Source organism: Hemiscyllium ocellatum, chromosome 43 (assembly GCF_020745735.1).
Source record: "Hemiscyllium ocellatum isolate sHemOce1 chromosome 43, sHemOce1.pat.X.cur, whole genome shotgun sequence".
Lineage (NCBI taxonomy): Eukaryota > Metazoa > Chordata > Chondrichthyes > Orectolobiformes > Hemiscylliidae > Hemiscyllium > Hemiscyllium ocellatum.
The window spans coordinates 12500256-12741016 of record NC_083443.1 but is presented as its reverse complement, the minus strand read 5'-3'; the positions used below and the strand labels follow the sequence as shown (position 1 = coordinate 12741016).

At 44.6% G+C, this 240761-nt stretch overlaps 6 protein-coding genes across 10 annotated transcripts in view; 3 read left to right on the top strand and 3 right to left on the bottom strand.

The window, feature by feature from the left end:
* Positions 1-2783: 2783 nt before the first annotated feature.
* On the bottom strand, positions 2784-14875 carry ndufb8 (NADH:ubiquinone oxidoreductase subunit B8). The gene is made up of 5 exons (XM_060854421.1): positions 14603-14875; positions 11367-11493; positions 8916-9015; positions 4730-4885; positions 2784-2958 (listed from the first exon to the last, which is right to left on the bottom strand). The coding sequence occupies exons 1-5, from the start codon at positions 14694-14696 to the stop codon at positions 2866-2868; spliced, it is 570 nt and encodes a 189-aa protein (XP_060710404.1). The 5' UTR covers positions 14697-14875; the 3' UTR covers positions 2784-2865.
* Positions 14876-15038: 163 nt separating this feature from the next.
* Positions 15039-139746, top strand: hif1an (hypoxia inducible factor 1 subunit alpha inhibitor). Of its 2 annotated transcripts, XM_060854419.1 has the most exons (8): positions 15039-15258; positions 106753-106997; positions 123975-124123; positions 127446-127591; positions 130590-130696; positions 133883-133946; positions 134618-134728; positions 135933-139746. In XM_060854419.1, exons 1-8 carry the CDS (start codon positions 15127-15129, stop codon positions 135975-135977), a joined length of 999 nt encoding a protein of 332 aa, XP_060710402.1. In that variant the 5' UTR covers positions 15039-15126; the 3' UTR covers positions 135978-139746. The 2 variants fall into 2 exon arrangements, with proteins under 2 accessions (XP_060710402.1, XP_060710403.1); XM_060854420.1 differs by lacking the exon at positions 134618-134728.
* A 1495-nt stretch (positions 139747-141241) lies between these two features.
* On the bottom strand, positions 141242-158090 carry gpx9 (glutathione peroxidase 9). The gene is made up of 5 exons (XM_060854263.1): positions 157952-158090; positions 152467-152560; positions 148148-148278; positions 145524-145654; positions 141242-141405 (listed from the first exon to the last, which is right to left on the bottom strand). The coding sequence occupies exons 2-5, from the start codon at positions 152537-152539 to the stop codon at positions 141330-141332; spliced, it is 411 nt and encodes a 136-aa protein (XP_060710246.1). The 5' UTR covers positions 152540-152560; positions 157952-158090; the 3' UTR covers positions 141242-141329.
* A 4533-nt stretch (positions 158091-162623) lies between these two features.
* fbxl15 (F-box and leucine-rich repeat protein 15) lies at positions 162624-175043 on the top strand. Its single transcript, XM_060854154.1, has 4 exons — positions 162624-162682; positions 168239-168398; positions 169709-170211; positions 171561-175043. Exons 1-4 carry the CDS (start codon positions 162660-162662, stop codon positions 171748-171750), a joined length of 876 nt encoding a protein of 291 aa, XP_060710137.1. The 5' UTR covers positions 162624-162659; the 3' UTR covers positions 171751-175043.
* cuedc2 (CUE domain containing 2) lies at positions 174990-210306 on the bottom strand. 4 transcript variants are annotated; one of them, XM_060854153.1, is made up of 9 exons: positions 209880-209966; positions 207694-207800; positions 205255-205398; positions 199618-199679; positions 193563-193693; positions 188083-188253; positions 184318-184367; positions 181387-181447; positions 174990-176293 (listed from the first exon to the last, which is right to left on the bottom strand). In XM_060854153.1, exons 2-9 carry the CDS (start codon positions 207765-207767, stop codon positions 176147-176149), a joined length of 840 nt encoding a protein of 279 aa, XP_060710136.1. In that variant the 5' UTR covers positions 207768-207800; positions 209880-209966; the 3' UTR covers positions 174990-176146. The 4 variants fall into 4 exon arrangements, with proteins under 4 accessions (XP_060710136.1, XP_060710134.1, XP_060710133.1 ...); XM_060854151.1 differs by lacking the exons at positions 174990-176293; positions 209880-209966 and adding exons at positions 178071-178407; positions 210279-210306; XM_060854150.1 differs by lacking the exon at positions 174990-176293 and adding an exon at positions 178071-178407.
* Positions 210307-225820: 15514 nt separating this feature from the next.
* tmem254 (transmembrane protein 254) overlaps positions 225821-240761 on the top strand; it is a 15055-nt gene continuing 114 nt past the window's right edge. The window contains exons 1-4 of the mRNA XM_060854294.1: positions 225821-225951; positions 227985-228088; positions 229136-229195; positions 240480-240761. The exon at positions 240480-240761 is cut by the window's right edge and continues 114 nt beyond it. Coding sequence (XP_060710277.1) covers positions 225862-225951; positions 227985-228088; positions 229136-229195; positions 240480-240597 — 372 coding nt within the window. The 5' untranslated portion in view covers positions 225821-225861 and the 3' untranslated portion in view covers positions 240598-240761. The remainder of the gene's footprint in view (positions 225952-227984; positions 228089-229135; positions 229196-240479) is intronic.

Genomic DNA, 240761 nt, shown 5'->3' with positions numbered 1-240761 from the left:
TCAAGGGAAAAGTTTCTTCTTATCTAGCATATCTATAGCCCTTATAATTTTGTACACCTCAACCAGATTTCTACCCCCGCAACCAACACCGCCTTCTCTGCTGTAACAAAACAATCCTATCCTATCTAGTTTCATACCTGAATCACTCCAGCCTAAGCAACATCCTGGCAAGTCTCTCTGCACGGTCTGTAATATAATCATGACCTTCCCATCGTGTGGTGACGAAACTTGCACATACCCACCAGCTGTGGCCTAATTTATATTAAACACAGATCCATGACAATCTCCTTGATCTTGTATTCAATGCCCTGACTACTAAAGTTAAAAATCACACAACACCATGTTATAGTCCAACAGGTTTATTTGTAAGTACAAGCTTTCGGAGCATTGCTCCTCTGTCAGCTGGCTAGGAAGGCAGGATCATAGGACACAGAATTTAGAGTAAAAGATCAAAGTGTCATACAACTGATGCCATGTATTGAATAAACCTAGATTGCTGTTAAATCTTTAATCGCTCAGAATGGGGTCGCAAGTTTTGCTACATTAATATGTAAATCCCAGAACTTCATTTGAGTCACATTCCCAAGATAACTTAAGGTAGCATCTTGACTAATAAAGGCAAGTATCTTACGTGCTTTCTTAACCACAAAAACAAACTGACACTGAAACACTTGAGATATGTGGGCAAAAGATGGATTTTTAAAAAGTGTACAAAAGGGTAAAGACATTAAGGGGCATTAATTTGAAAGCTTTAGGCTTAGGTAATTGATGATATGGTTGCTAATGGTCATCAACTGTGACAATAAAATTGATTGTTGAGTCTTGATTGTCCTACAAAAATAATTTGACGTGCTGAAGTATTACATTATTGGTTGTGTGCTTATTTTATTAATTTGCTGCTATCCAGATTTCTTTCAACATATTTATGCTATAAACATATAAAATTACCACTCATTGCTGTATGAAACACTGTTTGCTTGATTAGTTTGTTTTCTAATAGGTAAATTACATTTGTTGTTGGAATGCCCTGGGACATTTTGGTCTATTAAAGATGTTATGTCCATGTTAGCCAATGGCAGCCTGCAGACTAGGGTCCAGTCCTCCAAGGGTTTCTATCCAACCAACCAACAAGTGACAAACAACTTTCACGTACAGATGAACAGAAGTGAGATTTTGCTTGTCTAAGCACTGGTTGTTTCTCACCTGCTTTTATTCCTTACATTCAGTTGTGAGCCTATCAGCAGCAAATGTGGGAGAGGGCAGCCTGTGATTGGATGTGCAATAAGAATATGAAAGTAAGTTTTTAAAAAATTAATTTTCTTCACTGTTAACCTTGCTAGCTAGGCCAACATTTATTGCTCATTCCTAACTGCCTGGAGAAGGTAGTAATGAGCAGCATTATTGAATCACTGTAGTCCATTTGGCATAGGAACATCCACAATATTGTTAGGCAATGGTTCCAAGATTTTGACCCAGCCATAGTGAAGGAATGACTAGAAACTTCCAAGTCCGAATAATGTGTGGCCTGGAGGAAAAATTTCAAGCAGTGGGGTTCCTTTGTAACTACGCAAACTTTGAATAAGGATAGCAAAGATTTGTAGCTCAGGTGCCAGTTGCTGTGGTTGTGGGTATGTTCACCGAGCTGAAAAGTTGTTTTGCAGACATTTTGCCCCATCTCAGTGACATCTTCAGTGCTTTGGAGCCTCCTGTGAAGTGCTACAGTACTGTGCCTTCTAGCCTTTTTAGTTCATTTCCTGCTCCTTCTGGTTGCTGGTTGTTCGTTGTAGTGGCTGCATATTGGGTCTAGGCCTGTGTTTGTTGATGGAGTGAGTGGATATGTGCTGTGCCTCAAGAAATTCTCTGGCTGTCCCCAGTTTAGCTTGCCCTTTAATCATTGTGTTTTCCCAGTTGAAGTTGTGGTGCTTGTCATCTATATCCCACTCGATTGGGACAACAATATTGAAATTGATACATGGCCCCTCACCAAAAAGAAGTTTGATGTCCACGTGCTATATTATTTCAATTTAGTGGCTCTCAATGGTTGAAATAGTTTCATTGCTTTGAATATATCTGTTCGGCTTAGCTATGTACTAATTTTTTTTCATATAAACATATGAATTAGAAACAGGAGCTCTGACAGTTGATAAAATCATGGCTGACCCGATTTTAGCCTCAAGGCTACTTTCCTGTCTATCTCTTTGACTCCCTTTGTCAAACAAATCTAAGGATACTTCTAATTTTGCATTAGAATATTCAATGACTTTGCCTTCACTTCTTTCTGGAGAAAGAGAACTTCAGACTAAGCATCCTTGGGGGAAAAAGAAGTCTCATCTCACTTTGATATCAAAGACTCCTTTTTATAAAGCTAGTTCCCGAGCTGTAGTTTCTTCCAAAATGGGAAACATCTTTTCAGCATCCACTCTGTCAAATCCCCTTAGGAACTTATATGTTTTAATAAGATCACTTCTCATTTTCGTTTCCTTTTCATCTTGACCTAAAATCAGAGACTGAATTGTGATTCACAGCTGAAGGCATGCTGCTCATGATCAAATCAAATCAGATTAATGGCACATTGGCTCCTCTGGCTAAAAGAGGTTATGACTCAAACACTGAATGCAACCATCAACCACAATTGTAGATTGTGTTTTGGTTGAAAGCTTAGACTTCAAAAATAAAAGAATATAATTTACTATATCTTGTCTATTTCTTTGTTCCATCATAACTGCAGGAATAATCTTTAAAAAGTTAGCATTTTTTATTTTCCATAAATATGATGTCAGTCATTTCATTAATATTCAGATATTTATTATATTAGCTGTACAGAATAAGATGAATAGAGCCTGACAATCAGACAAAGCAGACTGGTCATATTTTATAATTTTTCACTTCAGGTACTTCTTTGTCAGGTTCTCCTCCGTTCTCCAGGTACAGGTTATTGTATGGATACTGTTTAGGAGCCTGTAAAGAAAATTCAAGTAAAATATCAGTTAAGACAATGTATCCCACTCCATTACATTTGGATATTGTTCCTCTCTCTTCCTAAAGATAGTTGTCTTGTTGCTTAACTCATGTAATTATACAAAAAAAAAGTCATACAGCACAGAAATAAACCCTTTGGTCCAACTTTCCACACCAACCAAGTCTCTCAAACTAAACTAGTCCCATATCCATCTAAACATTCCCTATTTATGTATCTGTCCAGATGTCTTTAAAAGTATTGTAACTGTACCTGCATCTACCACTTCCTCTGCCAGTTTGTTCCACATGCAAACCACACTCTGCATGAAAAAGTTGCACCTCAGAGTCAGAGATGTACAGCACAGAAACAGACTCTTCGGATCAAATTGTCCATGCTGATCAGATATCCCAACCCAATCTAGTTCCAATTGCCATCACCTGGCCCATATTCTTCCTATTCATTTACCCATCCAGGTGCCTTTTAAACATTGCAATTGTACTAGCCTCTACCACTTCCTCTGGCAGCTCATTCCATACATGTACCACCCTCAGTGAAAATGTTGCCCCTTAAGTCTTTTACAAACCTTCACAAACCTTGCCCCTTAAGTCTTTTCCAGCGATACATAAATTCAACAGCAAAGGCAGTAACTGTGCAGATTCACTACTCACCTGAAAAAGTTATTCTCCTTAGTTTTGAACTCCCCAACCCATAGGAAAAGACGTTTGCTGTTCACCTTACCTATTGCTCTCATGATTTTATAAACCTCTAAGGTCACCCTCCTACTTTCCAGCGAAAAAGGTCCCAGCCTCTCCTTATAACTTGAATCCTTTTTGTACCTTTTCCAATTTAATAGAATCCTTCTTATACCAGGGCAACCAGCATTGCGCACAATACTCCACAGCTGTAACAGGACATCCTGATTCCTAAAATCAATGGTCTGAACAATGAAGGCAAATTTTCAAAAAGCCTTCTTGACCACTGTCTACCTGTGATACGATTTGGAGACATCGGTATTAGACTGGGGTGTACTGCTGCATTGCTGGCCAAGAAATAGAAACCTCTTCAGCTTTTCTTACAATATGATGTCTTCATGTTTAAAGATAACAGTTGGTATTTCACAGAATGCAACATTTCCTTAATACTACAATGTACTTAGGACCCAGTATCTTCAAGTTGGTACTTTAACACTCATCTCTACTTTGAATTTAATTTCAGATCACAATCATTTTTAATTTTTCAAGAAAAAGATGTTGGTGATAATTCTGTTATTGCCAATTATGTCTTTTTGATCCAACGTTTGTTTCTTTACTTCTCTCATTATGCGTTGTACAACAAACCTTTTGTCATTTACCTTTTCTGCTTTCCAAGTCTATCACGAGACCTTTCCTTGTGCTCTTTCCTCCCTTCTCCTATCTCAATGCTCACTTAATAACTGTTTATATCTCCTCACTTTTTCCTGTTCTGACAAAAGGTCATCAACTTGAAATATTCACTGTTTCTCTTGCTATAGGTATTGATAAGCTTGCTCAGTATCTCTTGTATTTTCTATTTCAGATTTCCAGCAGAATAGTTTGCTGGTCTGTGATGGAGAGATGTGCTGATTTCAGAATAGCTTGGATGGTAAATGGAAAGTCATCTTGGGTAATGTGTTTGCAGCTTTAAAAGAATAAAGTTCAAAAGGAGCATTGACCATAGTGAATCAATAAGACAAAATAAGATCGTAAATGAGAGGTTAACTCAGCTAAAAAAAATCTTATAAATAAAACTTACCACAGGCTGATATGAAGGGAATAACTCTCCAAGGAAGAACATGAACAGCATAAGGCCTACAAAGCCACCCAACGTTTTGACCATAGTATTCCAGTCTACAGGATTTGGGGAGGTGTCCACACGATTCCTAATGTACATGTCAAAATCCCAGTGCATCTAGAAAAAACAGTTTTAAAATTATTAAATGAAATTTTAAAAATTTAAATGTAAGTGTAGCAAAGTAGCTCACATTTAAAAAAGGTACTTTGTAGACTGTACAGACTTTTGTTAGATGGGTAATATTGAAATCATTTGATGATATTTAAAAACTGAACAGTGGATCTGCTGCATTGCTGGGGTACATTGGCCAGGAAATAGCTTTTCCTACAATACGATGTCTTCATGTTTGAAGATAATAGTTGGTACTTCACAGAATGCAACATTTCCTCAATACTACAGTGTACTTAGGACACATGCTTGAAGTTTGTTGTGGGACTCAAACCTAACACTTTTGAGAGAGAGACAGAATGACGGGTGGCACAGTGGTTAGCACTGCTGCCTCACAGCTCCAGAGACCCGGGTTCAATTCCCGACTCAGGCGACTGACTGTGTGGAGTTTGCATGTTCTCCCCGTGTCTGCGTGGGTTTCCTCTGGGTGCTCCGGTTTCCTCCCACAGTCCAAAGATGTGCAGGTCAGGTGAATTGGCCATGCTAAATTGCCCGTAGTGTTAGGTAAGGGGTAATGTAGGGGTATGGGTGGGTTTCGCTTCAGCGGGTCGGTGTGGACTTGTTGGGCCGAAGGGCCTGTTTCCACACTGTAAGTCTAATCTAAACTGACACTGATCCATTACTCTGAACTCCATTAAAAAATATGAAGTTGTTTCAATCATATGTAGTTTTTGTGCTAACACACATTGTAAATTCAAATCAAATTACAAGATCTGGAGGCCATCATTTTAGTCTGCTAAATAGAACAGAGAAAAATACAGGCCCTTCAGCCCTCGATGTTGGGCCTACCTTTTATCCCAATCTAAGGTCAAATGAACCTACATACCCTTCATTTTACTATCGTCCATGTGCCTATCCAAGAGTCGCTTAAAGTCTCGAATGTAGCTGACTCTACTACTACCGCTAGCAGTGCATTCCACACACTCACCACTCCCTGTGTAAAGAACCGATCTCTGAAAATTCCCCTAGACCTTCCTCCAATCACCTGAAAATTATGTCCCCTTATGATAGCCATTTCTACCCTGGGAAAAAGTTTCTGGCTATCCACTGTATTGATGTCTCTCACCATCTTGTACATCTCTATCAAGTCACCTCTGAGCTTTATCACTCCAATGAGAAAAGCCCTAGCTCCCTCAACCTTTCTTCATAAGACATACCCTCCAGTCCAGGTAGCATCCTGGTAAATCTCCTCTGCACCCTCTCTAAAACTTCCAGTTCCTTCCTGTAATAAGGCAATCAGAACTGAACACTATATTCCAAGTATAGTCTACTAGGCCTCTATAAAGCTGCAACCTCACGGCTCTTAAACTCATTCCTCCTGCTAATTAAAGCCAACATACCATACACTTTCTTAACAACCCCATCAACTTGGGTGACAACTTTGAGAGATTTACATAGGTGACCCCAAGATCCCTCTGTTCCTCCATGTAGCCAAGAATCCTGCCTTTAACTGGGTGCTCCAGTTTCCTCCCACATTCCAAAAATGTGCAGCCTAGGTGAATTGGCCAAGCTAAATTGTCTGTAGTGTTAGGTGAAGGGGTAAATGTAGAGGAATGGGTCTGCATGGGTTGCTCTTCGGAGGGTCAGTGTGGACATATTGGATCGAAGGGCATATTTCCACACTAAGTAATCTAATCTAATCTAAAACCCCTTATTCTGCATTCAAATTCAACCTTTCAAACTGAATCAGTTCACACTTTTCCAGGTTGAACTCCATTTGCCACTTATCAGTCCAGTTCTGCATCCTGTGAATTTCGTTGCAGTCTACAACAGCCTTCCTCACTATCCACCAACCTTTGTGTCATCGGCAAAGTTACTAACCCACTTACTCATCCAAATCATTTTATAAAAATCACGAACAGCAAAGGTCCCAGAACAGATTCCTGCAGAACACCACTGGTCACCAAGCTCCAACCTGAATACTTTCCATCTACTACTATCTATCTCCTATGAGCAAGCCAATTCTGTATCCAGACAGCCAAATTTCCCTGTAGGCCATGCCTCATTACTTTCTGAATGAGCCTACCATTGGAACCTCATCTAACGCCTTGCTAAAATCTATGTACACCATATCCTTTGCTCTATTTTCAGTGTGTTTTCGCACATCCTCAAATAATTCAGTGAGGCTTGTGAAGCATGACTTACTCCTCACAAAGCCATGCTGACTATCAAACTATGCTTTTCCCAGGAATCATAAAGCCTGTCTCTCAAAATCCTCCCCAATAATTTGCCCACTACAGACATAAGACTGACTGGTCTGTAATTCCCAGGATTATCCTTATTCCCTTTCTTGAACAAGGGAATAACATTTGCCATCCTCCAATCATCTGACACTACTCCAATGGCCGATGAGGATGCAATCTCTTTCCTTGCTTCCTGTAGTAACCTTGGGTATTTCCCATCTGGCCCAGGGCACTTATTTATCCTGTTTTTCAAAGTTTTCTGCACATCCTCCTCCTTAACATCATCTTATTCAAACATAACAGCCTGTTTAATGCTGTCCTCACAAATGACAAGGCCCCTCTCAGTAGTGAAAACTGAAGCAAGGTATTCATTAAAGGACCAGGCAGAAGATCCTTCCACTATTCCTTATTGGCCCTACTCCACTCTGGCCATCCTCTTGTTCCTCACATAAGTGTAGAATGCCTTATGCTTTTCCTTAATCCTACCCGCTAAAGCTTTTTCATGCTCTGTTCTAGCTATCCTAATATATTCTTCAGTTCCATCCTGGCTATCTTGTAACTCTCTGGAGCCCTATCTGATCAGTGCCTTCTCAACCTGAAGCAAGCTTCCTTCTTCCTCTTGACTAGATGTTCTGCATCCCTTGTTACCCAAAGTTCCTTCACCTTAATGTATCTTACTCAGCAGATACTGAGGGAATGTGGCATTGTCAGAAATGCCATCTTTTTGCTGAGATGGTAAACCGAGATGGGATCCTGAATGCTTGTTCAAGCGGATTCAAAATATTCCACGGTAACTCTTCCAGATGTTGCGCCAAAATCCCAGCCAACATTTATCTCTCAACCAATGCCCAAACAAGTTGGTTGGTCATTCGACTTGGAACTGTTAGCAAAGCCTTTCTCTGTGAACAGACATCCATCTTTTCCTAATATAGGTCAACTATTTGGAGACAATGACTGTGAAACACATCTGGACATTCTGAGGTCATAAAAGGTGTTTCATAAATGCAAGATCTCATCCTCTGTCTTATTTTAGCCAATGAATATGGCCAGGAAGAGTCCATGTTTGATTCCCAGCTTTTACCTTATTAACTATCTTGACCAGGACAATCATAATAAATAAGGTAGAAAAGAAAAGTCCCCTCACTCATAATTTGTGTCCAATGATCCTTGCTTTAAAACTACACAAGCCCACAGTGAATTAGGATTTATTTTAAACCGTGATGCAAACATAGAGTTAAATGAAAAGACACTTGGGATTTTTGAACCATTATTTTCTTGGAAAATTATAATAACCGGAGAACAAGGCTTCAGGAATTCAATACTTCATAAAAATGTAAAGTTCTCAATTGGACATGAATGCTACATGGAAACTCTGCATACTCATTATACCCAATGGAATTAGGAGGATCTAATTGAAACTTATAGAATACTGTATGGCCTGGACTGACTAGATATTGGGAAAATGTTTCCATTGGCAGGAGAGACTCTGACCTCAGGGCACAGCCTTAGAACAAAGGGAAGATCCTTTAGAATGAAGATAAAGGGAAAGTTCTTCAGCCAGAGAGTGGCAAATTTGTGGAATTCATTGCCACAGAAGACTGTGGTGGCCAGGTCATTGAGTACATTTAAAACAGAGATAGGTAGGTTCTTGATTGTCAAGGGGGTCAAAGGTTATGAGGAGTAAGCAGGAGAATGAGGTTGAAAAATTTATCAGCCATGATTGAATGGCGGAGCAGACTTGATGGGGCGAATGGCCTAATTGTGCTCCTATGTCTTATGGTCTCATTGCCTCTTACCGGTTCACCCCAGTTTCTTCGAAGGTCAGGCTCATCCCACGTGTACCATGGATCTCGCTCTTGTTGCGACCGGTCTGGTAGTTTTGGATAGTCGCCAAATCTATTTTGAGGAAAATAAACTTGTAGCTTTACTCTAAAATAACCTCAACTGAAATAGTTATGCTGGATCTGACCAGTATAAGACAGAAAATGGAAGGGAAGGAATGAACAATGGTCAGTGTCAAATGAAAAAAAAAACTCAATAGTCTGGGTGCATTATCCAGCAGACCATAACTGCAGAGCTTATTTTCCAGTGAAATAATTTCTTTAAACAGATATTTGGACCCCCACAAAATATTCATTGGAAAATCTGCTAATTTGTTATTCTCATAAACAGAGAAACTAATTTGAACTCTAATTAAATAGGATATTTATCCAGTAGACATTTCCATTATTATTCAGTTCAATAAATGTACTTCACAGGAACCCAGGATCTATCCTCTGCAAGTCAGCAGAACAGCAAAATTTGCACATACAGCACACTATTCATTTTGTTATAACAGGCTGATTTAATATCTTCTGGCACTGTTGATAGACAAAAATATCTTCTAAAATATCAATCTCACTATCTTTTTGCATCTCTCAACTTGTACGAACTTTTTTTTCCATCTTCTATCACTTTTCTATTTATTTTCCACTTTATCAGTTCTCTCACTCCCTCTCATATCCACTCCGCTTTGCTTTATAGTGGTTTGTTTCAGACCCTCAAAAAATCCCTCACCTTCCTCTTTTGTACATGTCCTCCCATTCTCCCAGTTTGCATCTCCCATGAAACTACTGGCCAGTTAGCACATGTGTCATTGGAAAAATGTTAGTGTTCATCATAAAGGATGCAACAGAGCATTTAGAAATACAGGATATAATAAAGCAGAGTCAACATGGCTTCATGAGGGGGAAATCATACCTGACAAATTTATTAGAGTTCTTTGAGGAGGTAACAAATACAATAAAGACAAGGGAATCAATAGATTCAATAGTTAGAATTCCAAAAGGCATGAGATAAGCTAATGATACTTAATAAAATAACTGCCCATGGAGTAGTATATCAACATGGATAGAGGACTGGCTAAATGATCGAAGACAGAGAGCTGGGGCAAAGGGGCATTTTTAGAACAGCAGCTTGTAACCACTGGAGTGCCACAGGGATCAGTGCTATGGCCACAATTATTTACATGAGTATTTATATTAATGACTTGGATGAGGAAATAAAACGTAACACCACCAGTTTGCAAATAACAAAAAGTGACATGGAGTCTTGAGAAGGATAGACAAGTTGAGCAAGTAGGAAAATGTGAAATTGTGCACTTTGGCAGGAAGAATAGACAAGCTGAATATTATTTAAAAGGGAAGACTAAAGAAAGCTGCAGGACAGATGGATTTGGGATTTCTCATACAGGAATCACAAAAGATCACAAAACATCCACTTTCTACAGATAATAAGGAAAGCAAATAGAACATAACTTTTTATTTTAAGGGGAATAACATAAAAATAGGGATTTCTTGCTAAACTATTCAAGCACTAGTCAGACCATAGCTGAAATATGAGACATTCTTTGTCCCAATTTCTAATCAAAGATATATTATCATTGGAGGTAATCTGGAGAAGGTTCACTAGACTGACCTTGGTTGTGGAAGGAATACCTATGAAGAGAGGTTGAATTGTTTAGCCTTGTACTCAGTTTTACAGAATGACAGGAGACCTTATCAAAACATGATGATTCTTAGGGGGCTTTACAGGGTACATATAGAAAGATTGTCTCTCCTGTTGGAGATTTTAGATTTAGAAGACACAATCTCAGGTCTAAAGGTAAGACAGAGATGAGGAGGAATAACTTCTCTAAGGAGCTAGTGAATCTGTGGATTTCTTTATTGCAGAAGGTGATCAAGGCTGGGTTAAGTGTATTCAGGGTGAGATAAACAATGAGATTAAGGATTATAGGAATAAGGCAGGCAAATAGAGTTGAGGTTAATCAGATCAACTACAATTGCACTGAACGGGTCAAACGGTGGAATTTTGCTCCTATGTTTTATAGTGTATTGATTTGCCAAAATACAAAACAAAATTTGTTCAATATGTCTCCCCAGGGAAGGAAAACTTTAGTGTCACCCACAGTTGACAATCTGGCGTAGGTCTGATTTGGATTCGCCGAATTGTGGGTGACACTGAAATCTCTAGGAACCCACTCAATTATAGTAAAGAATACAGCTCATTATCATTTTTTCAAGAGAAACCAAGGATGGGCAGTAAATGCTGGTCATACCAACAATGCCCACATCCTATGAATGAATTTTGACAAGTTAATCTTTGCTACCCTAGCATTTGATACATATTTTCCTAACAATGTGTGAAATTTGGTACACTTCTGATTTTCCTTATCTGAAAGGAAACTTGCTTTGCACAAATAAACTCACCCCATTCCATCATCAGGATATGGCTCATAATCTTCCACCCTCATATTGTATTTTTTTGCTGCTTGTGCTCTTTCCTCTGGTGTTCTAGGATGTGGACCTGGCAGCATATCCTTAGAAATGCTGGAGGCTATGAAGAAAAGCATAAAGGATTAACAAAAATAACAAAGTAAATCTTTCACTTGCCCTTTTTTTTGAAAGATATATCTCTCATTCCTGTCTAGGTGCACACTTTGATAATTGTAAACAGAGCCACAGGAACAGGCGGACAACAGCTTTCAGCCCACATTTATTAGCACTGTGTACTTATGTACTTACACAATCATAAGCCAAACAAGTTGATTATCAACATGCGAAATCTTACAACACACACTAGTGACAGGCAGCAAGAGCAGAGATTTTTGGTCTTCCATGGAAAGGAAAGAAATATATGTTTATAGCTCCAGGCTACAGTCCAGTATACATGTGAAAATACATATTGCTGGAACAACTGAGCAGAAGTGAACATGTAACACACCCCCAAAAACACAGCCCTTCTCCAATCCATCTTCCTCCACCTGCTGCTCAAGTCCTCATCCACACCTTTCTCACCTTAAGACTAAAAACTTTCCCAAAGCTCACCTATCCATCATATCTCTTCCACTTACTGTAAACTGGAGTTTATCCAACAATGCTTCCAATCTATTTCACACAAATCCCAGTGCAAACATGTCTATCCTCACTGAATCCTGGTTCCAAAACACCTAACTTAAAATGAAAATTCTTGTATTTAAATTCTTTCAATGATCTCATCCCTCCATATTGCAGTAACCTCTTGTAGCTGTACATCTACCAGGATGTTTTTGTTTTACCTTTTTTGGCATTTACCCCCATCCTCTTCAGTTCATCCAGCAACTGCTCCATAATTACTCACTACCTGAATGTGTGGTAAACCCTCATCTGATTTAAACATCTTTGATATATTCACAAAAGGGCTGTTTCTACAAGACTACAGAACAAGAGCTGAAAAATGGATTGGACATAAACGTTCTTTGTCAGCTAGCACAGACCTGGTGGGTTGAAAAGTCTCCTTCTATGCTGTAAATATTTGTTTCAGTAATCTAGAATTGGACCACAAAAGGTGCATTCACTACAAAACCACTGAGTGTGAACCTGGATATCTACTTAACATATGCTAGTGGCAGGGAGTTGGGAGCAAGAGAAGTTACTACTCCATTATGTGATGGCAAGAAAATTGGAACTTGTGACATCATTATCCATATCCTCAAACTACAACACAAAGTTGCACATTGACATAGCAACTCAACTCCTTGGGGGACAGACATAGGAGTAGTTGACTCAATAGGCTGGATGGCCAGCTTGGTACACAGAACATTGGGTTTAATCCCAGTAGTGGCTAAGATGCTTTCAGGACCAGCATCTTTGCCTCAGCCAAAGTGGAGATCGTTTTGGCAGGGAAGTTGGCAAAAAAGATAGATCTGGACTTCTGCTCCTCATCCCCTCGGTCTTGATGCATCTTTAATACTTTGCTAAAAGCAGCAACTGTATTGATCTTCTGGTCACCTTTCCTGACATCTCCCTTTCAGTTCATCTTTAAGAACACCTCTGACAAACATTTTAAGTCATACACCAATGTTGAAGGGGCCATTTAAAGACATATTGACATTGTAGGTATAAAAGTAGAAAATACTAGAAATACTCAGCAGCTCAATAATTGACCTGAAATATTAAGATTGTTCCTTTCTACAGATGCTGCTTAACCCTACTGAGTATGTCTAATACTTTCTGCCTTTACAAGTCATTATAATATAATGCACTTTTTGTTAACACAAATTGGCTATAACACAATTGATGAATTGTAGATGCTGTTTGGATAATGCAAACTTTCTATTGATCAGTAATAGTAATTTTCTATAGCGATCTTACACAGTGCGATTTTCTACAGCACAGGGTTGCAGAGGAACACAACTGTCACATTATAGCAGACCCGAGAGTGTGGTGCTGGAAAAGCACACCAGGTCAAGCAGCATCCAAGAGCAGGAGAATCAATGTTTCTGGCATAAGCCCTTCATCAGGAAATCAGGCTTACTGTTTCTGCCTTAGTTTGCCACATTCATCTGTGTTACCCATCCTCACATATCAATTGTCACCAGGCACCATTTGATGACACTGGACACCAACACCACTTTCCACTGCTCTCTACTTTTCTCTTACAGATTTATCTATACTGTTTTAGCTCTGATTAAATGAAAAAAAGTACAAATATTATCTTTCCAGGGTGTCAGTTTTTAAGAATTATTTTTGCTTTTTCAATGTCAACTTTCATGATCAGTGTATCCATAATACAATTTAAATAAGGGTACCACTGGTGCACTTTGAGGAATAGATGTTAGCCAGCTTAGCTGGCAACTTCTGTACTTGTTACATACACCTGAAAAGATAGATAATGACACAGTTTAACATCTGACCCAATAAACAACTTTAAGTATTAGCCCACATAAAGTGCACAAATTTGAATTCAATATGTTTCACATTCAGGCTGTAGTTGCCAATATTCTACTCAGCCAGGATGAGAATTAACAATGAGACATTATAGATCTAATATTAGTTCACTTTGCAATCTCCTACTGATAATAAAAGGTAAAAACAATGACTGCGGATGCTGGAAACCAGATTCTGATCAGTGGTGCTGGAAGAGCATAGCAGTTCAGGCAGCATCCAACGAGCAGCAAAATCGACATTTCAGGCAAAAGCCCTTCATCAGGAAAAAGCTTTTTCCTGATGAAGGGCTTTTGCCCGAAACGTCGATTTCGCTGCTCGTTGGATGCTGCCTGAACTGCTATGCTCTTCCAGCACCACTGATCCAGAATCCTACTGATAATAACCTGAGTATCTGTCACTGCATCTACCTGAGAGCTTTGATTAACAGAGAAGCATTTGAACCAAAAACAGAAGTTGCTGGAAAAGCTCAACAGGTCTGGCAACACCTATGAAAGAAATAAAAGCTTAGTTTCTCTCCACGGATGCTGTCAGACCTACTGAGCTTTTCCAGCAACTTATGTTTTCGCTTGTGATTTACAACATCCCTGATTCTTTTTTTAAATGAGAGAAACATCTGAGGCTAATTCAAATGTCCTATGCACAACCTGACCCTTATTTGTCCCAAGGTTACCGCACTTTCGTCGACTTCCATATTATTACCGGCCTTTATTACCAACAGTTTAATGACCAATACTCACCAGCCCGGGCATACTTGTCCGAACTCCGTGCCAATTGCAGGCTCTTCCTCACATCCCGGCTCAGGGAGCGAAGCCAACTAACTCGCAGCGCCATTTCTCTTCCCTTTACAGCGCAGGCTCAAAACAAGTGACGACGGCGGGGAACTTTCACTGCGCAGGCGCTGGAGGCCTAAAGAGTCGTGCGCATGAGTATTGAGTGACTACGGTTGCTGAGTCCAGTGGGCACTCAGGGTTGGAGGGATTCTTCCCGGCCTCTAGGGGGCGGCCTGTGCTCAGTTTCGGCCACTCGCCCTTCGGCGGGATGAGGCCGTGGTCGGCGATGTGGTCCTCCGGACAGACGGGGGCGGTGTGCCGGCGGATGACCGGTTTCGGTCGGAGGCCGCAGCGCCCTGTCCGAGCTCGGCGGCGCCGCGGTTAGGTTCCGGTGAGGACTTACTTTTGTTGGCGGATTTGAAGCGCCGGGAGGCTGTCGGTTGGTGGGTTTCGATCACGGAACCGGACTCCTGGGAAAGCGGCGGCGGGACATGGCGGAGCGGAGTGCGGATGTAAACCGGGAATGGAGCGAGGTCCAGCTGAGGAAGTACACCTTCGCCACCAAGGACATCCCCAGGATGTCCCACAGCGATCCCCGGGTCGAGACACTCATAGACAATGAGGTAAATAGCGACAGAGGGCCCGCATGGAAACTGTTGGTCTGTTTGTGAAGGGGTTGGGCACATTTCCTCAAAAACAACCGTAAACAACACAGTCCGTCCCAGACGCAGAGTGACACACCACAGTCTGTCCCAGAGAGAGAGAGAGTTATCCAGCACAGTCTGTCCCAGAGAGAGAGAGTGAGTTATCCAGCACAGTCTGTCCCAGAGAGAGAGAGTGAGTTATCCAGCACAGTCTGTCCCAGAGAGAGAGAGTGAGTTATCCAGCACAGTCTGTCCCAGAGAGAGAGAGTGAACCAGCACAGTCTGTCCCAGAGAGAGAGAGTGAACCAGCACAGTCTGTCCCAGAGAGAGAGAGAGAGAGAGATCCAGTACAGTCTGTCCCAGAGAGAGAGAGTGAACCAGCACAGTCTGTCCCAGAGAGAGAGAGAGAGAGAGATCCAGTACAGTCTGTCCCAGAGAGAGAGAGAGAGAGAGAGAGAGTGATCCAGCACAGTCTGTCCCAGAGATGGAGAGTGAATCAGCACAGTCTGTCCCAGAGAAAGAGAGAGATCCAGCACAGTCTGTCCCAGAGAGAGTGGGAGATCCAGCACAGTCTGTCCCAGAGAGAGAGAGTGATCCAGCACAGTCTGTCCCAGAGAGAGAGAGTGATCCAGCACAGTCTGTCCCAGAGAGAGAGAGAGATCCAGCACAGTCTGTCCCAGAGAGAGAGAGATCCAGCACAGTCTGTCCCGGAGAGAGAGAGAGAGAGATCCAGCACAGTCTGTCCCAGAGAGAGTGGGAGATCCTGCACAGTCTGTCCCAGAGAGAGAGTGTGAACCAGCACAGTCTGTCCCAGAGAGAGAGTGATCCAGCACAGTCTGTTCCAGAGAGAGAGTGAGATCCAGCACAGTCTGTCCCAGAGAGAGAGAAAGAGAGAGTGATCCAGCACAGTCTGTCCCAGAGAGAGAGGGAGATCCAGCACAGTCTGTCCCAGAGAGAGAGAGTGATCCAGTACAGTCTGTCCCAGAGAGAGAGAGTGAACCAGCACAGTCTGTCCCAGAGAGAGAGAGAATGATCCAGTACAGTCTGTCCCAGAGAGAGAGAGGAATCCAGCACAGTGTGTCCCAGAGGGAGAGAGAGAGTGATCCAGCACAGTCTGTCCCAGAGAGAGAGAGTGATCGAGCACAGTCTGTCCCAGAGGCAGAGTGATCCAGCATAGTCTGTCCCGGAGAGAGAGAGAGAGATCCAGCACAGTCTGTCCCAGAGAGAGAGAGAATGATCCAGTACAGTCTGTCCCAGAGAGAGAGAGAATGATCCAGTACAGTCTGTCCCAGAGAGAGAGAGTGAACCAGCACAGTCTGTCCCAGAGAGAGAGAGGAATCCAGCACAGTCTGTCCCAGAGAGAGAGTGGGAGATCCTGCACAGTCTGTCCCAGAGAGAGAGTGTGAACCAGCACAGTCTGTCCCAGAGAGAGAGAGTGATCCAGCACAGTCTGTTCCAGAGAGAGAGTGAGATCCAGCACAGTCTGTCCCAGAGAGAGAGAAAGAGAGAATGATCCAGCACAGTCTGTCCCAGAGAGAGAGGGAGATCCAGCACAGTCTGTCCCAGAGAGAGAGAGTGATCCAGCACAGTCTGTCCCAGAGAGAGAGAGTGATCCAGCACAGTCTGTCCCAGAGAGAGAGAGAATGATCCAGTACAGTCTGTCCCAGAGAGAGAGAGGAATCCAGCACAGTGTGTCCCAGAGGGAGAGAGAGAGTGATCCAGCACAGTCTGTCCCAGAGAGAGAGAGTGATCGAGCACAGTCTGTTCCAGAGGCAGAGTGATCCAGCATAGTCTGTCCCGGAGAGAGAGAGAGAGATCCAGCACAGTCTGTCCCAGAGAGAGAGAGAGTGATCCAGCACAGTCTGTCCCAGAGAGAGAGAGAATGATCCAGTACAGTCTGTCCCAGAGAGAGAGAGTGAACCAGCACAGTCTGTCCCAGAGAGAGAGAGAATGATCCAGTACAGTCTGTCCCAGAGAGAGAGAGTGAACCAGCACAGTCTGTCCCAGAGAGAGAGAGTGGGAACCAGCACAGCCTGTTCCAGAGAGAGAGAGAGAGAGGGAGATCCAGCACAGTCTGTCCCAGAGAGAGAGAGATCCAGCACAGTCTGTCCCAGAGAGAGAGAGATCCAGCACAGTCTGTCCCAGAGAGAGTGTGATCCAGCACAGTCTGTCCCGGAGAGAGAGAGATCCAGCACAGTCTGTCCCAGAGAGAGAGAGATCCAGCACAGTGTGTTCCAGAGAGAGAGTTATCCAGCATAGTCTGTCCCAGAGAGAGTGGGAGATCCAGCACAGTCTGTCCCAGAGAGAGAGTGATCCAGCACAGTCTGTCCCAGAGAGAGAGAGTGATCCAGCACAGTCTGTCCCAGAGACAGAGTGATCCAGCACAGTCTGTCCCAGAGATGGAGAATGATCCAGCACAGCCTGTCCCATAGAGGGAGAGCGAGGGAGCTCCAGCACAGTCTGTCCCAGAGAGAGAGTGATCCAGCACAGTCTGTCCCAGAGAGAGAGGGAGATCCAGCACAGTCTGTCCCAGAGAGAGAGAGGAATCCAGCACAGTCTGTCCCAGAGAGAGAGAGAGTGATCCAGCACAGTCTGTCCCAGAGCGAGAGAGTGATCCAGCACAGTCTGTCCCAGAGCGAGAGAGTGATCCAGCACAGTCTGTCCCAGAGAGAGAGGGAGATCCAGCAAAGTCTGTCCCAGAGAGAGATATCCAGCACAGTCTGTCCCAGAGAGAGAGGGAGATCCAGCACAGTCGGTCCCAGAGAGAGAGTGAACCAGCACAGTCTGTCCCAGAGAGAGTGTGATCCCGCACAGTCTGTCCCAGAGAGAGAGAGTGATCCAGCACAGTCTGTCCCAGAGAGAGAGAGTGATCCAGCACAGTCTGTCCCAGAGGCAGAGTGATCCAGCACAGTCTGTCCCAGAGAGAGAGAGATCCAGCACAGTCTGTCCCAGAGAGAGAGAGAATGATCCAGTACAGTCTGTCCCAGAGAGAGAGAGAATGATCCAGTACAGTCTGTCCCAGAGAGAGAGAGTGAACCAGCACAGTCTGTCCCAGAGAGAGAGAGGAATCCAGCACAGTCTGTCCCAGAGAGAGAGAGAGTGATCCAGCACAGTCTGTCCCAGAGAGAGAGAGAATGATCCAGTACAGTCTGTCCCAGAGAGAGAGAGTGAACCAGCACAGTCTGTCCCAGAGAGAGAGAGAGCGATCCAGCGCAGTCTGTCCCAGAGAGAGAGGGAGAGAGTGATCCAGCACAGACTTTCGCGGAGTGAGAGATTGAACCAGCACAGTCTGTCCGAGAGAGAGCGACAGAGAGAGAGAGTGGGAACCAGCACAGCCTGTTCCAGAGAGAGAGAGAGAGAGGGAGATCCAGCACAGTCTGTCCCAGAGAGAGAGAGATCCAGCACAGTCTGTCCCAGAGAGAGAGAGATCCAGCACAGTCTGTCCCAGAGAGAGAGTGATCCAGCACAGTCTGTCCCGGAGAGAGAGAGATCCAGCACAGTCTGTCCCAGAGAGAGAGAGATCCAGCACAGTGTGTTCCAGAGAGAGAGTTATCCAGCATAGTCTGTCCCAGAGAGAGTGGGAGATCCAGCACAGTCTGTCCCAGAGAGAGAGTGATCCAGCACAGTCTGTCCCAGAGAGAGAGAGTGATCCAGCACAGTCTGTCCCAGAGACAGAGTGATCCAGCACAGTCTGTCCCAGAGATGGAGAATGATCCAGCACAGCCTGTCCCATAGAGGGAGAGCGAGGGAGCTCCAGCACAGTCTGTCCCAGAGAGAGAGTGATCCAGCACAGTCTGTCCCAGAGAGAGAGGGAGATCCAGCACAGTCTGTCCCAGAGAGAGAGATCCAGCACAGTTTGTCCCAGAGAGAGAGATTGATCCAGCACAGTCTGTCCCAGAGAGAGAAAGGGAGATCCAGCACAGTCTGTCCCAGAGAGAGAGTGATCAGGCACAGTCTGTCCCAGAGAGAGAGGGAGATCCAGCACAGTCTGTCCCAGAGAGAGAGATCCAGCACAGTCTCTCCCGGAGAGAGAGAGATCCAGCGAAGTCTGTCCCAGAGAGAGTGGGAGATCCAGCAGTCTGTCCCAGAGAGAGAGAGAGTGATCCAGCACAGTCTGTCCCAGGGAGAGAGAGTGTACCAGCACAGTTTGTCCCAGAGAGAGAGAGTGATCCGGCACAGTCTGTTCCAGAGGCAGGGTGATCCAGCAGAGTCTGTCCCAGAGAGAGAGAGTGAACCAGCACAGTCTGTCCCAGAGAGAGAGAGAGAGGGAGATCCAGCACAGTCTGTCCCAGAGATGGAGAGTGAACCAGCAGAGTCTGTCCCAGAGAGGGAGATCCAGCACAGTCTGTCCCATAGAGAGAGAGTGATCCAGCACAGTCTGTCCCATAGAGAGAGAGTGATCCAGCACAGTCTGTCCCAGAGAGAGAGAGTGATCCAGCACAGTCTGTCCCAGAGCGAGAGGGAGATCCAGCACAGTCTGTCCCAGAGCGAGAGGGAGATCCAGCACAGTCTGTCCCAGAGCGAGAGGGAGATCCAGCACAGTCTGTCCCGGAGAGAGAGAGTGAACCAGCACAGTCTGTCCCAGAGAGAGAGAGAGAGAGAGATCCAGCACAGTCGGTCCCAGAGAGAGAGAGTGATCCCGCACAGTCTGTCCCAGAGAGAGAGAGATCCAGCACAGTCTGTCCCAGAGAGAGTGGGAGATCCTGCACAGTCTGTCCCAGAGAGAGAGAGTGAACCAGCACAGTCTGTCCCAGAGAGAGTGTGATCCCGCACAGTCTGTCCCAGAGAGAGAGAGTGATCCAGCACAGTCTGTCCCAGAGAGAGAGAGTGATCCAGCACAGTCTGTCCCAGAGGCAGAGTGATCCAGCACAGTCTGTCCCAGAGAGAGAGAGATCCAGCACAGTCTGTCCGAGAGAGAGCGACAGAGAGAGAGAGTGGGAACCAGCACAGCCTGTCCCGGAGAGAGAGAGAGAGATCCAGCACAGTCTGTCCCAGAGAGAGAGAGAATGATCCAGTACAGTCTGTCCCAGAGAGAGAGAGAATGATCCAGTACAGTCTGTCCCAGAGAGAGAGAGTGAACCAGCACAGTCTGTCCCAGAGAGAGAGAGGAATCCAGCACAGTCTGTCCCAGAGAGAGAGAGAGTGATCCAGCACAGTCTGTCCCAGAGAGAGAGAGAATGATCCAGTACAGTCTGTCCCAGAGAGAGAGAGAATGATCCAGTACAGTCTGTCCCAGAGAGAGAGAGTGAACCAGCACAGTCTGTCCCAGAGAGAGAGAGAATGATCCAGTACAGTCTGTCCCAGAGAGAGAGAGTGAACCAGCACAGTCTGTCCCAGAGAGAGTGGGAGATCCAGCACAGTCTGTCCCAGAGCGAGAGAGTGATCCAGCACAGTCTGTCCCAGAGCGAGAGAGTGATCCAGCACAGTCTGTCCCAGAGCGAGAGAGTGATCCAGCACAGTCTGTCCCAGAGAGAGAGAGAATGATCCAGTACAGTCTGTCCCAGAGAGAGAGAGAATGATCCAGTACAGTCTGTCCCAGAGAGAGAGAGTGAACCAGCACAGTCTGTCCCAGAGAGAGAGAGAATGATCCAGTACAGTCTGTCCCAGAGAGAGAGAGTGAACCAGCACAGTCTGTCCCAGAGAGAGTGGGAGATCCAGCACAGTCTGTCCCAGAGCGAGAGAGTGATCCAGCACAGTCTGTCCCAGAGCGAGAGAGTGATCCAGCACAGTCTGTCCCAGAGCGAGAGAGTGATCCAGCACAGTCTGTCCCAGAGAGAGAGGGAGATCCAGCAAAGTCTGTCCCAGAGAGAGATATCCAGCACAGTCTGTCCCAGAGAGAGAGGGAGATCCAGCACAGTCTGTCCCAGAGAGAGAGAGAGAGAGAGATCCAGCACAGTCGGTCCCAGAGAGAGAGAGTGATCCCGCACAGTCTGTCCCAGAGAGAGAGAGATCCAGCACAGTCTGTCCCAGAGAGAGTGGGAGATCCTGCACCGTCTGTCCCAGAGAGAGAGTGTGATCCCGCACAGTCTGTCCCAGAGAGAGAGAGTGATCCAGCACAGTCTGTCCCAGAGAGAGAGAGTGATCCAGCACAGTCTGTCCCAGAGGCAGAGTGATCCAGCACAGTCTGTCCCAGAGAGAGAGAGATCCAGCACAGTCTGTCCCAGAGAGAGAGAGAATGATCCAGTACAGTCTGTCCCAGAGAGAGAGAGAATGATCCAGTACAGTCTGTCCCAGAGAGAGAGAGTGAACCAGCACAGTCTGTCCCAGAGCGAGAGAGTGATCCAGCACAGTCTGTCCCAGAGCGAGAGAGTGATCCAGCACAGTCTGTCCCAGAGAGAGAGGGAGATCCAGCAAAGTCTGTCCCAGAGAGAGATATCCAGCACAGTCTGTCCCAGAGAGAGAGGGAGATCCAGCACAGTCTGTCCCAGAGAGAGAGAGAGCGATCCAGCGCAGTCTGTCCCAGAGAGAGAGGGAGAGAGTGATCCAGCACAGACTTTCGCGGAGTGAGAGATTGAACCAGCACAGTCTGTCCGAGAGAGAGCGACAGAGAGAGAGAGTGGGAACCAGCACAGCCTGTTCCAGAGAGAGAGAGAGAGAGGGAGATCAAGCACAGTCTGTCCCAGAGAGAGAGAGATCCAGCACAGTCTGTCCCAGAGAGAGAGAGATCCAGCACAGTCTGTCCCAGAGAGAGAGTGATCCAGCACAGTCTGTCCCGGAGAGAGAGAGATCCAGCACAGTCTGTCCCAGAGAGAGAGAGATCCAGCACAGTGTGTTCCAGAGAGAGAGTTATCCAGCATAGTCTGTCCCAGAGAGAGTGGGAGATCCAGCACAGTCTGTCCCAGAGAGAGAGTGATCCAGCACAGTCTGTCCCAGGGAGAGAGAGTGATCCAGCACAGTCTGTCCCAGAGACAGAGTGATCCAGCACAGTCTGTCCCAGAGATGGAGAATGATCCAGCACAGCCTGTCGCATAGAGGGAGAGCGAGGGAGCTCCAGCACAGTCTGTCCCAGAGAGAGAGTGATCCAGCACAGTCTGTCCCAGAGAGAGAGGGAGATCCAGCACAGTCTGTCCCAGAGAGAGAGATCCAGCACAGTCTCTCCCGGAGAGAGAGAGATCCAGCACAGTCTGTCCCAGAGAGAGTGGGAGATACAGCACAGTTTGTCCCAGAGAGAGAGATTGATCCAGCACAGTCTGTCCCAGAGAGAGAAAGGGAGATCCAGCACAGTCTGTCCCAGAGAGAGAGTGATCAGGCACAGTCTGTCCCAGAGAGAGAGGGAGATCCAGCACAGTCTGTCCCAGAGAGAGAGATCCAGCACAGTCTCTCCCGGAGAGAGAGAGATCCAGCGAAGTCTGTCCCAGAGAGAGTGGGAGATCCAGCAGTCTGTCCCAGAGAGAGAAAGAGTGATCCAGCACAGTCTGTCCCAGGGAGAGAGAGTGTACCAGCACAGTTTGTCCCAGAGAGAGAGAGTGATCCGGCACAGTCTGTTCCAGAGGCAGGGTGATCCAGCACAGTCTGTCCCAGAGATGGAGAGTGAACCAGCAGAGTCTGTCCCAGAGAGAGAGAGTGAACCAGCACAGTCTGTCCCAGAGAGAGAGAGAGAGGGAGATCCAGCACAGTCTGTCCCAGAGATGGAGAGTGAACCAGCAGAGTCTGTCCCAGAGAGGGAGATCCAGCACAGTCTGTCCCATAGAGAGAGAGTGATCCAGCACAGTCTGTCCCAGAGAGAGAGAGTGATCCAGCACAGTCTGTCCCAGAGAGAGAGAGTGATCCAGCACAGTCTGTCCCAGAGCGAGAGGGAGATCCAGCACAGTCTGTCCCAGAGCGAGAGGGAGATCCAGCACAGTCTGTCCCGGAGAGAGAGAGTGAACCAGCACAGTCTGTCCCAGAGAGAGAGAGAGAGAGAGATCCAGCACAGTCGGTCCCAGAGAGAGAGAGTGATCCCGCACAGTCTGTCCCAGAGAGAGAGAGATCCAGCACAGTCTGTCCCAGAGAGAGTGGGAGATCCTGCACAGTCTGTCCCAGAGAGAGAGAGTGAACCAGCACAGTCTGTCCCAGAGAGAGTGTGATCCCGCACAGTCTGTCCCAGAGAGAGAGAGTGATCCAGCACAGTCTGTCCCAGAGAGAGAGAGTGATCCAGCACAGTCTGTCCCAGAGGCAGAGTGATCCAGCACAGTCTGTCCCAGAGAGAGAGAGATCCAGCACAGTCTGTCCCAGAGAGAGAGAGAATGATCCAGTACAGTCTGTCCCAGAGAGAGAGAGTGAACCAGCACAGTCTGTCCCAGAGAGAGAGAGAGTGATCCAGCACAGTCTGTCCCAGAGAGAGAGAGAATGATCCAGTACAGTCTGTCCCAGAGAGAGAGAGAATGATCCAGTACAGTCTGTCCCAGAGAGAGAGAGTGAACCAGCACAGTCTGTCCCAGAGAGAGAGAGAATGATCCAGTACAGTCTGTCCCAGAGAGAGAGAGTGAACCAGCACAGTGTGTCCCAGAGAGAGAGTGATCCAGCACACTGTCCCAGAGAGAGTGGGAGATCCAGCACAGTCTGTCCCAGAGCGAGAGAGTGATCCAGCACAGTCTGTCCCAGAGCGAGAGAGTGATCCAGCACAGTCTGTCCCAGAGAGAGAGGGAGATCCAGCAAAGTCTGTCCCAGAGAGAGATATCCAGCACAGTCTGTCCCAGAGAGAGAGAGTGAGAGAGATCCAGCACAGTCGGTCCCAGAGAGAGAGAGTGATCCCGCACAGTCTGTCCCAGAGAGAGAGAGATCCAGCACAGTCTGTCCCAGAGAGAGTGGGAGATCCTGCACAGTCTGTCCCAGAGAGAGAGAGTGAACCAGCACAGTCTGTCCCAGAGAGAGTGAGATCCCGCACAGTCTGTCCCAGAGAGAGAGAGTGATCCAGCACAGTCTGTCCCAGAGAGAGAGAGTGATCCAGCACAGTCTGTCCCAGAGGCAGAGTGATCCAGCACAGTCTGTCCCAGAGAGAGAGAGATCCAGCACAGTCTGTCCCAGAGAGAGTGGGAGATCCAGCACAGTCTGTCCCAGAGAGAGAGAGAGATCCAGCACAGTCTGTCCCGGAGAGAGAGAGATCCAGCACAGTCTGTCCCAGAGAGAGAGAGTGAACCAGCACAGTCTGTCCCAGAGAGAGAGAGTGATCCAGCACAGTCTGTCCCAGAGAGAGAGAGAGATCCAGCACAGTCTGTCCCAGAGAGAGAGAGATCCAGCACAGTCTGTCCCGAGAGAGAGAGAGATCCAGCACAGTCTGTCCCAGAGAGAGTGGGAGATCCTGCACAGTCTGTCCCAGAGAGAGAGTGTGAACCAGCACAGTCTGTCCCAGAGAGAGAGAGTGATCCAGCACAGTCTGTCCCAGAGAGAGAGAGTGATCCAGCACAGTCTGTCCCAGAGAGAGAGAGAATGATCCAGTACAGTCTGTTCCAGAGAGAGAGAGGAATCCAGCACAGTGTGTCCCAGAGGGAGAGAGAGAGTGATCCAGCACAGTCTGTCCCAGAGAGAGAGAGTGATCCAGCACAGTCTGTCCCAGAGGCCCAATGATCCAGCATAGTCTGTCCCGGAGAGAGAGAGAGAGATCCAGCACAGTCTGTCCCAGAGAGAGAGAGAATGATCCAGTACAGTCTGTCCCAGAGAGAGAGAGAATGATCCAGTACAGTCTGTCCCAGAGAGAGAGAGTGAACCAGCACAGTCTGTCCCAGAGAGAGAGAGGAATCCAGCACAGTCTGTCCCAGAGAGAGAGAGAGTGATCCAGCACAGACTGTCCCAGAGAGAGAGAGTGAACCAGCACAGTCTGTCCCAGAGAGAGAGAGAATGATCCAGTACAGTCTGTCCCAGAGAGAGAGAGAATGATCCAGTACAGTCTGTCCCAGAGAGAGAGAGTGAACCAGCACAGTCTGTCCCAGAGAGAGAGAGAATGATCCAGTACAGTCTGTCCCAGAGAGAGAGAGGGAGATCCAGCACAGTCTGTCCCAGAGAGAGAGTGATCCAGCACACTGTCCCAGAGAGAGTGGGAGATCCAGCACAGTCTGTCCCAGAGCGAGAGAGTGATCCAGCACAGTCTGTCCCAGAGCGAGAGAGTGATCCAGCACAGTCTGTCCCAGAGAGAGAGGGAGATCCAGCAAAGTCTGTCCCAGAGAGAGATATCCAGCACAGTCTGTCCCAGAGAGAGAGGGAGATCCAGCACAGTCTGTCCCAGAGAGAGAGAGAGCGATCCAGCGCAGTCTGTCCCAGAGAGAGAGGGAGAGATTGATCCAGCACAGACTTTCGCAGAGTGAGAGATTGAACCAGCACAGTCTGTCCGAGAGAGAGCGACAGAGAGAGAGAGTGGGAACCAGCACAGCCTGTCCCGGAGAGAGAGAGAGAGATCCAGCACAGTCTGTCCCAGAGAGAGAGAGAATGATCCAGTACAGTCTGTCCCAGAGAGAGAGAGAATGATCCAGTACAGTCTGTCCCAGAGAGAGAGAGTGAACCAGCACAGTCTGTCCCAGAGAGAGAGAGGAATCCAGCACAGTCTGTCCCAGAGAGAGAGAGAGTGATCCAGCACAGTCTGTCCCAGAGAGAGAGAGAATGATCCAGTACAGTCTGTCCCAGAGAGAGAGAGAATGATCCAGTACAGTCTGTCCCAGAGAGAGAGAGTGAACCAGCACAGTCTGTCCCAGAGAGAGAGAGAATGATCCAGTACAGTCTGTCCCAGAGAGAGAGAGTGAACCAGCACAGTGTGTCCCAGAGAGAGAGTGATCCAGCACACTGTCCCAGAGAGAGTGGGAGATCCAGCACAGTCTGTCCCAGAGCGAGAGAGTGATCCAGCACAGTCTGTCCCAGAGCGAGAGAGTGATCCAGCACAGTCTGTCCCAGAGCGAGAGAGTGATCCAGCACAGTCTGTCCCAGAGCGAGAGAGTGATCCAGCACAGTCTGTCCCAGAGAGAGAGGGAGATCCAGCAAAGTCTGTCCCAGAGAGAGATATCCAGCACAGTCTGTCCCAGAGAGAGAGGGAGATCCAGCACAGTCTGTCCCAGAGAGAGAGAGAGCGATCCAGCGCAGTCTGTCCCAGAGAGAGAGGGAGAGAGTGATCCAGCACAGACTTTCGCGGAGTGAGAGATTGAACCAGCACAGTCTGTCCGAGAGAGAGCGACAGAGAGAGAGAGTGGGAACCAGCACAGCCTGTCCCAGAGAGAGAGAGAGAGAGAGAGAGAGAGAATGATCCAGTACAGTCTGTCCCAGAGAGAGAGAGTGAACCAGCACAGTCTGTCCCAGAGAGAGAGAGAATGATCCAGTACAGTCTGTCCCAGAGAGAGAGAGTGAACCAGCACAGTCTGTCCCAGAGAGAGAGAGGGAGATCCAGCACAGTCTGTCCCAGAGAGAGAGTGATCCAGCACACTGTCCCAGAGAGAGTGGGAGATCCAGCACAGTCTGTCCCAGAGCGAGAGAGTGATCCAGCACAGTCTGTCCCAGAGCGAGAGAGTGATCCAGCACAGTCTGTCCCAGAGAGAGAGGGAGATCCAGCAAAGTCTGTCCCAGAGAGAGATATCCAGCACAGTCTGTCCCAGAGAGAGAGGGAGATCCAGCACAGTCTGTCCCAGAGAGAGAGAGAGCGATCCAGCGCAGTCTGTCCCAGAGAGAGAGGGAGAGAGTGATCCAGCACAGACTTTCGCGGAGTGAGAGATTGAACCAGCACAGTCTGTCCGAGAGAGAGCGACAGAGAGAGAGAGAGTGGGAACCAGCACAGCCTGTCCCAGAGAGAGAGAGAGAGAGAGAGAGCGAGATCCAGCACAGTCTGTCCCAGAGAGAGAGAGATCCAGCACAGTCTGTCCCAGAGAGAGAGTGATCCAGCACAGTGTGTTCCAGAGAGAGAGTTATCCAGCATAGTCTGTCCCAGAGAGAGTGGGAGATCCAGCACAGTCTGTCCCAGAGAGAGAGTGATCCAGCACAGTCTGTCCCAGAGAGAGAGAGTGATCCAGCACAGTCTGTCCCAGAGACAGAGTGATCCAGCACAGTCTGTCCCAGAGATGGAGAATGATCCAGCACAGCCTGTCCCATAGAGGGAGAGCGAGGGAGCTCCAGCACAGTCTGTCCCAGAGAGAGAGTGATCCAGCACAGTCTGTCCCAGAGAGAGAGTGATCAAGCACAGTCTGTCCCAGAGAGAGAGGGAGATCCAGCACAGTCTGTCCCAGAGAGAGAGATCCAGCACAGTCTCTCCCGGAGAGAGAGAGATCCAGCACAGTCTGTCCCAGAGAGAGTGGGAGATCCTGCACAGTTTGTCCCAGAGAGAGAGATTGATCCAGCACAGTCTGTCCCAGAGAGAGAAAGGGAGATCCAGCACAGTCTGTCCCAGAGAGAGAGTGATCAAGCACAGTCTGTCCCAGAGAGAGAGGGAGATCCAGCACAGTCTGTCCCAGAGAGAGAGATCCAGCACAGTCTCTCCCGGAGAGAGAGAGATCCAGCGAAGTCTGTCCCAGAGAGAGTGGGAGATCCAGCAGTCTGTCCCAGAGAGAGAGAGAGTGATCCAGCACAGTCTGTCCCAGGGAGAGAGAGTGTACCAGCACAGTTTGTCCCAGAGAGAGAGAGTGATCCAGCACAGTCTGTTCCAGAGGCAGAGTGATCCAGCACAGTCTGTCCCAGAGATGGAGAGTGAACCAGCAGAGTCTGTCCCAGAGAGAGAGAGTGAACCAGCACAGTCTGTCCCAGAGAGAGAGAGAGAGGGAGATCCAGCACAGTCTGTCCCAGAGATGGAGAGTGAACCAGCAGAGTCTGTCCCAGAGAGGGAGATCCAGCACAGTCTGTCCCATAGAGAGAGAGTGATCCAGCACAGTCTGTCCCAGAGAGAGAGAGTGATCCAGCACAGTCTGTCCCAGAGAGAGAGAGAGAGTGATCCAGCACAGTCTGTCCCAGAGCGAGAGGGAGATCCAGCACAGTCTGTCCCAGAGCGAGAGGGAGATCCAGCACAGTCTGTCCCAGAGCGAGAGGGAGATCCAGCACAGTCTGTCCCGGAGAGAGAGAGTGAACCAGCACAGTCTGTCCCAGAGAGAGAGAGCGAGAGAGATCCAGCACAGTCGGTCCCAGAGAGAGAGAGTGATCCGGCACAGTCTGTCCCAGAGAGAGAGAGTGATCCAGCACAGTCTGTCCCAGAGAGAGAGAGTGAACCAGCACAGTCTGTCCCAGAGAGAGAGAGAGAGATCCAGCACAGTCTGTCCCAGAGAGAGAGTGATCCAGCACAGTCTGTCCCAGAGAGAGAGTGATCAAGCACAGTCTGTCCCAGAGAGAGAGGGAGATCCAGCACAGTCTGTCCCAGAGAGAGAGATCCAGCACAGTCTCTCCCGGAGAGAGAGAGATCCAGCACAGTCTGTCCCAGAGAGAGTGGGAGATCCAGCACAGTTTGTCCCAGAGAGAGAGATTGATCCAGCACAGTCTGTCCCAGAGAGAGAAAGGGAGATCCAGCACAGTCTGTCCCAGAGAGAGAGTGATCAGGCACAGTCTGTCCCAGAGAGAGAGGGAGATCCAGCACAGTCTGTCCCAGAGAGAGAGATCCAGCACAGTCTCTCCCGGAGAGAGAGAGATCCAGCACAGTCTGTCCCAGAGAGAGAGATCCAGCACAGTCTCTCCCGGAGAGAGAGAGATCCAGCGAAGTCTGTCCCAGAGAGAGTGGGAGATCCAGCAGTCTGTCCCAGAGAGAGAGAGAGTGATCCAGCACAGTCTGTCCCAGGGAGAGAGAGTGTACCAGCACAGTTTGTCCCAGAGAGAGAGAGTGATCCAGCACAGTCTGTTCCAGAGGCAGAGTGATCCAGCACAGTCTGTCCCAGAGATGGAGAGTGAACCAGCAGAGTCTGTCCCAGAGAGAGAGAGTGAACCAGCACAGTCTGTCCCAGAGAGAGAGAGAGAGGGAGATCCAGCACAGTCTGTCCCAGAGATGGAGAGTGAACCAGCAGAGTCTGTCCCAGAGAGGGAGATCCAGCACAGTCTGTCCCATAGAGAGAGAGTGATCCAGCACAGTCTGTCCCAGAGAGAGAGAGTGATCCAGCACAGTCTGTCCCAGAGAGAGAGAGAGAGAGTGATCCAGCACAGTCTGTCCCAGAGAGAGAGAGTGAACCAGCACAGTCTGTCCCAGAGAGAGAGAGAGAGATCCAGCACAGTCTGTCCCGAGAGAGAGATATCCAGCGCAGTCTGTCCCAGAGAGAGAGAGTGATCCAGCACAGTCTGTCCCAGAGAGAGAGAGAGAGAGAGTGATCCAGTACAGTCCGTCCCAGAGAGAGAGAGAGAGTGCTCCAGCACAGTCTGTCCCAGAGGCAAAGTGATCCAGCACAGTCTGTCCCGGAGAGAGAGAGAGATCCAGCCCAGTCTGTCCCAGAGATAGTGGGAGATCCAGCACAGTCTGTCCCAGAGAGAGAGAGAATGATCCAGTACAGTCTGTCCCAGAGAGAGAGAGAATGATCCAGTACAGTCTGTCCCAGAGAGAGAGAGTGAACCAGCACAGTCTGTCCCAGAGAGAGTGAGGAATCCAGCACAGTCTGTCCCAGAGAGAGAGAGAGAGAGAGAGAGTGATCCAGCACAGTCTGTCCCAGAGGCAGAGTGATCCAGCATAGTCTGTCCCGGAGAGAGAGAGAGAGAGATCCAGCACAGTCTGTCCCAGAGATAGTGGGAGATCCAGCACAGTCTGTCCCAGAGAGAGAGAGTGATCCAGCACAGTCTGTCCCAGAGGCAGAGTGATCCAGCATAGTCTGTCCCGGAGAGAGAGAGAGAGAGATCCAGCACAGTCTGTCCCAGAGAGAGAGTGAACCAGCACAGTCTGTCCCAGAGAGAGAGAGTGATCCAGCACAGTCTGTCCCAGAGAGAGAGAGAGAGAGTGATCCAGCACAGTCTGTCCCAGAGAGAGAGAGAGAATGATCCAGTACAGTCTGTCCCAGAGAGAGAGAGAATGATCCAGTACAGTCTGTCCCAGAGAGAGAGAGTGAACCAGCACAGTCTGTCCCAGAGATAGTGGGAGCTCCAGCACAGTCTGTCCCAGAGAGAGAGAGAATGATCCAGTACAGTCTGTCCCAGAGAGAGAGAGAATAATCCAGTACAGTCTGTCCCAGAGAGAGAGTGAACCAGCACAGTCTGTCCCAGAGAGAGAGAGAGAGAGTGATCCAGCACAGTCTGTCCCAGAGAGAGAGAGGGATCCAGCACAGTCTGTCCCAGAGAGAGCGGGAGATCCAGCACGCTGTCCCAGAGAGAGTGGGAGATCCAGCACAGTCTGTCCCAGAGAGAGATATCCAGCACAGTCTGTCCCAGAGAGAGAGGGAGATCCAGCACAGTCTGTCCCAGAGAGAGAGAGAGCGATCCAGCGCAGTCTGTCCCAGAGAGAGAGGGAGAGAGTGATCCAGCACAGACTTTCGCGGAGTGAGAGATTGAACCAGCACAGTCTGTCCAAGAGAGAGCGACAGAGAGAGAGAGTGGGAACCAGCACAGCCTGTCCCGGAGAGAGAGAGAGAGATCCAGCACAGTCTGTCCCAGAGAGAGAGAGAATGATCCAGTACAGTCTGTCCCAGAGAGAGAGAGTGAACCAGCACAGTCTGTCCCAGAGAGAGAGAGGAATCCAGCACAGTCTGTCCCAGAGAGAGAGAGAGTGATCCAGCACAGTCTGTCCCAGAGAGAGAGAGAATGATCCAGTACAGTCTGTCCCAGAGAGAGAGAGTGAACCAGCACAGTCTGTCCCAGAGAGAGAGAGTGAACCAGCACAGTCTGTCCCAGAGAGAGAGAGAATGATCCAGTACAGTCTGTCCCAGAGAGAGAGAGTGATCCAGCACAGTCTGTCCCAGAGAGAGAGAGGGAGATCCAGCACAGTCTGTCCCAGAGAGAGAGTGATCCAGCACACTGTCCCAGAGAGAGTGGGAGATCCAGCCCAGTCTGTCCCAGAGCGAGAGAGTGATCCAGCACAGTCTGTCCCAGAGCGAGAGAGTGATCCAGCACAGTCTGTCCCAGAGAGAGAGGGAGATCCAGCAAAGTCTGTCCCAGAGAGAGATATCCAGCACAGTCTGTCCCAGAGAGAGAGGGAGATCCAGCACAGTCTGTCCCAGAGAGAGAGGGAGATCCAGCACAGTCTGTCCCAGAGAGAGAGAGAGCGATCCAGCGCAGTCTGTCCCAGAGAGAGAGGGAGAGAGTGATCCAGCACAGACTTTCGCGGAGTGAGAGATTGAACCAGCACAGTCTGTCCGAGAGAGAGCGACAGAGAGAGAGAGTGGGAACCAGCACAGCCTGTCCGAGAGAGAGAGAGAGAGGGAGATCCAGCACAGTCTGTCCCAGAGAGAGAGAGATCCAGCACAGTCTCTCCCGGAGAGAGAGAGATCCAGCACAGTCTGTCCCAGAGAGAGTGGGAGATCCAGCACAGTTTGTCCCAGAGAGAGATTGATCCAGCACAGTCTGTCCCAGAGAGAGAAAGGGAGATCCAGCACAGTCTGTCCCAGAGAGAGAGTGATCAGGCACAGTCTGTCCCAGAGAGAGAGGGAGATCCAGCACAGTCTGTCCCAGAGAGAGAGATCCAGCACAGTCCCTCCCGGAGAGAGAGAGATCCAGCGAAGTCTGTCCCAGAGAGAGTGGGAGATCCAGCAGTCTGTCCCAGAGAGAGAGAGAGTGATCCAGCACAGTCTGTCCCAGGGAGAGAGAGTGATCCAGCACAGTCTGTTCCAGAGGCAGAGTGATCCAGCACAGTCTGTCCCAGAGAGAGAGAGTGAACCAGCACAGTCTGTCCCAGAGAGAGAGGGAGAGGGAGATCCAGCACAGTCTGTCCCAGAGATGGAGAGTGAACCAGCAGAGTCTGTCCCAGAGAGAGAGATCCAGCACAGTCGGTCCCAGAGAGAGAGAGAGATCCAGCACAGTCTGTCCCAGAGAGAGTGGGAGATCCTGCACAGTCTGTCCCAGAGAGAGAGAGTGATCCGGCACAGTCTGTCCCAGAGAGAGAGAGTGATCCAGCACAGTCTGTCCCAGAGAGAGAGAGTGAACCAGCACAGTCTGTCCCACAGAGAGAGAGAGAGATCCAGCACAGTCTGTCCCAGAGAGAGAGATATCCAGCGCAGTCTGTCCCAGAGAGAGAGAGTGATCCAGCACAGTCTGTCCCAGCGAGAGAGAGTGATCCAGCACAGTCTGTCCCAGAGAGAGAGAGAGAGAGAGTGATCCAGCACAGTCTGTCCCAGAGAGAGAGAGAGTGCTCCAGCACAGTCTGTCCCAGAGGCAAAGTGATCCAGCACAGTCTGTCCCGGAGAGAGAGAGAGATCCAGCCCAGTCTGTCCCAGAGATAGTGGGAGATCCAGCACAGTCTGTCCCAGAGAGAGAGAGAATGATCCAGTACAGTCTGTCCCAGAGAGAGAGAGAATGATCCAGTACAGTCTGTCCCAGAGAGAGAGAGTGAACCAGCACAGTCTGTCCCAGAGAGAGAGAGTGATCCAGCACAGTCTGTCCCAGAGAGAGAGAGAGAGAGAGAGAGTGATCCAGCACAGTCTGTCCCAGAGGCAGAGTGATCCAGCATAGTCTGTCCCGGAGAGAGAGAGAGAGAGATCCAGCACAGTCTGTCCCAGAGATAGTGGGAGATCCAGCACAGTCTGTCCCAGAGAGAGAGAGTGATCCAGCACAGTCTGTCCCAGAGAGAGAGAGAGAGTGATCCAGCACAGTCTGTCCCAGAGAGAGAGAGAGTGCTCCAGCACAGTCTGTCCCAGAGGCAGAGTGATCCAGCACAGTCTGTCCCGGAGAGAGAGAGAGATCCAGCACAGTCTGTCCCAGAGAGAGAGAGAATGATCCAGTACAGTCTGTCCCAGAGGGAGAGAGTGATCCAGCACAGTCTGTCCCAGAGAGAGAGAGAGTGATCCAGTACAGTCTGTCCCAGAGGGAGAGAGTGAACCAGCACAGTCTGTCCCAGAGAGAGAGAGAGAGAGAGAGTGATCCAGCACAGTCTGTCCCAGAGAGAGAGAGAGTGATCCAGCACAGTCTGTCCCAGAGGCAGAGTGATCCAGCATAGTCTGTCCCGGAGAGAGAGAGAGAGAGATCCAGCACAGTCTGTCCCAGAGATAGTGGGAGATCCAGCACAGTCTGTCCCAGAGAGAGAGAGTGATCCAGCACAGTCTGTCCCAGAGGCAGAGTGATCCAGCATAGTCTGTCCCGGAGAGAGAGAGAGAGAGAGAGATCCAGCACAGTCTGTCCCAGAGATAGTGGGAGATTCAGCACAGTCTGTCCCAGAGAGAGAGAGTGATCCAGCACAGTCTGTCCCAGAGAGAGAGAGAGAGTGATCCCGCACAGTCTGTCCCAGAGAGAGAGAGAGTGCTCCAGCACAGTCTGTCCCAGAGGCAGAGTGATCCAGCACAGTCTGTCCCGGAGAGAGAGAGAGATCCAGCACAGTCTGTCCCAGAGAGAGAGAGAATGATCCAGTACAGTCTGTCCCAGAGGGAGAGAGTGATCCAGCACAGTCTGTCCCAGAGAGAGAGAGAGTGATCCAGTACAGTCTGTCCCAGAGGGAGAGAGTGAACCAGCACAGTCTGTCCCAGAGAGAGAGAGAGAGAGAGAGAGAGTGATCCAGCACAGTCTGTCCCAGAGAGAGAGAGAGAGAGAGTGATCCAGCACAGTCTGTCCCAGAGAGAGAGAGAGAGTGCTCCAGCACAGTCTGTCCCAGAGGCAGAGTGATCCAGCATAGTCTGTCCCGGAGAGAGAGAGAGAGATCCAGCACAGTCTGTCCCAGAGAGAGAGAGAATGATCCAGTACAGTCTGTCCCAGAGAGAGAGAGAATAATCCAGTACAGTCTGTCCCAGAGAGAGAGTGAACCAGCACAGTCTGTCCCAGAGAGAGAGAGGAATCCAGCACAGTCTGTCCCAGAGAGAGAGAGAATGATCCAGTACAGTCTGTCCCAGAGAGAGAGAGAATGATCCAGTACAGTCTGTCCCAGAGAGAGAGAGTGAACCAGCACAGTCTGTCCCAGAGAGAGAGAGGGAGATCCAGCACAGTCTGTCCCAGAGAGAGAGTGATCCAGCACAGTCTGTCCCAGAGAGAGCGGGAGATCCAGCACGCTGTCCCAGAGAGAGTGGGAGATCAAGCACAGTCTGTCCCAGAGCGAGAGAGTAATCCAGCACAGTCTGTCCCAGAGAGAGAGGGAGATCCAGCAAAGTCTGTCCCAGAGAGAGAGAGAGAGAGAGATCCAGCACAGTCTGTCCCAGAGAGAGAGGGAGAGAGTGATCCAGCACAGTCTTTCGCGGAGTGAGAGAGGGAACCAGCACAGTCTGTCCGAGAGAGAGCGACAGAGAGAGAGAGTGGGAACCAGCACAGCCTGTCCCAGAGAGAGGGAGATCCTGCACAGTCTGTCCCAGAGAGAGAGAGATTCAGCACAGTCTGTCCCAGACAGAGAGTGATCCAGCACAGTCTGTCCCAAAGAGAGAGAGAGATCCAGCACAGTCTGTCCCAGAGAGAGAGAGATCCAGCACAGTCTGTCCCAGAGAGAGAGAGTGAACCAGCACAGTCTGTCCCAGAGAGTGAGAGAGAGATCCAGCACAGTCTGTCCCGAGAGAGAGAGAGAGTGCTCCAGCACAGTCTGTCCCAGAGGCAAAGTGATCCAGCATAGTCTGTCCCGGAGAGAGAGAGAGAGAGATCCAGCACAGTCTGTCCCAGAGATAGTGGGAGATCCAGCACAGTCTGTCCCAGAGAGAGAGAGTGATCCAGCACAGTCTGTCCCAGAGGCAGAGTGATCCAGCATAGTCTGTCCCGGAGAGAGAGAGAGAGAGATCCAGCACAGTCTGTCCCAGAGATAGTGGGAGATTCAGCACAGTCTGTCCCAGAGAGAGAGAGTGATCCAGCACAGTCTGTCCCAGAGAGAGAGAGTGAACCAGCACAGTCTGTCCCAGAGAGAGAGAGAGAGAGAGATCCAGCACAGTCTGTCCCAGAGAGAGAGAGTGATCCGGCACAGTCTGTCCCAGAGAGAGAGAGTGATCCAGCACAGTCTGTCCCAGAGAGAGAGATGAACCAGCACAGTCTGTCCCACAGAGAGAGAGAGAGATCCAGCACAGTCTGTCCCAGAGAGAGAGATATCCAGCGCAGTCTGTCCCAGAGAGAGAGAGTGATCCAGCACAGTCTGTCCCAGCGAGAGAGAGTGATCCAGCACAGTCTGTCCCAGAGAGAGAGAGAGAGAGAGTGATCCAGCACAGTCTGTCCCAGAGAGAGAGAGAGAGAGAGAGAGTGATCCAGCACAGTCTGTCCCAGAGAGAGAGAGAGAGTGCTCCAGCACAGTCTGTCCCAGAGGCAAAGTGATCCAGCACAGTCTGTCCCGGAGAGAGAGAGAGATCCAGCCCAGTCTGTCCCAGAGATAGTGGGAGATCCAGCACAGTCTGTCCCAGAGAGAGAGAGAATGATCCAGTACAGTCTGTCCCAGAGAGAGAGAGAATGATCCAGTACAGTCTGTCCCAGAGAGAGAGATGAACCAGCACAGTCTGTCCCACAGAGAGAGAGAGAGATCCAGCACAGTCTGTCCCAGAGAGAGAGATATCCAGCGCAGTCTGTCCCAGAGAGAGAGAGTGATCCAGCACAGTCTGTCCCAGCGAGAGAGAGTGATCCAGCACAGTCTGTCCCAGAGAGAGAGAGAGAGAGAGTGATCCAGCACAGTCTGTCCCAGAGAGAGAGAGAGAGAGAGAGAGTGATCCAGCACAGTCTGTCCCAGAGAGAGAGAGAGAGTGCTCCAGCACAGTCTGTCCCAGAGGCAAAGTGATCCAGCACAGTCTGTCCCGGAGAGAGAGAGAGATCCAGCCCAGTCTGTCCCAGAGATAGTGGGAGATCCAGCACAGTCTGTCCCAGAGAGAGAGAGAATGATCCAGTACAGTCTGTCCCAGAGAGAGAGAGAATGATCCAGTACAGTCTGTCCCAGAGAGAGAGAGTGAACCAGCACAGTCTGTCCCAGAGAGAGTGAGGAATCCAGCACAGTCTGTCCCAGAGAGAGAGAGAGAGAGAGTGAACCAGCACAGTCTGTCCCAGAGAGAGTGAGGAATCCAGCACAGTCTGTCCCAGAGAGAGAGAGAGAGAGAGAGAGAGAGAGAGAGTGTGATCCAGCACAGTCTGTCCCAGAGGCAGAGTGATCCAGCATAGTCTGTCCCGGAGAGAGAGAGAGAGAGATCCAGCACAGTCTGTCCCAGAGATAGTGGGAGATCCAGCACAGTCTGTCCCAGAGAGAGAGAGTGATCCAGCACAGTCTGTCCCAGAGGCAGAGTGATCCAGCATAGTCTGTCCCGGAGAGAGAGAGAGAGAGATCCAGCACAGTCTGTCCCAGAGATAGTGGGAGATTCAGCACAGTCTGTCCCAGAGAGAGAGAGTGATCCAGCACAGTCTGTCCCAGAGAGAGAGAGAGAGTGATCCAGCACAGTCTGTCCCAGAGAGAGAGAGAGTGCTCCAGCACAGTCTGTCCCAGAGGCAGAGTGATCCAGCACAGTCTGTCCCGGAGAGAGAGAGAGATCCAGCACAGTCTGTCCCAGAGAGAGAGAGAATGATCCAGTACAGTCTGTCCCAGAGGGAGAGAGTGATCCAGCACAGTCTGTCCCAGAGAGAGAGAGAGTGATCCAGTACAGTCTGTCCCAGAGAGAGAGAGTGAACCAGCACAGTCTGTCCCAGAGAGAGTGAGGAATCCAGCACAGTCTGTCCCAGAGAGAGAGAGAGAGAGAGAGAGAGAGAGTGATCCAGCACAGTCTGTCCCAGAGGCAGAGTGATCCAGCATAGTCTGTCCCGGAGAGAGAGAGAGAGAGATCCAGCACAGTCTGTCCCAGAGATAGTGGGAGATCCAGCACAGTCTGTCCCAGAGAGAGAGAGTGATCCAGCACAGTCTGTCCCAGAGGCAGAGTGATCCAGCATAGTCTGTCCCGGAGAGAGAGAGAGAGAGATCCAGCACAGTCTGTCCCAGAGATAGTGGGAGATTCAGCACAGTCTGTCCCAGAGAGAGAGAGTGATCCAGCACAGTCTGTCCCAGAGAGAGAGAGAGAGTGATCCAGCACAGTCTGTCCCAGAGAGAGAGAGAGTGCTCCAGCACAGTCTGTCCCAGAGGCAGAGTGATCCAGCACAGTCTGTCCCGGAGAGAGAGAGAGATCCAGCACAGTCTGTCCCAGAGAGAGAGAGAATGATCCAGTACAGTCTGTCCCAGAGGGAGAGAGTGATCCAGCACAGTCTGTCCCAGAGAGAGAGAGAGTGATCCAGTACAGTCTGTCCCAGAGGGAGAGAGTGAACCAGCACAGTCTGTCCCAGAGAGAGAGAGAGAGAGAGAGTGATCCAGCACAGTCTGTCCCAGAGAGAGAGAGAGTGATCCAGCACAGTCTGTCCCAGAGGCAGAGTGATCCAGCATAGTCTGTCCCGGAGAGAGAGAGAGAGAGATCCAGCACAGTCTGTCCCAGAGATAGTGGGAGATCCAGCACAGTCTGTCCCAGAGAGAGAGAGTGATCCAGCACAGTCTGTCCCAGAGGCAGAGTGATCCAGCATAGTCTGTCCCGGAGGGAGAGAGAGAGAGATCCAGCACAGTCTGTCCCAGAGATAGTGGGAGATTCAGCACAGTCTGTCCCAGAGAGAGAGAGTGATCCAGCACAGTCTGTCCCAGAGAGAGAGAGAGAGTGATCCAGCACAGTCTGTCCCAGAGAGAGAGAGAGAGATCCAGCACAGTCTGTCCCAGAGGCAGAGTGATCCAGCACAGTCTGTCCCGGAGAGAGAGAGAGATCCAGCACAGTCTGTCCCAGAGAGAGAGAGAATGATCCAGTACAGTCTGTCCCAGAGGGAGAGAGTGATCCAGCACAGTCTGTCCCAGAGAGAGAGAGAGTGATCCAGTACAGTCTGTCCCAGAGGGAGAGAGTGAACCAGCACAGTCTGTCCCAGAGAGAGAGAGAGAGAGAGAGTGATCCAGCACAGTCTGTCCCAGAGAGAGAGAGAGTGATCCAGCACAGTCTGTCCCAGAGGCAGAGTGATCCAGCATAGTCTGTCCCGGAGAGAGAGAGAGAGAGATCCAGCACAGTCTGTCCCAGAGATAGTGGGAGATCCAGCACAGTCTGTCCCAGAGAGAGAGAGTGATCCAGCACAGTCTGTCCCAGAGGCAGAGTGATCCAGCATAGTCTGTCCCGGAGAGAGAGAGAGAGAGAGAGATCCAGCACAGTCTGTCCCAGAGATAGTGGGAGATTCAGCACAGTCTGTCCCAGAGAGAGAGAGTGATCCAGCACAGTCTGTCCCAGAGAGAGAGAGAGAGTGATCCCGCACAGTCTGTCCCAGAGAGAGAGAGAGTGCTCCAGCACAGTCTGTCCCAGAGGCAGAGTGATCCAGCACAGTCTGTCCCGGAGAGAGAGAGAGATCCAGCACAGTCTGTCCCAGAGAGAGAGAGAATGATCCAGTACAGTCTGTCCCAGAGGGAGAGAGTGATCCAGCACAGTCTGTCCCAGAGAGAGAGAGAGTGATCCAGTACAGTCTGTCCCAGAGGGAGAGAGTGAACCAGCACAGTCTGTCCCAGAGAGAGAGAGAGAGAGAGAGAGTGATCCAGCACAGTCTGTCCCAGAGAGAGAGAGAGAGAGAGTGATCCAGCACAGTCTGTCCCAGAGAGAGAGAGAGAGTGCTCCAGCACAGTCTGTCCCAGAGGCAGAGTGATCCAGCATAGTCTGTCCCGGAGAGAGAGAGAGAGATCCAGCACAGTCTGTCCCAGAGAGAGAGAGAATGATCCAGTACAGTCTGTCCCAGAGAGAGAGAGAATAATCCAGTACAGTCTGTCCCAGAGAGAGAGTGAACCAGCACAGTCTGTCCCAGAGAGAGAGAGGAATCCAGCACAGTCTGTCCCAGAGAGAGAGAGAATGATCCAGTACAGTCTGTCCCAGAGAGAGAGAGAATGATCCAGTACAGTCTGTCCCAGAGAGAGAGAGAATGATCCAGTACAGTCTGTCCCAGAGAGAGAGAGTGAACCAGCACAGTCTGTCCCAGAGAGAGAGAGGGAGATCCAGCACAGTCTGTCCCAGAGAGAGAGTGATCCAGCACAGTCTGTCCCAGAGAGAGCGGGAGATCCAGCACGCTGTCCCAGAGAGAGTGGGAGATCAAGCACAGTCTGTCCCAGAGCGAGAGAGTAATCCAGCACAGTCTGTCCCAGAGAGAGAGGGAGATCCAGCAAAGTCTGTCCCAGAGAGAGAGAGAGAGAGAGATCCAGCACAGTCTGTCCCAGAGAGAGAGGGAGAGAGTGATCCAGCACAGTCTTTCGCGGAGTGAGAGAGGGAACCAGCACAGTCTGTCCGAGAGAGAGCGACAGAGAGAGAGAGTGGGAACCAGCACAGCCTGTCCCAGAGAGAGGGAGATCCTGCACAGTCTGTCCCAGAGAGAGAGAGATTCAGCACAGTCTGTCCCAGACAGAGAGTGATCCAGCACAGTCTGTCCCAAAGAGAGAGAGAGATCCAGCACAGTCTGTCCCAGAGAGAGAGAGATCCAGCACAGTCTGTCCCAGAGAGAGAGAGTGAACCAGCACAGTCTGTCCCAGAGAGAGAGAGAGAGATCCAGCACAGTCTGTCCCGAGAGAGAGATATCCAGCGCAGTCTGTCCCAGAGAGAGAGAGTGATCCAGCACAGTCTGTCCCAGAGAGAGAGAGAGAGAGTGATCCAGCACAGTCTGTCCCAGAGAGAGAGAGAGAGTGCTCCAGCACAGTCTGTCCCAGAGGCAAAGTGATCCAGCATAGTCTGTCCCGGAGAGAGAGAGAGAGAGATCCAGCACAGTCTGTCCCAGAGATAGTGGGAGATCCAGCACAGTCTGTCCCAGAGAGAGAGAGTGATCCAGCACAGTCTGTCCCAGAGGCAGAGTGATCCAGCATAGTCTGTCCCGGAGAGAGAGAGAGAGAGATCCAGCACAGTCTGTCCCAGAGATAGTGGGAGATTCAGCACAGTCTGTCCCAGAGAGAGAGAGTGATCCAGCACAGTCTGTCCCAGAGAGAGAGAGTGAACCAGCACAGTCTGTCCCAGAGAGAGAGAGAGAGAGAGATCCAGCACAGTCTGTCCCAGAGAGAGAGAGTGATCCGGCACAGTCTGTCCCAGAGAGAGAGAGTGATCCAGCACAGTCTGTCCCAGAGAGAGAGATGAACCAGCACAGTCTGTCCCACAGAGAGAGAGAGAGATCCAGCACAGTCTGTCCCAGAGAGAGAGATATCCAGCGCAGTCTGTCCCAGAGAGAGAGAGTGATCCAGCACAGTCTCTCCCAGCGAGAGAGAGTGATCCAGCACAGTCTGTCCCAGAGAGAGAGAGAGAGAGAGAGTGATCCAGCACAGTCTGTCCCAGAGAGAGAGAGAGTGCTCCAGCACAGTCTGTCCCAGAGGCAAAGTGATCCAGCACAGTCTGTCCCGGAGAGAGAGAGAGATCCAGCCCAGTCTGTCCCAGAGATAGTGGGAGATCCAGCACAGTCTGTCCCAGAGAGAGAGAGAATGATCCAGTACAGTCTGTCCCAGAGAGAGAGAGAATGATCCAGTACAGTCTGTCCCAGAGAGAGAGAGTGAACCAGCACAGTCTGTCCCAGAGAGAGTGAGGAATCCAGCACAGTCTGTCCCAGAGAGAGAGAGAGAGAGAGTGAACCAGCACAGTCTGTCCCAGAGAGAGTGAGGAATCCAGCACAGTCTGTCCCAGAGAGAGAGAGAGAGAGAGAGAGAGAGAGAGTGTGATCCAGCACAGTCTGTCCCAGAGGCAGAGTGATCCAGCATAGTCTGTCCCGGAGAGAGAGAGAGAGAGATCCAGCACAGTCTGTCCCAGAGATAGTGGGAGATCCAGCACAGTCTGTCCCAGAGAGAGAGAGTGATCCAGCACAGTCTGTCCCAGAGGCAGAGTGATCCAGCATAGTCTGTCCCGGAGAGAGAGAGAGAGAGATCCAGCACAGTCTGTCCCAGAGATAGTGGGAGATTCAGCACAGTCTGTCCCAGAGAGAGAGAGTGATCCAGCACAGTCTGTCCCAGAGAGAGAGAGAGAGTGATCCAGCACAGTCTGTCCCAGAGAGAGAGAGAGTGCTCCAGCACAGTCTGTCCCAGAGGCAGAGTGATCCAGCACAGTCTGTCCCGGAGAGAGAGAGAGATCCAGCACAGTCTGTCCCAGAGAGAGAGAGAATAATCCAGTACAGTCTGTCCCAGAGGGAGAGAGTGATCCAGCACAGTCTGTCCCAGAGAGAGAGAGAGTGATCCAGTACAGTCTGTCCCAGAGAGAGAGAGTGAACCAGCACAGTCTGTCCCAGAGAGAGTGAGGAATCCAGCACAGTCTGTCCCAGAGAGAGAGAGAGAGAGAGAGAGAGAGTGATCCAGCACAGTCTGTCCCAGAGGCAGAGTGATCCAGCATAGTCTGTCCCGGAGAGAGAGAGAGAGAGATCCAGCACAGTCTGTCCCAGAGATAGTGGGAGATCCAGCACAGTCTGTCCCAGAGAGAGAGAGTGATCCAGCACAGTCTGTCCCAGAGGCAGAGTGATCCAGCATAGTCTGTCCCGGAGAGAGAGAGAGAGAGATCCAGCACAGTCTGTCCCAGAGATAGTGGGAGATTCAGCACAGTCTGTCCCAGAGAGAGAGAGTGATCCAGCACAGTCTGTCCCAGAGAGAGAGAGAGAGTGATCCAGCACAGTCTGTCCCGGAGAGAGAGAGAGATCCAGCACAGTCTGTCCCAGAGAGAGAGAGAATGATCCAGTACAGTCTGTCCCAGAGGGAGAGAGTGATCCAGCACAGTCTGTCCCAGAGAGAGAGAGAGTGATCCAGTACAGTCTGTCCCAGAGGGAGAGAGTGAACCAGCACAGTCTGTCCCAGAGAGAGAGAGAGAGAGAGAGTGATCCAGCACAGTCTGTCCCAGAGAGAGAGAGAGTGATCCAGCACAGTCTGTCCCAGAGGCAGAGTGATCCAGCATAGTCTGTCCCGGAGAGAGAGAGAGAGAGATCCAGCACAGTCTGTCCCAGAGATAGTGGAAGATCCAGCACAGTCTGTCCCAGAGAGAGAGAGTGATCCAGCACAGTCTGTCCCAGAGGCAGAGTGATCCAGCATAGTCTGTCCCGGAGAGAGAGAGAGAGAGAGATCCAGCACAGTCTGTCCCAGAGATAGTGGGAGATTCAGCACAGTCTGTCCCAGAGAGAGAGAGTGATCCAGCACAGTCTGTCCCAGAGAGAGAGAGAGAGTGATCCAGCACAGTCTGTCCCAGAGAGAGAGAGAGTGCTCCAGCACAGTCTGTCCCAGAGGCAGAGTGATCCAGCACAGTCTGTCCCGGAGAGAGAGAGAGATCCAGCACAGTCTGTCCCAGAGAGAGAGAGAATGATCCAGTACAGTCTGTCCCAGAGGGAGAGAGTGAACCAGCACAGTCTGTCCCAGAGAGAGAGAGAGAGAGAGAGAGAGAGTGATCCAGCACAGTCTGTCCCAGAGAGAGAGAGAGTGATCCAGCACAGTCTGTCCCAGAGGCAGAGTGATCCAGCATAGTCTGTCCCGGAGAGAGAGAGAGAGATCCAGCACAGTCTGTCCCAGAGATAGTGGGAGCTCCAGCACAGTCTGTCCCAGAGAGAGAGAGAATGATCCAGTACAGTCTGTCCCAGAGAGAGAGAGAATAATCCAGTACAGTCTGTCCCAGAGAGAGAGTGAACCAGCACAGTCTGTCCCAGAGAGAGAGAGGAATCCAGCACAGTCTGTCCCAGAGAGAGAGAGAATGATCCAGTACAGTCTGTCCCAGAGAGAGAGAGAATGATCCAGTACAGTCTGTCCCAGAGAGAGAGAGAATGATCCAGTACAGTCTGTCCCAGAGAGAGAGAGTGAACCAGCACAGTCTGTCCCAGAGAGAGAGAGGGAGATCCAGCACAGTCTGTCCCAGAGAGAGAGTGATCCAGCACAGTCTGTCCCAGAGAGAGCGGGAGATCCAGCACGCTGTCCCAGAGAGAGTGGGAGATCAAGCACAGTCTGTCCCAGAGCGAGAGAGTAATCCAGCACAGTCTGTCCCAGAGAGAGGGAGATCCAGCAAAGTCTGTCCCAGAGAGAGAGAGAGAGAGAGATCCAGCACAGTCTGTCCCAGAGAGAGAGAGAGAGAGTGATCCAGCACAGTCTTTCGCGGAGTGAGAGAGGGAACCAGCACAGTCTGTCCGAGAGAGAGCGACAGAGAGAGAGAGTGGGAACCAGCACAGCCTGTCCCAGAGAGAGGGAGATCCTGCACAGTCTGTCCCAGAGAGAGAGAGATTCAGCACAGTCTGTCCCAGAGGCAGAGTGATCCAGCACAGTCTGTCCCAGAGAGAGAGTGATCCAGCACAGTCTGTCCCAAAGAGAGAGAGAGAGATCCAGCACAGTCTGTCCCAGAGAGAGAGAGTGAACCAGCACAGTCTGTCCCAGAGAGAGAGAGAGAGATCCAGCACAGTCTGTCCCGAGAGAGAGATATCCAGCGCAGTCTGTCCCAGAGAGAGAGAGTGATCCAGCACAGTCTGTCCCAGAGAGAGAGAGAGAGAGAGTGATCCAGCGCAGTCTGTCCCAGAGAGAGAGAGAGAGTGCTCCAGCACAGTCTGTCCCAGAGGCAGAGTGATCCAGCATAGTCTGTCCCGGAGAGAGAGAGAGAGAGATCCAGCACAGTCTGTCCCAGAGATAGTGGGAGATCCAGCACAGTCTGTCCCAGAGAGAGAGAGTGATCCAGCACAGTCTGTCCCAGAGGCAGAGTGATCCAGCATAGTCTGTCCCGGAGAGAGAGAGAGAGAGATCCAGCACAGTCTGTCCCAGAGATAGTGGGAGATTCAGCACAGTCTGTCCCAGAGAGAGAGAGTGATCCAGCACAGTCTGTCCCAGAGAGAGAGAGTGAACCAGCACAGTCTGTCCCAGAGAGAGAGAGAGAGAGAGATCCAGCACAGTCGGTCCCAGAGAGAGAGAGTGATCCGGCACAGTCTGTCCCAGAGAGAGAGAGTGATCCGGCACAGTCTGTCCCAGAGAGAGAGAGTGATCCAGCACAGTCTGTCCCAGAGAGAGAGAGAGTGATCCAGTACAGTCTGTCCCACAGAGAGAGAGAGAGATCCAGCACAGTCTGTCCCAGAGAGAGAGATATCCAGCGCAGTCTGTCCCAGAGAGAGAGAGTGATCCAGCACAGTCTGTCCCAGCGAGAGAGAGTGATCCAGCACAGTCTGTCCCAGAGAGAGAGAGAGAGAGAGTGATCCAGCACAGTCTGTCCCAGAGAGAGAGAGAGTGCTCCAGCACAGTCTGTCCCAGAGGCAAAGTGATCCAGCACAGTCTGTCCCGGAGAGAGAGAGAGATCCAGCCCAGTCTGTCCCAGAGATAGTGGGAGATCCAGCACAGTCTGTCCCAGAGAGAGAGAGAGAATGATCCAGTACAGTCTGTCCCAGAGAGAGAGAGAATGATCCAGTACAGTCTGTCCCAGAGAGAGAGAGTGAACCAGCACAGTCTGTCCCAGAGAGAGTGAGGAATCCAGCACAGTCTGTCCCAGAGAGAGAGAGAGAGAGAGAGAGAGAGTGATCCAGCACAGTCTGTCCCAGAGGCAGAGTGATCCAGCATAGTCTGTCCCGGAGAGAGAGAGAGAGAGATCCAGCACAGTCTGTCCCAGAGATAGTGGGAGATCCAGCACAGTCTGTCCCAGAGAGAGAGAGTGATCCAGCACAGTCTGTCCCAGAGGCAGAGTGATCCAGCATAGTCTGTCCCGGAGGGAGAGAGAGAGAGATCCAGCACAGTCTGTCCCAGAGATAGTGGGAGATTCAGCACAGTCTGTCCCAGAGAGAGAGAGTGATCCAGCACAGTCTGTCCCAGAGAGAGAGAGAGAGAGAGTGATCCAGCACAGTCTGTCCCAGAGAGAGAGAGAGTGCTCCAGCACAGTCTGTCCCAGAGGCAGAGTGATCCAGCACAGTCTGTCCCGGAGAGAGAGAGAGATCCAGCACAGTCTGTCCCAGAGAGAGAGAGAATGATCCAGTACAGTCTGTCCCAGAGGGAGAGAGTGATCCAGCACAGTCTGTCCCAGAGAGAGAGAGAGAGAGAGAGTGATCCAGCACAGTCTGTCCCAGAGAGAGAGAGAGTGATCCAGCACAGTCTGTCCCAGAGGCAGAGTGATCCAGCATAGTCTGTCCCGGAGAGAGAGAGAGAGAGATCCAGCACAGTCTGTCCCAGAGATAGTGGGAGATCCAGCACAGTCTGTCCCAGAGAGAGAGAGTGATCCAGCACAGTCTGTCCCAGAGGCAGAGTGATCCAGCATAGTCTGTCCCGGAGAGAGAGAGAGAGAGAGAGATCCAGCACAGTCTGTCCCAGAGATAGTGGGAGATTCAGCACAGTCTGTCCCAGAGAGAGAGAGTGATCCAGCACAGTCTGTCCCAGAGAGAGAGAGAGAGAGTGATCCAGCACAGTCTGTCCCAGAGAGAGAGAGAGTGCTCCAGCACAGTCTGTCCCAGAGGCAGAGTGATCCAGCACAGTCTGTCCCGGAGAGAGAGAGAGATCCAGCACAGTCTGTCCCAGAGAGAGAGAGAATGATCCAGTACAGTCTGTCCCAGAGGGAGAGAGTGATCCAGCACAGTCTGTCCCAGAGAGGGAGAGAGTGATCCAGCACAGTCTGTCCCAGAGAGAGAGAGAGTGATCCAGTACAGTCTGTCCCAGAGGGAGAGAGTGAACCAGCACAGTCTGTCCCAGAGAGAGAGAGAGTGATCCAGCACAGTCTGTCCCAGAGAGAGAGAGAGTGATCCAGCACAGTCTGTCCCAGAGGCAGAGTGATCCAGCATAGTCTGTCCCGGAGAGAGAGAGAGAGATCCAGCACAGTCTGTCCCAGAGATAGTGGGAGCTCCAGCACAGTCTGTCCCAGAGAGAGAGAGAATGATCCAGTACAGTCTGTCCCAGAGAGAGAGAGAATAATCCAGTACAGTCTGTCCCAGAGAGAGAGAGAATGATCCAGTACAGTCTGTCCCAGAGAGAGAGAGAATGATCCAGTACAGTCTGTCCCAGAGAGAGAGAGTGAACCAGCACAGTCTGTCCCAGAGAGAGAGAGGGAGATCCAGCACAGTCTGTCCCAGAGAGAGAGTGATCCAGCACAGTCTGTCCCAGAGAGAGCGGGAGATCCAGCACGCTGTCCCAGAGAGAGTGGGAGATCAAGCACAGTCTGTCCCAGAGCGAGAGAGTAATCCAGCACAGTCTGTCCCAGAGAGAGAGGGAGATCCAGCAAAGTCTGTCCCAGAGAGAGAGAGAGAGAGAGATCCAGCACAGTCTGTCCCAGAGAGAGAGGGAGAGAGTGATCCAGCACAGTCTTTCGCGGAGTGAGAGAGGGAACCAGCACAGTCTGTCCGAGAGAGAGCGACAGAGAGAGAGAGTGGGAACCAGCACAGCCTGTCCCAGAGAGAGGGAGATCCTGCACAGTCTGTCCCAGAGAGAGAGAGATTCAGCACAGTCTGTCCCAGAGGCAGAGTGATCCAGCACAGTCTGTCCCAGACAGAGAGTGATCCAGCACAGTCTGTCCCAAAGAGAGAGAGAGAGATCCAGCACAGTCTGTCCCAGAGAGAGAGAGATCCAGCACAGTCTGTCCCAGAGAGAGAGAGATCCAGCACAGTCTGTCCCAGAGAGAGAGAGATCCAGCATAGTCTGTCCCAGAGAGAGTGGGAGATCCAGCACGGTCTGTCCCAGAGAGAGAGAGGGAGTGATCCAGCACAGTCTGTCCCAGAGAGAGAGGGAGATCCAGCACAGTCTGTCCCAGAGATGGAGAGTGAACCAGCACAGTCTGTCCCAGAGAGAGAGAGATCCAGCACAGTGTGTTCCAGAGAGAGAGTTATCCAGCATAGTCTGTCCCAGAGAGAGTGGGAGATCCAGCACAGTCTGTCCCAGAGAGAGAGAGAGATCCAGCACAGTCTGTCCCAGAGAGAGAGAGTGATCCAGCACAGTCTGTCACAGAGAGAGAGAGTGAACCAGCACAGTCTGTCCCACAGAGAGAGAGAGAGATCCAGCACAGTCTGTCCCAGAGAGAGAGATATCCAGCGCAGTCTGTCCCAGAGAGAGAGAGTGATCCAGCACAGTCTGTCCCAGCGAGAGAGAGTGATCCAGCACAGTCTGTCCCAGAGAGAGAGAGAGAGTGATCCAGCACAGTCTGTCCCAGAGAGAGAGAGAGTGCTCCAGCACAGTCTGTCCCAGAGGCAAAGTGATCCAGCACAGTCTGTCCCGGAGAGAGAGAGAGATCCAGCCCAGTCTGTCCCAGAGATAGTGGGAGATCCAGCACAGTCTGTCCCAGAGAGAGAGAGAATGATCCAGTACAGTCTGTCCCAGAGAGAGAGAGTGAACCAGCACAGTCTGTCCCAGAGAGAGTGAGGAATCCAGCACAGTCTGTCCCAGAGAGAGAGAGAGAGAGAGTGATCCAGCACAGTCTGTCCCAGAGAGAGAGAGAGAGTGCTCCAGCACAGTCTGTCCCAGAGGCAAAGTGATCCAGCACAGTCTGTCCCGGAGAGAGAGAGAGAGAGATCCAGCACAGTCTGTCCCAGAGATAGTGGGAGATCCAGCACAGTCTGTCCCAGAGAGAGAGAGTGATCCAGCACAGTCTGTCCCAGAGGCAGAGTGATCCAGCATAGTCTGTCCCAGAGAGAGAGAGAGAGAGAGAGATCCAGCACAGTCTGTCCCAGAGATAGTGGGAGATTCAGCACAGTCTGTCCCAGAGAGAGAGAGTGATCCAGCACAGTCTGTCCCAGAGAGAGAGAGAGAGTGATCCAGCACAGTCTGTCCCAGAGAGAGAGAGAGTGCTCCAGCACAGTCTGTCCCAGAGGCAGAGTGATCCAGCACAGTCTGTCCCGGAGAGAGAGAGAGAGATCCAGCACAGTCTGTCCCAGAGAGAGAGAGAATGATCCAGTACAGTCTGTCCCAGAGGGAGAGAGTGATCCAGCACAGTCTGTCCCAGAGAGAGAGAGAGTGATCCAGTACAGTCTGTCCCAGAGGGAGAGAGTGAACCAGCACAGTCTGTCCCAGAGAGAGAGAGAGAGAGAGAGAGTGATCCAGCACAGTCTGTCCCAGAGAGAGAGAGAGTGATCCAGCACAGTCTGTCCCAGAGGCAGAGTGATTCGGCATAGTCTGTCCCGGAGAGAGAGAGAGATCCAGCACAGTCTGTCCCAGAGATAGTGGGAGCTCCAGCACAGTCTGTCCCAGAGAGAGAGAGAATGATCCAGTACAGTCTGTCCCAGAGAGAGAGAGAATGATCCAGTACAGTCTGTCCCAGAGAGAGAGTGAACCAGCACAGTCTGTCCCAGAGAGAGAGAGGGAGATCCAGCACAGTCTGTCCCAGAGCGAGAGAGTAATCCAGCACAGTCTGTCCCAGAGAGAGAGGGAGATCCAGCAAAGTCTGTCCCAGAGAGAGAGAGAGAGAGAGATCCAGCACAGTCTGTCCCAGAGAGAGAGGGAGAGAGTGATCCAGCACAGTCTTTCGCGGAGTGAGAGAGGGAACCAGCACAGTCTGTCCGAGAGAGAGCGACAGAGAGAGAGAGTTGGAACCAGCACAGCCTGTCCCAGAGAGAGGGAGATCCTGCACAGTCTGTCCCAGAGAGAGAGAGATTCAGCACAGTCTGTCCCAGAGGCAGAGTGATCCAGCACAGTCTGTCCCAGACAGAGAGTGATCCAGCACAGTCTGTCCCAAAGAGAGAGAGAGAGATCCAGCACAGTCTGTCCCAGAGAGAGAGAGATCCAGCACAGTCTGTCCCAGAGAGAGAGAGATCCAGCACAGTCTGTCCCAGAGAGAGAGAGATCCAGCATAGTCTGTCCCAGAGAGAGTGGGAGATCCAGCACGGTCTGTCCCAGAGAGAGAGAGGGAGTGATCCAGCACAGTCTGTCCCAGAGAGAGAGGGAGATCCAGCACAGTCTGTCCCAGAGATGGAGAGTGAACCAGCACAGTCTGTCCCAGAGAGAGAGAGATCCAGCACAGTGTGTTCCAGAGAGAGAGTTATCCAGCATAGTCTGTCCCAGAGAGAGTGGGAGATCCAGCACAGTCTGTCCCAGAGAGAGAGAGAGATCCAGCACAGTCTGTCCCAGAGAGAGAGAGTGATCCAGCACAGTCTGTCCCAGAGAGAGAGAGTGAACCAGCACAGTCTGTCCCACAGAGAGAGAGAGAGATCCAGCACAGTCTGTCCCAGAGAGAGAGATATCCAGCGCAGTCTGTCCCAGAGAGAGAGAGTGATCCAGCACAGTCTGTCCCAGCGAGAGAGAGTGATCCAGCACAGTCTGTCCCAGAGAGAGAGAGAGAGAGAGAGTGATCCAGCACAGTCTGTCCCAGAGAGAGAGAGAGTGCTCCAGCACAGTCTGTCCCAGAGGCAAAGTGATCCAGCACAGTCTGTCCCGGAGAGAGAGAGAGATCCAGCCCAGTCTGTCCCAGAGATAGTGGGAGATCCAGCACAGTCTGTCCCAGAGAGAGAGAGAATGATCCAGTACAGTCTGTCCCAGAGAGAGAGAGAATGATCCAGTACAGTCTGTCCCAGAGAGAGAGAGTGAACCAGCACAGTCTGTCCCAGAGAGAGAGAGAGAGAGAGTGATCCAGCACAGTCTGTCCCAGAGGCAGAGTGATCCAGCATAGTCTGTCCCGGAGAGAGAGAGAGAGAGATCCAGCACAGTCTGTCCCAGAGATAGTGGGAGATCCAGCACAGTCTGTCCCAGAGAGAGAGAGTGATCCAGCACAGTCTGTCCCAGAGGCAGAGTGATCCAGCATAGTCTGTCCCGGAGAGAGAGAGAGAGAGATCCAGCACAGTCTGTCCCAGAGATAGTGGGAGATCCAGCACAGTCTGTCCCAGAGAGAGAGAGTGATCCAGCACAGTCTGTCCCAGAGGCAGAGTGATCCAGCATAGTCTGTCCCGGAGAGAGAGAGAGAGAGATCCAGCACAGTCTGTCCCAGAGATAGTGGGAGATTCAGCACAGTCTGTCCCAGAGAGAGAGAGTGATCCAGCACAGTCTGTCCCAGAGAGAGAGAGAGAGTGATCCAGCACAGTCTGTCCCAGAGAGAGAGAGAGTGCTCCAGCACAGTCTGTCCCAGAGGCAGAGTGATCCAGCACAGTCTGTCCCGGAGAGAGAGAGAGATCCAGCACAGTCTGTCCCAGAGAGAGAGAGAATGATCCAGTACAGTCTGTCCCAGAGGGAGAGAGTGATCCAGCACAGTCTGTCCCAGAGAGAGAGAGAGTGATCCAGCACAGTCTGTCCCAGAGGCAGAGTGATCCAGCATAGTCTGTCCCGGAGAGAGAGAGAGAGATCCAGCACAGTCTGTCCCAGAGATAGTGGGAGCTCCAGCACAGTCTGTCCCAGAGAGAGAGAGAATGATCCAGTACAGTCTGTCCCAGAGAGAGAGAGAATAATCCAGTACAGTCTGTCCCAGAGAGAGAGTGAACCAGCACAGTCTGTCCCAGAGAGAGAGAGGAATCCAGCACAGTCTGTCCCAGAGAGAGAGAGAGAGAGAGTGATCCAGCACAGTCTGTCCCAGAGAGAGAGAGAGGGATCCAGCACAGTCTGTCCCAGAGAGAGAGAGAATGATCCAGAACAGTCTGTCCCAGAGAGAGAGAGAATGATCCAGTACAGTCTGTCCCAGAGAGAGAGAGGGAGATCCAGCACAGTCTGTCCCAGAGAGAGAGTGATCCAGCACAGTCTGTCCCAGAGAGAGCGGGAGATCCAGCACGCTGTCCCAGAGAGAGTGGGAGATCCAGCACAGTCTGTCCCAGAGAGAGAGGGAGAGAGTGATCCAGCACAGTCTTTCGCGGAGTGAGAGAGGGAACCAGCACAGTCTGTCCGAGAGAGAGCGACAGAGAGAGAGAGTGGGAACCAGCACAGCCTGTCCCAGAGAGAGGGAGATCCTGCACAGTCTGTCCCAGAGAGAGAGAGATTCAGCACAGTCTGTCCCAGAGGCAGAGTGATCCAGCACAGTCTGTCCCAGACAGAGAGTGATCCAGCACAGTCTGTCCCAAAGAGAGAGAGAGAGATCCAGCACAGTCTGTCCCAGAGAGAGAGAGATCCAGCACAGTCTGTCCCAGAGAGAGAGAGATCCAGCACAGTCTGTCCCAGAGAGAGAGAGATCCAGCATAGTCTGTCCCAGAGAGAGTGGGAGATCCAGCACGGTCTGTCCCAGAGAGAGAGAGGGAGTGATCCAGCACAGTCTGTCCCAGAGAGAGAGGGAGATCCAGCACAGTCTGTCCCAGAGATGGAGAGTGAACCAGCACAGTCTGTCCCAGAGAGAGAGAGATCCAGCACAGTGTGTTCCAGAGAGAGAGTTATCCAGCATAGTCTGTCCCAGAGAGAGTGGGAGATCCAGCACAGTCTGTCCCAGAGAGAGAGAGAGATCCAGCACAGTCTGTCCCAGAGAGAGAGAGAGATCCAGCACAGTCTGTCCCAGAAAGAGAGAGTGATCCAGCACAGTCTGTCCCAGAGATGGAGAGTGATCCAGCACAGTCTGTCCCAGAGATGGAGAGTGATCCAGCACAGCCTGTCCCATAGAGGGAGAGCGAGGGAGCTCCAGCACAGTCTGTCCCAGAGAGAGAAAGGGAGATCCAGCACAGTCTGTCCCAGAGAGAGAGTGATCAAGCACAGTCTGTCCCAGAGAGAGAGAGAGAGATCCAGCACAGTCTGTCCCGAGAGACAGAGATCCAGCACAGTCTGTCCCAGAGAGAGTGGGAGATCCAGCACAGTCTGTCCCAGACAGAGAGAGTGATCCCGCACAGTCTGTCGCAGAGAGAGAGAGTGATCCAGCACAGTCTGTCCCAGAGAGAGAGAGAGTGATCCAGCACAGTCTGTCCCAGAGAGAGAGTGAACCAGCACAGTCTGTCCCGAGAGAGAGATATCCAGCGCAGTCTGTCCCAGAGAGAGAGAGTGGTCCAGCACAGTCTGTCCCAGAGAGAGAGAGTGATCCAGCACAGTCTGTCCCAGAGAGAGAGGGAGATCCAGCACAGTCTGTCCCAGAGAGAGAGAGAGAGAGATCCAGCACAGTCTGTCCCTGAGATGGAGAGTGAACCAGCAGAGTCTGTCCCAGAGAGAGAGAGAGAGGCAGATCCAGCACAGTCTGTCCCAGAGAGAGACAGAGAGAGAGTGATCCTGCACAGTCTGTCCCAGACAGAGAGTGATCCAGCACAGTCTGTACCAGAGAGAGAGAGTGAACCAGCACAGTCTGTCCCAGAGAGAGAGAGATCGAGCACAGTGTGTTCCCGAGAGAGAGTTATCCAGCATAGTCTGTCCCAGAGAGAGTGGGAGATCCAGCACAGTCTGTCCCAGAGAGAGAGTGAACCAGCACAGTCTGTCCCAGAGAGAGAGAGCGAGGGAGCTCCAGCACAGTCTGTCCCAGAGCGAGAGAGTGATCCAGCACAGTCTGTCCCAGAGATGGAGAGTGAACCAGCACAGCCTGTCCCATAGAGAGAGAGCGAGGGAGCTCCAGCACAGTCTGTCCCAGAGAGTGAAAGGGAGATTCAGCACAGTCTGTCCCAGAGAGAGAGTGATCAAGCACAGTCTGTCCCAGAGAGAGAGGGAGATCCAGCACAGTCTGTCCCAGAGAGAGTGGGAGATCCAGCACAGTCTGTCCCAGAGAGAGAAAGGGAGATCCAGCACAGTCTGTCCCAGAGAGAGAGAGAGAGAGATCCAGCACAGTCTGTCCCAGAGAGAGAGAGAGAGATCCAGCACAGTCTGTCCCCGAGATGGAGAGAGAACCAGCAGAGTCTGTCCCAGCGAGAGCGAGAGAGAGAGAGAGGGAGATCCAGCACAGTCTGTCCCACAGAGAGAGAGAGAGAGATTCAGCACAGTCTGTCCCAGAGGCAGAGTGATCCAGCACTGTCTGTCCCAGAGGGAGAGAGTGATCCAGCACAGTCTGCCCCAGAGAGAGAGAGTCATCCAGCACAGTCTGTCCCAGAGAGACAGAGTGAACCAGCACAGTCTGTCCCAGGGAGAGAGAGTGATCCCGCACAGTCTGTCCCAGAGATGGAGAGTGAACCAGCACAGCCTGTCTCAGAGAGAGAGAGTGATCCGGCACAGTCTGTCCCAGAGAGAGAGAGTGATCCAGCACAGTCTGTCCCAGAGAGAGAGATGAACCAGCACAGTCTGTCCCACAGAGAGAGAGAGAGATCCAGCACAGTCTGTCCCAGAGAGAGAGATATCCAGCGCAGTCTGTCCCAGAGAGAGAGAGTGATCCAGCACAGTCTGTCCCAGCGAGAGAGAGTGATCCAGCACAGTCTGTCCCAGAGAGAGAGAGAGAGAGAGTGATCCAGCACAGTCTGTCCCAGAGAGAGAGAGAGTGCTCCAGCACAGTCTGTCCCAGAGGCAAAGTGATCCAGCACAGTCTGTCCCGGAGAGAGAGAGAGATCCAGCCCAGTCTGTCCCAGAGATAGTGGGAGATCCAGCACAGTCTGTCCCAGAGAGAGAGAGAGAATGATCCAGTACAGTCTGTCCCAGAGAGAGAGAGAATGATCCAGTACAGTCTGTCCCAGAGAGAGAGAGTGAACCAGCACAGTCTGTCCCAGAGAGAGTGAGGAATCCAGCACAGTCTGTCCCAGAGAGAGAGAGAGAGAGAGAGAGAGAGTGATCCAGCACAGTCTGTCCCAGAGGCAGAGTGATCCAGCAAAGTCTGTCCCGGAGAGAGAGAGAGAGAGATCCAGCACAGTCTGTCCCAGAGATAGTGGGAGATCCAGCACAGTCTGTCCCAGAGAGAGAGAGTGATCCAGCACAGTCTGTCCCAGAGGCAGAGTGATCCAGCATAGTCTGTCCCGGAGAGAGAGAGAGAGAGATCCAGCACAGTCTGTCCCAGAGATAGTGGGAGATTCAGCACAGTCTGTCCCAGAGAGAGAGAGTGATCCAGCACAGTCTGTCCCAGAGAGAGAGAGAGAGAGTGATCCAGCACAGTCTGTCCCAGAGAGAGAGAGAGTGCTCCAGCACAGTCTGTCCCAGAGGCAGAGTGATCCAGCACAGTCTGTCCCGGAGAGAGAGAGAGATCCAGCACAGTCTGTCCCAGAGAGAGAGAGAATGATCCAGTACAGTCTGTCCCAGAGGGAGAGAGTGATCCAGCACAGTCTGTCCCAGAGAGAGAGAGAGAGAGAGAGTGATCCAGCACAGTCTGTCCCAGAGAGAGAGAGAGTGATCCAGCACAGTCTGTCCCAGAGGCAGAGTGATCCAGCATAGTCTGTCCCGGAGAGAGAGAGAGAGAGATCCAGCACAGTCTGTCCCAGAGATAGTGGGAGATCCAGCACAGTCTGTCCCAGAGAGAGAGAGTGATCCAGCACAGTCTGTCCCAGAGGCAGAGTGATCCAGCATAGTCTGTCCCGGAGAGAGAGAGAGAGAGAGAGATCCAGCACAGTCTGTCCCAGAGATAGTGGGAGATTCAGCACAGTCTGTCCCAGAGAGAGAGAGTGATCCAGCACAGTCTGTCCCAGAGAGAGAGAGAGAGAGTGATCCAGCACAGTCTGTCCCAGAGAGAGAGAGAGTGCTCCAGCACAGTCTGTCCCAGAGGCAGAGTGATCCAGCACAGTCTGTCCCGGAGAGAGAGAGAGATCCAGCACAGTCTGTCCCAGAGAGAGAGAGAATGATCCAGTACAGTCTGTCCCAGAGGGAGAGAGTGATCCAGCACAGTCTGTCCCAGAGAGGGAGAGAGTGATCCAGCACAGTCTGTCCCAGAGAGAGAGAGAGTGATCCAGTACAGTCTGTCCCAGAGGGAGAGAGTGAACCAGCACAGTCTGTCCCAGAGAGAGAGAGTGTGATCCAGCACAGTCTGTCCCAGAGAGAGAGAGAGTGATCCAGCACAGTCTGTCCCAGAGGCAGAGTGATCCAGCATAGTCTGTCCCGGAGAGAGAGAGAGAGATCCAGCACAGTCTGTCCCAGAGATAGTGGGAGCTCCAGCACAGTCTGTCCCAGAGAGAGAGAGAATGATCCAGTACAGTCTGTCCCAGAGAGAGAGAGAATAATCCAGTACAGTCTGTCCCAGAGAGAGAGAGTGAACCAGCACAGTCTGTCCCAGAGAGAGAGAGGGAGATCCAGCACAGTCTGTCCCAGAGAGAGAGTGATCCAGCACAGTCTGTCCCAGAGAGAGCGGGAGATCCAGCACGCTGTCCCAGAGAGAGTGGGAGATCAAGCACAGTCTGTCCCAGAGCGAGAGAGTAATCCAGCACAGTCTGTCCCAGAGAGAGAGGGAGATCCAGCAAAGTCTGTCCCAGAGAGAGAGAGAGAGAGAGATCCAGCACAGTCTGTCCCAGAGAGAGAGGGAGAGAGTGATCCAGCACAGTCTTTCGCGGAGTGAGAGAGGGAACCAGCACAGTCTGTCCGAGAGAGAGCGACAGAGAGAGAGAGTGGGAACCAGCACAGCCTGTCCCAGAGAGAGGGAGATCCTGCACAGTCTGTCCCAGAGAGAGAGAGATTCAGCACAGTCTGTCCCAGAGGCAGAGTGATCCAGCACAGTCTGTCCCAGACAGAGAGTGATCCAGCACAGTCTGTCCCAAAGAGAGAGAGAGAGATCCAGCACAGTCTGTCCCAGAGAGAGAGAGATCCAGCACAGTCTGTCCCAGAGAGAGAGAGTGAACCAGCACAGTCTGTCCCAGAGAGAGAGAGAGAGATCCAGCACAGTCTGTCCCGAGAGAGAGATATCCAGCGCAGTCTGTCCCAGAGAGAGAGAGTGATCCAGCACAGTCTGTCCCAGAGAGAGAGAGAGAGAGAGAGAGTGATCCAGCACAGTCTGTCCCAGAGAGAGAGAGAGAGTGCTCCAGCACAGTCTGTCCCAGAGGCAAAGTGATCCAGCACAGTCTGTCCCGGAGAGAGAGAGAGATCCAGCCCAGTATGTCCCAGAGATAGTGGGAGATCCAGCACAGTCTGTCCCAGAGAGAGAGAGAATGATCCAGTACAGTCTGTCCCAGAGAGAGAGAGAATGATCCAGTACAGTCTGTCCCAGAGAGAGAGAGTGAACCAGCACAGTCTGTCCCAGAGAGAGTGAGGAATCCAGCACAGTCTGTCCCAGAGAGAGAGAGAGAGAGAGAGAGTGATCCAGCACAGTCTGTCCCAGAGGCAGAGTGATCCAGCATAGTCTGTCCCGGAGAGAGAGAGAGAGAAATCCAGCACAGTCTGTCCCAGAGATAGTGGGAGATCCAGCACAGTCTGTCCCAGAGAGAGAGAGTGATCCAGCACAGTCTGTCCCAGAGGCAGAGTGATCCAGCATAGTCTGTCCCGGAGAGAGAGAGAGAGAGATCCAGCACAGTCTGTCCCAGAGATAGTGGGAGATTCAGCACAGTCTGTCCCAGAGAGAGAGAGTGATCCAGCACAGTCTGTCCCAGCGAGAGAGAGTGATCCAGCACAGTCTGTCCCAGAGAGAGAGAGAGAGAGAGAGTGATCCAGCACAGTCTGTCCCAGAGAGAGAGAGAGTGCTCCAGCACAGTCTGTCCCAGAGGCAAAGTGATCCAGCACAGTCTGTCCCGGAGAGAGAGAGAGATCCAGCATAGTCTGTCCCAGAGATAGTGGGAGATCCAGCACAGTCTGTCCCAGAGAGAGAGAGAATGATCCAGTACAGTCTGTCCCAGAGAGAGAGAGTGAACCAGCACAGTCTGTCCCAGAGAGAGTGAGGAATCCAGCACAGTCTGTCCCAGAGAGAGAGAGAGAGAGAGTGATCCAGCACAGTCTGTCCCAGAGAGAGAGAGAGAGTGCTCCAGCACAGTCTGTCCCAGAGGCAAAGTGATCCAGCACAGTCTGTCCCGGAGAGAGAGAGAGAGAGATCCAGCACAGTCTGTCCCAGAGATAGTGGGAGATCCAGCACAGTCTGTCCCAGAGAGAGAGAGTGATCCAGCATAGTCTGTCCCGGAGAGAGAGAGAGAGAGAGAGATCCAGCACAGTCTGTCCCAGAGATAGTGGGAGATTCAGCACAGTCTGTCCCAGAGAGAGAGAGTGATCCAGCACAGTCTGTCCCAGAGAGAGAGAGAGAGTGATCCAGCACAGTCTGTCCCAGAGAGAGAGAGAGTGCTCCAGCACAGTCTGTCCCAGAGGCAGAGTGATCCAGCACAGTCTGTCCCGGAGAGAGAGAGAGATCCAGCACAGTCTGTCCCAGAGAGAGAGAGAATGATCCAGTACAGTCTGTCCCAGAGGGAGAGAGTGATCCAGCACAGTCTGTCCCAGAGAGAGAGAGAGTGATCCAGTACAGTCTGTCCCAGAGGGAGAGAGTGAACCAGCACAGTCTGTCCCAGAGAGAGAGAGAGAGTGATCCAGCACAGTCTGTCCCAGAGAGAGAGAGAGTGATCCAGCACAGTCTGTCCCAGAGGCAGAGTGATTCGGCATAGTCTGTCCCGGAGAGAGAGAGAGAGATCCAGCACAGTCTGTCCCAGAGATAGTGGGAGCTCCAGCACAGTCTGTCCCAGAGAGAGAGAGAATGATCCAGTACAGTCTGTCCCAGAGAGAGAGAGAATGATCCAGTACAGTCTGTCCCAGAGAGAGAGTGAACCAGCACAGTCTGTCCCAGAGAGAGAGAGGGAGATCCAGCACAGTCTGTCCCAGAGCGAGAGAGTAATCCAGCACAGTCTGTCCCAGAGAGAGAGGGAGATCCAGCAAAGTCTGTCCCAGAGAGAGAGAGAGAGAGATCCAGCACAGTCTGTCCCAGAGAGAGAGGGAGAGAGTGATCCAGCACAGTCTTTCGCGGAGTGAGAGAGGGAACCAGCACAGTCTGTCCGAGAGAGAGCGACAGAGAGAGAGAGTGGGAACCAGCACAGCCTGTCCCAGAGAGAGGGAGATCCTGCACAGTCTGTCCCAGAGAGAGAGAGATTCAGCACAGTCTGTCCCAGAGGCAGAGTGATCCAGCACAGTCTGTCCCAGACAGAGAGTGATCCAGCACAGTCTGTCCCAAAGAGAGAGAGAGAGATCCAGCACAGTCTGTCCCAGAGAGAGAGAGATCCAGCACAGTCTGTCCCAGAGAGAGAGAGATCCAGCACAGTCTGTCCCAGAGAGAGAGAGATCCAGCATAGTCTGTCCCAGAGAGAGTGGGAGATCCAGCACTGTCTGTCCCAGAGAGAGAGAGGGAGTGATCCAGCACAGTCTGTCCCAGAGAGAGAGGGAGATCCAGCACAGTCTGTCCCAGAGATGGAGAGTGAACCAGCACAGTCTGTCCCAGAGAGAGAGAGATCCAGCACAGTGTGTTCCAGAGAGAGAGTTATCCAGCATAGTCTGTCCCAGAGAGAGTGGGAGATCCAGCACAGTCTGTCCCAGAGAGAGAGAGAGATCCAGCACAGTCTGTCCCAGAGAGAGAGAGTGATCCAGCACAGTCTGTCCCAGAGAGAGAGAGTGAACCAGCACAGTCTGTCCCACAGAGAGAGAGAGAGATCCAGCACAGTCTGTCCCAGAGAGAGAGATATCCAGCGCAGTCTGTCCCAGAGAGAGAGAGTGATCCAGCACAGTCTGTCCCAGCGAGAGAGAGTGATCCAGCACAGTCTGTCCCAGAGAGAGAGAGAGAGAGAGAGTGATCCAGCACAGTCTGTCCCAGAGAGAGAGAGAGTGCTCCAGCACAGTCTGTCCCAGAGGCAAAGTGATCCAGCACAGTCTGTCCCGGAGAGAGAGAGAGATCCAGCCCAGTCTGTCCCAGAGATAGTGGGAGATCCAGCACAGTCTGTCCCAGAGAGAGAGAGAATGATCCAGTACAGTCTGTCCCAGAGAGAGAGAGAATGATCCAGTACAGTCTGTCCCAGAGAGAGAGAGTGAACCAGCACAGTCTGTCCCAGAGAGAGAGAGAGAGAGAGTGATCCAGCACAGTCTGTCCCAGAGGCAGAGTGATCCAGCATAGTCTGTCCCGGAGAGAGAGAGAGAGAGATCCAGCACAGTCTGTCCCAGAGATAGTGGGAGATCCAGCACAGTCTGTCCCAGAGAGAGAGAGTGATCCAGCACAGTCTGTCCCAGAGGCAGAGTGATCCAGCATAGTCTGTCCCGGAGAGAGAGAGAGAGAGATCCAGCACAGTCTGTCCCAGAGATAGTGGGAGATTCAGCACAGTCTGTCCCAGAGAGAGAGAGTGATCCAGCACAGTCTGTCCCAGAGAGAGAGAGAGAGTGCTCCAGCACAGTCTGTCCCAGAGGCAGAGTGATCCAGCACAGTCTGTCCCAGAGGCAGAGTGATCCAGCACAGTCTGTCCCGGAGAGAGAGAGAGATCCAGCACAGTCTGTCCCAGAGAGAGAGAGAATGATGCAGTACAGTCTGTCCCAGAGGGAGAGAGTGATCCAGCACAGTCTGTCCCAGAGAGAGAGAGAGTGATCCAGTACAGTCTGTCCCAGAGGGAGAGAGTGAACCAGCACAGTCTGTCCCAGAGAGAGAGAGAGAGAGAGAGAGAGAGAGAGAGTGATCCAGCACAGTCTGTCCCAGAGAGAGAGAGAGTGATCCAGCACAGTCTGTCCCAGAGGCAGAGTGATCCAGCATAGTCTGTCCCGGAGAGAGAGAGAGAGAGATCCAGCACAGTCTGTCCCAGAGATAGTGGGAGATCCAGCACAGTCTGTCCCAGAGAGAGAGAGTGATCCAGCACAGTCTGTCCCAGAGGCAGAGTGATCCAGCATAGTCTGTCCCGGAGAGAGAGAGAGAGAGAGAGAGATCCAGCACAGTCTGTCCCAGAGATAGTGGGAGATTCAGCACAGTCTGTCCCAGAGAGAGAGAGTGATCCAGCACAGTCTGTCCCAGAGAGAGAGAGAGAGTGATCCAGCACAGTCTGTCCCAGAGAGAGAGAGAGTGCTCCAGCACAGTCTGTCCCAGAGGCAGAGTGATCCAGCACAGTCTGTCCCGGAGAGAGAGAGAGATCCAGCACAGTCTGTCCCAGAGAGAGAGAGAATGATCCAGTACAGTCTGTCCCAGAGGGAGAGAGTGATCCAGCACAGTCTGTCCCAGAGAGAGAGAGAGTGATCCAGCACAGTCTGTCCCAGAGGCAGAGTGATCCAGCATAGTCTGTCCCGGAGAGAGAGAGAGAGATCCAGCACAGTCTGTCCCAGAGATAGTGGGAGCTCCAGCACAGTCTGTCCCAGAGAGAGAGAGAATGATCCAGTACAGTCTGTCCCAGAGAGAGAGAGAATAATCCAGTACAGTCTGTCCCAGAGAGAGAGTGAACCAGCACAGTCTGTCCCAGAGAGAGAGAGGAATCCAGCACAGTCTGTCCCAGAGAGAGAGAGAGAGAGAGTGATCCAGCACAGTCTGTCCCAGAGAGAGAGAGAGGGATCCAGCACAGTCTGTCCCAGAGAGAGAGAGAATGATCCAGTACAGTCTGTCCCAGAGAGAGAGAGAATGATCCAGTACAGTCTGTCCCAGAGAGAGAGAGGGAGATCCAGCACAGTCTGTCCCAGAGAGAGAGTGATCCAGCACAGTCTGTCCCAGAGAGAGCGGGAGATCCAGCACGCTGTCCCAGAGAGAGTGGGAGATCCAGCACAGTCTGTCCCAGAGAGAGAGGGAGATCCAGCAAAGTCTGTCCCAGAGAGAGAGAGAGAGAGAGATCCAGCACAGTCTGTCCCAGAGAGAGAGGGAGAGAGTGATCCAGCACAGTCTTTCGCGGAGTGAGAGAGGGAACCAGCACAGTCTGTCCGAGAGAGAGCGACAGAGAGAGAGAGTGGGAACCAGCACAGCCTGTCCCAGAGAGAGGGAGATCCTGCACAGTCTGTCCCAGAGAGAGAGAGATTCAGCACAGTCTGTCCCAGAGGCAGAGTGATCCAGCACAGTCTGTCCCAGACAGAGAGTGATCCAGCACAGTCTGTCCCAGAGAGAGAGAGAGAGATCCAGCACAGTCTGTCCCAGAGAGAGAGAGATCCAGCACAGTCTGTCCCAGAGAGAGAGAGATCCAGCACAGTCTGTCCCAGAGAGAGAGAGATCCAGCATAGTCTGTCCCAGAGAGAGTGGGAGATCCAGCACGGTCTGTCCCAGAGAGAGAGAGGGAGTGATCCAGCACAGTCTGTCCCAGAGAGAGAGGGAGATCCAGCACAGTCTGTCCCAGAGATGGAGAGTGAACCAGCACAGTCTGTCCCAGAGAGAGAGAGATCCAGCACAGTGTGTTCCAGAGAGAGAGTTATCCAGCATAGTCTGTCCCAGAGAGAGTGGGAGATCCAGCACAGTCTGTCCCAGAGAGAGAGAGAGATCCAGCACAGTCTGTCCCAGAGAGAGAGAGAGATCCAGCACAGTCTGTCCCAGAAAGAGAGAGTGATCCAGCACAGTCTGTCCCAGAGATGGAGAGTGATCCAGCACAGTCTGTCCCAGAGATGGAGAGTGATCCAGCACAGCCTGTCCCATAGAGGGAGAGCGAGGGAGCTCCAGCACAGTCTGTCCCAGAGAGAGAAAGGGAGATCCAGCACAGTCTGTCCCAGAGAGAGAGTGATCAAGCACAGTCTGTCCCAGAGAGAGAGAGAGAGATCCAGCACAGTCTGTCCCGAGAGACAGAGATCCAGCACAGTCTGTCCCAGAGAGAGTGGGAGATCCAGCACAGTCTGTCCCAGACAGAGAGAGTGATCCCGCACAGTCTGTCGCAGAGAGAGAGAGTGATCCAGCACAGTCTGTCCCAGAGAGAGAGAGAGTGATCCAGCACAGTCTGTCCCAGAGAGAGAGTGAACCAGCACAGTCTGTCCCGAGAGAGAGATATCCAGCGCAGTCTGTCCCAGAGAGAGAGAGTGGTCCAGCACAGTCTGTCCCAGAGAGAGAGAGTGATCCAGCACAGTCTGTCCCAGAGAGAGAGGGAGATCCAGCACAGTCTGTCCCAGAGAGAGAGAGAGAGAGATCCAGCACAGTCTGTCCCTGAGATGGAGAGTGAACCAGCAGAGTCTGTCCCAGAGAGAGAGAGAGAGGCAGATCCAGCACAGTCTGTCCCAGAGAGAGACAGACAGAGAGTGATCCAGCACAGTCTGTACCAGAGAGAGAGAGTGAACCAGCACAGTCTGTCCCAGAGAGAGAGAGATCGAGCACAGTGTGTTCCCGAGAGAGAGTTATCCAGCATAGTCTGTCCCAGAGAGAGTGGGAGATCCAGCACAGTCTGTCCCAGAGAGAGAGTGAACCAGCACAGTCTGTCCCAGAGAGAGAGAGCGAGGGAGCTCCAGCACAGTCTGTCCCAGAGCGAGAGAGTGATCCAGCACAGTCTGTCCCAGAGATGGAGAGTGAACCAGCACAGCCTGTCCCATAGAGAGAGAGCGAGGGAGCTCCAGCACAGTCTGTCCCAGAGAGTGAAAGGGAGATTCAGCACAGTCTGTCCCAGAGAGAGAGTGATCAAGCACAGTCTGTCCCAGAGAGAGAGGGAGATCCAGCACAGTCTGTCCCAGAGAGAGTGGGAGATCCAGCACAGTCTGTCCCAGAGAGAGAAAGGGAGATCCAGCACAGTCTGTCCCAGAGAGAGAGAGATCCAGCACAGTCTGTCCCAGAGAGAGAGAGAGAGATCCAGCACAGTCTGTCCCCGAGATGGAGAGAGAACCAGCAGAGTCTGTCCCAGCGAGAGCGAGAGAGAGAGAGAGGGAGATCCAGCACAGTCTGTCCCACAGAGAGAGAGAGAGAGATTCAGCACAGTCTGTCCCAGAGGCAGAGTGATCCAGCACTGTCTGTCCCAGAGGGAGAGAGTGATCCAGCACAGTCTGCCCCAGAGAGAGAGAGTCATCCAGCACAGTCTGTCCCAGAGAGACAGAGTGAACCAGCACAGTCTGTCCCAGGGAGAGAGAGTGATCCCGCACAGTCTGTCCCAGAGATGGAGAGTGAACCAGCACAGCCTGTCTCAGAGAGAGAGAGGGAGATCCAGCACAGTCTGTCCCAGAGAGAGAGAGATCCAGCACTGTCTCTCCCTGAGAGAGAGTGATCCAGCACAGTCTGTCCTAGAAATGGAGAGTGAACCAGCACACTCAGTCCCAGAGAGAGAGAGATATCCAGCACAGTCTGTCCCAGAGAGAGAGAGTGATCCCGCACAGTCTGTCCCAGAGAGAGAGAGTGATCCAGCACAGAGTGTCCCAGAGGGAGGGGGAGAGAGAGAGAGAGAGATCGAACACAGTCAGTCCCAGAGAGAGAGAGATCCGGAACAGTCAGTCCCAGAGAGAGAGGGAGATCCAGCACAGTTTGTTCCAGAGAGAGAGAGGGAGATCAAGCACAGTCTGTCCCAGCGAGAGAGAGAGAGAGCGATCCAGCACAGTCAATTCCAGAGGGAGAGAGAGACATAGAGAGATCCAGCACAGTCTGTCTCAGAGAGAGAGAGCGAGCCCAAGCACACACTGTCCCAGAGAGAGTGGCCCAGCACAGTCTGTCCCAAAGAGAGAGAGATATCCAGCACAGTCTGTCCCAGACAGAGAGACATTAGCACAGTCTGTCCCAGAGAGAGAGAGTGATCCAGCACAGTCTGTCCCAGAAGGAGAGAGAGAGAGAGATCCAACACAGTCGGTCCCAGAGAGAGAGATCCAGAACAGTGTCCCAGAGAGAGAGAGGGAGATCCAGCACAGTCTGTTCCAGAGAGAGAGAGAGAGAGAGAGATCCTGCCCAGTCTGTCCCAGAGAGAGAGAGAGAGACAGAGAGAAAGAGAGAGAGAGAGGGAACCACCACAGTCTGTCCCAGAGAGAGAGATCCAGCACAGTCTGTCACAGAGAGAGAGTGATCCAGCACAGTCTGTCCCAGAGAGAGAGAGTAATCCAGCATAGTCTGTCCCAGAGAGAGAGTGATTCAGCACAGTCTGTCCCAAAGAGAGAGTGTGTTGCTGGAAAAGCGCAGCAGGTTAGGCAGCATCCAAGGAACAGGAAATTCGATGTTTCGGGCATAAGCCCTTCTTCAGCCCAAAACTTCGAGTTTCCTGTTCCTTGGATGCTGCCTGACCTGCTGCAATTTTCCAGCAACACATTTTCAGCTCTGATCTCCAGCATCAGCAGACATCACTTTCTCCCCAACGAGAGAGTGATCCAGCACAGTCTGTCCCAGACAGAGAGTGATCCAGCACAGTCTGTCCCAGACAGAGAGTGATTCAGCACAGTCTGTCCCAGAGAGAGAGTGATCCAGCATGGTCTGTCCCAGAGAGAGAGAGAGAGAGAGTGATCCAGCACAGTTTGTCCCAGAGAGAGAGGGAGATCCAGCACATTCTGTCCCAGAGAGAGAGAGATCCAGCACAGTCTGTCCCAGAGAGAGAGAGATCCAGCATAGTCTGTCCCAGAGAGAGTGGGAGATCCAGCATAGTCTGTCCCAGAGAGAGTGGGAGATCCAGCACAGTCTGTCCCAGAGAGAGAGAGTGATCCAGCACAGTCTGTCCCAGAGAGAGAGAGAGTGATCCTGAACAGTCTGTCCCAGAGGCAGAGTGATCCAGCACAGACTGTCCTAGAGATGGAGAGTGAACCAGCACAGCCTGTCCCAGAGAGAGAGAGAGGGAGGGAGATCCAGCACAGTCTGTCCCAGAGAGAGAGAGTGAGATCCAGCACAGTCTTTCCCAGAGAAAGAGAGAGAGATCCAGCACAGTCTGTCCCAGAGAGAGAGAGAGAGGGAGATCCAGCACAGTCTGTCCCAGAGAGAGAAAGAGAGATCCAGCACAGTCTTTCCCAGACAGAGAGTGATCCAGCAGTCTGTCCCAGACAGAGAGTGATCCAGCACAGTCTGTCCCAGACAGAGAGTGATCCAGCACAGTCTGTCCCAGAGAGAGAGAGTGATCCAGCACAGTCTGTCCCAGAGATGGAGAGTGAGACCCAGCACAGTCTGTCCCAGAGAGAGAGAGAGTGATCCAGTACAGTCTGTCCCAGAGAGAGAGAGTGATCCAGCACAGTCTGTCCCAGAGAGAGAGTGAGATCCAGCACAGTCTGTCCCAGAGATGGAGAGTGAACCAGCACAGTCTGTCCCAGAGAGAGAGTGTGATTCAGCACAGCCTGTCCCAGAGAGAGAGAGAGAGATCCAGCACAGTCTGTCCCACAGAGAGAGAGATCCAGCACAGTCTGTCCCAGAGAGAGAGAGATCCAGCATAGTCTGTCCCAGAGAGAGTGGGATATCCAGCACAGTCTGTCCCAGAGAGAGAGAGAGAGTGATCCAGCACAGTCTGTCCCAGAGAGAGAGAGTCATCCAGCACAGTCTGTCCCAGAGAGACAGAGTGAACCAGCACAGTCTGTCCCAGGGAGAGAGAGTGATCCAGCACAGTCTGTCCCAGAGAGAGAGAGTCATCCAGCACAGTCTGTCCCAGAGAGACAGAGTGAACCAGCACAGTCTGTCCCAGGGAGAGAGAGAGATCCAGCACAGCCTGTCCCAGAGACAGAAAGAGATCCAGCACTGTCTCTCCCGGAGAGAGAGTGATCCAGCACAGTCTGTCCCAGAGAGAGTGGGAGATCCAGCACAGTCTGTCCCAGAGAGAGAGAGAGTGATCCAGCACAGTCTGTCCCAGAGGCAGAGTGATCCAGCACAGCCTGTCCCAGAGAGAGAGAGATCCAGCACAGTCTGTCCCAGAGGGAGAGAGAGAGAGAGAGAGAGAGATCGAACACAGTCAGTCCCAGAGAGAGAGAGATCCGGAACAGTCAGTCCCAGAGAGAGAGAGGGAGATCCAGCACAGTTTGTTCCAGAGAGAGAGAGGGAGATCAAGCACAGTCTGTCCCAGAGAGAGAGAGAGAGCGAGAGAGAGAGAGAGAGCGATCCTGCACAGTCAATTCCAGAGGGAGAGAGAGACATAGAGAGATCCAGCACAGTCTGTCTCAGAGTGAGAGAGAGAGAGAGCCCAAGCACACACTGTCCCAGAGAGAGTGGCCCAGCACAGTCTGTCCCAAAGAGAGAGAGTGATCCAGCACAGTCTGTCCCAGAAGGAGAGAGAGAGAGAGAGAGATCCAACACAGTCGGTCCCAGAGAGAGAGAGAGATCCAGAACAGTGTCCCAGAGAGAGAGAGCGAGATCCAGCACAGTCTGTTCCAGAGAGAGAGAGAGAGGGAACCACCACAGTCTGTCCCAGAGAGAGAGATCCAGCACAGTCTGTCACAGAGAGAGAGTGATCCAGCACAGTCTGTCCCAGAGAGAGAGAGATCCAGCACACTGTTCCAGAGAGAGAGTGTGTTGCTGGAAAAGCGCAGCAGGTCAGGCAGCATCCAAGGAACAGGAAATTCGATGTTTCGGGCATAAGCCCTTCTTCAGCCCAAAACTTCGAGTTTCCTGTTCCTTGGATGCTGCCTGACCTGCTGCAATTTTCCAGCAACACATTTTCAGCTCTGATCTCCAGCATCTGCAGACCTCACTTTCTCCCCAAAGAGCGAGTGATCCAGCACAGTCTATCCTAGAGAGAGAGAGAGGAAACCAGCACTGTCTGTCCCAGAGGGAGGGAGGGAGAGAGAGAGAAGGATCCAGCACAGTCTGTCCCTGAGAGAGGGAGATGCAGCACCGTCTGTCCCAGAGGGAGAGACAGATCCAACACAGTCGGTCCCAGAGAAAGAGAGAGAGAGAGAGACAGACCCAGCACAGTCTGTCCCAGAGAGAGGGAGATGCAGCACAGTCTGTCCCAGAGGGAGAGAGAGAGAGAGGGATCTAGTACACTCTGTCCCAGAGAGAGCGAGTGATCCAGCACAGTCTGTCCCTGATGGGGAGAGAGAGAGAGAGAACCAGCACAATCGAGCGAGATGACCCAGCACAGTCTGTCCCAGAGAGAGAGAGAGAGAGATCCAGCACAGTCTGTCCCAGAGAGAGAGTGATCCAGCACAGTCTGTCCCAGAGAGAGAGAGAGATTCAACACAGTCTGTCCCAGAGAGAGAGAGAGAGAGATCCAGCACACTCTGTCCCAGAGAAAGAGATCCAGCACAGTCTGTCCCAGAGAGAGAGAGAGATCGATCCAGCACAGTCTGTTCCAAAGGGAGAGAGATAGAGAGAGATTCAGTACAGTATGTCTCAGAGAGAGAGAGACCAAGCACACACTGTCCCAGAGAGAGTGGCCCAGCACAGTCTGTCCCAGAGAGAGAGAGATATCCTGCACAGTCTGTCCCAGACAGAGAGACATTAGCACAGTCTGTCCCAGAGAGAGAGAGATCCAACACAGTCGGTCCCAGAGAGAGACAGAGAGATCCAGAACAGTATCCCAGAGAGAGAGGGAGATCCAGCACAGTCTGTCCCAGAGAGAGAGGGAGATGCAGCACAGTCTGTCCCAGAGGGAGAGAGAGAGAGAGAGATCCAACACAGTCGGTCCCAGAGAGAGAGATATCCAGAACAGTCTGTCCCAGAGAGAGAGAGGGAGATCCAGTACAGTCTATTCCAGAGAGACAGAGAGAGATCCAGCACAGTCTGTCCCACAGAGAGAGAGATCCAGCACAGTCTGTCCCAGAGAGAGAGAGATCCAGCACACTCTGTTCCAGAGAGAGAGTTATCCAGCATAGTCTGTCCCAGAGAGAGTGGGATATCCAGCACAGTCTGTCCCAGAGAGAGAGAGAGAGTGAACCAGCACAGTCTGTCCCAGAGAGAGAGAGTGATCCAGCACAGTCTGTCCCAGAGATGGAGAGTGAACCAGCACAGCCTGTCCCAGAGACAGAGAGAGATCCAGCACTGTCTCTCCCGGAGAGAGAGTGATCCAGCACAGTCTGTCCCAGAGAGAGTGGGAGATCCAGCACAGTCTGTCCCAGAGAGAGAGAGAGTGATCCAGCACAGTCTGTCCCAGAGGCAGAGTGATCCAGCACAGTCTGTCCCAGAGATGGAGAGTGAACCAGCACACTCAGTCCCAGAGAGAGAGAGAGATCCTGCACAGTCTGTCCCAGAGAGAGAGAGTGATCCAGCACAGTCTGTCCCAGAGAGAGAGAGTGATCCAGCACAGAGTGTCCCAGAGGGAGGGGGAGAGAGAGAGCGAGAGAGAGATTGAACACAGTCAGTCCCAGAGAGAGAGAGATCCGCAACAGTCAGTCCCAGAGAGAGAGAGGGAGATCCAGCACAGTTTGTTCCAGAGAGAGAGAGGGAGATCAAGCACAGTCTGTCCCAGAGAGAGAGAGCGAGAGAGAGAGCGATCCAGCACAGTCAATTCCAGAGGGAGAGAGAGACATAGAGAGATCCAGCACAGTCTGTCTCAGAGTGAGAGAGAGAGAGAGAGCCCAAGCACACACTGTCCCAGAGAGAGTGGCCAGCACAGTCTGTCCCAAAGAAAGAGAGATATCCAGCACAGTCTGTCCCAGACAGAGAGACATTAGCACAGTCTGTCCCAGAGAGAGAGAGTGATCCAGCACAGTCTGTCCCAGAAGGAGAGAGAGAGAGAGAGAGATCCAACACAATCGGTCCCAGAGAGAGAGAGAGATCCAGAACAGTGTCCCAGAGAGAGAGAGGGAGATCCAGCACAGTCTGTTCCAGAGAGAGAGAGAGATAGATCCTGCCCAGTCTGTCCCAGAGAGACAGAGAGAGAGAGAGGGAACCACCACAGTCTGTCCCAGAGAGAGAGATCCAGCACAGTCTGTCACAGAGAGAGAGTGATCCAGCGCAGTCTGTCCCAGAGAGAGAGAGTAATCCAGCATAGTCTGTCCCAGAGAGAGAGTGATTCAGCACAGTCTGTCCCAAAGAGAGAGTGTGTTGCTGGAAAAGTGCAGCAGGTCAGGCAGCATCCAAGGAACAGGAAATTCGATGTTTCGGGCATAAGCCCTTCTTCAGCCCGAAACTTCGAGTTTCCTGTTCCTTGGATGCTGCCTGACCTGCTGCAATTTTCCAGCAACACATTTTCAGCTCTGATCTCCAGCATCTGCAGACCTCACTTTCTCCCCAAAGAGCGAGTGATCCAGCACAGTCTATCCTAGAGAGAGAGAGAGGAAAACAGCACTGTCTGTCCCAGAGGGAGGGAGGGAGGGAGAGAGAGAGAAGGATCCAGCACAGTCTGTCCCAGAGAGAGGGAGATCCAGCACAGTCCGTCCCAGAGAGAGGGAGATGCAGCACCGTCTGTCCCAGAGGGAGAGACAGATCCAACACAGTCTGTCCCAGAGAGAGAGAGAGAGAGGGAGATCCAGCACAGTCCGTCCCAGAGAGAGGGAGATCCAGCACAGTCTGTCCCAGAGAGAGGGAGATGCAGCACAGTCTGTCCCAGAGGGAGAGAGGGAGAGAGGGATCTAGCACACTCTGTCCCAGAGAAAGAGATCCAGCACAGTCTGTCCCAGAGAGAGCGAGTGATCCAGCACAGTCTGTCCCCGATGGGGAGAGAGAGAGAGAGAACCAGCACAATCGAGAGAGATGACCCAGCACAGTCTGTCCCAGAGAGAGAGAGAGAGAGATTCAACACAGTCTGTCCCAAAGAGGGAGAGATCCAGCACAGTCTGTCCCAGAGAGAGAGATTCAACACAGTCTGTCCCAAAGAGAGAGAGATCCAGCACAGTCTGTCCCAGAGAGAGAGAGGGATCTAGCACACTCTGTCCCAGAGAAAGAGATCCAGCACAGTCTGTCCCAGAGAGAGAGAGAGATCGATCCAGCACAGTCTGTTCCAAAGGGAGAGAGATAGAGAGAGATTCAGTACAGTATGTCTCAGAGAGAGAGAGACCAAGCACACACTGTCCCAGAGAGAGTGGCCCAGCACAGTCTGTCCCAGAGAGAGAGAGATATCCTGCACAGTCTGTCCCAGACAGAGAGACATTAGCATAGTCTGTCCCAGAGAGAGAGAGATCCAACACAGTCTGTCCCAGAAGGAGAGAGAGAGAGAGATCCAACACAGTCGGTCCCAGAGAGAGAGAGATCCAGAACAGTGTCCCAGAGAGAGAGGGAGATGCAGCACAGTCTGTCCCAGAGAGAGAGGGAGATGCAGCACAGTCTGTCCCAGAGGGAGAGAGAGAGAGAGAGAGATCCAACACAGTCGGTCCCAGAGAGAGAGAGATCCAGAACAGTCTGTCCCAGAGAGAGAGAGGGAGATCCAGTACAGTCTATTCCAGAGAGACAGAGAGAGATCCAGCACAGTCTGTCCCAGAGAGAGAGAGATATCCTGCACAGTCTGTCCCAGACAGAGAGACATTAGCACAGTCTGTCCCAGAGAGAGAGAGATCCAGCACAGTCTGTCCCAGAAGGAGAGAGAGAGAGAGATCCAACACAGTCGGTCCCAGAGAGAGAGAGAGAGATCCAGAACAGTGTCCCAGAGAGACAGGGAGATGCAGCACAGTCTGTCCCAGAGAGAGAGAGATATCCAGCACAGTCTGTCCCAGACAGAGAGACATTAGCACAGTCTGTCCCAGAGAGAGAGAGAGAGTGATCCAGCACAGTCTGTCCCAGAGAGAGAGAGTGATTCAGCACAGCCTGTCCCAGAGAGAGAGTGATCCAGCACAGTCTGTCCCAGAGAGAGAGTAATCCAGCGTAGTCTGTAGCCAGGGCGAGAGAAAGAGAGAGATCCAGCACAGTCGAGAGGGATTATCCAACACACAGTGTGACCCAGAGAGCGAGAGAGAGAGAGAGAGATCCCCTGCACTCTGTTGCAGAGAGAGAGAGAGATCCAGCACAGTCTGTCCTGGAGAGGAGAGAGAGAGAGAGAGTGATCCAGCACAGTCTGACCCAGAGAGGGAGTGATTCAGCACTGTCCGTCCCAGAGCGAGAGAGAGTGATCCAGCACTGTCCGTCCCAGAGCGAGAGAGAGTGATCCAGCACTGTCCGTCCCAGAGCGAGAGAGAGTGATCCAGCACAGTCTGTCCCAGAGAGAGAGAGAGTGATCCAGCACACTTTGACCCACAGAGAGAGGGAGATCCAGCACAGTCTTTTGCTGAGGACGAGAGAGAGAGAGTGATCCAGCAGTCTGTCCCAGAGAGAGATGATCCAGAACAGTCTAACCCAGAGGGAGAGAGTGATCCAGCACCGTCTGTCCCAGAGAGAGAGAGTGGTGCAGCACAGTCTGTCCCAAAGAGAGAGAAATCCAGCACAGTCTGTCCCAGACACAGAGCGATTCAGCACAGTCTGTCCCAGAGAGAACACGATCCAGCACAGTCTGTCCCAGAGAGATAGAGCGATCCAGCGCAGTTTGTCCAAGAGAAAGAGATCCAGCACAGTCTCCCTCTCTTCTTAACCCCATGCACTCTAGTTTTGGACTTGCCCATCCATGCCCCTCATAATTTTTGAAACCTGTATTAAGGTCATTCCTGAGCCTCTGACGCCTCATGGATAACAGCCCCAGCCTTTTCAGCCTCCCCCATACCTCAAACTCTCCAACCCTGGCAACATCCATGTAAATCCTTTTAGAACCCTTTCAAGTTTCGCAACTAGGCTAGTTCTCCATGTATTCCATGTATTTTAACCAGCCTACTTTACGGAACCTTGTCAAACGCCTTGCTGAAGTCCATATAGATCATGTCCACCACTCTGCCTTCACCAGACCTCTTTGTTACTTCTTCAAAAAACTCGATCAGATTAGTGAGACATGATTTCCCTCCCACAAAGCCTTGCTGACAATCCCTCATCAGTCCTTGCTTTGTCAAACACATGTAAATCCCGTCCCTCAGGATCCCCTCCAATAATTTGCCCACCACTAATGTCAGGATCACCAGTGTATTGTTCCCTGGCTTTTCCTTACCGCCTTTCTTAAATAATGGTACCATGTTATTCAACGTCTAGTCTTCCAGCTGGTCACCTGTGGTTGTTGATACAAATATCTAAACAAGGAGCCCAACAATCACTTCCCTAACTTTCCACAGAGTTCACCCTAAAAGGAACATACTGTCTCTGAGCTCTTGTTATCTCATTTTTGAAGGCTACCCATTTTCCAGCTGTCCCTTTACCTTCGAATATTCACCCCTAATCAACTTTAGAAACTTCTTACCTAATACTGTCAAAATTGGCCTTCTGCAAATTTAGAACTGTACCTTTTAGATCTGGTCTATCCTTTTCCATCACTATTTTTAAAGCTAGTAGAATTATGATAACTGGCCCAAATGTGTTCCCCCAATCACACCTCAGTTACCTGCTGTACTTTATTTCCCACAAGTAGGTCAAGTTTTGCTCCTTCTCTAGTAGGTACATCCATGTACTGAATCAGAAAATTTTCTTGTATAGACTTAACAAATTTCTCTCAGTTCAAGCCCTTAATGCTATGGCAGTCCCAAGTCTATGTTTAGAAGTTAAATCCCCTATCATTACTACCCTATTATTCTTACAGATAACTGAAATCTGCTTTCAAGTTTGTTTCTGAATTTCCCTCTGACTACTGTGGGGTGGGGTGGGAGGAGTCGGGGGGGGGGGGGGGGGGAGGAATGTGGGATGGGGTGGGAGGGGGTCTGTAGTACAAACCCAGTAAAGTGATTATCCCTTTCTTATTAGTTCCACCCAAAAAACTTCCCTGGATGTACTCCCAGGATTATTCTCCCTCTGTATAGCCACTGAATCTAGCTAGGGCATTTTTAAACCCAAATGACATGACTCAACACTGATGTAACCTATTTGCTGTAGCAAAAATTGATATATCTCTTTAGCTCTTGGTGTGATTGGTACTTACCATTCTCTTCTACAGTTAGAGCATCATTAAACACCTTTAATAGGTCAATCTTGGAAAGAAATCAGACATGGCTAGCCTTGGTCAATACATTCTTCTAACTGAGGACTTGGGAATGGATCTCTTTTCATGCTGCTTTTACTTTTCTGTAGTCTATGCAGAATTTATTCGTCCAATTTAGGAACTAATGCCACCACGAAACTCCAGCTGCTTTGGTTCGGTTCAACCAAGTGATTTTGTAACATGTATTGAATCTCAGTTTTCACCTGAATTTCTTTTCTGTGCTTAAACAATAAGAATGTTGTTTGATTAGTACTAATTCCCCTATATCTACATCATACGTGGTTAACATTGTACATCTTGAATTACTTATGAGATTTCCTTGAAGTTGCTGGGTCACTTGACTAGACCATCTCATTGTCCTTCCTCTAATTACAGGAATTTGGTGTCCAGTTGCCCTCGTATTTCAGTATTGGTTAATTGGATAAGAGGAGCTTCACTTTGTGAATTGTCTCCCTGTCCTTCTGCCTCACATTCACTCTGTCATCCTCCACTATACTTATTACCTGACATACTTGTTCTTTTTTTATCTTCCTTTCTGCAATGATAATGATTTAATACATCTATGTGACCTAATTGATTCTTCTTCCTGTGATCTGGGTTATCTCCTAGATACATCACTTTACTAAATTACTAATTAGCCCTGTGGATCACTGACTCACTTTTGAGAGGTTCATTTTGTAAAGGTACACGGAAACATCTCCTGTTTGAAATGTTTTATATTTGATTGCCCACTCTTTCATCTTCGCTTGTGATGTTTTCAAATGCTTCTGCATTACTTTGCATGCTCGTTTGTGTCTCTATTGAAACATTGATTTCTATTCCAATATTGAGGTTTCGTCTTTAGTCTTAAAAACTGAGAAAGGACATGAAGGGAAAGTGTAGAATTAAAGAAACGAAATAACATCAGAAATAAAGCATCAAATTTACAAAAGTAAAACTTATCAGGTAAAATAGCTTAAATAAAGGTTTCAAGCTTTGTTGGGAAAAGCAGCAAGTCCAGCTCTGAGCAAAAATAAGCTTAGTCAGCTGTGAAACTGATGATTAGTTATTAAGGAGGGACAAAAACTGCAGTGGAAAGGAACAAACTAACAGATCACTTCAAACTTAAAATACGTACGAGAAAAGACCAGAGGGGTTTAGATAAAGAATTTATTGACCGTCCATGTGAGGTGGAAAATAATAACGAATGGGGTTAAGATATGAAAGACAGTCAGTAATCAGGTTTAGATAAGGATTTGAGTTGGTGGGCACGTAACCAAACTTTACGGGATACCAGCAATTAATACCATCACCCGAAGCAATACGATCAGTCACAAGGGCAGTTTTCGTTATTGCTACCCTAGACCACAAAATCAGCAATATGATTAAACAGTCACAGTGAATAAAAGACTAACATAAGTTTATCATAAACACAGCAGGAATGTGGTGAGGACATCATGTTCAGCAGATGTTTGATTGATATGTTGATTAGGTAAAAACTGTATAAATACTGAAGATTGTGAGTACCACTTTGGAGTAGTCTGAGGGGGGACTAGGGACTAGCTACTCTGCTGAGGTTTTAGAACCTCTACTTAGATTAGGACTTGGTGTCTTGTTACTCTGTAACTGTGATACTGTATTAAACAGTGATTGTTTAAATAAATGTACTAAACCTTTAATGGACTGCTTCTAAGAATTCTATTCCAGGCAATTGAATAATCTCGGGGAAAGAACCAGGGAAGGTTGGGTAGACTCTGGTAGGGAGTTCTCCCTTACCCACAGAAGCTCTTGGGAAGACTTCGATAAAATCTTTCCTGGATCAATTTGGATGAGCCTCTTATGACGACAGAACAATTCGAGTAGACTAACCACAGTAGATTAGTTTAAGGAATAATAGTAGTTGAGCTAATAACAAATAATTCCATCCTTTGTTCCAGTCTTGTGGATGTTCTTAATCGTTGTCCTAAGAGTCTGATGGTATCTCTCCAAAGCTCCCCTGTACTTGGAGATGATAGATGGTGGACTTCAGTAGTTTTGTGCCCAAATTATTTATTGTGGCCTGAAAAATTTTAGACATAGGGTTGGAACCTTGTGTCCAACTGTATAACTGTTGGTAGTCCATAAAAAGTAAAAACAAATGAACTTTTTCACTACAATGTTTGCTGAAATTGTTTTTAAAGAAATGGCTTCTGGATATTGGGTTGCCATATCATTATTGTAAAGATATACTTGTGTCCACTTTTATTTTCAGTAATAATCCTACACAGTCTACTGACACTGTACTGAATGGCTTTTCAGAAATTGCTATGGATATTAAAAGTTTGAATATTAAAATCTGATTAAATTTTGACATTTCCTCAATACCCAATGTGGAAGGCAAATTTTACAGAACCTGCTCTCTCCTTACGAAATTTCAACCATGAAAAATGCCATTTATCAATGCTTGAGTCTTGCCTGAGGAATTTCATGTGCTCCTCACAATGTCTGTTTAGGCAGTTCCGTGATCTGATGAACAACTGTCCATTCCTCGTCTGCAGCAATGTCTCTATCTTCTCATCAGAAATCCAATTTTAATATAATAACACTCTAGAATCCCTTTAGCCTCAGCTTTTAGGGATGGTCAATTAATGCTGGCCAGCTAGTGACGCACACATCCCATGAATGATGTTTTAAAAAGCTTCAGTACGAGCTGATTGTGTTAGCTTAACATCAGATCTGCTTCTGAAGCTCATTTAAAGAAGACATGATCAAATCTTCTGTTGAATTATCCCCATACCTAAAGAAAATTTTGGCTACCGTAATATTTGCTTGTGGTATTACTTTGACATTGGTGATGGATTTTATTTCATCATTGCTCTGGTCAATATCCTGTTCTTGAACTGTTTTGTCTCTTTAACTTTACTCCAACTTTCTGTGATTAAAGGTGAAACAACAACTTTCACTTTGGTCACAAGTAATTCTTAATAGCTTCTTCTCTCACTGTCTGAGAGGTGGCATGGTGGCTCAGAGGTTAGCACTGCTGCCTCCCAGTGCCATGGACCTGGTTCGATTCCAGCCTCGGGCGACTGTGAGGAGTTTGCACATTCTTTGCATCTGTCTGGGTTTCCTCCCACAGTCCAAAGATGTGCAAGTTTGGTGAATTGGCCATGCTAAATTGCCTGTAGTGTTCACGGATGTATAGGTTAGGTGCATTAGTCAGGGGTAAATATAGAATAATGGGGTAGGGGAATGGGTCTGGTGGATTACTCTTTGGATGGTCGGTGTGGACCTGTTGGTCTGTAGGGCCTGTTTCCACACTATAGATGTTTTATGATTCAATGAAAGCACACCCTTAGTGTACTTTACGCAAAATAACGGGTATATATGTGCTTCACTTAACCCATTTATTAAAGCTTTTGATTTCAATGCACTCCCTGAAAGAAAAACCAAGTCATTCTCCAACAGCAGTGTTTGCGTGGCTTCTCTTTCTATTATTATGACTTAAGCTGTATCATTTGAAGAGAGCGTGGTTACCTTTTTTGTTGACAAAAATCAATTTTATCTCTCATTTACTTTATTCACCTCTCTTGCATTCACAACAGCATTTATCTTTGATCTGGTTGTTGTAATTAAAGCTGCAGTTTGATCAGAGGTATTTTCCTTTTGAGTTCTGTTGTTGCAATCTCTCTTACAAACTTTAGTAAGCGCTGTGATCTTTCCTAGCAACTTCCAACATTTATGACAATGGAAACCCTTAGACCTACAACTGTCATTTCTAGCTTCAGTATCATCCTTTCTGGACTGAGGAGGGCATTGCCAGCTGCCCCTCCTTTACCCTGGCCATTTGCCTACCTTTCAGTCTCTCACCTTCTACCCTTTTCAGGTATTTGGGGGTGATGGGAACGCCGTTTAGTTTTATATATCAGCTCTTGATCATCAGCTATTCCCGCTACCTTAAGGTCTTCAACATAGTTTCAAATTATAAAAGGTAGGGAGTTTTAAATTGTTCTAGGAGAATGATCTATCTAAGAATGATCTATACATGGTGTTTACTTGCTTGTATCTATTGGCCAAAATTACTTTGCAATTACCTTTCAAATTTAAGGTAGGTTTTCCCAGGTTGTCCTTACATTTCAACTAACTCATATGCACCAAGAAAGCCTTTGGTTAATAACATCAAAATGCACAGAAACCTCCTCTGACACTGATACATAAATTTCATGTTCCATACCTGTCAAACTGCTTGGCATAGTTAGTGTCATTTTTCCTTCAGCCATTTCATTAGTTTTGCTATATTTTCAAACATCAAGAGTGCCCATATAAATTTAACCATTTCTTTACTGGATATTAGATATGGTTTAGACGTTCCTCAGTGAACAGTTCTTCTGCAAATGAACCCTCTGTTTTTTAAGTTGCAGTAATCTAAATCAGCATTCTTTTCTGTTTTCCTTTCCTGTTCACTTTACTTTTTCAGTTCAAGTTCTATCTTTGCAAACTCTCTCTCTGAAATTCAATGCATAATTCACCGCCTTTGCTAACAACTCAGTGCTTGGAATACAAGTCAGTTCTGCTCTTGTGCGTGTTTCTTCAATGCCATTGAAGAAATTAGACCATTATTTGTAGAACTCAAACTTTCCTTATCTATATTGGCTATAATGCAATTCTGGTTCCATATTTTCTTGTAACACAAGATTCAGAAGTATCACGTTATATCAGAACTGACTGTACCTGGTCTTTCTTGTCTTTCCAACATACCCATGTTGTGGTATTATTTTAATTATCTCAATTCTTAGCTTTTGCAAGAAGCTTTACATGTCACTCATTTGTCAATTCTTGGCCTTAGCCTTTATTAAATCTTTGGAAACAGTCATATTTATTTCCACAATCTGCAGGATTTAGCTGCTTCCAAGGCCATCTTATTTTCCAGTTTGAGAACCTGCCCTTTTAACATTTACAAATCAATCTTACTCCACATCTAACCTCACATTGCCTAGTTCAAAGATCTGGATGAGCCACCAAACTCTTGTCTTGACCCTAGTGCACTGGAATTCAAGTCCTTTTATTTCACAAGTTGCCACTGGTGAGATATTTGACCAATTTTATCCCTCAATTGGTTAATGCCTGACAGCGACCACTACCTACAATAAGAGAAACCTACACCAGATTTAATAAATGAACAATAAAACAAAAATACTAATTTATTCTTTATCCTTTAATATTTGGCAAAACCGTTTTAAAATTATTAATATATAAGTTTAGACGTTCCTCTTTTAAATTCAAACACGTGCATATTTATCCACACATAAGGCCAATGAGACAAATGTTTTTTTCAGAATATTGTGGGTAAAAATGTTTACGCAAGAAGGCACAAAATCTGTAGATCAGAGTCCAAGCCAAAAGTGAGTTGACTTTCTCACGGTTATCTGCTTTTTGATGATATTATGTTGTCATCAATTAGTGGCCAGTCATTTGCACCTGGCCACTGGTGTGCTGCAGTCCAAAGGGAGGCCCGGTACAGACATCTCGCATAATCTGTCCCAGAAGTGAAACATAGCACACTTTCCTCATTCCTGAAGAAGGGCTCATGCCCGAAACGTCGATTCTCCTGCTCCTTGGATGCTGCCTGATCTGCGCTTTTCCAGCAACACATTTTCAGCTCCACACTCTATATTCGCCAGATTCAAAGGACTGTGATCAATGAACAGGTCAAACACCAATAGTTTATATTTAGAAATTGAACACAGGCAGAAAAATAAGCACTTCACAGGTTTACGGCATTAAGGTTGTTGTGAAGAATGCCATGCAGACAAATTCTAAATACACCTAATGCCATCACCAGTAATAACACAGCATAAGATAGATTTTGCTCAACAGTTTTCACATTATATCATCCAACCATAACCAAATATGAGACCTTTTTACTTACATTATCCTTTCATCAGAATGACTCAGTGTTGATTTATTCACTTCGTAATTAAGTACTTTTGAGTTCAAACCCCAAACTCTATTTTAGTACCAAGGAGTGCCGTATGGTTGGAGGTGTCATCTCTTAGATGAAAGTTAAAATCAGATCACTTCTGCCTTTTCAGATGATCAGAAATGCTTCAGGAAGCATTCCCTGGTATCCTGGCCAATATTTAGTTCTCAGCTGACACTAGGCCATCTGGTCTTCTGCCTTGTGGCTTTTTGTCATGGCTTCCTATGTCAAAATTGGCTGCTTCTACTTGAATGTTCTAACAGTGATAATGCTGCAAGTACGTGGTTAACTGTTTAGCACTTTTAAATAAAGTTTTGCATTTCTGTAAAGCTGTTCATGGCCTCAGGTTATGTCAAAGGTGTTCCATTTATAATGTACCCAATCTAAAGTAGTTCCAAGCATTTCATTTGTTGTGAATTTAAAAGTCAGTTTGTGAAACAGCAGAATGTGATGGCCAATTTACTCACAGTAGGTTGAACAAACAGTGGTGAGTTGAACCACCAAAAATCTGTTTTTAGTGACAATTGAGGAAAGTCACTGTATTGTAAATCCTATCTACTATCTTTGTATGATTTCCTTAAATCCTCACTATTAAGTTCAACTGCCAGAACAGCTAGATGGGACTACAATTTAGTATTTAATTCAAATAAGAACACTTTCTCACAGTGCTTCCTTAATATCGTATTGGAATTGTAGCTTAAATGTAATGAAATGATAGAATATTCAAAGAAGGGAAACATGGTGAATGTGATGAATTTAAATTCAATAAACAAAATTTGAAATTGAAAGCTCGGGTCAATCTGATGGCTGCTGTCATCCATTGTTGTAAAACCTCATCTGTCACTAACGCCCTTTAGTAAAGGAATTCCACTGTCCTGACCTGGTCTGGCTGAGATGTGACTCCAGCCTACAATAACATAATTGACTTTTAACTGCCCTCTGAAATTGTGAAAAAAAAATGCAAAGTGCAGTGTTATTGGGAATAAGCATGAATAGAGGGACAGCTGAAGAGATATGGTCTGATTTTATATTTTTTATATATATATATATAAAAAAATATACACCAGAGTATAAATTATAATATGCAGCAAGGTCATATCAATCTGATTTTATACTCCAGGTTATCCTCAATATGTTGAAATGTTAATAACATATTACTCATACTCAGAATCTTACAGAAAGATTTGGCTTGAGGATCATAGGATGATGAGATGGGAAAAGAAAAATTGACCAATTCCAAAGAGTCTTCCGTAAAATGGACGACAACCTTTCTCGGATTCTCAGCTGTAGGGACACAGTATCTTGAATGGAATTGAGTCAAGCCGAAGGCATAGTGTGTGTTTGATCTCTGTTGAGTTATCCGATTTCAGGAATTGTAGAAAAGTGATCTACATAACCGTTTCAGTTCAAGTTTCTGTTCTCAAATAGCAATCAAACGCTGCCACCACCACCCACCCACCTGACCCCACCCCAAACACCACTACCTTTGTGCTTTAGGATGTATGTGGCAAAGGCACAATTGATTTCTGATGTGAAGGACTGTCTCAAATCCAAATAGTTTTTAAACTCCATTGGAGGAAGAATGCCCAGTGGCACAAAAATGTTGAAACATTTCAGAGGCTCAATGAGACATTTCATCATAAGGATAATGCAAGAAATTTTGGGGAGACCTAGAAATGTACGGACAGAGGGTCGACTATCGTTTAAAACGGGAAAGTGGGAGGAAAAAGTCATTGGAGAAACTGGAACTGTACAGTCATGTAAAACCCACTACATTTGTGTTGGAGGACGCAGGATTTATTAAATGAATATTGGAACTTGCGTGCGTGTTCATTATATAAACAGAAATGTGTCTGGTGTAGGCAATGCAGGGAATTTATTAGAATTGACTGTAACATTAGTGAATTATTTACAGCTGACATCAGCTCCGAGAAAGTGAAGAGGCATCTTGATGAAATGCAAGCAGTTTGTCAGTGGAACGTGGTCAATACCCAGGCGGGGTGTAAGTGGGGTTGAATTAACTGTATACTGTATGTCACTCAGTCAGTCTCGGTATTTTAAACTTAGAGCAAATGTAAGGGATCAAAATTATTTCTAAACTGTGGTCAGTCACTGATAAAATGTAATTTATTGCTGAATATCAGGAGTGATTGATCAAATACTTGGCTGACATTGTACCACTGAAAAAACATGTCCTCTATGAACAACCTTGTTGGCCACATTGCTGGAAAATCCTACTCATCTCTTAGCAAGTGATCACTGAACACCTCCATAAACTGAGGGATATGCAGCTGTAGCAGTTGCCACTTGATGTTTATCTCGAGCTCTCTGCAACACCAGCAACCTCTGCTTCTGTTCATTCAATAGCCACTTGACTTGACACAACCATTCAGTTTACATTCTGGCTTCAGAAGTAGATTTCTGTGAACCACAGCTAAAAGAAAATGCAGCTCAGCAGCTCTTCCCCCCCCCCCCCCCCCCCGACCCCAACCACCACCACCACCCCCCACCCCAGAGGATTTTGCAGCCAACAAAATACTTTTAAATGTAATCACTGTTGTAATTTCAGTAATGCGTCAACCACCTTGTTTACCACAAGCACCCACAAACAGCAGTAAAGGAATCTTGGTTGAGGACTAATTGTTGGCAAGGAAACCTCTCCTGCTGTTCTTTAAATAGGATCATGCAGTGTTTGATTGAGAAGAAAAAAACTTCAGTTTAATGATTCATGTGAAAGACGGTATCAGCAATAATGCAGCACTTTCTCAGTACTGTACTGGAGTATCAACTTCGATCAGTATTTCCAAAACCTTTGCCGCGTGTGACCCCATTTTAAATTCCCAGTGTTTATATGACCCTGGAGTGGACATTTGGTGAGTATGGGAGTGTGTACTGGGTGTGTGGACTTCAGCTGCTGAGGTTGAACATTGTGGAACGTGTTGGGGTTTCTTTTTAAAAAAGGACTATCTTTTGACAGGTTTTTTTTGTAGCAGCAGTCAGGCCTCAATGATTTGTCCATTAGACCAGACCCACGATTATGGGGAAAAAACTCAAGATTTAAAAGAGCTTCTCAGTTGTTAGCAATCAGTTCAGGCTCCACAGTAGCTGTTGCTGTCTCAAAGTTCTTGCTCACAAAACCCAATAATGTGACTGCACAGGGAGCAGTGACCCCCTGTTTCCTGGCCTAGATCTTGTGCTGAAGTCTGTTCAGTGGGTCCTGAAATCATGATTTTCTAACACAGGACTCAGAACATTACCCACTGAGCCACAATTGACACCAGTTGTAATATTCACACAGTACCACAAAGATGGGTTGATTCTTATTGTGCCTCCACAAAATCCACATCTCCCTCTATCTTGGCCTATTAATAGAACTGTCACCCCTTAGTCAGTTAATGTGAGTTCAGTTACTGCTCAAAAGACCGGAGCAAATATCTCGGCCAGTGCAGTTCTGAAATAGTACTGCCCTGTCAAAGATGTTGCATGAGATGTTAGGTTGAAACCCCAAAAGGACAGGGTAGGGCTATTTTATTCTGAAATGACTGAATATGTTTAATTCAATCATTCAGCAACTAATTTCTGGAGTTATATCCTGAAGTTTCATCTGATTAGTATTTACTGCATTACTTGAAGTTAAATATTGTTTTAGAAGTGTTGCCAGTATTTTATGGGATGCATTTCCAGAAAACTGCAAATCAGAGGCCACCATCAGGGTTGGTAATACTTTCTCAGCCTCAACTCAGTGATAATATTTTTCGCTCTGAATCAGAAACTCCTAGGTTCAAGCCTTAATCCAGAGACTTTAGCTATATAGTTTGGGTTTGACACTTTGTTGCAATATTGAGGGAGTAGTGCACTGTTGCAGTGGGTTAATTCAAACAGGACCCCATCTTAGGTGAACATTAAAGGTCCAAACAACAATTTTGAAGAAAAACGGGGTTCTTCTAGTGGCCTGACCAATATTTATCTTGATGTAAGTTTGCTCGCTGAGCTAGAAGGTTGGTTTTCAGACGTTTGTCACCATACTTGGTAACATCATCAGTGAGACTCCAGTGAAGCGCCGGTGTTATGGGTCCCACTTTCTATTTATATGTTTAGGTTTCCTTGGGTTGATGATGTCATTTCCTGTTCTTTTCCTCAGAGGATGGTAGATAGAGTTCAAATCGATGTCCTTCTTGATAGAGGTCTGGTTGGAATGCCATGCTTCTAGGAAATCTTGTGTACGTCTCTGTCATTTACAAAATACTTTGCAAGGACTGTACATTGGACAAACAGGCAGAAAACTAGCCACAACGATTCATGAACATCAACTAGCTACACAAAGCCATAATTCATTATCACTCATATCCTTACATATAGATGAGGAAGGACACGACTTTAACTGGGACAATACATCCATCTTGGGACCAGCCAAACTGAGACATGGATGAGAATTCCTAGAAGCATGGCATTCCAACTGGAACTCTATCAACAAACACATCAATTTGGACCCCGTTTACCATCCTTTGAGGAAAAGAACAGGAAATGACATCACCAACACAGGAAAAGACATCACCAACCCAAGGAAACCTAACCAATAAATAAAAAGTAGGATATAACACCAGCGCTTCACCAGAGGCTCACTGATGATGTTACTGAGTATGGTAACGAAACGTCTGAAAATCAACCTTCCAGGTCAGCAAGCAAACTTACATCCAGAAACTCAACTTCAAATCTTCTGAAAACTCACCAAGATTTATCTCTTAGTCAAGACTGAATAGCAGAGATCATCTAGTAATCTATCTCAAGGCTCATTTGGAAACTTGTGGTGCACAATTTGGCTACCACATTTCCTGTTTGGCAACAGCATCTATGCTTCAGAAGTATTTGGGGTCACCTGAAATTGTGTATAACTCTGTATAAATGAAAGTTCTTTTTAATCATATTCGAGTCAGCCCAGGATGTACAGGAGAACCAAAACTGACAATCTGCCCCGGTGAGTCTGGTCAGGGAGATTAAATGAGAAGAAAAAAGTTGGAGCTGAGAAATAACTTATACAGGATTCTGCAGAAACCTACTGTCAAAGCATTTTCTGCTGCTGTGCTAAGTTGCAATTCGCTAAGTCAGAATGGGCCCTCCTGTGGTGCAGTGGTAGTGTCCTTATCACTGGACCAGGAGGTCCAGTTTCGAGTCTCAAGATGTGTAATAACATCTCTAAGCAGGTCATTAGAAAAATAAGCTAAAATAACAAAAAATGAGTGAATGTTCACTAACAGATAGGATTGCCTACCATGCAGAATTGCCTTGGAGACTTTGGGAATTAAAGATTATTCTTCATGACATGACTGTGGGCAACCTGGGAGAAATGTCCTTACAGCCTATTTTAAAAATGAAATCATCTTCATTGAACACTTGTGTCAATAAAATTGTGTCCACAGTAAACATCTATTACAGGCAGGAAAACAAGTGATTGAAAGTGGGCAGTTAAGTAATGAAGTTTCTATGAACAGGTTTGAATAAAGTTGATAACCCTCCATACTAATGACTTCGATACTTAGACTAATAACCCTGAGGTTAAGGATTAAGATTCCCTCATGACAAGTTCTGCGGTTGAATTTGACATGTGAATACCTGAAGCAATGGCCATGTTACCCTAACTTGGTCATTTCCTGTGAGTTCCAGCATCTCAGCATCAAAATATTTTGTTCTGTTCAGAGATGTTTGGCCTAGTTCTTTGTTTCATACAACATTGAAAGTAATTTTATAATTGTTTGCTGTCTCAAAGTTCATAAGAGGGAAACGGTCCTGATTTAGGCCACTGATTTACTGTCAGTGTGAAGGTTTTCAGCTTTCTTTCTGTGTTAAACTTATATGGTGTAAATCAGATGCTAATGTAAAAGCTGACATCAAATCAAAGTGCTAACAATTGATCCTATCCACTTATGAGTTACTTACTTGTGTAAATAAGAGGGCACAAATCTGATTCTGCCACTGTCTTATGACAGAATAATATTAACCCATTTGCAATACTTTTCCCCTTATTCCATATGAGTCTTGAAGTGGAAAGCACATACACAGTTAAAGGATTTCTGAAAAGCGAAAAGTTTGCTATGTCTTCTGTGCATACTTAGCATTGGCCTGTAATATTTGTTGGAGAGGTTGGACGTCTTAGTTCTGTTGATTTAGTTTCAGTCACTGAAACAGTTTCTGGGACATTACGTTGTTGTGGTTCTGCTCGCCGAGCTGGAAGTTTTTGCTGCAAACGTTTCGTTCCCTGGCTAGGGAACATCATCAGTGCTGTTAGAGCCTCGTGTGAAGCGCTGCTTTGATGTTTCTTCCGGTATTTATAGTGGTTTGTTCTTACCGTTTGTTCTTGTCAGACACCATATACAAACCACTACAGCCGAAACTGACACCCGGAAACGGCAAGAACATCCATCAACAGACGCATCGACCTGGACCCCACATACAAATCACTGCAGCTGAAACTGACACCCGGAAGCGGCAAGAACAAACCACTATAAATACCGGAAGAAACATCAAAGCAGCGCTTCACACAAGGCTCCAACAGCACCGATGATGTTCCCTAGCCAGGGAACGAAACATTTGCAGCAAAAACTTCCAGCTCGGCGAGCAGAACCACAACAACGGATACCCGAGCTACAAATCTTCAATCAGATTTTAAACATTACGTTGTCATTTAATAGTTTCTGATAATAACATCAGTAACTGAACCTCAAAACAATTTATTCTTCATGGTTTGATATGGTCTCATGACACTTTTCAGAATAAAATTAGTGTTTCCCCAGTGTCTTGGCTATATTTGCCTTTGAGGTAATACCAACAAAACTGACTCATTGATCATTTATCCCACAGCTGTTTGTGGACTTTGTCGAGTGCAGGTCAGGTGCTGAGTTTATGTTTCAAAATACTACAATAAGTTAAGGTACTTTCGAATCTTAAGTCAGGTCCTGACCTGTAGCCAAACCAAATTGAGTTGACACTTCCTGTGGGAATGAGTCTTTCAGTACTTGCTGTAAAATTAGGTTTGACTTACCTTCTAATTTATACTTCACAGGCTTAGCATTAAACAAAGTAAAAATGCTTTGGGTTACAAGTAAACATGTGACACAGTACTGCTGTGCGTCAATGTTGTAGTACCTGCCTCTCTCATCAATAGAAATCAAAAAGACCTTCGATATGAGGAACTCTACCCCAGTCATTCAATATGACCAGTCCTTAAGTAGAAGCCTGAGTATTGCAGTTGATATTATTTGAAATGTAGCTAATGCAAATAGATTACTTTAGTTGTCACAATAACAGCAATGAGAAAGTATATGCCATGGTGTCAATGGACATGAAAGAAGGTGGGGTGGATTGGTTTCAGACCTCCAATTGCCTACAATAAATGTTTAATGTGGAAGTAGGTATTTTGTCCATTCTATGTTGATTCTTTGCCAGGGCATTTCAAAATGAATGTCACTGTCCTACTGATAATACTCTGTAGTCTTGTGCTTTCTTCTAACCCTAAAATTCATCCTACGTATAACTATCTCTGCCTCAACCATTTCCCGTAGTAAAGCATTGCACATTTCAACACTGTGCCAATAAGTTGATGACCACTTTAGTAACCAACTCTCTTACTAGCACAAAGGGTTTTCCCTGTTCAGATTCTCAAAACCTCCACTGGCAAAAATTCCTTCAGCATGACAAACATTGATTCATCAACAAAGTAAAAGTATCCAGGACATTGAACGTTATCCAGGACATTGTATTTGTCTCAAATCTCTCAGCCAGTTTATGACTGTATTCTATATGACTGATTCTGCTAAGCAGACTAGGTTTAATTAACCAATGTGTTCTGAGCTAGCGGGAATGTAACTGACCTTCTCTTCCATACTTGTGGATGTGGAAAACCAGCCAGATTGTCCATCCTGGCATCCTTGCTATCTTAATCCATATGTGCTTGTGTGGATATCTAGATCAGGCTTGGATGTTGTACTGTTCTCCCAGTAACGTGGGTTACATTGTGACAAAACAATATTGCAGTCCATATTCCCAGTGTGTATTTTACTGGTCTTTTATAAAATGTCAATTGTCAACATACTTCACTTTAACATGATGTAGTTCTCATTAACATTGATTTGTGAAAATGCAAGAATAGGATACTAGCACATCAGAGTGTTAAGCAAAAGAGAATAATTTAATGCAGTGTACTATATGTACCAGTTTTACTTAGAAATAAAACATGCTTAGAGAACTGTGCATTGTTCTGTTACTGTAACATAGGACAGAGAGAAGGTGCAATAAAAAAGACATAATGAGGCAACCAGAACTGAGAACTTATAACTATTAGGAAAGGCTGAACAGACTGTTTTCTCTGGAAGAAAACAGGCTGAAAAGTGACCTGAGAGAAGTCTTTAAAGTTGTGAAGAGATTTAGTAAGGGAGACACATTAAGATGTTTCTACCTTTGGGGAAAATCAAAAGAAAGGTGCGTAAATACCTCATGATTACTGTTAAATCCAGTGAAGAATTCAAGAGAAATCTCTTCACCCAGAACCCAACGCCACAAGGAATAACTAAGGTGAAAAGCATTGATGCATTTAAGGGGAAACTGAATGAGTGAGAAAGGAAGAGAATGATACGCTGATGGAGTGAGATGGAGAAGGAGTCAGAGGTAAAATGTGAGAGAACATGCTGCCAATGGACTTTTGGGCTTTTGTGTAATAATATGAATGCTGTGTTTAAACAAAGTACATGATAATGATTGTAGTACCAGTTGCGTCCTAGAAAGGGGTGGTGATACTGCCTAATGACTGGCAAAAAATGACAATAATTGGTCCCAAAAGATTGGCCATTTTGTATGTCAATCATATTTTTCAGTAAGGCTTCAGAAAAACAGATCCTGTGTAAAGGAGGCAAAAAACTTTATGAAAACTGTGCACTCAATATCTCCTTTTCTGTTGGAGGACATACAGAGTGAGTGACATTGAAGTGTGAGCTGAGAACTCTGCCAGAAGTTAATTTCATTGATGTATCCATGTAAAGGATTGAAGGCATATTGGACTATTTTCTTTTTTTAAATGATACTTTCAATTGTTCTTAAAATGGAGCAAACATTTATATCCTTAGTAGCGAAAAGCACATTGGGGATGATAGCATGGTGGCAATCTGGTAGGCAGTATATAAATGTAGCTTCAAAGAACAGTCATATTGAATGCAAAGTATTAACTCCATTTCTCCATCCACAGATGTGGCCAGGTCTACTGGGTTTCTCCAGCCTTTTCAATTTTTTTTATTTCCCATCTCTTGAATCCGCTGTACTTTGCTATTATATAAGTGTAAGTCTTTTTAAGAAACTTTATTGGTCACACTTCTGCATTTCTACATAATAGGCATTTAATTTCATTTTTATTAATTATAGACTGGGAAATGCTATTGGTAGATGACTGCAGAACATACTGACTGTTTAGGAAGGTCAGGTTGGGGATGGACATAGAGGAAATGAATCCCTAGAGTGATTCTTCATCAAAAATAAAGTTTATGAACCTCCAAATCCTTTTGTTCAAGAATTTAATGAAATTAGTCCCTGTCAGATTTTCTCCTCATAAAGCCATGGTGATAGCCCCTGAGAAGTTACTAATGTTATCTCTGCTGCTCTGTTGCATTTTGCTTACTTCAGTAGTAGTATGAAGCTAATTGGTCTTAAATTAACCTAAGTATTCCTAACCCCCTTTTTACTAACATTTATCCCTTTGTTTACTATATTATAGCCTATTTTGTAGATTTTGTAAAGTCTATCTTCTGATGTACTCCCTTCTTTCACCTTCCAATGCAGAGGAGTATGCAGTAATGTGGAGATAGCAAAACTAATTATTCCTTGATTGAAGTTGTCTCTTTGCAGCCACATGCAAATTTTGACTGTCTTCCAATCTGCTGTTAAAAATCATTCCTCAAATACCAATTTTTTTCTCATCCTCACATCCCTTCTGATTTCCATTTTTGGCTCTTGTCTGCTTTTGTTGATTTTTTGGATTTATGTTTGGCTTTATCAATTTTTGCTAATCGCCTGAATCACTTTTAAAGCTGTAGCTGGAGTTGTGACCTTTTCATTTCTCCTGGTCAAAAAGCATTACTTTGTACATTGTACATCTTCTCTCATTACTTGTCTGGAGCTGTCTCCCAATATTATCATGTAGTTACCTAACTGGGCTTCTCTTCATCCTGCTGAAATTTGATTGAATAGGCTTGTTTTGATCTCACAGTTTCGCCCTTCTGAATTTTGTGTTGACTTGTCCTCTTAATTTTTAAAACTGTTTCTCCTGACATTTATGTTCAGTGCTTCACTGAACAATTTACAGAGGGGATCTTTGGGGTCCCATTATCCCGTTGAACATCTTAATTCACTCAGCTCAAAAGTATTTTGTTTGTGAAGAAAGCCACACTCCTCTCCTCCTCCCTGTCATTCTCAAACTTTGCTGATAACTAAAATACTGTTACTCGCCTATCTAACATTTGAAGGATAATAGCAGCCTTTTAAAACATGTTTGAGATTCCAAAGTTGTGGATTGCCTGATTTTATATCAGTTGCAGTGTCCTGGGATATTATTTCAAATCCAACCATGCCAACTGATTACATTTAGTTTCCATTTGTAAATTGATTAATTGAAATCTGGAACATAAAGCTGGTCTCAATGATAGCAACCATGAGAGCCTTTGCTAGCTGCAAAAACAATCATAGAGTTTTTGAATTCATGTGTCGCTGGACATCGGAGTTCATCTGGGAAAATTAACAAACAGTGAATTTCACAACTAATCTTGGAGGAACCGGTTTGGGTGAAGTTCACAACACAGAATCAGATAAGTTAATTTTGTTTTAAGTCTGTCCAAGAGAAAGGCTGTATTAGTGAGTATAGTGGGTTCTTTCTTGATTATATGTTTTTGGAGATAAGTATCTTGATTAAACTTAAAATATAAGCCATAGCTATTAATTTAACTTGGTACAGTGTTTGTAGAGGAATAAGACGAGGTCATGTTGTGGCTGTACAGGTCATTGGTTAGGCCACTGTTGGAATATTGTGTGCAATTTTGGTCTCCTTCCTATCAGAAAGATGTTGTGAAACTTGAAAGGGTTCAGAAAAGATTTACAAGGATGTTGCCAGGGTTGGAGGATTTGAGCTATAGGGAGAGGCTGAATAGGCTGGGACTGTTTTCCCTGGTGCTTTGGAGGTTGAGGGGTGACCTTATAGAGGTTTACAAAATTATGAGGGGCATGGATAGGATAAATAGACAAAATCTTTTCCCTGGGATCAGGGTGTCCAGAACTAGAGGGCATAGGTTTAGGGTGAGAGGGGAAAGATATAAAAGAGACCTAAGGGGCAACATTTTCACGCAGAGGCTACATGTATGGAATGAGCTGCCAGAGGATGTGGTGGAGGCTGGTATAATTGCAACATTTAAGAGGCATTTGAATGGGTATATGAATAGCAAGGGTTTGGAGGGATATGGGCCGGGTGCTGGCAGGTGGGACTAGATTGGGTTAGGATATCTGGCTACATAGTCAGGTTGGACCAAAGGGTCTGTTTCCATGCTGTACATCTCTATGACTCTATGAGCGATAACTAGTTCCATAATAGTTTATGAATAGAAACCTGCTGTCCTCACCTGATCTACATGTGATTTCAGACCCATATCTGAAACAATGCAATTGACTCTTAACTGTCCTCTGAAATTTGGCTGAGAAAGTGACACAGTTCAAGGGCAATTAGGGATGACCAGCAAATGCTGGCCTTAGCAGCAATGCTTGCGCCCATGAAAGAATGAAGTTAACTTATGTATTTTGCCGTAGCTCTACGAATTATTAATAAGGGTACAAGCAATTTTTTGTTTAGCATTTAATCTGTTTCCAGTAGTTATTCCTTTAATTAACTGAGTATTGGTATTTTCTAATCAACTTGTTCAGACATGTTATTCACAAGCCTCTGGAACAGGTGGGACTTGCGCCTGGGCCTCCTGTCTCGGTGGTAGGGTCACAGCCACTGTGCCAGTAGAGCCCTGGATCTAAGTATAAGCAGGTAGAAGTTATCAGCAGCAGGTGGGTTAGCACAGTTACATATTACAATCACCAACATTATAAGTTGGATCCCCATCACAGTCACCTTACATTGGGTGGGTCAACTACTTTTATATTGGCAACTAATTTGGCAGATTCAATTTCACTTTTGCAGGGTGCTTTCTTTCATCAAGTTGGCTCAGTGGTTAGCACTGTTGCCTCACAGTGACCCAGGTTCAATTCCCACCTCAGGCGACTGTCTGTGTGGAGTTTGCACATTCTCCCCGTGTTTGCGTGGGTTTCCTCCTACTCCAGTTTCTTCCCACAATCCAAAGATGTGCACATTAGGTGAATTGGCCATGCTAAATTGCCCATTGTGTTAGGTACATTAGTCAGGGGTAAATGTAGGGGAGTAGGTTTGGGTGGGTTGCTCTTCAGAGGATCGGTGTGAACATGTTGGGCCAAAGGGCCTGTTTCCATACTTTAGGGAATCTAATCTATATTAACCTATACGTATACCAAATCAGCAATTAGTTGTTGTGATTTCCTGTGAAGAAAAAGGAAGAACCTTGGGTAAAAGTAAAATCCACAGATGCTGCCAGATCTGTTGAGTTTCTCCAAAATGTTCTCTTTTATTACAGTGTTTATGTAGTCCCTTTCCCAATCTGAAGATATTCCAGAGCTTTATAGCCAATCATGTACTTTTGAAATGTAGTTACCATTGTAATGTCACAAAGTCCTGTGGTGAGGACCAGACCTTAGTGGTTCTGGTTACTTAATCACTATTAGCCAATACAGAAGGGAAATTCCCATAAGTTCTTTCTTTCCTTCATCTATTATATCCATCTGAGAGGGCAGACAAGGCTGCACTTAACATCTCTTCCAAAGACATCATCTCCCAAGATACATCACTTCCTGACTAATGGACAGTCATCTGGTTTATGTGCTCAACTCTGTGAGTGGGAGTTGAACCCACACTCTTTGCTGTAAGAGAGTTGGCTCTTGCCAGTTTAGCCTGGACTGAGTATACATTCTTTCCAGGGTTAAAGCAGGTAGAAATGATGCGAGTGAAAACATGTTGACTGCTATAGACCTTCTTTTACCTTAGCTCAACATGGTTCTGTTTGTCTTCGAAACTTCCTCTGAAGTACAAACTTGGTTCACATTTTAAACATTTGCCAGTCTGAGTTTTAGTTTACTGTGAAGCCCTTGATGTACAGTTATGATCATATTACTTTCTTTTCTCCTGCACTGTGATAATGAGCTCAATTGTAGCAACTAGGATTTGGATATATTTACATATGATTAGAATTTGGAAGATCTAACCCAGACAATAGTCCAGCTAGAGGAGGCTATATTAGGAGGGCTGACTAAAAGCTTGGTGAAAAAGGTGGGCTTAAAGGACAAAAGGGAGCTGACAGTCCATTGGTGTTTAGACAGATGAATTTGTCAGGACCTGGGACCTCAACCTATGAAAGCATAGCTGTTTATGCTGAAGCCAAGTAAAAGTGTGCAAGAGGATAGAGTCAAGGAAACAGACAGCTGTGTGGAGCATTAAAGAGCTGATGATGATTAATGATACGGCTGATCTGAAACTCTCTGGTTGGTGTTGAATTTTTTTTTAACCTCTCAAGCTATGGTTAAAAAAAAAGAGGATCCATGGACAATTCAGCTATAGGTTCCTCCTCGCAAGAGCGATGGCACAGCAATAATATGCAAATACTTGGCAAGGATTTTCTAATGAGTGCTCACTGGGATCAGATTTTGCTTTGCACAGACGTTGAACTTCTGAGTCTGACCTTGGTGAAAAGCAGAATGAAGCTACCTTCTCTCGGGAGTCTCAGTTCACTGTTAGATCGGGAATTTAAGCTGCATGTAAATTATAGTTGGTGAAAAGTGAAACCTGTTTTTGCAATGTCAGAGCAGTAACTTAAAAGCAAATACCGTAACTCAGTTGAGGCTAGAACTGGTTGCTGATGCAGAACCATAAGTTTTACTGCATGGCGTATATCTCCGGATCTGAGTGTTAATGCTGAATTATTAATAATGCCTCATTGAATAGCTAAAAGCAAATTACTGAAGGTGTCAGAAATCCAAAGTAAGACCTGTAAATGCTGAAAAGGCCAGCAGGTCAGGCAGCATCTCTACAGAGAAAAATAGATTAGATTAGATTAGATGACTTACAGTGTTGGAGACAGGCCCTTCGGCCCAACAAGTCCACACCGACCCTCCAAAGAGCAACCCACCCAGACCCATTCCCCTACATTTACCCCTTCAGCTAACACTACGGGCAATTTAGCCTGGCCGATTCACCTAACCTGCACGTTTTTGGACTGTGGGAGGAAACCAGAGCACCCAGAGGAAACCCACGCAGGCACGGGGAGAATGTGTAAACTCCATACAGTGTTTACTATTATTCAGGTTGAATAATCATCATATCATAATGAAGCCATTAGAATTATAACAGGTTTTAAACAAGTTTTACTTCTTAGGCCATCCCTCAGCATCAAGGGGGACTTGCTTGCATTGCAGTTTGAAGTGTGTCTGAGCTGGCTGATGAGTCCAATTTCCAATCTATGGAAAATATGGGCAGTTTGTACCCAGAGGGTTGGTTTCTTGAGCTGTTCAGAAGTTTGGGCACTTTCTCAATTTACCTGCCCATCACAGTCTCACCGTGTTTGGTGATTCCCAAATAAACCTTCTCCACTTTGGTTGGTCACAAGCCAGGATCTCCCATGTGTCCACAGGGATGTTCAACCTCTTCAGGCATGCTTTGAGGACGTCCAAAAAGTAATTGACTTCCTGGGAGTCCCCTGCCATGATGGAATTCAGAGCAGAATGGTCACTTCAGGGGTCTGGTGAGAGGTACCCAACTAAGATATCCTGCCAATAAATTTGGTTTTGAGTGATTAGCACCTAGCATGTTAGTTTAGCAGAAAATCCTGCTGTTGGTCTGCCTTTTCTGCTGTTTCCTTTGGAGGATCTTGTGAAGGCATCATTGATGGTATTTCTCCAGTGCTTTGATATGCCTGATGTATTTGACTAAATCTCTGAAGCATCTAAACACAGAGATCACTATGACCTGGTTGATAATGACCTAAGTCAAGAGTGTGATGCTGGAAAGCACAGCAGGTCCAGCAGCATCCAAGGAACAGGGTTTGGGTTGGATTTGAGTCATTGGTCCTCAACTACTCTTTTTTTCAATTAGCTGAAGACTAAGCTGACACGTTGGTGGCCATGAAGAATGTTGTCATCTATGTCTTTCTTTATTAAGAGGAGGTTCCCAAAATATGGCAAGTTGTCCATGGATCTCATGGTGGATCTTAAACGATGGGGAGGTAGTGTTGTACTGTGAGAAATTCTCCTTTGAATTTTTTTTTATCTCTGAGGTCCATGCATGACAAGATTTCTGAAAATGGAGGTCAATGCATCAGTATGCAGGGAACCTCAAAGCGAGGCCACACAGCTTAGAGGGAATGCTGTCTGGAAAATAATCTTACTTCTCAGGTTTTTATTCTCAGAAGCTCCGGGGAAGGAATTGACTGTGATCTGGAACTTACTTGATGAGTAAACACACATATAAACGTCATTTGCATTCTGGACTTCATTGACAGCTGTGGGAGTGACTTTGTTTCAACCTACAAGCCTAAACTGAACAGTTTCCTTTCTGCTCTAAAAACACTCTAATGGATAGTATCTTGGATATGAGGTGCAGATTTGTAGGAAATTGGATGGAGAAAAGGGTTGTTGCAATGACACTACTTTGATTGATCATAGTCTTCACTAATGTAGGGTCTTGCACGGCTTGCATGTCATCACAGACTATGCAGAGGATGGTGACAAATTACGAAGCTAAGTTTGAGGAGGATCCTTAAGCCTCTTGGTTGACAGAGTCAGAGGCTTTTCTAAGCTAAAAAAACATCAAGTGCAGCAATCTGTGCTGTTCTTTGCATTGTTCTTGGATTCACAGTGTAGTAAAGATCTTGGCTGTGGTGTATCTCAATGGTGAAGACTGCTCTGAGATTCTGGAAGGAGTCATCGGCCACTGAGATGAGCAATTACAAAGATTCCTTGCAATCCTTTCCAAAACAGAAAGGTGTTTCTGTAGTTATCACAATTGGTCCTTTTCAAATGTAATTTTACAATTTTGGCAGAGTAACCATCTCCTCTAAGGGTATTGTTTTTCAGCTGACAAGTAGCTTTTTCAACTACAGACCAGGATGGCAGTAAGACTTTGCTAGATGGAGTTTTGAGGAACAGAGTTGACAGCATTAAAGATTTAACATGCAGGGAACCTCAAAGTGAGGCCACACAGCTTAGAGGGAGTGCTGTCTGGAAAAGAATCTTTCTTCTCATGTATTTTATTCAATCATGCAAATTATTAGCACCAAAAGAAGGTGATTTGACCCCTCAAACCTGCCCAACCGTTCAAGAAAATTACAGCTAATTTTGAATTGTTTTAAATTTCACATTTTGAACTACCCCAATTTCCTTTTATTACGTTGCCTCACAAGAATCTAACTACCGTCACTATAACAATATTCAATGACCCTATCTTCACCATCTTCTGAGACAGAGAGTTCCAAAGTTGCATCATCTTGAGAGAAAATGAGTCTCATCAAGACTGTTCAGAATTCTGTATACTTCAATCGAGTCACCCCTCACTTTTCAAAAGTCAGGTAGAAACAAACCCCAATCTGTGTCTACTCTTTCCTCATAAGACAACCTGCTCATTCCAGGTATAAATCTATTAAACTTCCTCTGAACCAACTCCAGTGCATTTACATCCTTCTCTAAATAATTAGAACAAAACTGTACATTATGTTCAAGTTGTGGCCTCACAAATGTCTTGCATAACTGAGATGTTAAGGAGCTGGTGTTGGACTGGGGTGGACAAAGTTAAAAATCACACAACACCAGGGTATAGTCCAACAGGTTTATTGGAAGCACTAGCTTTAGGAGTGCGCTCCTTCTTCAGGTGGTTGTAGAGCATAAGATCGTAAGACACAGAATTTATAGCAAAGGATTACAGTGTCATGCAATAGAAATGATATGTTGAACAAACCTAGATTGTTGTTCAGTCTTTCACCTTTTAGAATGGGTTGTAGGTTTCGGTTAATTAATATGTAAATACCAGAGCTTCTTTTAAGTCACCTTCTCAAGATAACTTAAGGTTTTATAACAAAATGTGACATCTCAGCGCAGACAATGCATTAAAGGTGTGAGGTTACAGTCTGGCTGTATCCCAATTTTGAGTCACACTGGTTCTATTTCCAAAGTGGAATTTACAAAATATTACATGTATTGACTGCCTGCAGATTGTGCATTTTTTGAGCAAAATAGAATGTATCTGCAAATATAAGTTTGCAAATACAAATTCACCCATAGACTTAAATGTGTTTGCACATTCATGAAAAAGAGTTAATGTGTGCATGTGAGTGTATGTATGAGAGTGAGTGCACGTGAGAGAGCGTGTTCAGATATCATGCCCTTGCTCCCCTCATCTAAATCATAGAGTCAAAGTAATTGATAAGAATTTGAATTTCATATTTGAATTCTCCTGATTATCTTCTATTACCTTGCTTAACAAGAATCTGTCTATCTTTGGTGTAAAAATATTCAAACTATGACTATGATATTCAATGATGCTGTCATTAATAGAAAGTTGAGGCTATGACAGAGACTAATGCTGTTCTCCACTTTTCACATTTTGCCAAAGACCCATTTATGTAAAATGACGTTTTTGCAGCCTGCCAGCCATTCTTCTGTCCATGATAATATGTTACCCTCCACACCTTGAGCTTTTATACTCCCAATAACCCTTTTCTGTTGCACCTTATCAAATGCCTTCTGTGAATCTGAATACAGTATGTCTTTAGGCTCCTTTTCTCCACAGTGTTCTTTCAAAGGACTCAACAATTGATTGAATATGATTTCCCTTTGATGAAACAATGCTGAGTCTTCCCAATTGCCTTGTGTTTTTCTAAGTGCCCAACTATAGGCTTAATAATTGATTTTCTCACCTTGCCTGAGAGCCTAAGATAAAGAAAATCAGGACCAAGGGACTTGTCAGCACTCTGTTCTATCAGTTTGCTCAATACCACTTCCCCACTGGTTGTAATTTCACCAAGTTCCTCTCCCCCTTTCACCTGCTGATTTACAAATATTACTGGAATGGTTTTGAATCCTGTCCGCTGAAGAGAGAAGCAAACTATTTCTAAATTTCATCTGTCTTATCCTTTTCATCTACTATTTACTACACGTTTTCTTTCCGTAGAGGACAAGCGCAGATTTTAATTTAATCCTTCTTAAATCTCTGTAAAAGAAAAACCATTACCGTCGTGTTTATAGTGAATACCATCATGAAGTGGCACTAAAGAATTTTTTTTTATTCATGGGATGTGGGTGTTGCTAGCTTGGCCAGCACTTATTGCCTGTCCCTAGTTGCCCTTGAGAAGGTGGTGGTGAGCTGCTGTCTTGAACTGCTGCAGTAGACTGACGATGTGTTCAGCTGGGAAATCTGGGATTTTGACCTAACAACAGTGCTCTGTTATGATCCAACATCACAGAGGTGTTGGAAGGAAATGCTGCTGCTCCAAGTGCAAATAATGGAGTGGGGTTGCGGGAGAGAGACACTACCTAGCTCCAAGCAGGCCCACTCCTACAGCTCACAGTGGGAAGTGCGGCAGCTTGATACAACTGGAGAGGTTTGGTCAGCAACTGGAAAGGGCAGGCATTCCTCTTCCCATCTCTGGTGATGATCCCATAGTATACAGAGCATGGTCATGGTATGGTGATGCACAGATGCTTCTTGCAGCTTGTCCAGTTATGGCCAATGAACTCACTGGGCATATAGGTCATTCTGCTATAGTACAAGTTTCATTAAGGTGAATTTGCTGTCACGCGATTGATGAATTGGGACACTGTTTCAAGCACAATCATTTAAAACGTGTGTTGGCTATAACATGATTACATCGCTGAAACTTCAAGCACTGTTACTAAAGCACGATTTCTCTATAATGTGAGGTTGCATCACAACTGTGCCTTTGTAGCACAGCAGCCATAATATATTTTATATGGACATTCTTATTGTATTACATATCTCACTAACTTGCTGTAATTTCTTTTGCCTGATTAATCCTTTCATCGTTCTTTACCAGCTGGAGTGTTTTTTTCTCAGGATGGAAATGTCAAATACGAGGGAGTATAGGTTTAAATTGGAAGGGGGAATATTTAAAGAAATGTGCAAGTTTTTTTATGCAAAAGTGGTAGGTGAGGTCATAGGAACAGATCCAGTAGCAACATTTAAGAGTCATTTAGACAGAAACATGAACAAGTAGGGAAGAAAGGGATACAGACCAAATGCAGATAGATGAGATTACTTTCGAATGGCATCGTGGTTGGCACAGACATGTTGAGCAGAAGAGACTATTCCTGTGCTGTACTGTTTTGTTTTTGCATTCTGACCAGTCATCTGGTCTGCCACTCATCTTGCACAATGGTATGCATTTTCTTAAGTTTGATATTTTGATTAATCTCCTTAGTTAATCGCAGCTGGTGGGTCCTCCTCTTAGAATTTTTCTTTACAGTAGAAATGTACTCGAAGTATTCAGAAATATCTCCTTAAGTAAATAATAAGAGAGTCAGAGATTATTAAGAAAGTTGGTAGGAATATACAGTTGGCCACAAATGGAGAGCACTTTTAAAGGTCAAATGACCTACTGCTGCCCCTGATTTGTATGTTTGCCTTTGTATGACGTGCTGTTAGCAATGCTACATTGAATATTCATGGGTCGGGTAGGGACTCTTAAAAATTGTTATATGGAATGTTTGGGGTGGCATGGTGGCTCAGTGGTTAGCACTGCTGCCTCACAGCGCCAGGGATCCAGGTTCGATTCCAGCTTTGGGTGACTGTCCATGTGGAGTTTACTCATTCTCCCTGTGTGGGTTTCCTCCAGGTACTCCGGTTTCCTCCCACAATTCAAAGATGTGCAGGTTAGATGGATTGGTCATGCTAAATTGCCCGTAGTGTTAGGTGAAGGGGTAAATGTAGGGAAATGGGTCTGGGTGAGTTGCTCTTCGGAGGGTCAGTGTGGACTTGTCGGGCCGAAGGGCCTGCTTCCACACTGTAGGTAATCTAATTTAAGCAGGGTCAGTGTGGAAATTTCTGGGCTGAAGAGCCTGTTTCTACACTGTAGGGATTCTATGTCCATGTTATGTGAGCACTGCTGGCTAGGCCAGCCTCTGTTATTGAACCCTGATTTCCCCTTGAGAAGGTGACGGTAGGCTGCCTTTTTGAACCCCTGTAGTCCAGTGGTATAGGTAGACCCAGGAGGCAAGGAATTCCAACATTTTGATGCATCAACAGTGAAGGAACAGTGATATAGTTCCCAAGTGAGGATGGTATGAAGTTTGAAGGAGGCTTGCAGGTGGGGGCACCTCATTTGCATCTGCTGCCCTTGTCATTTTGACTGATAAATGGATGATTTTCTGCCATGCATTTCATATAATTTACAGACTTCTGCCACTCTGTACATCGGTGGTGCAGGGAGTGAATATTTAAGGTGCTAATCCAAGTGATGCTGAACTATTAGCAATGCTGCATTGACTGTGTCTCTACCTGGGTCTGGGGAGGAGGGAAGATGCTTAACTATCAGCAGTGCTGCATAAGTGTTTCTCTGGGCTGAGGTGATGTTGAAACAGTGCCAAAATGAGTGGCTTCTCTCTCCCTTCCCCCTCCAAGTTGCGGTGTTTTTGAGCAACAGCCTGACCCCCTTCCCCCTTCCATGTCGCTGTGTACGTTGTTCCAGTCACGTAGGCTCTGGGTGCTACTTGGTGTCAGCACTGAGCTGAGACAGCGGCACCTCGCGGCAACACCGGCCGCTGACAAGTCGCTGCTGTCACTCGCTGTTAGAACCGCGATTGTAACATGATGTGAAACCGAAAGCATAGGCGTGCAAGTGAATGCAGTACTTGTTTACAGTAATAATTGCATTGTAGCTACAATTTCTGTCGTGCTTCTATGTTATTAACCGCAATAATATAGCGAGTAAGCGAATATCTTTCTATATTTAACCATGACCTGGATGGTTCGCTTTGAATGGTACATACTGTTTACTGAAGATACCAATGTACATAAAACCTGAGCTGGGTGCTGCTTCATCTTCGCCATGTCGCTGCACACGAGCGTAACTGCGTAACTAAGTTTTAGTTCACCTTTTGTTCTTGAAAATTTTAAGCGCAGACCTAGCACATTCATACCCAGTGTGAGGACTGCAGTGTGTAACTTAAAAGGATATTGATAAGTTGATGCAGTGGCTGAATAAGTTGGTAGACAAAGTTTAGGGTCGATGAGTGTGAGAGATTCAGTACATTTAGTACAAAGAGCTTTGCGGGACACTATGAAACGTGTAAACGTGTATAAATCATTATGGATGGCAGGATAGGTAAAGACAGATAATAAAGTATTCAGTGTTCTCAGCCGATGAACCGAAACCTGCAACCCATTCTAAAAGATGAGAGACTTTACAGCAATCTATATTTTTTCAGTATATCATTTTAATTGCTTTGCGCTCTGATCCTTTGCTATAAATTCTGTCTTATTATCCTGCTCCACTAGTTACATGATGAAGGAGCAATGCTCCGAAAGCTAGTACATCCCAATAAAGCTGTTGGACTATAACCTGGTGTTGTTTGGTTTTTAACTTTGTCCACCCAGTCCAACACCGGCACCTCCATATCTCACCTTCATTAACAGTACAACAATAGGGAGATTGTACTGAACTTGTGTAGGACTTGAGCTGTAGTATTCTATGCTATTTCATTCGACGAAGGATGGGAGCACATTGGAGAGAATGCAGAGGACACTTATGAGAATGGTTCCAGGGATGAAAAACTAGCTAGAAGGGTAAATTGGAGAGTTTGGAATAGTTTTTCTTGGAGAGAAGAAGGCTGAAGAGGTTAATAATGATCTACGACAGAGAGTAAAATGGTCGGCCCATTGACTCTGCACCAGTGAAACACAACCATCTCACTCTTCAAGTCCCATATTGTCCATAGCCTTGTATTCTCTGGCATTGCAAGTCTACATCTAAACACTTGTTAACTGATATGAGGATTTCTGCCTCCACCACCATTATAGGCAACGAGTTGCAGATTCTCACCGTTTTCTGGCTGAAAAGTATTTTGCTAACATTCCCACTAAACCTCCTGCCCCTTACCTTAACTCTATGGTCAATGATCCCTCCACCAAGAGGAAGCATTCTTCCTGTCTATGCCCCTGTACATCTTAATCATGCCCGACCTACTGCCCAGTCTCCTTTGCTCTGAGGAAAACAATGCTAGTCAATCTAATCTGTCTTTGTAAGTGAAATTGTGGTAGGGGAAGTGATGGCCTAGTGTTATTTTCACAGTCGGGAGACCCAGGTTTGAATCCCACCATCGACAGATGGCGAAATTTGAAATCCACAGATATCCTGAACAATCCTGGTTCACTAACGTCCTTAATGGAAGGAAGCTACTGCCATCCTTACTTAGCCATGTTTGACTCCAGACTCCTAGCCAATGGGGTCCTCACCCAATGAATGAATAAAACAAAATATTTGCGCATAACAAGTACTGTCATGACATACCTGGGGTCTTCAGGAATTATACATTATCTCCAGACAACATTACAATGGAGAAGGATCAATTGAGGCAATTATAATTAAAATAATTTTGAAAAGTACAATTATTTGCATGAAAATATAGAACTGGAGAAGGGGGTGATGTCTGTTTAACAGTCGATGATCATCCAATTGAATAAAGAAAAGCATTATTCACTTCTTAATATAAAGTAAAGGTAGAAAGTACTGGACAAAGTCAGGAGGCTTTGCCTTATCTGTGGAGGGAGAAACAGTTGATATTTCAAGTTCAGTGGACTCTTAAACACTTAAGCAGAAAGATGTTGGTTAATGAAAGGGCAAGGGAAGAGGACAAATAAATTTAATATTTAAAAAAAGCCACCAGGATTGGAGGATTTGAGCTATATTAAGAGGCTGAACAGGTGGGGCTGTTTTCCTTATAGAGGGGTGTCCTTATAGAGGTTTACAAAATCATGAGGGGCATGGATAGGATAAATAACCAAAAGTCTTTTCCCTGGGGTAAGGGAGTCCAGACCTAGAAGGCATAGGTTTAGGGTATAGAGGGGAAAGATATAAAAGGGACCGAAGGGGCAACTTTCACGCAGAGGGTGGTACTTGTGTGGAATGAGCTACCAGAGGATGTGGTGAAGGCTGGTACAATTGCAACATTTAAAAGGCATTTGGATGGGTTTATGAATAGGAGGGGTTTGGAGGGATCTGTTTCCATGTTGTGCATCTCTATGACTCTATATAATCCCAGAGTACCATAAGGCTTCTCTCTCATTAGAGAGGGATGAGGTGGTGAGTTTAACCTGAGGGTCACCATACCTATGGAAAGGGATGAGGTTGAGAAGGTGGGACCTTCAAGTTAATCTCAGCCAGTCCAAGAAATGAACCTGTACTTATAGCATCATCCTTTGTTGCAAACCAGCTGTCTGGCCAACTGTGCTAACTGATATAGTGTATTCACTACTCTTCATTGGGGAGACCATCCAGAGATTGGGTGAGTGCTTTGTGGAATGTATTTTAGCCTGCAAACATGATCCGAGTTCCCTATTTGCTTGATGCTCTAATTTGCTATTTTGGACTCTCACTTAAATTTCTATCCTTGACCAGTGAAGCTTAAGGGAAGTTCAAGGAACATTGTCTTATCATTGGATCAGACACCAGGAGAGGGATGCACATGCACTGCTTATTACCAAGGCCTGTAGCTTTAAGCAAGCTCAGATGTCACTACCTCTCACTCAACAGTCTCAATGTACTCATAAATAAGCATGCAGTTGGTCCATCCAGGGACAATATTTCAGCTCACGAGAATCTATTGTGCTGGAGCCAGAACCTAAGCCACCACAACCGTTGGCTCAGACAGCCAAGATACATTCTCGATAATGCAGTCCAGTGCTGGCTGCACCCCCTCCCACGGGCACAGGTTCCTGAACCAGAAGGGGGTTGGCTTTTGCCAGGTCCAGTTGAAAAGAAAAATCCTGCAAGGGGGGTTGGTGGGAGGGGAGAAGGAGGCTGCAAAACGGCTAAGGGACGAAGATGGGATCTGGTGAGAGAAGGAGACTGTAAGAACATTGTGGTGGAGGAGGCTACAAAGAGGCTGGGAGAAAGGGAGGCCCCAATGGGACTGAGTGAAAGGATGAGTGAAAACAGTTTTAAGTCGGCCAATGAAAGAAATATTTGTCTAACCTGGAAAACATGAGAGTGTTGCAGTATTGAATTAAATCTCTACTTTCAGGCTGCAAATGTCCAGGAATTACTATTTGGGAAAACGTTGTGAAAGCTGTTGTCATGAACACTGTGGTACTTGTCTGTTGTAAATCTGATATTGAGATCTGAGATGGGTCGTAGTAGTAGTAATTGCCTAGTTAAAATCTTCCAGTTTTGCGTACTTATGATAGTCTGTGGCAGGTGTATTTAGAGTGATAGGAGAAAGTGAGGACTGCAGATGCTGGAAAAGCCCAGCAGGTCAGGCAGCATCCAAGGAGCAGGAGACTCGACGTTTCGGGCATAAGCCCTTCTTCAGGAAGGTTTAGAGAGATGGCTATTTGTGTGTTGAAGTGTGCCAATTATTTTGACAAATATTTTTTGTTGGCAGCTGTGTTGTCTTTGTGCCATTTTAAATTCTGTGGAGTCCAGCAGATGAATGCTCTCCTTATGCGTTGTAGTTTTAAATTTAATGGAAGGGTGATGGTTATTTATTCTAATTCCAAATACCTCATGTGTCAACACAAATACAGAAAGAAGGTAATGTTAGTATGTAAATGCTTCACTTCGTAAATTAGTTGTGAGAAAGAAAAAAGAAGCACCTGAAAACTCCCACTCCCCAAAAAAATGAAACCTGTGCCTTTCCAACATCTTGGAATACTGTGTTGCTATTAATTTGCGGATTGGTTAGTGAAGGCAGAGCAGCACAATGACGGACATGTTATTGACCAATGCAGGAGTTTTGGGTTTGAATGTTTAGAGACAGGAGTTTGTATGGGTGATACCTCCTGGAATACACACGGCCACAGTTGACAAATCTAACCTAAAGGCTTCAAGCAATCAGAAGAGGATGTTTTATGTTGCCATCAGCTGGATTCTTCACTCTCACTGAAACAAAATCAGTTAACACCTATAATCAAACCAACAAAGTAGTAACTGAATATTTCAATACATGGTGTGACAGGTAAATCAGAATGCACATTTGAAAACTATGGCCACAGTGTTTCGCCAAGTCCAGTTCGAGTGATTTTTTTACATTTATTTTACCATGACTAACCAAATATTTTTTAAACATTTAGATGTGGACACCTTTTTTCAAAAAAAAAGCTAAAGCAGGTCTCTGGACCTTGTCACTCTTAAAAAATGAAACGTATTTATGTTGGAAGAAAAATTTCACTCGTGGCTGTGTGATTGATAAGGGGTTGGAGGATTGAGTTGATTTCTGCCCTACGTCCTTCAATAGTGCCATGTTGTACATTTTGGTTTGAGAGGCTCTGGGCACACACATGCTTTGTAGTGGTGCCCATTAAAGGCCCAGCCAGAAATAAAGTCCTGGCCCTTAACGACGTAATAGGTTTGCAATGGACGCCATTTCCCTGGCCCTGCACACATCCCTGGCACATCTGGACAACAAGGATATCTATGTCAGACTCCTGCTATTCGACTACAGCTTTGCCTTCAAAACCTTTATCCACTCCAGACTGATCTCAAAACTCAGAGACCGAGCTCATGGTTCCTCCCTCTTCAGGATGGATCCTCAGTTTCCTGACCAATCACCTTATCAGTGAAGATAGGCAATTGCACCTCCTCTAAAATAACACTCAACACCGGAGCCCCCCCCCCCACCCGACTGAGGATGCATTCTCAGCCCCTTACTCTACTCCCCATTCACCCATGACTGTGTAACCAAAATCCGAACGAACAGCTTCTGCAAGTTTGCTGACGACACCACCGTGGTAGGATCCGGATATCAAATAACGATGAGAGAATACACAAAGGAGACAGAGGGCTTAGTAGCGTGGTGCAAAATAACAACCTCTGTCTCAATGTCAGCAAAACAAAAAAAAATCACTGATTTCAAAAAGAAAGAAGGAGAACGCACTCCATCTGCATCAACAGAGCAGAGATTGGGAGGCTTGAGAGTGTCAAGTTACTAGGAGTGAGAATAACCAGCAACCTGTCCTGGACTTCCCACATAGATACAACAAACAAGAAAGCACAACAATGCCTCTTCTTCCTCAGGTGGCTTAGCAAATTCGGCATTTCCATAACGACCCTCACCGATGTTTACAGATGCATCATAGAAAGCATACTATCCGGGTGAATAAAGGCCTAGGAGGGCAATTACTCTGCCCGGGACTGTAAGGAACTGCAGAAGGTTGTGTACATGGTGGAAGACAACCTTCAATCCATGGACCCCATTTACACCAAAATTGGAGGTATAGTGGACAGCGAAGAAAGTCACTTCAAAGCGCAATGGGACTCCAAAACAGCCTCAATCTCATTCTTCTTATTTCTAATGCTTCGTGCATTCATATATAGTATTTTTAATTTGTTACTGCCCTCACCCTTCCCATCAACTCCTATTTCACTCAACCTTACAGCATGATCCCTTTTTGAGTTTTCTGCTTCATTGATACAGTTGTCTTTCTTGATTTCCCTTGTTCTAACTTTCCCTTCAATTTCCTTCAGGTGGGTCAGTGGGCCAAGGAGTGGCAAATAGAGTTTAATTTAGATAATGTGAGGTGTGGCATTTTGGAAAGGCAAATCAGGGCAGGACTAATATACTTAATGGTAAGGTCCTGGGGAGGATGGCTGAATAATGCAGGTTCATAGTTCCTTAAAAGTGGAGTGGCATGTAGACAGGATAGTGAAGAAGGCATTTGATAAGCTTACCTTTATTGGTCAGTGCATTGAATACAGGAGCCTTTTATAGAAAGGATGTTGTGAGACTTGAAAGGGTTCAGAAAGATTTACAAGAATGTTGCCAGGGTTGGCGGATTTGAATTATAGGGAGAGGCTGAATAGGCTGAGGCTATTTTTCCTGGAGTGTCGGAGGCTGAGGGTTAACCTTACAGAGCTTTATAAAATCATGAGGGACATGGAATAGGAGGAATAGACAAAATCTTTTCCCTGGGGTGGGTGAGTCCAAAACTCCAAAACAAGAGGGCATAGGTTCAAGGTGAGAAGAGAAAGATTTTAAAGGAATCTAAGGGGCAACCTTTTCACACAGAGGGTGGTATGTGTATGGAATGAGTTGCCAGAGGAAGTGGTGGAGGCTGGTACAATTACAACATTTAAAAAGCACATGAATAGGAAGGGTTTAAAGTGATATGGGCCAAATAGTTATAGAGATGTACACCATGGAAACAGACTCTTGAGTCCAACAGAACGAGATTAGTTTAGGATATCTGGTTGGCATGAATGAGTTGGGTTGAAGGGTCTGCTTCCATGCTGTACAGCTCTATGACTTTATATTCTTGATGTTATTAGAATTCATAAATCTGTGTTGATCTCTGCCTCGAGTATTCTCAATGATTGAGCACCATGGCCTGCTGAAGTGGAGAAGTCCAAAGATGTGCTGCTTTCTGAGTGAAGAAATTCCTCTTCACCTTAGTTTAAATGGCTTGTCCCATATTCTGATGCAGTATCCCCTGTTTCTAGACTTCTCAACATTCTTCCTGAATCTGCCCTGTCTAAGCCTTTAAGAATTTGTAAATTGCAACAAGATAACTTTGTGTTACCTTACATTCAGTGTGTCACAAATCATCTCCTTTATGTTGCTGGTTAGTTGGGAGTGATTTGTTAGCATCCACAATTATTGCACTCCTCACTGTCATTTTGTTGATATTGTGCATTAATGTAAGTTCTTCTTTCATCCTGTTTTGCCATATTGTTACTACCTGTGTTATAAGGTGATGTGTTTCAGACAACAAGTTGTTGCATGTTAGAACAAACAAACAACACCTTTCATTATGAAGAATCCTTGGTACATTTTGGAGTGACAACAAATTTTTCTTCAGTACGCTTGTTTTGCAGAGATGGCACCGAAATGGGTAAAGGGTTAATAATGTATAATTTGCACATCTGCTTCAGTGAAATCTACATTGTGCTGTTGGTGTTTTTCTATTCCAGGAGCCGGTAGTGCTAACAGATACCAACCTTGTGTACCCAGCACTGAAATGGGACCTGGAATACTTGCAGGAGAATATTGGAGATGGGGACTTTTCTGTTTATGTTGCCAAAACGCACAAGTTCTTGTACTATGATGAAAAGAAAATGGTTAACTTCAAGAATTTCGAGCCAAAGTCTAGGAGGGAAGAGATGAAATTCAGTGAGTTTGTGGAAAAACTTGGTGAAATCGATCAAGGTGACAACAGGTAAAGCATGAACCATAGACCTTTTACTGAGCAATTGAAGCACTTGCACAACTTAAATACTTGAATGCAATGCTTGTAAGGTACACAGATTAATTTTGCCTGAAAAACTCTGACCCTAGGCAATACAAAAATAAATGTTACATTAATGTAGTGTCTTTCGCAACGTTAGGAGGTCCAAAGGCACTTTAAAAGTAGAAATGTAATGAAGGAGGAATGGCACGCAGCAAGGTCCCATAAGCAGCAACAAAAATAAAGAAGATGTGAGTAATACTAAACAGAACTGGTAGTATGTATGGAGAGAGAAAAACAGTTAATGTATCAGCTCAATTAATTTTCATCAGAACTGGGAGAAGTTTGAAATATAATAGAAACTGAAAGGGGAGAAGGTGGAAAAAAGAACAAAAGGGAAAGTCTCTAATAGGATGGAAGACAGGAGAGAGTAAATGACAGAAGAGTTCATGGAGCAAAAAAGGTAGTATTGGAACAAGGGATAGATATCGAGGGATATAGATCAAATGCAGGCAAATGTCACTAGTTTGATTGTGAAAACTGACTGGCTTGGGCAAGTTGGGCAAAAGGGCCTGTTTCTACGCTGTAGACCTCTATGACTCTTAGTAAGGGAATAAAATTATGTACCTTAAGGAGTTCTCATTTACAGAATCATTGGAAAGCAAACAAGAGGGAAAAAAGATACTAAGAAATTAAACTAGCTTGGAAAAAGGAAACTAACTATGAGCGTATGTTAAGATCTGCAATTGTTGAACTCACTTCGTTGAATCCAGAAGGATTTAAAATGCCAAGCTTAAAGATGCTGTGCTGTTCCTTAAGCTTGGTTAGATCTTCATTACCACACGACAGGCAATCAAAGACAAAAAAGTCCTAGAATAGGAACAAGATGAAGAATTGTAATCACAGACAATTGGAAATGTAGGATTGCACTTCTGGATTGAAAGGCAATTTGCTGCAAAGCAATCACCCAGCTTACTTTTAAGATTTTCGCCACTGTAGAGAAGACCACATTGTAAATAACAAAAACAGGACACTGATTTGAAAGATATACAGGAAAATAGCTATTTCACCATGACGGATTTTTTGAGCCCTTGGATGGTGAGAAGGGATATTTTAAAAGGACAGGTGTGATAATGAGCAGGTAATCTGTGATGTTGATAAGTGTACATGGAGGATGACTGTTCTCTTCTTCATTGAAGAATACCATATAATCTTTAACATCCACTTGAGAGGGGAGACAGGACTTTGGTTTACAGTCTCATCGAAAGGTGAATACACCTGTATTATACCATGTGTTCACTTTTAACCTAGTTAAAAATCACACACACCAGGTTATAGTCCCAACAGATTTATTTGGAAGTACAAGCTTTCAAAGTACTGCTCCTTTGTCAGATAGCTATTAGGGCAGGATCATAGGACACAATTTATATTAAAAGATCAAAGTGTCATTCAGCTGACGCAATATATTGAACAAATTTAGATTGCAGTTTTTAATCACTTGAAATGAGGTTGCAGCTTGTGATTCATTAATATGTAAATCCCAGAACTACTTTTAAATCATATTTCCAAGATAACCTATCAAAAAAGGTGACATCTCAGCTTAGACAATACATTAGAGGTGTGAGATTGGAGTCTTCTGAAGTCTGCCTTTCAAAGATACACAAAACCAACAAACCTGGACATCCCATCATTATCAGGCAATGGAACCCTGTGTGAGAACCTCTCTGGCTATGTCAAGGGTATCTTGAACCCAGGGGACCCTCAGCTTCTGTCGTGACACTACAGATTTCTTACAGAGACTCAGCACCCATGGACCATTCCTTGTCACAATGAACATTTCAGCACTCTACACCAGCATCCTCACAAAGACGGCATGACTGCAACAGCCTCAGCATTCAATACCAACAATTGCTAATCTCCGAGCACCATCCTACAACTCATCGGCTTTATCCTCAACCACAACGTCTTCACCTTTGACAACCAGTTCTTCATCCAGGCACACGGAACAGCTGTAGGGACCAAATGTGCACCCCATATATGCCAACAAGTTCGTACAAGACTTTTTTTGCTACACAGGACCTCCGATCAATACTATACACCAGAAATAGTGATGACATTTTATTCCTCTGGATCCATGGCGAGGAGTCACTGAAACAACTACACAATGATATCAACAAATTTCATCCCACCATCAGACTTACCATAGACTACTATTTAATATCTGTCTCATTTGTGGACGCACTCATCTCCATCAAGGATGGGCACCTCAGTGTTTCACTCTACCGCAAGCCCATGGATAATCTCATGATGTTGCACATCTCTAGCTTCCACCCTAAACATATTAAAACAGCCACCCCCTACAGACAAGCCAGACATATACACAGGCTCTGTTCAGATGTGGAGGAACACGAGGATACCTGAAGGATGCCCTCATAAGAACAGGATACCACCCAAGACTTGCGCAGCAGGCACTCAAGTGACTCAGCCATGTCATCTATCTCATAAGCTGCAGGCAAGGATGCCCCAAGGCATGGTACATTGGCGAGACCAAGTAGACGCTATGATAACCAATGAATGGACACTGCGCAACAATTCGCCAGACAGGGATGTTCCCTCCCAGTCAGGGAACACTGCAGCGGTCAGGGACATTTCGACTGGGATCTTCGAGTGACCATCCTCTAAAGCAGACTTCGGGATACGCAACAATGCAAAGTGGCCAAGCAGAGGTTGATAACCAAGTTCAGTACCCATGAGGATTGCCTCAACCGGGATCTTGGGTTCATGTCACACTACAGGTGACCCCAGTACACTATACAGTTCTCTCATACACACACGCACACACACACACACACACTGTTACACACAATCACATTTATGCACTCACACAGACCGTCTCTCATACATACTCTCTCTCCCAGACATTCACACACACACAAACACACGCGCACACCCTGTCATAGGCATATACTCCCGCACGCACTCTATCAAACATGCGTGCATGCACACACACACACACACACACTCTCTCTCTCTCTCTCTCTCTCTCTCTCATTCCCTCACACACACCCGCACGTTCACTATATGGAGTGAATTTGCATTTGCAGGTTTGTATTTGTACACCCATTCTATTTTGTTCAAAAATCATGTAGGCAGTCAGTCCATGTGACATCTTATCAATTCCTACTTTGAAATAGAACCAGGCTGGGATACAGACAGACTCTTTAATGTATTGTCTGAGCTGAGATGTCACCTTTCTTTTTATAAAACCTTAAATTATCTCAGGAATGTGACTTGAAAGTTCTGGGATTTACATATTAATGAATCAAAACCTGCAACCTCATTCTAGTGATTAAAGACTTAACAGCAATCTAGATTTGTTCAATACATTGCCTCAGCTGTATGCACTTTGATCTTTTCCTATAAAATCTGTGTCCTATGATCCTGCCCCACTAACTACCTGATAAAGGAGCAGCACTCTGAAAGCTTGTACTTCCAAATAAGCCTGTTGGACTATAACCTGGCGTTGTGTGATTTTTAACTTTGTCCACCCCAGTCCAACACCGGCACCTCCACATCATTTTTAAGATGGTTTATCCCCTGTCTTCTTAAATCATTTAAATTATTTTGAACTGTGTTTCATGAGAATAATGATACTTTCCTCAAAACATCATCTCTGAGACCAGACAAACAAGAATAATGCATGCTATTTGAGTAATTGAGTTGGCACAATTAAGCCTAGTCTTGCCTGACCCATGTCAAAGTGCAATGGTGTCGAGTTAACCATTAAGCATTGTTTTCAAACCTTCCTCCAGTAAATAATTGAAATCAATGTATCGTTTAATGCCACCAGAGCAGTGATTTAAAGCAGGGCCTTTCTGGTATATATCACTCAGTGTCTTCCAGTAGGTTTTTAGCTGCTTGAGTGGAGGATCCCAGTTTCTGAGTTAGCTTACCATCTTGACAGCAATAGTTTGCAGGTTTTCAGGTTAGAAAACTTAATTTAACAGGAGGGCTAGTTGAAGGCTGCTGTCTCCTTACCAGAAATCCTACATCAGAAGTAGAGACGTCCACGAAATGCTGCCCAGACTGTGCTTTCATATTTCTACCTGAATAATTTGAAGTTCTGGGAAGAACTTAGTATCCGGTTCTGTGACCAATAACTCAACTGTGTTCCAGCGACAAAATATCTCACGATCACTTTTGATCATAAATTAATCTTTGATAACCATAGAATGGTTGCAGTACAAAAGGAGGCCAGTTGGCCCAATATGTTCATAATGGCTGTCTGGAGGAGTAATTCAACTGGTATGCCTTCTCTCACCCTGTGTACTTGTTTAATTTCTTCTAACCCAATTGCCTCAATGACTTCCTGTGATAATGAGTACCACATTCTAACCACTGAGTAATAAACTACTCCTTATTCCATGATTGTATTTATTACTCACTGTCTTGTATTTAAGGTCACTAGTTTTGGCTTCTCCCATAAATAATTCCTGTCCACCCCATTCACAATTTCAAATATCTCAAATAGGTCACATTTCAGCCTTTTTGTTTCTTAAGAGAGGAATCCCAACCTGTTCAATCTTCTTCTATAACAGTAGTTTCTTAGTTCTAATACTTTCTCTAAATGTTTCTGCTTGTATCTGGGTTTTTATTATATGAATATTAGGACTCTATACAGTATTAAGTGATGATTTGGTGGCCATACCTCTAAGGGGCCAAGGTCAAGACCAGTATGAATCTGATTTATACACTGTTTACTACCACCTGGGACAGCAGAGCCAGTGCTCCAGGAACTGTTTCACTCACCCTAGTACACCAATGGCATTTTATCGCTATACTATATGGTTCAGGAGCCACCACAATAACATGGGAGATATCCATCTCCAGGAATTCATGAGGATTAAAAGAGATTGAGACCAACACAGCTTGCATAACTTCCTGTAACATATATTGAAGTGTCTGATGTCTGCAAAAACATCCAACTCAAGGTAGATCACCAACTGTCAGCTAGGTAGCATTCTCACTGTCACGGGACCTTAAAATCAAAATCCATGCATTGGTCTGAAATCTCTAAGTCCCTACTGCAACACACTGCATGCCATGTAAACTGACAACATCCCTGCCCCAGTGCTACACAGTGACTGGTCCGAATGGTCTAGTCCCAGGTTACGAAGGTCCACAGAAAGTTTGGACGACCTCAACCCGCTGAGGATGGGCAGGGAAAGCTGTGATCACTTATTCTACCAGTGGAACATGAGGAACAGCCTGAATTGTGACTGTGGCCGTCCAAGTCACCCACAACCTGACCTCCTGTCTTTTTTTTAGATTAGATTACCTACAGTGTGGAAACAGGCCCTTTTGGCCCAACAAGTCCACACCGACCCGCCGAAGCGCAACCCACCCATACCCCTACTTATATCCCTTACCTAACACTACGGGCAATTTAGCATGGCCAATTCACCTGACCCGCACATCTTTGGACTGTGGGAGGAAACCGGAGCACCCGGAGGAAACCCACGCAGACACGGGGAGAACATGCAAGCTCCACACAGTCAGTCGCCTGAGGCGGGAATTGATCCCAGGTCCCTGGCGCTGTGAGGCAGCAGTGCTAACCACTGTGCCACCGTGCCGCCCGTTGCTGTCCTGAGATATCTAGTCCCAGTGATGTCACTGTTCACACTGGACCAGCTGAGTGGATTGTTAACCTTGACGTTGTTATCAAGCTAGCTTTCCCAGCCATGCAAATTAATAACAACTCATTCCAAACTAATTCAGTTTTCTGACCCTCAGTAAAAGGTTTATAGGCCCCTGTCAGAAAAGCATGTATTTGCCTCTTCTGCTGTATAGTGTAAAGTTTTATAGTGGAAAATATTCTTCAAGTGTTTGCCAAAGTATTGATTTTATGCCTATTTAGAGTATAGAGACGTACAGCATGGAAACAGACCCTTCAGTCCAACCCATGCATGCTGACAAGATATCCCAACCCAATCTAGTCCCACCTACCAGCACCCGGCCCATATCCCTCCAAACCCTTCCTATTCATATACCTATCCAGATGCCTCTTAAATGTTGCAATTGTACCAGCCTCCACCACATCCTCTGGCAGCTCATTCCCTCTGGTCTGGTGCCTGATCGTTCCATTGCATATACCAGATCACTTGTGATTATGTTGTACTCAGGATGTTTTTATTTAAATAATAATTCGCTACTATTGATCTTTCCTTCAGTTTTCACAAAATGGCTTCATTAAAATGTGTGATTTAACAAACAAAAGTTGAGTTGCTGGATTTTCCACACTTAAACAGGAACATGATCTTCCACATTTGGTTTTCCTTGTTTCTTTGTTGTCAGAGTTACCACAGCAATGCTGACCAACCATTTGGAAACTTCCTGGTGTGATGCAGGTTGCGAACTCAGATAATCTTATTGACTTGCACAGACCCATCTTGGACAATCATATGCATGCAAGCTAACTCAGTTAAAGTAAAATGGTAGTCCCATTCTGTTGGGCTCTCTATCAGCCATAATTTACATTTGAACTTAAGAGCAAGTTAATCAGTAGTGAAATTGGCAGTTGACACCAAACCCAGGATGGGGTGGGAGGTGCTGCATGGTGGGATGCTATAGCTAGGATTGAGGATGAATACACCATAGTGCAAAAAGAGATTAGAAAACCAACAGATTGGGCAGTTAAGTGGCATTTTGACACCACTAAATGTGAACTGATGTACTAGTCAGTATAATCAGTACCTACAGCTTGGAGCAGGAGTTGCCAGCACATCAGTTGGGAGCAATTGGTCACACATCATCTGCCAATGAGTAGCCCTCTGTTGCTACTTCCCACCAACCTTGATATTAAGGTCAGTAATGGAGGCTAGCCACCAGCACCACTAATGGGAGGAAGGATAGTGAGAGGAGGACCCCAGTCAGGAAGAAGCTAGGTGAGCGAAGGAAGGGTGGAACCACCACCAGTGACAGGATCCAGAGGCTGGGAAGGCAGGTCTGTGTGACCTGGGAAGCAGCCAAATAGGTTCTGATGTTTTTATTTAATCAGAGTAAGCTCTTGTTAACAAAAGACTTAGTGGTTTCTAGGAAATTTAACAGGCTCCAATTGCAAAGGGATCTAGAATTACAGGAGAGCAGCAGTATGCAGTTCGAATAACAAGATAAATGAGATGTACCTATAGGGGATATTAATTCAACAGGAATGAAAATAAAATTGCTCCAAATATTGCAATTATGAAATAAACAGGAAATACTGGAGCTACTCAGAAACAAGAGTTAATAGGGACTGTAAATACAGGATAATGAGTAATAAATACAATCAGGAACTAAGGAGTAATTTATTTACTTGGTTTTGGAATGTGGTATTCACTACCACTGGAAGTGGTTGAGGCAGATAGATTTGTCCAACAGTTGGCCCAAAGGCAAGAATGCAGCCTGCCAAGGAGTCCTATCTGACTCTTAACCAAGATTCTACATGGAGGGGTGTGGAAAAGTCTGTAAGCAATTGCTCCTTACAACTGAGGCCATTTCTCTAAAACCTTTGCTGCTGATGGGCCTTTTAGGTGGAACAGCTGCAAGCTGTGCAAATATTCCTACCTTCATATAAAACATGCATCCAATCTGCATTCAGTGCTCAGAAATAATCCTGAGCTTCTTGTTGCCTGCCACTTCAACACAATGTTCCCGAGCCAACATCTTAGACTCAAGCTTGATGCAGTGCTTCAGCAAAGCTCAGTGAATATTTTTCCAATTAGCAACTATTGATTCTCTTAGACTGACCTTTACCTGTCCAATCTTTCCTTTCCTTTGTCTGCACAGTTGTCTCCCTAGGCCCATCTCCACCTATTGTTCACATATCCTCTTCTTCCCACTCCATCTTCAGTATATATATATCAACCTTTTCCGAGCTACGGACAGTTCTGAAGAAGGGTCACTGGACCCAAAACATTAACTTTGCTTTGTCTCCACCAGATGCTGCCAGACCCGCTGAGTTTTTTCCAGCAATTTCTACTGTTATCTCTGCTTTCATTTCAGCCTGAGCACTGGACTCACAAAATGGCAGTGAGCCTGCAGTCACTGGGGCAGACTGCTAGAGACAGGGTTCCTACTAGGTGGGTGAAGCAATGAGATTGGGGCTTGACTTTGTCAAACTGGGCGCGGAAATTGTTTCAGAATTGAGCAATGAGTTGGGAGTCAGGCAAGACCTTGTGGGCACTGGCCCCTGAAGGGCTGCAGTTAAAAAGCCAAAGCAGGCCTTCCAGTTGTGTTCAGCATGTGTTTGAGTGAGAGAGAGGGAGAGTATGGGAGTGAAGCTGTGTAGGAGGGAGGTTGTGAGACGAGAACTGAGTTTATGTCCGAACGCTGAAACTGAGTAAGCCAGGCATCTACACCTTTTTCCCTCCTCCTTCCCATCCTCCCTTAAAGAAAACCTCCTAGAAAACAAACTGGGAGATTAGGAAATCCTAGACTAAAAGGCAACTACATCCAACCCTCCACTTTCATTATGACCTCTGCCAAGATCATTTTGGAGTGTTTGCCACTCCAATAGACTTAAGAACAGAAGTAGGCCATTCAGCCCGTTGAGTCTTCTATGCCATTCAGTGAGGTCATTGCTGATCTGACAATCCTCAGCTCCAATTTCCTATGTTGCCTGTCTCGAGAGACACCAGTATATACATAGACAAAGATACAGCAGTGACTCTCAAAAGTCTGTAAAACTTAATTTATTACATACTGAAATGAAGAACAAATGCTTTTAACTACTCGAGATATCGCACTCACTGTCTTTCATTGTCCCAGATTCTGTGACTCACCCCAAGTATTATTACCCAGGAGAATTGGCAGCTGGCCAGGCTGGAACTCTTCTCAACATCTTCACTGCACCTCCTGATGTAGAGTACCTCTTGCAGTGTTATTCTTTCAAATCCTGCTGAAAAATCAGGGGTCTCCTAGGCTGCTTTGTACACAGGGCTCTGCCAAGTGTATGCCTTATTTAGGATTATCTGTGTGCGAAATGTTTCATCCTTATTTGGTACAGACAGCAGTTACTGATTTCCTTCAATCTTAGCTCTTAGCAAACCTGAATGATTCAGCATAATTAAATTCACATAACAGCCAATGGTAAAGCCGTTTAATAGTTCCAGTTATCTACAACCTGTTCCAATCCTGATTCCTTTACTGATTAAAAATCTGACTATTTTGACCTTGGATTTATTTAATGACTCAACCTCCGAAACTCTTTGCGGTAAATAATTCCACAGATTCAAACAGCCCTGAAAGAAGCAATTCTTGTAAGAGCAAATTACTGCAGCTGCTGGAATCTATACTGAAAACAACAAATGCTGGAGATCACAGTGGGTCAGACAGCATCCATGGAGAGAGGGCAAACTAACATTATGACTCCTCATCTCTTGTCTTAAAAGGGCAACCCCTTATTCTGAGATTGTTCCTTCAGGTCCTAAGCTCTCCCAGAAAGGGAAACAATCTGTCTGCATCTAACCTGTCAAGTCCCCTAAGAATCTTGTATGTTTCAATAAGGTCACTACTTAGTCTTCTAAACACCAGTGTACAGGTTCAACCTATTCAATCTGTACTGATAAGATAGTTCCTTCATACCTGGGATCAGCCTGGTGAAGCCTCTCTGCGCTACCTTACCAAGACTTCCCTGTATTTATCCCTTTGAAATGGCGAAGCAAGGTCAGTGTTACTCCTTAGTTCAGCCCCAGTTCCCTTCTCTAATAATCAACACTGGGGATGTAGTCTGCTTCTTCCTTGCTCTGTTTTTTAACTAGTAAGGGAAAACAAGGTTTTACTAGTAAGCTGTTTCACTTGGTTTTAGTGGTTATTTGTATTAATTACTTGTTTACTTAAATTATCGATTGATTGTATCATAATTTTTAAATGCATGTTTATCATTATCTTTCTGAAATTTGTTCACTTTTGCGCATGCGTGCACACACCCATACATACACAGTTGAAATGAGGCATCTCAAATGAAAAGCCTAGATTAGAGCCTTTCAAAAAGAAATAAGACAAGTACAAAGTGACAGATAAGTTGGAATAGCTGAGTTACTGCTGCAGAGAACCAGTATGGCTATGATGGGCTGAATGGCCACCTTCTGTGCAGTTCGTGTTCTGTGCTTCTACACGAGGGAAAGGAGAATAAAAAGATAGGCTGAGATGTAATAGATAGAATGGGAGGAGACATGCGGAGCATTAGCAGTTGGCTCAGTTGGGCAATTTCTGTTCTGTGATTTCTGTGTAGTTCAGAATAGCAAATTTCCTTGAAAGAAATATGAATTTAACTTGATTATTTTTAAAAATTTGATCACATATCACAATAATCCTGACCTATCTGCAAGCAAGATCTTTATTTCACTTTTTTGCACTCTCATCTTATGATTGTCAGCTCCATTTAGTCAAGATAACTTTAACATAAGTGAAATGAATTAGCACTTACAAAACAAAATCCATAAACCATTAATCAACAGACTATCAAAGTAGTTGCATTATGCTCACCTGTTATACTGACAACAGATAAAGAAAATATTTGATAAAAATATGCATGAGATTCATTTTAACTCTTAAAATATTGAATGGTTGGTAAAATTAAGAAAACTGCACCAATTGGACACCTTGTTGATGGGCACTAATTCTAGGTATTTCTTGTATGTAGCTACTCACTTTGGGCAGCACCAGAGGTGACTCACATTTTGTAAAGTTAAAAAATCACACAATCCCAGGTGATAGTCCAACAGGTTTAATTGGAAACAACAAATGCTGGAGATCACAGTGGGTCAGACAGCATCCATGGAGAGAGGGCAAACTAACATTATGACTCCTCATCTCTTGTCTTAAAAGGGCAACCCCTTATTCTGAGATTGTTCCTTCAGGTCCTAAGCTCTCCCAGAAAGGGAAACAATCTGTCTGCATCTACCTGTCAAGTCCCCTAAGAATCTTGTATGTTTCAATAAGGTCACCACTTAGTCTTCTAAACACCAGTGTACAGGTTCAACCTATTCAATCTGTACTGATAAGATAGTTCCTTCATACCTGGAATCAGCCTGGTGAAGCCTCTCTGCGCTACCTTACCAAGACTTCCCTGTATTTATCCCTTTGAAATGGCAAAGCTAGTGCTTTCAGTTAAACCTGTTGGACTATCACCTGGTGTTGTGTGATTTTTAACTTTGTACACCTCCGTCCAACATTGGCATCTCCAAATCATGACTACCATCGACACATTTTGGAAGTTATTCAGTATTCCCACCTCAAACAGAAGAAACCTGCTACCTGACTGCCATGTGTAGTTTTGCATCTTTATTACTTATCTCCCATTATTTGGTCATTTTAGTTACCTCTCCTGACTGGAAAAAAATATTTCAAACCTAATTGTTATTCAGACACTAGCTATCACATTTAGTCATTATCTAATGTCTTTACTCCATTGTCTTTTCTAAGGATGATGTTCCCCCCCCCTCAAATGTTTCTTTGTGCAGTCTTGGTGCTGACACTACGTTTCTAGAGTATAAGTCTTTGTCTAGTCAAGTTTTGTGCTTCAAGCATAAGTCATTTTGGTGAAGCCGATGTGACTACTCCTATGCACAGTCTCTCTTCAATGTAAATTAGCTGTAAAGCTACATCTGCCATGCCTTTCTAGCAACAGCGAACACTAGTCATACCTGTTACTGTAATTTGCAGTTTATCCTGTCTAGGAAAACTCATCAGAAGTACTATAATTGAAATTCTAGAGAAAATTCTGAAATAGCTTGATTCTCCTGTCCTAACACTGAGAGCAGGAGAACCTTCAAAGTACCAGAGTCTGTCCAATGCAGAGTATGATCATGGACTTGCATCACTGGACCACAACTGCAAATCCTATGCCACAATGTGCAAACTTAAGATAATTTGTGGAAAATTTGGAAACATGAAGGCGTCCAGTCAAAATGCCCACAAAGCTTGTGAAAAGGTAATCTGTACTTTTAATGACTTGCTTGTAACTCAAGTCTACATCAAAGTGGTACACTGTTACCTGCCCTCTGAAATAGCTGACAAAGCCACTAATTCAGGCAATTAATAAATGGCAAAATAAAATGTCAGCCTTGCCAGTACCACACACAACAAAGATTGTGGGGACCTTGGGCTGAGGGAAAACTATATCGAAAATTGTAGATTTATGAGAATGGTTCCAGGGATGAGAAGGTTCAGTTATGACGATTAGTTGGAACAGTTTTCCTTGAAGATAAGCAAGTTAAGAGGAGATTTGATAGCGGTTTTCAAAATCATGAGTGGTTTGCACAGAGTCAATAGGACAAAACTCTTCATAATTGTATAAGTATTTTGAGTAAAAGGACACAGATGTAAAGAAGTTTGCAAAGGAAGCAAATGCAAAGTCAGAAAAAAAAGTGTTCATGCAGCAGTTAGTTAAGATTTGGAATGCACTGCCTGGAATTGTGATGAAGACTGATTCACTTGGGACATTCTAGTGGGTAGTATCTGATATTTTTAAAGAAATAATGTGCAGGGTTACAGGACACAGAATGCTCATTCTGAGAGTTCATGTAGATATGATGGGCTGAATGGCCTTCTACATCATAGCAATTCTCTGATTCTGAGTACAGCTCACCCAAATCACAGAAAGAATGTTAAATTACACTCCGCGTCGGTTGAGAAGGCTTAGCAGCCAACATGCACTGCTCCAGCTTCTTTGAAAATCTTTCATGCCAGGAGCATTGAAAAGAGAGAAAAAAACTGCAGATGCTAGAATCCAAAATAGGCAGGCAAGAGGCTGGAAGAATACAGTAGGCCAGGCAGCATCAGGAGGTGGAGAAGTCAACATTTCAGGTGTAACTCTTCTTCAGGACGGGGGGTGGGTGTAAGGGAAGCGGCGGGGCCAGGGGCAGGGTAGTGAAGTGGTAATAATTGAAGACAGGTAGAGGGTATGCCTGCTTGGCCAATGGGACGAATGAATCTGGTTGGTGGTAGGGAGCAGTGGAAGGGAGGGGAAAGGGCTGGGAAGGGAGACGGGGGATGGGAGGGAGGTTTTTTGAAATGTTGAGTCCTCCGGACTATAGGGTGACCAGGCGGAAGATGAGGAGTTGTTCCTCCAATTTGCGCTGTGGTTCGTCTCGGCAATGGAGGAGACCAAGGATGGTCACGTCAGAAAGGGAGTGGTTCAGGGAATTGAAATGGGTGGTGACTGTGAGATCTGGTCGGTCCCCGCAGACCCGGCTGCGATGCTCCATGAACCATTCCCTAAGTTTGCGTTTGGTCTCCCCAGTGCAGAGAAGACTACACCAGGAGCACCTGATGCATTAAACTAGGTTGGAAGAGATGCAGGTGAACCCCTGTCTAAGCTTCAATGTAGTCCTTGCGGTACAGGGAAATTTATTTCTCAAGTAAAGAGTTTCACTTGGCGCTTTGACAGTGAGTAATCTGTCACCATCTCCACATTCACGCGATTTGATTGTCCATCACTGGCAAGCAAAGAATTATTTGCCAACCTTCATGCCTGACTGAGTTTTATCAGCTACTTCAGGGGGCACGATGATGGACTGGAATCACAAATCGGTCATTACAAGGTCTCTGATGATTTTTTTCTCCCCTATAGTCTGACAGCTTTGCAGTTGTTTGGGATGAATCAGTAAATGTGTTTCCAGACTTTTAAAACTAATTTCAAATTCTCCAACTGCAGTCATGCAATTCACATATTTCTGGATTATGTCCAGTGGCAAAGCAAATCCACCTCTGTCTCTGGCACTGGAGTTTGGAGTTGATTGGATTGGGGGAGCCTGGCAAAAATGGAAACTGCGTGATGAAGATAAAGGCAGAGGTGGACAGTATTTCAGGGGTAAGAAAACCCTTCCATTAGGAAATGTGAAGCTTGGCTTAGTTTTGGACACCATTTGAGTTTGGGTTGATGGGAAACTGATATCAAACAATGTCAAGAGTTAGGAGCCAAGACAAATGAAAAATGTGCAAGAATATATTCCCTTTCATGAACACAGGAAATTGCAAAGCAATTTACATGCATTAAAGTTCAGATAAATTGACTTTTGTAATATAAGAAATGCAGCAGCTGACTTTACCTCAAACAGCAATGAGATAATGACCAAATAATGTCTTTCTCTTTACGTTGATTGAAGGATAAATATTGATCAGCACACCAGGGGGATGACGTTTGGGAATAAGCAAGCAACGACTTGATGCCAACTGAACAGAATGTCCTTGGTGTTGCCTAGGATCAGGGATGGTTTACATAGACGTTGGACAGCTTGTACCTAACAGCGCAGTAAAGATGTATTTCATTGTGCTCAGTACAGAGAGCTGGATCAGTGGTGCTGGAAGAGCACAGCAGTTCAGGCAGCATCCAACGAGCAGCGAAATCGACATTTCGGGCAAAAGCCCTTCATCAGGAATAAAGGATCCAGAATCTGGTTTCCAGCATCTGCAGTCATTGTTTTTACCTCAGTACAGAGAGCAACAGTGATTCCCTGACACTGTTGGCCTGTACATAACACTTAAATTAAAATATCTCTTCTCGGCCTTTTTATGAAGTTCTTTATAGACTTGAACTAGTTCTACTTTGCCTAATTCAGAGTTCTATCAGGAATCTTAATTCAGATAACCTTTACCTTGAAAGATAAAAGATCATTGTCAAATTATTTTCTGAATACAATCCTTCTCCCCAGACTTTTCTTCTTCTGTACTTTAATTAGAGCTCATTATAATGTATTAATTTGGTGCCTTTAACATGATAAAATACCCCAAGGTATTATGCAAAATTTGTAATTAATATTATTTGTAAGAAATATTATTACACAAAATTTGTTAGTAAAGGGGCTGTTTGGACAGATACTTATCAATAACATGGCTTAAGGAATGATGTGAAGGAGGAAAAGATTAAACAGTGTGGAGTTATTTCTTTAGAAAAGAGGAGATTGAGAGATGGCCTGATAGAAGTCTTTAAAATTATGAAGAGATTTGATAGGCTAGATGTAGGAATGACGTTTCACTAACTGGGGAGTCTAAACCTTTGGGCCATGAAAATAAGATCTAGTAAAGAATTAAGGAGAAGCTTTTTTAGACAAACTAATTATTATCAAATTTGCTCCTGTAAAGTACATGAAGACGTTGAAAGATGTTCAATAAATGCTGCATGTTATTGAAGGAAGAGCAATTGGCCCCCACACAGAGCAGTTGAAGTGAATGTCATCAATACCTTTAAGGGGAAGCTCGATGAATACATGAAGGGGAAAAGATTAGAAAGTCACGTTGATGTGAGATGAAGTAGTGCGAATGACAGCTTGTTTGGGACCATGAATACCAATATAGACCAAATAGGTTCAATGGCTAGTTTCTGTACTATAAACAACAGTAAGGAAATCTGTGTAAATATTTGGGAAATGGCGATGCAGAATAAAATGTCTTCCTGTTTGGGTGGGAGCAAAAATAACAGTGAGAGAAAGAATACCGTCTGCAACACACTCGGTAAGGTGTCAATTTTTATTTAGGGGAAGATGATGGTCTTATCATTAGACTATTAATCCAGAGACCCAGGTCTCTGGGGATCCAGGTTCAAATCCCACAATGCAGATGATGAAATTTGAATTCAATAAAAGTCTGTGATTAAGACTCTAATGATGACTGTGAAACCGTTGCTGATTGTCTGAAAACCCATCTGGTTCACTAATGTCATTTATGGGAGGAAATCTGCCATGGTTACCTGGTCTGGTCTATGTGTGACTCCACACCAACAGCAATGTGGTTAACTCTCAACAGCTTGCTGGGTTAATTAAGGATGGACAATAAGTACCGGCCTGGCCAACAACCTCCACATCCTGTGAATGAATTTTTAAAAATGTATGTACGTTTATTCCCTTATCTTAGTTTCCTTCCCTCTTCTAGCAAGTCCTAGGTTACAATAGAGTCATAGAGATGTACAGCATGGAAACAGACCCTTCAGTCCAGCTTGTCAATGCTGACCAGATATTCTAAATTAATCTAGTCCCATTTGCCAGCGTTTTGCTTATTAACATTTCAATCCTTTGTATTCATATTCCCATTCAGATGCTTTGTAAATGTTGTAATTGTACCAACCTCCACCACTTCCTCTGACAGCTCATTCCATACATTTCACCCTTAGGTCCCTTTCCAATTTTTTCCCTTTCATCTTAAATCTCTGCTCTCTAGGTTTGGACTCTCCTATCCCGGGAAAAATGCTTTGGCTATTCACCTTATCCATACCCCTCATGATTTGATAAACGTTTATAAGGTCACCCCCTCAGCTCTGATGCTGGAGGAAAAACAGTCCCAGCCTGTTCAGCCTTTTCCTGTAGCTCAAACCCTCCAACTCTGGCAACATCCTTGTAAATCTTTTCTGAACCCTTTCAAGTTTCACAACATCGTTTCCAATAGCAGGAAGACCAGAATTGAACACACTATTCCAAAAGTCCTGTACAGCCACAACATGACCTTGCAACTTCTATAGTGACCAATAAAGGCAACTGTTCCAAATGCCTTTTTCAATACCCTGTTTATCTGCGACTCCACTTTCAAGGAACTGTGAACGCACACCCAAGGTCTCTTTGTTTAGCAGCATTCCCCAGCACCTTTCCATTAAATGTATAAGTCCTTCCCTGATTTGCCTAACCAAAATGCAGCACCTCACATTTATCTAAATTCAACTCCAAATGCCTCTCCTCAGCCCATTTGCCCAGCTGATCAAGGTCATGTTGAACTCTGAGGTAGCCTTCTTCGCTGTCCACTACACTACAAATTTTGGTGCCATCTGCAAACTTATTAACCACACCTCCAAAATCAAATCTAGATCATTTATATAAATGACAAAAAGCATTGGACCCAGCACTGAGCCTTGCAGCACACTCTTGTATCAAAATTTTGTATCAAACGCTCCTCCCTGTATTCCATATGATCTAACCTTCCCCCAACACTTCATTGCAGGTATTACTTACAACAAACACTGAATGACACGGTAGGGAAGAAGATTGTCATGGACTTCCTGGGTTTTAACTGGAACTGGATTAACAAGCAACAGACAAAGCGAAACTGGGGCCAGCTCACATCCAACTTGCTGCTTGTAGGAATGGAAGGTTGGTAGTCACCTTTTTCCAGGATCATTCATACTTGTGTATTAGCCTTCAACTTCTCAGATTCTTAAAAATTCTTTAATTCATTGACATGTCAGTTGTCCTAGTAATAAAACCTATTCACAATAATAAAATGCATCACTTTAAAAACCATGATGTTTTCATACTTTATTTAGGTACTGCTGAAGAAAAAAGGATGTGCAGTCCATATTTTTTTGTATTGCACTGATCAGGGCAAAACTCGTCAAGACAACACTGAAAGCTCTGCATAGTATTCATAATAAAGTAAACAAATAGATAATGCACATTGAACCTTTACAGAGGGGTGACTGCAAAATGATAAGGATTGGATTATGAGTATTGTATGGTAGATGGTATTCGAGAAGAATAAAAAGCTAGGCAAAAGTGAAGATGTTAATCAAGGGTCACATTGATGCAGTACTTCGAAATGGCCTTGATTCAAAAATTAGGATATAGAATCAGTTTGGATGGAGAAGAGGTGTAATATAGGTTGTGCTGCTCTAATGCGTGTTTTGTTAACATGTATTTGCTATAGCACGATTGACGAATTGGGAACACTTTCTCAAGCATGAAGTTTTAAATCCTTTTATTGGTGACAACACAATTCTGGCCCCATTAGTTTAAATGGTGCTGCTATCACTCAATTTTCTTATAACATGGGATTGCACGAGAATGGGACTCTATCGCATTATAGCAGAACTGACTGTAGAGAAAAAAAGTCATTAGTAGGAGTGGTCTACTGGTTCCTGATCAGTAACCACAATATAGGGCAGAATATACAAAAAAGAAATATTTGGTTCTTATGATAAAGGGGTGGCAATAATCATTGGTGACTCCAATCTATATATAAACTGATAAAATCAGATTGGCACTAGTGACCTAGATTGAGAGTTCACAGAATGCTTTTGAGAGAGTTTCTTAGAGCAACACATTCTGGGACCATCCAGAGAGCAGGTTGTAATGTGTTCAGTATTGTGTAAGTGATAGAATTAATAATGAGCACAGAGTAAAGCTACCCCATAAGCGAATGCAGTAATGATTGAATTTTACACCCAATTTGAAGGGAACAAGAGTGAGTCTATGACTAGTATTTTAAACCTGAATAAATGCAACCATGGGTGCATCAAAGCTAATCTAGCTGAAGTGAATTCGTGCATTAGGCTTGGGGATCGATCAATAGAGATGCAATGGCAACATTTAAAGACGTTTTTCAGAATATAGAATAAATATATTCTTACTATGAAGAATAATCCCAAAAGGAGGAACCACATATGAAGTTAACAAAAGAAGTTAAGGGAAAGCATCCAACAAGAGAAAAGCATATGTTTATTCGAAGATGAGTAGCAGGCCAGATAATTGAACAGAATGTAAAGAATGGCAGAAAATGACTAAAAGATCAATCAGGAGAAAGAAATTAAAGGACGAGAGGAAACTAATTAGATATGCAAAAACAGATTGAATTTCTGCAGGTATTTAAAGAGAACAATAACCAAAGTAAGTGATAGTCCTCTAGAGAGTAAGAATAGGGAGTTTATTATTAGATAAGAAGGAAATGGCAGATGAAAACTTAGAATATTTTGTCTCTGTCTTCACCTTGTAGGATACAGAAAGCATTCTAGCAACATCTGTAAATCAGGAACTGGGAGGGAGAGAGGAACTTAATGAAATTTTAATTGTGATGGAAATGGTACAAAGCAAACTGATGAAGCCACAGGCTGACAAGTTTCCAAGCAAGATGGACTTTATCCTAGAGTCTTAAGAGTGAGGTTGCTAATGCGGTATTAGGTGCGATGTTGATCATTTTCCAAAATTCCCTAAAATAAGGAAAGCTTCCATCAGACTGGAAAATGTGCAATAACAATTTCACCAGGAAGTATAATTGATGCCAACTCTTTAATTGCAAGTAGCTTATTTCAAATGATTTTTTTTGTCCCTAGTAAGCATAAGGAGCAGATAGGCAGCATCCAAGGAGCAGGAGAATCGACGTTTCGGGCATGAACCCTTCTTCAGGATTCTCCTGCTCCTTGGATGCTGCCTGACCTGCTGCGCTTTTCCAGTAACACATTTTCAGCTCTGACCTCCAGCATCTGCAGTCCTCACTTTCTCCTATAAGGAGCAGATAAACAACAATGGAACCTTTTTATTGGATTACTACTGCTTCTTCAAATAAAGTGATGAATTTCTCTTTTCTTAGGTCATTAGAGAAATACAGGTGAGCAAAGGCCATTCAAAGCTCAACCTAATTAAAGTTATCATTCTAGAAAGATCTCCACAGTTGCCCTATAGCAGCATCAAATTGAGTAGCTTGAGGCCTTTCATCTCTAAAATTCTGCCTAAATGTCCATGCCATGGGCTGATCACACTGCATCAAGAATTTCCAAACTATATTTGTGCTGTTTATTATATTCACACGGTTTAGTTTGTGAAGTCATGCAAACTAACATGATTTATCTTTTGTACAACATTTACTATATTACTTCATGACAGCTTTTAATTGGAAAACAGATACATAATGTGAAGAAAAGTGTGAAAAAGGTTTGGACTTAGGATGAAGAATTAGATGATAGTGCTTTTGGAGAGTTAGTATGGTTGTGATGGACTGAATGTTGGCCTCCTGTGCTGTAAGATTCTGTATGTCCACAACGCTAGAACACAAGTAAAGGAACTCCCATGCAAACTGTGCAATCATCTAGTGAGATAGCTTTTTCAAAACTGTATGATCCTTGGTCGCCCAAAACACAAAGCTGCCATTCAAGCACTGTAAGGAAGAGGTAATTGTAGTTAATTCTTAGCAAAAGAAGTAAAATGGTAAATATTGTATAAAAGATAAATCCACCACAAACTAAATTGTATGAATACAATAAAGGCAGACAGGTTTAAATAGCACAAATATAGTTTGGAAATTCTTGATGCAGTGTGATCAGCCCATGGCATGGACATTTAAGCAGAGTCGGAGAGATGAAAGACCTCAAACTACTCAATCTGATGTTGCAATGGGGCAACTGTGGGGATCTTTCTAGAACAATAATTTTAAGTTGGTCGAACTTTAAATGGCTTTTGTTTGCCTGTGCTTAACTCTAATCCTTTTATATAACTTGAAGCAACAGAGGGAATCCAAAAAAATGTTTGATTGTTGATTTGCTTGCTGCTGATGTTTACTTGACATAAAAAAAACATTTGAAGTAAACTACTTGGATTTAAAAGTGTGAGCGTCAGTTGTATTTCCTGGTGAAATTGGTGCATTTTTTTTCAGTCCACTTACTTAGATTACTACTCCTTTGCATTTCTCTTTCCTTTTTTCCAGGGAATGTCACACCAGCACACTATGATGAACAGCAGAACTTTTTTGCACAAATTAAAGGCTACAAACGTTGTATTCTCTTCCCACCTGATCAGTTTGATTGTTTATATCCATACCCAGTCCATCACCCGTGTGACAGACAGAGCCAGGTAAGACATCTTCTAATTGATCAATTTATTGGAAGTAATTGCGTGAAGTAGGCATTAAATTTTCCAAGATGAGCTGTTGTTCTTTCCATAGGAGTATAAGGAATAGGAGCAGGAATTCACCATTTGGTTTTCATGCTGTTCATGACCATGCTGTTCCTCGGTGATATGTTTTGAAGCATGGTGTCAGTATAGCCAAGTACACAGAGGATACCATTTCTATCTTCCCACCATTTTTGTCAACCCTTCAACTGTCTTTAAATTGTACGGTTCCTTTTCTAAAATCCAGTCCTGAGAGCACAGATTTCCTTCCAAATAAAGATTGAGTAAAACAAATCCATTGTTTTTAAATACCCTGAAGATCCCACCTACTCAATCTCACCCCTCACTGAGGCATGGTAGCCATCAGGTTTCTCTCACCATCAGTTGTCTCTCTGTAATGAGAGAGCAGCCCCATAGTCCTATGGGATAATGGCGATAGCTCCTTTCCTCACTCACAAAATCCATTTTCCAGCTACCATACCATCCCTCTTCCTGGCAGCTACCTGAGACCAAATTGACATGTTCACAGCCTTGGTGTCATATCTGCCTCTGAGATGACATCGTCATATACCTGTACCATCAGTAAGACAGCCTTTATCCACCTGCATAACATTACCCATATCATACCCCCCAACCCCCCTAACTTCATTTCCAGGCATTTGTTAATTATAAACTTGATTAATGCAATATGCTCTGGGCCAGCCTCAAATGTATAATAATGAGGTCATGCAAAACTATGTTCCTTATATATTAACTCACATTACATTCCATTCATCCAAACTGATTGCTGGTTAATGAGTACCTCAATTTTAATATTCCCACAGTTGTCAATAAATTCCTCCATGGCCTGTACCCTCCATATTACTATAGGCCTGTACCCTCCATATTACTATAGGCCTGTACCCTCCGTATTACTATAGGCCTGTACCCTCCGTATTACTATAGGCCTGTACCCTCCATATTACTATAGGCCTGTACCCTCCATATTACTATAGGCTGCCCCAGTTCTACAAAGCTCCAAAAATATGCAATCCTCCAAATGTAGAACATCGCCTATTTTAACGTTAGTGGTGTCCCGGCAATTGTCCAAGTCCTTATGGCTGTAATTCTTTATAATGCTCCTTCTTCCTTTAAGATAATCCTTAAGATCTACCCCTTTGGTCATCTCCCCATATATCATCCTGTTATTCAGAGATTTTGAAAGGGAATTGGATAGGCACCCAGAGGGGAGAAAGTTGCAGTCTTTTACAGAGAAATTCCAGAAGTGGGGTTTGCTGAATGTTCCTGTGTTACAGACCCGATGGGCCAAAATGGACAGTGTGTAACTATAAGTTGATAGGCAGAGGACAATCTAAACTCCTTGCAATAAATATGGCTATTTTGTTTCTAAAGGTTTTCACCCAGATCCCCTGGTTGCACACTAATCTACACCTACTGTATGGACAGTGCTGTATTAATTTGATGTAACCTGTTTGTTAATGAGAACGGCCAGGGAAATCTTAAAATTCCTATCCCCTGTGCTTTCCTCAGCAGCAGCAGTGAGGTAGAAAGGTTAGCTTATCTGCACTTCACACCGATTTTTGAGAGACTAATTTTTCATCAGAAAGGTCAAAGTCTTCTAACTTCATATTTCAGGGAGTTTGGATCCTTTTCTCAGTCAACAAAGCTGCCCTTTCATTCAATGCTGAATTGCTGAATCATAGAATCCCTGCAGTGTGGAAACAGGCCCTTCGGCCCAACAAGTGCACACTGATGCTCCGAAGAACAACCCACCCTGACTCATTCCCATACCCTATTATTCTATATTTACCCCTGACTAATACACCTAATCTACATATCCCTGAACACTATGGGCAATTTAGCATGGCCAATTCATCCTTCCTGCACATCTTTGGACTGTGGGAGGAAACCAGAGCACCAGAGGAAACCCATGCGGACACGGGGAGAATGTGCATATTCCATACAGTTGCCTGAGGTTGGAATCGAACCTGAGTCCCTGGTGCTGTGAGGCAGCAGTGCTAACCACTGAGCCACCGTGCCGCCCTGTGAGCTCATCCTAAGCATGGGAACAATTGAGGAATATGAATAACAGTGACACTCTGCTGAGGTCAAGTTTAAGACTTAATGCAACTCAGTTCTTTATCAGAATTCCCATATTCTATAAGACTAGAGAAGCAGTCAACTGTTGATACAAGAAAGCTTAGCTGGCTTTTTGACAAGAAAGCTGGAAAATGGAAAAAGTACAGACAATCTCATTTGTCTTTTGTACATCTGCTCAGTTCTTACATCTGAGTTCTAGGACAGCAGGAAGAAATATAAGCATGCGGGAAAAAAGACATCAAAGTGACTAAGTGTAAGAAACAAACAGAAAAATAAAAGCAATTGAAGAGCAGACAAATAGACTGAGCAGCACCAGAAAAAACAAGGTTGTGAGTAGTGCACACATTCAATCACATCAGAATGTTTCCTGAACAAGGAGATACCAAGAGAAGAAAGAAAGCTCTTTTATTTGGGCAAGACCAGCCAAAGCCGAGTGCAGCATTCAAATGCATGGCTTGCCTCGATGGTAGATAACTGCATTCATGCATAGAGTCATACAGCACAGAAACAGACCCTTCGCTCCAACTAGTCCATGCCATCCAAATTTCTGAAAGTAAACTAGTCCCACTTGCCCATATCCCTCTAAACCTTTCCGATTCATGTACCTATCCAAATGTATTTTAAAAGTTCTAACTGTATCTGCATCTACCACTTCCTTTGGCAGTTCATTCTATACATGAACACACTCTGTGTGAAACAGTTGCTTCTCTTTCAAGTTTTTCTCCTGTCACCATAAAACTTTGTCCCCTAGTTTTTTACTTCAGTGCAAATAGAAAACAAATATTCACCCATGCACAAGAAACTCTCTTTTCTTTACCTTGGTAATTGAAGTGGATTTTCTCTTTTGTTACCCATCCAGGTGGATTTTGAAAATCCAGATTATGAAAGGTTTCCTAATTTTAGGAACGTTGTTGGATATGAAACAGTGGTTGGACCTGGAGATGTATTGTACATCCCTATGTACTGGTAAGTAAACGTTAAAGTTAACATTCTTACAAGCTATTAGAGCAGATTTTGGTTGAAAAAGAAATTCATTATTGGATGCTAATTATTGGAAATTAAAGCAATATACAATATACTTTAATGTATCAGGCACAAATGGGAAGCAGAAACAACATATAATAATTCAAATCAAACATTTGCTCTACACGTTGGGTAAGCTGTTTTTGATGTGGAAGACTTTATATTTTCCCTACAATAGTGTTGGCAGGCACAGTAAGGATAACCTAAAAATGTGTCACCTTCATTCTGCTTGCAATCCTATGGTGAATTTCTTCAAGTGAATTGAAGCAGAATCAAATGATTTTAAAGAATAAAATCTACACCAGTTATAGTTAAGCAGAATAATTTATTAGATTAATCAATGAATATAAATGAACTAAACCAAACATAAACCATCATTCTCCCTACTAATCTTACAATGTAGTAACCAGTTAGTACATGGCAAGACTTAAATAAAGTGAATAGTTAATCTGTTTTGTTGATGTTGGTCGAGAGATAACCAGTGTACCGCAAGAAACTCCCTGCTTTTGTTGAAATGTTTCCATCTGGACCCTTGCATCCTCAGTAACTAGGTAGAATATCAGATGAAAGTCTCTCGTCATGATTGTCCTTCAGGCAGTGAAGCTTTCATTCAGTACTGATTGATTTATCAGATGAGCTCGGACTTTTTTCATTGGAGAAAAGGAGGAGGAGTGGGGACCTAATTGAGGTATACAAGATAATGTGAGGCATAGATAGAGTCGATAGCCAGAGACTATTTCCCAGGGCAGAAATGGCTAACATGAGGGGTCATAGTTTTAAGCTGGTTGGAGGCAAGTATAGAGGGAATGTCAGAGGCAGGTTCTTTACACAGAGAGCTGTGAGAGCATGGAATGCGTTGCCAGCAGCAGTTGTGGAAGAAAGGTCATTGGGGACATTTAAGAGACTGCTGGACATGCAGATGGTCACAGACATTTGAGGGTGCATACATGAGGATCAGTGGTCGGCACAACATGGTGGGCTGAAGGGCCTGTTCTGTGCTGTACTGTTCTATGTTCTATCAAGTCATGTTCTGATCTCCTGGAAGGAGCTTAAACTGGTTGGAAAATATTATTCAGCTTTCTGATGGTTGCTTTTGTTTTGTTATTTTAATTTTCACTTCTGTTTCCAGGCTGTCACAGGAATTTTGGTAATGTGTGTGGATTTTTAAAAAATATGTCGCTTGGACTCTTTAAGTAGCACTCAGCAGTGATAGATTTCTGCTTCTGAAAAATGGGCTGTGACTAGATAAGTGCTGAAAATGTGTTGCTGGAAAAGCGCAGCAGGTCAGGCAGCATCCAAGGAACAGGAAATTCGACGTTTCGAGCATAAGCCCTTCATCAGGAATGAGGAAAGTGTGTCCAGCAGGCTAAGATAAAAGGTAGGGAAGAGGGACTTGGGGGAGGGGCGATGGAGATGTGATAGGTGGAAGGCGGTCAAGGTGAGGGTGATAGGCCGGAGTAGGGTGGGGGCGGAGAGGTCAGGAAGAAGATTGCAGGTTAGGAAGGCGGTGCTGAGTTCAAGTTTTGATATGGCTAGGAAGAACTGTTTGTTTAGTGTATGGATTCTTCTGTGGATGAAGAATAGTAGAGTGACTAGATAAACCATGTTAGTCTGCAGAGTAGCAGGGTGAGGGACTGATTCTTTAACTGGTGCTGCCGCAGCTACAACCATTGGTAACATCAGAGCTGAATAATATACTCATGTGTAATAAAAACCTTTTTGCTTCAATTTCTGGTGTATTTGGGCAGAATTTTATATACCTATAGTGATGACATCAGTTTCCATTATTCCCCTGCTTCCTTTAGGCCTGCAAGATCTTCAACGGCTGCTGTTCCCAAGAATTTGATTGTGTGATTTTGCTGTGCTAAAGAGTGGAAAAGATTAGATGCATTCACATCTAGAATTATTTTTTAAAGAGCAGGTTCTCTCAAATTTATAATATGCTTAAGTGAGGGACAGACTAAGCCATAGATCTGCCTCGACATACTTTGGCAGTGGTCATAAGAGGGGAGATAAATTTCTACCCAACATTGGCTGCCAAAGGAATGGGAATTCCCCCCTTGTATATCCCTGCCCCTCCCCACCCTGTGGAGATTGGTGAAGCTCCAGCAATTAGTGTCATAAAGATGTACAGCACGGAAACAGACCCTTCAGTCCAACCCGTCCATGCCGACCAGATATCCCAACCCATTCTAGTCCCACCTGCCAGCACCCGGCCATTTTCCCTCCAAGCTCTTCCTATTCATATACTCATCCAGATGCCTCTTAAATGCTGCAATTGTACCAGCCTCCACCACTTCCTCTGGCAGCTCATTCCATACCCAGACCACCCTCTGAGTGAAAAGGTTGCCCCTTAGGTCCCTTTTATATCTTTCCCCTCTCACCCTAAACCTATGTCCTCCCCCACCCCAGGAAAATACTTTTTCTATTTATCCTATCCATGCCCCTCATGATTTTATAAACCTCTAAAAGGTCGCCCCTCAGCCTCCGAGGCTCCAGGGAAAACAGCCCTAGTCGAATCAACCTTTCCCTATAGTTCAAATCCTCCATCCCTGGCAATATCCTTGTAAATCTTTTCTGAACCTTTTCAAGTTTCACAACATCTTTCCGATAGGAAGGAAACCAGAATTGCACGCAATATTCCAACAGTGACCTAACCAATGTCCTGCACATCAGCAACATGATCTCCCAACTCCTGTACCCAATACTCTGACCAATAAAGGAAAGCATACCAAACACCTTCTTCACTATCCTATTTACCTTCGACTCCACTTTCAAGGAACTATGAACCTGCACTCCAAGGTCTCTTTGTTCAGTAACACTCCATAGGACCTTACCGTTAAGTGTATAAGTCCTGCTAAAATTTGCTTTCCCAAAATGCAGCTTAAGTATATCCAGCACTTCTGTATATCAGACAAGATAATGACTCAGATTCATTCTGGAGTCCAGCTGTGATCATGTCACTACCTGGCAACCTGATTTATAAAAATTGATCAGAATGACAAGTAACTTGGTTTTATGCAACATGAACAGGCAGCTAATTATAATAATTTATCCAACTCTAACAACGGTAATCTTTAACATTGTTCTAGATCAGTGCCCCAGAGTAATTATTTAATTTAATTACAGGTGGCATCATATTGAATCATTGCTTAATGGAGGAATCACTATTACTGTCAACTTCTGGTACAAGGTAAGTGTCGCAAGAGATCAATTTACATTCTTACGTTCAGTCATTTCAAGTCAAGTTCTTGAATATGTTGTGCCCTTCCAAATCTTTACTGATATTTCCAGGAATTCTTTCAGTCAGGTTCTGCCCCTTACCAAATTAGCTTGCATCAAAGTCACTGTGCCCTCCTCACCTTTCTGAACACAGCTGCAGCCTTTTACAGGGCTGGCCACACCATCCTTTTCCCAGCACCTCTCTGTTGTCCAGTTTGGTTGGACTGCTGTCACCTTGATCCATTGCATCGAAGAGACTGTATCAGTATACATTGTAATTGTTCAAGCAGAAATACCAGTAAAAACTGTTATTGTTTTTAATACAATGAAGAAGAAGAGGAGAGGACAGTTAAAATCTCTGTTGACTAACAGTTGAAACCAGCAATTATCAGATATTGATTGGTGTAAGCCATTCAAATGTTATATTTGTAAACTTAATGTATCAGTGAAATAATTTATTTTCATCAGGAGATGTGGGTCAGGTTCTTCTAACATGTTCTGCTGTTAAATCCACACAAATGCAGTGTACATGTAATATTTGAACTTTGAAGGATTTGTGATGTTTACAGGCATGCTAAATTTAATTTTCAAACAGCAGTGCAGTGGGGCAAAGCTGCTATTAATGTTCCTATTTATTTTAAGGGTGCACCAACTCCAAAGAGGATTGAGTATCCATTGAAATCCCATCAGAAGGTCGCAATTATGAGGAATATAGAAAAAATGCTGGGAGAAGCTCTAGGGGAGCCACAGGAGGTAAACCAGATGACACCTTCCAGCTAGTCCATGTATATCCTTAATAACTCAATGCAAATTAGTGTAGGCAGCATGAAACACAGTTAATGTAGGGATGCAATACAGCCAAGTGACCTGGTTTGTAGCCTTTAGTAACAAAATTCTGCTGCAACAGAAAATATCCATTGGTTTTATTCATTTTCAGGGTGTGGGAGTCACTGGCAAGGCCAGCATTTATTGTCCATATCTAATTTTCCTTGAAGATAGTGTTGAGCAGTCGTCTTGAATAGGGCTTTTTTCAGAGAGCAGTTAAAAGTCAACCAAAGCCAAAATATATAGGCCACACAAGCTAATTTCCTCACTTAAAAGACATTGGTGAACTAGGTCAATTTTTCCATCAGTCCAGTAGTACATTGTTTCCATTAAAGATATCCTTTGTTTTTTTTAATTCCAGGCTTATTTTCTGAACTAGATTTCAATTTCCCAGCTAATGTGGTAGGATTAGAAGTTTCGTTAGTCCAAACCTCTGGACGACAACATCAGTTTGTATTTACTGCAGTAAAACCCCACTAGCTGTTTCAAGGACACATTACAAAACAAAATGTGACACCAAGCTATACCCATTCAGACCAGACCTCACATAATTGCTCTTTCCAAATTATTTAGTCTTTTCCTATTTTTAACTCTGGTGGTGTCAGATGCTATGGGTCTTAGCCATTCACTGAAACTTCTCAACAGAAAACACCTGCAGTTACAATTACCTGCTCAGTGAGTGAAGCAAGAAGAAACTCGTGTTTACCTGAAATAGATAGAAAAAGTGACAACTTCCGAATGTCCTGATTTAACATTTTCATTTAAAAGATAGCACCTGTGATAGTGCATCTCTCCCTCAGTACTGTGTAGAGTTTCAGGCTCAGCTTGTTCTGAGATCCTGAAGTGGAGCTTGAACCTTCATCTTCTGACTTGTTCCCAACTTAAAAAGACACTCAAGCAAGTATAGAACAGCGCTACATTAATCAATGACTGAACAAGTAGCAAATATCACCATTAGTCTCAGAACAAGATTGGAAAACAGACTAACTGCAATGCAGAGTACATAACTTGCAAAGTTATTGTGCAGATGTGATTATAATCATACTTTGTACAATCACTCCAGCATATTGTGCAGGTTCCCATTTACTTGGGTGGTATTCTAAAACGAATTATTTATTTTATTCCTGGCTAGGTTGGGCCATTATTAAACATGATGATAAAAGGCCGATATGATTAACCGTCATCCTGTCGACGCTTTCTTGGAGTAAATGGCGCCGAGCAAATTGTACACGAGCATTACATGCCTGGACTGAATGCAGATGCAGGAAATTCTTCCTCTTGTTCAAAGCTGGCTGCCATTGATTGTTGAAGTGAATTTTTATATCCACCATCTGTGTGCCTGTCAGACAGAAGATTCTGAAAACTAAAGTCTGATATCAACTGATTGGCACATTGCCCTAGATGCATTATAGCACTGAGTGTGTATGTAGACCACATTCCACCAATTTGTATGGTTTTAAGTTTCTTTTTGAAACCGAAACTAAAATGAGCACTTTGTGCTGATTCTGTTGGAATGATGGTCTTGGGCTAAATGCTGTTGGTTTCCTTGTGTGACTCTTAAAAAAAATAAGAGAAGGCTCTTCCACAGTTGAGCCTAAAAATTGGCTACTTTTCATTTTAATAGCTCATAGTTCATGATCAATGCCTGTGACTTACACTGGTGTCTTAGAATACTTGGTTTGAAATGTTAACAGGTGGCAGTGGCGTACAGCACCCGAATTAAAACGCTGTCAACAATTTGGAGATGAGTCTCTGGTTGAAAGCCAGACTTTTATGTTTTACACAACATTCAGCAAGTGTTTGTGATCCAATACCAGTCTGTGTCCTAGCGATGTAATGCCACAGTATTGATTGTTATTCTGTTACCCAAATGGATCTTGTTGCTATTATGAGGGACAATATAATGAACGACATCACTTTAGGAACCCCTGGTTGCACTTCTATAATTTAGTCTTGGAGCATTCCAACATGTTCAGATGTTTTCCGTCTTTCACTGTCCGCGCTCTCTCTCTCCACCTTTATGTCTGTTTTTAGTCTGGCTGTCTTTCACTCTCCCTTCCTCTCTCTGTCTCTCCCTCTCCTCTGCGCGCTGCACTGTCTCCCCACTCTATTATCTGACCCTGAGCAGCACTTTGTAAGAATGCGTTTTCAGTTTTAATAAGAGACCTTATACAAAACCTGACAGTAACAGTGCTTGGTGGAGGTTTAATATCACATTCTGTATCATAATGTCAGCTTCAAATCAAAAAACAAACTGCCTGTAAACTGTCAATCCTAAATCGTAGACAGCCCTGCTTAACTTCCCACCTGAACAATCTGAAAATCAAATAAAAAGCAAAACACTGTAGATGCTGGAAATCTGATCAAAACACAAAGAACATTGCATTCAGCAGCTCAGAGAACATTTTGGAGCAAACAGACCAGATGTTTTCAAAACCAAAAACACCTCTTATGTTGTTCTATTAAATGTGAAGTAATCTTCTTCACTTCCCACCTAATTATCTTTGCCTAGAGGTAACTCATTTCAAGTTCCTTCCAACTACCCTGCTAGAGGGCATCACATCATTTACTGCTCAGTATATCCCAGCAAGTTACTCAGTCTGTTGAAGCACTCATGCTCTTAGTTATGATCGCATTAATGAGAGAATTTCTAAAATCTAAATCTCCTTTTTTCTCATTAACTATATATATGTCTTTTACTCAAGGAAGGAGATGGAATGAGAATTTGTTTCTTCCTTTGCCAATAATAGAGTGCACCTTGGTAGTGTAATAAGAATATTAAATATCACTTTTTCATCATCTGCTGCTAAGTTAAACATACCTACAGTCTGAGTGCTACCTCTTGGAAATACAGTAAGAATCCAGGGTGTGGAATTCTGTCTTAGGTAGGACATCAGGAAGGAGACGAAAGGCTGCTCTTGTGTATCTTTTATCAGCCACTGCATAATCAGAAACCAAGTAAACAAGTGGGTGCAGCTGAGACCATTTTAAAATCTAAAACTAAAAAGTGTTACTTAAATTTGCTTCTTATGGTTTGGTTTGTTTTAGTCTGTTCCCAGTGGAAGAAAATCAGACCCTGTCCCATTCCCCCATTCCATCTCTCTCCTTCCTTACAATGTCATTGCTGAGGATCAGCTACTAGAGTTGAGTGACTCTTCTTTTGATGCCTCCTCCCTCCTTCTCTATGTAATCCATGAGGTTGATAGCAGAATTGTGAATTTTTATCTATTGGGAAAGGTTGAACAAGCTAGAATTTTTCTCTCTGTAGGAAAAAAAAAGTTAAGAAGTGATATCTATAATTGCCACGAGGTCTTGTAAGGGAGACCTAGAGAAGATGGGAGAGCAAAACTAGGGAGTAATACATATAAGATATTCATGTATTAATCCAATAAAACTTACTTGTCCCAAGTGTTGAGACTGTTGAGCTTGCAGACACATGGTGATTTTGAGGGAAGTATTTTAAGTACCTAAGAGAGCAAAGGAGGCAGAAAGATCAGCCAAGGTGGAAGAAAGCTGCTGTGATCAGGAACTCGCCAAACAAGGAAGTGGAGCCCCTCATCCTGTGACATTTGTGGGCTTGTGATGTTACTGACTCAGCTTGATAGGCCACACTGAGGGGTCCTTGATCAGATCGATCAGGATTAAATACTTTGCTCACTGCAGCCCTGTCAGATTGTCTGTGAGGAGCTATAGACACAACTGGTTGAATCAATCTGTGGCTGAACACTTCTGTAATTGGACATCTCTCGACAGCAACAAAGTGGAAAAGCTTTTCTTCTTTTAAACTAGTATGTGGCCTTAGACAGTTTCCTTTCTGACTCACAACAAAAGCACTTTGAGATTTTCCATCTGCCATCTCATCAGAAACCAACAGCGTTTTTACTTTAACTGCCTTTGTGCCAGCAAATTACTGTTGGTCCTGCCTTGTGAAAGAAGCTAGCAGTGTTGGTGGAGAGACAGAGAGAATGGATGACAGAACATTTCTCACTGTCTCACATACGACAAATATCTTGATGCTGAAGCAGGTGTGAACTGTGGATAGTTAGCCTTTCAAAGATTTCTCATTTGAAAGCTTTTTATGATGTTTTCTTTGGGTGAAATGTAACAGTCCCTGATTTTGTGCATGGCTACTGACTTTTTGTTTTTTGCCCTGTAAGTGACAAACATGGGACTGTATTTTGGCCTTGATGGTTTTCGTGATTGTGAGCAAAACAATTTTTTTTTTAACAATGTGGATGTAGTCTCAGACAAGAACACAAAAGGAGCAGTTTATCAAAAGATTTATTTTTCAAAACTATGACTGTTATATGTTGGTCTGTAACTTCAGAAGGGATTGGTGTACTCCGTCATGGAACCACATAAAGAAATTCGCTGAGTGACAAACCCTTCATTCTAAGACTGAAACGTCCTGTACCAGACACATTTCAATTCTGATGTACCGTCAGTATTCCCCCATTAGACAGTGCTGAATGGTTACTATCCTTAAAATTATTATCCCTTTGTGAAAAACAGTGATCAATTTTTGGAAGTAACACAGGTGAATTGGAAGGTCAAAGTATACACCATCTCATTTATATTTTGTGGGATTTTTGTTTTAAGCATTTCCTGGAGAAAGTATTGGATTCACAAGCAGCGAGTGACCTTGATCAGTGATTTTAAAGCAGGGTTTTGGGAAAATCTTCAGCTAAACTGTTTTATTTCTCTCTGTTCCCACCAAACCCCCCCACCCCCCCCCCACCCCCCCCCCCCAACACACACAATACACACACACACACACACACACACACACTTGCGTTTCATAAGCCTAACAATAATAATCTTAATTAACGTCTGGTATATATACCTGACATGTATAATTTAAATCCCTGTACAAAATGTTCCAAGTCAACATGTTTTTAAAGCCCGCTGTTTTGCTGTAATTCTGTTAATGATATGTGTGTAAATTGTCCAAGATATAAAATATTGAAGATTAATATTGGCTGTTTTAATTGTTAAAATCAACTGGTATGATGGTAAACCATTCAGATTGTTTGAATCCCAGCCTTTGCTGAGCTTGTTGATTGAGCTGGGACCTGATGCATTCATAGGGTATAGAGCACTGCAGCACAGGAATGGGCCCTTCAGTGCACGATGCTGTGCCTAACATGACGCCAAATTAAACTAATCCCTTCTGGTTTCCCTTGGTTCATATCCTTCCATTCCTTGTACCTGCCTCCATCACCACCCAGTGATTCAGATCAAACAACGAATTCAGTTCATGGAATTCCACTGTCCAATTTGCCTTTTTATAAAGAAATTCCCTTACTGGCCAATGGATGGCAAGGCCTGAGTTTGAAATTGCTATTTGCAATCAAGTGCCTTCTAATAAAGAAGTGAGCAGGCTAAAGGAGTGAGGAGCCAGACGGAATGGTCACAATATTGGAGAAGGGCCCACAGGCCACACCAACTCAGTTGAATGTGAGCAAGCTGCCCCACAAGGCAGTGGAACCAAGAGGGCAGGACTCATTACTTTCATTCTCGGCCTCAACATTAAGCTGGTTGAAATCTAAGCTCAGCGCAACCTGATGGACAGGTTGGCACCACTCGGAACAATTAGTAACAGGCTCCTCCTGGTCATTAATGTCAAAGCTGACGTGCTTCAAGAGGAGTTTCAGAGTGGCCTGGACTTGTATCAGTGACACATATGAACACTAGAGGAATTATGTTAGGAATGACTCCAGATTCAGTGGGAGAACCAGCGAACAAATGCTACTCTGAACCCAGCTCCACAAGCATTTGGATGATATTCTAGCAGAATCAACTTCAATGAACTGGACACTCAAATAGTGCCTCCCATCAGATCTTGTTTGCTCAACCCTCAAATTGCCAAGATTCTAGGAGAGGACAAAGAAAACACTTCAAAGAGGAAAAAATTATTAAATACAAATATTTCTTCTGTTGGTGGGATATAGTTTCATAACTTTGAACACTTCTGTAATTGGGCATCCCTCGAAAGCAAAAAAATGGAAAGACTTTCCTTCTTTTAAATTAGTATGTGGCCCTACACAGTTTCCTTACACAAATGTCCAATCAATTATTGGAGCCATTGTAATGGAGCCGTACCATGTCTTCATTCCAAGATCTATTCTGGACAGTCACTGTGAGGGAAGGGAAACATATAACATTATCTTGCTCGCTCCCTCATTCAGGGTCAGTTGGCAATGGATGGATATACTCCATTTGTGATACTTAAAATTCAGATTATTCCTAATTCCACACGAATTCACTCAAATGTCAGACTTGATGATTTTTAAAATGCTTTTTATTTTGTCAAAAACTTTCCGGAAACTGATGAAGGGAGCACTTTGTGGCGGGATAATATAAATTCGGAGTGTTTCAACCCCTCTTCCACTGCTCCCCCAACCTGGATCAGAACAGTTGAGCCCACTGGTTCAGTCGTTTCCTCAACTCTCTTCATGTAGTCTCCATCTGTTTCTAGACTTGGTCTCAAACAGGTCCTTTCATTGAAGGATTTCTATCTTTACATAATCTAAACGTAACTCTTCTGGTGTTGCAGCATCAAAATATCATCTTCAATAATGTCGAATGGTGTAGCAAGGTCGTACCTACAAATAGAGACCAGACTGGTGATTGGCGACTGGGAGTCCAGAACAAAAGGACAGAAACTTAGATTTTGAACCAGGCCACTCAGGGTGATGCCAAGCCACACTTGCTCTCACAAGAGATTTTGGAAATTCAGAACTCACCTCCCCACAAAAATAAGGGGGTTGAGACTGCAATGGTGAATGAAAAATTCACAACCAAGACTGTTTGGGGGTAAGAATAGCAGGGATCGTGCAAACAAAATGGTGGTAAGATACAAACTCACTGTGATCTATTTGAATGGTGGCATAAGCTCAAGAAACTGAATCACCTTCTCCTGCGAGGTGTATCATAACATAATCAGAAGTAAGCAACATTTTTCAGGGGGCATTAATATTTAACAGAAATCAATTATCACTTTATGGCTGATTTTATTCATTAAATAGCTGCATGGTGGATCTCCAGATCACTTCCAGTAATATTACCACAATCTCACCGTCTGTCCTTAAACAATGAAGTTTGGGGAAATGAGGCTATCAATAACAAAGGTGAGACTGGCCTATTTTGTACAAATTGCCTACAATGGAAATGTCTTTTATGTCATCATATGATAACTGGCTACTCTCGAGATATCAGTCTGGACAGTGAGTAGAAGCAAAATATTGAATGCTGTTTCCCAACCAAAGAGAAAGATTTTGCACTTATATAGCGCCTTTCATAATCTTCGAGCATTTTCAAGCCGATTAAATCCTTCCGAAGTGCAATCACAGATACAATGTGGAAAGCGAGCCAATCAATTTGTGCACAGCATACACTGTAATGGGTTTTCTCAAAAATACTGGTCAGTTCAAGGCTGTTTAAGGATGAGTAACAAATTCTGGCCTTGCCAGTCATGACCACATCCTGTGAAATAATAACGAAAATAAAATACTTTTGGTCAGCACACCAAACTCTGCTGCTTTTCAAAATAGTGCCATTGGAGGGAAAAATGAGAGGGAAGGTGGAGTCTCACCGCTTAGTATCTCATCTGAAAGATAGGATTTTCTCCAGAGAAACATTCCCTCAGTACTGCACTAGAGTGTCTTGGTGCAACCTCCTGCAGTGAAGTCTGTAACGTGACCCTTTGTTGTCCCAAGAACATGGGGCTAGTTTAGGAGTTTGTCTCAGCACAGCTCAGGAATCAAATGTGTGACTGCTTCATGCTGCACGGTCACGATACTGATGTGACACCCAGCTGCAATGACCAAAATGAGAAGGCCTGTAGCGTTGTGCAGTCAAGTTAGCTGACAATACAAAGTTAGGTAGAGAGAAAAGAAAGTTGTAGGGAGGACACAGTGGATGTGAAGGGATGGAGGGAGTGGTCAAGAGCATGGCAGAGGGTATACAATGGCAGGTCGTGCCTCACAAACCTAATTGAGTTCTTTGAGAAGGTGACTAAGGAAGTGGACGAGGGTAAAGCAGTAGATGTTGTGTATATGGATTTTAGTAAGGCGTTCGATAAGGTTCCCCATGGTAGGCTAATGCTAAAACTACGGAGGTATGGCATTGAGGATACATTAGAGGTTTGGATTAGGAATTGGCTGGCTGGAAGGAGACAGAGGGTAGTAGTTGATGGACTATGTTCATCTTGGAGTGCAGTTACTAGCGGTGTACCACAAGGATCTGTTTTGGGACCATTGCTTTTTGTTATCTTTATAAATGATCTAGAGGAAGGGCTTGAAAGCTGGGTAAGCAAGTTTGCGGATGACACAAAAGTCGGTGGAGTTGTGGATAGTGAGGAAGGAAGTGGTAGGTTACAGCGGGATATAGATAAGTTGCAGAGCTGGGCAGAAATGTGGCAAATGGAATTCAATGTAGCTAAGTGTGAAGTCATTCACTTTGGTAGGAGTAACAAGAAGGTGGATTACTGGGCTAATGGTAGGCTACTTGGTAGTGTGGATGAGCAGAGGGATCTTGGTGTCCATGTACACAGATCTCTGAAAGTTGCCACCCAGGTAAATAGTGCTGTGAGGAAGGCATATGGTGTACTGGGCTTTATTGGTAGAGGAATTGAGTTCCGGAGTCCTGAGGTCATGTTGCAACTGTATAAGACTCTGGTGCGGCCTCATCTGGAGTATTGTGTGCAGCTTTGGTCGCCATACTATAGGAAGGATGTGGAGGCATTGGAACGAGTGCAGAGGAGGTTTACCAGGATGTTGCCTGGAATGGTAGGAAAATCTTATGAGGAAAGGCTGAGGCACTTGGGGCTGTTCTCATTGGAGAAGAGAAGGTTTAGGGGAGATTTGATAGAGGTGTATAAGATGATTAGGGGTTTAGATAGGGTCGACACTGAGAACCTTTTACCGCTAATGGAGTCAGGTGTTACTAGGGGACACAGCTTTAAATTAAGGGGTGGTAGGTATAGGATAGATGTTAGGGGTAGATTCTTTACACAGTGGGTTGTGAGTTCATGGAATGCCCTGCCAGTAGCAGTGGTGAACTCTCCTTCTTTATGGTCATTTAAGCGGGCATTGGATAGGCATTTGGAAGTTATTGGGCTAGTGTAGGTTAGGTAGGATTCGGTCGGCACAACATCGAGGGCCGAAGGGCCTGTACTGCGCTGTATTTTTCTATGTTCTATGTAATGTGGAGTAATATGATGTTCACTTTGGGTGGAAAAACAGAAAAAAGACTTTTTTTAATGTGACAGGCTGGAAATTTGTTAGGGACCTGGGTGACCTTGTAGATAGCTGAAAATGTGTTGCTGGAAAAACGCAGCAGGTCAGGCAGCATCCAAAGAGCAGGAGAGTGGACATTTTGGGCATGAGCCCTTCTTCAGGAATGACCTTGTACATAACTCTCTGAAAGTTAAGGCACAGAGGACAGTGTTTCATTAGTGAGGCAAATAGCATGTTAGCCTTCATTGCAAAGGCATTACAGTTTTAAAGGAAAGCATTGTTACTGTAAGTATAGATATGCCTGGAGTACTGTGTACAGCTTTGGTCTCCTTTTGCAAGGAAGAAGATATTTGCCTTCGAGAATGTGCAGTGAAGGGTCATGCTGCTGATTCCTGGTCGAGAGAGTGGTGCTGGAAAAGCACAGCAGGTCAGGCAGCATCTGAGGAACAGGAAAATCGACATCAGGAATTCCTGATGAAGGGGTTATGCCTGAAATGTCAATTTTCCTGCTCCCCGGATGCTGCCTGACCTGCTGTGCTTTTCCAGCACCACACTCTTGACTCTAATCTCCAGCATCTGCAGTCCTCACTTTCACCCAGCTGATTCCTGGCACAAGTGAACTGTCTTCCGTGAAGAGATTGAGAAAACAATCCTCTTGAATTTGCAAGATTGAGTGGCAATCTTGCAGCAGTGTGAGGGGTTTGACAGCATTGATGCTGGAAATGTTTCCTCTGGCTGAGGAATCCAGGATAGTCTTCGAGTGAGAAGTTGGTCATTCGGGACTGAGATGAAGAGAAAAGTTCTCATTCAAAGCAGTGTGAAACTTTGGGATTCTCGACTTGAGAGGGCTATGAGTCTGTTCAGGGCTGAGATTTTTTTTGATTCACTTATAGGATGAGTGTGGTACTGTGCAAATATTTATTGCCTGTTCCTGGTTGCCCTTGAGAAGGTGATGGTGAGCTGTTTTCTAGACCTGCTGCCATCCACATGCTGTAGGTGGATCCACAATGCTTTTCGGGAGGCTCTTCCAGCATTTTGACCCAGTGACACTGAAGTAATGGTGATACATTTCCAAGTCAAGATGGTTAGAGGAACTTGTAGGCGGTGGTGTTCCCATTAATCTGCTGCCCTTGCCCTTCTAGATGGTAGTAGTTTGGAAGATGCTGTCTAAAGATCTTTAGTGAATTGGATTGGCACATTTTTAGGGAATTGGTACATTAAAGGGAAATGATGGGGACGGTGAAGTTTGGGGAGAGATCTGCCATGCTCACGCTGAACAGTGGAATAGATTTAACGGACCGAATGGTGTACTCTTGCTCCTGTTTTTTAGGTTCTTATCAATAAGTTCCCAATCATGATTTTTCTTTCCATTGATGACTTAGAATGGAGTTTGCAGAGTACCCTGATTGATGCCTGTGGATTCAGGTGGAGCGGAATTGGTGGAAGATACCTCAGTTTCTCATTCACACTCGTGTGCGCTTTACCTTTTATATGGTCGCCCATTCAGATCAACCAAGAACTTCTCAAAGTTCCAGCGAACGTCACTCACTTTCAACGGTGACCAGTGCAGCCTTGTTCGGTCACCAATGACAGGGTTGACAAAGGGACATGAAACCTGGAAAGTGAAATAACTCTTCAGAGGCCGGCATCCCATCATGAGTCACCCTTTATTCATAAATGCATAGCCTTTGACAATAGCACTGAGTCAGGCATTCAGGAGTCTCAATAACACTGACATTTAGCCCAGTCTTTCCTCATTGGACCAGATTAACAACCCAAGTTAGGGAACTCATATTCTATAATGTTCAGCTGACTGACCTCATTACAATCACTACAGAAAGGACAGCTGTTAGCACTTTTCGCAAACTTCCCCCAAATGTTTTCCAGCCAATTTTTTGAACTGTAGAAAAATGTTATAATGTAGAAAAAACAGTTCATACCTAGCAAGCTCACAGTCTGACCTTGTGGATCAGGCAGACTGGACTGTATGGCAAACCAGAACCAAAACACAAGAACAGATTTCAGCTTCTAATACCACACCCCCTTCCCCCCCATCGTTCTCCTCACTGCATGTTCAAAGGAATTAATACAACTTGTAAAGATGGGAAACGATGTTCGACCAAAAACATTGCTGGGACAACTGCTATTCGTCATTTATCTGTAAATTTGATCCTGGCAACTACCAATCCTTTGCTTCACAGTGACATGGCCCTGACAAACCTGTATTTCTGCACATGTGTAGTTACTGTGCCATCTAGTGGTTAAAAATCACACAACACCAGGCTATAGTCCCCAACAGTTTTAATTGGAAGCACTGGCTTTTGGAGAGCCACTCCCTCATCTGGTGGTAATAAACGCAGCCGCCAGACTAACCAAACAAACCCAGAACAATTAAACCATTGAACACTATGTACCATAGACCACTGTCATAGGGTGACAATAGCACCAGCATGCCTGACTCAGACACAGGGTAATGGCAATGACAGTCCATTCAGATTGTCCATCAATGAAGCAAGTGTAGAGACTGATTTACCTCTTTATTCCCACTCTTTCTGAATAATATGCATGACACCCTCATGATCAAACATTAAGTATATTGGGGCTTTACTCACTGGGGTTTCGAAGAATGAGAGGTGGTCTAATTGAAACATATGGGATTCTTTAAGGGGCTTGACAGGGTAAATGCTGAGATGTTTCCCCTAATGAGAGAGTCTAGGACAAAGAGATATCATCTCAGTATAAAGGGGCACCAATGTAAGATTGTCTCAATGAGTTGTGTGGCTTTGGAACTCCTTGCTACAAAGAGCTGTTGGAGGTGAGGTGTGGGACAGTGTCCTTGTGTATACTTAAGGCTGAGATGATAAATTCTTGATCAGTCGGGGAATCAAGGGTGAAAAGCCTGGAAAGCGGACATGAGGAATGTCAGATCAGTCATGATCCTGTTGAATGGTGGAGGTGGCTGGATGGGCAGAATGGCCTACTCTTGTTCCTATTTCTAATGGTCTTATGGACATTCAGTAGATACACATTTGGAGTGACATTCAGACACAACGCAAGGACGTGGCCATAAACTTATCATTAAGACCAGAAGAGATTGTAAAGAGTTTTTAGTGACCTAAGGGTCATTCTCAACAAGAATATTATGGAGGAGATTCGACGTTTCAGGCATAAGCCCTTCTTCAGGAATGAGGAAAGCTTTTCCAGCAACACATTTTCAGCTCTGATCTCCAGCATCTGCAGACCTCACTTTCTCCTCCATGAAACCAAACCATGAGGCAACATTAGGGCGGGTGGCTAACAGCTTGGTCCAAGAGGTAGATTTTAAGAAGCATCTTCAGTGCCGGGGAAGTGGTCTAGAGAGGGAATTCCCTGAACATAGGATGTAGGCAGTCGAAGGTATGGCTACCAATGGTGCAGCAGCTAAAGTCAGGGATGCCCAATAGGTTCAGAATGAGAGGAGTTGAAAATGTGTTGCTGGTTACAGCAGGTCAGGCAGCATGCAAGGAACAGGAAATTCGACGTTTCGGGCATAAGCCCTTCATCAGGAATGCAGACCTCATATTTTATCAGAATGAGAGGAGTTCAGATTACAAGGTGCGTTATGCAAGTAGGAGTTAACAGAGATAGTGAGGGGAAAGGCAAGGAGCTGTTTAAAAACATGAAGGAGAATTTTAAATCAGAGGCATTGCTTAACCAAGAGCCAATGTCAGCAGTCAAAGGGCAATAGGTAAATCAGATTCCGGCATGGGACTGTGCTTTCTGTTTCTAATTTATTGCCTCTCTCTCTCTCTCTCTCTCTCTCCTTCTGTATCAAGACTACTTAGTTTAGGGAGTTGGACGGGGTGGGGGGAACTCCAGGGATGAAGGAAGTATCTCTGTAATTCTTCAGGCAACATGAACATGAGGCAGGCTTGATGGACTAACTACCCACATCCTGCCCACTGTTATTGCATGCTTTAATATAAGGAGAGAACAAGTCAGCTGGGGGTGATCATTAATAACAGTCACTGAATGTCAACAAGACCCTGAGTATAAATAACATATAGATGGAAAGGTCAATGATAATTAGCATTACTAATTTATTGGGTGACTTCTCAATGACACTGACCTTCAAAAACGTGTAGAGAGGATGCTCTTTCTCGCCATTCACCTCAATCTTACCAAATATGGGAAATTTAGGAACAAAGCCCCCTCCTGGACGCACAAACTTGAGAAAATTCAGAGTCTCGTGGTCTTTCTCTAAAAAGGCATGTTTAGCATAGATCTGAGCACAACGTTAAGCCCGGAGTCAACATAGACACAGCAACATCTCATCTCAAAAGGCTTTTAATGATTGATCAGGTAATGTGTTAACAGTGCTTGTTAAAAATACAAGACAGAGCTCCCATCTGAATTGTAATTTCAGTTTATCATAGAATCCCTACAGTGTGGAAACAGGCCATTTGGCCCAACAAGTCCACACTGACTGTCCGAAGAGTAACCCACCCAGATCCACGCCCGTACCCTATTACTCTACATTTCCTCTGAACGATGTACCTAACCTGCACATCCCGAGACACTATGGGCAATTTAGCATGGCCAATCCACCTGACTTGCACATCCTTGGGTTGTGGGAGGAAACCGGAGCACTCAAAGTAAACCCACGCAAACATGGGGAGAATGTGCAAACTCCACACAGTCGCCCGAGGCTGGAATCGAACCTGGATCCCTGGCGCTGTGAGGTGCTGGCATTGGGTATCAGGTTGGCCACTGCAGTGTTCCGGTCATCAGAGTCATTCCTGTCATGGGCCTGCTCAATGTAATGCCAATGATGTTGTACACAATGCATTATTCTGCTCAGATGGAGATGTATCTCTTTAAGTTTGGAAGGCGTATTGTTAAGTGAGCTTGTTTGGTTCAAAAACATTGCAGATTAGACCGCTATTGGCAGTTTCAGGCTGTCAGTAAGAAGCAGCCAGCAATGGAGTGTAATGTATTTGCTAAATACATTTACAATACTGGTAAGTCATTATTATGTGAAAATGTTGTGCAGAGCACGCAGTTGCTTATTAATTCTCTGTTGGATGAGACCATCAATGACAAGGGTGACATTTATTAGCTGCTCCTCGATGCCCTGGGAAGATGTCACTTCCTTTCACCTGGTCACTTCCTTGCACCACTGTCAGTGGAGAAAGTGAGGACTGCAGATGCTGGAGATCGGAGCTGAAAATGTGTTGCTGGAAAAGCACAGCAGGTCAGGCAGCATCCAAGGAGCAGGAGAATCGACGTTTCGGGCATGAGCCCTTCTTCAGGAATGAGGAAAGTGTGCCAAGCAGGCTAAGATAAAAGGTATGGAGGAGGGACTTGGGGGAGGGCCGTTGGAAATGTGATAGGTGGAAGGAAGTTAAGGTGAGGGTGATAGGCCGGAGTGGAGGTGGGGGCGGAGAGGTCAGGAAGAAGATTGCAGGTTAGGAAGGCGGTGCTGAGTTCGAGGGTTGGGACTAAGACAAAGTGGGGGGAGGGGAAATGAGGAAACTGGAGAAATCTGAGTTCATCCCTTGTGGTTGGAGAGTTCCTAGACGGAAGATGAGGCACTCTTCCTCCAGCCGTGGTGTTGCTATGGTCTAGCGATGGAGGAGTCCAAGACCTGCATGTCCTTGGTGGAGTGGGAGGGGGAGTTGAAGTGTTGAGCCACGGGGCGGTTGGATTGGTTGGTCCGGGTGTCCCAGAGGTGTTCTCTGAAACGTTCCACAAGTAGGCGGTCTGTCTCCCCAATATAGAGGAGGCCACATTGGGTGCAGCGGATGCAGTAAATGATGTGTGTGGAGGTGCAGGTGAATTTGTGGCAGATATGGAAGGATCCCTTGGGGCCTTGGAAGGAAGTAAGGGGGGAGGTGTGGGCGCAAGTTTTGCATTTCTTGCGGTTACAGGGGAAGGTGCCGGGAGTGGAGGTTGAGTTGGTGGGGGGTGTGAACCTGACAAGGGAGTCACAGAGGGTGTGGTCTTTTCGGAATGCTGATAGGGGAGGGGAGGGAAATATATCCCTGGTGGTGAGGTCTGTTTAGAGGTGGTGGAAATGATGACGGAATGATATTGTAGGTACTGGTTGTCCTGGTTGGGTCCAAATTTTGTTGGTCTGAACATAGTCCGGAGTCCGTGTGGGGTCAGTTGGTTCTGTAGGCAGGTGCTGAGGAAGGAGATGGTAGCGTGAGAACGTGGCTGAAGAGCTTCTGGGTAGAGGAGTTGTTGGTACTGGTTGTCCGGGTTGGGTCCAAATTTTGTTGGTCTGAACGTAGTCCAGAGTCCGTGCGGGGTCAAACACATTTTTCAGCTCTGATCTCCAGCATCTGCAGTCCTTACTTTCTCCTCGAAGATTTTAACCTACTGCGAATCCTCTTGCAAGGATGCCTTCCTTGAAGAAGCTCTTTTCCCCCCTCTACAAGGATTTCAGTGAGTCCCTCTCTCACTGCACCCCCCAGGTCATCTCCTCTGCACAGAAGCTCTTCAGCCACGTTCTCAAACAGACCCGTTACCACAGCCACATCTCCTTCCTCAGCACCTGCCTACGGAACCGACTGATCCCGCACGGACTCCGGACTACATTCAGACCAACAAGATTTGGACACAACCAGGACAACCAGTACATACAATATCATCCGTCGTCACCTCCAAACGGACCCCACCACCAGGGATACATTTCCCTCCCCTCCCCTATCAGCAATCCGAAAAGACCACTCCCTCCATGACTCCCTTGTCAGGTCCACACCCCCAACCAACCCAACCTCCACTCCCGCCAGCTTCCTCTGCAACTGTAAGAAATGCAAAACTTGTGCCCACACCTCCCCCCCCCCTTACTTCCCTCCAAGGCCTCAAGGGATCCTTCCATATCCGCCACAAATTCACTTGCACCTCCACACACATCATTACTGCATCCGCTGCACCCGATGTGGCCTCCTCTATATTGGGGAGACAGGCCGCCTACTTGCAGAACATTTCAGAGAATACCTCTGGGACACCCGGACCAACCAATCCAACCACCCTGTGGCTCAACACTTCAACTCCCCCTCCCACTCCACCAAGGACATGCAGGTCCTTGGACTCCTCCATCGCCAGACCATAGCAACACCACGGCTGGAGGAAGAGCGCCTCATCTTCTGCCTAGGCACTCTCCAACCACAAGGGATGAACTCAGATTTCTCCAGTTTCCTCATTTCCCCTCCCCCCACCTTGTCTCAGTCGAATCCCTCGAACTCAGCACCACCTTCCTAACCTGTAATCTTCTTCCTGACCTCTCCGCCCCCACCCCCACTCTGGCCTATCACCCTCACCTTAACCTCCTTCCACCTATCGCATTTCCAACGCCTCTCCCCCAAGTCCCTCCTCCCTACCTTTTATCTTAGCCTGCTTGGCACACTTTCCTCATTCCTGAAGAAGGGCTCATGCCCGAAACATCGATTCTCCTGCTCCTTGGATGCTGCCTGACCTGCTGCGCTTTTCCAGCAACACATTTTCACCATTGCAAGTGGCTTTGACACAGCTCAATGGCTTTCTAAAACCATTTCAGAGGGTTGCTATGAGTCAACATTATTGATACAGGACTGGAGTTGCAAAAAAAAAGGTCAACCTGCCTGAGGACAATATTTCTTTTTTCTCCTGATGTATATTAGTCTGCCACATGATTTCTACCACAATCTGCTTCATGATCACAGTCAGTTATAACAGTTTAGTTTAAAATTCCATTAAATTTTCTCAATTCACCAAGACCATCATTCAATGTATTATTAGTCAAGAAATGTAGAGAAGAAGGAGAAAGACTTGCATTTATATCGCACTTTTTACTGGATGTCTCAAAGTGCAACCAAAGTAATAATTTTGAACGGCAGTCATTGTTGAAAATGCCATTTATCCAAGGGAACATTCCACAAGCCCCAATGTGATGATGACCAGGTAATCTCATGATGTTGATATTGCCCAGGATACCAAGGATGACACTCTGCTCTTCTTAATGGATCTCTCACATTCACCCCTGAGTAGGCTGATGGGACCTCAGTTTAACATCTCATCTGAACCTCATCTTTACAGGCAGCACTCCCCTCAGTACTGCACTAGAATGTCATAATTTATTAACCACTACACTAATAATGTATATCCCCTGTTCTAAACCTTCATCGCTTGTTCTTATGATTGTTGGTTGGGGTTTTACATTCGCCATTCTATTTTCCTATGTCAACAGTCACAATATGGCTGCAGGCATCGGCCACTTTGACATTTTTCTTTGGCACAAGTGGCAGAAACCTTTTTGGCAGCTCTGTCACCGCCTTGAAATTGTAAAAGGCTGGGATTCACCCAGTAAATTGAGGCAAAGTCATTGACTATTTACCAACAAATTCACAAGATTTATATTGTCAGGTCACCCCACATTTGCGGAAGTTAATGTATCCTTCTCACCTGGATCCTGTTGTCCAAACTGGTTACAGGGAAAACCCAAAACAGTGAATGGGGATTGGGAAAGGTTATCCATTAGAACGTTCAGTTTGTGAAACTGTTGAACAGAAAACAAGAAGACAATTATGAGGGGGCTGGTAACTGCAGCTTTTGGTCATCGAGATCTACAGCATGGAAAACGGCCCTTTGTCCGCACTGGTCAAAAACAATCACCAAGTTAAACTAACCAACCTAACGAGCATCAACCCAATCTAGGTGAAATAGACCAAAATGATTGCTGAGCCAAAATTGTCCGAAATCTGGCTATTCATTATCCAGAGATTGATTTACAGGTTAAAGTTTTTTGTGCTGGATCTATTAAAGCAGAAAGGGGCTTTGTGGCGCAGTGGTAATATCCCTACAGCTGGACCTGGAGGCTCAGGTTCAGTCCCACCCATGCCAGAGACATTTAATAACATTTCTGAACATGTTGATTAGAAAAATAGGTTACATAAAAATTGATATTGATGCAGAATTTGAGAAGTAATCAGAATTGGGTAATCCAAGATGGAGGACGGGAAAAATTTCTGGCTGTAAGAGCTGCTCCTTTTTTTTGAGGTATTTTAGGTGTTGGAGATGAGTTCTTCAAATTCCAGGAGCAGCAATTACTGTTTTATACGCTGTTGCAATGTTTTGGAACTTTGGGGAAAAAAAGTCAAAACAATAGCAGTTTAGAAGGGAGAAGAGCAGACAAAGGAAGCACAGGGTGAGGACAGTGCAGGGGAGAGAGAGAGAACGAGAACCTGCACAGTTACTGCCTTTGCTGTTTGAATTCGTGTATCGCTGGACATCAGAGTGCATCTGGGAAAATTAACAAACAGTGAAATTCACAACTAATCTTAAAGGAACTGTTGGGTGAAGTTCACAGCACAGAATCAGACAAGTTAATTGTTACTGTACAAGAGAAAGGCTGCAGTAGTGAGTATAGTGGATTCTTTCTTGATTATATTTTTGGAGAAAAGTCTCTTGATTAAACTTAAAATATAAGCCATAGCTATTAATTTAACCCGGGGCAGTGTTTGTAGAGGAATAAGACGGTGTTATTTTCTGGGTCTGTAGATTGTGAAGGAACAAAAATGGCCTTTGTAGTGATATGTACTTCTTGTCAGATGTGGGAGTTTAAAGAGAGTTTAAGGGTTACTGCGGATTATATCTGCCATAAATGCTGTTGGATGCGAATCTTATCAGATCGAATGGATTGGTTGGAAAGACAGACAGAGGCAATGAGGAATTTGCAACAGCAACAGTATGTGATGGATGGCAGTTATAGGAAGGGGGAAAGTCTCAGATACAGTCACATAGATGGGTTAACTCCAGGAAGGGTGAGAGAGGTCAGCACCAAGGGCAGGAGTCTTTTGTGGATATGCCCATTTTAAACAGGTACGCTGTTTTGGAAAATGTAGGGGGTGATGGATTCTCAGGGGAACGTAGCACAAAAAGCCAAGTTTCTGGTACTGAGACTGGCTTTAATGTAACGAGGGCTTCCATAAGATCAACTGTGTTAGGGAATTCTGTAGTCAGAGGTACAGATAGAAGTTTCTGTGGCCCAGCAGAGAAAAAGCAGAATGGTGTGTTGTTTCCCTGGTGCCAAGATCAAGGATGTCTCAGAGAGGGTGCAGAATGTTCTCACAGGGGAGAGGGGCCAGCAGGAGGTCATTGTCCACATTGGAACCAACGACATTGCAAGGGAAAAGGTTGAGACTCTGAAGGGAGATTACAAAGAATTAGGCAGAAATTTAAAAAGGAGATCCTCAAGGGTAGTAATATCTGGATTACTCCCACTGCTGTGAGCTAGTGAGGGCAGGAATAGGAGGATAGAGCAGATGAATGCATGGCTGAGGAGCTAGTGTATGGGAGAAGGATTCACATTTTTGGATCATTGGAATCTCTTTTGGGGAAGAAGTGACCTGTACGGATTGCACCTAAATTGGAAAGGGACTAATATACTGGCAGGGAGATTTGCTAGAACTGCTTGGGAGGATTTAAAATAGTAAGGTGGGGGGAGGCGGGGGGGGGGGGGGGGGGGGGGGGGGGGGGGGGGGGGGGGTTGGTGGGACCCAGGGAGATAGTGAGGAAAGAGATCAATCTGAGACAGGTACAGCTGAGAACAGAAGTGAGTCAAACAGCCAGGGCAGGCAGGGACAAGGTAGGACTAATAAATTAAACTGCATTTATTTCAATGCAAGGGGCCTAACAGGGAAGGTAGATGAACTCAGGGCATGGTTAGGAACATGGGACTGGGATATCATAGCAATTACGGAAACATGGCTCAGGGATGGGCAGGACTGGCAGCTTAATGTTCCAGGATACAAATGCTACAGGAAGGATAGAAAGGAAGGCAAGAGAGGAGGGGGAGTGGCATTTTTGATAAGGGATAGAATTACAGCTGTGCTGAGGGAGGATATTCCCAGAAATACATCCAGAGAAGTTGTTTGGGTGGAACTGAGAAATAAGAAAGGGATGATCACCTTATTGGGATTGTATTATAGACCCCCCAATAGTCAGAGGGAATTTGAGAAACAAACTTGTAAGGAGATCTCAGCTATGTGTAAGAATAATAGGGTAGTTATGATCGGGGATTTTAACTTTCCAAACATTGACTGGGACTGCCATAGTGTTAAAGGTTTAGATGGATAGGAATTTCTTAAGTTCAAGTTAATTTCAAGACAATTTTCTGATTCAGTATGTGATGTACCTACTAGAGAAGGTGCAAACCTTGACCTACTCATGGGAAATAAGGCAGGGCAGGTGACTGAGGTGTCAGTGGGGGAGCACTTTGGGACCAGCGACTGTAATTCTATTCATTTTAAAATCATGATGGAAAAGGATAGACCAGACCTAAAAGTTGAAGTTCTAAATTGGAGAAAAGCCGATTTTGACGGTATGAGGCAAGAACTTTCGAAAGCTGATTAGAGGCAGGTGTTCGTAGGTAAAGGGACGGCTGGAAAATAGGAAGCCTTCAGAAATGAGATAACAAAAATCCAGAGAAGGTATATTCCTGTCAGGGTGAAAGGGAAGGCTGGTAGGTATAGGGAATACTGGATGACTAAAAAAATTGAGGGTTTGGTTAAGAAAAAGAAGGAAGCATATGTCAGGTATAGACAGGATAGATCGAGTGAATCATTAGAGTATAACAGAAATAGGAGTATACTTAAGAGGGAAATCAGGAGGGCAAAACAGGGACATGAGATAGCTTTGGCAAATAGAATTAAGGAGAATCCAAAGGGTTTTTACAAATACATTAAGGACAAAAGGGTTACGAGGGAGAGAATAGGGCCCCTCAAAGATCAGCAAGGCGGCCTTTGTGTGGAGCCACAGAAAAAAGGGGAGATATTAAATGAATATTTCGCATAGACTGTTGGGAAATAGATGGTGACATCTTGCAAAATGTCCAGATTAGAGAGGAGGAAGTGCTGGATGTCTTGAAATGGTTAAAAGTGGATAAATCCCTAGGATCTGATCAGGTGTACCCGAGAACTCTGTGGGAAGCTAGGGAAGTGATTGCTGGGCCTCTTGCTGAGATATTTGTATCATTGATAATCATAGGTGAGGTGCCGGAAGACTGGAGGTTGGCAAACATGGTGCCACTGTTTAAGAAAGGCGGTAAAGACAAGCCAGGGAACTATAGACCGGTGAGCCTGACCTCGGTGGTGGGCAAGTTGTTGGAGGGAATCCTGAGGGACAGGATGTACATGTATTTGGAAAGGCAAGGACTGATTAGGGATAGTCAACATGGCTTTGTGCGTGGGAAATCATGTCTCACAAACTTGATTGAGTTTTTTGAAGAAGTAACAAAGAAGATTGATGAGGGCAGTGCAGTAGATGTGATCTATATGGACTTCAGTAAGGCGTTCGAGAAGGTTCCCTATGGGAGACTGATTAGCAAGGTTAGATCTCATGGAATACAGGGAGAACTAGCCATTTGGATACAGAACTGGCTCAAAGGCAGAAGACAGAGGGTGGTGGTGGAGGGTTGTTTTTCAGAATGGAGGCTGTGGCAAGTGGAGTGCCACAAGGATCGGTGCTGGGCCCTCTACTTTTTGTCATTTATATAAATGATTTGGGTGCGCGCATAAGAGGTATAGTTAGTAAGTTTGCAGATGACACCAAAATTGGAGGTGTAGTGGACAACGAAGAGGGTTTCCTTAGATTACAACAGGATCTGGACCAGATGGGCCAATGGGCTGAGAAGTGGCAGATGGAGTTTAATTCAGATAAATGCGAGGTGCTGCATTTTGGGAAAGCAAATCTTAGCAGGACTTATACACTTAATCGTGTTGCTGAACAAAGAGACCTTGGAGTGCAGGTTCATAGCTTTGTGCTTTGAAAGTGGAGTCACAGATAGATAGGATAGTGAAGAAGGCGTTTGGTATGCTTTCCTTTATAGGTCTGAGTATTGAGTACAGGAGTTGGGAGGTCATATTGCTGCTGTTGGAATATTGTGTGCAATTCTGGTCTCCTTCCTATCGGAAAGATGTTGTAAAACTTGAAAGGGTTCAGAAAAGATCTACAAGGATGTTGCCAGGGTTGGAGGATCTGAGCTACAGAGAAAGGCTGAACAAGCTGGGGCTGTTTTCCCTGGAGCGTCGGAGGCTGAGGAGTGACCTTATAGAAGTTTACAAAATTATGAGGGGCATGGATAGGATAAATAGGCAAAGTCTTTTCCTTGGGGTCAGCGAGTCCAGGACTAGAGGGCATAGGTTTAGGGTGAGAGGGGAAAGATATAAAAGAGACCTAAAGGGCAACTTTTTCATGCAGAGGGTGGTATGTGTATGGAATGAGCTGCCAGAGGATGTGGTGGAGGCTGGTACAATTGCAACATTTAAGAGGCATTTGGATGGGTATATGGATAGCAAGGGTTTAGAGGAATATGGGCCGGGTGCTGACAGGTGGGACTAGGTTGGGTTGGGATATCTGGTCAGTGTGGACAGGTTGGACCGAAGGGTCTGTTTCCAAGCTGTACATCTCTATAACCTCAGAATTTGTTTTCTGTCATAATCCAAATGTCATTATGATGTGAGTACATTAGTGTTTGCTCTTTCCTGATGGCCTTACAACTGAGTGACTTGCTCAGAAGACAGTTCAGAGTCAAACACATTGAGCCCAATGTGTCTCCCTATGTGAATCAGAATTACAGCCATTAACCTGGGTCCGGAGCCACATGTAGGCCAGACCAGGTAAGGACAGCCGATTGCCTTCCTCGAAGGGAAATCAGTGAATCAGATAAGTTTTTATGACATTTAATATCATGATCATCATCCCAGAGTCTAGCTCTAAATTCCAGATTTTTAAAAATATCAATTGAATTTAAATGTGGGATTTGAACGCACATTAGTAGGCCTTTAGATTTCTAGACCAGTAACATTACCACGACACTATACAGTCTGGTAAAATATTCCATTGAGGCATACAATCATCTTTGACACTGAACAACAGAGCTGCTCTTTACCTGTGGTATCGTTGACCCTCAGAATGTGGCCAAGTTGGTAACCAGCAGGATCTTCCCTTGATACTGTCGCAGAGACACAGGAACTCCGTCCAGTGTCTGCACTGTAAACTCATACAGAGGAGCAACGGGCACTTCCTCCTGGACTGTAAGTGGCAGAGAACAGACAGGCAGAGACATCATGAGCAGGAAGAATAACTCATTAGATTTTTCTATCTCTCACTCTCTTTCACTGCCAGTGTACCATCCCCCAGTTCCCCAGCATCTGATTACCCTGCCTCAGCGACAACACAGATTTTCTATTGTACTGTGATTATCCTGCACTCAGCACTCTGTCCTGATACGTCCATTTCACTGGATAATCTTTGGATATTGTATAAGCCTGTGTCTTTTAATATATATGAATGGGATGTGTGTGCTGGGCCAGCATTAGTTGTCTATCTCTAGCTGCACTTGAGAAGGTGGTGGTCAGCTGCCTTCATTCACTACAGCAGTGCAGTTTTAGTTGTGTGAATAGGGAAGAGAAAGGTTAATGAAAGGGACAAAGAGTCAAAGACAGAGAGAGAGATTGGCATTTCCGCAGCAACATTTTGGAGGCGGTCAAAACCCTTCATCTGTAATGAATTACTTCGAATTGCAGACATGTAGCCAGGGCCAGTAATCAAGGAATATGTACGACATCAATGAGTAACCTTTCTGCTGTAGCTGAGGCTGTTTCAGGAGGAAGAATTGGCTAGGACTCCATAACTGACTCACCACTTCCTCAAACAATCTCATGGCATCTCTATCACCCATTGTAACACTGGAACACATTGTAATATTGACACAACTCAAATGACAGCAAATCCAGCAATGCTGCATTCTAGGAAGGTGCAAATGAAGGTTAGGGTTCCCACTCATCTGGTACCTGCCATTTTTAGTCAACTGCATTGATATGACAATTTGCTGACAGACAGATGTGAATCATTCCCAGGGTAGCACAGTGGCTCAGTGATTAGCACTACTGTCTCACAGTGCCAGGGACCTATTCTATCCTCAGGCGCCTGCCTGTGCAGACTTTGCACATTCTCCCTGTGTCTGCGTGGGTTTGCTCTGATTTTCTCTCACTGTCCAAAGGTGTACAGGTTAGGTGGATTGGCCATGTTAGGTTGTCCCATAGTGTCCAGGGATGGGCAGGCTAGTTGGATTAGCCATGGGAATTGCAGGGATTGGGTAGGAGAGGTTGGTTCTGGATGGGATGCTCTATGGAGGGTCGGTATGGACTCAGTGGGCCGAATAGTCTGCTTCCACACTGTAGAGATTCTGTAAGTAGACTGTGGATATTCTCTACCTCATCATAAGCAAGAGCTACTTGGCTGAGGAATTGGAGAGTTGCCAAGCATGACTTAGCTGCAGGGGAGGAGACGATAATGATGTAGTGATGGTGTGGCTGGGGATTGATAATCGAGGAAATAGGAGTTCAGCAGCTGAGAAATTTGGATGAAATAAAGAATATCTGGAATTTCAAGCTTGACTTGTAGTGATGGTGACCAAAAAACTATCATTAAAAGCCACCTCATTCATTAATGTATTTTAGGGAAGGAAATCTACTGCCCTTTTATGGTCTGGCCTACATGTGACTTCAGATTCATTGCATTAACTCTGAATTCTTTAGATTCCCTACAGTGTCGAAATAGGCTCTTTGACACAACCATTCCTCACCAACCCTCCAAAGAGTAACCCACCCCGACCCATTTCCCTCTGACCAATGCACCTAGCACTATGGGCAATGTAGCATGGCCAATTCACCTAACCTGCACATCTTTGGATTGTGGGAGGAAACCCACGCAAACACAGGGAGAATGTGCAAACTCCACACAGACAGTTGCCCGAGGCTGGAATCGAACCTGGTGCTGTGAGGCCCCGGTGGCTCAGTGGTTTGGCCGAGGAAGTCACTCAGTTCAAGGGTAATTAGGAATGGACAACAAATACGGCCTTTTCCAGTGAGGCACACAACTCATGGAATAATATACTTTAAAAAAACTAATGTTTTGAGTCTAGATGATTCTTCATCAGCTTGATGATGACGTTCTGATGAAGAGTCATCTAAACTTGAAACATTAGCTTATTCTCTGTCCATGAATACTGTCTGACCTGCTGTGATTTCCAAAGTTGAAGGCAGGAGGCTGGAAGAACACGGCAAGCCAGGCAGCATTTCCAGCATTTTTTGCTTTCAGTAGATTTCAGCATCTGCAGTAATTTGCTCGTACATTTTAAACAAAGCCAATTCTCTCAGGACAAGTTTGGAATTACAGAGTGACTTAAGAGTTTTTTTTTAAACAGAGGCAACCATTAAAATGAGGAAATGTGAATGGACAACAGCTCACAGCCTCCTCGATCTTCTTCACTTTATGACAAAAATATCAAACTATTGTCTTTACTTGGATTTTGACTATGCTTCAAAAGTATCTCATTGACTGCATCCAAAAATGAAAGCCTCAGTTGAGTGCTCCCCTGCCCATCGAGTAATCAATGGGTTTTCGAAGCAATTTGTCATTTTATAAACAAGTTTGCCCTGAGTGCTGTTTGCGCTGATTGAGGCTGTTGATGTTGCCATGCCCAAGGTTTTCAGACAAATGTGAGGCAATCCACTTCAAATTTGCTGGTTTGTAATGCTCATGCATGTTTTTTTTATTGCTGACTCTGGAGCCTAAAGTACACACCAGAGTCTCTGGAATGAACCTTCAGTATCAATACAGACAGCAAATTCCAGCTCTTTGTTCACAGAAAAGTGCTGCATTGGGATGTCTGCAGTGCCCACTCAGCAGCTTTCAGCTGGCGTGTATTTTACTCATTCACTGTGCTAACCTCCTATCCCAATGTTAATTAATCCAGCACTTAATCAAACCTTGACCTATTAGCTGTAACTCAGCAGCACAGTGGATTACACTGTTGTGTCGCTAAATCCTATTTCAGATGCTTGTCCGGTGCTGAGGCAATGCTGCATTATTAACATTTGGATGGGATATTCAACCAAGGCCCTCTCAGATGGGTATAAATGTTCTTATGGCCCCATTGAGTAGAAGGGCAGGGGAGCACTCAACTGAGGGTTTTGGTTTTGGACTGTAGTCAATGAGGTATTTTTGAAGTGTAGTCAAAATTCAAGTGAAGGACACAGAATGGTTTGCACATAGTAATTTCGCACAAACACTGAGCTAACTTTGGGGATGCTGGTTGAAAGATAAACATTGTTTCCACACAAGAGCAAAGAGGCTATTGTGCAACTACTAGTTAGGTCTCATATGGAGCATTGCCTCCAGTTCTGGGTCACACTTTAGGAATCATGTAACAAAATACATGTATGATTATATGTATTGTATAATCATATGATATAAAAAATGTTAAAGTCACAATTGACCTACAAGCTGCTCTCTCTTTAGACAGAGAGAAAGAGAGAAAGACAACTGGTAGTGGTTTAATCTGAGGGTCACCTCAGGTAAGTGGAGAGGTTGAGAAAGAGAGTCCTCCATGGTAACCTCAGCCAGTGCAAGAATTGAAGTTGCTATGGCATCACACTGCATTACAAACCAGTCAACTGAGCTAAACAGGAAGGATATGAAGGCATTAAAGAGGGTACAGAAAAGATTAATGGTAATAGTCGCGGAGATGAGGAACTTCAGTTATGTGGGTGGATTGGAGAAGTAGGGACTGTTTATTTTGGAGAAATGAGGTAAGGGAAAATTTGATAGAGGCATTCAAAATCATGAAAAGTCTGAGTAAAGTAGATAGAAAAAAAATTATTCCAACTGTTGGAAGGATGGAGAATTAGCAGGCACAGGTTTTAAGTAATTGGTAAATGTCACAATACAGATATGAGGGAAAATCTTCTTTGTGAAGATCTGGAATGCTATTCCTGAGAATTTGGTTCAAATGACACCATGGCAACTAGTGGAATTTATATTAATTCATCAATTTTGAAAAGAAAGCTAGACTTGGTAACAATGACCATGCCAACTATCATTGACTGCTGTAAAACCCATCTGGTTCACCAATGTCTTTGGGGGAGAAAATCTGCCATCCTTTCCTGGTCTGACCTACAAGTGATTCCAAACCCATAGCAATATGGTTGTCTCTTGACAGCCCTCTTAAGTAGCCAAGGAAGTCCCTCAGTTTAGAGCCAATTAAGAATGACAACAATGACATCCCCCAAACAATGACATCAGGTCAATAAATGTCAGTCTTGTCAGTAACATCAATAACCCATGGAATAAAAAAGATCTCAAAACAACTATCAAAACTAATCTAAATGTATAAATTCTGGGCTCCAAATAATAGTCCTGTCAAGCTTGAAATATTAACTCTGTTCCTCCTGCCAGACTTGCTGAGTTTCTCCAGCAATTTCAGTTTTAATTCAGATCTCCAGCAGTATTTTGCTTGTACTTAATTTTTTTCAATTATGTGCATATACTTACCATTCCACAGTTTTGATTCATTTATACATATTATATGTATATGAGAAACATTGAGCTGGAGGATGTGCCCATCACATAGTGATGTGACCTCCTCACCTGCTGACTTACCGGTAAAGAACCACAAGCTGCTGTTGCGATCAGGGGCCGCCAGAGGGCGGGCTCAGCAGCGGCTCCGGGGGAAGGTGAAGGCAGTGACACCCGCGGCGTCTGGGCGGACCCGAGAGGCGGTGACACCGGCCGGAAGTGGTGCGGTGAGTGTCATGGAGACAGGTGAGAGCAGCAGGTGAGGAGCCGCGAGCGGGTCAGACCGAGAGACAGTGGGAGCAAACGGCCCAGAGAGGGAGGGAGGGATCTGTCCCAGACTGTAACCCTTCCCCGAGGAGGGATGTCCAACACTAACCCTTCCCCAGGATGTCCCACATTGTTACCCTTGCATGGGGAGGTAGAGAGAGACGGGGGTGTCCCCCATCTAACTCCTCAGTGGAGTGATTTGGGGAGAGAGGATGATGTGTCCCTCCAAGTAACTCTTCTTCAGAGGACATTGTCCCCTGCATCTCTATCTTTCTGCCATATCTTACCTCCTGTCTGCCAGACTAGAGGTATGTACCACCTCCTTGCCTTTCCCATTGGATGTCCCACCTATATCACCTCTGACCTTTTCCCCAGGATGAGATGTGTTTCCCAATCCTCAGCTGGGAATTTTTTGCAACCCTATTAGGAAATTTCAGACTCTTCCTGTGCTTTCTGGATTTTTAAAAAAATTGATAATGAGCCCTTTATATAGGTTCTACCCTCCACCATATGTAACTGATACAGGTGAAGTGTGGGGGTCAAACACATCTGAAATCCAAACAGCAAATGCTGGAAGGCACCTGAAACACAGCAACATCTAAATAAAGCTGCACAATGTTTTGGTTCAAACAGGCATTTCATATATTTCATCATCATGGCCACCATGCACTGTTCTGCAATTCCAGAACTTTATCTTCATTCACTAATTATCACGAGCCAGAACTCAGTCCCTGTGCTATGGTCATGTGCAGATGTGCCCTCATTTTCTATCTCCAATATGAAATGATTGGACAGGGAATGGCCAGTTAATTGACTTAGATGCCCACACTCATGGAGTTGGTGTGTCATAATCAGACACTTCCTACCTTTCCCCTCCCCCACTTCCTGCAACTGGCTAAACTGGGAGAGACAAAAACATTTGAGACTAATTGGTTGGTTTGGAGGACTATCTGGTGGGAAACAACCTTTAAAATTCCCCCACAGCACCCATTTGTGATTAATCAGCACAAGTGATCACATTCTTCAAGCTGTTATGTGTCTTTTTGTGTATTGGTACAAACTCTGTCTTAGTCATGAACTAATTCAGCTCCACGTTGAGGGCATACAGTCAGCATCCAACGAGACCAGCTGGCATTGGGAAAGATGTCCAGTGTGGTTGATGTTAAAAATGAAGGTGTGTGTAAGCAAACAACCTATGAGTTCTAGGACTAAATGCTCCAACACAGCCCACAGAAGATAGGAAGTGTGATAATGGCTTCAGGTCACTATGGTCGAGTGGTCAGGCTGGGGATTGAGTTTGTCACTGATGAGACTGGTCTAAGTTTGTAGGGAGATCTCAGTTATCTGTAAGAATAATAAAGGTGGTTATGGTAGGGGATTTTAACTTTCCAAACATAGACTGGGACTGCCATAGTGTTAAGGGTTTAGATGGAGAGGAATTTGTTATGTGTGCACAAGAACATTTTGATTCAGTATGTGGACGTACCTACTAGAGAAGGTGCAAATAAGGCAGGGCAGGTGACTGAGGTGTCAGTGGGGCACAATGCAATGTGTAACTGGGTGGCAACCTTTGATGATCTTTGAAATGGGCCTGATGTATGTGCATACATGCTTGTGTGATGGGATTAAGCAATTGCTGTCAAGTGAACTCCACCAGGTAAAGGACATTTTACAATAGAACATCCTGTTTGTCCCACGGTGAGAATGATGTGACGGTACCCGATTATACCTGGTGTTACAAAGCATGCAGGAGCTAAAAGAACAATTTCTCCTTTCTGCTGTTCCCTGTCAACTTTTAAATCTTCATTTACAAAACTGTTCTCCCAGTAAGAAATTGTAAGAATAAAGGGTTTACCACTTAAGATGAAGATGGGAATGTTTTTCTCTGAGGGTTGAGTCTGTGGCATTCTCCTCTCTTGAAAGTGATGGAGGCACAGTCATTGAATCTTTTTAAAAATTCAAGAATTTTAAAATATTTGTAAGATTTTTGATTGACAATGGAGTCAAAATGTTATGGACTGTAGGTAGGTAGGTGGGATAAGAGTTATCACTTGGTGGAGCTGGCTTGAGGGGAAGAATGGCCTATTCCAATCTGTGTGTTTGTATGTTCTCCTTAACTAAGAGCTATTTAGGATTCTCCTATATTGTTACTACCCATGTCATAACGACTTCTGTCACTTTGAAGCTCTCTGTTCTTTTGGCATTGACTTTAAATTCATGTCCTTTTAGCTACTCACTCACTGCCCATTGGAAATGATAATTTTTCTTTCTCTTAAGTTTTTTTCCTGGGATATGGGAGTTGCTGGCCAGGCTAGCATTTGTACTAATTCCTCATGATCTTTGAGAAGCTAGTGGTGTGCTGACTTCTCGGATTGCTGTAGTCCGTGTGACGTAGGTAGACTTGTTAGGAGGAGAATTCCAGAATTTTGACTTGTGAAGGAATGGCGATGTATTTCTAAGTCAGAATGGTGTGAGATTTGGAAGGGAATTCACAGGTGGTTGATTTGGATGTGAATATAGGAGGTATGGTTAGTAAGTTTGTAGATGACACCAAAATTGGAGGTATAGTGGATGGCAAAGAAGGTTACCACAGAATTCAATGGGATCTTGACCAGATGGGCCAATAAGACAAGGAGTGGCAGATGGAGTTTAATTTAGATAAATGCGAGGTGCTGCATTTTGGAAAGGCAAATCAAGGTAAAACTTTCTACTTAATGGTAAAGTCCTGGGGAGTGTTCCTGAACAGCGACCTTAGAATGCAGGTTCATAGTTCCTTGAAAGTGGAGTTGCATGTAGACAGGATAGTGAAGAAGGCATTTGATATTCTTTATTCTGGGCCCTGGAGGGAGAGAGAACGATTGCTAATATACACAGGAACATGGGTTCTCTGTCTTCTCTGGAATAGTAGTTTCTCAGTGAACTATATAATCATTTTACAGGGAGGAGCAAATACAGTCACCCATTCAATATGTATGTTGCCTTTACGATCAGCGAGTGTCAATAGCAAAGGTTAAGCCATCTGCTGTTACACAATGAATAACTGGCTTCAAATAATGAATACTTTTAGTCTTGTTAAACTGACCTCACATTCTGAATGCTTCCAATATTGTTAAATGGCTCTACATAATGAATGCTTTTCCATCTTGTTAACCCATTACCCTCACCTGTAGCCCCCCCTTTGTTAACTGCAAGTTCTCATCTGAGTCATGCTCAGCTGAACCTCCTGTTTCACAAAACTCAGAACATAATTCTTTCCCTACTTGCTATTCCCTATATACATTCTCAATCCTACTCTGGTGAAGATAGTCTCACTTTCTTTCTTCTAATGTTAATGTCTCTGCATGTAGTTGATCATATTTTGCTGCATTGGTGCACTCACCTTTTCGCTTGTGTTTATTATTATTTTCTAAAAAGTGGTAAATATTCATGTTACATCCAAGGTGCCAGCTAAATTAACTATTGACAAACACTTTTAACAGTGGAAAACATGATGGAAACCTCTTAATGCCATGTTTCTCCTTCGATCCTGTATGAGTGCCAGTGAAGCATACTTGTTGTGAAGTCTTTGGAGTATTTTAATTCTTCACAATATGCTGACAGCTAATTTAGGATCATCAATCTGCCTCAGTATGGTGCACCTACATACTGGAAGCTATATATACCAATACACAGGGCCCAGTCCTTTGCAGACAGGATGTGAACAAACGCTGAACCTGTTTCAACTCAACAAAATAGGTAACTGTCATTCTTTGGTTTATTTCTTTGCTCAGTAGTGCCCTATCAGAGTCAAGCAACCTGGTTTAAAATTTAAACCAGGCCAGTTAGCTGTCAATCAGCATCAATGGGTATATTCTCCAGTGTCCACATGCTAACCAGTTATCACTCTCCTCCCATGCTGTATGAATGTTGGTTCTCCCCTTGAATTTGTATTCCTGCAAAATGTCTTGAAGAGTGCAATACTCAAGTTCTGTATTACCGAATGACTATTAGCTTGATCATCAGCCCTGCTCATTAGAGCATCTCTCTGCCTCTTGTTGTTTAGGGCAGTTCCTCACCACTCAGTTTCTTCCTGTTTCTACACAGCCTGAGAGTGGTGTGGGTGGCTATGGTCAAATTCCTGCAGTGATTTTCTGGGATCAGGAACTTTTCTCCCAGCATGAGCATTCATCCCTCCAGAGTCTCAGAAGCCAGGAGCCAGAATGAATGAGACTCTTTGGAAAGGACATTGGAGAGAGTGGACTGAGCCACAGGGAGAATGTAACACAAAAATGCCAGCCTCTATGAGCTGGAGGGTGCGATAACTGTGCCATTGAGCTGGGTGAGAAACAGCTTAATGACAGAGTACGGGCACACTGTTTCATTAGACACTCTTTTCTGCAGTGGGCGTGTTTCCTACAGGGTAGTTATCACATAGCAGTATGATTAGGCCATTCAGCCCATCAGTCCTGCTCTACCATTTGGTGATGGAATAGCAGCAATATATTTCCAAGTCAGGATGGTGAGTGGCTCGGTGGGGAACTTGCAGGTGGTGGTGTTCTTGTGTTTCTGCTGCCCTTGTCCTTCTCGATGGAACTGGTTGTGAGTTTGGAAGGTACTGTCGAAGGATAGTTGATGAAAATCTTCAGTGCATTTTGTAGACAGTACACACTGTTGCAACTGAAGCATTGGTGTTGAGGGTATGAATGCTTGTGGATATGGCGCAACTCAAGCAGACTGCTTTGTCCTGGATGGTATCAAGTTTCCAGAGTGTTATTGGAGCTGTACCCATCTAAGCAAGTGAGTATTCCATCACACTCTTGATTTGTGCCTTGTAAATGATAGATAGGCCTTGGGGAGTCAGGTGGTGAGTTAGTCACTGAAGGATTCCTAACCTGAGTATAACAATACTTTCCAATCTCTCTTCATTGAAGTAATATGCTGTCTTCACCTGCCTAGTGGCCTGAGGCTAAAGTTGTGTTATCTCCTATGGTAATCATCCTAGTGACACATGTATATTGACATTTAGGGAGGCTATGAGGGTCCTTTTGGTTTGTGGACAAAGTAATATATATTACAGTTAAAATTGGGGAAAGAATGTATAGGATAAAGTGAGGAGTCAAGGAGTGTGGTGCTGGAAAAGCATGGCCAGTCAGGCAGCATCTGAGGAGCAGGAGATTCGACGTTTTGAGCATAAGCTCTTCCTGAAGAATGTATAGATCTGGTGCTTAGATCCCAGCCTTTGCCTAACCTATATAAATCGTCTGATGTGGTTGATATGTTGTTGCAATGTCTGTCTGTTGAGAGATCCCATGATGCTGCCACGGGCAACCTTCTTCCTTAACCAACACACCCAAAAAGCAAGTTAACCGGGGACTTGTTTCATTGTTGTTTGTGGGATCCTGTATATCAATTTGGCTGCAGTGATTGGAATCTTTGAAGAATTTAATCCATTGGAATTGCAGCACTCTGGGACATCCTGAGAACATGTAAAAGGTTGCTCTCTGTTGGATTCTAGTCAGGCCACCGCTGTACCTGGTTCCTACTTCAAACTCTCTGTCTTTTACCCTAGGTGCCAGTTTCTGGAGCTGCCGTGGGAGGATGTGCTGGTTCCCCATGTCCTGTGCCACCTCCCGCTGTGCCAGCTGGTCTGCCTGCAGCGGGTTAGCAAGCAGTTCCGCACCTTGATCCAGCTTTACTTGGCAAACTATCACACTCTGGACACCTCACAGGTAACTTGTTGGGGACACAGCACCCAGCTGCCAGTTCCTGTGAATCGTTTTGAGCAGGGGAAAGGATGATGGACTGGGAAGATGGCCAGGGTCATGTCATTGATCTGGAACTTACTGTCTGAACGTGGGGAGGCGTTGTGGGGACAGGAAAGCAAAATCAGTCTTAGTTTTCAGAAAAGAATTGGATCTAAACTTGAAAAAGAAAACAGTTACTGAAAATGGTGAGAGAACACAGGGCGGGACTGATTCGATTGCTGTTCCATAGAGCTGGCATAAGTGTAATGGGATGAATGGTCTCCCTGTGTACTGTTAGATTCTCTGACATCATAATCAGTACTGTGCCACATGGGAAAGGTTGAATATTCTATTTTTCCCTCTTGTCACCAGCTCTTTGGAATTATGGGTTCAAGGGTAAAGAGTTGACCAGATGAAAGTTTGGTTCTGATTAGGGCTTGGGTACAGCTCTGCTATTACGTATGCTGTAGGGTGAATGGACAGAGAAAGATGTTTTGCCAGGCACACTCTGCTCCAGTGATCACCCTGCAACACCACATCAGTCCCAATGAAGAGATTTTGATAGAAATTGTTCCTCACTGCATGACTGGCTGAGTCTTGATATCCAGAGAATGTTGCTATCCAATTCAAGAACAGGGTGTAGATGATACTACTCCAAATGGAAGTGACCAATGCAGTGGCAGAAAGCACTGGAGAAGAACTACTCAAAAATAAAAAAAAAACACAGGAAAAATAATTACAGAGAAGTTGTCTTTCACTTGTTTGTTCATTCTGTTTCACAGTGAGATTGCAGCTTGAACAAGGCAACCTGCTGGTATTGAGACTATCGGGAGTGCAGTAAATCTTGTGAACACTGAATGTTTTTGGGAACTTGATGCTATTTAGCTTTGTTAACTGATTGAGGCTTAGCTTTACACAGTGTGTCATAAACAGGAGCTAATAGAGGGCGCTGGAAGTGTATAAAAAGGATACTAACTCCGAACTTCGTATGACATCAGAGTGGTAGGTCCTGGATTTTGTCTGTACTGATGTGGTGAATGGGGAACAGCAGGATCTTTAGCCATTTACTGGGAAGCTGCAGAAATAAATGAAGGCAAAGAATAAAGAGATATCCCAATGAAGTGGGAGGAGGCTTGTACGGTGAGTAGAGCGTTAGCATTTATGTTACCTTGGGTAACCAGCAAGTGACAGGAGGAATTTGGGCCAGCATGGAATAGTTTGTGGAGATACGGAAGGTGAAACGAGTGTGTTAGAAATATTTACTTCTTTCCTTTCTTCCTCTCATTTGAGTTCAGGTCGGGAATGCCATCCCTCAAGACGCTTTCTGCAAGTTACTGAAAGACAACACGGTACTGCACCACTTGATGGTAGGGAGCTGCTCCGATTGGCTGACGGATAGCGAGCTCTTGCCAGTGATTGGTCAAAACCATCACTTGGAGAAGGTTGACATCACGGGCTGCCGAGGCCTGAGCCGACGGTCTCTGGTGGCCTTGTCCCTGAGCTGCCCGAACCTGCAGCACCTTTCCCTCAGGCAGTGCGACTGGGTGGATCCCCTCTCCCTGCGGAGCCTGGCTGATCGCTGCTGCCAACTTCTGTCAGTTGACCTGACCGCCTGTAAGCAGCTGAATGACGAAGCCGTCTGTTACCTTGTCCGGAAGTGCCGAAAGATCAGGTCGCTGTCTCTAGCTGTCAATGCGAACCTCAGCGATAGTTCGGTGCAGGAGGTGGCGAAACAGTGCAGCGAGCTTGAACACCTTGATCTGACTGGCTGTCTTCGCCTTCGGAATGAGTGCATGAGGTAAAGAGCAAAGGTCTGAACTTCAAATATTCTGAACTTTAGTAAAGTGTCCCTCATAAAGAGATTACTGTCTGCAAAACAGTGGATAAGTTATTTTCAGTCTTGGATTCACAGTTGGGAGAAGAAGGCATAATGAGTGTGTCACTGGCCTAGTAATCCAGAACCCCAGATTAATGCTGTGAGGACACTGGGTCAGATCCTCCCCCAGAACCTAATATTTCAAGTGAATTCAGGTAATAAATCTGGAACTGAAAGGTAATCTCAGTAATGGTAACTAACTTACTACTGTTGTAAAAGCCTATGGGTCCCTAATACTCTTGGAAGGAAATTTGCCATTTACTCAGTATGGTCTACATGTGACTGATTCTTAACTGCCTTCTGAAATGGCAGAGCAAGTCACTCTGTTCTAGGGCAATTAAGGATTGGTATCAAATGTTGCCCTTACCAACGATGCCCACATCCATGAAAGAATAAAGAAGAAAACAACCAGAAGTGAGTTCTCAATGTGACTGCCTCAATGGTGTTTAAAACCATCTCGAAAAATTTGAGTCAGCAAAAAGTGACTGTTGATTCATCAATATCTTTTAAGTAGGGAATCTTGCCATACTTACCTGCTCTGGTATCATGTGAGTCTAACTCGGTTCACTCTCAACTGCCATCTGGTGTGGGCCCAGCAAACCATTCATTTGTATCAGATTCCATTACTTTCTCAGCAGAACTAGTTTGAAATCTGCACTATTTATTCTCTTGGAATAAATGTACAAAAAATAAAAATGAAGCTAGGATTGTACATTAGGTTCAGGATGGTATTACAGCACTCAGATGGGTGGATTCTGACAGTACCATCCAGGGTGATATTGGAATATGAGAATCAGCTTATAATAAGTGTGACATGATCAGTAGCAATAAGTATTCGTCCCCAGGGTTTGGACAGGGGAAAGAAAAACACCAAGGTTTATCATTAACTCCTTGTGGAAATGGGTCATGGACAGGTACAGACCTGATTACAGTACTTCTCGTCTTCAGGATTCCAGGATCTTGGGAATTTTATTCCACCAACAAATCATTACATGGGAAAGAAATGGGTGTCCTCCTGACCAAAATATTGCTTAACAAGATATGACCAAAATTTCCACTTGAGGTTTGTTCAGAGCTTTCAAAATCCAACATAGCACAGTAGAAATGTTTATAAACAATATTTCAATAAAGCTTGTGCTTTTCCTTTGATCTGTTGTACTGAAGTCGTTGTGTAACAAATGCTTTTTATTTCCCTGAATAGTTGATAGTTTAAATTAGTGACATTGTGTGACTTGTACTAGAAAAAAATTCCAACGCCTTGTGTTTTCCAGGACAGTTGCAGAATATTGCACGAATCTCCACTCGCTGAAAGTGAACCATTGTCATAACATAACTGAAGGGAGTTTAGAAGTTTTGCGCAAGAGAGGTGTGGATATTGATGTGCAGCCACCACTCCAGCGGGCACTTGTCCTTCTGCAGGACGTTGTGGGTGTTGCTCCATTTATCAACCTTCAGATCTGAACTATTTGGGTGAACTGGTTCCTCCATCCCACACATATGCACTCAAAACTTGTGGTGGTTATGTAAACTTATATTAAAGTAGATGGTATAATATTTCAGCAGTGAACTGCTAATCCTTTGTCAAATGTGCAGTATTTCCATGGCTAAGTGTAATATTGAACTGAATCAAGACCAGTTACTGACATCCTGTTCAGGTGTGGGTTGCTGTGGTGCAGAGTCATTGAGATGAAGTTCCTCTGTAAATGATTTTTGGTACTGTATATTGACAAGTGGCTATGTGGGCTATGATAGTTTTACTTCTGTTTACAAAGTGAACCGCAAAAGCCAAAATGTTAACAGTAAATCAACAGTCTTGTCTTTCCAGCTCATCTAAAAAGGTACCAGTATTTATTTGATTTAAGAGATTGTAGTTATTCACTTACATTCAAGCTGTTTTAGTCTGGAAGGTAACAGGTGGAGTGTTTGCAGTTAGCAGCATGCAGCTGATGACTAGTCATGGTCTATGGAAAGCACAGTAACATAGGTATGGTAACATGAGTGTGTTAATTTTAAGCAGAGTTAACACATTTCTCACAAGTGACTGCAACAGGTAAGATTAGGAAGGGGGCCTGAGTAAGACCAGGACTAAGTGCATTTATTACATCCTGCAAAAAGACAGGTTCACATTTAATATCTTTTACCTGCAGGGTGTGTTGTTTAAAGTGGTGGCAATTGGATGGGTATGTTCAAGGAAGAACCACAGGCTACCTGTGTGAGGACTGTTTGGGAAGAGACTGGATGTCCACTGTGAAAAGATGATTGGGATGGAGACTTCAAAATCATGCAAGTGTCAGAGAAGACACACACATAGATGTGTAAACCTTGCACAATAGAAGAGCAAGAGTTGAGTTTTAAAGAGAACTGTTGAGAGTGTGTTGCTAGAAAAGCACAGCAGGTCAGGCAGCATCTGAGGAGCAGGAGAATTGACGTTTCGGGCCAGAGCCCTTCATCAGGATTGAACGAAGCCTCATCAGGAGCCTGATGATGGACTCCAGCCCGAAACGTCTGTTTTCCTGCATGTTGGATGCTGCCTGATCTGCTGTGCTTTTCCAGCAACACACACCACTCTGATCTCCAGCATCTGCAGACTTCACTGTCTCCGTATCAGAGAATTGGTCAGGGGGCGGGTAGGAGCATCCTAGAACAATTGAAACAAGATTTGTTTTTGTATCTTGGAATGAAGGTAGAAATGAGCTGTGCCTGGCTTTAGAACTGAGATTAGAGCCAGAAAAATCCCTAGATATGACTGTTGCTTGAGTAATATTTTTGGTAGTGGAGTTATGGTCGTAGAGTTGGCCGTAGCCAGGTGGAGGCCCTTCTGCCTCACTGATCTGCTTGGAACAGACAGATGAGCTTCAACAGCCACTTTTAGCAACGTACCATTTATCTTTTCACAAAGTTATTTTGATCTCCCTCTCTAAACTGTGAATCTTGGTCCTAAATTCACCTACTTCAGGAAATACTTCACACTGTCTACACTTAAAATTTGGAAAGGCAATCAACTTCCCCTGCTCTAGTTTAAGTCTGTAATACCTGATCCCTAACAGTAGCCCATCAGATCTACACAATGCTTCCTTTGAGGAGAGTAGGTCTTTTGATATGCTCATGGAATCAGTCAACATTGATTCCATAATAGGTGGGACAAAATCACCCACAGCATTTCCAACATTGGCCATAGCTCCACAGTGGCCCAGATACACAGCACCAAGCACCCCAGTGAGCTCCTGATAGCTCCTATTCCTGTTTTCAACCATTTGTAACCATTTTTGATGACAGCTGTGAAAGACCTTCCCAGAATCAGACTAAAGAGGAGGCTGCTATTTGGTCCATTGCATACTCATCTCTTAAAAATGACACTGTCCTAACATAACACACCAACTATAGTACGCCTTCCCTGAAACCTTGCGAAGCTGTCTTTTTTTTAAGTAAGTACGCATTGCACTTCTGTTTTGATTGAATCAGCTTCCAGCACCTTTTCATGCAGCACATTCCAGATCATAACCTGTATAACTGAAAAGAAATTCCTCAATATCCCCTCTGGTTCTTTTGGCTAATTATCTTAAAGCAGTTAAAAGGTAAGATACTGTGAATGCTGGAGAAACTCAGGAGATCTAGCAACATCTGTAGAGAGAGAAACAGAATTAATGTTTTGAGTCCAGCATTACTGTTCAGGAAGAGTCAAGCTAGACTTAATGTTAACTATTGTCTCCAGCGATACTGGTAGACCTGAATTTCTATGCATTTTCTGTACTTGCATCTTAAGTCAGTGTACGTTCATTACCTATAAACTTGTCAGTAGAAAGATTTTTATTTACTCTTTTCAAACACACTCAATCTTAAATATCCTGTAAATCACCCCTAGTCTTACCTTCCTGGTGAATAATGTCAGTTTCTGTAGTCTTCGAGATCAGTAGTCAGTATCATTTTTGGTACTATTTTAGTAAATCTCCATTGCCTCATCTGAGAAGACAAGCCAATGATCTTGATCTGAACATTCTTAGCTCAAGAAATTAATTGCATAATTATTTTCAAACTGAAACTCATACAGCTCTATTGTTAGAAGGCTGTGGTTCTATGCTCCATTCCAGTACTTTGAGATATAATCGGAGTTGAAATTACAATGCAGTATTGAAGGGAAGCTAAGCTGTCAGTCATATGGTTTCCAGATGAGCCATGAAAGATTAACTCTGATATCCTGGCCAATGTTTACAGAGGATTGGGAATCCTGACCGACTGTCAGCCCTGGTCACTGCTGTCTATGAACATTGGCAAATAAAAGTTGCCAATTTCTGCACAATAAATAACTTATTTCAAGAAAATGTGTTGTGGTTATGAATCACTTGGGAATATCCTGAGAAAATGTTATATAAAGTTCATTTTCTCACCTGAATAATTGAGCTCAAGAACTACAGTATTTACCAACAGTGTTCTTGATTAGGGATGCTGATTTAACCAGTTATTCTGATACAGCTATATTGTCAATGCTATAGGGTGGATCTTTCTAATGGTTTTTTGTACACTAGTGCAATTTGTTACTAGAGTATCTCTTAGCCAGTGTGTGTTGGCCCAGACCAGGTCAAGGAGGAAGGTTCCTTGAAGGAAATGAAAAATATCAGGCAGCATGCTGATAGCAAAATTATCAAAACCCATTTTATTACTGAGAAGCAACACAGCAAATTTATTGAATGTAAACAGTGCCACAGAACACAGAATCATACACACTGTAAACATAAGTGAACAGATTATAATAAAAGCAGTACAAATTATTTATTTATAGATTGCTATATTCTTTCACAGACAGGTACAGTGATTAAAACAAAACTGTCTAAAACCTCAACTCACCCCACTGCTTCAATCATTATCGACAAAATCACATCATTTTTAAAGTGCCATACTAATATTATATATATTAACCAAATTCCAGCTGGGGAGATACAGTTTTGAAGAACACGTGCACTGAGAACTTTTACATTCTGATCAGTCTGTGCATCTGAGGTGTTCAAACTTTCTTGCTCCTATTCTTTCATGAACCATTATAAGTTTATATCAAACTAACAAACCTAATTTTAGCTCTATTCATAAAAAATAATTTAAAACTAGGCTACTCCACTCAGTAAATTCTTTTAAAGGGAAGTAGCTTTCCTGATTAAAAAAATTAAAAATCCAGTCTTTAGCTCCTCCAACAAATAATGAATCCCATTTGCAGCAATTTATCAAAGGGAGCTCAAAGTGAGTTGCAGCTAGAGACATCTAAATGAAATGACTGCACTTTTCCTTTAAGGTGCTCTGTTGGTCATAGAAGCCTCTGAAGTGAGCACACAGTAATAGAAACACTGAGATCATCAGTGGATCCCTGCTTGACCACTTAATTGACTTGGAGAGGGACGTTTTTTTAAAAAATACTTTATCCAAACCCACACTGAAAAATGTTTATCTATTTAACACTATGGAAGGAGAGTTAAAGTTTAAAAAAATCTACTGAAGTAATGACATCAAGGCCACATTTAGATAATGCTGTTCTGAAGCAGTGTGTCAGTGAATTCAGCTGTACAATGTTACTATATTTGTGTACTACAAGATGCAGAGCCCTAAGCTGCAATAATGCAGTGCTCACAGTAACAATGTCAAATGGAAAAAAATATTGCTGGGGTCTTAAGGAAATCAGCATTCTCAGTGATTAAGTGACATAGACCCCTTTGTAAGAAAGAGACGAATGAATGCTTTGCACTCTTACCCCCACCCATTGTCCAGTTCTGAAAAGAAAAAATATTTTATCCTTGAACTGTGTTGGATACAGGAAATAAGGGAATGAAGTTAGCCCATGCTGGATCTGTCTGGGAAGCACTCAATTGGCATCTCAGTGGAATTTATATTTCCTGGCAGGTTTAAGGTTGATGTAGGTTTTCTTCATTTCTTCACTTTCAGTTTTCTTGACTTCAGTGTATCGTTCTCCCTTTGTGCTCACTACCTGGTTGTCTATGTATCGGATAAGCTTCTTGGGAGCCTGGTAGGAAGCAGAGGAGACAACTCTATCAGTCAAAAACCAGTCTGGTGGTGCCCATTTATTCCCACTGTGTATTACAAATTGTTGGCAACAGAAAATTTGGATGTGGATGGGACATTATTAAAGCCAGAGCAGGGCATCCCAAAATGGGTGTCAGGACCACATGGGATTGTGAGCTCGAAGGCAACAATGGCTGAATCCCTCTCCCTGCTCTGAGGTCTTCTGCACTGCTCCTCCACACTGTATCACAAACTATAGAATCATGGCATTTACCAAGCCTCAAAATAGGGTCGCACAAGGAAAATATTTGGGAAGCACTGGGCTACAGCCAGTTACTTTGCCTTCAAATCAAGCTGGTGTGACGCAAGTGTGTGCCATCTTCAAGCTGTCCCCTGAGCTCAGACCATATGAACAAGGAACTATATTGCCTTTCTTTTGCTGCCACCAGGTCAAAATTACTTCGATAGCTCTACAGCTGTTCCTGTTCTGCTGGGTAGCTCCCTCAGATTTTCCTGTTGATTTGGTGAGAATCAATATACTGAACCAAACCAGATAGCAGAAGAGAATGCCCTTGAAGGAGCTTCTCTTTATGTCTTCTCACTCACCACATCCCTCTATTATCTGAACTGTCTGAACCTGCACCCAAATGTCCCAGCTTCTCAAAATCTCTCCCTATAACTGAAGTTCTTCACCCCAGCGTAAGTGTTTTTCATATCTCTCCAATGCGTTTGCATTCTTGCTAATGTTCTGGTGCCTAGAACTGGAATCAGTAAATACAATATTTGTAAAGATTAATTTGACTTCCTTGAAGTCAGAGGCCCCTATTTCTAAAAAACAAGTATTTCGATAGCCTTCCTGAGCACCTGTGTTGTGGAAATTGAAGTGTTACCTTTGATGAGACACTTATTGTACTTGAAACATGACTAAGTGTATCAAGCGAATGAGATCAATTTTCCAAAAAAATATCACTTTGTGCTCAGATCCAGGGTCTGAGATTTTGGGCATCATGCTATTTCTTAAATTTGTCAGATTTGGACCTAATTTACATGGTTGAATTACAGCAAGAAATCATAACTGCACAGGTAGACACGTAGAACATAGAACATTACAGCATAGTACAGGCCCTTTGGCCCATGATGTTGCACTGACATACTTATAAGTAAATTGCAAATCGGCATAAAGACCATTTTGCTAAACTATCCTGGTCAATGATCTATCACATCATTCAAAACATTTTTGCAAATGACTTCATCTAGTTCTTGAATTATAAAGGAAAAGTTTTCCAAAATGATAAACACAATTAATTGTTTAATTCAGCTATGCAATTCATTTCTGCATTTCTTCATTCAAAGGTTAACCTTTATATTAACAGCTTACAGCACAGAATTTCCTGTGCCTTGCATTCTTCATTGGCTGGACTCTATTTATAAGCAACACACAGGCTTAACTACTTGGAATGTCCAATTTTAACCTTTCCTCAAATTTTTTTGTTAAAATTATCAAGCCATGTTTTCACTTCTACCAATCTATACTTGAATGACAATTTTTACATCAATAGGGAGGCACTCTGTTGACACTGCATCATTGTAGGATACGATCAAAATACCATAGGTGCTTGTACGGACACTCCCTGGAGGGCTAAATGCTCATTTACACTCGCAAGGTTTGTGAAGGTTTGTAGCTCAGGTTGAGGTTTAGGGTGTAGGTTTGCTCGCTGAGCTGTAGATTTGATATCCAGACGTTTCATTACCTGGCTAGGTAACATCATCAGTGGCGACCTCCAAGTGAAGCGAAGCTGTTGTCTCCTGCTTTCAAATTATATCTTTATTTTGGATGGGGTTCCTGGGGTTTGTGGTGATGTCATTCTCTGTTTGTTTTCTGAGGGGTTGATAGATGGCATCTAGATCTATTTGCTTGTTTGTGGCGTTGTGGTTGGAGTGCCAGGCCTCTAGGAATTCTCTGGCATGTCTTTGCTTAGCCTGTCCCAGGATAGATGTGTTGTCCCAGTCGAAATGGTGGGTTTTTTCATCCGTGTGTAGGGCTATGAGGGAGAGGGGGTCGTGTCTTTTTGTGGCTAGCTGGTGTTCATGTATCCTGGTGGCTAACTTGACAAACTCACAAAAAAAAAGACAACACCGATAACACAGGGGCATGGATGAAGAACTTATCAGACTGGACCCTATCAGACACAGAAGAAGCGGTACTAGTCAAAGGATTAAATTTCAATTATGGAGACACTGACAAGAAGGATTTCCTAGCGGCATTAGGAACCACATTGAAGAACAACAATCTCACGGAAGAAACACAACAAACGATCAGACAGACAGTTGCACCTACTCTGAGCCGAAAAAGGGAAGGAAACAAACTGAACACACAAGAAAAGAAAGCCCTAGAAAATCTCAAAAAAGACAAAAACATCGTTATATTACCTGCAGACAAAGGTCAGCTCACAGTCATCCTGAAAAGAAGGGACTACATAGAGAAAGCCAATGCACTATTCGCAGCCACCAACACCTACCAAAAGGTGGCGCTAGACCCTACCCCACAATTAGGAAACAAAATTACATGTCTCCTAAGAAAATTACACAATTCCGGACAATTAAACAAGACGGAATTCCAGAAAATGAAAGCTGACGGGACCAACACCCCACGATTCTACGGACTACCAAAAATCCACAAACCAGGAGCACCCCTCAGACCTATAGTCTCACTACCTGCAACACCAACTTACAGACTGGCCAAAGAACTAAACGCAACACTGAAGTACCCAGTAGAAGAGTCACAGCACTCCATCCACTCCACCCAGGAATTCCTAAAAATCAAAAACACCAAAGTAGAGGAAGACGAAGCAATGATCTCATTCGACGCAACAGCACTGTTCACCAGCATCAACATCGACCTGGCAAAGGAAACACTCGCCACACTTTTAGAACAGACCATCACACACACACACCATCCAATATCAATCACATTACCAACGAAATCATGAAGCTAGTGGACCTGTGCCTCACCACCCACTTCACTTTCAACAACATAGTCTACAAACAAACCAACGGCACACCCATGGGATCTCCGCTATCAGGATTCATAGCAGAAACGGTAATGCAAAGGCTAGAACAAACAGCCCTACCAATCATCAAACCAAAATTCTGGGTTCGCTACGTAGATGACACCTTTGTCATCAAAAAATGAAACAAGATAGAAGAGACATTTAACATCATCAACAACACCCTCACAGGCATAAAGTTCACAATGGAGGAAGAAACTGACAACAAACTCGCATTTCTGGACGTCATAGTGGAAAGAAAGGACAAGGGAGAATTACAAACCTGCGTATACAGAAACTCGACAAACACTGACCAAATACTCAACTACACCAGCAACATCCCAACACACACAAACAAATTTGTATCAGAACACTTATCCAACGAGCCACCACACACTGCAGCACAGACGAACTTCGAAAAACAGAGGAGAACCATCTATATGACGTATTCAAGAAGAACGGATACTCAAAAAACAGTGCGCAGATTCCTCAAGAACAAACCACGACATGCAGACAAAACACAGCCAGAAACCCTAACCACCTTACCATATATCAAAGAAGTTTCAGAAATGACAGCCAGACTACTGAGACCCCTCGGAATCCTAGTAGCACACAAACCCACCAACACTCTCAAACAAAAACTAACAAACTTAAAAGACAAACAAAAACTAACAAACTTAAAATACAACCCATGGACAAAACCAACATCATCTATAAAATTCCAAGGACTGCCACAAACACTACGTAGGACAAACAGGAAGATAGTTAGCCACCAGGATACATGAACTCCAGCTAGCCACAAAAAGACACGACCCCCTCTCCTTCATAGCCCTCATGGATGGAAAAAACCACCATTTCGACTGGGACAACACATCTATCCTGGGACAGGCTAAGCAAAGACATGCCAGAGAATTCCTAGAGGCCTGGCACTCCAACCACAACGCCATAAACAAGCACATAGATCTAGATGCCATCTATCATTCCCTCAGAAAACGAACAGGAAATGACATCACCACAAACCCCAGGAACCCCATCCAGGAGAAAGATATAAATAGAAAGCAGGAGACAACAGCTTCACTTCACTTGGAGGTCACCAATGACAATGTTACCTAGCCAGGTAATGAAACGTCTGGATATCAAACCTACAGCTCAGCGAGCAAACCTACACCCTAAAGCTCATTTACACTGTTTAGCAGGGAATTACTTATGCAGTACTGGAATAGTCACAGAGAAATGGCAAGTCTTCTACTTCATTCGGACTGAATAGTACAGCTCAATTAAAATAACTAACAATGTATCTGCTGGAAATGAGTAACAGAAAAATAGAAAACACAACAAACAAGTAAGACCAATACAGCACAGTTCATTAACAGTAAATAGAAAACAATCTTATAGCATTGAAAAAGGAAGCCATCAACCCATCTTGCCCATGACATTTCTTTGTAAGAACTGTCTAAATTAATCCCAATCAGTACTCTTTTTTTGTCCCCTTAGCACTGCAGAGATAACAGCTCAGGTCTCAATCATATGACCAGCAACTGGTATGGTTTTAAACAACTTCCTTGTGTGCTTAGCAATGGGAGAAATGGACTTTAGCACTCATTGCCAAATGTAATTAGTGGTAATAACACTTTCCTCTTGATCTAGTATGTACAACCTGAAAAGGTATTTAAACATTCTATCACAGCTTTAATAGTGAACTCAGTATTTGCAAAGGCAAGACCATGAGAAATAGGCAGGAAGAGTGGGCCTATAAGAGCTGGCATTGACATGATGGGCCACATGGTCTCTGTCTGTACTATCAGATTTTATTGATATCCAGTACAATTCCAGATCACTGGTGTGTTATGGTTGAAGGCTTTATTGGGAGTTGAGAATGCAGAATGGAAGGGCTAGCAGGGATTACAGGAGTGGCATGGAGTGCGGACATTGAAGGATTTTACAACATTTATGGTGTGCGAGGTGCAGCAAAGCTCAATATGAATAGCAGTGTTGATCATGCCCATTAAGTCCTGATCCAAGATTTACATTTCAGATAATCTCTTACCGCTTTGGGTGCAATAGGCTTGTGTGTTTTGACGTCGTCCTCATTATCCACCATCATATACCTGGAATTGTAATATTGAAAACATACTTTACCCAGGAAGAATATCAGAGTCTGTGCAAAGGATACAAAACTTTACTCTGGTAGCCATCTAGCCAGTGCATCTAAAATTTCATTCCTATTTGATTTAATGTGTACTTCACTAATGAGAGAGTCATATTGCTTTCATCAATTTTTTTGACAAAATAATAATGAATTGATACAGGTGGAGCAGTAGACGTGATCTATGTGGACTTCAGTCAGATGTTTGACAAGATTCCTCATGGTAGACTGGTTTATCAAGGTTAGTTCACACAGAATAGAGGGAGAACTAGCTATTTGGATACAAAACTGGCTCAAAGGTGAAGGGTTGCTTTTCAAACTGGAGGCCTGTGACCAGCAGTGAACCACAAGGATTGGTGCTGGGTCCACTACTTTTCATCATTTATATAAATTATTTGGATGTGTACATATGGTTTGATGACACCAAAATTGGAGTTGCAGTGGACAGTGAAGATGATTACCTCAGATTACAATGGGATCTTGATTAGATGGGCCAAGGGGCTGAGGAGTGGCAGATGGGGTTTAATTTAGATAAATGTGAGGTGCTGCATTTTGGAAAGGCAAATCAGGGCAGGATTTATACACTTAATGGTAAGGTTTTGGGTGTGATCCTGAAGAGACATTGTCCCAAAGAGTCTGCTCCTCGATTCAAACAGATCCCGTCTGATCTTCTATCTCCATGCCATTTTCCTGCACCATTCCTTGATAACTTTAATATTCAGAAATCTGTCATGAATATACTCAACAAAGGTTCATAGTCCTTTGAAAGTGGAATTGAAAGTAGACAGGATAGTGAAGGAGGAGTTTGGTATGCTCTCTCTCTTATTCCTGATGAAGGGCTTATGCTCGAAACGTCGAATTCTCTATTCCTGAGATGCTGCCTAACCTGCTGTGCTTTGACCAGCAACACATTTGCAGCTGTGATCTCCAGCATCTGCAGACCTCATTTTTTACTCGAAGATGCTTACAACAGGACCTTGATCAGATGGGCTAATGAGCAGAGGAGTGGCAGATGGAGTATAATTTAAATAAATGTGAGGTGTACATTTTGGTAAAGCAAATCAGGGCAGGACTTATACACTTAATGGTAAAGTCCTGGGGAGTGTTGCTGAAAAAAGAGACCTTGAAGTGTATTATAATCTGATGAATTTAATCTGTTCCCTTTCAATTCTTTGAAAGTGGAGTCTTAGGTTGACAGTATAGTAAAGAAAGCGTTTGGTATCCTTGCCTTTATTGATCAGTGCATTAATATGGGAGGTCATGCTGCAGCCTTACAGGACATTAATTAGGTCACTACTGGAATATTGTTTACAATTCTGGTCTCCCTGCTAGCGAAAGGAAGTTGAGAAACTTTAAAGGATTCAGAAAAGATTTACAATGATGTTGCCAGGTTTGGAGGGTTTGTGCTAAAGGGAGAGGCTGAATAGGAAGGGGCTTTTTCCTGGAGAGTCAGAGGCTGAAGAGGTTATAGAGGTTTATAAAATCATGAGGTGTATGGATAGGGTGGTGAACGGACAAAGTATTTTTCCAGGATGGGGGAGTCCAAAACTAGAAACAGGGGAAAGATTTGAAAGGGATCTACTAAGGAGCAACATTTTCACACACAGGGCAGTGAGTGTACGGAATGAACTGCCAGAGGAAGTGATGGAGCCTGGTACAATTGCAACATTTAAAAGTCATTTTGATTTAGAGGATATGGATCAAATGCTGGCAAATAGGACTAGATTTGTATAGGATATCTGGTCAGCATGGACGAGTTGGACCGAAGGGTCTGTTTTGGTGCTGTATTTCTCCATGACTCTCTAACCCCAAATGTCTGATTAAATGGTTAAAACGTAAAAATACGTTTTTCAAGCCTCAATGGGGCTCCGATACTAAACTGCAAAAGTTTGAGTACACTAGTGTGTGACATTTTTGAAATTTTGTTACAGTTGTCAATTCACTTGGAAACATCTCAATTTGCTTTAAATTTCCTTTCAAAACAAGTTCAGAAACATGAGGATGTCCATTTTATTTTTGTAAACCACATGTACTAGAAAATCTGAAATTACAATTCTCTACAAATACACCTACAAGGGCAATTGGGAATGGGAAGCAAATACAGGGTTTACCAATATTATTCATAAGTCATGGAGGAGTTCTTAAAAACCATTCCCTAATCCTCTCTGCTACTTTACCTGCCCCCAGTAGATTGCTGCTCATTGTCTAGTCCTGAAATAGTATTAGATGCAGATAGATCCCCCTTGCAGATGGCATCAAGAACCAGGAACACAGTCTTGTGAGGTGTGTGCCAAGTGCTTAGGACTGAAATAAAGAGAAATTTCTTTACTCAAAGAGGTAAATCTTTGGAACTCCCTAACCCAGGAAGCTGAAGAGGCTCCATCATTGAGTATATTCATGACAGATTTCTGAATATTAAAGTTATCAAGGAATGGTGCAGGAAAATGGCACGGAGATAGAAGATCAGACGGGATCTGTTTGAATCGAGGAGCAGGCTCTTTGGGACAAATGGCCTACTCCTGCTCGTCATGTTAATCTTTCAGCCACTTTATTCCCATCCTCTGCCATTCCTTCAACTTATCCCTTTCCAGTTATAAAATAAAACCTCTCTCAAAATTCTGTGTTTCACACTCCACTAACTTTGTTCTTTCTCAGCTAAACGTTTTCCCCAGCCAGTAGATTGTTTTGAGAAACATTATCCTGTGCTCCTGTACTGTTCTGTTTTCTTTGTTTACATATGGAGACATATGGAAAGACAAATGGATCACAAATTCTCTTCCTCCTAGTGCCCTAATCAAATTATATACACTGTTCACAGAACTGAATACTCACTTCTCCAAGATGCTTGCTTTGATTTTCTTATCTGCTTTGGGGAGAGTTTCCTGAAAAAAATCAAACATAAAACATCACACAGGTGAATCGAAATTATACCATACTGAATCTGCAGTACATAGTTCCGAACTTCATCTACTCACACTTTACATTGGCTAATGGCTTGTCAGAGCCAAAATGAAGCAAGTAATGTCAGTGATTCCAGCTGGCTGGCTTACTCAATCTGTATTTCAGCAAATTACTGAATACAGAAATTAATCTCATTCAGGGTTGGAATGGGAGAGTACAGAAGATAGCATCCACTTGGATCAGTCTAATACCGAAGCAGAATTAAGAAATACAGCCAAATATCCCCAGCTCATATCATGGATTACATAGACAGCATTTTGTAATGTATGCATTTGCACTATAACAAATGTAAAAATAATGTTCTGGTGAATTAAAACTTTGTCACAATTAAAGCTATATCTGAAGTTATGAAGAACTGTTATTTGATTATAATTGTAGAAAAAGTGGCGGCATGGATGTCAAGGTAATTACAGGCTGTTCTTCAACTCAAGGAGAATGCCTACTTAGAGTTGAGAGTTTTTGTCATGGGTCTATGTGACTGAGCAAGCTAATTCTTGACCCACTGATCCTTTGGCACATGGTGCAGGACATAGCACAGTACAGGCCCTTCAGCCCTCAATATCGTGCTGACCTTTTATCCTAATCTAAGATCAAACTAACCTACATACCCTTCATTTTACTATCATCCATATGGCTGTCCACGAGTCGCTTAAATGTCCCTAATGTATCTGAGTCTCCTGCCACCACTGACAGTGCATTGAACGCACTCCACCCCTCTGTGTAAAGAATCGACCTCTGACATCTTAAGCCTCCCTCCAATCACCTTAAAATTATGCCAAGTTGTGATAGCCATTTCTGTCTAGGGAAAAATGTCCTTGACTATCCACACTATGTGTGCCTGTCATCATCTTGTACACCTCTATCAAATCGCCTCGCACTCTTTGTCGCTCCAATGAGAAAGGTCTTAAGTCCCTCAACCTTTCTTCATAAGACATGCCCTCTAGCCCAGGCAGCATCCTGGTAAGTCTCCTCTGCACCCTCTCTAAAACTTCTACATCCTTCCTATAATGAGGTAACCAGAACTGAACACAATATTCCAAGTGTTGTCTAACCACGGCTCTATAGAGCTGCAGCATAACCTCATGGCTCTTAAAATCAATCCCCCTGTTAATGAAAGCAAATACACCATATGCCTTCTGAACAACCTTATCAATTTGAGTGGCAACTTTGAGGGGTCTACAGACTTGGACCCCAAGAACCCTCTGTTCATCCATACTGCCAAGAATCCTGCCTTTAACCCTGTATTCTGCATTCAAATTTGACCTTCCAAAATGAATGACTTCACACTTTTTCAGATTGAAATCCATCTGCCACTTCTCAGCCCAGTTCTGCATCCTGTCAATGTCTCGCTGTAATCTTCAATAGCCCTCCACACTATCCACCACTCTACCAACCTTTGTGTCATCAACAAACTTACTAACCCACACTTCCACTTCCTCATTCAAGTCAAGAGCAGAGGTCCAGGAACAGATCCCTGCAGAAGACCACGGGTCACCAAGCTCCAGGCTGAATACTTTGCATCTACCATCACCTTTTGTCTTCTATGGGCCAGCCAATTCTGTATCCAGACAGCCAAATTTCCCTGTATCCCATGCCTCCTTACTTTCTGAATGAGCCTACCATGGGGTACCTTATCAAATGCCTTGCTAAAATCCATGTACACCAGATTCACTGCTCTACCTTCAATGGTATTTTGTCACATCCTTAAAGAATTTGCTAAGGTTTGTGAGGCATGACCTGCCCCTCACAAAGCCATGCTGACTATCTCTAATCAAACTAAGGATTTATGGTTACTTAGAAAACCAATGTCTCAGAATCCTCTCCAATAATTTGCTCAGGGCAGACACAAGACTGACTGGTCTGTAATTCCCAGGATTATCCCTAGTCCCTTTCTTGAACAAGGGAATATCATTTTCCACCCTCCAATCATCTGGCATTACTCCAGTGGACAGTGAAGATGCAAAGATCATTGCCAAAGGCACAGAATCTCTTCCCTCACTTCCTGTAGTCACCTTGAGAATATCCCCTCTGGCCCAGGGGATTTACCTATCCTTAGGTTTTTCAAACTTTTCTGCACAACCTCCTTCTTCACATCAACCTATTCGAATAAGTCAGCTCTGTTTCACGCTGTCCTCACAAAACAACAAGGTCCCTCTCACTAGCAAATACTGAAGCAAAGTATTCATTGAGGTCCTCCCCTACCTCCTTCAACTCCAGGCAAAAGTTCCCTCCACTATCCCTGATCAACGCTACCCTCACTCTGGCCATCCTTTTATTCCTCACATAAATTAGAAGTGCCTGCTAAAACTTTTCATGCCCTCTTCTAGCTCTCCTAAGTCTACTCTTCAGTTCCTTCCTAACTACCTTGTAACTCTCTAGAGCCCCATCTGATTCTTGCTTCTTCAACCTGAAGCAAGCTTCCTTCTTCCTCTTGACTAGATGTTCTACATCCCTTGTCACCCAAGGCTCCTTCACTTTTGGGAAATATGCATTCCAAGGTATGGAACGGCTTAACACATTTCAGTCTGTATATGAGTGGTGAAATAAATGACTGGTCTCAGCTGATTTGGAAGTTTTATGGCAGTGATACTGGTGAAGTTGTAATGTCATAGAACTAGTAATCAGGAAATCCCAGGTTAATACTCTGGAGATACAGGTCCAAAGTCCACCATGGTAACAGGTGGAATTTAAATTCAGTTGGTCAAATTAGATTTTTAAAAAAACTGGTCTCAATAATGGTGACTATGACTGTTCAAAGTACCCAGCTGGTCCACTAATGTGGAATGAGACTACCATCTGGTCTGGCATACACATAATTTCAGATCTGCAGCCATGTGGTTGACTTTAACCTGCCCTGTGAAATTGCCCCAGCAAGACACTTGGTTAGAGATGGGCAATAAGAGGATAGCCTTGCTTGACCCTGGTCCTGATGTTCTGTTTGTTTCAGGTCTCCCATTCAAGACAGCTGCAGTCAGGTCATGAAGCAATTGAAGGATTGTGTTAAAGTTTCATGAACATCCAAGTCTTTGAAGTACAATCCACACAGCCTTGCAACTCACAGTCAAATCCCTCAGTCGGACTCATGAAAGCAATGAAGAGTTCCTGGGGTATTTTTCCACACTTTTCTTGGATTTTTCTGGCAGCAAAGACATCCATCTTGGAGGTTTCTCTGGAAGGATTTCCTCAGCCTGCTTCCTAGAGTTGATAATGATGATGGCCTATTTTTGTTGTACTTTTTTCAAGGCCCTTGCTTATTTGGGCGAGCGAAGGAGATCCTGAAGAGATGTGTTCAGATGCTGTGATCAAAGGTAGCTCCATCCAAATTCCACCTTAAGCATTTTTTGCTGGTGTGCAAATCCAAGGAACTTACAAGTTGCCAATGCCCCTTTCTGCAGTGCACCACACACACCCTAAAAACCACAGTGTCCCCTCAGCACTCCATTTCTGGCACACCTTCAGAGTGACACATTCCCAGTACAGTAATTAAATGTGGATAATGGTGAGATAATTTCCAGGGTAATGTAAAAACATTAGGAATAACCATTGAACTATTAGCTTAACATTACAGTTACAATAACACTAATGTAGACAATTTAAGGTTTTGCTTTCTCGCTTGAATGTTCCAAGTGAACATACCTCCAGAGTCTCAGCTTCAGGTTGCTTCACCCTACCCTCCATGATTAACTGCACCGCATAATCCAAGTTGCCTTTAGCCACAGACAAAGCTTTGTGCATGACTGACAGACTGCAGGATGGAAACATCTCGACAAGCAGCTGGACGCCATCATCTACCTTGCCACATCCTTCCTGGAAATAAGAAATGGCAAAGCATTGAATAGTTAAACCCAGAGTAGAGACCTCAACCTGGAGTTCTGGAATTTTGGTCTTGAGAAGTCATTAAATGCTGACATAAAGAATTGTTTCCAAGTAAAGAATCTGGATGAGACAGACTGCTTTGATCAACCGGCTTTTTCTTTCTCAGCACACTCCTCAGAGGGGTTCGGTTATCTAAAGAATACAGTCAGGCTGGGTGGTAGATGCTGGGCTCAAGCCCCACTGCAAGAATAGAGCAGCTAATTGAGACAGCCACTGAAGGATGGTGCCATCTTTCTCTTTTTTTCTTATTCCCTTATGGGATGTGAGCATCGCTGGCTGGCCCAGTATTTACTGCTCATCCCTGGTACCCAATCCTTGGTGAAGCTCTTAACTATAAAATCAAAGCTTTCTCCCACTTGGGGCTGAATGTAAAAGAGCAAGAGCCATGGAACTCGTGATCAGCAAAAACAGTGAGAGGTGAAGCCTGGAGTCTGGATATTTGCAGCTAAGAAGGTATCCTGAATATCACAAGGTTAGGGTTTAGGTTTAATCAACCACTCCCACATAAAATAAATGACTGGATAAATCAAAAAGGAAAAGGACTGAAGACAATTTTTGTTTACAGGATCATTACAAAGTTTTCAACTGTTAAGAGTATTCAACTCCATTTAAAATTTTAATCTCTGCTGTTCCAAATCCCAATTTCAATATATGAACTTCCAAAAATAGCTGAGCTGCTACTCAACATTTGGCACTAAGGGATTCAATTCTAGAGTACTGTACAAACAATATCTCTACCATTTTCTCCTAACATTTCTGCATTTGAATTTTGTTTAACAGCAATGAGTTCTACAATTGTTACGAGAGATGAGAAAACACAGATCTCTTAAATTTTTGCTTACTTTATTGGGGTAGAAGATTTTAAAACAACAAGTTATTTTGTTAGTCTACTTGGTTTATAAAGGATGGTAGGCTGGCCTGGAAATTGTCAAGGCATCAAGGGAATGGATGAGAGTTTCAGCAAGAAATGAGATGAGGCAGTGAGAGAGTCCAGCATTCTCATATGTGGAAACAGAATCTTCCTGATGACCTGGATGCCGTTAGAAATTCATATTGGTGTCATGTATGATATTGTGGTTGTAAAGAGTCTTAGTGTTATAGAGATGTATAGCACGGAAGCAGACCCTTTGGTCCAACTCATCAATGCTGACTAGGTATCCCAATCTAATCTAGTCCCACTTGCCAGCACCTCGCCCATATCCCTGCAAACCCTTCCTATTCATATACCCATCCAGATGTTCATCCATTTCTGAATAATGAGAAATTCCATTCCTCTCCCTGGCTGAACAAGATTGTTTGCAACCATGGCATCATACATGACCTGTTTGGGGTTAGAAGCCCATCTTGGGGTTATCAGGAAGATAGCTTATGTCCACATATAAGAATACTAGACTCTATCACTGCCTCAGCTCATCTGTTGCTGAAACCCTCATCAATGCCCTTGACAATTAAAGGCAAGCCTCTCTTCCTTTATCATTTTAAACTCATGCAAAACTCTGCTGCCCATCTCCTAAGTTCCTATCACCTCTGTACTTGCTGACTTACACTGGTCCCCAGTGAAGCAACAGCCTGATTTTAAAGTTCCCATTGTAGTTCTCAGATCTCTTCCCCGTTTCCTCCAATCTTTGTCATCTCTGCAAGTCCTAGAATGCTCCAACATATCTAAGCTCCATCCAATTTCCACTGGTGGCTAAACTTCAATGTACAAGGTCCAAAACTCTGGAATTCTCTCTACTCCTTTTCCGAAGTTTCTTAAAATCTATTTGAGAAATGTTGTTCACCTGGACGAATATCTCCTGATGTGGCTGGGTGTAAAATTTTGTTCAATAACAATCCTGTGTAGCAATTCAAGATATTTTACCACATTTAGCAAAAAAACGATAACTTGCATTTGTATAAACACCAACAGATACCAGCAGGTGGAGCTATTTCACCACAAAAGCAGCTCATCAGCCACTGCAACATCAGATTGTGCCAAAACATCCATTTTGTTGACTGAAAAAAACATTCTTATGTATTTTTAAAAAAAAACGCAGCAAACAGAATGTTGCAGATGCTGCAAATCTGAAATGAAAACAGAAAAGGGCTGGAAGACAAGGCAGATATGGAAGTATCTGCGAAGAGAGAAAAACAGAGTTAATATTTTAGGGCCTGTGATTTTGTATCAACCTGTAATGTTAACTTTGGTTTCTCTTTCCATTGATGCAGCCAAATCCAGCTGAGTTTTCCAGAATTTTCCTGTTTTTTTTAACTACCAAGCCCTTGCTCGAGTCAGAAGAGCGAATGTGTGAACATAAAGTAAGGATTGTTTCCAGCTACCATAACCCCCACAGGACGTTAATGCTCAAAGTCACACCCGAAATGCATTCAAATAGCTTGTGGAAGTTTCTCTTCAGGGAATTCTTATTTTGTCAGTTACAGGCTTATTGGGGTTGGGTAGGTTTCATCCTCCAAATATTGGCCTTAATCATGTAGGAGATAGTGAGGACTACAGATGCTGATGAAGTCAGAGTCTATAAAGTGTGGTGCTGGAGAAAGCACAGCGGGTCAGGCAGCATCTGAGAAACAAGAGAATCGACGTTTTGGGCCTGATGAAAGGTTAAGTTTGAAACAGGACTCTTGCTCCTCAGATGCTGTGTTTTATCCAGCACCACACTTTATCAGTCTTAATCATGTGACAAGGGAGTCAGGCCCACACTGCTTTTAATGATAGAAATGCCACAACCTGAAGTGTCGCTATTTCACCAACGAAATAGAAGACTAGCCACAGAGTATGGGAAAAAAAAAATCAGTGGCAAAGAACTGTCTTTGCCTTTTAAGTGCTTTCGGGTGAAAATGTCTGCCCCTTTAAACAGCTTTCAGGCAAAGGTTGCACCTTCTGTTTTCACTGACACCTACAAGATCTATCATTCTTGAACTATTTACAGTTAATTTTTAGGCACACCTTCCTGAACCACCACCCTTGAACTCCATCCCTCCCAATGCAATAAGAACAGAACCTCCTCCTAGTTCTCACCTTCCACCCCATCAACCTCCACATACATTGCATCATTCTGATTAGATTAGATTAGATTTGATTAGATTAGATTTACAGTGTGGAAACAGGCCCTTCAGCCCAACAAGTCCACACCGACCCGCCGAAGCGCAACCCACCCATACCCCTACATTTACCCCTTACCTAACACTACGGGCAATTTAGCTTGGCCAATTCACCTGACCCGCACATCTTTGGACTGTGGGAGGAAACCGGAGCACCCGGAGGAAACCCACGCAGACACGGGGAGAACGTGCAACCTCCACACAGTCAGTCGCCTGAGTCGGGAATTGAACCCGGGTCTACAGGCGCTGTGAGGCAGCAGTGCTAACCACTGTGCCACCGTGCCGCCCATTCTCTGCCACTTCCACACCAAAGATATATATACCTCCCCATCTCATCAGCGTTCCAGAGAGACCATTCCCTCCACAACTCCCTCATCAGGTCCACACCCCCCACCAGCCAACAATTCACTCCCAGCACCTTCTCCTGCCACCACAGGAAGTGAAAAATCTGTGCCCACATCATTCTCCTCACCTCTGTCCAAAGCCCCACAGGATCTTTCCCACACCAGACAGAAATTTACCTGTACTTTCACCAACGTCATCTACTGTATCCGTTGCACCAGATGTGGTCTCCTCTACATTGGGAGACAGGATACCTACTTGCAGATCGTTTCAAAGAATATCTCTGGGACACCCACACCAACCAACCCCATTGTCCCATGGCTGAACGCTTCAATTCCCCCTCACACTCCATCAAGGACATGCAGTTCCTGGGCCTCCTCCATCGCCAAACCTTTAGTACCAGACACCTGGAGGAAGAAAGTCTCACATTCCCCCTTGGGACACTGCAACCACACGGGATTTCAACGGTTTCCTCATTTCCCCTCCCCCCTACATTATCCCACTCCCAAGCTTCCAACTCGGCACGGCCCTCCTGACCTGTCCATCACCTTTCCCATCTAACCGCTCCACTCTTCTCTCTGACCTATCACTTTCTCCCTCACCTTCATCTATTGCATTCTCAGCTACCTTCCACTCCAACCCCACCTCGCTCCCATTTATATCTCAGCCCTCTGAGCCACAAGCGTCATGCCTGAAGAAGGACTTGTGCCTGAAATGTCGATTCTCCTGCTCCTCGGATGCTGCCTGACCTGCTGTGCTTTTTCCAGTACCACACTCTCCACTCTGATCTCCAGTCCTCACTTTCTACATCTTGTAATAACATCCTCTTCCCTAAGGATTGTATTATTCAGGTTATATATAGGACAGAAACAGATCAGATGTACTGGGATGATTTCCAAAGGTTATTTATATGTCAGGAACACACTGATGTCATGTTAAAAACCAGGATATTTTTAATGTTGCAGGGTCAACAAAGGGTCACAGACTCATGTTCACCTTCAAAAGCCAGACTGAAACTATTGCTAGTTCAATCCAACCCATCAGCTCCCAAAGTTATGCTTTTATTGTCATTCCTGACATAGGTGCTTTATTACATTCATTACCTCTAGCAGCACCCTTTAAACTCACAACATCTATCTTCTAGAAGGGCTGCAGTTACAAGGCAGCACCACCATTTGTAAATTCTTCTCTAAGAAAGACACCATCCCAATTTAGAACTAAATTGTTGTTCCAGCATTGACACAGAATCAAAATCCTGAAACTCCCTTCCTAACAGCCCTGCAGGTGCCACACCACAGACAATTCAAGAAGTTAGCTTAACACCACCTTCAAGAGCAAATAGGATGGTCAATAAACACTGGCCCAGTAGGTAATGCCCACTTTCAGTGAATGTATTAAAAAAATCCTACAGCAAATAACCGTGGTGGCAGACGTGTCCAGAAAACCCTCTCGACTTATCATCTTCCCCTGGCCCCAAAGCCTCTGCCAGGCTCACCTTCAGGTCCAGTCCTCACTGCTATCATTCAATAAACTTGAAACACATACATACTCCAGACTTGCCTATACCCAGAGACTCCAGGTCACAATTCTGCTCCATCTTCACACTGTCAGCTTCAGTGGCTTCCTCATGTTGAAGCAGTTACTCTTTGGATACAAAAGCTCCACTGGACTACCTCTTAGCTTCCCATTTTACTCACACCAAAAGTAGGTTCTCCCTGATATCTGAAGTCCTCAGCGGTGGGAGGAATTGACCTGGATCAACACAACCAGTTCCTCAAATAATCAGGAGGTAGCCTAACCTTTGCGCTGGCTCCCTCTCTTGGCACTGGGTTACTTTCTGGCTCTGATGATTTCTTGTCTTCTTTGCTGCTAGCCAGTTCCTTTGAAAAGGACTCGCAGTCTTGAGAGGCAGTCAGGGGGTGAACATTTTCTGTAAAGATAAAGAAAAGTACAATCAAATGGGACAATCCCAATGAACGATCTATATATTTAAGCCTTTTCTTTTACACAAGTAAGAGTTTGAACTCCAACTGGTTGCCCCTGCACCCCTAATTGGCCATTCTGAATGCTTAAATACATGCAGGAATATAACCAACTGTGGAGCAGCAAACGTTACAAAGCCAACCAACAAAATTGTTAGAACTTTTTTTTAAAAAGAAAGAAAGAGAGGATATCTTGACATTGATAATAGCGAGAGCAATCTTTCAGGACTTACAGTCTTCTTTAACCCCTTATCTCCACAGGAAAGAATTACATTTAACTCACACAGACATATTAAAGCAAGGAGACAACAAAAGGCTCAACAGCAAAATGAGAAACACAGTTTCACTCATTCACCCAGGGAGCAACTCAGATTTGAAACAATTTTCGAGAGTCATGCAGCATTGAAACAGACCGTTCAGCCCAACTCACCTTTTAAATGTTCTAATTGTACTTACCTCTAAAGGTTGCTCCTCAGGTCTCTCTCAAATCTTTCCCCTCTCTCCTTAGATCTATGCTCTCGAGTTTTGAACTCCCCTTCCCTGGAGAAAAGACCATGGCTATGCACCTTATCGATGCCCCTCACGATTTTATAACCCTATAAGATCACCCCTCAGTCTCCTACACTCCAGGGAAAAAAAGTCTCATCCTCTCCTTATAACTCAAACTTTCCAGTATTGGTAACATCCTTTTAAATCTTTTTTGCAGATTTTCAAGTTTAATAACATTTCCTATAGCAGGGTGACCAGAATTGTCACCAAAAGTGGCCTTTCAATGTTTTCTACAGACAGACATTTAAGAAAATAGTTCATGGCTCATGGCAAAGATAATATTCAGTGAGGAAGGAGGATTCTAGGAAGGGGATAAACCAATTATGGTGAAGGATAGCAGCAAATTGAAAGAAAGAAAAACACAATATGATAAAGATAAGTGGTAAGCCATAGGATTGGGAAAGTTTTAAAAACCAACAGATGACTGTGAATCTGTGGAATTTCATGCCCACTGAAGTGGTTGAGGCTTCCTCACTGAATGTTTGTAAAGCTAAGATAGATAATTGTTTGAAGAGTAAAAGGAATAAAAAGAGTTCTGGGGAGAGGGCAGGTAAGTAGATCTAAGGCCATGAAAAATCAACCATGATCTTGCTGAATGGCTGAGCGGGCTCAAATGGCCAAATAGCCTTTTCCTGCTCCTATGTTCTTATAACCAAAACAAAACTAAAGAGGAAAAAAACTCGGAGGGTGAACTTGCCAGTAATATAAAAGATGGACAGCAAAAACTTCTTTCAATATATAAAAAAGGAAAGAGAAGCCAATGTGAACACAGGTCCCTTAGAGAATAAGGCTGAGGAAATAATACTGGGGAACCAGGAAATGGCACAGGAGTTGAGTAAATAACTTGCAACAGTCTTCACAACAGAAGACACCAATAGCATTGTAAAGTAACTAAATGATCAAGAGGCAAAAGGAGGAGAGGAAATAAAAACAAGAACTAATCATTAGAGAAAAGTACTAGGGAAGCTAATGGGGCTAAAGACCTATATGTCCCTGCATCTAATGAGATGCATCCTGGGATATTTTTTAAAAATTAGAGGGCGTGAATGTACCAGTAGTAATCTTCCAGGAATCCTCAGATTCTGAAAAGTCTCAGAGGATTGAAAAGCTGCCAATAAAACACTTATTTAAAAAGAGGAGACAAACAACAGGTAATTACAGACCAGTTAGCTTAATGTCTGTTATTGGAAAAATTTAGAACCTATAATAAAGGTGTAATAGCAGTACATTTAATAATACATAATATAATTAAGCAGAGTCAGCATGTCTGACAAATTTCCTAGAATTCTTTGAGATGGTAACAAAAAGGATAGATAAAAGGGGAAGCAGTGGACGTGATATATTTGGATTTTCATAAGGCATTTGGTAAGATACCACACATTAGGCTTCCTAATAAGACAGGAGCCCATAGTTGTGGACGTCATAGAATGGATAGAGGATTGACTAAAAAATAGAAGATAGAGTTTTGGAATAAAGGGGACATTTTCAGGATGGTAACTTGTAACTAATGTTGGGATCAATGATGGGATTATTATCTGTGAATACATGGAACATAGAACATTATAGTACAGTACAGGCCCTTCAGCCCTCGAAGTTGCACTGACCTGTGGAACCAATCTGAAGCCCATCTATTCTACACTATTCCATTTTCATCTATAGGATAATTCAATAACTGTTTAAAAGACAAGGCTACTACTGTTGCAGACAGTGCATTCCACACCCGCACTACTCGGAGTAAAGAAACTACTTCTGACATCTATCCTAAATCTATTACCCCTCAATTTAAAGCTATGTCCCTCGTGCTAGCCATCACCATCCAAGGAAAAAGGCTCTGGCTGTCCACCCTATCTAACCCTCTGATTATCTTATATGTTTCCATTAAGTCACCTCTCAACCTTCTTCTCTCTAATGAAAACTGCCTCAAATCCCTCAGCCTGTCCTCATAAGACCTTCCCTCCATACTAGGCAACACCTGAGTAAATCTCCTCTGAACCCTTTCCAAAACTTCCACAGCCTCCCTATAATGTGGTGACGAGAACTGTATACAATATTCCAAGTGTGGCCACACCAAAGTTTTGTACAGCTGCAGCATGACCTTGTGGCTCAGATATTCAATCCCTCTACCAATAAAAGCCAATACATCATATGCCTTCTTAACAACCCTATCAATCTGGGAGGTAACTCTCAGGTATCTATGTACATGGGCACAGATCTCTCTGCTCATCTACACTACCAAGAATCTTACTATTAGCCCAGTACAGTATATTAATAACTTGGATGAGAAAAGTGAATGCATTATATCCAATTTTTTGAATGTGACACAAAATAAATGGAAAGGTAAGTGGTGAGAATAACAGAGTCTGCAAAGGGATATAAATAGGTTAAGCTAGTGGGCAAAAACTTGGCAGATAGAATATAATGTGGGGTAACATGAGTTTATAAATTTTGACAGTGAATAGAGGAACTGATTATTATTTAAATGGAGAATTATTGCAGATGCCTGCAGAACAGAGGGATTTAAGAGTCCTCATCCATGAATCATAAAAAGCTTGGATCCAAGTTCAGCAGTTAAAGAGAAAGCAAATGGAACGTTATACTCCATTCAAAGAGAATGGAGTATAAAACTAGGGAGATTTTGCTGAAAATATACAAAGTACTAGTCAGACCTCAAATAGAATACTGTGAACAATTTTGAGCCTTTTATTTATAGAATCATAGAATCCCTACTGTGTGGAAACAAGCCCTTTGGCCCATCAAGTCCACACCAACCCTCTGAAGAATATCCCACCCAGACTAATTCCCCTATTACTCTACATTTACCCCTGACTAATGATTGTGGGAGGAAACCAGAACAGCCAAAGGAAACCCATGAAGACATGGGGAGAATGTGCAAACTCCACAGTCAGAGGCAGGAATCAAACCTGGGTCCCTGGTACTGTGAAGCAGCAGTGCTAACCACAGCCATCATGCCATCCAAAAAGAGACAAACTGGCATTGGGGGCATTCCAGAGAAGGCACACAAGACTGATTCCAGGAATGTCTTATGAGCAGTTGAATAGGTTGGACTTGTACTCATTGAAATGTAGATGAATGAAAAGAAACCTTATTGCAACACAAAGGATTTTTAGGGGACTTGTCAGGGTGGACATGGAAAAGTGGTTTCCTCGTGTTGGAGAGTGTAAGACCAGAGGGCATAATTTCAGGACAAGCAGTTGCACATTGAAGACAGATGAAAGACAATTTCTTATATCAGAATGGAGTGAATTTGTGGAACTTTCTCACTGCAGAAGACTATCAAAGATGGATCATTATGTACAGCAAACTTTGTTTTAACTGGCGCCTTGTCAACTGGTACTCTTGATAAACCAACAAAAATTAAATAAAAATAAACCAGTCTCAAATATCAGGAACAATCTCGACGTCAGAGTATTTATGACATAAGTGAAGTATAACAATAATGTTAATTCATTTTAAATTATTACCTGATATACATGTCTTGAGTGAATTACGTTTCTATTACTTACTGTGTTTTTGTTTAAACACAGATTCTGAGGGATTTCGATGTCTCAAAGCTTCGGTTGGTCAGGGTTTACTGAGATTACACGTACCTCTTGATTATCTGGAATATTTGATCAACAGGCATATTCCTGGTCCATTGGTGCTTGTTAATTAAAATGTTTGTTGTATATTTAAGATTGAGATAGATGGATTTTTAACCAGTAAGAATCTCAAGGGTTATGGAGAAAGGCAAAAGAGTGAAGTTGAGAATGATGGGATCAGCCATGATCTCATTGAAAGGCAGAGCAGTCTCTACGGGCTGAATGGTCAACTTCTGTTCCTCAGACTTATGATTGAAATATAATGTTAAAACTACAAGTTAGGAGCTAGAGTAGGCCACTCAGCGTCTCGCGCTTGCTCTGTCATTCACCAAGATCATCGCTGATCTGATTACTCAACACTCCTGCTGAATCCTTTCATGTTCTCTTACCAAAGCAACAATGCTATAAGCAAAAACACTGAAGACCTGTATGTCAGGTAATAATTTAAAACTAAATGAAAATGACAGTGCATGCCTCTGCTACTGAGGTGGAGTACTGGGTTTCGATTGGTGAATCTGCTTCTCGATTCTGTTAGATGTTGAGGGGAGGGGACAAAGTTTGTTTTTGGTGGGGGGAGGGGGGGGGCGTTGCATAAAAGCAAAGAGGAGGGCAAAGTGAGTTACCACTTCTGTTAATAGATTCCAAGCTGGTTGGTGAGATATAGATCAAGGATCACGTCTTTTTCTTTGCAAACAAAGTTTATTGACTTACTCAGTCTTACCCCTCTAATCCCACATCCAGTATTACAGCTGCTTTCTCTTTACATGTGCTCAAAGACAATTAATATATACCACCTTTTTCCAAATACAGTAGCACCCTTCTATTGCTCACTAAGGAGATATGGATCACCATCTCTTCCATTACCCATTCATCGCCACTACCTGATTCAACACATTCCCCAACATAAAATCTGGTGAGAGCACAGCCCATGATGATATCAAAAACTAGGTGAGAATTAGAAAAACAGCAGCTAAAATGGCAACTGATTTTCATTTTGCAACATCCTGAGATGTGAAGCTAAGTGTAGCTGTTGTTTTGTTTGCCAATGTGGTAGCCTATTTGACCAGACAGTCCCACAAATAATAATGAGAAAAAGAACCAGTCACAATGTTTTAATATTGTAGGTTCCTCCAAGGTTTGCAAAAAAGGTCTGATGGGGTGTCAATTTTCCAAAACAAAATGACACCCATTATGTACAAAAATCCCTTTAGTTAATATGGTATGTTAATCCACATTTTGATGTCAAATTGGTCAAAGTTTTTTTGCAGAGTTTAGTTTATGACCTACATGATGGTCAAATTATGACTAATAGAGATCTTTAAAAATGCAGCCATTTTGACTACACCCACATTTGGCTTCTTAAACATTCCTTTCATTTCTGTTGACACTGGGAATGCATTCTTTTTAAATGTCACCATATTCTCAATTCCATAGGAATGCATTCAAGTGATAAAAGAGCCCATAAACATGATTGTTGGGAAAAATTGCAGCTTTGAATAATTACTGTTCATGTTTACACCCCTGCAAATAAACCACTGACATTTACCATAGCCTCTCTGTCTGCCTTTCTCCTCCACCCTCTCTGCATACAGACACCTGGTCTTGCAGGAATGGGATGCAGAATATAATGTCTCCCATTCCCTGGCAGAGGCACCAACGCTGAGCTTAATACATACTATCTTGTCTCTACAGCAATCCCAGTTGACAAAATCCTCAGATCTTACCTTTGTTACGAGCTTCTACCAGACGTGCAGCCAAATCAAACATCATCTCGCAGATAGTGACACTGAAAAATAACCAGGTAATTTTTCAATTGCCAAACAATCAAACATTTACCACAGAATTGTCACAACGCAGGAGATGGCCATTTGGCCTGTCGTGTCCACAATCAGTTTTCCAAATGAACAACCGACTTGGTGCCATTCTCTCTTTTCAACCAATTATACTCTCCTTTGAATTCTTTAATTGAACCTGCCTCTCTCTCTCTCTCACACACACACACACACACACACACACACACACACACACACACACACACACACACACACACTGATTCTTTTACCAATTGCTATAAATTCCTACCTTTTTGTTTTGAACCTTTCATGAATGGCAACAGTTTCTCTCAATCCACTCTGTACAAATTCTTCTTTGTGAATGATTCTCCCTATTTATCACCAGAACATACAGGCTACAGGTTTGACCACTGTGCTGAGCAACTGATTCACAGATAACCGACTAATGTCACAGAATAAGCCAGTATATAGGAGGTTTAGAGGGGAAATCAATTCTCTATTTCCAATGGGATAGCAACCGGCCTCAGTGAGCAATTAGGAACTGATGCACAGCCTAACTGATCTGTGCTGAAAGGGAGGGTGAGACAGGGAAACAATAATTGAAAAGCTTCCAGTGTTCCAAGTAGATAATACTGTTTTCTCTTTATCTTTCAAATGGCATAAGGACTCAAATTGGCTGCCATTCTCCAGATGAAGACTAAACATCTTACACAAAGACTGATGTGTGTTTTTCATTCCACATGTAATCACGCTGATATCACAAACCCAATATACTCCGTTTACTTTTGTAAGGTCCAAAGCACTAGTTGCAAACTTAGGACTTCATGTACTGATACCTTCTGACTACACACTATCCTGACTTGTGGCTGGATTAAAATCCTGTCAGTCTCTTCTAAACATCATTGCATATATACATACTAACAACTCCCCCTGCCCTAACCCAGCTCACTACCACCTATGAATGCCAACTGGGCATAGGCATTAAATATCATCCCGCCAGCAACACCTATATTCTGTGAACCAATAAAATCTTGGAACTCCTAAAACCTCATTCTGACTTAAATCAGGAGAGGTGAAAGTGGGTATTGCAGGTACTGGAGATTAGAGTCAAGAGTCGAGTGGTGCTAGAAAAGCACAGCAGGTCAGGCAGCAGAGGAGCAAGAAAGGACATTCCTGATGAAGGGCTTTTGCCCAAAATGTCAATTTTCCTGCTCCTCTGATGCCACCTGAGCACCTTTTCCAGCACCACTCTAATCTTGACTTAAATCAGGAGAGGCTTTGCCATAGTGGTATTATCACCAGACTATTAATGTCCTGGGGACTCAGTGCAGAATCCTGCCACAGCAGATGGCGGAATTTGCATTCAATTTATAAAAAAAAAAAATCAGAATTAAGAATCTACTGATTGATGGAAAAACATCCAACTGGTTCATTTATGCCCTTTGGGAAAGAAATGTGGTCTGGCCTACATATGACTCCAGACCCATAACCAATGTTATGGCTCTTGGGCAGTTAGGGATTTGCAATAAATGCTGGCCTAGCCAACAATACTCACATTCTGTAAATTAATAAAGAAAAATATGGTTCCTATCAATACTCCCTCCAAGCTGTGCAGATACCCAACCATTCCAGTGCAGCACAGCATTGTTCCAGAAGTCAGTGCTGTGCACTGGACTCAGATGCCTGCAAGACAGTAAGAAAATTAGAGGGAATGCTGGTGCCCATATGTGTAAGAAATGTTGCCATTCATCTATGTCAGATCTGAAAACCTTTTTTAAAATTATGCATTGAGGGTGTTGGACCACTAGCATTTAATGCCCTTGAGTGGCATGGTGAGCCTCATTCTTGGTCTATGTGGTAGAGGGACACACCATGCTGTTATGAATGGAATTCCAGGATTTTGACCCAGCAACACTGAATGAACAGCGATATATTTCCAAATCAGGATGGTATGCAGCTTGTTGGGAACTTGCAGCTGGTGATGCTCCCATGTATCTGCTGCCCTTGGTTTTTTACATGGTAATGGTCATGTCTTCCGAAGACACTGTCAGGAACCTTGGTGAATTTCTACAATGCATCTTGCAGATGGTATACACTGCTGCTAATGAGTGTCGGACATGGAGAAAGTGGATGTAGAATTAATCAAGTGGATGCAATGAAGCTTGTTGCTGAAGCTGCATTCATCCAGCAAGTGGGGAATATTCCATTACACTCCTGACTTGTGCCGTGTAGACGATGGGCAGGTTTGAGGAGTCAGGAGGTGAGCGTTACTCACTACAGGATTCCTAGCCTCTGACCTATGCTTATAGCTTCAGTATTCATATAGCTAGTCCAGTCCAGTTTCTAGTCAATGGTAACCCTCAGGATGTTGGGGATTCAGTAATGTTAATTCCACTGAATGTCAAGGGATGATGGTTAGGTTCTCTCTTGTCAAAGATATTGCCTTACACATTTGTGTGAATGTTGCTTGCCATTCGTCAGCTCAAACTGCTGAACACTGTACAAATCAGCGAATATCTCCACTCCTGACCTTTTGATGGAGTGAAGGTCACTGATGAGTGGCTGAAGACGACTGGCTCTAAGACACTACCCTGAGGAATTCCTGCAGAGATACCCTGGAGCAAAGATGGCGGACCTCCAATAATCAGAATCATCCATGGTATGATTAAAATGAATATAGAATTCCATTTGGCTCCAGATTTCCTAAGGTTGCACGATGCAACACAGCCTTAATGTCAAGGGCATTTACTCTCACCTCATCTTTGCTATTTACCTCTTTTGTCCATATTCTAAACAAAGAATGAAATAATGAGAGGAGCGGAGCAGTCTGGCAAAACCCAAACTGAGCATCAATGCACAGGTTATTGCTAAGCAAGTGTTGCTCAATAACATAGTTGATGACACCTTCCATCACTTTGTAGATAGTCGAAAATGGAATGATGGTGATAATTGGCTGGGTTGTATTTGTGTTACTTTGTGTATGCAGGACTTTGCTGTGCAATTTCCTACGTTGTTAGGTAGCTGCAAGTGTTGTTGTACTGGAACAATTTGCCTTAGGACGGGCTCATTTTGGAACACAAGTCTTCAGTACTATTGACAGAATGCGGTCAAGGTCCAGAACATCTGTAGTATTCAATGACTTCAGCCATTTATTGATGGAGTGAATTGAATTGGCTGGAGACTGACATCAGTGGTGCTGGAGATATCTCACTCGGCATGTCTGACAAAGGTGGTTAGAAATGCTTCAGCCTCACCTTGTGCAACAATGTTCCAGGTTTTTCCATCATAGAGGATACTGATATTTGAAAAGCCTTCTTCTGTGGTATGTTATTTAACTGAGCACTACCATTGATAACTGATGTAGTAGGACTGCAGCACTTTAGATCTCATCTACTGATTGTGAAATCACTTATTTCTGCATGATCTCACTTAACCACTAATCACATATTTCGACAAGATGGCAGTGGAGTATGCTCAACCACTCTTCTTACTTTTCTTTTTTCTTTATAGTTTTAATTTTTAAATTTTATTTTCTACTAAATTACCTTCTGGAGACAGACAGCAGCAGCACCAGCACCACCACCACCATTGAGCACACTGATTTTGGCAGTTGGCTAGATGTCCAGTGTGAAGCAGCTGGGACACTTGGTAAGTTCCCGATGCCCGACACATGGACCAATGGCAAGACTGAGGCCCAGCGCAGATGGCATCTGGATCAGGGCTATGGCGGTCTGGTGTGTGGTAGCATCTGAGATCTCAGGAGTGAGCCCAAAGTGGCGGTGGAGGTTCCCCCAACATCTGCAGCAATGATGAGAGCAGAGGAAATTGAGCCAGGGCAGAGAAAGTGTGCCAAAAAGAGGTGATCGAGCCCTTGTAGGAAGTCCAGTCCCAACATGGCTAAGCATTTAAAGACTGCACTGGTTGAACTTTTAGCTTTATTTTCCATTCAATACTAAAACTGACTGTAATGTTTAACTTCAATCTTTTTTGTGATATACTAAGACTGACTGCAATGTTTACCTTTTAACATAGAAAGAAATAAGGAACAATCTTGCACCTAGATACATGTACCCAAGACGGCACCATGTGTGGCGACACTGAAAACTTTTCACCGTGGATGTGGGTTTACTCACTGAGCTGGAAGGTTCATTTTCAGTCATTTTGGCACTACACTAAGTAACATCTTCAGTGAGCCTATATGTTTGGGTTGGTGATGTCATTTCCTGTTCTTTTTCTCAGGGGGTGGTAAATCGGGTCCAAGTTAATGTTGATAGAGTTTCAGTTGGAATGCCATTAATGCCAATGGGAACTCTATCAACAAACATATTGACGTGGTCCTGATTTACCACCCCCTGAGAAAACGAACAGGAAATGACATCACCAACACAAAGAAACCCAAACATATAAATAGAAAGCTGAAATCATCAGCAGTGCTTCGCCTGGAAGCTCACTGAAGATGTTACCTAGTATGGTGACTAAACATCTGAAAATGAACCTTCCAGCTCAGCAAGCAAACCTACATCCAGAACCTCAACCTGAGCTACAAATCTTCTCAAAACATGCTAACTTTTCACTGTACTCATGAACTTTTGTACTTGATTACATATGACATTGAAGTTTAAATCTAAAAAAAAATGTATATTTCGCCATCATATCTTAATCTGACCATTATGGGTTTATCTTATTCAGGGCTTTCATGCTCACAGAGATTACTTGCTGCCTGACTTTAATATGAAGTCTAACTGTGCCCTCTGACTGTAACTGTAACTCTTCAGTACCAAACAGTGGCCATCGGAAACAGCACATTAGCAAAGTATAAATTGCCAACTCATGCTGGCAATATGAAGAATGACCACTTCAGACTATACCATCCGAACAACAGGAAGATTACGTTTCATTAACTCCAAAGCATTTTATGTCCAATGCTAATATGGGTTAAGGTCAAAAATCATAAAACACCAGGTTATAGTCCACCAGGTTTATTTGAAAACACAAGCTTTCAGAGAACTGCTCCTTCATCAGGTGCTAGTCATCATGGTGTAGGATAAGTGTTGAACATGACACCGGGGAGAAAGCCTCTGATTTTTTTTTAATGAAATATAGCTGTGCAACCTTTGATGTCTTCTTGTGAGGGACAATGGAGCCTCAGATTAAGCTCAGATCTGAAAGACAGCACCTGTGATAGCGCAGCTGGAGTGTCAGCCTGGATTTATGTTGTCTCTGGTGAGGGGCTTGAACGCATAACCTTCTGATTCAGAAATGATAGCACTAGCCACCGAGTCACCACCAATATGCTGAACTATAACGAATGATTCTGCAAATCCAAAAGGACTAAAGTGAACAAACCAGAACCAAGCAGAATATTCCACATCAAAACATTAACATTGATGATAAACTTATATTTCCCCAAATTTTCAAATGTTACACAATACAATTTTGTAGGAGAAAGTGAGGACTGAAGGTGCTGTACCCTATTATTAATAATAGTGGAGGTTCTACAGGACTCCTCTCAAACTCCGATTATTCAGTACACTATCAAACTACCTGCAAGTGCAAAAAATTGCCCACCTGCTTATCTCTGCGAAGCCTGGGACATAAGCTGCCATCATTTCCACAAACATTTCCACATCAAAGTTCTCTTCAGACGAGTCTGGAGATCCAAGTTCCTCCAGTACACTGGTGATATAGGACAGAATCACCTCATCCATCACACTACAGGAGGAAAAAAATCAATGTGACTGTCCCATCACAACACAGTCACAGTGTCGATCATCGAACATGCAAATGCATTTCTAGTAGCCTGACTGTATTGTTTCACAACTCCCTTCCTTTCTGCCAGGCCACTGAAACACTTTCAGCTCGATCACTTTGTTATTGTTTTATGGAGATAAAGTACAACTGTCTGATTGTATATATCATAGATTCCAACTTGATTCTGCTTAAAAGTAGTATTTTTTTAAAAATCAATAACCGGTAAAAGAATCATTGGGTGCAAAACATTAACTTGTTTTTGTCTCTCTCACAGATGCAGCCAGACCTGCTGAGTTACACAGTGGCACAGTGGTTGGCACTGCTGTCTCACAGCGCCAGAGACCTGGGTTCAATTCCCGCCTCAGGCGACTGACTGTGTGGAGTTTGCACGTTCTCCCCGTGTCTGCATGGGTTTCCTCCAAATGCTCTGGTTTCCTCCCACAGTCCAAAGATGTGCGGGTCCGGTGAATTGGCCGTGCTAAATTGCCTGTAGTGTTAGGTAAAGGGTAAATGTAGGGGTATGGGTGGGTTGCGCTTTGGTGGGTCGGTGTGGACTTGTTGGGCCGAAGGGCCTGTTTCCACACTGTAAGTAATCTAATCTACTCTGGCATACTCAGTACCTTCAGAACTCTGGCATCCACGGTGTTTTGCTTTTACCCAAAACAAATTACCTGGTCAGTTATGTTGATGTGTGTGGAACTTTGATTTGTGTAAATTGTTGCCACATTTCCATTAGAATACTTCAGAACTACTTAATTTGCTCTAAAAAATTTGGGTTATGAATTAGGCAGTGTCAAAACATGCTTGAAAGCACTCATCATGTTGAGGAAATAAACAGTTAATATTTTCAATTGGTCAGGTTTTCTTCAAAACATCCATGTGCTATGAGAGGTGTCCACCCAATTATTCTGCTTGTTCCAGGTGATTGCATGGAGGGTTCATTTGGTCTAAGCCACCTCTGTAGACAACATGTTTATTGTGCTTGCTTTCATTTCCTCCTTGGGTCCATTACTAGTCATTCCCTTCTGAGCTCCCAATGACCTATCGAGCTTTGTGTTCTCTTCCCTGGGTCAGTGTCCCTGCTCTTTCCCTAAAAATTTGTTCTGTGATCCCGTTGTCTTACCCTGACGGCTGTGCCTCTAGTTCCTGTGTTCCCTTTCTGTGAGGTGCCTGTGACTTCCCGTCCTTGCTCAAGATTTTTCTGATGCCCCATGTGGTCCAAATCTCCTGTTTTTCAGCCCCCTCATGGAGAATATGCCCAAGTCACAATCATTCTCCTCTGAGCTGTTTTGTACTGTATTCAAGTGCATTCCATTGTTGTGCCAAGATGTGGATTTCTGGCAATCCATTAAAAATCAGAGAACATCTCAGCAAAGATCTTTCCTGACCCCACCCAGAGTCCATTTTAAAAACAAGGCCATTAAACCATTTTACATTATGTAAAAGTGTTGTGGCACAGTAGGGACCATCACTGCCTATAAGCTAGAAGCTATGGGTTCAAATGCCAGTCTGGGACATGATGGCCAAAGGTGAATTCATACATGGCTAAACATTTGAGTAACGACCTACAAATCTTTAAAGCATGCCAGTAGCAAGTGGTAAGAGACGGAGAGATTCCTGCTCAGCCATGTTTTATGGAGGGAATGTTGGAACCTCACTTGTCACTAACTACATCTCCAGATTGTAACATGGAGAAAGTGCTTGTCACAGCAACTCAGATTCCAAGGGAACTATCACACAGTACCACTCTAGTTATTCTTTAACTATAGCAATTAGCTATATCAACAGACACTAACCATCAATAGGTCATACGGTGAAAGCAGACAACTTTTCGTCAGGGTGTTTAGTTTTGGTTCAGAGTTCATACTCTAACCCAATTCAAAACATCAGTTTCAAGCTAAAAAGGAAGGTCTAAGTACATATTTCAAGTTGGCATTTTAGTGGAGTAGTGATAGTATTTAGGCATTGTCGAGGGTACTGTCTTTACTGTGAAACATTAAACCACGGGTCCTACTAAGTGGATGTAAAACAAAAAAGTCTAGCATATTTTTAAGAACGAGGGAGTATCCGAATGCCCTGGCCAACATGACTTAAAATCAGATCATTTGATCAACTTCTTTTATGTATTGGAGATCTTACTGTATGCAAATTGATTGCTGTGTGCACCTAAATGGAAACTCTATTTCAAAGTAGTTCAGTGGCTGCAAAGTAGTTTTGGTATTCCAAAGTGCTACATAAGATTCCTTTACCACCCACCTGAGATCAGCATCTGGGATGTGAAGTTGAACAAACTGGGTCAGTGCATCCTGGATAATTTTGTCCAATGCCATGACAGCAATACTTGATCAATAACAAGGTCCCACCTGTAGACAAAAAGTATTTGAATGGTTTCACCTTTCAGAAGGATTTCCAATTTTAATGCCTGCAGTCATCTCAAAAGAGATATTCTTCACTTGACTTTGCCATTCACTGCTGGCCCAAATGGATGGAACCCTGCATATGCTTAAGTTGGAGAACCAGCTACTCAATGCGTAGTTCCTATTCTGTTCCAGATTAATTTATCGTGTTGGACTTTCCACGACAAAAAAAAGATCAGCAGATTCCAGCAATCAGCTTGTTGGAATTAGACATACAAAGACTAAAGGTTCCTTTTATCAATCATAACTGCAATACAAAAATAATTCCAAGTCACTGCAATCCTATACATCTACTTGAGGCTTTATCCACTTGATGCAGAATATGTGGCTCACTCATCTACAGTCTTTAAAACTTTAACTTGTTGGGTCAACTGTGGCTCAATTGGTAGTGTCCTTACCTCTGCATCACTATTTTCAGGGTACAAGTTGAACTCGCGAGCTTGAGGACAATGATAAAGGCTGACACTCCAGTGCAGTACTGAAGGAATGCTACCCTGCTGGAACTGCCATCTGTGGCTGTGATGTTAAACCAAAGCTTGAGTGGATGTAAAAGCTCCCACAGCACTGCTTCAAAAGAAGAGTTGGGCAGTAATATCTTAGGTCAACATTTATCCCTCAATCAATATCACAAAAATGAATTGATTATCTGAACATTATTTGAGAGAACTTGCTGTGTGGAAATTGGCTGCCAAGTTGTTACATCAGTGAATACACTTCAAAAGTGCTTCATTAGCTACAAGGTGCTTTGAGACGTATAAACATAAAAGTTTTTCTTTGGCTTTTTATGAAATTTCTCCTGATTTCTTCCAGATTTTCCATGTACTGGGACATAGGATGAAGAATCAACTTAGTTTCCATTTTTTTTGGTGTCGAACAGGATAGTGAAGCACACCTTCACAGCTCATACAGCAGTAATGTTCCACCATTAGAGGAACATCAATCATGTTAAACATTGCATCTTCATAACAGACATGTCCGACCCCACACTAATTAACAATTATGTTTGTACATTCAACTCTACAATGTAAAATCCAGCTTATTGATTTTACAAAATTGCCTCACCAGAATACTCACTGAACCTCAAAGCATTATCCAATTATTCCCACTCCCTCACACAACACATATTTCCTTTGCATTGCTATCTATTTCACTTTTGAAATAGAATGTTGGATCTGCTTCCCCCAAACTTTCAAGCAGTGCTTTTCACAACACAACTCTAACATTGAACATTTCTTCATTTCCCCACATCCAAATGACTTTTCTTAAAACAAAAGAATTACTTTAAAATTTGTTATCTCTGGTACCAACCATCCTACCAGAAGAATGCAGATGGTCATTGATCCTGTATAGGCGACTGTGTATCACTAATATTCCAAATGTGTTCTCCTGTACAGACCACTGTCTGCTATTCTCCTTCCACATCATCTCAGTTCTCACATGGGGTATCGGCAACTCTGCAATCCAATTCCAATGTTGCAGTAAACAAGCCCTGAAAATCTTAATCCTCTCCCTCCGCCAACTGCTAAAGACCCTCTCCACTTTGAATCAGATGTGAGTTCAAGCCCAAACATGGCAAAATGACATTCTGAAGAGAATTCAAGCTACATTCTAGCGTAGGGCTGAGGTTGTTGCACTGCATTTTTAGAGGTAACATCTTTCAAATTAAGCCAAGCCCGTCTCTGCCCTCTCGGGTAGAGCTGCTCTACTCCAAAGAAGAGCAATGAAACTCTCACTGGGGTCCTGGATTAATATTAGTCCCTCACCCAAAATCGCTGCTGGTGGGATCTTTCCTACAGTACAACAATCTCTACGCTTCAAAATCAATTCGTTAGCTGCAAAGAGCTTCAGTACATCCTGAGAATGTCAAAGGCGCCATGGAAATGCAAGTCTGTCTTTAAAAGCCGGTAGAAGATGCAGGGTCATTCTGGAGGATACACACAACCACCAACGCTCCACGTCCCACATATATAAATTGGAAAACCCACTTCCATCGCTTAGAGCCTCGAGCTCCCGTTTCTCACTTACACCGATCATTCGATTCCCAACCGTTCCCGGTGCCCGCAACCGTCAAAAACCCGCCGAGCACTAGCCACGCCCCTCGCCGTGCGCTGTCTTCGAGCCTCAGTGAGTACTGACCCCACCCCCTGGCGGCGCTGTCTTCAGCCCCCGAGCGCTGACCCCGCCCCCCGGCGGCGCTGTCTTCAGCCCCCGAGCGCTGACCCCGCCCCCCGGCGGCGCTGTCTTCAGCCCCCGAGCGCTGACCCCGCCCCCCGGCGGCGCTGTCTTCAGCCTCACGAGCACTGATCCTACCCCCAGCATTCACCAGGCCACCCCCCCGCCGTGGATCTGTCTTCAGCCTCCGCCCCACGCTTTCACCCTGACCCCCAGCCCGGCGGTTCAAGTCTTCAGTTTATTTGCACTGACCCCGCCTCCCGGCGGCATAGTCTTCAGCCACGAGCCCTGACCCCGCCCCCCGACGGCGCGGTTTTCGGCCCCCAAGAGTTGACCCCGCCCCCCAGCGATTCTGTCTTCAGGCCCCGTGCACTGACTCCGCCCCCCGGCGATTCTGTCTTCAGCCCCCGTGCACTGACTCCGTCCCCCGGCAGTTCTGTATTCAGCCTCAGTGCACTGACTCCGCCCCCGGCGATTCTGTATTCAGCCTCAGTGCACTGACTCCGCCCCCGGCGATTCTGTATTCAGCCTCAGTGCACTGACTCCGCCCTCCGGCGGTTCTCTCTCCGGCCCCTCCCACCCCAGCCGAAGTGAGGTTCTGGAAACGTCTTTGACAGTTTGAGCCGTCGCCGATGACGACGCCAATGCCATAACAGAATCGTCGAGAATAGACATCAAGTATTTATCACAGTGTTAAACACAGACCGACATGAAATTACATCAAAAAGTACTTTCGCTGGCCAAGGGAAGGGAAAAGGAGGACCATTCCCCTCCAAAAAAAAGGACACGTGAGAAATGAAAATTTTGAAGAGGCATTTAGAGTGCATTGGTAACAAGATTTGGAGTTGCCGGTGTTGAACTGGTTAAAAAAAATCACGCAACACCAGATTATGGTCCAACAGATTTAATTGGAAGCACTCGCTTTCGGAGCTCTGCTGCCTCATCTAGTGGTTGTGGAGTGCACCATTTATTGCAAACGTTTACAATGTGATGTAACTGAAATAATACATTGAAAAATACCTTGATCGTTAAGTCTCTCGTCTCACATACACTCGCATGTATCCTATCAGACTTAGACACTTCACACGCCCACACATATACACTCTCACAACTCTTCTCTCTCTCCCCCCCCCCCCCCCAATCACACGCACTCTCACCGGCTTAGACCCCTTTACACTCATACACATATACACTCTCTCAGACACTCACAAACCCCCACCCCAGACACACACACACCCTCTCACAGACTTAAGACACTTTACACATACATACACAGTCTCTCTCAAGACACTCACAAACACCCAGACAGACATACACGTTTGTGGGGTGACTTTGTACTTGCAGAGTTACATTGTACTTGGCTCAAAAACTGTACGAATCCATGTAAGACTCAACTCACTTTTTAGATTATAATCAGTCTAAACATTGTTGGACTTTGGCTCAATCTACCAATTTACTTTCTTCTATGTGTGAGCCGAGTCCTGCGTGTTCTTTAAATGAAGCAATAGGAGAAGATATTCAATCTCACACTCTTTAGTTTTATTCTAGCAGTAAGTGGATAAAATATACAGAGCTCTAGGTCTAAACCTTTCTGTCCCTGACAAACTACAAAATGTGTCAGTTCAAAAAGAAACGACGTATTCCTGCCCCTGACCCAGTCTTTTATACAATACAAAATGTCATGCAATCACTAAGGTGGGATTATCTTCTGACTGGCTGTTGATCTGACTCCATTCTCTGCCTCCTCACATTCCTGGATGTCTGACCCCAGGTGACCTTCCTTTGTCCACGAAACGGACCACCACGTGACCTCCTTCGGCCCGCGAAACGGAGCATCACGTGACCACCATGCTTGTTGTGTTTTCCGTTTGTGGCTGGTTCGTAGGAGGGTCCACTAGGGTTACCTTCACTAGTCCCATGGAATCCATTCCTGATTGATCTACACCTATTACAAAATAAAAACTTCTGTCATCACTCCCACAGTAAATCTGTACCTCTTTGGGACCAGGGTTAATGTCGAATCTTGTCAGGGTTAACAAGAGTGGATTATTTTAGCTCTGTGGAATGATCGAGTTGCCCCCTAATCAGGCTCACATGGTCTCGAACCTTCCATTTATCATCTGAGGATGGCAACTGCTTGGGTGCCCATTTTACCCCAGTCCATGTTAGTACATGATTCCACGTCGGGCACCACCTATAGTAATTGGAATGCACGCAAAGATGTACATCGTACCCCCTCCAGCTTCCTGCATCTTGGCCACAGTTAATTACTTCACATAAGTCAAACTGATATGTTGTACCACGCTTTTTATCATGTCTGATGTGCACCCGGCTCCCTGCCTCCCTTAAACATTTGTCCATCGCTTGTCCTGTTGATCTTTTATTCCTGGGACTTTCTCCCTCGTCTGTGTGTTTGTCCCTCGCGGTTGATATCCTTATTAACAGTGGCATAACACTTATACATAAAATAATAGCAAAAACTCCCAACCCCAACAGCCTAGGATATTGTGGGCTAGTTACTAAGGTAAACATGATATCCTTTACACAAAAGAAGTTAAAAGTTTAAGACCCTTCTACTCTTTTTTTCTGTTCTTATTTGTTCTAGAGTTCTCGTTGGCGGTTCCGTAGCTGCACACTGGCTCCAATGGTACCAGTTGTCTCCTTTCCCCTGTAGTCTGACCGCATGAGATGTCCTCTCCACCACCTTGTAAGGTCCTGTCCACCGTGGCTCCGACCACTTCCGTTTGATCACTTTCAGCAGGACTCAGTCTGTGGTGGTTGGCGCCTGGCTCTGTAGGTCCCCCTTTTCCGATCCAACCTGTTTGGAGAAAGCTGACACCAAAGCTGTTAGTTGGTCATAATAAGGTTTGTACCTAGACTCCTCCCTCTAACATCTGTATTCCAGCTCCTGGTCCCAGGAACTGCTGCCCTGGTGTTAGCTCATACGGGGTAAACCCTGTGATAGAGTTTACTGAGCTTCTAATGGACGTTAAAGCTAAAGGTAGGGCATCCACCCAGCTTAACTTCGTTTGTGCACATACTTTTCCTATTTTTCCTTTTATGGACTGATTCATTCTTTCCACTTTTCCCTGTGACTGAGGATGGTACACTGTTCCAAATGCATGTTTCAGTCCTAAAGCTGCTTCAACTTCTTGCAGGTCTTTGTTCTTAAAATGTGTGCCATTATCTGACCTGACTCTCTTTGGAAACCCATGCATTGGAATGTATTGGTTTATCAAAAATTTGATCACTGTTTTTGCGATTTCCTTTTTCGCAGGTATCACTTCTGGCCAACCAGTGTTTGTATCCACTGCTACCAAAAGGTACCTGTATCTGTTTACTCTCTCTATCATGTCAGTGTAGTCAATCACTATTTCCTGACCTGGCATTCTTGGGAGAGAGAATTTTTCCTTGTGTGGTTTCACTGTTGTTTTTATATTATATTCTGTACACGTTTTACATTCTCTGATATAATTTTCAATCATTGCCGGCAAGTATGGATGCCACCAATGTGTCAGATACCTCTGCATCTGCGTCTTTCCACAGTGTGTCAACCCATGAGCTTCCTGGAGCATGGAAGCTATCAAACCTGGGGGTAGCACTGGTCTACTGTCCGGTGACCTTCAAATTCCTTCTGACTCTATGGCCCTTCTCTCTCTCCATACTGTCAGTTCATGAGGAGAAGCTTTCTGCTGCTCTGTTATTAACATATTTGCATCGCAGACAGGCAGCAGGTCATACACTGTTCTCTCTGTTTGCATCATTATGTACTGGGGTGCATATCCTGCTGCTTTTTTTGCTGCTAAGTCTGCTTCCTGATTGCCCTTAGCTACTATTGTAACAGTTTTATCATGTCCTCTACACTTAATCACCGCCACTTGTGCAGGTTTCAATAGGGCCACTGCTAATCTTCTCACCTCTTTTTCATGTTTAATTGGGGTTTTTGCTGCTGTTAAGAATCCTGCTCTGATCCATTGACTGAGTTCTACCTGTATGGCCCCTGCCACATATGCAGAGTCAGTGTAGATGTTTACTCTTTTTCCTTCTGACCATTCTAACGTAGCTATCATTGCCTGTAGTTCAGCCAACTGGGCTGATTCTTTGCCTGTCACTTTTCCTGTCAACACTTCTTCAAATCCCTCACTTGTCTGTCATACCACTGCATAGGCTGCTTTAAGTCCTTCAGTTGGATGTCTGTAACAGCAACCATCTGTGAACAGCACTTCTTCTGGGTCTACTAATGGAATTGCCTGTAAATCTGCCCTAACTTTGGCGTCTCTCTGTGCCCTTTCCTCACACATTTGTGGCTCTCCTTCTCCCATGTTATCAGCCATGTTAATTCCTTAGTGTGTAAAAATTATATGTGGTGCATTCAGGATTTTCTCTAACCTGGTTTGCCGTAGTGACGTCATTGTAAAGGCTGTTGAGTTCACTTAGGCCACTATACTACGTGTCGTCAGTACTGTTAGTGAATGGCCCATGACTATATGTGCTACCTTTTGGAGAATTTTTGCTACCCCTGCTGCATGTCTTGTATATGGCGGGTGTCTGTCCTCTATTGGGTCAAGGGTAACACTTACATACATCAGCACCTGCCTGCCTCCCCCTTTTTTCTGAAAAAGAACACCATTTATTGTGTGTACTTATTCAGAAATATCGAGGAAAAATGGCTCTTTGTAATCTGGGACCGCTAAATCAGCAGCCCGCGTTAGGGCCTGTTTAAGAGATATGAAACTTTCGTCTGCCTCCGTGGTCCACTGCAAATGGGCCGACAAATTTCTCATGCCTTGTTCATTTATCATGGCCCTTAGAAGGAAAGTGAGCACCCCATATGATGCAACGAATTGTCTACTGTATCCTGCCAACCCAAGAAATGAGAGCATGTCTTTTACAGTGACTGGTTTGGTATGATGCAGAATGGAGGATCTATGGGACGGAGACACACCTGTTCCCTTAGCAGAAATAACTCTACCCAGAAAAGACACCGTTCGTCTGCAGCATTGCAATTTAGCCCGTGAAACTTTGAAACCGACGTTATACAGGAGAAGCAGCAACGACTTTGTAGCTGCCAAACAAGAAACATGGTCGGGTGCCGTCAAAAGAATGTCATCCACATACTGGATCAATACCACCCCCTTTGGGAGTGTCAGATCCTTCAGCTACTGTTTCAGTACCTGATTAAACACCCCAAGCGACAAAATGAACCCTTGAGGGACCCTTGTATAATGAAGTTGTTGGCCTTTGTAGGTGAACGACAAAATGTCCCTCAAATGATCAGCTAGGGGTAAACAGAAGAACGCGTTGGCCAGATCAATGCACGAGAACCACTTATGGTCAGGGGTCAGCACAGACATCGCAGTGTAAGGGTTTGGGACTGGAACTGTTGGAGTAGAAATGACACTATTGATCCATCTAAGATCATGCGCCATCCTATATTTGCCTGTATTCTGCTTCTCTACAGGTAAGATAGGAGTGTTCCAGGCTGACTGGGAGGGTTCTAACACCCCTACTGCTACCAATCCTTCAATTGTGTCGGCAATGCCGGCTTCAGCCTCTGGTTTGTGTGGGTACTGTCTCTGCCAAATCGGAGTGTGGTCTATTAAATCGAATGTGATTGGTATGACATGTTTGCAGTATCCAACGTCCATCGAACCTGCTGACCACAAGGTATCAGGTAGAGTATCAAGCATCGCTGCAGCCTGTGGATGGTCTGTCTTTTCCCTGCCATGAAACCTTTCAATCTGCCTATGTTCCAGGAGCACCATGTCAGTTGTTCTGTACATAATTCTATAAGCTTCATCGGAGGGTGAATATTGTAAGCCAGGTAACTGAGTCCAAACCCAATCAGTTAGCGCCATCAAGCGTTTGAACATAGGTCCCAGATCCTTGGCATGATATTCAGCATGCACTGCCAATGTGACATGCGCTATAGCTTCTTCAGACATCTCGTACCATTCCAACTGTTCTGCAGTTAGTTCCACAACACCAACCACACCTTCTATCCCTAGCAGAATGCAACTGGAGGAAATATCCCATTGAGTCCCTTCTAAGTGTTGACAGAATGCATGCTGGTAGATTTCATTATCATCTCTACCGTAATATAGGGTCACATGAAGGGGATCTGCAGGAGGAGCGTAGGGATGCAGCATCTGAGCCCAGGGTCACCATTGGTTGTATAAAGACTGTATGCTGTTGTTCTGCCTGTTCTGGGGTTCAAGGAGTCCCCAGTATGTATCTGCCCACTGCCCTTCTGCCATTGGTGATGTGTCCGGTGATAACATCATTTGGGATCCAGAGTGAATCATCGCCATAGAACAATTGACAGAATAGCCATTTGGAAAGGTCACTACGAGTCCGTCTGGTCCGCACAGAACCGAGACCCCGCATCTCACCAGCAAGTCACGTCCCAACAAATTCACAGGGCATGCAGGTGATGAAATATATTGGTGACGAAAGGTCTGTCCGGCCATGATGTGATCAGTGGCGATGTCAAAGGCAGATTTTTTGGTTTACCCGAGAACCCTACTAGCTGGACGCTGGAGGATGAAATATTTGACTGAGGTAGATCACAAGTGATGGTAGAAAATCTGGCACCTGCGTCAACCAAAAAAGACAAATTCCCTGTCCATTACCCTCATTTGCATATAGGGGTCTGCCAACCCCATATGTCCCTGAGTTCTCGGACCCCGTCAATATTCATACCCCTGCCCTTCCAGGATAGTTTGGGGTTTCTGTCCTTGTCCCGGGGCTGCAGCTGCATTGGGACTTGGTAAGGCTGAACAGCCTGTTGAAAAGGAGGCTGATTTGAGCATACATACTGTCCTCGAATCGATCTCTGACCTCCCTGGGGTCCCCACAGCATGGGACAAGTTCTTCTCCAATGCCTGAATTGGTCACATTCAAAACAGGTGTAGGGTGGCTGACCTCTGATTCCTCCACGGCCCCTTCCTCTACCACGCATTCCTCCTGGAACACCTATTGGCCTGCCCCCATAATGGGGGTAGTATGGCATCCAATCAGGTGTTGGGTCTAGACTCAGCAGATTGTTTTGTGCCGATGGCCGCTGAACCATCTGATTAGTCGTCTTTTGGGAGGCCTTCTTTGTTTCATTAACCTTCCTTTAGCCTCATCGAGCTGTAACTTCAGCAACTGCACCTCAGCTGACTCATTGCTCTGTTTATCTTCATCCTGTTTTGTCCTATAACGCTTCATGTGATGCGTCAAGTGTTTTTCCCACTGTTCTGTAGAACAACCTGGGATATCAGGATTACTCTCCATTGCCTCTTTTACTTCCTTAGGCATCCCTGCCATGACAGCATTCCGATATAACGTGGTCTGTAGCTGACCCTACCCTGGATGGCTCCCCGTAGTATCTGTCCACGTGTCTTTCCATCTGGCCAAAAAGGCAGGCATATCCTCACCCTCCTTCATTGTGAAGGTGAGCGAGTGCATTGCCCCTGGTGGAATCGGGAATCTATCCCTCATAGCCCTTCCCACACAGGTGGCATGATGCACAAACGGGTCTTAGTCTGGTAATAAGGTGGTCCCTGCAGACGCTTCAATCTGCTGTATCTCCCACATACTCAATTGTTTGCCCAATAATGCTCCCCAGTCACCCATAGCTAACTTGTGACCTAGTGTGTATTGGCAAAATTTAGTCATCCAGGGTCCACCTCCCTCCATGGGCGGGGGCATTTTATTCAAGATACAGTTCATGTCCGTATAGGTAAAGGGCTGATACACATCCCCCGTAAAAGAGCCTTTATAAACTAAAGGCATTTGGTGGTGCTGATATTTTATGGGCTGCCGCAATGTATCCCTTCGTTGCAGATCATAACTGTTTTCAAACGGGGGCTGTAACCCTGATGGGCCATGTTCGGTGTGCGTGGTAAGCAAGCCTTTTAAAGTGACAGAGTATGTGTTTGGACCGCCCCCTGGTCGGGACTCATCGTCTTCACTATCTGTGCTATTCCTTGACTCCTCCTCATCCCAGTTTTCCCTCCTCCTTTCTTCTCTTAAATCTCTCCTTCTCCTGTCTGAGAATCCGTCATCTGGTAACCAACCCGAACTATGTAATCTTCCCCTCATTTCATTCTCAGCACTATATGATGTCGAGCGAGCATCTGGCTCTTGCACTATTGAATATCTCCCCTGTCCTGGCTGTTCTTTGTTTCTGATGTACGTGATTGTCATCGTGCTTGCTACCTCCGCATCCTTAATCCTCTGTTCAGCTTCTCATGTTAGTTTTTCTACTTTTCTGGTGCTTCCGCCAGTCTTTCTTTTACTACATTGTACTCTCTTGTTCCTACTTCTCGCACATCTAACACCCCTTCTTGAACATGCATAAGTGGCATTTGTATTACAGGATATGGGGGCGGTGACTGTGCCTCAGGCAATTTAGGATACAATGGCGTGGATGGTCCTGCATTTTCTGTTTTAGAGGTCCCACCTATTCCCCTTTGTAATGTTTCTACCGCTACACAGGCTAATGTCATGTTATGTAGATTAATCCTCCTCTCTTCTTTCTCTCGCCTTCTTTTGTCCACTTTCTTCTAACCAATATTGACCCTTTCTTTCCCTTCATATGCTCTTCTACTTCTAATCTAACTTGCTCTTCTGCTTTTCCTAAAAACAGTGACAATTTCTTCCTCCCCTCATCTTTAGGGACTTTGCCCTGTTTTTGTAATTCTTCCCAAATCTTGTCATATTTCTCCATCATTGTTTTTTGTTTGTTCTTTGCAAGCCTACTAACTAACTGACTTATGGCTTTACTCCACTGCTGTTTTACAGGCAACATTAAATCGGAAGAACATCCTCCGTTTTCTTCACACTCTTTATCAAATTCTCCTACCATTTTACGTATTTTTGTTTTTAATCCTCCCGTCCAGTAGTCAGTTGGTTTGGATATAATATAGCCAAGCAACCAACCCAATCAGAAACAAATCCGGTGGCCAGTCAGTTTGTATGGAGTACACCCGAGCAACTGACCCTTTCAGTGAGAATTATCAGCAGTTTCGTTGTCACGTTTAGGTTTCTACTGCCTACTCTCTCTCGCTGAGACACCACCGTCTTTGTTTCCGAGACACCACTGGCTTTTCTGCCACCCTCCGTACATTCCCCAAGATAATTTTAAAACTTACAACACATCAATCATAAACCAAAATTTGTGAGCTTTGCTTTTATGAGATCCTGCTCAATGGTCTTTAAACCTCCTCACACTTACGTACCTTGGTGCTTTTATGAGGACTCTAACCCATGGAACTTTAAACCCGTACGTATTATATCAATACTTTATCCACTTACTATTAGTAGGACACTTGCAGTATAACGACAACAATCAATTTAGTATCTCCAATTGCAGAACTTTATATAAACAGGTGTCTGCTCACCTTTTTATGCGGCACCGCTTGTTGTCGTCATCAACAGACGTCAGTTGTCCGTTGTTTCTATTTTTCTCTCTTTTCTGTCACTTCTCCGCCTTCATCAAGTCGGGGTCACCAATTGTTGGACTTTGGCTCAATCTACCAATTTACTTTCTTCTATGTGTGAGCCGAGTCCTGCGTGTTCTTTAAATGAAGCAATAGGAGAAGATATTCAATCTCACACTCTTTAGTTTTATTCTAGCAGTAAGTGGATAAAATATACAGAGCTCTAGGTCTAAACCTTTCTGTCCCTGACAAACTACAAAATGTGTCAGTTCAAAAAGAAACGACGTATTCCTGCTCCTGACCCAGTCTTTTATACAATACAAAACGTCATGCAATCACTAAGGTGGGATTATCTTCTGACTGGCTGTTGATCTGACTCCATTCTCTGCCTCCTCGCATTCCTGGATGTCTGACCCCACGTGACCTTCCTTTGTCCACGAAACAGAGCACCACGAACCTCCTTCGGCCCGCAAAATGGAGCATCACATGACCTCCCCGCACTCTTCTGGGGCGTGAAACGGCAGACCACGTGACCTTCCCACATTCTTCTGGGGCACAAAACGGCAGACCACATGACCCTCCCGCACTCTTCCGGGGCGCGAAATAGCAGACCACATGATCCCCGCCCGCGCAACAGAGCATCACGTGATCCCCTTCTGCGTGCACAACGGAGCATCACGTGACCTCCGAACGCCGAGGACATCCCCACTCGCAGCCAGCCATCTATTCTCTAGTAAGACATATATTTACAACATTATGGCACTGACAGGGAACACGGGGCTGACACCTTCAACATAACATCTTATCTAGCTGACACCAATTCTTACATTTAACCTGAGAATGTAACTTTTAAAGAAAGTTTTATGATTTACATATGAAAGAAGTGAGGTAAGGCTTTTGCCCAAAACGTCGATTCTACTGCTCCTCGGATGCTGCCTGAACTGCTGTGCTTTTCCAACACCACTCTAATCTAGAAGTGAAACTATCACGGTCATTCCAACAGATAAGAGATTGAAAAATACCTTGACTGTTTAAATGTATAATTTCAGTTACATCACACTGTAAGCTTTTGCAATAAATTCTTTGTCTTACAATTTTGTACACCACAACCACCTGATGAGGGAGCGGTGTTCCGAAAGCTAGTGCTTCCAATTAAACCTGTTAGACTATAACCTAGTGTTGTGGGGTTTTTAAATTGGTAACAAGTATATGTGTCATAGAATTTTTTTTTAATTTGGAAACTTATGACACTGAATGAAGATATTTGGTTGTGGAAGAGCCATTTGTAATTATATGTTCCAATTTACGGTCCGTTGCTTACTTTTTGAAATACAATTCTGCCTTTCTCATTTTTTCGGCATAACATACTAAAGCAGGGGAGTCGATGACTCGGGCATAAGCCCTTCATCAGGAATGGTGGGTGGGGCAAGGTGGCTGAGATAAATAGGAGGCAAGATTCTCCTGCTCCTGAGATGCTGCCTGATCGGCTTTGCTTTTTCAGCGCAAAACTTTTCGACTCTGATTTCCAGTTCTCACTTTCTCCTAGATGCCTTAACCTTACTGCAAAGCCTCTTCCAAGGATGCCCACCTTGAAGAAGTTCTCCTCCTCCCTCCACAAGGATCTCAGTGAGTCTCTATCTCACTGCACACCCCAAGTAATTTAAGCCACCCAATGCCTCGAGGAAGAACACCTCATCTTCTGCCTTGGGTCCCCCCAACCACATGGTATTGGCATGGTCCTCATCACTTTCCTCATCTTCATCTCCCTCCCCCTCATTCATCCCAGATCCAACCCTCCAACTTGGCACCCACCCTCTTAAACTATCCCACCTGTCTCCTTTGACCTATCACCATCACCCCCCCCCCACCTGCTGCCTTCCCAGCTACATTCCCCCCCCCATTCCTGATGAATGGTTTATGCCCAATGCTCATGCTCCTCGGACGGTGCCTGACCTGCTGTTGTTTTCTAGTGTTACACATTGACGCTTCTAAATGCGTGTTAAATATTTTCTGATATTTAATTTCACCAGTTAAGAAAATTATGCCAGGTGTAAAAGTATCGAGCGTCAACCTCTATACTCTCACTCAGCAAAAACAATTCAAACCAATGGCATATTCCACCAAATTGGCACAGGTGAGGGTTTTCTCAGTTAACTACACTTTTCCTTCTGAATCAGAACATTGTGGATTCAATCTTCTGTAGGCACACAAATAGTAACATTGTGGTTAAAGCAAAAGTAGGATCGATTAGGGGAAAAAAGGGGGATTTACACTTGAAGGCAGAAGACATGGCCGAGAAGTTAACTGTATACTTTGCATCAATCTTTGCCAAAGATGGAGATGCTACCCAGGCCATGGTGACACTCAGGAGAAATTCTGTCAGTAGAAGTGTCCAAATTACTAATGAAGAAACATTGGATAGATGGTACATACTTAAAGTTGACAAGGCACTGAGACTGGAGAAGTTGCATCAAAGGATTTTGAAGGGAGCGAGAGTGGAAATTACAAAGACAATGACTATTAATCTTTCAATCTTACCTAGAGTCAGCATAGGTGCCAGAAGACAGGAAAATGCAAATATTATGACTTTGTTTAAGAAAGATTGCAATGATAAGCCCAGAAAATGTAGACCAGCATATCCAAACTCACTGGTGAGGGACCCCCTAGAGACAATTACTTGGGATAAAATTTGTAGTGCATGGAAAAAAGGCAGGTTGATTAGGAAGAGTCAGTATGGACTTTTAAAAGGGGTACTTTTAACTAACTTACTGAAGGATTTTAATTACCCGCATAATATTCTGGGGACCTGGGTTCAAATCATAGCACTACGGATGTTAAAATTTGAATTTAGTTTTAAAAAGTTAGAGTTAGAAGTCAAATGGTGACCACAAAACTATTGTCGACTGTAACACAAAAATCCATCCGGTTCACTAATGTCCATTAGAGAAGGAAACGGTAAGCCCAGTTGTGCCTTCAGACCCACAATAATGAGGTTGACTCTTAATTGCTGTCTGAAATGACCTAGCAAGCCACTAAGTTCAATAGCAACTAGAGATGGGCAATAACGGCTAGCTCAGCCTGTGACACCCACATCCCACGAGTGAATAACAAAAGAAGTAAGTCTTTTCTCAACATGTAGGATTGCTGCTGCTGGGAGACTAGAGAGATACCAGCACTTGTGCAACTGTAAGAGTCTTTAGGGAGAGCAAAATGTAAAGTCTTGGATATCTCCCACTCAAAATCTGTGTTCCTTTGTTTGTGCTTATGCCTTTAGGCATTTTGCTTCCCACAAATAATCCTGAGAAGCTGAATAGCATTTTTTCTTAATTATTTCTGTTATATTAAAGCTAACATTAATTATCTGGTGCATAGACTGAAAATATGCCTTAAGAAAATATGTCAGTGGGCTGTTGCCAAGAATCTTTCAGTTTACAAGAGGGCAGGGCAATGAACTAAAAATACTCGAGTTTTCAATAGTTATTCAAGATTCATAAGAAACACCTGTTCAGTGGTTTGAAAACTGGACTTTATATTTTTGCTTGTTTAGTCATTCAGAATTGTTGCAAGGTTTTGCTCCCAGCATCATACCTCCGTTGACAACAGCACAAATTGGAAAATTCAAGGTGAACATTCACAGGATTCCAGATACTCCTGCATTGAAATTAGTCACTGGAAATAAAGAATACAGAATCTGGTGAATTGATCTCTGATTCTCCAATCTGCCCTCCTATTGAATGATGCTCTTACCTGGATGTGGAGCCTCACTACTTCTCATTGTTTTTTAAAATTAATTACTTAGATTAGCTTAGAGAGCTGGGTCTATTTACTACAGACCAATAGAGACTTAAAGATGATCTACAAAGTTCTATTAAATAATGAAAAAAACAGGACTATGTAAAAACTGAATTGGAAGATAGATTTGAAAGACTTCAGAGGGATGTCAGCTGCACAGAAGTAGGAATAAATTGGATGTTGGGCTTTTTTCATCTGGGATTAGAGAGTCTCTGAAATACATTATATATTGCTAGTTGGTGCAGTGTCTGGCCTAAAAGTGGGAACTACAGTAGTCTTGGGGCAGAGACTGGATCGTGTAAAAGAAAGGTGGAGTATTAAACAACGTACAGATATTCATCAAACTCATGGACTAGTTTTGATTGCCTTATTGGGCCAGAAAGTGATTTTCTAGAATTTATTTCTCCTTTGACATGAGGTACATTTTCCCTGTCCTAGGAGATCATGCATGAAAGGAGGTAGCTGGTCATGTTGCTCCAGATATTACAAGCAGGTTCAGAGAACCAGCTGGTCTTTTCCGAGACTTCATTCTTGTCACAACTGAACCAGGCATGTTTGCTGAGTAACAGTTGAACTTTGAATTTTGCTCAGTGTATTTAGACTTCTTAGTTTTTGAGAGTTTCAATTTAAAATAATCACCAGTACCAGCTTTATGTTTTACATAAGAAAGACGTTTAGTTTGTTATACCACTATTGCTGAAAGTTAACAGGAAAATGAAAAAGTACTTAAATGATTAGCTAAATTACAGAATGATTTAAAGTAAAGATGGATAAAAGGCATACAGATGAAAATAAGATGGGTCTCTTATCTTTGCAAGTCTTCTTCACTCTTTGAGGTAAACGGGTTGAAGTCAGAATTGAGCAGCTTTCATGGCTTCAGTAGATAAATAGATGGAGGTTTCTCCCACAAGTGGAATTAACAGCAAAAACAGAAATTGATGGAGAAACTAAACAGGGCAACATCTGTAGAAAGAAAGCAGAAATTTTGAATTCAGTGATCCTTCTCAAGAACTGTGCTTTCTCTCCACAGATGCTGCTAGACCTACTGTGCTTTTCTGTTTTCATTTCAAATTTCCAGCATCCATGGTTCTTTGTTTTATTTAGTAGAGCAAGTTCTCCAAGGGAGTGAAGGCTCCTTTATTTCACTTACATCACCGCAAGTTGTGCCCCTTGATAGTCCAGTTCAGTTCAGTATAGCAGTCCTTTAGCCTCACCTCCCCTTCCTGTGAAGAACCTGTTTGCTGACTGTTTGTCTGAGATTTTCTTAGAGCTCAGCTTAAAGTGGTGGCTTACGGCCTGACATATCACAACAAGACAAAATGGCTGCTCAGTTTTAAAAGAGCCTTTGTTTCACCAGGCATAAACATTAATTAGGTTGGAATTCTTTGTATGACCTTCCAGTCTCCTGTTTTCTCAGAAGCTTTCAATTCTTCATAAGTACCCACTGTTGTCCAACCGAATTCTAAATGTCTCCCTTTGTGTTTGATGTGGAGATAACAGTTCAATAGCCTTTGATTCTCCTAATGGAGCAGATGGTTATCTGATGTGGTTTCCATCTAAAGCATTTTTGCTGTATTGTGTGGCGGCACAGTGGCTCTGGTTAGCACTGCTGCCTCACAGCGCCAGGGACCCGGGTTCAATTTCCACTTTGGGCAACTGTCTGTGTGGAGTTTGCACATTCTTCCAGTGTCTGTGTGGGTTTCCTCTGGGTGCTCCAGTTTTCTCCCACAGTCCAAAGATGTGCAGGTTAGGTGAATTGGTCATGCTAAATTGCCTGTAGCGTTAGGTGCATTAGTCAGGGGTAAATGTGGGGGAAGTGGGACTGGGTGGGTTTGCTCTTCACAGGGTCAGTGTGGACTTGTTGGGTGAAAGGGCTTGTTTCCATACTGTAGGGAATCTAATCTAATCATAAAGTGTTTAAAGGTCAGAAGGAGGAATATAATTTTAACAGTCAGTTCCAAATTAAAATAATAATTATGGCAAAAACTGATTTAAAATGATATGTTGTTGCCCATTTAATGGTGAATTTGTACTCAATTGCGCATAAACTAGAGTAAGGAGTTGGGAGAATGCACCAAATAAATGGTACTCACTGCACCAGTTGATGCCACACAATCGTAACATCATTTACCACACTAAATATACCTTGGATTTACCTTCACTCTGCCCCACCTTCAGCCTTGGACCCTGCAGGTCCCATTTCTTCACTGCATGAAACAAGGATGAGAAAGGCAAAAAAAACTGCAGATGCCGGAATCCAGAGTAGACAAAGGGTTATACATGAAACATTGACTTCTCCAACTCCTGATGGTGCCTGGCTTGCTGTGTTCTTCCAGCCTCCTGCTTGTCCACCTTGAAACAGGGGTGAGGCAGTCACCCTTGCTCTTCAAAATAAGGACTCACTCAAAGTTCTAGTTAAGCTGTAGTGAAAGACTTTATTACCACATGTAGACTAACATTCTTGTGCTAAAAAGCGATTTGAGTCTGTAGATCATAATGTTCCGTGGATTGGTTTACCTTTAAGAGGCTCTCGCTGAGTTAAACAGGAAATGAAATTGAACGAGTGACCTTTGACCTTTTCCAAACAATGATTTATTCAGGAGCTGTTTGGGAAGATGCTCACAGACAAAGTCTCTGGTGCTTATTTCAGGAGGATTAGCCTTTTCTGGATAGCCTGCATCACTCTATCCTTTGGGTATTACACTGTACGTATGTGAGTGTACTGGCATGATCAGTTAAAACGTGTTTCTGTGTCATATATAAGATATAGAGCCAAAAAAAAAACTGCAGATGCAGGAATCCAAAGTAGGCAGGCAAGAGGCTATTTCGGAAGTCCTAATGTAGGAGTACACCCGAAACATCCACTTCTCCACGTCTTGATGCTGCCTGGCTTGCTATATACCTATACTGTACAGAGGAACCTCGATTATCTGAATGAGATGGGTGAATTAATTGATTATTCAGTTAATTGATTTCATCTGGGACTGTGAGTTTCTGTGAAGTATGCTCCCTGTTCAGGAGACTAGGCGGCAGCAGCATACTGTGTGAGAGACTCGGCCCCTGTCCGCCCCCAACCCTATCAGCTCCCACCCTGCCCCCCCACCTGACCCAACCTCGTCTGCTGCCTCTACCCCATACATTCTCCCTGTGTCTGCTTGAGTTTCCTCCAGGTGCTCGGGTTTCCTCCCACAGTCCAAAAGATGTGCAGGTTAGGTGAATCGGCCATGCTAAATTGCCTCTAGTGTTAGGTGTAGGGGAATGGGTCTGGGTGGGTTGCTCTTCGAAGGGTCGGTGTGGACTTGTTGGGCCGAAGGGCCTGTTTCCACACTGTAAGTAATCTAATCTAATCTAATCAGAAACAGACCCTCCGGTCCAACTCATCCATGCCGACCAGATATCCTAACCTAATCTAGTTCCGTTTGCTAGCTCTTAGCCAGTATTGCTCTCAACCTTTCCTCTTCATATACCCATCCAGATGCCTCCTAAATGCTGTACCAGCCTCCTCCACGTCCTCTGGCAGCTCATTCCATACACGCAGCACGTCTGTGTGAACAAATTGTCCCTTAGGTCCCTTTTTAAATCTTTCCCCTCTCATCCTAACCTCTAGTTCGAAATTCCCCCACCCCAGGGACAAGATTCTGTCTATTTCTCCTATGCATGCTGCTTACGATTTTATAAACCTCTATAAGGTCACCCCTCAGCTTCCTCCGCTCCAAGGAAAACAGCCCAGCCTATTCAGCCTCTCCCTGTAGCTCAAATCCTCCAACCCTGGCAACATCCTTGTAAATCTTTCTGAACCCTTTCAAGTTTCACAACAGCCCTCTGAATAAGAGGGAGACCAGAATTGCACACAATATTTCAAAAGTGGCCTAACCAATGTACAGCTGCAACGTGACCTCCCAACTCCGTGCTCTGTCCAATAAAGGAAAGCATATCAAATGCCTTCTTTACTATCCAATTTACCTGTGGCTCTACTTTCGAGGAGTTATGAACCTGCATTCCAAAGTCTCTTTGTTCAGCAACACTCTCCAGGACCTTATCATTAAGTGTATAAGTCCTGCCCTAATTTGCCTTCCAAAATGCAGCACCTCACATTTATCTAAATTAAACTCCATCTGCCAGTCTGTGCTCTCCCATCATACTCTGAGGTAACCTTCTACACTGTCCACTACACCTCCAATTTTGATGTCATCTGCAGACTTACTAACTATACCTCCTTTGTTCACATTCAAATTATTTCAGATCTCTTGATACTTAGTTGACCAGTTATCTGCCATGTCAAGCCCAGGAATTTGAACCCAGATTTGTGAGTGTATATATAGGTCTTTCAGATATTTCCCAAGTCTCACAAGGTAGGATTGGGAAATGGAGGTAAAAGACAGAGACTTTTTAAGCTGATAATTTAGTTAGCTTTGAGGAAGGGCAAAAATGCTCCAACTTTTCCCATTTTGAGTCCAGAGAACCCAGGATTCAGAGGGCGAATGTGCTGTTATCCTTCACCCAATGTCACAAACATATATAATGCAGAGTTCACCAGGGAGTTGACTGCCCAGAAACCATTTTGAATTCAAAGCTGTCCGATAATTACTGAAAAATAGGAAATAATCTTGTATCACAGTAATTTGTTTTTAGTCCTAACCGACACACAATCCTCCTCCCATTCTTCATCAGCTTACCCCCATTGTGCATTCTCCTGTACCTATATTCCTCTGCAAACCATTCATTGTTCTCTTTCTAGTTGGTGATGTTTTGGCCGCAGAGCATCCCTTACCAGAGTCTTGGACCCTTAGGCATCTTCTCCAAGTATCTGATGGACAACTATTACACCCACTTGTACTTTGGGTAAGTCCCTGCTGTGCACTGTACGTAACATCTTGATTGCTGCAACCTTCTCCAGCTCACCCACCACTTTCTTTCTGCTCCCCACCATGAACTGTGAAGTCTAGTTTTTAAAGCCTAAATTCTGTGTGTCCATGTCTTGCACATAACCTTCTCTCCTGAATGAATGTAGTGAAGTGGAATTAGGGAAAAGGACTTTTCCAACCTTGTTGAGTGGATAGATCTGAGATCTATCAGGATCTGTAACATGAGCTATGTGGGAATTACTAAGAATAAAGATTAAAATTTAATTGCCAGACTAGCCCTATCCAGGCCTCAAGATCCTATGCAACAGCTGACTGATTTCTCTCATTTTCAATGTCTTTTTTTTCTGTCCAGTCCTGGAATCCTCCAAAGGCCAGAAAGTTCCCTAGCTGGCTCCAAACTCAAACTCTGTAAAGTGGGAAGTCCAAGGTATTGTGCGCCTTCAGGAAGGTTTGAAGCTGGCGACAACATTGCCTGGAAAAATGATTCATGTGACCTTGTGCAACTGTGAACAAGCTGTTGCATATTTTCTAAAGCATCATTCTCAGGATATGATCACACTAGCCAGCATCTATTATAGGTTCCTAATTACCAAGAAGGTAGTGGTGAGCCTCTGCCTTAGACAGTTATACTGTGTATTCAGGACTAACCCACCGTGCTGTTTGGTGCTATTATTGTTATTGTTATTCAATGTCAAGGAGACTTTGAAGTCAAGGAGATTGTTTTTGGGACTTACTGTTTGTCGAAGTTGATGCAGTACTTATGGATAGTTTACCACTGCTGAACGGAATGGATGTTGAAGACAAATGTGCCCTTTCATGTTTAATTAACAAGGAACCGTACAGTGTTGTACGTGCTCTTGCAGTCAAAAGTCATTCTGAAGTTCAGCATCATGGTGGATTGTGTTGGACTGTTGGCATGTCCTTCAGAAAACTGGACAACATGAATGGAAACTTTGAACTACACCTAATTGGACTGTTGTTGCCATTTTAGATCAAATTAGTGTTTATTTCCAATCTTTTGCAGGTACTGGTTGGCCTGGGGCCTCCATCTTGCTGAAGCACTGTACAGCATCAAAGTCTGCAGGTAAGACTTCTTCACGTCTGTCCTACTTCTAAATGTCAGTTGAAGGGAAGAACTAGAGCTAAATATTACACACTGCAGTTTTTATTTACAGAATTACACATTTACAACCATATTTCCCAACCCCATTCCCACAGTTTAGGAGCTCAAATGAATGTCAATCATCCAAGTACAACTCATTAACAATATCTTCTGTTTAACCCAACTTTACTATTCAATTAGGTATTCAATTTGGTACACGTGGAGCTGAGTGATAAATTATGTAGAATGGAACGTTTCTCTTTGGGCATATAACATCAGTCGCCAGTATTTATTCATTGAGTATAAATTCCTGAACCAAACCTTGGAATTCTTTTTTAGCCGTTAGAAGGTGCACTGATCAGTAATTTGCAGCATTGTTTGTGTCTGTTCAGAAGTACATAAGGGGTTTGAACTGCAAAGGTGCTGAATCTATTTAGCAAGTGTACCCTTTGACACATGATTGTGATTTCCTGTGTTCCCAATCCTTTATCCAGTTTATGGAAACAAGTAACCCAAGTTCAATTCAAATCTGTACAATCCTTGGATTTACCCTATTCGCAAAAGAGCATTTATTTAGAGTCATGGAAATGATCTAACTCAACCATGCTGACCAGATATCTTAAATAAAATCTAGTCCCATTTGCCAACCCATATCCCTCTAAATAATTTATATTCATATAGCCATCCAGATGCCTTTTAAATGTTGTAATTTTACCAGCCTCCACCACATTCTCTTGGCAGCTCATTCCATACACATGCCACTCTGTGAAAAAGTTGCCCATTAGATCCCTTTTTAAATCTTTCCCCTCTCACCCTAAACCTATGCCCTCTAATTCTGGTCTCCTCCAACCCAGGGAAAAGACCTTACTGTAGTGCTGGCAAAAAAAGCACAGCATGTCAGGCAGCATCCAAGGAGCACAAGAATCGACGTTTCGGGCATATGTCCTTTATCAGGAATCCAGCATCTGACCTACAGCATCTGCAGTCCTCACGTTTTTTGCCAGGGAAAATACCTTGTCTATTTACCCTCTACATGCCCCTCATGATTTTATAAACCTCTATAAGGTCACCCCTCAGACTCCAACGCTCCAGGGAAAACAGTCCCAGCCTATTCAGCCTCTTCCTGTAGCTCAAATCCTCCAACCCTGGCAACATCCTTGTAAATCTCTTGTGAACCCTTTCAAGTTTCACAACATCCCTCCAAATAGGAGAGAGACCAGAATTGCACAAAATATTTCAAAAATGGCCTAGCCAATGTCCTGTACAGCTGCAAGATGACCTCCCAACTCTTATACTCAATGCTCTGACTAATAAAGAAAAGCATGTCAAACGTCGCCTTCACTATCCTACCCACCTGCGACTCTACTTTCTAGGAACTATGAACCTGCATTCCAAAGTCTCTTTGTTCAGCAACCTGCCCCAAGACCTTACCATTAAGTGTATAAGATCTGCCCTGCTTTGCCTTTCCAAGATAGCGCCTCATGTTTATCTAAATTAAACTCTATCTGCCACTTCATGGTCTGCTGGCCCATCTGATCACGAACCTGTGTTACTTTGAGGTAACCTTCTTCGCTGTCCACTACACCTCCAATTTTGGTGTCATCTGCAAACTTTACTAACTATACCTGCTATGTTCACATCCAAATCACTTTTATATTAATGATGAAAAGCACTGAACCCAGCACCGATCCTAAGGCATATCGCTGGTCACAGTCGTCCAGTCTGAAAAGCAATCCTCCATCACCACACTTTGTCTTTTACCTTTGAGCCATTTTTATAATCAATGGCTAGTTCGCCCTTTATTCCATGTGGTCAAACCTTGCTAAGCAGCCTACAATGAGAAACCTTGTTGAATGACTTACTTAAATCCATGTAGATTAAGTCCACCACTTTGCCTTCATCATTCTCTTCATTACTTCTTCAAAAATTCGATCAAGTTGGTGAGACATGATTTCCCACGCACAAAGCTATGTTGATGTCCCTAATTAGTCCTTGCCTATCCAAATACATGTAAATCCAGTCTTTCAGGATTCCCTCCAACAACTTGCCCATCACTCCAGTCAGGCTGACCGGTCTAAAGTTCCTTTGCTATTCCCTACCACCTTTCTTAAAGCATGGCACAATGTTAGCCGACCTCCTGTTTTCCGGCATCTCACCTGTGACTATTAATGATGCAAATAGCAACGGGCCCAGCAATCACTTCCCTAGTTTTCCCCAGAGTTCTAGAGCACACCTGATCAGGTCCTGGGGATTCATCCACCTTCATGCATTTTAAGATAACCAGCACCACCACTCTGTAATATGGACATTTTTCAAGATGTCACCATCTATTTCTCCACATTCTGTATCTTCCATGTCCTTTTCCACAGTAAACACTGATGCAAAGTACTCATTTAGTTTCTTCGACGGTCAAACGCATAGGCTTTTACTGCCTTAATATTCATTTTCTTTCCATCTCCTACTCCTGTGATCCTTCTAAACAAGGTTTCAAATTGTGCATTAAGGGAGAGTTTTGTGCAGTAGACTGACTGGCATAGTCAGACTAAGGGAAGAAAGAAGAACTGTTACCATCAAATAGGATGAATTAGGATCCAGATCCCAGAGGCTCTTTGCTTTTGTAACCTGGTTTCTTGATGCACACTACCCCAGTGAATGGCCTGAGGGACCCTGCTGCTGAACAGTGGCAATGCTTATTAAGACATAGTCTCCAGAAAGCATGTACAGTCAGCCCTGGGCAACCTCTGTCCCTTTTTTGCAGGGTGAAGTGTGTGTGGTCCATGTTGCATCACTATCAGGTGAGGCATTTTACAGCTTAAGTGTTGTGTTATTCAGTGATGCAAACTCACAAGGGCTGCTGTACCAGAACAGCAGGCTCTTCATATTGGCAATTGCGTTTCCTACATTACAAGAGCAACAGTCCTTTTTGTCTACAAAGCACTGTGGGATGTCTTGGTGAGCAGTACTTAAATGTCTTCTCAAAATGTTGTGCCGGAGATTTTGTTTCACTTAACGACAGAGGGGCAATAAAGATGGGTTCAGAAGAAGGATCAGTGTTTTAGTTTTGTTTTATTATAACAAATAGGTAATGTTCTCTGATGTGATACAAAGAGGTTTTAAATTAATAGAAACGAGGAATAATTCCTCTTCCACTTCCCTCGTTCAAAACTCCAATGGCATTCATGATAAGAAGGGATGGACCTTCTCCTGGAAATCTTGCATGATTAAAGTAATGCTTGAAACAGATTCAACAATTAGCATGCAAAATGGTGGTGTGGTGGTAATATCAATGAAATTGTAATGCAGAGGCACAGGCTAATGTTGTAGGGACAGGTGTTCAATCCCACCAAGGCAGTTGGTGGAATTTAAATCCAATTAATAAAATCCAGACTAATATAGCTAATTCCAAGGATGGTGACCATGACAACCATATCAATTATAGTTCGCTTCCTTTCAAGAAGTAAATTTTCTGTGACTACAGACTTGCACTGTTAATTGAGATCCCTATCCTAAACTGCCTTCTGAAATGCCTTATCAAAAAGCTCAATTCAATGGACTTCAGAGTATAAAAGGATAAAATAATGATCAGTATTTCTGGATTTGTGAAATTTTACCAGTGTTTCTCTTGCTTTTGTACATGAGACTTTAAAAATTTTGTATAAATTTAATATTACCTTGTGACAATTCACTACTAACCTTTTGTAAGCTGGGCATTGTTACAGGTGTTGATTGGTATTAAATATTCTGACTATGATTCTGGTATTTTAGGTAAGATCAAGAGAAATTCAAATACTATGATTGACTATTTAACAAATCTGGTAGTTTGTGATGCTAAAGTACTGATTGTGGGGGAGATGCTATATTGTATTTTTAAAGATGTAAATTTAAGTAGGTGCTGGATTAAGAAGGTGGTAATCAGCTTGAGTTCCTGCTCTTGATTGCTGTCTGGGGATAACAGGTGAGATGGCTACTTGAGTGGACCATTGGATAGACAATTTGGGACTTGGTGACACTTTTCATGGTAGCATAATGCCCACTGTCACTTAGATTCACACATGGCAAATGTCCACTTGGCTGAGGAACTGGCATATGGGTTACACCCCTGGAATTGTGCCCAAGAAAGAACACCAAATTGGGGGGACAAAAGGGGATGGTGCCCCTCTCATTTGTCCAAAAAATGAAGATCTGCTGACATTGAAGCACACTATAAGTACTAATTTGGTGGTTAGGCTAGATTGAGTCTGAGGCTTTCCATAACCATAAGATATAGGAGCCGAATTAGGCCATTCAGCCCATCATGTCTATCCACCTGATATATTTCTCCTGTATTATCCCTGAAACCCTTAATAATCAAGAACATAACTATCTCTCTATTAAATACACTCAAACTTGCCCTCCTGCAGAAATTAGTTCCACAGATTCACCATCATCTGGCTGAAGAAATTCCTCCTCCTCTCCGTTCTAAAGGGTTATCCATTCACACTCAGGCTGTACCCTCAGGTCCTAGTCTCTCCTACTAATGGAAGCATCTTATCCATTAGTCCACTCTAACCAAGCCTCTCGGTACTCACAAATGTTTGATGAGATCCCTCCCCGTCATCCTTCTAAACTCCAGAGTCATTGATCACTCCTCATTGGCCATCCTAACTACTAACTAAACCTACGTGTTAACCTGAAGAGAATCCTGAACTAGGACTTCTGAGTTCCTTTGGATTTCTGTAGCCTTTTCCCATTAAGACTGTATCAAAGTGCATAACCTCACTTTCCCATATTGTATTCCATCTGCCACTTCTTTGCCTACTCTCCTAGCCTATCCATGCCCTTCTGTAGCCTCGCTGCTTCCTCGACACTACCTGCCACTCCACCTATCTTTGTCATCTGAAAACTTTGCTGCAGTGCTCTCAGTTCCTTTATTCAGATTGTTAATCTATAACAGTTATACACTAGTCACTGGCTGCCAGCCTGCAAAAGACTCTTTGATCCCCACTCTCCACCAGTCAGTCAATTCTCTATTTGTACCAGTACCTTGCTTATAATACTATAGCTTTTTGTCTTCTTTAGCAGCTCCTGTGCAGCACCTTGTCAAAGGCCTTCTGGAAGCACAAAGAGATCACATCCACTGGCTCTCCTTTACCTAACTTGCTAACTACCTGCTCCAAGTACTCCACAATGTCGTACTTGATACAATTATAGTCATAGTCATAGTCATAGTCATAGAGATGTACAGCACAGAAACAGACCCTTCGTTCCAACTCATCCATGTTGACCAGATATCCCAACCTAATCTAGTCCTACTTGTCAGCACCTGGCCCATATCCTTCCAAACCCTTCCTATTCATACAGGAGAAAGTGAGGACCGCAATGCTGGAGATCAGAGTATGTTGCAGGAAAAGCACAGCAGGTCAGGCAGCATCCGAGGAGCAGGAGAATCGACAGTTCCGGCGTAAGCCCTTCATTAGGAATGAGGCTTGTGGGCCAGGAAACTTGTCTGTTTGTGCTACATTCCCCTGAGAATCCATCATCCCCTACATTTTCCAAAACAGCACACTTGGGTGAAATAGGGATAGCTACATAAGGCTCCTGCACTACCTTCCTATCTCTCTTACCTTTACTGGAGTTAACCCATCTATGTGACTGTGTCTGTGACTTTTCTCCCTTCCTAAACTGCCATCCGTCACACTCTCTTGCTCTTGTAAATTTCTCATTGCCTCTAACTGTCACTCCAACCGATCCATTTGATCTGATAGAATTTGCAACGAATGGCATTTATTGCAGATATAATCCTCAGTAAAGCTTAAACTCTCCCTCAACTCCCACATCCAACAAGAAGAGCATGTCACTCTACTAAGGGCCATTTTTGTTTTTTCCAATCTACAGATCCAGAAAATAGCACCGCCTTATTCCTCTACAAAACACTGTCCAGACTAACTTAACACGTATGGCTTATTTTTAAGTTTAATTGAGACACATCTCAAATAAAACATAATCAAGAAAGAATCCACTCTACTCACTATTGCAGATTCACAGCAAGGCTATACTCAAAACTATTTATTTATCTGTTTCTGTGCTGTGACCTCTCCAAAACAGGTTCCTCCAAGATTAGCTGTGAATTCACTGTTTGTTCATTTCCTAGACGCACTCCGATGTCCAGCGATACATGAATTCAACAGCAAAGGCAGTAACTGCGCAAGTTCACTGCTGTGTCAGTTACCAATGTGGGTTTCTTTTTCTGTCTCTCTCTCTCTCTCTCGCAGTGACCTCACAATGTGCTACCTTTGTTTGTCCCTCTCCCTTTTTAAAAGTACCTTATGGACTCTAAAACCTTACCAATTACTGAGATCAGGCTAGCTGGCTTATAATTTTCTGTCTTCTGCCTCCCTCTGTTCTTGAGCAGGATGTTACTTTAGCTGGTTTGAAGTCCTCTAGGACCTTCCCTAACTCTAGTGATTCCTGAAAGATCACCACTAATGCCTCCACAATGTCCTTGGCTATCTGCTTCAGAACTCTGGAATGTAGTCCATCTGGTCCAGGTGAGTCATTCACTGTCAGACCTTTCAAGATCCTGCAATACCTTCACCTTATTGAGGGCCACTACATTCACCTCTGCCCCCGACTGTCTTGAAGTTCTTGTATGCTACAGATTCTACTCCTTCTGACTGTGTATATCACTTGCTATCGATTTAGTTCAATTTCGTACTAACAAAGCAATCTTTCCCCCGCCACACATCACCATGTCCTTTTGATAAGACAGTGTTGGCTCAGTGGTTAGCACTACTGCCTCAGCGCCAGGAATCTGGATTCGATTCCGGCCTCTGGCAACCGTGTGGAGTTTGCACGTTCTCCCCATATCTGTTTGGGTTTCCTCCTCGCAGTCCAAAGATGTGCAAGTTGGGCGAATTGCCCATAGTGTTCAGGGATGTGTATATTAGGTGTATTAGGCAAGGGAAATGTAAAAGTAATAGGGTAGGGGAATGGGTATAGGAGAGTTACTCTTCGGAGGGTTGGTGTGTACTTGTTAGGCCAAATGGCCTGTTTCCACATTGTGGGGATTCTATGAAGATATTTAGTTCCCAGAGCTGATGTCCTTGCAGCCACATCTGTGTGAAATCCACAACATTGTACTTGCAATTTTCAATCTGTGCTAAAAGCTCATTTACTTTGTTTCGTATACTGCATGCATTTAAATACACATCCTCAGTGCTACATTAAATTCCTCCCCCCCCCCCCCCGCCCCACTTCTCTCTTGTCTCCTCGTCCGCTGTTCTTGAGGTTAGACTCCTTGTTCAGTTACTCGTTCTGGAAACTTCAGTAATTTTTGCTGAGCATTCCCTCACTTTTCCTTGTGGCTTAGGTAGTAATCTGGAGATTATTAACATTTTAGTTCTGCTTTTTTAATTTAGCCCTGAGCTAATCATATTCCCTCAGCAGAACCACTTTCCTCTTTCTACCTGTATAGTTGGTATGTATGTGGACCACTTACCATTTAATAGAAATCCTCAAAATGTTGAATAGACTTGCCAAGTTTCATCAGCACTGCACTAAGACAGTGAACACTTGAAAATGAAAAACCATCTTTAATGACATATTTAAGATATTATCTTTTATAGATTTCTTGTCAAAAGCATAATTCAAGTTTTAAAATTTCTCTTACCAGCCTCTTCCCTAATACATTTTCGAGCAGAAATGAAGCACAAGTACTCAATTGAGTTGAACAACAGGGAGTAATTTAAAAGCAAATTCAGGGTAGTTTAAATATTTATCAGAGTATATTTTACAAGAAGCCATTGGACTTCTTGTCAAAAGCATAGTTTAAAAGGTTTTCCCTTTATTTTTGTGTTACTAAATCCAGTAACACTTGCCTCTATAGTACCAATTTATCAAATACTTCCTACCCTCCCCATGATACAAATGTTCAATTAGATTTAATATTAGGAGTGAATTAAAAGCCAATTTCAGATAGTTTAAACATTTATCAAGTATTGTTTAGAATCAGCATCATAGTAACTTCTTCTCAGTGAACAATGACTAGAACGAAAGCCATGATTTTTACCATGTTTAAGGATGTGTATACAGCAGGATACTCAGGAGTTTTGTGACACAATGTTAGTGTCTATACGCCTGTGCAAGGAAATCTGGGTTCAAGCCCCATTGGTTCCAGAGGTTTACAAGAGGGTGGTACGTATTTGGAATGAGCTGCCAGAGGAAGTGGTGGAGGCTGGTACAATTGCAACATTTAAAAAGCATTTGGATGGGTATATGAATAGGAAGGGTTTGGAGGGATATGGGCCGGGTGCTGGTAGGTGGGACTAGATTGGGTTGGGATATCTGGTCGGCATGGACGAGTTGGACCGAAGGGTCTGTTTCCATGCTGTACATCTCCATGACTCTATGTGCGTCGCAACGTATCTGAACAGGTTTAATCAACCGGATCATTCTCACAGTGATCACTGTAGATGGCGCCACAATTCCTTCAAAAAAAAAGCTATTGAAGTAGAGATGAAGATAAAATATTACCTCCAAATATAAAAGGATAGCACAGCTGGAAGAATGAAAATATGCAGTTCCTTTCAGAACAAATAATCTAATCTGCTGGAAACAAATTTGCAATTTTGAACAACACAAATCCAACAGGCGCTCAATGCCATTCTTTATAAATTGTCAGTTTTTACCAGTCCTCCCCTTTAAACTAGGTGGCAGCCTGGCAGACATGCCAGCTCTGTGCAGAAATATTCTTGTTGTCTTTTTCACATGAACAAATTCTGAGAAAAACACTCAGCTTGCTTCTCAATTCTTATATTGAAATTGGTGGCTGTGGTCTGCACTTTGGAGGAGGAAGCAAGTGAGTCTGGGCTAAGGATGGAGAATTTGACATATGAGCATAACTGTGAGCTAGTTAATGCTTTCCATTGAAAGGGTTTCATTTAAGTTGAGGCCAGTGTTATGACATCAATTCATTTAAAGCAAACTGCCAAATCTACCCCCATGCATGAACTGCCAGCCAGAAGTCTTTTCCAAGAAAGCACTCTATTGACCATATAGTTGAATGATTCTCCCAAATAGCCCATGTTGTGAAGCCTCAGTTTGGGAAAGTGAAGTAAATGTTTGCTGGATTGTATTTTGATGGCAATGCTCCCAGTATAAATTGTCAAAAGTAAATATTTGAAGGCCTTATTACAGAGATCTCTGCTCTGGTCATTTACAATACTCTACTGAGTCCAGTGCTAATCCTGACCACAATTACCAGCATTCTGCCTCCCAAGAATAAGTCCATACTTGAGATGAGCACAATGCGGTCAGGAGGATTTCAGGAGTAGTAACAGTCCATGTGATAGCATGCACTTCACGTAGCTCTCAGTCAAAGGAGAGATCTATTTATTTAGTGACCTTCAGGTCAACATGGCATATCAAAGCACTTCATGGACACTGAAATGTTTCTGAAGTATAGTCTCTTTGTGTTGGAAATACAGCAGCTGATATGTACACACCAAGTTCCCATAAACCTCAATTACATAAATTGATTTTTAAGTGGGATTGATTGAGGGGAAGATGTTGACCAAGACATAGAGGAAACCTGCTGTAGTGCTGCAGCAAAGCTCAAAGCAAGCTGGGGGAAAATACGTATTCTTCCACTGAGGTACCTTACAACCCTCAGGACGCAACATTAAGTTTAACAATTTTAGAGCATGAAACCTTTCTCCATGTTCATAGCCACAGATCCTGTACTGTATGGGTTCTTCCCACCACAGCCAGCCATTTTCAACAATTCACACTTCCAGTTAACACATGTTCAGTAGTTATCTCTGTACCAGCTTACCTTTGATCCCTTTTGACTGCTTCTCCTTTTCTCTCTCGCTCTGGGTACAGTCTCCATCTATTCAACTCACTCCTTTCCCCCACCCACAGTCATCAGCATAAATACCATAATTTCCCAACTGGTTTCTGTTTTGATAAAGGCTCACTGGACTCAAAATATTAGCAGTATCTGGGGGAGAAAAAAATTAATCTGCTGAGTTTCTTCAGCCCTTTTTGTTTTTGTTAGAGGAGAGATCCCTCTCTTTTTTCAATCGTGAACCATACAGTATAGGAGGGGCCCTTTGGCCCAGGAGGTCTGTACCACCAAAAATATATTACTACCTATACCAGTCCCATTTTCCTGCCCTAGGCCCAGAGCATTGAATGTTATGACACTTCAAGTGCTCATCCAAGTACTTTTTAATGGGTGTGAGGTTTCTACTACCGATCCAAGCAGAGCATTCCAGATGCCTACCGTCCTCTGGGTGAGCAAGATTTTCTTCATGTTCCCTTTTAAACCTCCTGCCTTTCACTTTAAATTTAGTCTCCTTGGTTATTGACAACCATTTACGTCAGAGAGTTTAAATGACCATGAGATTTAGGAGTAGGTTATTTGGCCCCTTGTATTTGCTCGGTCATTCAGTCAGATCATGGCTGCTCACCCCCAATAACCTTTGATTCCCTTATCAGTCAAGGTTTTATTTACTGCAGTTTAAATATATTCCATAATCTCACTTTCACAGCTTTCTGGGAATGAGTTCCGAAGACCAATGATCCTATTCCTAAAGTGTGTTACTGTGTTCCTGTGACCTCCGAGAAAAATCCTCCCATTTCTATCTTAAATTGAAGACAACTTATTTTTAAACTGTACCCTCTAGTTCAACTCTCTCCCACGTGGCAAAACATCCTTTCATCATTCATCCTGTCTAGTCCCCTCAGAATCTAGTATGGTAAAATTAGTTCACCTTGTGTTTTTCTGAATTCCTATGGATATACACCCAACTCTCAACCTTTCCTCATAAGATTAAACTCCTCATCCCAGGAATCAGTGAACTTTGTCAACGGCAATTAACACATTTATATCCTTTGCTGAGTTTAACATCTCTGGAAGATCACATCTTTGACCAGATCACATCCCTCAGTACTGCACTAGCTGTGGCAGTCTGGATTATATACTCCAGTCACAGAATGTGGCACTTCAGAGGAAAAGGTGATTTCCACAGACTCCTAGCTATCAGTGGTCATGCAGGATGGACACTTGGCCAGCAACTGGGAGATCTCCTCTTCCAAGCAGGGAAGTCCTGCAGTGCGGAAATTTTAAAAGCAGCAGAAGACCTGATAGCTGAATGAATAATTGTTTTAGGCCCCTGTTTTAGGCTTTGGAAATATATTTTTTAAAACAGAAGCTTTGTGGCATTAAGTTCTGTTGCTGCTCTGATCTATACTAACTTTGCCTTTTCTCTCTCTCAACTCACAGTGACAAAGGGATTACCAATGTAAATGCCCAGTTCAAATGGGTATTTCAGACTTTTTTATTTGGTATCGCCTCGCTCTGGTGCCTGTGGTCCTATGAACCACAGCAGAAGGACAAGTGAAAGCACAATAGAAGTACCTTCCTCTTCTTAAAATGATGGTGCAATTTTCGCATGGGATGGAGGATCCTTCTACTAAGTGACTATTAACAAAACCTTGGAAAGCTTGGTTTTGAAACAGTGATGTTTCACAGTATGGTGTAAAGAGCAGGATTATGGGAACAACT

Coding starts and splice junctions, on each gene's coding strand:
- cuedc2 (XM_060854151.1), bottom strand. CDS start 207,767: ATGGCATTGGACAAAATTATCCAGGATGCACTGACCCAGTTTGTTCAA. Junction 205,399..207,693: donor ATCCCAGATGCTGATCTCAG/GTGGGTGGTAAA, acceptor TTCCTCCTGTAG/TGTGATGGATGAGGTGATTC. Junction 181,448..184,317: donor AAAGCAAGCATCTTGGAGAA/GTGAGTATTCAG, acceptor TTACAATTCCAG/GTATATGATGGTGGATAATG.
- hif1an (XM_060854419.1), top strand. CDS start 15,127: ATGGCGGAGCGGAGTGCGGATGTAAACCGGGAATGGAGCGAGGTCCAG. Junction 15,259..106,752: donor AGACACTCATAGACAATGAG/GTAAATAGCGAC, acceptor TTTCTATTCCAG/GAGCCGGTAGTGCTAACAGA. Junction 130,697..133,882: donor TTGTACATCCCTATGTACTG/GTAAGTAAACGT, acceptor ATTTAATTACAG/GTGGCATCATATTGAATCAT.
- gpx9 (XM_060854263.1), bottom strand. CDS start 152,539: ATGGATAACCTTTCCCAATCCCCATTCACTGTTTTGGGTTTTCCCTGT. Junction 145,655..148,147: donor CTCTCTACACGTTTTTGAAG/GTCAGTGTCATT, acceptor TTCACTTTCCAG/GTTTCATGTCCCTTTGTCAA. Junction 141,406..145,523: donor AATGGGCGACCATATAAAAG/GTAAAGCGCACA, acceptor CTCTATTTGTAG/GTACGACCTTGCTACACCAT.
- ndufb8 (XM_060854421.1), bottom strand. CDS start 14,696: ATGGCGCTGCGAGTTAGTTGGCTTCGCTCCCTGAGCCGGGATGTGAGG. Junction 11,494..14,602: donor GGACAAGTATGCCCGGGCTG/GTGAGTATTGGT, acceptor TTTTCTTCATAG/CCTCCAGCATTTCTAAGGAT. Junction 4,886..8,915: donor GAAGAAACTGGGGTGAACCG/GTAAGAGGCAAT, acceptor TGTTTTTTCTAG/ATGCACTGGGATTTTGACAT.
- fbxl15 (XM_060854154.1), top strand. CDS start 162,660: ATGGAGACAGGTGAGAGCAGCAG. Junction 162,683..168,238: donor GAGACAGGTGAGAGCAGCAG/GTGAGGAGCCGC, acceptor CTTTTACCCTAG/GTGCCAGTTTCTGGAGCTGC. Junction 168,399..169,708: donor ACACTCTGGACACCTCACAG/GTAACTTGTTGG, acceptor ATTTGAGTTCAG/GTCGGGAATGCCATCCCTCA.